Below are 266282 nucleotides of genomic sequence, written 5' to 3' on the forward strand. Positions count from 1 at the left end.
TATTGCTTTGTTCAAACCACTGAGAGCAGTGAAGCCTGACAAACTCCCTCCGATAAAAACATGCACTCTACCTTGTTGCAAAGCCAGTCCTCAAATTTAGGCCTGGGGTTGCTGTAGTGCATCGCAATCTGCTTCCCTTGAATCACCAGCTTTTTCTGCAAAAAAAGTGGTTTCAATTATTCCTGTATCGAGGCACACATGTCCATTTTCCCATGGCAGAGCACCCTTCGGAGGAATCAGTGCTCCTGAATTAAATGGACAACATATGGGGAGGATGTGGAGGACAACCACCGCCACCTACACCCTGCCCATCCAATCCTGCAGAGAGGAGGACGAGGGCAGTAAGAGAATGGGATGTGGAGCAAAGATAAACGGAATCAGGGAGTGTTGAAAAAGCTGCCAAACACTAAACGCTGACATGGAACCAGGAAGTGTCTCGAAGGAGACAAAGTCCTAACCTGCTGCATTCATGATTAACACATTTTTAGGAGTCTCTTTGCCCCCACATTTCTATTCACTTCTGGTATAGCACTGAGCGACTTTTTAAACATGTCCTTAGGTGACTGCTTCACTTCTTCCCCTACTCCAAATACCCCAGACCTTTTAACAACCACATATGGATTACTTTTCCAAGCACTTTCTTCAGAAGTGTCCCTCTGAAAATACAGTAATTCCTCCCAAAGGGACCCTGCTTAGACTTCTTGGAGGCTGGATTACAAGTGCCATCAACTGAAACGTAACTCAGAGTGGTTTCCTTTGACTAATGCATCAGTTCAATTGGAAGCCTGCACGAGAGGTTTGTGTTCTTCATTCTGGCAGGAGCTCTCCAAAATGAGTAACTAGACTGCAAGTGAAGCTTCTCCAGGGGTAGGAAAAGTTCATAATGCTTTCAGCATGTTCTCTCACTCTGACTTCAGAGTTAGGAATTTACATGTATTTAAGAAGCCTTGACTCTCAGCCTCACACTTTGCCAAGTGTGGGAATGCAGAATGCCCTCTCAAAATATGGCCATCAATATACTTTAGTCAAACAGGTGGAAGTACATCTGAGGGAGCGCTTATTAGAGGCCAAACCCCAGACATTTTAATAGAAGAACTAATTTTATAGCAGGTTGGCTTACTGCAGAGGTACCACAGAAGCGCCAGGACCGGTGGCTTTTCTGATAACAGGGTCTGACATAGATCTAGCATGTAGCATGAATAAGGCTCTCACATTCTGCACAACTGAATAGGGCAAAGCCATTTCTCCTACCGGCAGGAGGGAGGGTTGGAGGGCCCAGCACTCACTGGATATGCACACATAGAAACAAAGCTGCTGGCATTGTTGCAATACATCATTCTTTCATCTAACAGACAGCAACCGGGCTGCTGGGGAGATTCTACGTTTTCCCTACTACTAGGGTGGCTGGTTACTGGAGTGAATTTGAGTATGTTTCAATAAATTATGCATCAGTACAGCTTTGTATATATTAAAATTATCTTGTTTCTGAAAATATGCTCAGCATTAATTTGATATACATCCTCCTACTGTAACCACCAACCCTACAGAGCAGCACATCAGGAAAACAGAATTTGAATGCTGCTCTCTGGCTGGGGAACTCTCCCATGGTATGGGACACAAGAAACCCTATTCCAGCATAAGGCACACAACAACTTCCATCTGCTGGAACTAACTGCCTATGAATCCCATTACAGTGCCATTTCTTTACGTGTAACACCAACAGAGCAGAAGAGCATTCCTCATACTGCCCAGGAACCTCCACATCAAATACTCAGCTGTAAAAAAAGCTTGATACACATTGCTCACTTTGAAAGGATTTTTAAGTTCTGTTGTTAAAACAGATTATGAATATTCAAAAACAAGCAAAAGCAAATGAAGCTGTTTGCAGTGCAAAAGGAAAATCTCATTGGAAAAGAAACTAGAGGACTCATCGCATTTTGGCTCCTCATCAAGTCATACTCCAAAAAAGCCAAAATACACAGCATAACATATGCAAGAACTCACTTTCTATCAAATTTAGTTGGACTAAAATGCTTTTCCTCTAGAAAAGCTGGTTCTCCCTCTTTAACTGGAGGAACACACTATTGCCATGAACTGACACCTCTCCTGTAGGGTTAACACCAGTGTAATGCAGAGATCTGGTGCTTTCTCTGGCAGAAAAGGAAATGCCAGGTGGACCTCAGCTAGGATTTTCTAAGGACTACTTGCTAAACCTTCATGAGCCAATTAAATCAAAACCAAGTCATTTAAAACAATGGCACATTTTACCAGGAAGTGCTCAAAATACCCAATTTTCTCTCCAAATTTTACCTGGTATTTTGTCCTGCTGTTACAAATTTTAATATATACAAAGCTCTTATTCTTTTAAATCACTGTTATGGAACAAACCACTCCTTCCACCTTTATTTTTTTCCTTTTTTTTTTTTTTTTTTTAACTGTACAGACTTGTTCCATTTTCAGGAATATCTAGACTTGGTGAGTGAAGCAACCTGATTGGCTTCCATCCAGCTGGTAGCATCTTGAAAGTGATAAAACTCCACGAAGGCGAAACCACGGCTTACACCTAGAGACAGCATTCAGATATAGACGGGATACTTGTGTTAGTCAGTTCCTTTAAAACAGGTGAATCTCTCTCCAACTGCTTCATTACTTCATGACAAAGCAGCTTTACAAATGCGACGTCAACTGCTGGGATCTGCTCGTTATTTTGCCATGGCAAGGAACCAAGCTCCCTCAACTGGCTACATTTCACTTGATTTGAATCCATGTTTAAAGGTAACCATGCAACAGACTACATACTATTAAATGGGTTTATACTAGTATTACTTACCAATACCTGTTAACAAAACCCCCTGTAGACAGACTTCTTTTAACATGTTGACCAGCTATCTAAAAGTCTTCCAAAAAGCCACATTCCTTAGCCATGGCAAACCTTTTTTTTTTTTTTTTTATTGCATGTGCTTGCAGTTTGGGGACAATTCTGGATACTCTTTTGGGCTGGGGAAGAGGAAGGTGATGTCAAAAACTGGATTAAGAGCTCTCACCTGTCTTTCTTTTCATCAGCCTCACGTCTGCAGGCTGAGGACCTTCAAAGGACTCAATAAGTTCACGAATCTGCATGAGATTTTAATCAGACAGTTAAGTTTTCACATCTTGGCAGACAGCTGGGACAGTCACAGGAGCAACCTACCTTAGAGTACATGCAAGAGGTACACAGAAACATAACACATGCAACACTATCTCAAAGAAAACCTTTATGTAGCACCAGAGAACCCACACAGTCCTTTGCTATGCTAAACCAACTGTCATCTTCACTTAGGCCACAGAATCATTCAGAATCTGAATCCCTACAATCCTGTGTTTGCAGGCTTTTGTGCAAGATTTGGCAAATACTGTACTTGCTCCAAAGTTCTGATAACACTGCTTAGCATCCCTCCCCCTGCGTATCTAAATACCCCTGGGCTCCTAGCAAAGAAAAACATGAACTCTATACTGCGAGGCTCCATGATGTATGTATTCTTAAGCTTCACGCTATAGTTCTCATTCTCTTAACAGCTCTCCTTCTGTTTTTCAGAAGATAAAGTAGATTTGTAAAGAATATATTGTCAAAGAAAAAGCTAAAGAGACATCAGTTCTTCAGCCATAACAAAGCTACTTAAGTTGTGGCACAGGTTACATAAATTACTGTGAAGAAAAAGAAACACTTTTTAACAAATTTTTTAATGTCAGAGCAGAAAACAAAAGGTTTTTCACCAGCTCTTACAGAATTCAAACTACATTACATACAACAGGGCTGCCTCAGCAGACTCAAAACTGATCTAAAGCTGACTGTTTACATGCTGAAACTGACATCTTCACTATAAGTAGCTTTTTTTCATCAAAAAAGTGGAAAAAGCTGGAAAATATGTACAGTATCAGAAGTGTCAAAGTAATATTAGTTTTAAGAAAACAACTAGTAGCTACAAGTTGCATCATCTATGTTCTAAAGGTGAGTCCAGAATTAAACTGTCCCCTAAGTTATGCCACAGTTCTTTGCACAACTGTAGAGCTGCAACATTAGTATCTCAGAAACAAAAACTGTTCTAAAATGCTCTGTGTAATGTCTGACTGGGCTGTTTTATTTGGATGCAGGAGCCTACACTTTATCAAGCACTTATGAAAATATTAGATCAGTAAACGATGATTAGAAAGAACACTCAGTATCAGGAGGGTAGTGAATAATCAAGAAAAAAAAGAAAAAAATTCCATTGCAGAAATGATGTAAAAGGGTTCTCCGTGTTAGCAATCAATGCACAAAGATCTCAGAGCAGAGGTGGAGTCTGCCTGAAAACAAACTAGAATAGCTCCCCCCTGGCTCCTCAAATAACAGTTGTGGGCTTGTATCTTGGTAATCAAAATAATCCATCAAGGAAGAAAAAAATTTTAATAAAAAAAGAAAGCTCAAAGCTGATCGCCTTCAACATATTTCTATTAAAAAAGTTAGAAAACCATGTACCAAGCTCATTTGTACTTGCTCCGTCAGCTCCACAGCAGCCATTTTATGACTTCCACAGCTGTAGCACACAAAGCAGCTTTATGCAGGGCTGTACTCAGCTGAGGAGCTCTGACCCCCCCACCGGCCATGGCCTCAATAAAGACCCGGAAAAACTCAAGTACCTCCTCTCTGTCTCTCTCCCCCTCCCCTCTCCCAGAGGGGGGAGGTGGGGAGAGTGAAGAAAAAAAAAAAATCTAGCTATTCCCTGTTATATAGAAAAGCAGAAAAAAAGCAGGTAGTTTAAAACCTACTCTTATGGAAAGCATCCAAACATGCATGAAAAAAATACTATCCACAGATTGTTCCGTTTTTAAATAAACTGGTTAACATTCAAACTGACCTCTGTTACTTAACAGTTTAAATCCTTTTAGGATTCAAAATGGCAGTGCGACCAACACGTTAGAGGGGGCCACCATGATGCAGCTTTCAACAAAATGGCAGCAGCGACTACCACACAGACCTGCTGACACAAAGCCGCAGGCTTCCCGAGGTGCAGGAAAAGCAAAGCCCCTTTCTGGCTACTTACATCGTTCTCTGTAACCGTGATGGGAAGGCCACGTAACATGATGGTTTTACTTTCTTTCTCATCGTTAATGTCGTTCCTGTAGTCGTGCTCTCCATAGTCGCCATCGGAATGGTACCCATCTTCTGATTTGTCACTGTTCCTGCGCTCCCGCTCCCTCTGAGAAGCCAGCGCCCAGAATTAACCACCGCAATTTCCAGCGGCGTCCCCCCGCAATGCCAGAAAAACAAATCACAACAAAAACACGAACTCCCCATCTTTCTCAGGTTTGGCCCTGACGGCCTCAGGCAGAACACCAAGCGCAAACCCCCCCTCTCACCTTCGCCCTAGCAAACCCCCGGGATGCCAGCCCACCCACCGGCCCCAGGAGAGCTCGTATCGGGGCCCCGGGCCGGGGTGAGCTCACCAGCGCCCACCCCGGCCCCCTCCCTCCCCCCGGGGCGGCCGGAGCTGCCCACTGCGGCAGCTCCCACAGCTCCGGCCTGGCTCGCCCACCCCGCTCACCTCTGGGCTATCATAATCACGGCTATCGTAGTCTCTGTCATAGTCTCGGCTGTCGTAGTCTCGGCTGTCGCGACTATCATAGTCTCGGCAATCCCGGCTGTCGTAGTCTCGGCAGTCGTAGTCTCGGCTGTCACGGCTATCGTAGTCCCGGCAATCACGGCTATCGTAGTCCCGGCAGTCCCGGCTATCACGACTGTCGTAGTCCCGGCAGTCCCGGCTGTCACGACTGTCGTAGTCCCGGCTATCGTAGTCCCGGCAGTCTCTGCTATCGCGGCTGTCATAGTCTCGGCTGTCGTAGTCCCGGCTATCATAGTCGCGGTAGTCATCATAGCGGTCACCGCGGCGCTCCTCACTGGACCTCTTATAGTCAGAGTCCCTGCGCCGGCTCCGGGACTCCCGCTCATCACGGTCCTCCCTCTCCACGATGGAGCCGTAGCGGCCGCTCCGCTCCGTCCTGCTCACGCTGTGGGGCACACCGAGCCGAGCTCACAACGAGAAGAACCCGCAGCGACCCCCACCATCGCCCACCCCGCGGAGCCGCCCGCCCGCCCCCTCCCCTCTCTCCATCCCTCCCCTCTCCCCTCGCCCTCCCACCCCCACTCACCGCTTGTCCGAGCCCATGACGCCGTCCACAATCCGCAAGCACTCAGCGCAGCGCTAACCGCCACCAAAGGGCGCCGAACACACGCGCGCGCAACCCCTCACTCCCTCGCCACAAAATGGCGCCGAGGTGACTGGCCGTCTTCTACCCAGCAGGCACCGCGCCCGCCGCCTGGAAGTTTCCGAGCGGTGCGCAGGCGCAGCAGCGGCCGCCGGCCGCGGGGCTCGCCGGGAGCGGTAGTGCGGGGGGCGGGCGGCGCCTCAGCCGCCCGGGGCCGGAGCGAGGCCCCGGCTGGGGGTGTGCCCCCTTCCCGGTGCTGCTCTGGGCGTCCGTGGGGTCGCAGGGTGCTTTGGGCCGGAAGGGACCTGCAAAGAACAACCGGTGCAACCCCTCTGCCGTGGGCTGGGACATGTTCAACTACATCAGGCTGCTCAAAGCCCTGTCCAGCTGACCTGGAGCACCTTCGGGATGGGGCATCCACAGCTTCCCTGGGCAACCTGGTCCAGAGTCTCACCACACTCATCACAAGACTTTTTTTTCTTTATGTCCAATCCAAACCTGCCCTCTTTTGGTTTAAAACTGTCGTCCCTTGCCCTGCCACTACAGGCCCTGGTAAAAAGTCTCCATCTCTTACGAGTCCCCTTTATATATTGAAAGGCCACAGTAAGGTCCTTCCAGAGCCTCCTCCAGGCTGAACAACTCCAACTCCTCCAGCCTGTCAAGATATCAAATAGTACTAGATGCAGTATGGACCCCTGAAGGACACTGCTTGTTACTGGCTTCCACCTGGATGTTGAGCCATTGACTGCAGAAGTGGGGAACCTCTGGAGAGGGTGGTGGGCCCATGGAAGGGCCCTTTTACTTACAGATCCAGGCATGGAGAAGCAAAGAAGATGTAAAGAAAAGGGAGTGCTTGGGTAGCACCTTTCCTTCCCCAGGCTTGACACCAGCCACCCCCCCCCTTTCCCCCTCGTGGTCTCTGCTCCCTGTGGTCTAACCACCCTCAGTCCTTCCCCTCCCTTTGGTGAAGCAGCAGGGGGCACATGGGGCAGGAGCCTCCGGTCTCCTCCTGCCACTCCTTGCTTCTCACTCATCTCACCAGCCCTGGCACGGGCTTGTCCATAACCCCTTTGGGGCAGTACCTGTCTAGGTAACGCTAAATCACATTTTCTGTCCCCAAGGGAGGACATGGGCTGTCCCCTTGCCTGTGCTGCCTTGGGCTGATGTGTCCGAGCCTGGGAGCTACAGAGACACGGATGCTCTGGCTCCAGCAGCGTCGGTCCCTCCATGTCCCCAGCAGGAAGGGCAGCTCTGCCTCCTGCCCATGCCACCTGTGTCCCCACTGGCTGTGCAACTGCTCCTGCCTGGGGACATGCACTTCTTATACAGCAAGGCATTTTGCAGGCAGGAGAAGGCAGCGATTGCCTGGTCTTCCTCCCAGCCTGATCCTCAGCCCTGCCTGTTTGGCAGGGACCCAAGAATAGTGATTCAACATGCAAAATGACGTAGGCTTTAACTCTTTCAAGACTGTTTTCTCTGTCCCAGAGCATGGTAGAGGGGTGCTGGCTGGAGGGGCAGCCGACAGCAGGGTCACCAGGACCAGCCTGGCACCAGGGACCGCCTGGCAGGCAGGCAGGCAGGCAGGCCTGCCCCAGGGTGCGTGTGTTACCCAGGGGCGTGACAGCTGTTTCCGCTGTCATCACTGGCCACTGCCTGCTCTTGCCTAGGGCAAAAGTTTCGCCTCCAGGCGGGCTGCCTGACCTGCCCAAAGGCTTCTGGAGGCTCCTCAGCGGGAGCGGTGGTGCCTGGTGCGGGGCTCACGGGCCCTGGGCAGCGGGAGCAGGTAGGACACGGCTACTCCCCACTCTTCTGCCCCCTTTGCTGCCCCCAGCACCCCTTGCTTGGCTGGGACCAGGGGGGGCATAGGAGGAGATAAGGGGCTGCCCGACCTCCCTGTGCCCAAATCAAAGCACCTTTCACTGACCTTGGGAGGGATTGGGAGTGGAGCATTGCATGTTTCGGGGGGCATTGCATGCTTTTCTCTTCTGCATGCCTCCGGGGGCACAAGGCTGGGGGAGTCTTACTCCTGCGTGTTAAGGGTCCCTGGTGAGGGGATGTGGGAGCAAGCAGGGCTGTCCGGGCTCCCCCCACCCCTCCAGTGGACCCTCGATCTCTTCCAGCCCTTCTCACCTGAGTTTGCTGCTCAAGCAGCCGTGCCCCTCCACACTCCCTCTCAGCTCCACGTCAGCAGGCTGTGTCTCCCCTTTGGGCTCCCCCAGGGGCCGGAGGGTGCCAAGGGGCTCTGCCCCCCACCCCAAGCAGAGGGACAAGTCTGAGACATTTCGGTGGCAGAGTCCCATCCCCTCCTCTGGCATAGGGAAAGGAAGGCACAGCCCAGACACACCGTCCCGGAAGGACAGCTCGGCATCTCTCACTTCCTGCTCTGCTCTCCCCAAGGATTCTTCTGGGGGATTAAGGCTGAGCCGTCCCCCCGGGGGACGGCTCAGCCATGGCCTCCAAGCGCCATGGCCCCCCTCCAGATGGCAGTGGCAAGAAAGCGAAGGGGGGAGAGGAGGATGATGCCTGGAGCTCCACCTTGGCAGCCCTGAAAACTGCCCCCAAGGAGAAGCCTCCTGCCACCATCGATGGGCTGTGCCCCCTGAGCACGGCACCAGGCGCCCAGGTGAGAGCAAGGCTGGGGTACCCAGCGAGGCCAGAATGGGGGAACGTGGGCAGGGGTATGGGGGGAGGCCCAGGGCAGTCCCCGCGCTGCTGACACAGGGGCAGCCCCAATTTTCCTTGTAGACCCCCCTGCAGCCCCACTGGGACAAGCCTGCACCCCCCCCATCCCCAGATGCTGCCCAGGTGCCAGCCCAGGCTGTGCTGCTCATTGTAGGTCTACGAGGACTATGACTGCACCCTGAACCAGACCAACATCAGTGCCAACAACAACAAGTTCTACATCATCCAGCTCCTTGAGCACGATGGTGCCTACAGCGTCTGGAGCCGCTGGGGTCGAGTGGTGAGTCCACGCCAGCACCACTTGTGTGCCCCCACACAGCTGTCCCCACCCTGTCTTGGGACCCCCAAGGGTTGGGGATGAACCTGGTGGTCTCCATCCCTTGTTCCCAGTCCCAAAGCGAGCAACCAAGTGACCCTGCTATAGCCCCTTGTTGGGGGGACTTCAAGGACTTGCCCCACACAATGGGGTCACCCTGGCCAGGGGACATGGCACCTGTCACTGCAGTGACAGTGAATGTGACACCCCAGCAAGGAGTCCTGGGGTGTCTCCTCGAGCTGGAGGGACCCCCAGACCTGGCGCTAGTGGCTTGGCATGTTCCTGCTTGCTGCCCCGCAGCCCTGCCATCACAGTCCCCCTGCTCCCAGGCTGCTCCCCCCGACATGGGGCTGGTGGAGCAGGGATGTAGGGGGGATCCTGACCACTGCTGTCCACTACCAGGGGGAGGTCGGCCAGTCAAAGCTCATGCCCTCTGCCTCCCTGGAGGCCGCCAAGAAGGACTTTGAGAAGAAGTTTCGGGAGAAGACCAAGAACAGCTGGGCAGCGAGGGATAACTTTGTTGCCCAGCCGGGGAAGTACACGCTCATCGAGGTGCAGCCAGGGGCCGGGCAGGAGGTGGAGGTTGCTGTCAGGGTGAGTGTGCCAGGCAGCTGGGGTGTCACCACGGTGGGGTGGTCCTCACATTCCACCCATGGCCCACTGAGCACCAGGACATCCAAGCACGTCAGCAGGATGGAGTGGGTTTTGGGAGAGGTCTGCTCACAAGCCGAAACAGCCCATGGGCAGAGATTTGGGGCTAATGAGTTGAGATGGAGTGGGAGGGCATCCCAAGCAAGAACCACGGGCAGGCATCTGGGTGACATCAGCCATGGAAAGCGGAGGGAGAACCTGCCTGTCACTCTGCTGCCTGGGGGTCAGGCTCTCCCCACCAAGATGAGCAGCCCTGCTGCCGTGCCCCTATAATCACCTGCGGGCTCACAGGCAGCACGGTGATGTTGGGGGTCTGCAGGTGGATGGCGTGGACGGGGACAAGGTCTGCAAGCAGCGGGTGCTGCCCTGCACCTTGGACAAAGCCACGCAGGACCTGGTGTCCCTCATCTTCAGCAGTGACATGTTCCGGGATGCCATGCAGACCATGAATATCGGTAGGAGGTGATGGGCGGCATGGGGTGGGTCTGGGAGCTGTGGATGGGGTGTGCAGGTGGGGAGGTGAATGGGGCAGAGGTGCCAGTGGGTTTTCAAGCATCCCCGCTGACAACCCGGCACCTGGTGGGACTGTGGACCCCCATGTCGGGTGTCCACTTGTGCCCGTGGTGATACTGGAGGTTCTTAGAAGTAGCTGTGGGGCAAGTGGGGCAGATGGGTTCACCTGTGCCCTCCCCTGTCCCCTTGGCCAGATGTGAAGAAGATGCCACTGGGGAAGTTGAGCAAGCAGCAGATTGCGAGGGGCTTTGAGGCACTGGAGGAACTGGAGGCAGCGCTGCAGGAGCAGTCCCCCAAGGCTGCCCACCTGGAGGACCTCTCCTCCCGCTTCTACACCATCGTCCCCCATAACTTTGGGCGGGCACGGCCACCCCCCATCAACTCGCCTGACCTGCTGCGTGCCAAGAAGGACATGCTGTTGGTGAGATGCCAGGGCACCGGGCGGGTGGCATCCCTCCCCAAGGAGGGCTCCTGTCTGGCGGGAAGCTGGACTTGCCCTGGTCCCCCAGCATGGTGCCCAGAACTGGCGGTGAGGATGTCCCCGGTCTGTGCCTGCCAGGTGCTGGCTGACATCGAGGTGGCACAGAGCCTGCAGGCGCAGAAGGTGAAGGAGGAGGAGGAGAAGGAAGTTGCCCATCCGCTGGATCAGGATTATGCCCTGCTCTGCTGCCAGCTCTCCCTGCTGGACCCAGCTTCCCGGGAATACCAGGTGCCACTTGTGCCACAGTGCCCATGATGGGGAGCAATTGTGCCAGGCCTGTGGACTCCCCAAAGGCCCCCACTGTCCCAGGGGGACTGTGGGCATTGCTGTGATGGCTGCCTGTGGTGACACCGCTTTCCTGCCTCCCTCCCTGGCAGCTGATCCAAAACTACGTGGCACAGACTGGGCACAAACTCCGCATCCTCAACATCTGGCAGGTGGCCAGAGACGGCGAGGTGAGAAGAAGGAGATGATTATCCCCGTCCCACAGTGGGGAAGCCCCAGTTGCACCCCAGGACTGCATTATGGCCCAGCTGGCCAGTGGCAAACAGGGGTTGGGCTGGGGGGTGTTAGGTGGCAGTCCCCCACCCCCGGGCACCCACGTCTCCCTCCATGGACAGCCCGTAGCTCTGCGTCTCTCCAGGATGAGCGCTTCAAAGCCCACGACCTCCTGGAGCACCGGCGCCTGCTTTGGCACGGCACTAACGTGGCGGTGATCGCGGCCATCCTGAAGAGTGGGCTGCGCATCATGCCCCACTCGGGCGGGCGCGTGGGCAAGGGCATCTACTTCGCCTCTGAGAACAGCAAGTCAGCCTGCTATGGTGAGGGTCCTGGGATGGGCGGCACTGCTCAGGATGCCCGCAGGGTTGGTACAAGCCCAGCTGCCTTTGCATACCCTCTGCCAGGCAGTTGCGGCCATGCCAAGACCCTTCCCTGCCATGGCAGCTGGTCCCTGCATGCCAGGGTGGCCTGAGCACAACCAGAAGGGAATTCCAGGGCTATACCATCATCCCCATTCCCTTCTCCCGTGGTAGTGGGCTGCACGTCCAAGAAGGTTGGCATCATGTTCCTGACGGAGGTGGCCCTGGGCAAGTCCTACCGCATCACCTGCGATGACCCCACGCTGTGTCAGCCGCCTGCTGGCTATGACAGTGTCCTGGCCTGTGGCCGGACAGAGCCAGGTGAGCCTGGGGCAGGAGGGTCTGTGGGGTCTGTGGGGCTGGGGTGGGCACAGGGCTGGGCGGAGAGAGGCCAAATCTCAGGCTTGACATGGTGGTGGGGTGTGTTGTCCAGACCCTGCACAGGATGCGGAGATGCTGCTGGACGGCAAGAAGGTGCTGGTGTGCCAGGGCAAGCCCATCCCCATGCCCGCCTACAAGGACTCCTCCTTCAGCCAGAGCGAGTACCTCATCTACCAGGAAAGCCAGTGCCGGATCCGCTACCTTGTCCAGATCCACTTCTGAGGGTGCCCGGGCACCCCGTGGCCCCATCCCAGCACCAGTTGGTGATGCCTACCAGCCCCGAGCACAGTGGTTTGGACTCTGCGGCCACCTGACCTGGGGCTTGGCAAGGGACAGGCTGGTGTGGGGACAGAGCTTGCTTTGACCGTGAATAAAAACCCTGTGCCTTGTATTGAGCGGTGCTGGCACTTTGCTGCCTGGCTGTAGGGTAGGGCAGGGTGGTGGTGGGTCCCTGCAGGGACGGCGGCGGGTGGCTCTGGAAGGGCTGCAGCCTGTTGTGACTGTCTGGTGCTGGCAGCTTTCAGGTGAAAGCTGGTGGCTTTGCGAGCCAGGTGCCCTCGTCACCATAGCATGGCACATGGCTTGTGCCCATCACCGTGGCATCAGAGCTACAGAGGACAAGCAAGATGTGCTGCCCTGTTTGGGCATGGAGAAGCTCATCCATGCATCCAGAGGGGGAGTGCCTGCCTCTGGTGCCATGCTCGGTGCCATTCCTGCTGCCCTGCCCCAGTCTGGCACCCATGCCGAGCCCCTCTCTGCGCTCACATGTGCCCCCCAAGCATGTGTCCGGGTCCTGGGGTGCCAGGGAAAGGCAACTCCTGGCTGTGTTACCCCTATGCCCCATGGACGCTCCGGAGCATCCATGCGCCGGCAGGGAGGACACGCCGCAGACATGCCTGTGAGTCTGTCCCCTGAGCCCCTGGGACCTCAGGGCCGAGCTGTCCTTGCGGAAGGACCAGGCCTGGTGCAGTGGGTGGCTGTGCTGGGGGGTGGTGGGGACAGGGCTTGGGGACCCTGGTCCCCCCTTCCCGAGCCCCTGCTGGCTGCTAGGACCCAGCAGCTGTCCCCGTGGGACCGCCACGAGTGCAGCGCAGGCAGCGCCCGGGAGTGACAGCTGGTGCCATCCGCAGCTGGCAGGCTGCAGGCAAACAGGATGACGAGCGGGTGACGGGGCGCGGGGAAGGGGGAGTGTGGCCTTGCACAGGGGCCGGCAGCCCCTGTTCTGCTGCAGGAGCGACACCGGCGAGAAGGATCCACAGCAAGGAGGGGAGCATCACCCACGTCCCCAGGACCAAAGGTGCGCTGGGTTTCCCCCACTCACCCCAGGGTCCCCCGTGGCCAGAGCAAGGAGCAGGGATGGGGCAGGTGGGTTCGTGCTGTCCCTCAGGGTGTGCTGGTGCGGTTGGGGCAGAGGGATGGGGTGTCAGCCTGGCATGGGTGCCCGCAAGTCCCGGCAGTGCCATCCCTGGCCAGGCTGGGGACAGCCTGGATGCCAGCTCTGGAGTAGGCAGGGTACTGTGACCTCGCTGGGCACCTCTCCCTGCTCCAGCATCTCAGAGGGGTTCAGGTCATCTCTGGGTTTCTCTGTGGCTCTTCTTCATTTTGGTTCTCCTTCACATCCCACTCCCCTCCCTAACAGGCAAGTAGAAGACAGAGACCATGATTGTGGTGAGGTTTCCCTCTAAGGGACGCAGAAGAGCACTTGCTGCCCAGGCACCGGAGCTGCTGGCTTAGCCCTCAGCAGGGGATGGCGAGCCGAACGGGGCTGAACACCACGGACAGCCCAGAGCCGCTCTCCGTCCCCGAGCAGTCCATCGCCCAGGAGGTGGTGGCCCTCCTCTGCATGGTCCTGCTCACCCTCACAGCCCTGGTGGCCAACACCGTGGTGATGGTCGTCATTCTCAAAACCCCCCTTCTCAGGAAGTTCATCTTCGTCTGCCACCTCTGCGTGGTCGACCTCCTCTCTGCCATTTTCCTCATGCCCCTGGGGATCATCTCCAGCTCCTCCTGCTTCAATAGGGTGATCTACAGCATTGCTGAGTGCCAGGCCTTGATATTCCTGAATGTCTGCTTCATCAGTGCTTCCATCCTCACTATCTCCATCATCAGTGTGGAGCGGTACTACTACATCGTCCACCCCATGAGGTATGAGGTCAAGATGACCATCAGGCTGGCGGTAGCTGGAGTGGTCTTCATTTGGGTCAAGTCTGTTCTCATCACTGTCCTGGCACTTGTGGGCTGGCCTCAAGGCAATGGGGCCACCAGCGCCAGCCGCTGCACAGTCTACTGGAGCCCTGGGGCCCACAAGAAGGTTTTTGTGATCATCTTCAGCATCGTCTGCTTTGTTCTGCCCACCATCATCATCTTTGCTGTCTACTGCAGTGTCTATCGCGTGGCCCGGATGGCATCCCTGCAGCACGTGCCCGTGCCAGCACAGGCAGTTGTGCCGAGACACCGATCCGACTCCATCGCCAGCCAAGTGACCATCATCACCACCAGGAACCTGCCGCTGCCCAGGCTGATGCCAGAGCGCCTTTTGGGAAGCAACAAGGCCATCCTCACCTTGGTCCTCATTGTGGGACAGTTCTTGTGCTGCTGGCTGCCCTTCTTCGCTTTCCACCTGCACTCCTCTATTACCGCTGGAACAGTGGGCGGCGGGCATGGGGAGATGGTGGTCACCTGGATTGCCTACTCCTCTTTTGCCATCAATCCCTTCTTCTATGGGCTGCTGAACCGCCAGATCCGTGAGGAGCTGGCCCGACTCCGGCGCAGCTGTCTCAACCGGCCACTGGGCCAGGAGCTCTGTCTTTCTGTCTCAGAGGCTTCTGTCCAGGAAAACTTCTTACAGTTCCTCCAGAGAGCGACTTGCACGCTGGAGACCCACACCAGCTGCATCAGCCCCAGCCCCAGGAACAGGCTGGACCAGACCAAGATGGGCTTCCCCATCCCGGGTCAAGTTCCTGAAGAGAGCAGTTGAGAAGCAGGAGGCCCTGTCCCACCATGATGGGTAGGAGGGTGGGCGGGGGACCTGCCAGGGACCCATCGGACCCAGCCTCTTGGATTTGAAGGGATCCTTGTTCAGGTTTTGCCTCTTCTCTGAGCTTATGGTGGAAGATTGTTTATCCACCCAGGAGAAGGCAGCAGATCTGGGGAAGCCTCATCTCCCTTCTGCAAGCTGGGATTGTCTCTGGCTACACCAGCAGAGCCCAGTTCCATGGATGGGCTCTCCTCAGGACACAGAATGCCAAGGGGCTCCTACATGGGGGCAGAGGAGGGGGCACTTCCATCTCCATCACCCCACTGGGACCACTCGTGGCCAGTGGGAAAGAGCAGATGTCCCTTGCACCCTACCCAGGAGCAATGCCCCAGCTAACACCACTAACACCAGTAACACCAGGGTCTCAGGCACCCTGTTGAGCCTGGACGGCTGATGTGGAGCCCTCCATCTTTGGCTGTTTAACCCAAAACTAACGTCTGGGTGGAGGAGCTCCTGTCATCCGTGGTACTTATTGGGGGACAGCACCTGCAGGGCTGGCTCTGGCCGTGTCTGTGTTTCTCCTGCTGGCATGACAGCAAGCAATGCCCATGGCCATGCCCGGCCGTGCCCTCTGTCCCCCACGAGCTGGCAGGGGCTGCCCCTCCATGGGGGACGCTGGCTGACTGGGGGTTCGTGCTGGGCTGTTTATGGACACAGCTGCCCAGCTGAAGCCCAGCCAGTGGTGCCACGTGCCAGCCAAACTGGGCTGCTGGCCAGGGGTGCGCTGGGGTGGACGCAGTGGCACAGGAGGCGGGGGGGGGGGGGGTGGGCCATGCAGGGTGCCCCTGTGCAGCAGCAGCCGGAGGGGACTGGGAGCTGCTGTCCCCCTTTGGTGTCATTGCTTCTGCAGGGTGTGGGGACCTTCCCATGGGGTCCCCAGTGCAAGAAAGGGAACTGGACCCTGTTGGGGGATACTGGAGGGGTAGATCACCCTCAGCCCACCCACAAAGGTGCCAGGGATGGTGCTGGCACAGTAGGTTGGAGATGCCCCTGCCCCAGTAATAAATGGGGGTGTTGCGGGAGAACTGCCCCACGGCCTCTCAAACTGCCCCATGGCAAGGAGGGAGCTCTGGGAAGAGCCCCAGAGAGACAGGGGCTGAGGGCCAGCACCCCCCTGGCCACAGGGATGTCCCTCCAGCCACCACCCTGTGTCCCCAGGAGCTGAGGCTGCCCCTTGTGTGGGGGGGTGTCTCCACCCAGGGTGGGGGATATTGTTATTTTTTTCTTGTAAATTTTATCTTTTTATTAAACCATTGATAAGTTACAAAGGAGGAAAAAATATAGACTTATATATACAGCATTTCCAAGCCAGCAGGGACTGGCTCTTGGATGGGGTTGCTGGGAGGCGATTGCCCCGGGGTGGTCCGGGGAGGGCCCCCCACCAGAGCCAGGGGAAGGAGGACCCCAGAGAGGCCAGCAGCCCCTCATCCAGCGGGACCCGGCTTTTGGGTGCCAGCCAGAGGGTGGGTGGGAGCAGGATGGCAGGGTGGGCAGGGCGAGGGGCAGGAGGCGGGGGTCCCACCCCAGCACAGGGCACTGGGAGAAGGGACCCTGGGCCGGCAGGGACACCCCCCTCCCCCAGTACCAGGGCATGTGGTCCTTGTGCAGGAAAATTGGGGAGGGGGGCACAGCGCTGCCCGGATGGGCAGCAGGCAGCGGAGCAGCCATTTCCTCCAGCAGGCATTGCTGCCAGGAAGACCCTTCCCTTCCCTGGGGTGGGGGGCAAGGGGGTTCACCCCCAGCATGGGGCACCTGGCAGGGGCTGGGGGGCAGGATGGGCGGCGGGGAGGTGTCCCTGGCACCGGGTGACACCCCAGAGCCCCTCGCCCACCCGCCAGCGGGGTTCAGTAGGGTGAGAACTTCTGCCGGTCGGCTTTCTTGGTGCCGTTGGCCGCCGAGATCTTGGTCGTGTAGGTGGCGGTGCCACCATTGGGACCCGCCACAGAGGACGGGGACAGCGCCAGGAAGGACACCGGCTTCAGGCCGATGAAGTTGGAGAGAGAGATGGTGTAGGGGGTGCCCAGCAGGGCCGGGGGGGCCGGAGCGACGGCAGGCAGCGCTGCACCGGAGCCAGGGGTGAGGGGCTGGGAGAAACCCACGCCGAGGTCCACGGAGCCAGGGCCCGGCGGCGCCTGGGAGGTAGATTTGGCTGTCTCTAAGCTGGGGAAGCGAGCAAGAAGGATGGGGTGGTGAGGACCACGTGACAGAGTGGGTTCCCCGCCCCAACCTGCCTGTCTCAGGGTGCAGGGACTGCATGCCCCATCCCTTCTGGCACAGCTTTCCATGGCACATCCTGGGCATCCCACCAGGGAGGGCTAAAAAGCCGGGGCTCAAACCCTGTGGGGTCTCGGGTCCTGCACACACCATCTCAGGACCTCAGAGCACCACCAAGCTCATTGTTCCTGAGGATGCTGGGGTGGGGCTGTCCCTTAAAAGCTGTGCTGGTCTGCTGGTGAGGTGCCACCCCTCGCTAGCAGCCAGTGTATCTCCCCCCCAGGCTGGCACCTACCAGGCTGTGATGAGGTACTGAGCCAGGGTGATGCTGACGGGGGACCCTGTGATGGTCACGTGCCGCTCGTTGGAGCCCTCGGTCTGGTTCCCGATCTTGATGTGGGCGCCCGACATTTGCCGGATCTCGCTGATCTTGCTGCCATGCCGGCCAATGATGCAGCCGATGAGCTGGAGGGGCAGGGACCAGGGTGAGCTGGGAGCAGCCGGAGGAGCCACACTGAGCAGGGAGCTCCCAGGGACTCACCCAGCCACCCTCTACACCTGGGAGGATTGGGGAAACTGAGGCAGGCACCGGGAGGGAAGGGTGCTGCTTTCCTTGCTTTCTGGTCTCACTCATGCCCCCCCCTGGTTGGCATCGCTGGGCTGCCACATCCAAAGGTTCTTCCTTGGCACTGGCCAAGCTCTTTCCCCCTCCTGTGCCTCAGTTTTCCCTTTCTTCCAGCTGCTTCTGCCCCAGCAGCCCCTCCTGCTCCTGAGCTTGAGTGGCCGAGACAGAGCCTCCCCTGTGCAGGGAGATGGATGCTGGCCCCTGCAAAGCAGCTGTGAGGGGACACACATGGGTAGGGGCAAGCTGTGGTCCCCTTCACCATCCCCAGGACCCACACGTACATCATTGGGCACCAGGAACTCCTGGGAGCTGCTCTGTGAGCTGGCGTCCAGACCTGGAGGGAGAGACAGGGATATTAGCAGTGGGGGGGCAGGTGTTCAGCAGCTCTGTGCTCCCACCCCAGCCCCATGCTGGGACAGTCAGTGACCCTGGAGACAAACCTGAAGGATCCCTGGGGAGAGGCAGGGAGGACGGGACATAGGCATCAGTTGTAATTTGGTGCTGGTGCTCCCCCACTGCAGGGCTGGGGGGCTCTGGTGGGTGCAGGGACCCCAGGAAATCAAGGACAGGCTTGTTCTGGGGGTCAGGTAGCCATGCCAGGGGGGCTGGCACCAAAGAGGGTGCAGGGGATGGGAATTCCCTCATCAGGGCCAGATGGCTGGGTGGGTCAGGAGGGGTACCCCCCACACTCAGCCCTGGGGGTCACAGGAGATGCTCACCTGGCACCATGGAGGGTGCGTGGCCCAGGGAGGCGAAGGGGAGTGTGTGCCCTGACAGCTGCTGCAGCTTCGTCACCTGCCCAGGCAGCGGGAGGAGGAGGAAGGAAGGAGGCGTTAGGGCTGATGGCAGAGGGTGCCCTGTCCGCTCCCAGGGCCAGACACCCAGCGCCTCCCAGGACAGGCATCCCCGGCAGCGCCCATCCCGGTGGGCACAGACCCAGTGCCCACGGGAGCAGGGGTGGGCTGCCATGGGGCCACTCACCTCCGCAGGAGAGACCCCGCTGTACTGGCCCTGCATGGAGAAGCCCTAGGGGGAGGAAGGAAGGGGCATCAGTGGGGTGCCAGGTGGGGAGGTGGGGACCCCTGCCTCAGGCCACCCCCCGGGGCAGGGAGGCCACCCTGAGCCCACTGGAGTCACCCCTCGCTGGCAGAGGCTGGGCCCCCGGACACCCCGTGCCCCCGGGGGGGCTGTGGCCCCTTACCTGGTTGGCAGAGAGTAGGATGGTGCCCAGGGAGAGGCCAGGGTGGTAGGGGATGGTGGCCCCCTTCGGAGGCGACTGGAGAGGGAGGGAAGGAGGTGGAGGGGATGAGAGATGATGTTGAATGCCCCCGCAGCTCCCTGGACCCCCTTTGCCCCCGCCTCCCAACAAGTTGGGCATGGCACCCAGCACCACTGAGGCAGGGTGCTCTTATGGGCTTCAGCATGGGGGCACCCCAGTGCCTGGGTGCAGGTGGGCACAGGGAGCCCTGGGGAGGGAGGGCAGGCAGTGCATGTCCCCCCGGGCTGGGTGCGGCGCTCGGCAGGTACCTCCAGGATGACAGCGCAGATCTGCCGCACGCACTGGATGATGGTGTCTGGCACCCCCGAGACAGTGACGGCCCGTTCAGTGGAGTTGGGCAGCAGGTCGCCGGCCACCTGCACCTGTGCCCCCGTGCTCTGGGGAGGGCAAAGGGAGATGCTGGGGTCCCTCAGCCACTCCCTGCCAGGACTCAGCACCTCACACCTCCCCTGTTCCCTCCTTGGCCCCTGGGGACCTTTGCAGGACCTTTGCAGGACCCACAGGGTGATGCATCACCTGCATCACCTCCCAGAGCTCCTGCAGGACCGTGGCAGCCCCCATGCCGAGGGGTCTGTGTCTTGTGGGGAAAAAGGAGAGCCTGCACCCAAGGCACCCTCAGCCTTACCTCCCGGATCTCCCGGATCTTAGCTCCTGCCTTGCCAATGAGCGAGCCGCACTGGCTGGCCGGGATGACGAGGCGCAGTGTCACCGGCGCTCTGCCTGCTGCTGCCCCATCGCTCCCTGCTCCCAGGTCCTGCGAGGGAAGGGGGGATGCAGTGTCGGACCCCCAGGAGCCCAGAGGCATGGGGGCACCCGGCAGGGGTGTAAGGGGGCTGCCTACCTCCTCCAGCTTGAAGGCGATCATGGAGACGGCGCGGAAGACGGCGTCAGTGGAGCCGGTGATGGTGGTGATGCGCTCGGGGCAGGATCCCTCCGAGATGGTGATGCGCGCGCTGCTCTGGGGACAGTGTCGCACCCCGTCAGGGATGTCACAGGCCCTGTGCTCTGTGTCCCCCCCCAGGGAAGGACTCACCAGGGGGGGCTCGATACCTTGGGACCTGGGCTTTCCCCCTCCCACCTGCCCCAGGCAGCCTTCCCCGGGGTGCAGCCGTGTCTCCCCTGGCTCCACCTGGGAGTGGGGGAGGCCAGGGCTGGGCACGTGGGAGCCACCAGGTGCAGGCAGGACAGGCAGCGGGACCTAGCAGCCCCCCAGCACGCCCTTACCTGCTCTCGTATCCTCTTAACAGTCTCTCCTTTCTGCAGGGAGAGGAACAGGGTGGGTGGTCAGGTCCAGGGGAGCCTGGGGCTGTCGGTGCCCTGGACCCCAAATCTTACCTTGCCGATGATGCTGCCGATCTCCTGCAAAGGCAGAGACAAGGGTGATGCCGTCAGCAGGCATCTCCCTGCCTGCCACATCCCTCCTCTGCCCACGGCCTGGCCAACTGGTAACAGGCAGGCCCTGCCCCGTGGCCACTGGGTCACTGGGAGGCTTGCTGGTGACACGGGGGCATGGGAACAGGCCCCTCTCTGGCTTAGGATGGGGGAAGAAATCCTTCTGGGACTGCTGCTCCCAGGGGGATTGGGAGCAGGGGAGGAAACCAGGGCACGATGAGGAGCTGATGCTCCAGCAAGGCCCCCCAGCCTGGCATGCAGTGCCAAGACCCCCGCCGTTACCTTGCCGTGCATGAGCATGCGGAGGGTCAGGGTGATGCTGAGCTCCGTCTCCTCGGGGCTGCCGCCCATGCCGCTGGCTCCGTCTGGCGATGCCATGGCGGGAGGGTGAGCTGAGCCTGCGGGACACGGTAGTCTCCAGAAAGGGGGGAAGCCCCAACTAACCCCCCCTAAGTCTGCAGCCTGAAAAGCACCTATGGCTGGGAAGTGGGGAAACCGAGGCAGGGGCAGCACTGTGCCCTCCTCCAGTGGGAGAGACTTGTATGGCCCCGTGGTACCCCACTGGCATCCTGCACACCCTCTGGGAGCTCCCCAAAAAGGATCTGCCACCATGTGTCTGCCTGAGCCTGCAGGCAGCTGCCTTCAACCTGGCCCGCACACGGCCCTGGGCTGGAGCCAGCACCACACCTCCATGAAGCCAGGAGCTGGATGGATATTGGGGGAAGGGGAAAAGTGTGGGGAGCGGGGCTGTGGGATGGTGTTCACTTCACAGATGCTTCCTGGGGAGGTGGCATGCAGAGCGGGGTGAGCAGAGGTGGCCTGAGTGGTCTCGCAGGCTGTGCGAGCCTTCCTCTTCTTCCTCCTCCCCTCTCCCTGCCCCAGGGAAGCCCAGGGGAAGCCCCAGGGGAAACTGAGGCAACCTTCCTGACGGGGAGATGGGGACCACCAGCCCGACGCAAACCATGGCGTGATGCCCAATGCACGATGCCGCCGCACGCTGTCCCCCGCCCCGAGCACCCTAGGGACCCCCCCGGACCCTGTGCCTGGGGGACGGGGGTGGCCGGAGCCCCGCAGTGCCAGCACAGGGCTGGGAGGAGGACAATCGCCATGTGTCCGGGCACGGGTGGGTGGCTGCGGCACCGCTGGCTCCCGGCAAGCTGGGCGATGCCAAGCGGCTTTGAAACAAAGCACCCGTGTTGGGGCTGGGGCCCGTGCCTGCAGGCATGGCGGGGGGGGTGGGGGGCGGTTATTTTAGGTGCTGGCAGGACTCGCCATCGCTATGGCACATCTCCTGCATCAGGGTAACGGTGGGGGGGTGTGGGGGGGGCAGGTTGGTCGCCTCTGCATCCCCTAAGTGCTATGGCTTGCACCCCCGGGGTGGGTTGGATGCCCCATCTTCACCTCTCGTTACCAGCGGCTGGAGAAAGGGGGAAAGGCTGGGGAAAAGGGAATATTTCTGTTCCCGATGGAGGGGAGCCTGAAGTTGGGGGTGGGGGGGTGTACCCCCCTGTAAACCCCCTCCCCACAGCATCCGGAGCCGTGCGTGGTGCCGGCAGGGACAGGCAGCCTGCCTGGGTCCCCCATCCCCCCGGGGATGACCAGCAGCAGGGACCTGCCGGGGACAAAAGATCCTGCCGGGGAGAGGAGGACAAGGCTGACGGTGGGGCAGGGGGGGGAAGCGGCAGGGCCACGGGTGTCCCCCCACTGCCACAGGCAATGTGGGGGGTCCATGGGCAGGGGGGTGCTCTCCCCCCGGTGACCCAGGCTGGCAGGGACGCCAAGGGCCCCGGTGATGGGCACAGGCCACCTGCCCCGGCCCCGTGCCACCGGCTGGCGTCAGGACAGCCACGAAGCTGGGCACCGCCCGCCCTTCGGGGCACCTTCGGGTGGCAAAGGGAGGTGACAGCGGGGGACAGGAGGAAGCCCCCACCCCGTCCCAGGGGGATCCTCTTTCCGCTCACCCTCCCAGCCGCCCCAAGCCCCCTGGCCCCCGCGGGAGCGGGGCCTACTGGGTACCTTTCCGTGCGCCTCGTCCCTCCGCCGCCGGCCACCCTGCTCAGTGCCACATTGTCCCCGGCGGCGCCCAGTGACACCCGGGGCAGGAACAATGAGCCGCTTGACAGGCCAGGGCCAGGCTGGCAGCCCCGGCCCCCACCCCGGTCCACGCCGGGGCCCCCCTCGCTCTTCCCCTCTCCCACATCCCTCCCTCCGGGATCCTATTACAGCGGATAAGAGACACTAAAAGGAACAATGCACCCTGGGTAAGGCCATCTGCCACCGCTGGGGACATTCCTGGCCCCCCCCCGCCCCCCCCCCCTTTGGCTCACACATCGCCCCTCTTTGTGACTGCGGTTTTTTTTTTCCTGGAAGCCGATCAGCTGGCAGGGCTCGAGGGCTCAAGGACACGGGAGCGGGCAGGGACAGGGCAGCTGGCACCCCAGGGCCCGCCGGCACCCAGGGGTGCTGCTAGGGGGGAGCGAGCACCTGGAGGGCTAGAGGGGCAGGAGGCACCCCTGTATGGGGGGGCTGGGGCTGCAAACGGGGACCCGAACTGGCTGGGTGGTAAAGGATGCTCCAGACAGGGCTCCTGCCTTACTGCCAGGGCAAGGGTCAGCTCCTGTGCTCCCCACACGGGCACCCTGCACCCACAGACAAGTGCCCCCCCCTGTTACCTCCCACACTAAATCCTCCTGGGCCCTGGCATAAGCAGCTAAAGCCCAGGCAGGCTTGGGGAAGGGGGGGCACTGGGGGGGCACCCCACTGCCGGCTCCATCTGTGCCCCTGAGTGCCCAGTGCAGCAGCACCAAAGGGTGGGGGGAAGGCAGGTGGTGGGCAGGGGGCTTGTCCCCCCGTCTGTCCGGCCAGACGTCTGTCAGGCCTCCCCACCCGCCCCCCCATCTGTTCATGGCAGCCACTCATTCGGTAAATCCCCCCCCGCCTCCCCAGGGTGCTGGGCTGCTGTCGCTGCAGGCAGGAGCCTGCTGGGGCTGGCGGTTCCCTTTTAAGCCCCTGTGGATTACCCTGGGCTTGGGTGTGCGCCAGGAGGGGTGGGAGGAGGAAGAGGAGGATGAAGAGAAGGTCTGAACACAGCCCCAGGGCAACGCTCCCCAAATATCTCAGCCCTCGGCGGCTGTACCTCCCCTGCCGTCACCCCCCAAACACGCGGGATGGTGGCCACGGAGGTGGGGATTGGGGAAGGAGCCGGGAAGGGTGGAAAGGAGCAGGAGGAAGGTGGAGGAAGGCGGTGGCAGAGCTTGGGGTTTTATTTGGTCCCAGGGGAGGTGGCGGTGCCGGCGTGGGCCTGGCACAGTGCGGCAGGGCTGGGTGTGGACCAGACGAGCAGCTGGGCTGGCGCAAGGGTGTGTGCACAGGTGGAGGGGTGGGTGGGCTGGCCAAGTCCCCCTGCCCCGTGGGCCCCTCCACACGGTCCGTCCCGCTCACTCCAGCTGCTGCAGGAAGGCCAGGAGCCCGCGGTGCCACTCGTTGGGCTTGTCCAGGTAGCAGGCGTGTCCGGCGTCCTGCAGCACCAGCACCCGGTGCTCGGGGAGGTGCCGCAGGTTGTTCAGGCTGACCTGCCCCAGCTCCATGTCCTTGTCCCCGTACACGATCAGGGTGGGGGTCTGCAGAGGGGGAATGCACCCTGAGCCTGCCAATGGCACCCAGGCACCCTGGCCAGGAACACCCTGGACCAGGGTACAGAGGAGAGACACTTGCCCTTCTCCCCCGCCCACCATGACAAGGGGAAAACAAGGCTTAGCCTCCTGGGTCTCCTAACATCCCCGCTTTCCCTCCTGCTACCTCACGGTGACATTCCCCTCTTCCAGTGGCAATGGGGTTTCTGGCCTGGCCTGTCTTCCCCTTGCCCAACCTCGGTGCCAGGGTCCCCTCCTCACCGTCCCCTCCCAGTTCCCCCACCCCCCTCGATCTCCCTCCAGGCCGTACTTTGATCTGGGCGTACTGCTCCGCTGTGAACTTCTCGGTGCAGATGGGCGCCACAGGCACATACGCCTTGAGCAGGTGGTTGTGCTGGAAGAGGAAGGGCAGGGAGTACATGCCGCTGAGCGACGGGCTGATCACCACGGCCGGACCCAGGCACAGAGCCTCCGAAACCGCTTTCAGGAAAGCCCCCGGCGCTGGCTGGCCCACGGGCGCTGGGGCCACGGCATCCTTCGAGCGCCCCAGCCCTGAGCCGTGGGAGACAGAAGTTGCCCTGTCACACTCTCTGCTGCCTCACGGCCGGGAGACGCCGGCGCAGCAGGATGCCGGTTGCCACCCCGGCACCAGGAACCAGAGCAGCTGTATGGGCTCCCCCCAGCCCCCACCTCGCTCCGGGGCTGTGCTCACCACCATGCCTTACCCGGCAGGTCAATAGCCACAGCTCGGTAGCCGTTTTCGGCCAGTGTGGCAAGCGTCTGCAGCTGAAGCCAGGTGTCGGAGGAGAAGCGAATGCCGTGCAGCAGCAGCACCGTCAGCTTGGGCGCCTGCCCGGCCGGCTCGGCTTGGCGGTAGAAGAGGGTTTGGCCTTCCACCGTGATGGTGCTCTCAGCGAGCTGCGGGGTGGCCATGCCTGGGGGTCAGGAGAGCCGTCAGGGGGGGTTGCGAGGTGGAAACGGGCCCGGTGCGTGCGGCGGCCCTGTGCGGCCCAGCGGAAAGGCCGGCCCGGGGGGATGTCAGTGTCCCGGCATCGAGGCCCGGCGGTGGCGGGAAGGCGGGCGGGCTGAGGCGCTGGCACCGGGAAGGGGGGGTTACACTGGCATCACCCTCCTTTGGGGGGTCACCGGCGGGGGACCGGCCCCAGGGTGGGTGCGCGGGGCCGCTCGCTCGTGCCAGGCGGGCTCACGGGCCCGCCCCTGCCTCAGTTTCCCCGCCCGGCGCTGGGCCCTTACCTGCTCCTCCGCCCCCCGCGCCGGCCGCCGCTCGGCTCCCGCTCCCCGCCGCACCACGGGGCTGGGGGTGCCGCGCCCCGGGTCCAAAGGCCGGCGGGGCGGGGGGGGGGGGGAGCGGCGGCACCGCCTCACGGAGCGCTGGGCCCGGGGCCGCCCCGCGAACCGCCGCCGCCCCGCCGAGCCGAGCGCTGCCGAGCGCAGCCGAGCCGAGCCGAGTCCTGCCGAGTCGAGTCGAGCCGAGCCGAGCCCTACCCGAGCCCCGCCGAGCCCTCGCCGAACCGAGCCGAGCGCCGCCGAGCCCCGCCAAGCCGGGGCTCCTCTCCCGGCACCGGCCCTTCTTTCCCGAGACCTCGGCCCCGGCCCGGCGGGGCCCTGCCGGGGCTCGGCGCGGCGGGCAGGCCCCCGGCTGACAGCCCTGCAGCGCTGCGGCCTCCCGCCAGGCGGAGCCCGGGGCCGCGGCCGGGAGGGTCGCATGTCCCGGCCGGAGCTGAGGGGCGGCGGGGCCGGCGGCCGCAGCCAGCGGGAGCTCGGGAGGCCGGGGCCGAGCGGGGCTGGCGGCGCCGGGCGCGGGGGGCGCAGGCCGGGCCGGAGCTGAAGCGAGCACCGTGGTCTGGGGCCTACCCGCCTCCGCCCCGCAGCAGTGGGGTTTGGGGCTTCCAGCCCCTCGCTGCCATTTTCCTTCTCCGGGGGGAGCAGAGATGCCGCTGGCTCGCAGCCGCCTGGGGCTCCTGCTCCTCGGGGCTCTCCTCACCTTCCTCCTCTACCTCCTGCTCCCGGCTGCCCAGCACGAGCCGCGCTCGGCGGGCACTCGGCCTGACGAGGGGCAGCGGGGCCGGCGGGCGGCCAACACCACGGTGCGAACGGGGATGGCCGCGGGAGAGCCCCCCGTCTTCTACAGGGAGGTTTCCGCAGGGCCCCAGGCCAGCGGCGCTGCCGGCCCCGGGAGGTGGGTCAGCCTGCCGGCTACCGTGGCGGCAGAAGGTGGGGGATGACGGGCCCTGGGGATTGCTCTCCACCGGCCCTCGTGGCCGTTGGACGTGTGCAGGCATGGCATCTTCCCTGAACCCCTTCCCGCCTGTCTTCCCCACTGCAGGCCCGATGTCCTGTTCCTGCATGGCCAGGCGTTCACCTCCAGGACGTGGGAGGCCTTGGGCACGCTGGCGCTGCTCGCCAGAGAAGGCTACCGTGCGATCGCGATAGATCTGCCTGGTAGGACCATGGCACTGCGCTTAAGTTGATCCCTCTGGGCATCTCCACTCCCTCACCTGAGCCACTGTGGGGCTCTCAAACTCTTTAGGGAGGGCTCTGGACTTCCTGAGGCAGCTAGCGGTGGTTCCTGGGGCAATGTGCTGGGGATTTGGCTTTGGCCCAGGGCATCGACCTCCATGGCCACCCTTTGTCTGGGGCTGGCTCAGTCTGGCTGGCACGTGGCTGTTGCTGTACAACCATCAGGGCGTGATCAGGTGCCCATTTTTTGCCAAGCCAGCTGAGCCCTGGGGAGGAGACTATTGCAGGCTGCACAATTTCCCCTGCCCCGTGCCCACCCTGTTCCCTCTGCCCCATGCCAGGCTACGGGGATTCGCCCTCGGCAGAGATGGTGGCCACGGCACAGGGCCGGGTGGCTTTCCTGGACCATGTGCTCCAGGAGCTGGGCATGCGGAGGCCCGTTCTCGTCAGCCCCTCCATGAGCGGCCGCTTTGCCCTGCCCTTCCTCCTGGTGCAGGGTGACCAGCTGGCTGGCTTCGTGCCCATTGCACCCGTGGGCACCAAGGACTACGCTGCTGAGCGGTACCGGCAAGTTCAGGTGAGGTGGGTTGTTGGGCTCCTGGGGGGTCCCTGGGTGCTGGCGAGCCTCATGGGCCAGCTGGCTGAAGGGTGGCATGGAGGGTGGCCCTGTTTTGGGGTGAGGGGCACCTGTGCCCCACTGAGCTCACAGCGGGGCTGACACCTGCCTTCCCTTGGCTTTGCAGCCCGCTGTGATGATGGATGGAGGTGGGCACAGCCCAGGGGAAGTGTGGTGGCCATTTCCCCCTTTGACAACTGCTCTGGTTTTCTTTCTTCTCTTACCAAGACACCCACGCTGATCCTGTACGGTGACCGTGACACAAGCCTGGGTCCCCAGGCCCTGCAGAGCCTCCGGCACCTTCCCAGGCACCATGTGGCCGTGGTGCCTGATGCTGGCCACGCCTGCTACCTGGACAAGCCAGAGGACTTCCACCAGGCCCTGCTGGGCTTCTTAAACCAGCTGAAGTGAGCACTGCCTCATCCCCTGCTGAGCGGAGGACAGGGGGCCGGGGCATCCCGAGGGACTGGGAGGCAAAGGTGGCTGGCATGAGGGGTGCTGTTCTCTTTTGGGGTGTCCCCAGGGTGGCGGGGGGGACACTGAGGGTGTCCCTTGCTGACAGGCCAGGGTGTCGTCTGTCACAAGGCCAATAAACCGATGCTGCTCTGGATTCTGCGTGTGTCCCCAAGCGCCGCGGGGCTCCCCGGCTCCAGCCCCATCTCTCTGGCTCTCGAGTGGGGCAGGAGGGTGCCCGGCCCACCCCCTGCCTGCCTCCTGCCCCCATTCCCTTTGCCTCCCCCTCCCTTCAGCACGCCCTGTGCTCCCCGCTCCGCCCCTGCCCGCCCCTGCCCGCTGCCGGCTGCGGGGCGGAGCGGAGCGGGGCGGAGCGGGGCCTGGCGGGGCCGGGCAGGCGCCGGCGGCAACAACGTGGAGGTAGGGCCGGAGCGGGCGGGGGGCCGGGGAGCGGGGTCGGGCCAGCAGCGCCCGGCAGCCCGCGGGGGGCTGCCCTGGTGCCTTCGTCCCCCTACAAGCCCGCTCCCCTCGCCACGGTACCCTGCGCCCCCCCGTACCCCTTGCACCCCTCCTCTACCCCCCTGCACCCCCAACCACGGTACTCTGCACCCCCCTGCGCCCCCCTGCACCTCTAACCACGGTACCCTGTACCCCCCGTACCCCTTCACACCCCTAATCATGGTATTTTGCACACCCCTGTACTCCCAACTACGGTATCCAGCACCCCTCTGCCCTCCTGCCCGTGCTACCCCTGCACCCCAATAACGCAACCGCTGCACCCCATGCAGCAGCCCCCTGCACCCCTAACCATGGTACCCTGCACCCCCATGCACTTCTAGCCATGATATATTGCACCCCCACCCCCTAACCACAGTACCCCTGCACCCCTACCCACGGTACCCTGCACTCCGCACAGCTCTAACCACAGTGTCCCTGCACCCCAACGGCAGTACCCCTGCACCCCCGCAGTGGTACCCCTGTACCCGCCCTGTGCCCCTTTGCACCCCAACCACAGTCCCCCTGCACCCCTCTCATAGCCTCTCTGCACCCCCTACTCCCATACATCCCAGTGTTCCCCTTCACCCTTCCTGCTGCACCCCCATGTGCCCCGAAGCACCCCACATCCTCCTGCTCCTCCAGCTGCCCAGCACCCCTCAAACACCCCAAAACCAGGCTACTGCCTGTCACCCTCCTGTAGTCCCCCCAGCCCCTCTGTCCTCTGTAAGCACTCAATTACCCTTCACCACCTCCATTTCCCTGCACCCCCAGTGCCTTTCCTTGCACCTCTCCTGCACCCCCTAAGCAGGCAGTGTCCCGCTTTCCTTGGCTGCACCCCCTTACACCAGCATCCTGCCTTCCCTGCCTGCACCCCCCCAGCATCCCCCTGGACCTCTAACCCCTGTCTAACCCCAACTACCATGTGCCCCTGCCCTACACACCCTTCTTCCTCCCCATAACTCCCTTCCCCACCTTCTTGCCCCCCTTTCCTCCCTGCTAGCCCCCTACACCCCAGCTAGCCCTTCCCTGGAGCTCACCCCTCGCCCTGTGCCCAGGTGTCACAGCTTGCCCTGGCACTGTGTTTGGGGCAGGAACGTGCGCTTTGGGGGGAGAATGAAAGGATGGCGTGGGGGGCACACCCCATCCTGCCCCCATACCCAAGCGGTGGCAGTGTCCCAGGAGGACTCACACGGGGGAGACCTTTGCCCCATCCCTCTTCGGTTTCTGTGACGACCGACCTTGCTGGCGGACTTTGGAGGGGCCGGTGGGTGATTAACCATCTTGCTGCTCTTCCCCCAGAGCTTTGCAGCCCTGGTCCCTGACATGTCACCCGGGAAGCCTGGGAAGAGCACAGGGGCCTCGGAGGACCCCTCAGTTACACTTTTCCGGGAATACCTGAGGATTGACACCGTCCACCCCAAACCTGACTATGGTGAGGATGGGGGGACGGGACGGGGAGCTGTGCGGGGATCCGGCAACGCGGCTTTGCAGCTCTGGTCTTTGGACCTGGGTGCCGGAGTTCTCGGCCGGGGCTGTTTTGATCGTGGTTTAAGGAGCGAACACCTTTGTGCCTTCTCTCTGCTGGTGCCTTTGGTTGGGGCAGGGACGTCACGAGTGCACCCTGAGCTGCCATTTGCTTCCTCCAGCCCCGTGCCCCAGGGCCGCCCCTTTCCATGCTGCCCTGGCTCTGGGACAGATGCTTGTGTAATCCTGTGTAGATCTCCTTCCATTAACATTTCTGTCCTCCCACTAAAGTACATTGAGATTTTTTTATTGTTGAGGAGCTCCCAAAACTCCTGTGGAGGACAGTCCCTGCTGAACTTACCCCCTTCAATTTTTATTTTTTCATGTTCCCCTATTCCTCACCCCAAAGGGATGGTGACAAGCCACTCCTGTCCCCAGTGCTAGCCACCTCTTGTGCCCAGGACCTCCATCACCTGCCCTCTCTGGTCACCTCTTCCCTTGGCCTGGGAACCCCAGAGAGCCTTGGGGTCGCCAGGGGGTTGCAGTGAAAGGGGAGGGAGATCCTGGCATAACTCCAGGCGTCCCCGCTCCTCCCCAGATGCAGCCATCCGGTTTCTGGAGCGTGTCGGCACCGACCTGGGCTTGGCCTGCCAGAAAGTGGAGGTGAGTGAGGCGAGGAGCAGCCCCCAGTCTGTCTGTCCATCCATACATCTGTGCCCGGGTCCTTAGTGACCGGGATGTTCCCCTGCCGCCACCCTGGAGCTGGGCAGGAGTGAATCCCCTCTGCCTGTAATCCTCTGCTGACATGAGCCCTTCCTTAAGCTCGTATTCCGGCTGGTCCCTGCTGACCTTTGCAGCCGCCTGTGCTATGATTAGCTGGGGATCTGGCAGGGTCATGCTGGCTGAGGACGTCCCTCCTGCTGGGCACTGCTGTCCCAGGGGACTCCTGGGCACTGGGGGAGGGCGCTGGGTTCCTCTCCCCTCCTCCATCTGTATCTGGGGAGGTACAGGCATGCCTGCTGCTGCTGCCTGTCCTCTCCCAGCAGAGAAAGGGGTGACCTGCCGGGTGGCATCATGAAACTTTTCCCAGGCTGATGCTTTTTGGCTCCAGCCTGCCAGTCCCAGCCTCTCTGCCCCCAGCCAGGACCCTGGTGACATCCTGCCCTCACCCCACAGGTGTGCCAGGGCCGTGTGGTGCTGATCCTGACCTGGCAGGGCACGAACCCCCGCCTGCGCTCCGTCCTCCTCAACTCCCACACTGACGTTGTGCCTGTCTTTGAGGTGCCGGGACAGGGTGAAGGGTGGGATGGGCACAGTGGGGAGCTCTGGGGGTGGCTGGCGAATGGGAGCTGGTGCCTGCTGTGCCCCTCTGCCATCACGGCCGTGGTTCCCCGCAGGAGCACTGGACCTACCCACCCTTCGAGGCTGTTAAGGACTCACAAGGCAACATCTACGCCCGGGGTGCCCAGGACATGAAGTGTGTCTCCATCCAGTGAGTGGAGGCCTCTGCACCCACCAGCTGGGCACGGTGGTGGGGGTGGCTCTGAGTGATGCAGGACAGGATGCCACCATCCCCATCCCCAGGGTCCCTGGGGCTAAGGGTGCCACTGCTTGACCCTCCCTGGGTGGCTCAGGGCACACCAGCCTCTCTCCTCCATGATACCCAGGCACCACCTTCTCCCTTCAGGTATCTTGAGGCCATCCGGAGGCTGAAGGCAGAGGGAAAGTGTTTTGCCCGCACCATCCACCTCACCTTTGTGCCTGGTGAGTCCCCAGTATGTTCCTTCTTGGGGGGACAGGAGGGGCTGACAGCTGGGTGATGCTCTGGAGGTTCCTGTGGCGTGGCATCCAGGCACCCCCCTACCAGCATCTCCAGATTTGAGCTCCCCTAGCTCAAGGCTGGAGGGGTTTCCATGTCTGAGGACATCGTGTGTGCCAGTGGCACCCAGGCTGGCGTGGAAGGAGGACCAGGGGGCGGTGGGCCAGGGACGCCCCGTTCCTTCCTCCACACCAGGCTCTCCCCTGCAGATGAGGAGGTGGGTGGACACAAGGGCATGGAGATGTTCGTGCAGCGCCCTGAGTTCAGAGCTCTCAACGTGGGCTTCGCCCTGGATGAGGGTAAGTGGTGGTAGGGCTGGCACAGGGACGTGTCTCCTCTTGGCACGCACCCCTCTGCCTGTTGGCATCACCCCCCGGGCACCGGCACCCAGCACGGCTTCCAGGAACCCTCTCGGGGGCTCCTTCCCCTTGGCAATGTCCCTCACGGTGCCAGCCTGGAGGGGAAATGCTGCCAGGGCAGAGCAGAGGGGGGCACATCATGGCAGCCCCGTGCCCCACTGACCCCCAGTCTGTGCCCACCGCAGGCCTGGCCAGCCCGTCTGACACCTTCAGCGTCTTCTATGGCGAGAAGAGCCCGTGGTGTGAGTAACTGCATGCCCACTGCCCCGTCACTGGCTCTGCCGGGCACTGGGGCACTGGTGCCACCCCAGGCTTTCTGCTCAATGCTCCCCTCTCCCCCCACTGCTGCAGGGATAAAGGTGAAGTGCGCGGGTAGCCCCGGGCATGGGTCCCGCTTCATCAGCAACACAGCGGCCGAGAAGATGGTAAGAGAGGGGATACACCCTGCGCACCACCCCTGGCCTGCCTTGGGGCTGCCAGGCACCTGCCTGCGGGGCTGGTCCTCACCCACTGCCCTTCCCTCCCCAGCACAAAGTCATCACCTCCTTCCTGGCCTTCAGGGAGAGCGAGAAGCAGAGGTAGGAGACAGGCAGCGTGATGGCTGTGGCTTCATTTCGTTCATGGAGGGGGTCCTTGGGATCCCAAGCCAGGCTCTGATCTGGCGCTGCTGCCCCGTGCCTCAGTTTCCCCATTTGGGGGTGTGGCAGGGTGGGGGGGAGTGCTTCCCCTCCTCCCTGGGTGGTGGAGGGTGACTCTCCCTTGCGTCCCCCGAGGCTCAAGTCCGACTCAAGCCTGACCCTAGGGGACGTCACCTCCCTCAACCTGACCATGCTGGAGGGGGGCGTCTCCTTCAACGTGGTGCCCTCTGAGATGGCGGCCAGCTTCGACATCCGCATCCCACCCACTGTGGACCTGAAGGTGGGTGCCACGCTGGCCCCACCTGGGAGGGGAGCGGCTTGGGGGGTACCCTGCTCACACCTCTCCTCTGGTCTCTGCCGCAGGCCTTTGAGGAGCAGGTGGCTGCCTGGTGCCGTGGTGCCGGGGACGGCGTCACCTACGAATTTCACCAGGTGAAGGGTCTCGGCCACCCAGGCGCATTGTGCTCGTCCCTCCCCTGCTGTGTGCCCACTCCTCACCTGCCCTCTTCCTCCCACAGAAATGCATGGACCAACACGTCACCTCCACCGAGGAGTCGGACCCGTGGTGGAAAGCCTTCAGTGGGGTCTGCAGGGACATGTGAGTGGTGTCCCCAGGAAGGGCAGGACCTTGGCAAGGACATCCTCTGGTGGGAGCCAGGGGATCCCTGGGAGTCACTGGGGTCATGGCAGGGGTTGGGAGGAGATGCTCCAATGCCATGCCAGGGCATCTCCCCATGCCCCACTGAAAGGAATGGGATTGAGTGTCCTGCAGGGCTGAGGGACCTTCCTGGTGTGGTGTCTCTGCCCGCGGTGGCAGGGGGACAGGGGATCTGGCTGCCCCTGTGCCCGTGCTGATGCAGAGTCTCACTTGTCAGGAAGCTGCAGCTCAAGCTCGAGATCTTCCCAGCTGCCACCGACAGCCGCTACATCCGAGCGGTGAGTGCGGTGCCAGCCCCCCCGTGGGTCCCCCACCTGGGCTGAGACCTGCAGCTCCAAGCAGGAGCCGTGCCTGGGCAGAGGGGGGCACCTGGTGCCCATCCCAGCCCCAGCCTCACCCCGTACGCACCCCCATCCCCAGGCAGGACACCCTGCTATCGGCTTCTCACCCATGAACTGCACCCCGGTGCTGCTCCACGACCACAACGAGTTCCTCAACGAGCAAGTCTTCCTGCGGGGCATCGACATCTACGCCCGCCTCCTGCCTGCCCTGGCATCAGTGCCCCCACTGCCGGCCGAGGGCTGAGCACCCCGGCGAGGAGCAGGACGGGGGGATGCCAAGCAGAGGGACGCACGGCATTAAAAAGGGGCCAGAGGGTGGGCGTAGCAAGTGCCTGCCAGCGTGCCAGGGACCCAGCTGCCATCATGCCACCTTGGCTGTGCTCAGGGTGATGGTGATGCCTGGGCCAAATGTCCTGGCTGTGCCCTCGAAATCTGGGTCCCAGCCACCCCCCGGGGGTAGTGTCGCCCTGCTGGAGTGCCAGCAGAGTTTCGTGCCTGGGTGCCTCCTGCCTTTCCTGGTGTCAGCGGTGCCTCCCCCTGTCCCTGTGCCACCTCTGGCTGCTCTGGCTGTGGGGCAAGGGGCTGGCTGGTGCCCCACTCTGCCTGCCCACGCCTCGTCCTGCCTCTCTGTCCGCTTGCCAGGGGAGCTGGGGCCAGTGCTCCCTCTCCTCCCTGTGCAAGTCAATAAATCTCCTTGTTTAAGCACGGCCCGGAGCCGGGGGTGGGGTCCGTCTGTCTGTCTGTGGCACTGCCTGAGGGGGCTGGAGGAGTCCAGGCACCGCGGATTTCCTCGGTGCAGTGGGGTCTGCTGGGGTGCTCCCCGCTCCCCTGGGTTTGTTGGGCTGGGGGACGGTGCTGCGGGCAGGATCCTGCCCGGGCAGGCTGTGGGGCTGCTCCTCGGGAGCCTCCGCTCCACGTCAGCCTCGGGGTACCGGGGGGAGCAGGAGCAGCCGGCAGTGCTGGGTTCATCCTGCTCCCACCCTCCCATCAGCTCCTGACAGAGTGCCGCTCCCCCAAACCCTCGGGTCCGGGCAGGCAGCGTGCGGGTCCGGGCAGGCAGCCTCCGCTTACCTGCCAGAGCTGCCCGCAGGCTGCATCTCCTCCTTGCTCTTACCCCACCCCACGCAGCCCCCCAGCACCCAGGAGTGCTGGATCTGTCCCAGACCCATGCTGTGCTGCCCGTCCCTGGGGTCTTCCCTCGGGAAACCAGGGCCACGGGCCAGCCGAGGGCTCGCTGAGCCAAATTGGGGTGGTTTTGCCCCGGCTGCGGGACTTGTAGAGCTGCTTCATTACAAAAGGTTGGGGGTGAACTGGGCCCCCCATGCTCCTGCCCTCCTTTTTAATTAATAAAGCTGCTGCCACCCTTGGGGGGCTGTGGGAGGACTGGGGCTACTGAGACTGCCCATGTGCTGAGCTGGGAGAAGGGATGAGGCCGGTGGCCGTGGAGGGCTCCAGGAGAAGGCGCTGGTGCCTCGGCTCCTTCACTTCCATCCAGCGCGGGGGGGAAGTCCAAAGCTTTTGGGGGGGTACCTGCCTGTGCGCTGAGGCTCCCTGGGGAAGACTGTGTGGATTCTCTGATGTCTCATACAGCCATGTCCCCCGATCCTGCAGCCCTGGGGAGGATGGCATGGGAGTGGCGGGGGTGCTGTGGGGCACCAGAGGGTCCTGGTTGCTGGCCGGGGTCCCCGCTCAGGGTGCAGGTGAGCAGGCACCGTTACAGGCAGACAGTGGGGCATCCCTGCTGCCCTGTCCCCTGCCCTGGGGGTGCACCAAGGCTGCGTGTGGCACCCCGTGCCCCCCTCGATCCTGCTCAGCCCCCTTCCCCAGCCGGCCTGGCATTCCCACCTTGTCTGGCCACTGAGATGGGACCCAAGAGCTGGGTGCCCGCTCGTGCTTGGGGACCACCCCACGCTGAGCATCCTTCTTGGAGGACAGGCCTGTGTGCCCTTTCCTACCCCTCCAGGAGGGCAAGGCTGGGGGACCCCAGCTTGCCCCGCCTTGCTCCCCATCCTCCAGGGATGAGCCATCCTTGGGGATGAGCCGGAGGGGCTGGTGGGGTTACATCTTTGGTGCGGGGGGGCTGCAGCAAAAAAAAACCGCTGTGGCAGGCGACGATTTGGGGGTGTGCGGAGCTCTTGGCGCCCCACCCGGGGGATTGGGCCGTCCCGCCCCGCACGACACCCCCCGCGCATCCCCACCGCCCCGGGGGATGGCGGGGCCGGGCCGGGGCGGGCCGGGGCGGGCCGGGGGCGGTCGGATGGCGGCCTCATAAAAGCTCGGTGCCACCGGCAGCCCCGGGCGCGGCGGCGGGATGCGGGCGGCGGTGTCGGTGTGCTGGCTGGGGGCTGCGCTGCTGGCGGCGGGGCGCAGCCTGCCCCGGCTCCGCCTGCCCTACCGCGGTGAGCCGGGCCGGGGGCACCTGCTGCGGGGCGGGGGGGGGTCCCTGACCACATAGGGGTGTCCTCAGCACCCCCCCCACGGGGGACGGGTGGGGGCTTGGGGAGCCGCAGCTGTGGGCGCTGCGCCCAAAGTGCGGGTTTATGGGGTTTTTTGGGGGAGGCACCTTGCGCTGGAGGCTCGGTTTGCGATGGGATTTCGGTGGGTGGCTGCTCTGAACCCCCCACTCCCACGCGGGACGTGGGGGGCCTCCGAGGAGGAGGAAGAGGGGAGAGCCGGGTGTTGGGCGGCTGCCGCGGGAGCGGGGATGCGCCGCCGGGCTCTGCGCCAGCTCCACCGCTTCCCACGAGGGATCGTGTCCCACGTGGAGTGGGGGGAAACCGAGGCACGGCACTGTTCTGGCACCGGCACGCTCTGGCATGTGGGTTGGGTGGGTGCTGCGGTGCGTGGGTGCTCCCCCGGCGTGGGCATCCCCGTGGGTGCTCAGCATCCTGCCTGCCGCGGGGCGGGAGCCAGGCGGTCCCCGGCTGCCCGGCGGGTCCCCCGGGTGCTGCTCGGCCCGGGCACCCTCCGACCCCCGCCATGCGGGGGTGCGGGTGCTGGGGGCCCTCGGGGTGCTGCGCTGGGAGTGCTTGGTTTTAATTAAAACTCTCGCTGTGAGCCTGCTCTGGCTCGCTGCATCCCCCGCACTGCCAGCTTAATCCAGGGGCTGCTTCCAGCCAAACTTGACAGAGGAGTCTGGAGGGCCCAAATCTCCTCCTTCTTGCCTAAAAGCAGTGAACCTGCTCTAAAAAAATTCAAATAAAATAAATTGCATAATGCATATCTTCCCTCTTCCCGTAGAGGGGCAGCCCAGCTCTCAGAGAGCCCTGACAGCTGTGGAACACATCCGTGTGCCGGGGTGCTGCCCCGTGCCCTGGTGCTGCCTGGGTTGGGGGTCCCCTGGCCCTGGGGCACGGGCTGGCTGCGTCCCTGGCTCTGTCCTGGCGCAGAGTGGGCGGCCGCAGGGGCTCCCTCCCTGTTGAAAGGGGGAAACTGAGGCATGCAGTGGCCCTGCTTACCCTGGGACACAGCAGGTACCCGATACGGCTCACGGCTCTGCCCCGTGGTGGGATTCTGTGTCCTCAGGTTGGGCTTGGCAGCAGGGCCAGCATGTTTGGGGGTCCCAGCAGAGCTTGGTCGTAGGGCTCAGGGTCTGGCTCAGTGTCTGATCCACTCCAGTGCGAAGTCCAGCCTTGCCGTGCTGTTCCCCAGGTGCGAGGGGCTCCCCGGGGCTGGGCAGGCCTCCTGCCAGGAGTGAGCAACCTTTTGAAGCTTTTTTTTCTTCTTAAGCTGATTATTCTGTTCCTCTTCCAAATTGGAAACAGAAACTGAAATTTCCCATGAAACAAATTCTGCCACCGCCTTCTCCCTGGAGGGAAGAAAAAGAAAATGAAAATTTCAATTAAAACCATTATAAGCCTCTGAAATGAAAACTGGGGCGAACTGAGGCTGCTTGCACTTAGCTTGTCAGCCTGGGCTGTGTGTGGCCGGCGGCTCTGGCTGTGGGGAGACGTTTGGGGGGACCACAGGGGAAGGCATCGTACTGTGGGTGCAGGGGTGGCTGCATCCCCAGCTCTCCCTCTCACTTCAAGCCGCTCTTTTCCATTCACTTTGACTTCCAGCAGTGGTCTGTGTAAGAGGGGAATGAGCATTTTGCTGCTGCTGCACCAAGAGCATCACAGCACAGCCTGGTGCCCTCCAAGCTCTCCACTGTCCCCCCTGAGGGACTCCTCACTTGGGGGGTGGCTCCTATGGGATCCCCACCCTGGAGTAAAGGGGTCCTGGGGATGGATGGGGCATGGCAGGGTGCTGCTCCCTGGGGAGGTGAAGCCAAGGAAAGAGAAGGCGCCCTGAGCCGGTGTAACCTGAGGCGCAGGAGGAATTTGCTGGGTCTGGGGGAGAAGGGGAAGCCTTGCTTGAAACAATAAAAGGAGCCCGACAGTTTTGCCAATGTTATTCTGAGCTGAGAAAATATTATTGCAGGGCAAGAATAGGAGGAGATGACAGCATTTTCCCGGGCTGGGCCCGGTGATACGGGAGGACCTGAGATACTGGGAGGGTACAGGGAGTAGGGTACCCCGCTGGGAGATGGGGCTGGAGGGGCCCTCGGTGCCTGGTGCCAGCTCTGTGTGCAGGCACAAGGTTCTTCCCGTGAGGATAGAGCTGCTGGGGCTCTATCCCTCCATGCCGCCAGCATCACCAGTTAGGGCACTGGGACTGCCCTTCAGTGACTTGGCAGGGATGGGAGCTGTGTGTGATGGGGTGATGGCTGTGTCCCCCCCGCAAGGATGGACCCTGTCTCCCTTGCAGGTCCCAGAAGAGGGATTTCCCACCAGGATGGGGGCATTGCACTGCTAGCCACCTCCTTGCTGGAGGTGACAAATGTCCCCAGAGCAAGAGTAGGTCTTGATACCCTGGTGTCCTGGGTTGCTGGCAGCTGGGCTTGTCCCAGCGTCACTTCCTCTCTCATGGGGACATGCGTGGGGGATGCTCAGGCTGGGGTCAGCAGCAGCAGCTGGCAGCCTTCCCTGGTGAAGGGTGTTTAGGGACATGGCTGCGCTCATCAATGGCACTTTGTCCTCCTCCACCCAGCAGTCACAGTGGCCTGGTCTAGGGTCAGGACGGTCGCTGGGACAGGGCTTAAGAGCCTGGTGAAACTGAGCCGCTCCCTCTTTCCCTCTCCCTCTGTGGCAGCTGGGTGGGTGCCACTGTGCTGGGGTTTTTGGCTTGCTGACCCTGAAAGTCATTTCCTACTGGAACCAGTTGTGCCACTGCCCCTGCAGTGGCATCACCGTGGGGGTCTCCTCAGCATCCCATGGGATTCAGGCTTGGGCCTGCTTTGGGAGCCTTGACCGTCAGACCCTGTTGCTTTGGGACATGATGTTCACCCCAGGGACACAGCGTGCCCATGCTGGTGCCTCTCCCCAGGTGCCAATCCCTGTGGGTGGCAGGGAGGAAGCCTGCCCGACAGTGAGATCTGGTGGCAGCAGTGGCAGGCCTTGTGTGCTGGTTTCCCCATGGCACTGGCTGGGTGCCTGCTATTGTGTCCCTGGCTGGCGCCAGGGGAGGCAGGACCCACTCTCTGCCCACCCTGTGTCTGCTCTCACCACCCCCCCAGGCTCCGTGCAAGCCCAGCCTGGGGCTGACGGCAGGCACAGCCTTCACCAGGCTCTCACGCACCCCAACTCGCTGTGGCATGGCTGCGATAGGAGTCTGGGGTGGTTCAGCTGAACCTTGCTGGGGCAAACTTGCTTGGGACCCTGCTGCCCACTGGCTCTGCAGCTTTGTCCTTGGCTGGGAGGGAGAGCAACACCCTGGGCAGGATGAGGCCGGGATGCCCGCTCCTCTGGGAAGGGATGGAGATGGATACTGCTGTCCACAGCAGCTGGGAGCAGCTCTTCTGCTGGCCCCAGAATGGCTCTACAATAATCAGAAGTAGCAGCTTGGAGGGACACTCTCTGCTCTGCGCCCATTGCAGCCCTCCAGTTGTCCCTTGAAAAAGCCAGGACCACTTGGTGCCACCACCGGGGTTGGGGTCTAAGCACCCTTTCACATTTTCCAAGCGGGTGTGAAGGGTGTTTGGGGGACTGGGAGCCCCTCTCCATTTTTCCTTGCCGCAATGCCCCTTTGCTGCAGCACCTTCCGACGGCTGGCACCCAGATCGGGGGAGCTCCCAGGGGTGCGAGAAGGCACTTAGCTGTGGGACGTTATCCACTGCTTTTTCCTCCAGTCCTTGTGTTGGGTGACAGCTCGGGGCCCCGGGGCTGTGCTGTCCCAGCTGGCTGGGCTGTGAGCTGGCATCTGGGGGACCCCAGCACGTGCAGCAAATGGAGGGACATGGTGGGAATGTCTGGGGAGCAGAATGTCCCCCAGGCTCGAGGTGAGCTCTTGTGTCTGTGGCTGGGAGGGGGCATTTGGGGCACACAGTGCTTATGATGCCCTGCAGGTCTTTGGGGACAGGATGGCTCCTCCTGACACTTCCCTTCCTCCCCGGCAGAGCTTTTGGGCACCAACCGCTCCGTCCTCTTCTTTGGCCACCGAGGCTTCCTGGGCTTCCGCTCCCTCTACCTGGATGAGTACCGCGACCGGCTCTTCATCGGGGGGAAAGATGTGCTCTACTCCCTGCTCCTGGATGGGGCCAGCATGGATGCCAAGGAGGTGAGCTGGATCCTGCTGAGCACCCTGGGGTCTCCATCCCCACCCTGGCCCCCTGTGCATCCCTCACCCCTCTGAGCAGACAGTGCCCAACCGATGCAGGCGAAGTCACCCTGAAACAAGACCTGCCCTGGGGATGTCCCCGTCTCAAGAACCCTGAAATGCCTCCGAAAACTGCCTGGCAAGTGTGGACTGGCCATGGTGGCTGGAGGGTGTGACTAATTAGTCATGGCTGGCAGCCTAGGAGATGGGTGGTGCAGCCCACCAGTGATTCCCGGGTGTTGAGCGAGGTCTCGGACCCCACTTTCCTAAAAAACAACCATCAGGAGAGGGAGTGCTGCCCAATCCCATCTGGGCATCACCTCATGGGCTGAATATATAGCTGAAAGCTTGCAGAGACAAGGAGCTAAAAGCATCCATTATCACAACAAGCTGTGCCAGGGCTCAGCTGGCAAAGCCTCCAGAGCAGCCCCCAGGTGGGAGAGGTGATGGACCAGAACGACGATGCTGGGTGGTGGCTCCCCTCCTCCTTCACCCTCTCCACTTTGACTTCATGTTTTTCAAACATGCCTCTGGGCTGTTTCTAGCTGAAGAAAGTGGAGAAGGAAATGGAGTGCCCCTTGGCGTGCTGGGTCACCGCCATGGGGTCAAGGGCTTGTGTACCCAAGCTGCCCTTGGTCTGAGGCTGTGGGGGACTCAGGCTCCATCAGTCCCTGCTGTCCCCCAGCACCCTTTCCCCAGGCCACCCGCAAGTCCACCCACTTTCAGGCCAGCTCTGGCCATTCCCGGTGTGACCACCCAAATCCAGCCCGGCTGCAGGCTGTGACTGCCGGGGTGCATCTCCCCAGGAGGAAGAATCCTGACCCGGGTTGCAGGGTGGGAGCCCTGGGCTCGGTGGGCTCTGGGGAGCTGTTGGTCCCTTCTCTCTGTCCCTCTCTCCATCCCCACACCATAGGCAGCCTGGAGATGTGTATTTGCAAGGCTGGGTCCCCGCTGTCCCCCCTCCCTGCTCCAACAGGTCCTTTGTGTTTCAGATCTACTGGCCACCCCTCCCTGGACAGACGGAGGAATGTTTTCGAAAGGGGAAAGACCCAGGGGTGAGTCTTGCCTCATGCATGCTCTGCCCTGAGCTGAGGGGGTCCCCATGCCAGCTGGCTCCCCCCATGCCAGGGCTGTGTCATGTCATCCCACCAGGGATGGCCCTCGGGGGCTCACAGGCCAGTCAATGCCAAGGCAGAGCAAGGGACCATCCTGGTGCATGAGGGAAACTGAGGTAGGGAGTGAGTGACCAAGCCTGGCCATGCAAGACACTTGCTCTGGGCTCTGGGCTCTGCTCAGCCCCATGTCTGCAGAGAGCTGGCCAATGTGCCCCAAACACAGCTGCGCCGAGCAGGCAGGGATAGTTGGACTCTGAGATCTGAGCTCAGAGTGGCTAAAAGCCCCATGCTGTGCTCCAGACCCCAGCGACGTGGTCTGGCCCATCCTGGCCGTCCCTGACGGTGGGAAATCTGTAACTCACTCAGGTTCAGTGACCTCACTCCCCAAACCTTACCCCTCTTTGCATTCCCCCCGCCCCAATATGAAACAGGACTATGGCAGGGAGAAACTCCCTGAGGCTCCCCCAGCCCAGATGAATTGCTCCCGGGAGTCCCCATCCCACTCTGCGTGTTTATTTTACAAGCTCTCACCGACAGATCCAAGCCAGGGCAGGCTCAATTTTTTATTTTTCTTGAACATATATTTTTTTTTAACTTGCTATTTTAGAGGCTCTTTGCAAAGGGAAAATAAACAGCGGGGAGGCTGGGAACCCCCGGGGCAGCTCGGTGGCGGTGTTCCCAGCAGACGAGGGGCCTCGCGTCTCACCGGGGGGGACAATGGGGGGCAGGCAGGGCTGGTGCTGGCCGGGGGGGGAGCTGCCGAGCGAACGGCAGTGGTGCCAGAGTGGGAGGAGGATGGGAGCCCTTTTCCAGTGGGAACTGCCAGGAGAGACTGCACAAGGTCAGAGGTGGCAGGTCTGTGGCCCTGGGGGTGTCATTGCTACTGGCCCCCAGTAGAAGGGGACAATCCCAGACAGTAGCGATGGGGGCTGTCCTGGAGGCAGCCAAGGATGCCTGTGGGTATCCGTCTCCGTCTCCTGCGTTTCCTCCTTTTGTTTCATCCCCGGCACCAGCAGGAACACGACAGGGAAGGATGTCCCTGCATCTGGTCACGTCCTGGGCGCCGGGAAGAGGAGGGTCCCCAGGGATTTGGGGCTGGGTGTGGGAGCTGTTGCTGGGAGCTTGCTGGGCAGGTGACTTTGCTCCCCTGGCCAGTGTGGACTGAGTGATGGGGTGAGCGTGTGGGTTCCTGTGGGCAGGAGACGCCCAGGTGCTGGTTGGATCCCCTGGCTGGTTCCCCCAGGGATGCTCTTGGCGGAAGGAGGACCAGCAAAATCCCGTCCTTTTGCAGTGGGCCAGGGTCCACCCAGATGAAGTCTGTGCAAGCCCTGTTGATGGGTGCAAGCTGCCATCTCGCACCCCTGGCACTGGGGGGAACGCAGAGAGCCTGGGTGCAGCCCAGGGAGCCAGGGCTGGGGCTCGCCCATCCTCGTAGGGCCCCAGGCAGAGGCAGGGAGCTGGGGCGGGGCAAAGCACCAAGGCTCCCATGACCTTTTGCCTTCCTCGCTGTCCTTCCAGACCGACTGCGCCAACTACGTCCGTGTGCTGCACCCCTACAACCGGACACACTTGCTGGCCTGTGGGACCGGTGCCTTCCACCCCGTCTGCGCCTTCATCTATGTGGGGCATCGTGGCGAGGTAGGGCAGCACCATGCTGGGGTGCCCACCCTGAGCATCCCTGTCTGGACACCCCTGGGAGGTGGATCCCTATCATCTGCCTCTGTCCTGGGGGTCTTTGGGACTGTGTGGGAATGCTGGATGTGGTGTTTGTCCCACGCTGAATACAGGGCGTGTGGTGTGTGTCAGGAACCAACTCCCTGTTGCCCCTTTGCCCTTGCGCTACCCCCTCTGCAGGTCCCCCACCCTTCTGGCCTGGCATCACCTTTCCAGACATGTCCCCTGGGGCTGGTGTCCTGCCAGGGGCTGCGATGTGGGTGGTGTTTCCTCCTCTCCCAGCTCACTGCTCATAAATCAGGCTGGCTGGGGTGGAAAGGCAGGGCCCCCTGTTCCCTCCTCGCAGCCCGGCGCCGTGTGGGCAGTGGGAGCCCTGCCTGTACCACAAAGCCTCCGGCCAGGCTGATGGGCAAGCAGCGGGGCTGGTGGCTCCCTCTGGCTGCTGCACATCCTCATAGGATCAGACTTGCCTCAAAAAGCACAGATCCTGCTTCCAGACGGTCCCTTTGGGAGCACTGGGGCTGCAGATGCCTGCAGCGAGGCGCCTGCAAGCTGGGCAGGGACCAGCACCAGCCCCTGCATGCCCAGGCACAGCCCCACTGTTGGGGCACGGCTGGGGGCTCACCTGCCTGCTCCCTGCCTGCTCCCCCTCACCCAGCACGCCTTCAGCCTGGACCCCACCAGCATGGAGACCGGCCGGGGCAGGTGCCCGCACGAGCCCAGCCGTGCTTTTGCCAGCACTGTCATCGGTGGGTTGTCTTCCTGGGGGACCCGAGAGCCTTTGGGGTGCCGGGACCAGGGATGGTCCCCATGCCAGCTGGGGCTGGCTCTCAGTCCCACGGCGGGGTGTTTTTGCCAGGTGGGGAGCTGTACGCCGGCCTCACCGCAGATTTCTTGGGCCGCGATCCCGGTATCTTCCGCAGCACGGGGACCCGCTCTGCCTTGCGCACGGAGGTGGACCAGCGCTTACTCAATGGTAACGGTTCCCCTCTGCTCCTCCATCCTCCCTGGCTGGGCTAATGCCGGGGACCATGAGCCTCTCAGTGGCCAGGGCATCTGCTGGCCATGGTGCAGCATCCCCCATGCCAGCTATGAGCAGGGAAAGGCACTGGGTCCAGCCCCAGTGTGGTGTGGGTGTCTGGAGATGGTGGCCATGCTCTCTCACCCCACCTGACATGGCCGGCTTTTGCTTGTAGACCCCAAATTTGTGGCAGCCCACTTGATCCCAGACAACGATGACCGAGACAATGACAAAGCCTATTTCTTCTTCACGGAGAAGGTGGTGGAAGCAGACAGCAAGGAGCACACTATCGTCAGCCGGGTGGCACGGGTCTGTGTGGTAAGATGCTGGTGGGGATCGTGGCGACAGGGATGCGCCAAGTCACGGCAGTGGTCCTGAGGCTCCCTGTCCCTGCAGAATGATGCTGGTGGCCAGAGGGTGCTGGTCAACAAATGGAGTACCTTCAACAAAGCCCGGCTTGTGTGCTCCGTACCCGGCCCCGGTGGCATTGACACCCACTTTGATGAACTGGGTAAGGGGTGCCTGGAGCTGGGGACCTCACCAGGGCTGGTCCCTTAGTTGGTGGCTTCAGGAAGCCCCTGGGCTTCCAGGAGAAACCCCATGGTTTCATCCCCAGAGGATATCTTCTTGCTGAGGACGAAGGATGGGAAGAGCCCGGAGATCTACGCCCTCTTCAGCACCATCAGGTGGGTGGTCCAGCTCCAGCCTCTGGGAACAACCAGCTGCAGCCTCCCATGGCCTGTCACCACGGGGCTGCTGGCAGGTCCCCAACCTCCACCAGCTCTGCCCTGGTCTGTATGGAGATGTCAGTGCTCCCATGCTCCCCGCCGATGCTGTCAGCACCAAGCATGGCTCTGCTCACCCCATTCACTGTCCCCTTCAGCCATGTCTTCCAGGGCTCTGCTGTCTGTGTGTACCGCATGGCCGACATCCGAGAGGTCTTCAACGGGCCCTTCGCCCACCGGGAGAGCCCCCACCACCGGTGGGGTGCCTACGAGGGCAGAGTGCCCTACCCACGGCCGGGTGTGGTGAGCGACTCCCTGTACTCTGTGTCTCCTCTGCTCCTCTGACTGCTCTTTGGCGGGGGTGGTGGGGCCAATCCCCCATCTTCTCATCTGTGGGGATGGGCTCCCTATGGGATCCACCCTGGGAGAGCTGGGACTGAGGTCTGGCAAAGGGGTGGAGAAGATGGATCCTGAAGTGGAAGGTGGGGAGGGACCCAAACCAGCTCTGCAGAGCGGTGGAGATGGAAGGAGGGATGGGTACTGGGGTGGCCAGGCTGAGCTGGTCCCCTCTCATCCCCGCAGTGTCCCAGCAAGACCACCAACCAGCCCCGGCGGCAGTACGGCACCACCAAGGACTTTCCCGATGAGGTGCTGCACTTCGCCCGCGCCCACCCCCTCATGTACAAGCCCGTGTACCCCCGGCACCGCCAGCCCCTCCTAGTGAAGACTGACCTGCCCCACCGCCTGCGCCAGCTCGTGGTGGACCGGGTGGAGGCCGAGGACGGGCAGCATGATGTCCTCTTCCTCGGGACGGGTGAGCAGCAGAGGTGGCATGCAGGAAGGAGCCCGAGCACTGGGGTTACTGGTGGGCACGCTGCTGGGGTGTGTGATGGCAGGGTGCTCACACCTCCATCCTTCTCCCCTCAGACGCCGGCTCAGTGCTGAAGGTGGTGGTCCTGCAGAAGACAAGCTCAGTCATGACTGAGGAAGTCATCCTGGAGGAGCTGCAGGTTTTTAAGGTGCCGTTTGCTGCCTTGTTTGCAAGGGAGGGGGGCAGTGAAGTGGGCTCAGGTTGGGGACACACATGGGGACAGAGGCTCAGGGCTGTCACCGCACTGTTGGGCACTGGGAGGTCTCCAGGCTGTGAGGGCAGAGGGTGACTGGGGATGATTTCACTCTTCCCCAAAACATTCCTGGTGCCCCAGCAAAGCCCTGATGGCTCTGAATGAGCTGGGTTCTCTGTGATGAGGTTTTTGCCAGCCTCGTGTCCGCTCTCCTCCCCTGCAGGCACCTGTGCCCATCACCCAGATGGAGATCTCTGTCAAGCGCGTGAGTATGGCCATGGCTTGGCCATGGGGCTGAGGACAGGGCAGGTCACCAGGAGGGACTGAGCTGTTGTCACCAGCCTCTCAGAGCCCGCATGGTGCTTGCTCTGGGGGTTTCCCAGCAGGGGACCCTGGGTGCTGTGCTCATGGGGGCTGCCAGCATCACCATCTCAGTGCTGTTCTCCCAGCAAACGCTCTACGTGGGCTCCAGCCTTGGGGTGGCCCAGGTCCGGCTGCACCGGTGCGAGACCTACGGCACGGCTTGTGCCGAGTGCTGCCTGGCCAGGGATCCCTACTGTGCCTGGGATGGCACTGCCTGCACCCGCTACCAACCCTCTGGCAAGCGCCGCTACCGCCGCCAGGACGTCCGCCATGGCAACCCCGTGCACCAGTGTCTGGACCAGAATCTGACTGGTGAGAGACTGGGGAGGCCCACAGGACTGAGGGGCTCATCCAGGTGCCCTGAGATGTGCCGGCATCCACAGCCCTTGGCACGCAGAGGGGCTTGTGGCCACCCCTGGTGGGGGCTGGGGCACCCTTGTCTCCCCATCCTGTAGACTGAGGGGTGCCCCAAGAGAAGGTGGATGCTGCTGGGGTCGGCGTCTGTCCCCAGGGAGAGGGGCAGAAGGGGACTGAAGCCACACCAAGGGAGCTGACACCTGTGCCCATGGAAGCCTGGCTCTGTCCTCCCCATGAGCCCATGTCTGTCTTTGCCCCAGTGGATGATTTTGAGAGCGTTGAGGAGAAGGTCCTTTATGGGGCAGAGGACAACAGCACCTTCCTGGAGTGTGTGCCCCGGTCCCCGCAGGCCAGCGTGCAGTGGTTCGTCCAGAGGCCCCCTGACGAGCAGCGGGATGAGGTGAGGGCCCCCTGCCCCGCACCCACCTTTCTCCCCTTGCGAGGACATGGGAGGGACGTGGGGCTGGACCCGGACCTCCCCCCAACCTCCCGGTGGCCAACAGGTGAAGACGGACGAGCGGATCCTGCAGACGGAGCACGGGCTGCTCTTCCGCAAGCTGCACCGCCATGACGCTGGTCTCTACTACTGCAAAACACTGGAGCACGGCTTCACCCAGACGGTGGCCAAAACGTCCTTGGAGGTGATCGCCAGCGAGCAGCTGGCACACACCTTCCCCCGGGAGCGGGGGGACGAGCCCCCACGCCTGCCTTGCCCCGGGCCCCGGCTGGCACCACAGGCTCCCAAAACCTGGTTTAAGGACATCATGCACCTCATTAGCTCCCAAAACGTGCGGCGGGTGGAGGAGTACTGTGCCCGCCTCTGGTGTGGCAGCAGCCGCCCCCACCACCACAAGAGCAAGTTGGCCCAGGCCAAGCATGCCCTGGCTGGCGTGGACGTGGGCAAGAAGGGACGGACAACCAAAGCCCATGGCGAGAAGAACCGCGTGCCCCGGCAAGCGGTGGCCACTTAGAGAGGCCAGGATAATGGCCATGGGGTGGCTGTGGGTGAGGATCAGCTCCTTGTGTGCTGGCAGCCCCGGGGGCCTCCTGCCCTGGCAGGTGGCTTGCAGTGGCACCAGCTCGGTCCCCCCGGCCGCGGTGGACAGGATGTCAGGGCCAGCTCCTGGGCAGGTCCCCGTCACCTTCGGTGGCTGCAGGGTCACCTCCAAAATGGGTGGCGTGGTGGACGCATTGGCCCCCCTCTTGCTCTTGCTGGGTCCTGTGGCAGGTGCAGGTCCACAGTCACTGGGGTGGGTTGGGGCTCGGCAGGCGTGGTGCCACCACTGTGCCACTGCTGTGTCACCGCTGCAGGGAGCTTGCTGGCTGGCTTTCTCTGCAAATAAAGGGGCGGCTGACAGCTCCAGGCTCTTTCCATGCCAGCATGGGGCCTGGGAAAGATGATGCCTGCTCTCCCCACAAAAAGCCTCCATGTCCAGGATAAGCCCTGTTGTCCGCTGTGCCTGGGGAGCTGGAGCTGTGCTGTGCTGCCCAGGGTGTATCCCAGGTCACAGTGCTCCTTCCAACCTTCCCTGTGCCACCAGAAGACGCTCAGCAGTGCCAGTTTGTGCCTGGGTGCAGCTCCCCCCTTCCCCTCTGTCCCCCCCGCACCCTGCCACGGACGTTTTAGGGCTGGGTAGGGTTGGCGAGGAAAGCAAACGGCTGGGGGCAGGTTAGACCTGTTCCTGGGTAAACACGGGAGAGGCACTGATGCCACCACAGTCGCTGTGCCCAGGTGGCAGCAGGGACATGCAGAAGGTGGGCCCAGTACAGGTTGGGGGGCTGCACCCCGGTCTGGGTGTGTTTCTGGTGGTTGGTGGCCCTTCAGGGCTGAGTGGGACAAGGCTGGTTTGGGGACAGCTTGATGCTGGCTGGTGGAGCTAAACCAGCACCCAGGACCTCCCCCAAACACAGGGGTTGGGGGGCAGGTGCGTGGAGAGCACCCACAGGCTGCTGGCACTGTCTCAGGCTGCCGGCAAGGTGCTTGCTCGTTTTTCTTGCCCGACATGAGCTCACTTGCCTCACCCGGTCAGCCTGGGGTGATAAAGATCTCCCCCTTCCTGAGGCAGGGCAGCCCCACACAATGGTGTGAACCGCGGCCCTGCCGGGACAGGCATTGTTCAGAGGCAGAGGAACGGGAAAGTAAAATAATAATAATAATAATTAAACCCCCTAAATAGCTCACACAAAGCCAGGTGATGATATCATCGCTCCTCCCTCTGTGTGTGTGCGTTTGTGCTGCAGCAGCGGTGCACCACGGCTCGCTGCGGTGCCTTTGATGGGAGCAAAGTCCCCTGGCAGCGCTGCCCTGTCCCACGGCGCGCCCCTGGAGATGAGCTGTGGGTCCCGACCCTCTTCTCCACCTCTCCTGCAAACCCACGGCGCCTGCATGGAGTGGGAGAGCTGTGGTAGGGCTGGCGGGCTGGGACACGTCCTGCAGGGAGGCGAGCAGAGCTGGTAGCACTGATTTACGGGCCAGACTGAAGCCAAGCATGTGGATTTTGTTAATCCCAGGCCTGGGGGGCACAGAACGATAAGCAACAAGTAGAGACAAGGAGGGACATGGGTGTAAAGCCAGAAATAAGAGACAGAAGTCTGATTCCTCAGGGCCTGGATTTAATGCTCTGAAGCTGCTGAAACCCCTTTGTCTTGTTGCCTCCGAGTGACTCCCTGAGCTCTACAGAGGAGGGGCTGGGCTGCCCATCCCGGGAGAGGCAGCAAGAGGGGGTCCCAGGTCTCTGCTGTGTGCAGGAACTGGCCTCAGGTGAGCTGCGGCAGAGGCTGGATGGGACACCCGGGCCAGCGATATTTCAAACTGAGCAGGAACAAAGACCAGAAGAAATCAGTTCCTGAAAGGGCCTCCCCCTCCTGGTAAATCTCCGTAAATCTCTGTGACCCTGGGTAGATTTACATCACTGAGGCTGGAGTAGGAAGGCTTTTGTCAGGGGTGGAAGCTGTTTCTGCATGGCTCACGTTCCAGCCTTGTCCCTCATGATAACCAGCCAGCAGAGGTAACCTGCATCCGTAGAAATTCCCATGGGCTGAATGAACATGAACACAACCTCACCCACCCTGGGAGGTGGAAGGACACAACTTCAGTGGGCAGATGCAGCACTGTTGCCCCCCAGTCTCCTCTGCGTGAGGGGAATAAGCCCTACCTGAGTCTTGGCACTGCTGGCTGATCCTGGTCCCAGGGGCAGGAGCAGGGCGAGGGGAGTACTGGGGGACAGGGTGTGTGTGGGAACAGCCACAGAACAAAGCCGTGGTGGGGGGACGGGCGCAGCCACAGATCCAGCTCCTATTTTTAGCCCATTTCCTAAGGAAGTGCAGCGCAGGGGCACCCGCTCGCCCTGGGAGTCTTCCAGCCTCCTCAGCGGCATTAAGTGAAGCTGCTGGCAGGGTCAGGGCTGATACTGCTGGCCCCTGCCTCACCGGGAGCCCTCGCATCTCAACACGGGGCAACAGGCCCAGGCCCCGGCCCCGGCCCGGGTCCCTTACCACAGGCCGCACGGGGCAGCCCAGGCTGCCGAGCCCCAGGCCCAGGCCCAGAGGCCCTGCTGCCCTCCGCTTACCAGGGGACGAAACCCCGGGGCGGAGCAGGGCAAGGCCGCAGCCCCCAGGGCCCTCCCAGCCTGCCGCCGCCGCCCCCTACAGCCACCCTGGGACCGATGTGGCGCGGCGCGCGCTTACGTCACGCAGCGTCGCGCAGTGATGACGCGCTGCGGCGGGCGACGGCGGCGGCGGGGCCCGGAGTCGGGGCTGGACATGGCGGCGCGGCCCGGCCCGCGGGAAGATGAATAAGGGCTGGCTGGAGCTGGAGAGCGACCCCGGTGAGCGGCGGGGAGGGCACCGGAGCGGGAGGCGGGCTTGGGGGGAGGGCTGTGAGGGGCAGGCCGGGGGTGGGGGCTGTGCTGGGGGCTCAGGGGTCAGGCCGGGGGTGAGGGTGTGTAGGTGAAGTTTGGGTGAGGGGATGTGGGGTGAGTGGGCAGGGTTGTGGGGTGCAGGCCTAGACTCGGGGAGCAGGCGGGTAGGGGTTGTGGGAGTGCCTGGGGCGGGAACAAGGGCTGGGGAGGTGGTGCGGGGGGGGGGAGGGCCTGGGGAGGGAGAGCTGCTACGGGGGCCAAGAGGGCGTCAGGGGGCGCGGGCAGGGCGTTGGGAGGGCAGGCGAGGGTGTGTGGGGCAGGAGTAGTGCGAGCTCTGGGGGAAGGGGGGCTGTGTGGGGTTGTGGTGTATGGGACATAGCCCACGGGGGGGTTAGGGAGAGGTTATGGGCTTGTGGGACAGATAGAAAAGGGGATGTCAGGAGGCTGCATACAGGGGTGCGGGTGTGGGGTGAAGGCAGAGATGGGGTGAACAGGGCTGCAGGAGCATTGTGAAGGCTCAGAGTGGGGCCTGGGCTCTGGTAGCACTTATACTTGGGGTCTGGGGTGCCCCAGACACCTCTGTGTCATCTGATAAACCCAGGGGGTCTCTGTGGAAAATGTCTGAAATGCCCTGAGGGTGCAGCATTAAGCATTCCTGTTGTTTGCAAATACACCCTGAAATATCGCTGAAGTACGGGGAAGGGTGTGTGTATGGGATGCACCTCACTACAGAAACAGCTCTGACTGGCGATTTCCCCAGACCTTTGTGGGTAATTGAGGACAACCTGTGTCACTCAGGAGTGCATGAGGGTGGTGTCTCCATCCTGAGCATGTCAGAGCGTGTCATCACTTTGCAGCTGAGCGGATGGATCAAACCCTCTCCCCCAGGTAGCCCAGGAAGGGTGCTGAAGAGCCCAGTGTGGTGCCTGAGCAGCTGGGAGCAGGACGGTCACAGGCATCCTCTTCCCACTGTGTCGGAGAAGGTGGTTTCTGTGGTGGAGTCTTGGAGTTTGTTTTGCAGGTTAGAATTTGAGGGCTGAAGCTGGAATCGGCTGGGGCATTGGCTGAGCGTTGTTTTAACGTGACTGAGTTGCCATAGTGTGATTTGGGGTCTCCTCAGGGAGGCTGAGAGCTGGTCTTTAGGGTGTGATGGTGTATTTTTGAGGCTGTAGGTGAGGAAATGGGACCCCTTGCATTCTACTCATCTTCCCGCATTCAGCGAAGGATTGTGTGTGCTGTCAGTCTCCCAGTCAGGCCAGGTTTTGCTGCTCTTTATCCTGTTTTTACTGGTTCTCGGGAATTACCAAAATCATTCCCATTCTCTCCCTTTTTTATCATGATGATGCCGAAGAGAGGACATGGTTTGGATTCTCATGCCTGGGAGGGAAGGTTATTTTCTTGGAAGATAATCTGTCTGGGCAGAGGTAGGCTCTCAACACGCCACAGCTGTGCTGCTTCGGATATGTGGAGGCTTGGATGCAGAGGTGGGAGTTGGGACAGTGGTTAGCAATGACCCATGTGACGCAGCTCAGCCCTCACCACGGGCCTTGGGACTGAAAGCTCTTGGTGCTTTACTGGTCAGGAAGGGTTGGTAGATCCAGATTTGGGCTGTCTGTCGTGGCTGCTGAGTGGAGAGGGGAGCCTTGGGAACCTCCAGACTGCTGGCCTAGTGTTGTGTGTGCAACCAGAATTTTCCTCCAGCTGACCTAAATAATTTGGGATGGGGATTTCTGGTGTTCCAGGAGTGATCTCAGCAGCAGGACTATGCCTTTTGTGGATGCTGAGGTAATATGAAATATTTAAATGTATCAGAGAAAAACTGTGGTTGGAAGGGACTGCTGGAAGTCTTTGGCCCAAACCAGAGCTAATTTCAAAGGTAGTTCAGGTTGCTCGTGGCCATGTCCGGTGGAGTATGAATATGCCCAAGAGGGAGATTTCTGCGCCCCAATCCCAGGGCTGACTGCACTGATAACAAAGAATTGTTTTTTTCTGGGTGTGTAGTCAGAATTTCTCTTGCTGCAGCTTGTTGCCGTCACTTCTTGTCCTTTCATGGTGAACTTGGAGAAGTTTGGCTTTGTCCACTCTCTGACTCCCCAGTGATGTTGATCAGACGGGTGTTGTGGAGAAAAACATGCAATGCCTGACTTTCCATCTCCTTCGGTGCAGCCCTGCCGTTCTGACTCACAGTCCTGGAGAGCTGCTGTGGAGATGTGCGAGTGCTCTGGGCTGAGCTACAGTGAGCTTGGGAGTCCTGCTTGGTCTTCTCCTTCTGGTGGTACCTGCAGGAGCAGCGCTGCTTTCACCATTTACGGTTGTTTGTGTTTGCAAGGCCTTGCTCTGATGCAAATCTTCACTGGCTGCAAGGCAGAGCTTGTGATATGGTTCATGTCTTCTTGTGTTGCACATGTTTTGCTGTGATCAGTAGACTGTAACTGTTGAAATTGGAGAGTGAGTGAGGCTTTAAACTTTTGCGGAAGCTTTTAGAGTTGAGAGACTCTACCGGTAAACAGCTGCAACTCCTGCTTCTGTAAGGGACACTATCTAAAGAGGGGACTGGAACCGTGGCTCTAATGAGCATCTGAAGACCCTTATGGTCTGCAAGGACCGCTTGCCTCAAGGGCGTTGCTGCAAAGAAGGCTGCAAGGCTGTGGCGCTGCTTGAAGTCTCTGTAGATGCCACCTGTACAACACAGCCCTCCACAGCATCAAGAATTCTGAGCAAAAACTCTGTCAGAAAGGTGCTGGGGTTTGGTGTAACGGCGTTGCACAGCGAGGAGGCTGTCACTGGCTTGAAGCGTGTTATTTCCATAGTGTGTTTCTTCCCACTGACAGTTCTGTAAGAAATGTGACGTTTACTGCAAAATTAGTGAGGACTTATTGCTTCCAGAAATTTCCTCCCTGTTTTAGTCACTTTAACTTTGGTGTGGAAGCCACTTGGGCTCTTTCCTTCTTGACTGAGCCGTTTACATCATATTCCTTAAGTCTGTTGCTTACAGGGATGTTTCTCAGCATTGAATCCTTCTTATTGATATTCGCTGGACTTCCTCCCAGGCTCTCGGCAGCCTTTATATGGGAGCGAAAGAAGCAAATTTATTATTCCAGTCTCGAGCTCGCTAACTCCGCATGCAGGGGGACCGCCTGAAAATTGGGCTGACTGCCTTTGCTATGGCATCGTAGTGGAAGCTGTTGATCAGTTGCTGATGCCTAATAATCTTTTGGTCTTGTTGCTGTTGTCTTTGTATCCCTGGTTATGTCTTGTAATGGGAATTTTGTAGTCACTGGAGACAGGCTCTTGGATTTGCTCCCCTGGGAGAGAGGGAGATGAAGACGAGCCTTTCAGCCCTCAGACTTCCCCACAGCTCTGTTACTGTGAGCTGGCTTTCCCTTCACTGGATGTCTTTCACTAATGAGAATAAAATTATCTTCTTTTAAAATATCCTGTAATCTATTCAGCTGCATTTCCATCCGGTTAGAAGCGTGTGTGTCACTTAGGTGTTCCCTAAGGGAATTACTTCTTGGCAGGTCATCTGCAGTGGGCCAGGATGCTGAAGGTGGGTCCGGCTTCATCTGGTTCCAACAGGAGAGGGTTGGTTTAGGTCCTCTTGAGGAAGAGATGATGAAGGGAGCCAGAGCACCTCCATAGTGAGCCAGGGCTCAACAGCTCTGCTGCTGGTGAGTCAGTGTAGTGCCGGTGCTGCTCTGCTGCATTTTTTCTTGGCCTGGGACCACATGTGACTGTCAGGGGCTGGTGGCAGCAGGTTTCCTCTCTGCTCTCTTCAGCCAGAAGTAACCTGTTGGTTTTGTTCCTTTCCAGGTCTCTTCACACTCCTGGTCGAAGATTTTGGTGAGTGCAGGAAACCTCCTGGGAAGTTGGTTTCATGCTTGACATTACCCGTAGTCCTTTCTGGTGGGCTTTACACCAGCTTCTGCCCTTTGTTTGCAGGGGTCAAGGGAGTGCAGGTTGAAGAGATTTATGATCTGCAGAGCAAATGCCAAGGGTAAGTCACAGGTGTGAAAGTATGAGTTTTATTAAGCAGAATGCATCTGTGGGCCTGGGAACTCCTCACCAGGTGTTAGAAGGGCCCGTGTGTGAGCTCGTTGGTCATGGAGGTCAGCGTTGTAAGTGATGAACCAGGAGCGCTTCATCGCGTTTGGGGCAGGTGGGCAATCTTGTGCCTTGAGAAAGACCTTGTGGGGCAGGTGGGGGACATAATTGAAGGGTTTCATCTCCCTTTCCACCTGGAGAGGTGCAGTGCCCACCAGCGTGCTTGCAGTGTGGGCTTTCTCCCTGTCTCAGTGCTTTGAAATGGCTTTGAGGCTGTCGCTTTCTGAAAAGCTGTTGTCTGAGCTCCTCTTGGAAAGGAATACAACATATATTTAAAAGGAGGGGTCATTTGGTGGTCAGGCACTATTCTGCAGGTTGGTCAGTGTTCAAGAGTGAATTTCACCTCATGTGTCTCTGTCTTAAGCTTCTTAAGACCTGTCAGACCTTTTCAAGCTTGATTGTTGTCAGAGCCCAGAGCATCAGCACAGGAGTGTCCTGGGTTTTGGGGGGCTGGGGGGACTTCTGGCAGAGATGGTCACTTCTAGAAAGTTGGGGCTGGTGGTTCTGCTTTTCCTCGCTGTCTTTGCTCTGCACAGACAGAGACGTTTCTGGTGCTGGGCAGAGCAGTCCCACTGGTGTGGCCTGTCCAAAATGGTGCAGCTGCTGACTTCTCTCCACAGCCCTGTGTATGGGTTCATCTTCCTGTTCAAGTGGATTGAGGAGCGCAGATCACGCCGGAAAGTCTCTACCCTGGTGGATGAGACGTCGGTGATCGATGATGACATCGTTAATAACATGTTCTTTGCTCACCAGGTAGGCTGGAGGCAAGGGAAAAAAAGTGTGGCATGTCTTATGTGACACCTCAGGGAAGCAACGTGGTACTGAGAGGCTGCCCTGCTCTTGCTGATCCTGAGGGCAGCTCCTTTTTCCTGGGAATCTCTGCCCTGAGCTCCAGGTTGGAGGGAATCCAGTGAGGGCTGGGAGCCTGTCTGTGGCCTGTGCTGTGAGCAGATGCTCATGGGGCCATGGTGTGGCTCGCTATACAAGACTGGCCTCCTTCCTTCCTTGGAGAGCCAAGGTCAGGTCGCTGCTCTCACAAGTGGTTCTTGTGTCAGTACTTTTCAACTGATTATTGTCGACACTGAGGGGTTGTTGAAGGGTTGCCTTGTTCCTGCTGGTTAAGATGGTCCTTGTGTCACCCTCCAGCTGATCCCCAATTCCTGTGCCACCCATGCCCTGCTGAGCGTCCTCCTGAACTGCAACAATGTCGACCTGGGTCCCACGCTGAGCCGCATGAAGGATTTCACCAAAGGATTTAGCCCTGAGGTAGGGGCAGGGGTGTGCAGGGCTGTGCGCGGGTGGCGCACGTGAATCTGCCTCTTGCTCCCCTCTCAGGATGATGCTCTAAAGAGCTGGCTCCTCTCAGCCCTTCGTGGCTGCACGCTACATCAGTACTGCATCTTCTCTCTCCTCTTCCTACCTTGCCTTGCTCAGAGCCTTGGTCCCCTTACGCTGGGCACAGCTCTGAGCCTTCTGTTGTGTTATTACCTAGCCCAGATGTGTTCTCTAAGTCTGTGATTAAAAGTCCTCTCCTACCTTCAGACCTCTTGAAGTCTGTGTTTTTCTCTTAACTGTGATTTCTTTAGCATAATTTGTGTGTTCTTCTCATCTTGGGTTTTACCTGTAACTCAGCAGAGCAGAGGGTGTGCCTGAAAGTTGCTCTCCCAGTCCTGCGGATGGATGGAGGGAGGGAGTGGGGAGTCCATGGGTGAAGCATTTTATTTGTCTCCTGTCACTTCTCAGTTGTTTTCCTCTCTCGCTGTTTGCTGCAGAGTAAAGGCTATGCCATTGGGAATGCCCCAGAGCTGGCCAAGGCCCACAACAGCCATGCCAGGTGAGTGTGTGGGGGGTCTCTCACAGCTCACTTTCACTGGAGGAGGCAGACTCTCCACTGACCTCTCACCTCACTTGCCCTCGCAGGCCGGAGCCACGGCACTTGCCGGAAAAGCAGAATGGTATCAGCGCTGTGCGAACCATGGAGGCTTTTCATTTTGTCAGTTATGTCCCCATCAAGGGACGGCTGTTTGAGCTGGACGGGCTCAAGGTCTATCCCATTGACCATGGTAAGAGTCTGCCTGTCCCTACTCATTGACACAGTTGAATAGACACCCTGGTATGTCCAAATGTGTGTATTATTTTTCATGCCCACAAAGCCTTAGCTGATGTTTGTGGGGAATTGCTCCAATGGCTCCCAGATTTGTCCTGAGTTTTAATAGCTCCTTTTGGAGCCTGTATGCTGGTGATTGTGTCTAGAAGGCAGTTTTTTCTAAATGCATTGCATTGCCTTTTCCAGCCTTGCCATTTTCCTCCCCAGTTGCTCAGAGTCATGAGGTCCTTCTGCAGCTCTGAAATAACTCGGTATTGCGAGCAGAATTTGTCTCCTCCTTACTCTCTCCTTGTGCTGAATAACTGCTGTGTGTTGATGCACAAGGTCCCAACATAGATCCCAGCGGGCTGCTCAGGTTACTCCCTCCTCTTACAACTTGACCACTAGTTCTGTCTTTTAGACACTTCCTTATCCCCGCTAGGACTTTGCTTCTGTCTGTCAGGCCCTGTGGTAAGGTCCTCCATGTACGTGGGTTTCTTAAGTGTGGCACCAGATCCAGTGGCAGCTGGATCTGAGCAAGACCTGGGATTTCCTTGGACTTTGTGACCCCAGAGCCTGTGAATTGCTTGTGGTCTGTAGGGTTCAAACCTCACCTTTCTGCCCTGCAGATAACTTAGGTTTTCCATTTGGAAGGCTGTGGCAGGGGGTTCCACGTGTGGGCTGGCAGTGTGGTCCTTCTGCCTCCTGGGCCCCTTCTTGACTTGCTCCCTGGTATGTAAGGGAGATGTGAGATTGCCTCTTGTGGAGATCCACTCTGTGAATCTGAAGCAGGAGCCTCGTCCTGCTTTGCTAATTCCAGCTCTGTCTTGTTATCACAGGGCCATGGGCTGATGATGAGGAATGGACAGACAAAGCCAGGAGAGTAATCATGGAGCGCATCGGCCTGGCCACTGCAGGGTAACGTCCCAGGCCGTGCTGCAGGCACTGGTCCCTTGCCATTTTTCCCTGGATTATTTCTACATGTGATAAGTTGTGGAAGTGGGGTTGGAGAATATTGCTTGGGGAGAAGTGCAGATGCACTGCCTCCCTGCCTTCTCTTGCCTGCAGTTTGCCTGCCTTTGGAGCATGCAGAGAAACTGTGCTCTCTGTGCAATGCAGAGTCCCTGCAAGTGCCCGCGCAGGATAAGAGCGGGCAGATTAGGTCCCTGTTAGCTCAAGCCCATAGGAGGAGGAATGGTGCTTCTGGTCCTGAGCTGGGCCTCTTGGGTGCTTGGGCATGAGGGTGCCCAAGTGCTGGCCCAGGTTGCCCAGGGAGGTTGTGGGGTTGCCATCCTTGGAGATATTCAAAAGCCATCTGGACATGGTCCTGCGCCACCAGCCCTGGGTGGCCCTGCTGGAGCAGGGGGTTGGAGCATATCAGCTCCACAGGTCCCTTCCCACCTCAACCAGCCTGTGAGTCTGTGAAGGGTGTTTTGTATTGGCACCGAAGCAACCTTCCTCTGCTGCTTCAGCCAGTGTGAGTTTGACTTGGTTTGGGGGGGAAAAGCCTCCGGTGTGGTGTTAAATGCCAGGGCAGGGGAGGCACTGCCTGGAAGGAGCCCACGGGAGGTGGGCAGGGCAGGGCGGGCAGCTGGCTGACCCCCTGTGCTGGCAGACAGGCTTTCCACTGCCAGCTCGCGCCTGATGTCTGCCGTCCCTTCCCGCAGGGAGCCGTACCACGACATCCGCTTCAACCTCATGGCTGTGGTGCCTGATCGGAGGATGAAGTATGAGTCCAAGCTGCACATCCTGAAGATGAACCGCCAGACTGTGCTGGAGGCCTTGCAGCAGGTAGGACAGCCCAAGCCCTGGGAGGGGTGCAAGCTCAGGGTGGGAGTAGGCTCTGATTTCAGGGCATCTCCCTGTGCTGTGGGGGCCCTGGATTTTGGGGATTATTTTGGCCTCGGGAGATGTCTTTTTGGGAAGAGGAGATAACCAGCCTCGCTGCTTGGCCTTTTGCTGCTCACCTGGGGGTTATCCATGGCACTGTCTGTTGTTTGTGCACATGGGTGCTTGGCTCACCCTCATGAGTTCTTCTGCAGTGCTCGAATGGGAAGGATGTGGTTTGGGTCACCTGGGTCCAGCACTCAGCTTCTATCTGTCATTTGCCTTCAAGCTTATCCGAGTGACTCAGCCGGAGCTGATCCAGACCCAGAAGTCTCAGGAGTCTCAGCCTCCCGAAGAGGCAAAGCCAGCCAGCAGCAAGACCGTGACTCCAGAGAGCACCCATCCAGGTAGACCCCTGTACCAGTGGTGTTGCTAGCCTGGTCCCCTGTGGAGCGAGCACAGGCTGGTGACACCAACTTGCTGACTTGGAGCTTGAGGCAGTTTTGTAGTCAGCTTCGCTTTCTTTTCTCCAAGCCCAGCTCTGTGCGCACTGTGCTGGGCTGAGGTAGATGCCTCTGTACCTGGGAGGAGTGTTGGAGGGATGTGGGGCTTGAAAATGGGAGGGCTTAAGGGCAGTGGTGACAGCTGGAGGTGGATGGGAAGTGTGTGTGATGGTCTGGTGGAGTGTAAGAGCTCTTCTGTGGGGTGGGAAGGGGTGGCAGAGGACATTGAGTAAAAGGTGACGGAGCTGCTCCTGAGAGGCTGTGCTGTGCTTGTGTGGCAGATGGCACCGATGAGCCCGCCAGCCAGGGCCACCCTGCGGCCACGCAGAGCCCACCCAACAAATCCAAACCGGTGGCAAAGACCTCAGCGAGCGGTATCAACGGGGCGCCTCCAGCGAACCCCAACCCCATCGTGCAGAGGTTGCCGGCCTTCCTCGATAATCACAACTACGCCAAGTCCCCCATGCAGGTAGGCTGGAGCTCCAGGCCAGCAGCGCACCTGACTCAAGCTGAGCTTATTGCTTCCAGTCCCTCACCTCCACGGGACTACAGCTGTCAGCTGGGCTGAGCCCTTCCCCTGCCTCGCAGCCGGCCTACCCTGGCACTGACCCAGGCTGCAAGGCAAGAGGGTAAATAGACACTGACCTGGCGAAAGAGGTTGGCATCAACGTGGGTCAGCTGAGCGAGCATAGGGAGGAGCCCCCCATCTCCTCTCGAAAGGGGCAAGCCCCGGTGCTCAGCTGGACTGAGGATGTGCCACTGGGCTCCTCCTCCTTGCCCTGCTGCCGGCAGGCCATCAGCAACCATGTTTTGCAGGAGGAGGAAGACCTTGCAGCAGGAGTGGGTCGCAGCCGGGTCCCAGTCCGACAGCACCAGCAGTACTCGGACGATGAAGATGACTACGATGATGATGATGAGGAGGAAGTTCGTAACACCAACTCGGCCATCAGGTGACAGTTTGAGCTGAGGGTGGGGGCAGGGAGCTGACATTTGCAGAACTGCCAGCGGTGGCTCCCAGATCTCCTCCTTCCTGAGCGCTGTTAGCTGTGTTAGAGCCTGCATCTGTGTATGCAATTAGGGCTGTTCTCTCTTCGCCTGCCATTTTACTGTTCACTCACTGGCTTTTGTAAAGCTCTTCTGTAGCTCTTCACAGTCAGCCCTGAGTTTTGTCTGCCCTGAATATAACTCTGTTGGCAGGAGGCTTTGGGGAACCTCAGTTCCCCAGTGCCAATTGCCAGATCGGCTCCTGGTGACTGGTGTGCTCAGGCTGCTGCGAAGGTCAGGAAGGTGGGGGGGTCACAGTGAGGCTGCTCTTGGGGCTTCTGGAAGAAGATCAGGGGTGCACAGCACCCTGTGCCCCTGGCTGCGTAGGGGTACCTGCAGCTGAGCCATTCAGTGGGGTGGGTTGCTGCCAGAGAAGCCGGTGGCAGTGGGGGTGACCTAGAAATGTTTCAGGCCTTGCTTCGTCCTGCAGACAGCCTGGAGTGCTGAGTGCGGGGCTGGCAGTGCCTGCGCTGGGCCCCCACCTCCTGGGCCCCCACCTCCTTCCCCTAGCTACTCACCCTCCTCCCTGCTGTGTTCCTGGGCAGGTACAAAAGGAAGGGGCAGGTGAAGCAAGAGCATGTGGCAGGGGCTGCGGATGGTCAGCTCTCCGTTCTGCAGCCCAACACCATCAATGTCCTGGCGGAGAAGCTGAAGGAATCGCAAAAGGATCTTTCCATTCCCCTGTCCATCAAGACGAGTGGCGGAGGCGCTGCCGTGGCTGTGGTCACCCACTCCCAGCCCTCTCCCACCCCCAGCAACGAGAGCACCGACACCGCCTCCGAGATTGGCAGTGCCTTCAACTCCCCGCTGCGCTCCCCCATCCGCTCGGCCAACCCCACCCGCCCCTCCAGCCCCGTTACCTCCCACATCTCCAAGGTGCTCTTCGGCGAGGAGGACGGCCTGCTGCGCGTCGACTGCATGCGCTACAACCGGGCCGTCAGGGACCTGGGCCCTGTGATCAGCACCGGCCTGCTGCACCTCACGGAGGACGGTGTCTTCTGCCCGCTGGCTGTTGCAGGTAGGTGCCTGCCAGCTTTTGTGGGGGTGGCATGTCCCCTGTGGCGACGGGACAGTGTCCTTTCGCTTTGGGAGTTGATACCGGTCCTTTGCGACGGCTCCTAACACTTCCTTCCCCTGTGCGCAGATGGGGGGAAAAGCTCCCCCCCTTCCATCAAACCCGGTGAAGAGGCCCCGGTCGCAATCAAACTGGACGAGAAGGAGGGCAGTGAGGCCAGTGACAGCAAAGAGAAGGTGGGACTTGGCAGGACCAGTGATCACCCTGGGGGGGAAAAGTATTCTCCCAAGGTGAGTTTTGTGCTGCGACAGCCCTGGGAACGTGGAGCTCCCTGCGCTCACCCAGAGACGCAGCAGCGCTGGCAGTGACCGACCCGCATGTGCACGCTGTCCCGCTCGCGTGTCGCCGCAGCCGTGCCTCGAGGCACAGGGCAGTGCAGGTTTTGTGCCTTGCGTCATCTCGGGGACGTTTGCCTTGGCAGCAGGCAGAGCCGCTGTCTCCCGCAGTTGAGCTGTTGAGCATGCTGTGCTCTCCTTTAGGCCAGAGGCTGGTGGGACCCTGCACCCCCAAATCCCAGCCTGCTGGTAACTTTACTGCCTGTCTGGGCCCTCCAGCCAGGGACAGGACCGGGCTCGGGCAGCACAAGCGCACCAAGGGCTCCTTGGAGGAGAGCTTGTGAGAAACTGTTTTACTCAAAAGGGAAGTCTTCAGATTTTGTTATTGAGAAGAACCGGTCCCTGGGGTGTTTCTCATGCACGCAACGCTTCCCCCTTTCCCAGAGAACCAGGTACCTGTGCCTGGGCCAGGCTCAGGCAGAACCCAGCTCCCCCAGGGCTGGCCATAGTGCTGGCTGACTGATCACCCTTGGACTTAGAAATTCCCTACAATGAACCAATGAACTCTTCTTTTTTTCCCCCCAACCCTGGCAAGTTGTCTTTGCTTTGATGAATCCTCCCTTTCCCAGCACAGAGAGGAACACCCACCAGCCCACCCCACTGGCTCCTGGGCTGTGGCAGGGGTCTGTCTGCTCATGTTTGCTCTGCTTGATCCTGGCAGGAGCTGCTGGCACTGCTGAAGTGCGTGGAGGCAGAGATTGCAAACTACGAGGCCTGCCTGAAGGAAGAGGTGGAGAAGAGGAAGAAATTCAAGGTGTGTTTGTTGATGGCTTGTTTGCATTGCCGATTTAGCTTCCTGAAGGCTTCTGTCTGGGGTGTGGAGGGAGAGTGGCTCCGCTGAGAACGGCTATGGGGAGCATTGGGGGTCCCTTCCCCACGGGGCAGAGCTCCCGCCAGGACAGGCTGGAGCCACTGGGCAGCACTGACTAGCTTGAGGAGGATGGCGGAGTGCTGCGGCTGGGCCACTGCTGAACAGCAGCACTGACAGGAGGAAGTGGGGAGTCTCTGCCCCAAGGCCTGGCAGGATTCCTCCCTGCCCACCCTTGTCTCTTCCCAGTGGCCCTTTGTGGAAAATGCTGGCACCTGAACTGGGATGGAGACAGTCCCAGTTGTGCACTGGCCTGAGCTGGGCTGGGAGGTGGGTCCCTTCCTGCCCTGGTCTCCTTGGCCTAGGGGCGGGGCCTGGCATGCTGGTTGTTTGCCTCTTGTTAGCTTTGAGCTCCTTTCTCCCTGCCACCTGTTTGGGGATTATTTGTGGATTTGTCATCTCTTTGTAGATCGATGACCAGAGGAGAACCCATAACTATGACGAGTTCATCTGTACCTTTATCTCCATGCTGGCCCAGGAAGGTGAGCGGTGCTGTGCGGCCGAGGGGACAGAGTGTGGGGTCAGATTCAGCTGGGGGGGCCACACTGAGCGTGGCAGAGAGCAGCTGGAGCCTGGGAAGCTCACTCTGCCCTGTTCCCTGTTTCTGCCAGGCCTGGGCCACGAGGTAGCGCTCAGTCTGGGGAGCCACATGTCTCCGTGCTCTGTCCTGATTTTATAGTCCCCGGAGGAGCCCACTGATGGGTTTTGGGTGAGAGAGGGAGGGCTGGGCCCTGGCATGGGCAGTCCCAGCACTCCAGCGGGGGCGTGTGGGTGTGCCTCTCCCCTGCAGGCATGCTGGCAAGCCTGGTGGAGCAGAACATCTCCGTCCGCAGGCGGCAGGGCGTCAGCATCGGCCGCCTGCACAAGCAGAGGAAGCCCGACCGCCGGAAACGCTCCCGCCCCTATAAAGCTAAGCGGCAGTAGCCTGGGAGTCAAGACTGTGTGAAGAAGCAGCTGGGCTTTGTGGCTTTGGGCAGTGGCACTTGGATCTATGGTACCCTTTGCCCAAGGAAGAGGGACCACAGCGACAAGCCCTCAGCCGAGGTGGAGCCTGGGGACAAAGAGAAATCGGGTTTTCCTCGGAGCCTGGGTTGTGAATGGCGGGAGCTGCAGCAGAAGGCAAGCCCGAGGGCCCCGCTGCCTGACCGTGCTGCGGCAGTGCCCAGAGGCCCTGGGCCTGTGCCTGTGCCTCGGCGCTGTGGCTGAGGCCTGCGGCAGGAGGGGAAGAGCCCACCTGGCCCGTGGCGGGTCTGGCGTTGTGGGAACGCCGGCAATGCCCACGCGAGGCTGTGCTGGCCACAGCTGGCTGTGGCTTGTGTCCTCCTGTGTCCAGGCCTTCAGCTCTGTGCTTCCCCAGGACATTGGTGTCTGTATTTTCTATCCCTCTCCCTCCCTTCCCCAAACTTATTTTTGGTTCTGCCCCACGCTTTGGCTGTTGCTGAGCGAGGTGGCTCCTGGACAGAGCCCCTTCTCCTGCCCCACCCACCCACTGCTGCACTGCCCTGTTCCCAGAGCTGGCCAGGCAGGTCCTGCCTTCCCCTGCCCTCAGTGCTCCGGGGAGGGCAACACCCCCTGCCAGCACGGCCGGGCTCCCCGGGGGGGAGCCTCAGCAGCTCTAGTGCCGGCTGAGGATGGGTGGCACCATGGGGGTGCTGGGGGGGCGGCGCATGGCTCTGCTGCCCTAGTGCTCTCCTAGGGACCAGCTCTGTGGCCCTGGCAGTGCCTGTGGGTCACGGGGTTGCTCCAGGCCCAGCCCCCAGAGAAACCCCCTGAATTGTGAACAGACCAAGTCAGAGGGTGGCCTCAGTGGGGCCGGGCCCGGCGCCGGGGTGGACACTGGATGTGGAGGCGCTTGGTGCCCTTGGCAAAGCCCTCCAGAGTGGGGAGAGGCGGGTGGTAGCTGTAATGCCCAGGGTGGGCTGCGGACTGCAGGGGCGGGCAGCAGCAGTGCAGGGAGCCCAAAGCTGCTGCTCCTGCCCAAGCTGCTCGCTGGCTGCTAACCCAGAGCTTGCTGCTGTGGGCAGCAGTCTGCCTCTCACCCACTGCCTGCCACCGGCCCTGCCAGCGCTCCTGCGCGCCGTTGGCCGCCAGGCAGGAATCCCAGAAGCCAGAGGCCAGCACCTCTTTGCAGAGGGGTCCTGAGGTGTAGCTGGGCCAAGGGGAGCTGCCACAGGAGAGGACTGCGTTTTGCAAATGTGCAAATTTGTACAGATCTTGACTATGGAATGAAACTGTTTTGGTATTTGTTGAAAGGAAGAAAATCCTTCTGTCTCTTGCTGTGTCTAATATCAAGTTCTGTAAATAATGGATCTGTCTGAAGGAATAAAGGTATCCTGTAACAGCCAGCCAAGGGAGAGGTGTTCAAGGGAAGGGAAGGGGGTGTGTGCTGCTGGGAGCATCGAGTGCCTGCTCCAGGCCATGCTGGCAGCTCTTCTGTGGTGCTAAAAACAACGTTAACTGGGACTTGCAGTAACACCAGGTGAAGGTGATGCTGGTGGAGTTGAGCTCACTTTATTGATGCAGCTCAGAGGGCAGGAGGAGAGGGGGAGCGACTGGTAGCAGTCAGTGCTTGGCTGCTGCTGCCTGCCCGTGCTGCCTACCTCTGTGCAGGATGGTGGTGGCCCTGGCCCTCAGCTGGGCTGCTGTCCTGGGCTGGGTGGGTTTTCTGGCTAGAAGTCCAGGGCGCAGATCAAGGCCGTGCCCCGTTTGATCCAGTGCTTCTGCAGCTTGTCCGTAGGGATCTCCACAGCAGTGACATAGTTGGTGGAGTGGCCGGTTGTTGACAGCGTGCCTGTAACAGGGGAAGCGAGGTTGGGAGCGTGGTGCTGCAGCCCTGGCTGCTGCACACCGACTGGGGACTCCCGTACAAGTGACCCTGTGCAAGATCCCCTGTCCCATCCCTGTGCTAGGTGACAGCCTGGGCAGGGCTGGGGGAAAGGGGCTTGGGTATTTTCAGGTGTGGGCTTGAGGAGAGCTTGCCTGAGGCACTGCTGCACACCAGGGTGCCCTGCTGCTCCATCTCCATGGCCGCAGCAGGATAAATCTTTTTCTCCCTGGATGGTCTCATGCAACAGTGCCTCGCTCCACGCCTGTGTGGGGCAGGAGGAGCTCCTGCAGCTTCTCCTGGGCTGCCTTTCCCAGCTGCTTCTACACTCTCCCTTGCTCCTGGAGATCTGTCTTTAGGGCACCTACCTGCACGAGTGAGAGTCTTATAGATTGGGCAGAGGTAGATGCCGGTGGCTGGAGGCTTGCGGTTGGGGACAGGAAGCAGCCAGATGACGGCCATCTCCGTGTAAAGCTCCTTGGGGCGCGACTCCGCTAGCTGAAACGCAGCGGGGTCCCAGCGGGCGCCTTCGAGAAACAAGCCGTGGATGTAGCAGCCTTCGTCGGGATGGCGAGTGAGCTCGCTCACCGACTCCTTCATTACCTGCAGAGGAGAGCAGGCCCGGGGCCCTCGATCAAGGCGTGTCCCTGGAGGCTCAGGCCCCAGGACCCCCTTAAGCTGCTCTTAGTTAAGTCAGCACTGCTGAAGGGGAGCCTGCCCCAGCTCTCAGATGGGCCGGGCTGGGTTTTCCGGCATCTGGTGTCAGGAGGCTGCGGGACAGCCTGTGGCAAAGCCTGTGGAGGGGGATGTGAGCAGCTCTGGAGAGGCAGAGAAGCCTCTGCTTGCCTTGGGGAGGTGTCTGGCAGTGTGGGTGGGTGTAGCTGAGCACCAAGGGGGTGATGGGGTCCGTGGGCAGCTGTGCAGCTAGTGGCTTCACCTCTTGAGCAGGTCAGGGCTAGAACAGCTGCCTTTGTGGCCTTCTAGCAGCAGATTCCAAAAAAATCCAGAAAAATCCAGAGTCTCTGGCTGCCTTACTGACCTTGAAGCTAAATGAGATGGTGTCAATGGAGATGACAGACTTCCTGGCAAAGTTCTGCAGTGTCCCTGTGAGGAAGGCCTGGGGGAAGAAGAACCCGCTGATCCAGAACACGGAGGGCATCCCCTGGGTGATCCATTTCTGCAGGAATTCAACGCGCTGCACCAAGTCGTTCAGCCAGGATGCCAAGGGCTTCAGCGACGGGTAGGCCTGCGGGGCACCCACAGAGGAGGGTGTTGAATGGCATCGCGGACACCCTTGTGCCTCAGTTGCTGACAGCTGCCCAGGGACTCATCCAGCCTGGGGCTGGGAACAGCTGTGAGCTGCAGCAGGCAGGAGACCTCTCCACACCAGGGGAGCACGAGCCAGCTCCACGTGAGAGCCCGGTCCAGCTGCGGCGGCTGCTGGCTCATTCCCCGGTTCGGGTGAGCTTCTGCGGCGGCTGGGGCACGTACCTTGGCATTCCACACCTCAGGGACAGTGTTGCTGTACAAGCTGCTGGCCATCAGCTCCAGCTGAGAGGACATCACGACCAGGCCCTTGAGAGCTTTCAGCAAATCCTTCAGTGTCTGAGCAATCACCTCCAGGAGCCTGTTGTACCTGCAGAGAAAGAGCAGAAGGAGCAGAACCACTCAGTGCAGTGGCTTATCACCCGTGTCTGCCCCCATGTAACTCCCAGCCCTATTCCTCTTTAACGGGGTCTCACAGCTGGCCCCCCAGCCCTGAATTGCTGACAGTAGTGGAGGGAGACAGGGATCTGTGGAAGGTCCTGGCTGGGACAACAGTCAGTGTGGCTGCCAGCCCCGCTGCCATGCTCAGCAATGAGGTTCCTCAGAGGTGAGCGGGAGCAGGGGCCAGCACCTCTCTGCTGCTCCCTGAGGGACCAGCTGGTTGCTGGCCCAGGACGTGATCCCACAGAGGTTTTACCTGATCACCTCCTGTACCAGCACTGTGTTCATGGACTCTTCGTAGAGCTGTGGGTATTTGTGGATCACCTCCTCCAGGTTCATGGGGGCAGGCAGCTTTGCCAGGATGTCCTTGGAGGTCTCCTCCACGAGCTGGAAGGAAGGCAGCAAGAGGGTGAGCGTCCTCCTGGCCACAGCTGCCAAGAAGGGGGAGAGGTAATGCCGGGATGGCCATGCCACTGCTGGCACCCAGCAGGCAGGGTGGCACCTGCTGAGAGCTGGTGTTTGTGCTCACTGCCTGTGCCGGGCACTGGCTGCCAGAGCACTGATGGGATCAGGGCACCCACCTCTTCCCTGCTGCGGCCTCCCAGCATGAAGGTCTTGGGTTGCAGCTGCGTAATGGCCCCCAGCAGAGCAAAGGTTTCCTTCTGAGCGAAGGTGATGTTGGCATTCTCATGTAAACCGAAGAGCTCTGGGCTATCATTGAGCGGCAGGCTCTTGATGTACTGGAGGTAGCCCTGCAGAGGAACCCGCGCAGGCTGTGAGGCCAAGAGCACAGGGATAAAGCTGTGGTGCTGCTACGGGCCTGGTCAAAAAAAAATTACTAAGCCAGGGTTGCTGGATAAGCTAAACCTGGCAGATCACAGACTTGGTTGGGAGATATTCCTTGTCTTGGTGTTTGAGATTGATTCATCTGACTTTTACACAGCTCTTTGCCCCATCACAGCCAGGAAACACAACTTGCAGCTTTGACTTAAGGACAGCTTATGTGTGCCCACAGCAATGCCTGCTGACACAGGACTTGGGCTGCCGGGGTGGCAGCTCCTCTGAGCCAGGTTTGGTGGCTGAGTGGAGGCCATGGCCGTGGTTTGTGGTCTGGCTGGGGAGTTAAACTGCACTTGTGTAGAAGGAAACACATGCCATGAGAAGGGGCAGCTTGGCAGTGAGCTCTGCTGTGTCTCCTGCAGAGCTCCTCAGGTACTTTAGGCATGTGATATCAAAATGATTCAGAGTACAAAAGCTTTCAGCTGGGGAACTCTGGTGATAGCTACTACCACCTCCTGTGCACAGGGACAAGATTTTCCTCCTGTTGCTTGAAACAGATGCAGCTTCCTGAAAGCAGCTGAAAATCCCCAGGATCTTACAAACTTATATTCCCCCAGGGAACTGGAAACACAGGGGTTTCAGGGAAGAGTAGATCCCCATTGCACTATGATGATCCCCCTGGATCTATGAGCTGCAATTTGTTACTCAAGTACTTACATCGAGGTCAGATGAGGTACTGAGCTGCTTGTAGATCCCCGATTCGGAATAGGCGAACTCAGGAATTAAAACTTCAGGCTTGTAGAAATCTTCCAAGGTACTCATGATGCAGCGCCTGTCCCAGTCATCAGTCACACGGCCGCCGTAGTTGATCTCCCCAGCCGTGTACTTCAGAACCTGTGAGGGAGCCCCCCATGGCTTTCCAACCTGCACGTGCATCGTGCATCGTGAGCCTGTTCCCTCCAGAGGAGGGGCCAGCTCACACACTTACCTTGTACGGGATGTCTGTGTATTCGTTCAAGAACATCTGTAGCTGACTGATGCAGATGCGGAGGTCTCCATCTGTGAACTCGTAGGGGATGTTGAACCCCAGAGGCCCAAACTTTCTCCTCTCCAGCATGTTCCCGTGGAAGAAGCAAAGTGACAGCAACAAAGATTTAAACTCTGCGACCTGTGGGCGGGGGAGCAGGGAGAAGAGGTGCTCAGCTTGGGAGGAGGCATCCTTGGATGGGGTCAGTTCCTGCTGGGACCTGGCAGAGGAGATGTGCCAATTCAGCAGCGCCAAGAGGTGCAAACCTCAGTCAGGCTGCTGTGCTGGGGAAGGTTGTGGCCCACTCCCTTGCTTAAAGAGAGCTGTAAGTGTCTTACGCCACGCCTCCACAATCCTGTTGCTTCTGTTTCTCAGAGTGAAACTTCTAATTGGTTCATCACAGAGTAGATGTGGGCTTATGAGAAATACCACCAGCCCTTCTCTAGCATGTGAGAGCTCTAGTGGAGAGGAATATCTACGCCTGGAGAGGAGCAACATCCAGATGGAGAGCATACATTGGAGCAGGCATGGGCTGGGGACAGCAAACCAAAGCATGACCTGGGTCTTACCTTGGGGCAAGAATTCAAGAAGTCATCACTGAAACTACTGTAGGACTTGAGCAGGTTGGCCTTGACCCCGTGGGGGGGCTCGATGGTCATCTTGGAGCCATTCTGGAGGATGGACACAGGGAAGTGGTTGCTCGGTAGACTGGTGAGCCAGAGGCGAAAGTCCTGATGCACCTGGAAATCCAGAAGGCAGCAAGTGCTCAGAGGGTGCAGGCACAGCCACTGCAGCTGCTCCTGCACTGTGACTCTCTGGTTTTACAGGGAACCTGTGGATGGTGCTGAACTAGAGCCGAGCTCCTCCCAGGGCTCCAGCCTCCTGCCTGTTATCCCCAGGGTGGGCAGGCAACCAGCTCACCTTGCTGGGGTCGATGCCCTCGACGAGTCTCTCCAGTGAAGGCATCCAGCTAGGGGCCAGGTGGCAGTTCTGGAAGAAGACCCAGTTGCCCTGCTCCATGGCACTGTGCAGCATGGCTTCAGCACGGGGGCCCTGAGAAGGCAGACGAGAAGAGCTCAGAGACCCCGGTCCATCGCGGGTTGTGCCCTGCTGAGCTGGACAGGGAGACAGCTGCCAGGTGGAAGGACCACTTTCCAGAGCTACAGCCTGGCTTTGTCCCCATGGCTCAGCTGGATCTTTGCTGTCTGACAACACAGCAAAGGCCCTTTTACAGCATTTGCAAGCCTGTGTGGGAGGGTGGAGGGAATGGAAGAACTGGGAATGGATTTGGGAAGTTAGAGGGCACTATAGGGGGAACTGCTGCAGCCCCCCCACCGAACTGACTCCTCCAGCTAGCAGAAGGTTGGTGAGTTATGGTCCTGGGGCAGGAGGGTGTTTTCACTGTGCTGCAAGGGTGTTTGACCTACTTGGAGCTAGGTGAGGTCGCTGGGAGTGCTGGCAGGACTGCTGCCCCAGGTGGGCACAGGCAGCTTACCTGGCCTTGGCCCAGAGAAATGGCAGAGAGCTTCTGGGAGAACTTCATTTCTTCAGCAAATGTGTAGAGGTCGGCAGCAGGGTCGGTGCCCGGGGACAGCACGAACACCAGGGGGGTGGTAGCAGTGGACTCTTTGAAGACAACGGAGAGGTCAGTGGCCTGCAACACAGAAAGTTGGTCAGAGTGGAGGGGCCACAGTGGCACCATGTGCAGCAGCTCCTCACCCTGCCTGACCTCCAGCTCCTCTCCAAGGCGCTGGTATGCTCTTGGGTGCCGAGGCCAGAAACATGTTCAATAAGGGCCTAGTACAGCTCTCCTCCGGCAGCACTAGGATCAGGGCAGTAACCACTATCCCATTTGTCATTCCAACTCTTCTCTCGTATGCCTGCACTGCCTGCCCCCTCCCACTGTGGTTTAACTGGTGCACATTAGACGTGTTTCCCCAGCTGTGGGAGCACTGTGGCTGCAGAGAGGCAGGAGCATCCTCACTGTAATTGGAAATGCTGATGGCCCATTGACAGCTAGCTTGAGGCCTCCTGCTCCACTTCTGGCCCCACCAGCGCTTCCTTTTGGCTGGTTACCTGTGGCTCAATGAAGCGCCGATCCAGGTTCAGTGCCACAAAGTCCTGCATGGCATTGGTGATCTTATCTCCCCGCAGACACCGAAGAACCAGCAGCTTCTGGAAGGCATCAAGCTCAGCTTCCCACTTCCCGGGCAGGGGCTGTCTGCAAAGCAATGAGATGCATTCTGGGGCAATGTGCCAGATCCTGCAGCTCCCCCAGAAGCACGCAAGTTGCCTGCAGGCAGCCACCGGGGTTTCAGAAGGGAGAAGAACCTTCCAGTCACTTGGCTGAGGGTGTTGTCTGTAGCTTTGAAACCATCAGCAGGCAAGCCAGAGCTGCCTCCACTGGGGAAGCACCAAATACTGCTGGGCTAAGGCATTGTGTGGCTCTGTGTTGCGCAAGCAACAGGCACAAGCAAGGGCCACCCTTGTGGAGACAAGGCAATGCCTCGTCCTCCCCCTTGCGTGGCACTGCACTGGGAGAAGAGCCAGCGCTGTGGCTGTATTGGCTCCTCTGGCTCTCCCAGGGACCCCATTACCTGCAGAACACCTGCTGACAAAGCAGGGGGCACTTGCCTGTGAGGCTTGGAGCTGTCAAAAATGGCCCTGAACGCTTCAAGGTTGGCCACAAAATCATTGGCGAAGTCGGAGAAGTTCTTCAGGCTGCTCAAGGCCAGGATGTCCCCCCACGCTCTCTCGTACAGCCAGGCTGGAGCTGGGTTCTCCCTCATCTCTTTTATGGTCCCTCCTGACAGCAGGTACTGCCACTCATCCTGGGAACACAACAGGATGTGGTCATGGATTATAGCCTACCTGCCTGGGCCTGAGGCATGTGGGTTTGTGCCATATACAACTAAAATCCTGTATATATCCTGTATAATCCAGTTCTGCATATAGACACAGGGGAAGGTTTGAGATCCGAGTGAAGACAGAAGCCCTGGGTTTGCCCATCAGCCTGCCAAGCCTGCCCCCAGCCCCAGGGAACAAGGCTCCTATTCCACAGCTATTCTAGGGGGCTGAACAGGCTGGGCTTGAGTTGCCCTGATGGGATCCCATCAAAGGACCAAGGTGACTTCCTCACCATATCAATCCGCCCATCGTTCATCAGAATCCGGATGCAAACCAGGAAGGCGAACATGAGCTTGTGCTTCGAAAAGAGGCTACGGCACACATTGCTGTAGAGACTGAAGGTGATGTAGTTGTTGATGTTCACAATCCGGTCCTTCAGGGTGTCTGGAAAAAACCCAACAACCAGCCAAGGATGGTGGGTGCTACAGGTGATGTGGAGGGTGCTCTCCACGTCAGCTGTTGGTTCCTGGTCACAGGGGACACCCGCACCCTGCCTAGGAAGAACAGATGCTGCTCTCAAATATAGACTTGGCAGAGAAACCCCTGTGAAAGCACAAGGCTGTGAGACACAGCACACAGAAGAAAACACTGCCCCAGCATGGGGAGGGAGCCCACACTGCACCACGGCAGCCTACATGGGCCCAGCCACCACCATCCTGGTCATCACGTACTGCTGGTGGGGAAAGCTGCCCCCAGCCTGGCAGCAGCAGCCAGGAGCTGTGCGTGGAGGCGGCTCTGTGACAAGCAGAGTCACGCCGTTACCAGGATGGCGTGTACCTCGCCTGTGCCCTGCACTAACGTCCCTCCTGCCTGCTCAGACACGGCAGCAGAGAAGTAGCAGGGAAGAGAACGGAGGGCAGGCTGCGATCACATCTTCCCTTGCTGTGTGGACACAACTAGGGGCAGGTCTGGACCGTGCTGAGAGCCAACGCAAGCAGCCACGTTTGCCTTGACTCTGCAGGTGTCCTACCTTCTGCTGCCGCTAGACCAGGCATGTGGGGTGAGGAAGAGGATAGGAGGGGCTGCTCTGGGTAGGCACCTGCTCTCTCGGAGTTACTGATCCCCATTAGGAAGATGTTGAGGAACCACTCAAGTGAGTACTGGTACATGGGGTCCACATTGGACAGGTCTGAGACACAGAAGTAGAGGATCTGCGAGCGGACAGCCACAGGCACATACTGCAGGCGGGTGATGTTGATGTCTTTCTCTGTCTGCTCTGCCACCATTACCTTGGCCTGGAGGACAGAAGAGACGTCATGGTTAGTGGAGTGCTGGCAGGGAATGCACAGCTGCACGGGGAGAGCACCTCCACCTCTGACCTGGATCTCTCCTGCCTTGAGCTTGGACGCCTCCAGCACTTTGATGAGCTCCAAGTCATCTACAGGGTTTCCTTCAGAAGTGCTGAGCCGATACAGGATCTGGTCTTCTATTTCCTTCAGCTCCTGATGCATCTTGGCATTGCTAACAATTAGCTGGTTTCTAGCTTCTTCTAAGTCAGGCCGCTCTGCAGCCACCACTTCTCCCAGCAGTTGGTCTTCCAAGCCACTACAACAAAAGCCACAGAGGTGAGGGTAGGGGCAACAGGCCCAAAGGTTTGAGGACTGCGAGGAATGAGGCTGAGCAGCATGGGCAGCTAATGGGGTAAGCAGGTACCTGGGTGAGAGGGTGAAGTTGATGAGAGTGAGCTTCGTGGAGACCTCGGGGCTGTAATGAGGGTTGGGCAGGTTGGTGGTGATGTACATCTTGAAACTCTCATGGTAGGGGATCACTGTATCCCCCAGCTTCAGCACGGTGTTGCCTTGCTGTCTGTAGGTCTGTACCAGAGAGGGACAAATACAGGAAGACTGGGATGGCTACCTCTTGTGAGGGAAGGCATCCTGCTGTGCCCTGGGCTCTGCAGTGAGGAGACAGTCTGAAGGCTCTCTGGACAGAAGAGCTCAAAGCTGCCTGGCAGACCTGAAGGCCTGAACCAGAATAGAGCAGCTGTATTCCATGGCCCTGCCTCCCAGGCAAAGACTCCTGCTGGCAGGAGATCAGGGTGTGCAGGAGGCTGCCAACATCTTGGAGCCTTTGCCAAGAAAGGCAAGCACAGAACAGGCAGCATCCACGTGAGTGCTGCTGCCCAGAGAGACCTACAAGCCCACCACATCCCACTGCACCCTGGCCAGATTTCCCCTTACAGCCCCGCCGGGTACCCGCTGCCCCTCCCTGCCAAGGTGAGACACAGGACCTGTTTCAGCAGGACAGGCTCGAGGGCCGGATCCAGCTCCTCGCCGACGTTCTCCAGCAGGAAGGGCTTCCCAAAAGTGATGGCCTTTTCCAGACTGCAGAGGAAGTCCCGGTCATTCATCTTGGCTACCTCCAGATCGTTCACCTTCTCCTGAAAGGCAGCAGGGAGGGCATGGTCCCTGCAGTGCCCTGTCTACCTTCACATCCAGCTCTGGTGCATGGTACACCTCTCACTGGGCTGATTTAGCTCTCCAGCATAGCAGAAACAATATCTTTTCTTGCTCAGTTAGTTTTTGGCTATTTTGGCAAGTTTAGTCCATGTCACTAGGCACTAGAGACAGCTCAATGAGATAGCAGGAAAGGTGGGAAACAGGGAGAACCTCCTTCAAAGAGCTGTATTCCTGCAGAGCCCTACACTGGTATCTCAGAGCTCATTTGCCTGCAAAGTGAGAGCAGGTGGGTGGGAAAAGCCCTCAGGGAGCAAAACAGGAGCAGCTGCCTGAGCCTCCTCGTGACCCTTCAAAAGGGCAGTGGGTGGCCCTCTGGAGGAAGAGGAGAGGTGGCTGTTTGTGTTTCCAGCATTCTAGCACCAGGGACTGTGCTTGCTAGCCAGGTAATGCTGCCCTGATCCCTTCAGCCCTAGGGACCCTAAGGGCTGTTATGGGAGATGCTGGTGTTGCTGTGTGTTTTAAGGTGTGGTGAAGGATGTCAGGCCCTCAGAATACTAGTAGAAAGCCAGACTGGGAATTTGATGCCTCACTTGCTTACAGCAGGGGCCTTCCTGCCCTGTGCTGATCTCCCCAAGCAGGGAGATGCACCTGGGATGACTATGGATGCAAGGCCTGCCTAGTACTGGGAGGGCTGGGACAGTGTGAGGTCTTGCAGCTCTGGAGCCCAAAGCCTGAGGCTGCTCTGGGCTGCTCCTAACAGAAAGCTGCTTCCTCTATCCTGGCAGACCTGGCTTTCCTCCCCACCACTCTTACCAGATTCTTGATCCACTTGTTTGCTTGTCCTTGGGGATCTATGTAGTGAGTCCAGCGCTGGGAGAATTGTGTTATTACCCCATTCTCAACAGACAGGGTGTCGTTGGGTAAACCAGCAATCTAATGGGGAAGGAAAAGCTGTTGGGAACACCTGGTTGCACAATGCAGCTGACCAGAGAGAAGCCCTTGCTGCCTCTCCGTGGTCCTAGTGTGGTGGAGGGGGGTGGTGGTGAGGGTACTTTTAATAGAGCAGCTGAGCCCAGAGCTGCAGCTCTGCCTGAAGCAGCTGAGCCACAGGACAGAGCTGCGCTGGCAGAGTTAGGCTTGGGCAGGGTATGGCTAGGGCTTTGCTCTAAGCCTGTGGTTTGTAAAGAGGAAGCCTTATGGGTTAAGGCTGATGCCCTCAGAGACGCTGCTTGCTGCTGCCCTGGGTGCTGCCAGGTCCTCTCCTGCACATTGAGCAGCAATTCCAGCTCTGCACTGTGGAGGCACTTGGTGGTTATTGAGCTGTTTGGTCTGGGGTCTGTCCTTTGGTACAGGTGACCCTCGTGAGTGGTGAGCTGAGTGTTTTAGCCCTTGCCTGAGGCTTTCAGTCTGAAGTGTTGGGTTTTGCTGAAACTTGCCTGCCAGGAGCGGATTTCCATGGGGTCTCCAAGGGTGCTGATCAGGTTTGGCTCCTTGGTGTGAGGAATGTTGTTTTCTGACAGCTGCCTCAGCCACTCCTTGCACAGTGCTACACGGTAGTGTCCCTGCAATGAGAAGCGCCATCATAACCTTTCTTTTAGTTGCAGCTAGTCTGCTGTGAGCATCTAAACCCTTCTGTTTCCCTTCAGAAGGGTCTCTGTGCAGCCTCTGGCATAAACAGAGAGAGATCCAGGAGGGATTTTGCACCCTTTTGCCCTACCCCTTTCTCCCAGTGGATCTGGCCAGCAACAGCAAGAGGCCAGGAGAGCAGAGCAGGTAACCGAACCCCTCGCAGGGAGCATTGCACACTTACTGTAAAAGGGCCCAGGTATGCCACAAAGCCAGCTGCAACCAGCACATCCCCAGTGATGTTGTGGATCTTGTAATCCAGGTTCTCTGCAGTGTCCTGCCAGTGGACCTTCTCATCAGCCAGGCTGCGTATGAGCTGTGGGATAAGTTGCACACGAGAGCTGCTGCATGGCCTAACCTTGTGTCCTGGACCTGCTGCTCTCTGGGTAATGCTGCAGGTGACTCTGGTGTCCAGAGGTTGCAGGGTGGCCCCTGCCATATCCTGAATTCTGTCCCTAGCTTTGAGCATGTAATCCTGGGATTACTGGGCTGCTCTCAGCTGTCCTGGACACCAGTTGCTGGATGAAGAAGCTGCACATGGGAGGATGGCAGCTTTTCACACCAGTGCCTGGCTAGCTTGGCTTCCCCAGTCCTGTTGTGCTGCTGAGATTTGGCTAGGCAGCTTCAACCTAGGATTGTCATGAGCTGCAGGCATGTGGATGTTTTCACCACTGTGCTCCTTGTCCTGAAATCAAGTTGTCTCATGAAAGCAGGCAGAACCCACCTCTGTCTCTTACCGTATCAGCACGGCCCAGTCTCTGCTGACATTGCTCACACTTCATCTCCAGCTCCTCCTTTTTAGCTATGCAGACCTTGTACTTGGCTTGCAGCATGGCAATGCCACCTTCAACCTCCTTCAGGCGTTCTTTAGCTTCCTCAAGAACCTGCTGAGTGGCATGCAGGTCCTCTTCTGCCTCCTGCCAGGCTTGCTGGGGAGATGCACAAGGAAACAGTGGGTGTGTTGGGCATGTGGCCAGGCTCTTCCCCAAAAATCCAGAGATCTTGGAGCAAGAGTTGGTTTTCCATAAAAGCAGTAGCTGATACTGAGACCCTTCCCTGTATGACAAAGGTTGACCTGACTAACTCCAGGGGGATGTTCTGCAAACCCAGGAATAAAAGCAGGAGTGAGGAGGGCATTTCTGCATAGCTCCAAGAAGCCAAGGGCCTGTGCCAGCTTACGTAAGCTTAGGATGTGGCCTACTGGTGACCAGAAGGAAAGGTTCCTCTGCTTGCCCCAAAATAATAATAAAGAGATAACTAAGTTTGGAGAGGATTAAGGCTAAAACACTAGTGAGATATTGGAATGCTTCTGTAAGTATAGTTTCTGCTAAGCCAGGAACTCAGCACTAAGTGCTTCTGTCCCAACATATTCTAGGCTGATTTCTTTTACTTTATTATGTTAATGGGTTTTGAGGCTTTGGATCTGCTAAGGCTTGTTCGGAATATTATGCCCTGATCTGCAGAACATGGTGACTCTCAGCATCAGTAGAAGGGGGCTGCTAGCACTGTTTCCCTAACAGCCAGAGCAACTGGGTCATGCTGCCTCTTACCCGCTTGGGCTCCACAACCTTGGCCACAAAGTGGTACTTGTGCATGGCATGGACCCACTGGCAGATGGAGGTGCAAGCTTTGGAGACCTTGGCGATGGCAGCTGGCTGAAACTCCTCACTGTCAATGTAGGGCTGGATGGCCTTGATCACAGTGTCTGCAATATTGTCCTGCAAGGAATGGTGGGAGAGAAAGGAGGTAGGTGAGGAGGGACTCAAAAGGCTTCCCCCAGTGGCTGCGGCCTGCCCCCGGGGCCTGGCAGGGTAGTTAAGGTATTGCACTGGAATGAGAGGAATGAGGCTGCTGTGTGTTGAGGCCTGGGAGGCACAGCTGTGGGACTGGGTAAATCCCTTCCCATACCACTTCCATCCAGCTCCTCCACATGGAAAGAGCAGAGGGACAGGAGGTGAAGACCTCTGCGTCTGGGTCCTGTTGCCCCAGACAATGAAGTGCAGCCAGCTGACACAAGGACTTCCAGGCTAAATACATCCTCATCCTCTGTGGTGTTGAAGGATGTTGCCCACAAGGAGCTTTAAGCTTCATTGCTGCGAGAAGGATCTCTGTGAGGCAATACCTGATGCCTGGTTACAGCTTCCCTCTGCCACCACTTACCTTATCATACTTAAACAGGCTGTCCAGGAACTTCCCTGGGTCCTGGAGAAGGACCCTGCCTGGCTCCCAGTAGTCATCCACCTTGGTGTCTAGCTTTTCTCCAGCCACCCTTTTGGGCTTGATTCCTTTCATAATGCAGAGAGCTTCAATCACCATCTTCACACCGAGGGGAGGCCGCTGCATTGCTCGTACCTTCAAAACCCAAATGGAGACAGTGGGTTGGCCTGGTTCTCAGTGAGATGGGGTGCTCATCCCTCAGCTGACCCAAGGGAGACTGGGACCAGAGGCAGGATACTTAGAGGATGCAATGCACAGGCAGGAACAACAGGTATTTGAAGGGAAAGCTAGTTATCAGAAAGGGCATGGAGTGAACTATAGGTAGGCTGAAAAAGCCGGCCCTCATGCTCTCTCTGATAGGTTTATCTTACAGGCTGAGGTGTCTTAGCAGAGGAGCTAGATCTGTATGGCCCTGGGGAGGAGGCTGTATGGAAATGGGGCACAGGCAGGCTTTCCCCCTTGCTCTGTGGGCTCTCATTTGTCTTGTAAGCCACCATAGCAATGTTGTACCCCATGAGCTGGTCTGCAGCACTTGTGGAGGGATTGCTTGAGTCTCTTTTCAAGCAGGCAGTTAAGAGTGTTGCAGCAGCACCCTTGAGATGGTTGTAGGTATTAGGAGCCTTAAGGATGATTCCTACTTTTTCCCTTCTAGTGCTGACCATCCTTGCCATGTTCAGCCAGAGATGCTTCCAGGCCTTCCCACTGGACACAGTCGACAGAGGGGCAGAGTTTGTGGCGACACTGAGTCTGGTCTATCCCCATGCAGACACCCTCTGTGCGAAGGACTTTGACTGGCTCTATGACTGCCCTCAGACAAAGCAGTTCCTTGAGTGGTTCTGCAGCACGGTGGGTGAGGAAAACGTGCTGAGCCCAGCTGAGGTGGAGGCCTATGATGCCCTGCTGGCTTCAGGCAAGCCCATCCTGGAAGGCGATGTCCTTGAGCAGGCATTGCAGATGTGCTGCCATGTCCCGCAGCTCCCAAGCATGATACCCAATGATGAGGGTCCCTCTCTGGAGGCCCTGCAGCAGGAGCTTCAGGAGCTGAAGGACTATCGTGACGTTCAGCTCTGGCGGCACAACAAACTGCAGGTTTGGGCAGCCAACCTGCAGCAGGAGTTGAAGTATTTAGAGGAGGGTGAGAAAGTGGTGAAGCAGGACTTGAGGAAGGCTCAGATGGACCTGGAAGTGGATATCTTACAAACCAGAGCTGTCCTGAGCCAGATCAGCAAGGCTGCGAAGCACCTGGCAGAGTGGTACGGGGACATGGGGAAAGGCCGGCCACCAGCACTGCTGTGTGAGATGGATCTTGGCCCTTACATGGAGCTAGAACAACAGGCCACTGATGTGTTTGAAAGGTTCGCCCAGCAGGTCCTACCAGGGAGTGTCCAGGCTCCAGATGCTCAGGGGGCAAGTGCACAGGGAGAGAGAAGCCTGAAGGAAAGGCTGGAGGCTGGGACACAGATAGACTCAGACTGGGAAATACCAGAAGGAAGAAGAGGAGCTCCTTATCAAGAGTGTGCAAAGACACCATGGGGGGTGGCACCAGCAAGTCGGGGAGTACTGGTCCAAGGCTCAAGGGCAGAGCTGCTAGTGGAGGGGAGGAATGGGAAAAAGGTGTTGAGCATGGAGGATGAGGAGAGGGATGGCAGCCAGGAAGCCACAGAGAGAAAGGACACCAAGAAAACAAAGATGCCAAAAAGCCTTGGGACTGATGGCGATGAGCTACTGGATGACCAAGACGGTTTCTGGAAGGAGCTGAGCAGAATAGAGAAAGCACATATCTGTGCCCAGAGGGAGGTTATAGTCATGTCAGCAAAAGTGGAAGGCCACTGTGCTGCGCTGGAGTGGGCCCAGAGGACTCTGGAAGCTCTCAAGGAGAACCAGGTAGGACCAGTGCTCCCCTTTCTCCACCACTGTTTGTGGCAGGGTCTGCCTGTGCTGCAGGCAGTCCCTCCTGTTGAATGCTGGAGCACAGCTGACATGTCAGGAGCAGGTGGCAGAGCCAGGCAGCACTAGAGGTGACCAGGCTGTTTTGTCTTTCCCCTGTACAGCATGTAGTCAAGGCAGAGCTCCAGAGTCAGGCTGCCATGCGTCAGAAGCAGCTTCATACCCTGCGCTGTGACATCATGCAGACCCTGGCCCACCAGCTGCCACCCCTGCTGAAGGTAGAGGCCCGCCTCTTTCGTCTGCCCATCCTGCGGAGGGAGCTTAGCCTGAAAGCTGACCATCTGCGGTATGTTGCTGGGAGGCAGGAGGAGGCGGCTGCGTGGCTGGCGAGCCAGCACAGTCGCCTGGATCTGCTGGAGCTCCAGCTGAAATGCGAGATAAAGGAGATGGACCAGAAAGCAGCTTGGCTGGGGGAGATGGAAACTGCCATGAGGGAAGCCCAGACCAGGCTGCAGGAGCAGAAGAACTACTTCAAAGATGCCAGCTCCTGCAAGAAGTGTTGTCCACGCACATGGATAGACCCCAAAGACCTCTCTGCTGTACGGTAAGGGCCTGGGTGTGTGTGTATGGATGAGGAACAAACTGGATGTGGAGGAGGTGCTATGGGAATGGGAGAGGCATGGAGCAGACCCAAGCTACCAGGCAGCCTAGCAGTGCTCTTCTGCCAGTGCAGAGCCACCCTGACTCCACAGCGGTGTGAAATTCCCTGGAAGATGGCATCTGCTTCTTCCTGCCTGGCTAGGGTTGATGCAGCAAAGCATGGGCTTGGACAAGGGAATGATTATGGAGAACAGAGGTTTTCCTAGGATGTGAAGGTGGATAGTGTAGAGACAAGTCTTCAGCCTTGGGGAAGGAGAGCTGGGCCAGAAGGAAGCACAAGCTGCTCGGAGCAAGAACTTTCTCTGGTTGGGTGTCCTGCACTGACAGTGACTTCTCAGTCTTCCCTGCACAGCTCTGGAGTAGCTGGTGCTGGTGTCTGCCAGCAAGGAGTCCCTGACAGGCTACTGAGCCAGTCTGGTCCTTCACGGAGCTCTTCCAGGACATGGGCTGCTCACCAGGAGTGGCTGTCCTCTCATTGTTGCCCCACTGCTGCTTGCTTTCCAGTCCCACAGTGCACAATGTCCCCTGAGCCCTGTTCTTCAGTGCTGGCACACTGCTCACACCTCTGGCTAGCTGTCCCCTCTTGCAGGCTCTGGGACATGTTGATGGGGCAAGATCAGAAGAAGCAGCTCTTACGCAGCTATAAGACCATGGTAGCCCGGTGCTCCCAGTTGGTTCAGGACCAGAGGGTGCTGGAAGCACAGCTGGCAGCTCCTGTACCCCAGCTCCCTGCCCTGGAGGCCTCCACAGAGATGCTCTACCGGCTGCTGTACGACAGCTCCAACAAGCTGCAGCTCTCCTCCCCGGTAAGCAAGCACTCCTGCTTCACCTGGCCTTGCTGGGTGGCACAGGGCTGTGAGTCAGAGCCCTCTGTGCCACCCTCCCTGTGTGCAGGCAAAAGAACTTACTGTCTCAGCCCATGGAGGGAGAGGATCCTTGCCTTGTCCCAGAAGCTATCCAGTGAGGCAGGGGCTGGCTGAGGGACAAAGATGATTCTCATTGTCTCACATGTGCTGTTAAGCATAGAGATTGGGGTGCTTCAGCCAAGGTGGCCCAGTAAGCTACCTCTGTTCCTTGGACTGGATGTGGTTGGAGGCCAGAGCCACGTAGGTAGCTTGTTTCTGGTGGGCTGAACTGTTCCATAGGTGGGAGTAAATCCCACTCTTTCTGCATGTTCACGTGTGTTTGGGTTCTGCCCCCCAGGAGATCACAGAGATGATGCAGCAACTGATCACCATGCAGGACAACCTCTACCAAATGCTGACAGACCTCCTGAGTGACTTGAAGGCCAAGCGCAGATCTCTGGAGAACCCTATCCTGCAGACAGAGCGCAACCTTTATGTGTATTTTTACTGCAATGAGGATCGGCTGAGAGAGGTGGTGGAGCACCTGGAGAAGCAGGTGTCAGCTTTCTCTCCCCCACTGAGGGAGCTGCCCTATGCAGAGGAGTAGGCCAAAGGGATGCTTGCTCCCTGCCATGGAAATGGTGTCCTCTCTTGGTTGGGTTGGGTCATTAATCCTGCACTGGGAGAGAACTCCGATGGTCCTGGCTCTAGTGACAGGCTACTTGGGTCATAGCCCAGCAGCTGGGCTTAAAAGAAACAAGGAGCTTATTCCTTAAATGAAGAGTTTCCTGAAGCTGGTGGGTGGGTTAGGTGATGTGTAAGAAATTGATGCATCTTGTGAGTTGGCACTGGAAGCCTTGTATAGACAGGAAACTTTTCATGCCAACTCTACAAGAGGATGGGTGCTGGGGGCAAGTGGACTTGAAACTGGATCTTTCCCCACCTTCTGGGGAAAGGAGTTTTGTATGTTGGGAATAAAAAGGTCTGTTATTCACAATTACAGAGCAATAAGCATGTCCCTCCCCTCCGCACTGTGATGAAATCTTGTACTTGCTGAGTCTGCTCTCTTGGCTCTGGGCTGTGACACTTGCCAGGCTCAGAATCACTCTCCTTTCTCTGACTACCCTATTTCAAGCCAGTATTTCTTGAAGTCAGCTCACCAGCCATTGCCTCTTCCTCTTTTCTGCCTGTGGTGGATCCCATTTCAAAAGAGTCTGCTGGTTCAGACAGTGTGCTGCTAGGTCTGTCCCTGTGCTGTGCAGGCAATACGCAGAGTTGCATTGTGGTACTGCCTGCCACCTACCCCCATGGACAGGCACCATGAGGTGAGCCCTCTTCAACACCCTCTCTGGTACAAGTTGGAAACAACATGTAGGAACACCCAGGAGCCAGTTGCTGCCTCTCTGCCCTGCAAAACTCTGCTTCTGAAGGAGTGAAGCTGACAAGCTGCATGGGCAGCTGCCCAGACTGTGAGCCCAAGGGGATGGATGGAGATGCTGGGGATACTGCAAGCCTATAGAAGGGGAATTGCTGCAAAGTGAGGGCTTTCCAGGATCAGACCCAGCTCTGCCACCCTCCCCCTCAACCCAGTTACCTCTGTAACATCACTTTTGTTGAGGTTCCTCAGGCTGGCAAGAGCAGCGTCCAGGGCTGGGAGGGCTTCAGACAAGTCCTTCTGAGCATCATCTGCAATGGCTTGGGCTGTCTGAGCTTTCACTTTGGCCTTCACCTCCTCAGCTTGCACAGCACTTCTTGTCTCTTCAGCCACAGCTGTGTCCACCTGCAACACCAGAGACAGCCTCTGAAGCACACTGGAGCCAAAGCACCCCTTTGGCTTGGCTCAGCACTGCTAGGTAAGGATCACAGCTGTCCTGGAAGGTCATGTGTGTTCTTCCAGCAGAGACATGCTGGGGTCCTACTGCTGGAGGGGATCCCCTTCCCCCATCATACTGGCAGGAGGTTTTTGTCAGTCTGTAGAGATCATCCACAAGCTCCAACTCTGGCTGTGCTTGGAATGGTGTTAGTCCTGCAGGAATTAGCTGCTCTACACATTTTTCCTATTGGCACTGGGAGAGGATGCATAGGGATACAAATGTGTAGGGAGGTGGATATGCTGAGGGTTTTGTTTCTAAAACTGTCACTTCTGCCTACCCCCAGGGTTAAAACACTACCAGGAGGTGTAAAGGCAATGTGGAATATAGCCAAATCTTTATCTACTGTGTGGGAACATGGGCAATTGCAGACTTTTCCTCCTTAGCATGCAGTGTCTCTGTTCCCTCTGTCTCAGTCTGGCCATCCCACAGTAGGAGACAGGCAGGGAGGAACACAAGGAGGAGTGAAGGCAGTGACAGCCAACACAGGACAGTTCTCTTCTGCAGTGGCATGAGTGACTGTGTGTGATGATCCCTGAGGTTTGGGCTGGCAGGGGCAGGCTGCAGCTGGACCAGCTCCCTGAGGATGGGATGTGGGGGAATGATCCCTTTCAGCAATAACAGTCTGGGCTTTGAGCTGCTCAGGCCACCTGAAGATTGGGTGAGTAGTGTGGCTAGTCTGTGCTTGCAAGGATCTAAACTAGTGAGGAAACTGAGCTGGTAGCTTGGCTGACAGACCCCTGGGTTGTGGTTTCAGACAGGGGCATGTGAGCCATCCCTTCTGCTAGCAACTGGCTGGTAGGGTGTGACTGGTCCCCACCAACACCAGAGCAGGGACCCCAGCAGAAGGCTGTTCTTGCTGACAGTGCTGTTCTGCATAAATACCTGTTGGGCTAATATTGAGTTCTTTTTATTGTCAGATCAAGCAGGATTTCGTAGAATGCCCCCAAGGCCTCCCCCAGCCCTGTGTCCAGTCTGAGCAGTCAAGACTCGGAAAGCGCAGGGCTGTCCAGCCGCGGTACCTGCAGTTGCTCCATGGTTGCCAGCGTGTCCTTGGCTGCTTGTGCCAGGAGAGGGCGGGCGGACTCCAGCTCCTCCTGCATCCTTGCTACATCCTCTGCTGTTTGCAGGAGCTGCGGGAGCAGAGTAGAGTGAGATCACAGGCAGCAGCCACGGAAAGCCCCAGGAAAGGGCTGTGCTGCCCTGGTGCGTGCTTCCTGCCCAGTGTCAGGCTGTGCAAAGCCGGCTGTGCCCTGGTCCCTGCTTAAGCAACAATCTGGCGTTGTGGTGTGCTTATAAACAGTAGTGCCTAGCGGTGCCTGCATGTGATGGACTTTACTTCAAAAGCTCATGGCAATCAGTCAGCAGAACAATGGTGCTGTTATAGGGCTTTCAGTTAAAAGGTTAATAAGGAACATCCTGAGAGATGACTAGCTACAGAGGGGTCTGTAGTCCCCAAAGACTGAGGACCATCATTCTTTTAGAGCTGTTACAGACTCAGACCTTCAGAAAGACTGGACCTGGCATAAGGCATTGTTCTCATTTGCTTTAGCATGAGTTTTCTCCTGTTATGCAGGAGATGTGGAGGGCATCTCACTGCATTTCCGTGGCTATAAATACACTGCTCAGAGCAGGTAAGGGGGGCCCAAATCTCTCCTGGGTGTGAGGGACGAACCTTGTCCAGGCCACTTTTCATCCTGTTCTTGGCTGTCTTCAGTTCTTGTTTCTTCTTTCCAATCAGGGAACTGAAGATGCTGAGGAACTCGAGGTAGCTCTTGGGAGTGACATAATTGTGTCTGGCCAGTTCTGCTAGGTATACTTGGCACTTCTTTGCCACGCTCTGATGGATCTCTACACATACTTGAATCTACAAGGAGGAAGGAAAGAAACAATCTTATTCAGTACTGAACATGTCACAGGCAAGTCTATGTGATGCCCACAGAGAGCATGAGGGGTTTACAAAGAGCCTAAGTCTATGGTCGCAGCAGAGCTTATATATGTGTGTGGGCTTCAGTGCCATAGAGAGGGTGACAAATGGACATGTCCATTTCAAGGCATACAAAAGCTAACCAGTTCTGTATTTGAATGACCCTGCCATGAAACATTTCTGCTACAGGGTATGACCTTTCTGCAGGTGTGTCCTGCATCCATTGTCTGTGTGTATCTAGAGACATGGCACTTTGAGCATACAGGAGCTGTGTTGTGTGTTGAGTGTGGCACCTACCATCCCATTGAGCTCTTCAGTACCAGCACCAAGATGTGGGATCTCGTGCAAGAAGGAGGAGGCAACACACTGCAGGGCTTCAGCAGGCCATTCATTAAACCAGTTGATGGTACAGCAGTTCACAAGAGAGGGGAACTGTCTCAAGCGTGCGCGGAAGACTTCTCCAATAGGGCTGAGGGAAAGACGTGCAGAAGAGATGTTACAACTAGCTATAAATACAAGGATAAAATAGCTTTCCTACTTCCCAAGAACCATCCTGAACTCTTACAGAGTAAGAAGGAAGGGAATATACCCAAGGAAGAAGGAGAGAGGGAAATAGGGAATGAAAGCTCAGCCAGTGAGCTGCATGTCCTAAGGTACATGTCACAGCTCACTCCTTGGAAGTCCTGGGTATATTCTGGAAGTATTAAGATGGTAGCGGGGTGATATTTTATGGGTCCTTCCCTAGGGAAAACACTTAAGGGGTAAGAAATGTGATCTGAAGTCTATTTTGTATCACCAGACCAAAATCATGGCCCCCAGTTCTTCCACTTGCACTGGGAGTGCCCCGTACCTTCTGGCAGCAAGCTCATGCACTAGATTTATGAGCAAACATGGTGCAACTGAGCCTCAAATTCAAGCAAGATAATTTTGTAACAAACAGCTCAATGGTGTGTGAAGGAGGAGGAAGCTTGTATTTAATCTGGATCACATACAACCATATTCTTAAGCTTTTCAAGCTTCATTTTGAAACCAGCAAAGTGTAAAAAAAAAAAAGTATCCAGTCTTATGGGAAAGTGGTATGCAAATCTTACTCCTCCTCCAAAGTCAGGGGCTTGGAAACAAAGGTCCCATGACAAAGTGATGCAAGGTAAAGGACAAGGAGGGAATAATTAACATTGACAGCATGGAGTCCTACCCCTGAACTGTACCTCATGCACAGGACCATGTGGATATTGCTGCGAACTCGTCTCGTGTATGCAGCCATCAAATTGGCCTTGGTGGGCTGCTGCCCTAGATCTCGAACAACAGGCTTCATAGCTGTCATGATCTGTTCTTGATCATCAGGGTTGTAAATGTTGGGAATGTCACCTGAGTTGAGCAGGTTGTTGATATCCTCAAGGAAGGATTCATTTTTAATCTAATAGATGATGGGAGGGGGGGGAAAAAAAGTAGTTTCCTAAGTCATGACAGTCATGTTTTCCACGCCATGGAGATCACTTCTGTATAAATATAGCCCTCAGCCTCTGTTACAAGAAATCATTTCTGTGATCACCTGGCTCCAGTAAAGCATACTCTGACCCTGCATACTCTGATCCTTGTCCAGCATTTGCAATTGAAGAGCCATGTTCAGCCGTTTCAGGGGTTGCAGGGTATGTCTGAGAACAAACCTCTTTCTGCCCATTCACTGTCTCCTTACAGACAAATGGAGCTCAGGGCCTTGCTCCCTGCCTCACAGTGACTCTGCAACCAGACCCCAGGTTGCCCTGGGTCTTCATTCCTCCAGCACAGAAAACTTCACTATTAGAATAAAGCTCACCGATGTGGGAGACAGAGTAATTGTAGGGATGTGTCACAGCCTGTAGGATGATCTCCCTCCAGAGCTACACTCACCTCTCCACCTTTGCTAAATCATAAAAACACAGCATCCATCTACTTGACTAAATGCACCCTCCCATGCCCCTCTTCTCCCACATATGCTTCTCACTGCAGGGAAAAGGATGCAAGAACAAGCAGCATTTAACAGATGCTCATCTCACTGCTTAGGGCACTGCCAGAAGGGACTTGGTTCCTATGATAATGAAGGCAGTAAAAAAGCCTATGGGGAACATAACTGTGAATTCCAGAAGTTGGCTTAGTCATTAGCAAGTTACAGTTTACAGTAACAAGCCAACATTATCCTGTGGAACCAGCAGGCATAAGGCCCTAAATCTACTGCTATCTTTGAAAAGAAAGAGAATGATGTTACTTAGGACATCATTAGTCATTAGTGGTCAGTGTAGTGCTTAACTTCAGGCAGCTGGGTCTAAAACCTTTGATTCCACCAAACCCTTGGATGCAGCTAAAAGATCATTCCTTGAGCAACAGAAGAATCAGCCGACTCACACACAGCTCTGCAGTCCCTCTAGCAACAAATACACCACCTTAAGTTTCCCTGGGGCTTTTTTACAAGATGGTGAAAGTGGGCTACTTAAGACGTACAACTTGTGCCTGCTTTGTATCAAGCTCCTCAATCCTCTTTAGGGGGCTTTATTGAGCTTAGCGATGTGTTTCCAACTCCTTTTGAGATGGAGTCCAGCATGCTAATATTCCTGTACCTGTGTGTCTACAAACAGGAATGTCTTCGGTAGACTCTGAAGGCCTGCATTCATCATGATCTTCCTCACGTCATCATGCCATTCGGTCATGCCATAATTTTTGGACAGTTCAATCTGGAAACACTCATAATCTGCCCTGAAAGAAAGAGAAGCTTGTGGCGTTACACTGAATTAAAATCTCCTCTTTTGTCAGTCCTGAGTATGTGTTGTGGACTCAGGCAGAGAGGACTCAAGCAAGCTGTTTTCCTGCAATGAGTCCTGAGCACACACCTGTCCTTGTGCATGTTCAGCCACCAACCCAAGAGCATGTTTCACTCATAGCAGAGATACCTGAGCTAGCTAGAAACCAGAAGTACAACTCCATGAGCTAACAGAGTCATACTGCTTCTTGGGCCTAGTGCCTCAGAGTGCAGAGGGAGCAACTCAACTGGATTTTTTTGTGATGCTGCCCTCAGAGGCTGGCGCACCTGGGAACCATGACTGCATTTCTCTAGGATCACACCCTTTATTCAGAGCTGGAAGAATTTTCTTCCTCGGCCTAGTTCCCTGGCTCTTCAAGTTTCCCCCTTGAGACCCCTTGACTCTCAAGACTCACCAGTCCTACTTGCCAGGCTGCCAGTGTTACCTGATCACTCATCAGGAGTAGCTCTTGTCTTTGCCTTTCTGCTGCCCAGCTCCCAGGAAGAAGCCCCTGTGTCTCCCCCTGTCTTGCTGAGTGCTGCACAGGCCAGTGAGCTGACATGGTCCGTGCTGGTTTTGTTCATTCGCTGCATGCCTGCAGCACTAACCCAAGCTACTAGCAGGCAAAAAAGTCCAATTTTTCTAGCATAGTTGTGCATATTAACTGAGCCCTAGCTCTTGAGTGTTAAATCTGAAGAGTCAGCAACCAGGAAAATGTGTAACCGGTAGAAGGAAGAGGAGGAAAAGAGATTCTCTGGAGGCAGCCCCTATGGAGTTGCTCCACATTATGTGGAGCATAGGATTACTTACATGTGAGATGCCAGTCTGGTGAGAGACTGTCTCCCACTTCCCCCAACACCCAGGAGAAGAGCATTCCCCGGAGTCTGCCGCAGTATCCGGCTGATTCGGCAGATGTGCTGTATTGCATCCATGAAAAGCACAAGCTTCAGCTCTGGAGTGTTAATTTGATTGTACTCATCCAGGTAATCCTCAATCACAACCTTCAGCTGTGGGCAGAAACAGTCAATTGTGGCTATCAGATAAAAGCAATTATGAGAGGGTGGGTTGTTGTCTGTGAGCACAGCCAGGCCTCTGGGAGGGCAGAGCCTGGTGCTCAGCAGGGTCTGGGAGCAGCTGCCTCTCTCAGTTGCTCCCTAGGAGCTGATGACTCTCTTTTTGCTTTGTGCTCCTATAGGAACTGCCATTGGTCTGGGCTGAATTTAGCTAGTGGTGGTGGTAGCAGCTGCCGAATGGTGACCTTAAACTCAGGCAAGTGATTAAGGTCTGCTGTTCCCAGCAGTGCCGTTTGCCTGGAGAAACAGCAAGGCACAGTTCAAAATAAAACAGCTTATGGCTGCCTGACCCAACCCATTCCAGGGCCTCCCTCTGGGAGAGCTTCCTCACTCTATAGCGGACCACTGCCTGCTGCTGCGTCCTGTGGTTAGGACCCTGGCTGGAAAGGGGCTTCAAGAAAACACCACTGGCTGTACATGGGTGGATAAGTGTGCTCCTCTCCTGGTCCAGCTATTGCACAGAATAGCTGCAGGAGCAGTCTCTTCTGGCCTTTCCAGGGCTTTCTTCAACAGCACCCGCAGGCCAGAGCAGCAGATGAAGCATGAAGATGTCTGGGATTTGGTCCTACCCCCTCAGCAATCTCACTGTGAATCTGGGCAAGCAACATCAGCTGGAATTCATACAGTGCTGAGATCCCTGCCTAGATGCCAAAGTCCTGTGCGCATCAGTGGACTGTGCAGCAGCTTGGTAAGTCTGGCTGTCTCAGCTGTGCTCACCTCGGTGGGGGACAGGCCTACCTACTTTGAAAAGAGATTGGAAAGCTCAGATAATTACCAGTCCTTGTCACACAGCTATCACAAGAGGAGAGACGACAGGATAATCATCTGTTTCTGATAATGAGTGCAAAACGCACTGCTCATTGCCTTTGCTTAATTATCGCTACCAAAGTACTCACAGTATCTTCTCCAACAGGGAATCTGGCAGTAACATTAATTACTTGTAAAGGTCAATTGTGAAGTCTTTAATGGCAAAAGTAGTATTATTTGGGGGTAATGTGCCATTTCTTTCCAGTAAATTTCACTTTTCAGTCCCAAGTGCAGCTCATTTGGGAGATTTGGCATAGCAGGCTGCCCCCAGGATGGCAATGCAGAGACAGCTTGTTCCACCTCAACTTCCCATCGCACCAAATGCAGCCACTACCCATATCTGGAGTAGGATTTCACAGGAGAGCCCTGGGTGGGTTTGTGATTCCAGATATCTTCAATTCAAGCAGCCCCATAGTTACTATTACTTGTTTTCTTTTGTTTGCAGAAGACTTGGAAGATGTGAACATAGTTCACATCATCATGACTCCCAGGGTCCTTACCTTTTCCTGGCTGTTGATTGCTTTGTACAGTTTGATGTTGACACCTGGCTCCATGAAGTCCCCGAACAGAACTGGCTGGGAGGGGATGACCTCCTCAAAAGTGGTGCCTAACTCCTCCATCATACTCTTCATCAGGTTGTCAAACCAGGTCTGGTCCTCCTTGCTGATCAGGCGATCACAGAAGACCCGGCAGCTCTCGTGATACCACAGTCTCAGCAGCTGCAGTTTGTTCTGGTAGGAAAATCCCAGCAAAACACCCCCGTGAGAGAAGCAGAGAAGTATTAAGAGCCTCACTGTCAGGAAAGCTGGTTCCTGCCCAGCATGTGGCCAGCTCTACTCCTGCTAGAAGGCAGCTGGAGTGTAGAAAGAACTGGGTGGAGGAAGCTGCATTCCCTTCTCCTCTCAAAATCAACTCTTGTCAAAACAGCTGCTTTGTGGAGAGCTTATTACAGCTTCAGCTAATCCCCCCTTCTATTTGTCCATATGTCAGGCTTTTTCTGAGAGATTTAAATCTCATGTTGTTTGTCCTTATCCTTCCCCCACTTTGATTTAATTTGTGCTGTTTTCAGAAGTTCTTGTGTTTTTTAGAAAGATCCTTTTATTCAGGTGTAGCAACAGAATCAGGCTCCCAAGCACTTCCTGTGGTAAGTCAGTCTCTACTGGCTAGGCTGGAGCCAAAGCAAGGCCCTCAGGGGAGCTGAAGGGGCAGAAGCCTCCACTGCTACAAGCTGGTAACAAGACAACCCCTCTGCCCCTGCGTGGTCCCCTGTCTGGTCCCCTGTGGCTCCATCCAGCCCTGAATGGCTGGGCTGTGTTGCACTGATTCCCTGTAGCCGCTCACCTGCTTCCATGCCAAGGGCTGGGGTGGCAGGAGGGGGTCTGTTTACTCCTGGTACTAGGCAATATAGCCAAAGAGAAGGTCACCACATTCATTGAGCAGTACCAAAATGCAGCTTCAACAACACATTGAGGCCTGTTTGCAGGCCCGTCAGTGAGGCCTTAACTGGAACATTTCTGGTCTTCCCCTGGGTGGCATGGCTGTGCTGATGGGAGGACTCACCTCGATCTTGCTGGGCTCAGCCATGAGCATGCCCTGGAACACCTTGGAGAGGTCTCTCAGGTTGAAGGTGTAATGCGACTTTGCTGGTGTGGGCAGCAGCTGGGATGTGACGGTCAAATACACACAGATAGTGGCATCAACCAAGGGCTTGTTCAAGTCTTTGACTGCAAGTGCTCCTGCTGCAAAGACAGAGGAAGGTGGGGAGGATGCCAAGCTGGTGACTCTGGGTTGAGAAGGTCCTAGCAGTGCAGACAGGTGGCATTGAGTGGCAGAGGTGTTGCAAGGACTTGGCCAGGAACACACTTATTCTTCTGCAGAGACTGTGTGGGGACCTGACCAAGCACCTGCTCACTGCAGTGGACAGTTTGCCAATGAGTTTCCCAACCAAAGGGAATCAGATCTGGGGAGCAAAGAATGCATCGCAACAATTCTGTGGTGTTAAGACTTCATGCACCCCAGGGAGAGAGGAGACATTGCCAGACAGGTAATTGGTGTCTACTTGAAATACTCCAGACAGGTCTTCCTTCTCCCTCCTTGCACTCCCACAGTGGAGTCTCAGCTACTTTTAAACTAGAAGGTGTGAGTGCCCTCTTAGCTAAACCGCCTTGCAATTCATTGAGCTCAGCAAATGCAAAGCCACTGAGGAATAATTTCTTATGCAATAGTCTGGCAAGATTTAAACACAGCTGCCAGTTTCAGAGCATAAAATACTTTTTTTTTTTTTTTTTAAACTCCAAATTAAGTTCATTACAAACACTCCTGGGGAAGTAGAGCCCTGTAACACCCTAGCATTTTGCACTTTTTTTGCATTATTTAAAAAAATCTTTAATTTCTTTTAAAATCAGAGCTAGATGCTTCAGTGTGCCCCTGACCTCATAGTCAGGTACTGACACTTATGAATATTGCAAGCACTCAGAAAGCTCTGCTTTGCTCCTCTCATAGCTTACTATTCTCACTCCTTCCTACTGGCAGATTTGGAGATGAGGGCACATTTGCAAAGATGATCCTAAATTCCCACCCTGTCAAATATAAGAGGACTCATTTCACTCCAAATGAACCATTTTTTCTGGGTGGCTGTAGCACCATGCTTAGATCTACCCTGCTCAGCTGTCCATAGGCTGCAGCAGATGGAGAGTAACAGAAGGCTCTGCTTCCACAGAAGGCTGTTGTCTGGGCAAGTGTCTGCCTGCTGAAAGCACAGGTAAGCTCTGCCATGCTGTGCCCATCAGCTTGTTCTGTTCACAGTCTCTCTCATCTTTCTGCTCTTACTTACGCACTGGATCTCTGTAACTTCTTTCTCCTAGGAGTCCAGCTAGAAAAAGACAAAAAACCCGAGTTACCACTTTACCTGTTGAGGTGAAGGATATCTGCAACCTCCATCACAAACAAAATCCTCTTTGAAAGGCCTAGGCTATAGGATACCTTATGAAACTGTGAGGGCCAAAACTGAAGTTTGCCAATTTGCACCAGCAGAGTTTTGGCCCTGAGACTAAACAGTGTATGAGCTCTCTGTTTGCTAAAATTCAAACAACACTTTCCCAAAAGCATCTTCAAGCAACTAATGCAAGTTCCAGTGTCCAACACTTTGATCAGATCATCAATATTAATTCCTCTCCTTCCAACCTCCATTATCATTGGGTTGACTTGCAGCATGAGGAGGTGGCAGTTGTCTGCAGAACTTACCCATCCAGCTGCCAAGGATGGTGCAGAAGATAGTCTTCTTGCTGCTCTCCTCCATCTCAGTGAAGGAGAGGTAGTTGAAATGGCGAGTGAGGCGTGGAGTGACAGCATTCCTTCCCCCTCCAGGAGGTCCCATGGCACAGACAAAATTAATATCTACCAGCTTCTTAAAAGTACCTTGAAGGGTGCAAAATCAGGAACAAATGCTAAGTTGTAGCTAAAAGCCCTTGCCACAAATCTCCACAGCGGTATGTGTATCTATCAACAGGCCAACTTTTGCCACGAGTGTTGGGCAAAGGACCTGGCTCGTACCGATCTGTTTCCTGTCGTACCAGCCCTGGTAGTCCATCCACTGCCGCAGCAGCTCGATGGGTGGCTGAGCACCGTATTTCTCCAGCATGGGCATGTTCAAGTCATCAATAAAAAATATGAAGTATCGTCCAACCGGAGGCCCGAACACACCCTTTCGCCTGTAAGGACAGAAGCCACGTAAGGACACAGGATAACTCCTATTGCAAAAGTACTCCGAACTTGAGCCAACGGCAGTTTTTTCTCCACAGCCTTCCTGGGTCAGCAGTTTTAGCTACATTTACGCCTACACTCCATATACCCCTTTATATGGGCCTTTGCACAGAAAGGATCCATAGCAATGTTTGAGGAACTGGCTTCTTTCCACACACAAGTGAAATTTTGTCTACTTATGCACAATGTCAATAAATAAAGGGGTGCAAATAAAAGCAAAGCTTGAGGCCATGAATCTGTTGGAAACTTCAAACCAGTGGCTGACCAGGGAGGAAAAATGGAAGCTGCTAACCATGGGGAGTGGGACTGGGACAGCAGCCACATTTTCTCCCCTAGGTTTCTATGAAGATCCCACACTAGGGTTTGCAAACACCTATGCTGTGAAATGTAGTATTTCTTGAAGAACTAGAACTGGAGCAACTTTTACAGATCCTCACCAATCTTTCTCACTTTCTTGCCACTGTATCAAGTTATTAGTGGCTCTCAGTCCCAGCTCAGATTTGCTGTTTGCCCTATTTGTTATCCACAACTGTATGTGCTTGGGGCCCCTTCAGGTCTTGGGACGAAACTAAATGGCCAAGTTGATAGAAACACTGAGCTCAGGGATACTGCCTTTGCAAACACAGAAAGGAAACTGGCCTCTTATCCATTTTGCTGTCAATGAGATCCTGGGTTTGGTTAGCAGAGGTGCGTGCTGAAAACATCAGGAAGTGAGTGATGTATCTGAGAGGCAAGTTCTTCAAAAGCTTGTCTGTAATTGTGAGAGTCTTCCCTGTGCCAGTGGGACCAATGCAGAGAACCTAGAAGCACAATCAGCAACACAACATAACCATAGGAATATGGCTTGTGTTTCCCAGCTCTGACATTTGCTGGAGGAACTGCAGGTTACTGCTAACTTAGGCATTCAAAGTCTGGGAGAGGACAGAAGGCTTACTTCTTCAGTAAGGACAGCTGTTCAACACATCTCTTGGTGTGGAAGAAATCCAACCAGAGAAGTATGAAATGGAACTGTAGGAAACAGGTAACGAGGGATGGTGATGAGCTATCTAGCAATTACTGCATTTTGATTGAACAACTGAGTGTTGATATTCCTTTGGGGCACTGGCATGGTGCCTGGGGACTGAATGGAGAACTCTTGTTGCTTAGGCATAGCTTTTGAGCAGAGAAATACAAATCCATGAGAGTGGGAAATAAGGTAATTCTTAGGTTCTGACTGCACTGGGGGAAAAAAAGGTGTCCTGTTAATGAGAACAAGGTTGAATCAAAAAATCAAAGACAAGGTTGCGCACGTACAGGCTTTTGGTTGGTAAGCAACAGCTCCAGCAGATGGGCCATTCGGACTGTGTTCATTGTGGGCACAATAATGTCACAGAAGTTGGTATCAGGAACCATGGTGAACTTCGCTGTAGAGTCCAGCCACTTCTCCCAGCACACCTGAAAGGTATGAGTGTGTTTAGAGGAGACAGTTGCATCCATCCCCTACGGGAAAAGGAAAACTATTTCTGCTGTGTTTTCCCTGTCACATCTCCTCGTGTAGCAGCTCAGATTCTGATGAGGAATTCGGGTTTCCAGCCCCTCTGTCTAGGCTTGCCACCCTTTCTGTACGGCAATGCTGTGGGTGTCTGACTCATATCTCTCGGGAGGGAGGTAGCCCAAGGGTTACGAGATTATTGCCCCAGCAGCAACACACTTGCCCTTCCTTCTGAAAACTGGGATCAAAGCAGGATGGAGCACTTGTGATACTTGCAAGAATTGGAATTCTGTCCTAAGCTGACATACCCTGTAAGTGCCTCCATGGCAGAGGACCAAAGAGGGCTTAGTTGGGATCCTATCTTCACCTTTGGTGCCATCACCTGTGTTGCACTCACAGGCACATGGAGGTTTTGTACTTGTACAAGACACGAACGACTTGTGCTAGAATCAAGTCACAGACTAACCTCCCAGAAGCCACTACACAAGTGAGATAGGGGTTTTGTCAGGGATGTGCTGGAAAACACAGAAAATGCGTATTCCTGACCACCCCATGTGGCCTTCCCACAGAGATGACACTGGCAGCTTCCGCTAAGCATCTGATGCTTATGTGATGCTTATCTGATGCTTACTTAGTTCTGATTTCAGGAACGGGAAGTATTTTTCCTCTTTTTTTTTTTCCTTTTTTTTTTTTTTTTCCTCTTTCAGCCCAGGGGCTGGTGACTGTCAGTCAGATGGGCCTTGCATGCCCTACTGCTCTGCTGTCTCCTGTGAAAAAGATGGCATATTTGTCTGCCTTGCTCCTCCTCCAGACTCTGCTGCACACAGCTCTTTTGCTGTTGTCCACTGCTTTCTAACCCAGACGGATCTTTCCGTCTGAGCTTCTCCCTGTCCTCTTCCAGTAGCCACACTTGTAGAGCACTCCCACTTTCCTGGCAGAGGCACTCAGGTCTGAATTGACCAGCCCTGGGCTCAGATTTGAAAGATCTGTTTCACAACCCTGAGGGCACTCAGAGAAACTGCCTTCCACCTTTAATGAAAAGCTCGATTTAACTTTAAACATTCTCACTTGGTTCCTATAGGCCTTTCTTATTTGCCCTTGATGAGAAAATCCTACCAAATCCTGCAGGATTGTGTTGTTTCCTGGTCCCTCCCCCAAATTTCCCAGCTTGGAGTTGAAAGTGAAATACTTTACCTCCCTAATGACCTCCTCATCCAGATCATCTTCAGCACTGCTAAGCCCAGCATCGTACAGTTTATAGTCATAAACCAGTCCTTCTTCTGGGAAAAGTAACTGGATCTGTGAGAATAAAGCTGTGGTGAACCTGGCTGCCACTCAGCTGAATTCACCGGAGGATCTGCACTACAAGGAAGACTTTACTAACAGGATGCTGCCCAGGCCAGGGGAGGTCAGGTCTCTCTCCCAGATCTTCCAGCTCGAGGGATCCCTTGAAGTTCCATGCAGATGTGGTATAAGAGATCCCAAGAGGAAGCCCATCCAAAGCCTTCAGGCATTCAGGAAGCTCTGACCCCCACTCCTCATTACCAGTTCCTCTATAATGACAGAGGATATGCTTTTCCTTTACTCACCTTTTCCTTTGCCATCTTCTCCCTCAGCCACAAGCTGAAGGCAGTGCGACCTTGGGAATCTCCAGTAGCACCCACACTCCAGATCAAGGCAAATATAAACCAGGGTTCAATCAGCTCTCTGATACGAGCTGCCTTCTCCTGGGGAATCATCCTAACTCCCTGAGAACCATAGAAGAACAGAAGTAAAATTCTCAGGCATGGTTAAAGTACACAAAACCAGACTCTTCTTAATGTGCTTGTAATTCCATTAAGCTACTATGTAGCTTTTTCTAGCCAGCTTTTCACAGGCCTTGTTAATGTATTCTGCGGATTAAAACTTGCTGTTTCATTGGTGTACTTGAGAGACTCCCCTTGCTGAACTAATGTCACTCAACAGGAGTTGGGAGAAGAATTTAGTCCTTGGTTTTTAATTTGAAAAGCGTCCAGCCTTCTTCAATGCTAATTCTCAAAGGACCTGCAATCTGAAGTGCATCGCTGCTTAGCTCTGATCTCTGCCTTCCACTCTCCAATTCCCTCTGCTATAAATAAAAGTGAGCCTCTTCCCTCCAGCCTGGTAGGCATGGAGCTTACCTTTTGCTCTTTCAGTGGGCCAAGCATAATCCTTCCAGGTTTACCTGTGCTTTGCAGAATGTTGTATTACCTTCTGCCATGTAGATGAGCTACAGCATGACCTTTCTGCACCAACACCTTGTTCTCTGGTGACTAACCCTCTGCATGACTTAGTGCCCTGAAGAGTTACAGGCACAAGTGACAGTGATAGAGGTAGCAAAATCCTACCTCAATGGGAATGAAAGGCTGAAACAAACATTCCAAGAGCATGAGGAGGCTCCTTGTGAGGTTACTGTCTGTTGAGGCAATTATCTCCTTCACAAACTTCCGGACAAAGCCGATGGCCTCCTGTAAGGAGAGGGAGGAACAGCTCAGTGTCACCATCCAACACATTTGACTTTGCTTTTATCTTCTAGGGTTCTGGTTTCTCCTCACCTCCCTGCAGGCTATGACTGAGAACGCTGCCATTTCCCACTGCATCCCAGGTACAACCATTTTGACCGGAGAGAAGCAAGACAAACCCCTTGGTTCAGTCCTAACCTCTTGGCCTGCCTTTTGGTTCTGTGCAACAGTGATGTGCATCTGTGCAACAACTGACGTGCCATCACTGTTGTTAAATGGTTTGCTCCCTTCAGAGCTTTCCTTTGCAGCTCCAGGTTATTCATTAACGTAGTGGCTTAGGAGCAGAGTAGAAATAACAAGACCTGTTCTTACAACTTTCTCTCTGGAGTTACTCCACTGTAAGCAATGGAGCTACACCAGGGATGATTTGTCCAGAAGGTAATTTTAAAATTAAATAAAACAAACTATAATGACCAATAAGACTAAGTCACATCTATAGGGATCATTGAATAACCTCTATTAAATTCAGGAAATTCACAGAACAGTTTGTATACTGGTAGTCTGAAGTGTTCCCACAATGGCATTTCAATCCAGGACTTGACAAGTGTGGGCTGGTTGATATCTGAGCTGACAAGCTCCAAGCCATGGGAAGGCTGGAATGGCATGATAGCTCACCTTGAGGAATCTCCTGAAGAGAGATGCTAGCTGCTGTGAGAAGGGCTGCATGATGACTGGGATTTTTTGCAGCCAGCACTCGATGAAGGGCTCCAGCCCCAAGATGCTGGGTTCCAGGTAAACCATGCCACAGCGGGAGACTGTGGCAGGGGAAGCAACAGCCAGATCCTGGACCTCAAACATCAAGGTCATGCTCTGGAAATTGCAAAAGGAAAGAAAGGAGGATAAGGACTTGATCACTTCTGGTATATCTTTCAGCACAACTTGGTGAAGCTGAAATCTTTCCCTTTGTTGCAGGAGTCCTCTTTTTGCTGTGTTTGTGCAGCACAGCAGAGGTCTGGCCAACACAGGGCTGCTACTGAGACACCAATTTTTATACAAGTCCATCAGAGACATCAAGTGGAAAGTAAAAGGCAAGTCTGTTCCAAGAGGGAGGAAGGAAAAACAGACAACAGGCAGCAAAAGTCAGAGGGATGAGTTACCTCTGTCAGCTTGATGATTTCCCCTGAGCTAAGACACAGCTTCTTATTGTCATCTAGCACTGTGTTCATGTTCTCAATCCACAAAGCATCAACTGGCCCATCAAACATGTACCACTTCTTGCTGGTGTCAGCGGCCACAGCTCCCTGCCGGATGAGTGAGGAAAGGATCCCATCTGTCCTGAAAGGTGGGAGGAAGGCAGGGCTTGGTCCATTCTGGTTTTGCTGAAATCAAAGGTAAAGCTTCCACCATATAAGGCAACGGAGCCAGAATCTTACCCTGGTTCATGTGCCCAAGGACACCTGTGCCTCACTTGCTGATGAGCTGCATAAAGGGTCATCTCATTCTTTCTTTTACTGAGACATACACCTCACGTGACAACGTGAAACAATTTCTTTGGGCATTAGGATCTGGACTTCATGTCATCTAACTATAAAATGCCAAGCTTCCCTTTAACATCTCTGTCCTCAGTGAAAAGCAAAGAGGCCTTGCTAGCATCCAGTTCAGGTCATAGGGGGGTTATCTGCTCTCTGGAGGCGCCTCTTTTTCTCTGTCACGTGTGAAGGGAGACTCAGGACAGCTACTCTGGTAATTCAGATGCTTCAGCTGGGTAACCATAGGTTACGAGGATGAATCCAGGCTAAAGAGCATGACTCTACCCTCTTTATAACTGAATTTCCCCATCCTCAGCTGCTTGTGAACCCTGGTGGTGCCAGAGCTGCTGAATGGGAGAGCAGACACACAGGGAATGCTAGCTGTTGACAACAAGAACTTACTCTGTACTTGGAAACCTGGAGTGCAATTTCTGTTCAGGCCCTGGACTCTACTCCCATTATTAAATAATTGTTTGTTATTTTTATAGTGCTAGTGAATTCCAGGGTATTGTTACTGAGATCAAGGGAAAACAGTCTGTTCTAAAGCTCAGCTGATTAAAACAGATGGATTTTTCTGTAAATACATTTTACATGGCTTCCGTATTTTTCTTTTTGTCATGTTGACGTGCCTGTGTGCTGCCCTTGCGTAGAGTCACATCATAAATAAACTGTCAAGCTTTACTGGAATATCGTATAAAATGTCCTTCAGTAAAGATGCACCAGAGCCCAGGTTGGGAAGCTCTGGGTCTCAGCATCAGTAATGTTCACTTGCTTGCACTTTTCCTAGAGGCAGTTAGTTTCATATTTATTTAGCTTGTTTCCCTTGTTTTACAGAACACAGTCTTAGCTTTGCCCCTAAGCAAGTGGCAGGTGACAGGGCCAAAGGGAGATTCACACTGCTCCTCACACCTTAGCTTCTGGATAAAGTGAGCTGCAAAGTCAACCTCAGGTCACATATGGAAACATAAGCAGTAGGACCTGGCTGTCACGAGGGCAAATGGGCTATTGGTTCTTGCTTCCAAACCATTTAAGCAAGCAGGAGCCCTGGTAACGGGAATGAAATGCCTCTTTATGCCTGAAAGTCATTCCTCATCATTCAAGGTCACCAGTGTATTTATACAGAACAATTCGAGTGTGCAGTACAGAGGTCACTTTTCTTCAGAAGCAAAGCAAGTGTTTTTAAGCTGCTGTATCTTAGAGCAGGGGCATGTGCTCCAAAGCAATTGAATTATTCCTTGTTACGCAGTTCATGCTGCGAGCTGAGCTGCAGTAACTGTCTGGGCATGTGCTGGCAGCCGGGCCAAGCGCACAATAGAAGATGTCAGCTTAAATCGCCGTGACTGGCTATTGTAGCTTGGTGAGGATAAGGACTTGATCACTTCTGGTTTTATGCCACTACCCTAAACAGTTCTCAGCCTTGAAGAGAAGACGCTCAAGACCAGAAGAAAAGCGTTTCCCGTCTGGAAGGAAGGAAAGCAGGTTTTGTACTTTACCACTCATGCGTTAGCAAGTTGAACTCTCCATAAAGCTGGCCCATTGTGATGGATTTGGGATTCAGTACAAAGTAGCTGACTGCTTCGTAATTCCCACCACTGGCTGCAGGCTGACCTTTCAGCGATGTCACTGCAGCTGCCAGGACTTCATAACTCTGCAAAAGCAGGAGAGCAAGAGAGTTAACTGCCATGGCTTCATAATGACAAAACCACTTGCTCTCACAGCAATTGCATTCAAAAGGCAGTGAGAAAGGAGACATAGGGAAGGATAGTATCATAGTAAGGAGATGCCTGGCTGTATTCACAGAAATAAAGCATTCTAGATGAAAGGGGGGAGGAAGTTAGATCTCCCGTGCAAGAGGCCTGAAGCATCTCGAGATGTCAAAGTATGTCTCAGCCTTAGAAATGTGCAGCAGAGCTAATAAACCTTGATCTAATCTCCCAACTCAAAAGAGTGAGCTAGTAATATACTTCCCCATGGCTATAAATCAATACTAAAAGACAGCATCTTGGTGCCCTGACTTCTATCTGAGAGAAGCTGGAAATGCTGGAGTGTGTGTCTTCTGTGAAGCTTAACCCTCTGCATTACTAGGTAGGCAATGGTTTGATGGGGTCAGCACAGTGTCTCAACCATACCTTTGTCTTCCCAGAACCTGTTGGCCCCACCAGCATAAGGCCATGACGAACGACAGTGGTTTCATAGAGCTGGATGCACTTAGTCACAAAACCTGTAGAGGAAGAAGATGCAGAGTGGGTCTGGGACCAGCTGTCTCTTTCCTAGGGCAGGGCACTGGACTAAAAGCCCAAGCCCAGAGGGAGCTTGTGGAGAGCCTTTCCCCTCACCATCAACATCCTTCAGATCCTTTTTGATGCAGGATTTGCGAATGGCTTCTTCCAGGATGCTGTAATCAATAGACTTTTCTCTGATCTTGGGAAATAAATCTGAGACAATACCATTGAAGAGTTTGAGGTCGTCCTGCAGGAATTTGGGCACATTGGCATCCCTGATAGCCTGCAGGCAGATCAGCTCCTGCAAAGATTTAAGAACTCAGAACTTCAAAGATCCTGACTCTTACATGGTTGCAGAAAAGGCCACAGAAGTCTATGACAGTAAGAAGCATAAGCACATTTACCTCATTCATAGTAGGATTCTCTCTTTTGAGGTTGCCAGCTGTTGAGATGACAGTCTTCACAGCTCTCATCCCAAAGTCATAGTGGTCCTGGAAAGGCACAGGAAACAATGATGTCATCAGATACAGGAGCATCAGCTAAAAAAAGAATGAACCTCTGCATGTACTCAGTTAGCAGGTAAGAAAAGAAAGATGAGAGTTATGCCTTCAGAACAACTGCTCCTTCATACAAGTCTGCTCTCAGGATCCTTCAAAAAACTAACTAGTCCTCACCTGTACCGACTATGGTATACAGATGAGAATGACTGGCTGACAAAAATTCTAGCTGGATGGAGAAGTAGGCAGGGCTGCTTGGCTCACATGTCCTGCCATTGTAATCCTAACTAGGACTGAAGGTGAATGCAAGTCCAGCCACAGGAGGAGAAATGAGAATTAGAAAGGAGGGAGGTAGATGAAGAATGAGTATTGTGACCATTCTGTGACAATGCTATCACAAGGCACCAAGAGAACCATCCAGGTACTTTGTGCCTAGGCTGAGGAAGCCTCACATTTAAAAAACACTCATGGACATTAAGGCATCTACCTGGGTGCTGAGCTGCTCTGACAATAGTTTGAATGTTGTGGTGATCTTCTTTGCAAGGACCTTGGCTTCATTAAACCCAAAGGAGTAGAGTGAGATCTCAGCAATCATGGAGTAATCTGGGACCATCATAGCCACAGGACGAAAGAGAGCCTGAAACATACAGTTCCAACACAAGATCAAAACACTGTTGTTTCTTGCTTTTTCCAGCAAATCAAAAAGGCTGAGTATCTATCCCAGACTGTTTAGAGGACACAGCATGAGTATGTCTGGCACCTATCAGGGTAGCATCCCTATAGACTGCATCTGAGGAGCACCATTTGCTTATAGATGTGATTCGAATCTCAAAATTATCTAGAAACACTCCAAAATCACATCCTAATCCCCGTCATGACACACTGGTGGTCTGGGTAGCATCCAGCACCTTATTGCCCCTCTTCTTTCTGTCTGTGCAGTCTGCCCTCCTTACCTTCAGGTTATCAGGCAGTTCAGTACGCCCAGCATACCCTGGGTTCATTGTGATGAAGATCGCACAGGATGGGACCAGTGGGATTTCTGTGCCTTCAAATATGAAGTGATCTACCTAGAAAATTAAAAATATGATCATCCTCAAAGAACAGAGCCTGACCTGCAAATTAAATAACGTAGCAGAATCTTCCAAGAGGAAAACAATGGCTTTCAGTAGTTAAATTATCAAGCACAGACACACACAGCTGCTCACAACTATAGTGACTCAATCTGGTCCCACTGCAGGAATCCAGTATCATCAGCAATATTTTTCACCATTTAAGAAACTAGGCTCATGGAAGATTTACTGATAGCAAAAATTTTTTTTTTTTTTTGGCTCTTGAACAGACTTCTATCCCTCCAGCTGTAAACAAACATCTTTCCATTTATTCTGCAGTAGAGTTTGGACCTGAATTAATTCGTGGCAGAGAGGGCAAAGAGAAACCTAAATCCTTTTTAAAGCTGTGTAGGTAATAATTTCAGATGGGGGATAAAGTAATGCAGAAGAATTCACGGAGAGCAAGTTTCTAACTCCAAGCCAAAGTCAAGGAGATTCAGGTCTTAACTGCTCTGAGTCTCCAGAGAACAAAGCAGAGGTCGGCTGCTAGACTGGCTGACAGCTGAGTCTCCATGTAACCAACAATTCACTTTACACTGCAATGCTGTGTGTGCATGAGTATGCATTTTTCTGTGCATATTGGGTTTTGTGAATCCACTAACACATTTAGACAAACACGGTGCTGAGCAACTCCTGGCAGAATACTGGCTGCCTTTATCACAGCTCCAATTCGTATCATCTCAGTGGATCTGTATTGGAGTGGATCTGTATCAGCTCAGTGGATCTGTATCCCACACCAGTTTGCTGGCACTGCAGCTCAAGCTGAGATGTACTTCAGCCTGTGAGAGTATGGGCAACTGTAGCAGCACAGACTAGGGTGAGGTTACAAAACCCACCCAGGATGCTGACTGTGTAACGGTGCGATACGATATGCCACAGCTAGGGCATTACTCACGCCTCTCCAAGCCCAAGTATGTCTGTCTGCGTTGCCCCTGAGCAGTGAAGATGCATGTGAAGACAAGGACTTGCCTAGACTAGCTCAAGCGGAGATTTTTCTGTCTACCTTTGCATCCACACATTCATTACGTACCCTCTGCTGCTGTGCTTTCTGAATGGTTGTGATCTGCTGGGCCACCACAGACAGCACCTCGATATCAATGCGGTTGAACTCATCAAAGCAAGCCCATGCACCAGAGCTGGGCAAGGAAAGAAAAATGAGGGGAGTCAGGAACATCACACAGGAGCAAACTTGCAGTCAAAAGTTCAGCTAGATCTAGAAATTATAAATCCACATACTGGGGAAGCAGCACAGAGACAAGAAGTGAACCTATAAGGCCCCTAATGTCCCACAGCAGGTAGTGACACAGCCACAGTGTACTGGGACAGCAGAAGGGGCTGTAGCCCCTCACCGCAACTACGCATCTCAGGCCATGTGGTGAGTGAGAAGGTGCATGGTCCCTGCATGACCATGGCAACATCTGATCCTACAGCCTGGGACTAATTCTGCATGTTACAGATTTGGGCTTGATAGAGGTATCATGTTGAATTCCTGTTTTGTACCCGAGCTATAGGTGTAGCAGATATAATTCAGACATCTCTTAAGTCCATTTTTCAGAGTTTGGAAGACTATGTATAAAGCTGGAAGCATGTATATGAGGAGGTGATCTTCCCACAAGGCATGGTTTAAGAAAGAAGCTAAATTACTTACAAAGAAAACATCTGAGAAAAGAGTATCAGGTTTTGTTGGAGTAACTAATTCAGATTCACCAGTGTGCAACAGACTAATTGGACCAGCTTTGTTTGAAATGTAGAGAAGAGAGAAGCTTCTCTGAGAGGATCCCTCAGGGCTTAGAGCAGTCTCTCTTGGCTGCTCAATTTTGGATACACTCAGCAGATTCTCTCCTTCTTAAGATTAAGCAGCTTGTGGGCTGAATCTCAGTCCAATGTGTATGATATTAAAACAAAGGCCAGAGCTGCAAACATTTGCACAGGTGGATTAGTGCATAGTGGATTGGTGCAAAACATTTTAAATTTGCCTTAAACAAACAGGATTTCTTTTTACCTTTTTTTTTTTTTTTTAAATCGGCTCAACTGTCCCTTCTTCTGGCAGGAATTTTGTAACTTTGCTCATTCTGGAACACAGTAACCCCTTTACTAGGGCTTTGCTTGTTCTTCTGGGCTGATATGAAAAATACCCACTAATTCCCAGTGGCCAGAAAACCCTGTATCCTACCCACTTCTTGATAATGACATGCTGCATTTCTTTGTACCTGGCTAGTCCCTTGAAAAACTTTCCCATTGCTATAAAGTCAAGCTGGTCAGAGCAGTTGAACACTACAGTTTGGATTGCTAGTGCTTTGCCCAGGTCTTTTGTTGTTTCTGTTTTGCCTGTTCCTGCTGGTCCTGCAGGTGCTCCTCCAAATTTCAGGTGCAGAGCTCCTGTAAGTGTCAGATAACACCTACAACAAAGAAGAGACCAGATGATGAAAAGCATTTCTACTACTGATTGCAGTAAGGGAGACATATGATCTATCCAGCTGGAGACAAGTAGGAATCCATCCTTTATTATTCTGCGGAACTGCTTAAATATGCATCATTCTGCAAAGGAGTTAGCTATGTGGCCTTGATTAGTATTCATGGGGGGCTGCATGGATAAATCCTTCTGCCACTGGCTACAAATTCACTCTCCAGAAAAAGGACAGTTACAAAAGGGTAAAACTATTATTGCTGCTGCATATTCTAGACTATTAGATGCCCCTATCTACTGGTTTGTACAAGAGCTCCTTAGCTATCAGGTGAACATTTTATATGAGTCAGAGCACTACATTAAGAATTAGGAGAGTGAAAGCAATCTGTCTGAGCACTGATCCCTAGGAATACAGTAGAGTCAATGCCAGGGTGCTCTTATGCCCTCGTCTCAGGTAGTCCTTTACTGTACAAATGGTTTCTATTTACATACATTAAGCAGTAAGACTAGCATGGTCAGATCCTTGGTTTAATCCTCAATGAGGCTTGTTCATCCAGAAAAAAAAGAAAAAAGAAACAATTATTACCCAGAAAACAATCTCCTTACCTGTCAGTGAGGGGTGTGATAACCAGACGGCCAGTGTTCCCCAGATACTCATAGCCATAGATAAATTCAGCATTGACTGCCCTGATGTACAAGTCCCCTCTCGTCCAGTAGTATCTAATCATGAGCGAACATGACATCAGAAAGATAAACACTGGCTGGCACAGACAATGCAGCAGCTCACAAGACTACAGCCTGCAGGTTTAGAGACCTGCATGTCGAGGGATTTCCCTCTCAGGAGAAGAAAGGATAAGATAACACAACAGGGTGGACAGGAGTTCTCACAGGACCTGAAATTAGGTGTTATATCAAGCATTGCACTCCTTGGGCAGGAGCATGCCCTTTCACAGTGAGGCTGTGCAACACCATGGTATGGACTAGTCTATATTGCCAAAGTGGACGCCATCAAAACTCGGTCTGTCTCAGATGCCTCAGAACTGGCATCCTTAGAAGACATCAATCCCACTCCTCATAGGGATGTTAGAGGTGACTCAGGGATGTTAGAGGTGACTCAGGAATACTGCTTACAGACTACACAAACTCTTGTTTCTATTTGCCACGGCTGATAGGAAGGAGAATGAAGACTGGCCAGAGAGGCCAGGTGAGGTTCAACAGCTATGCTCTCTACCTGAGCTGGGAGATCCACTCGAAATCATTCATGCTTGTCACATTCTCCTCAATCAGCTTTGCTGCAACATCCTTGGCATGGACCTCAATCACAATAAGAGCTGACAACACTGCTCGCTGCATCTTGGACAATTTTCCACGGACCAAGGCAACCAAATTGCCCAGCTGGGTAAGGAAAAGAAAGTACTCTGAAGCAATCCATATCCCAAAGACCCAGGCTGTACTAACACAATGCAATCAAACTTATGGCATGCTAAGTCCAGAGAATAGGCTGTGTCCAGCCTCTTCTCTTGTCAGAGATACAAATGACTACTCAGAAAGCAAATGCTGCTCAGGGCTGGCTCAGACCTGACTTTTGCCTACACCATTACCACGTTCAGGTGAAAAGAGTTAGAGCCACCATGAGGCCCAGAGCTAATATCTCCCAAGTATTAAGTGTGATTAGATGCACAGAACAGATATGAAGAATGCAGTTTCACTTTGATTTCTACCGTCCATCACTTCAGTTCTCCTCCACCTTTGACTTCTTGGGTGATCCTGGAGAAATTATCTTTCACCTTCTCTCTGTCTTCAGGTAATGATCATATTATCAGTCCTGTACATTATTTGAGGTTTATGATGACAAATATCCTAATGATTAAGATGCTAAGAACCTGGTTTTTTACCTTTACAACCATTGTCCTGGCTGTATTTATATGTTATCTAAGGTCTGATGATTGAAAAGTCTCCATCTGGGAAAACCTCACACTTACATTCATTTTCATACCTGAGTACTCAGCTGTGGGAAAAGCCTGCTGGACAAGTCTCCAGCTTCCAGAGCTTCAGCCACTTCCTGTGTCCAGAAAATCTGGCAGCCAGCAATGACGACTTGGCCAGGCCATTGCAAGACCCATGTAGTATGTGGAGTCTTTAAGAATAAAAACAAACAAACAAAAAGGTAGCAAGACAATGATTTTTTAAAAATGTCTACTTCTCCCTGCTCTGAGATGAATCTGAGACAAAAAAGAATGTTTCCCCTCTTCTAGCCTGTTCTAATTTTTCTAGTTTCAAATTTTCAGACAGAGTAGAGAACAGCAATAGAAATACCTGAGGCCTTTTCTTTTTTCAGCCTTTCTCCCTCCCTAGACCGAAACAAATCAAAATTTAGATTTTCTACCAGCATAGCTTTTACACAGAAACAAGAGCCAAGATGCAGCCCCTGATGCAGTCCCTAGTACAGTGAGACATGAGCGCTGAATAAGACAAAAGAGGGTAGATCCATATAAAGAGGAAGTTGACTGGAGACAGGAATAGAAATGGATTCATACAGGGTTGTTCTATGACATTAGGAAGTGTTCTGTGGCTGATAAGTGAGCGTGCAGGGTTTGCATTCTTCTGGATCATTAGTTGCTTGTTCAACTGCGCATTTTGCACCTGACCCACACACAGTTGGACTAAAGGTTGTATTTTAAAACTAGCAGAATATCACAATTCATCAGCCCCATCACTGGTGACCTTTATGGCAAGCCTGGGACCAAGACATCAGAGACCTGCCAGTCTGTGATAAAACTCTTACCTCTGGATAAACACCAATTGATCTTTCTATGTTGTCCCGTACACTGGCCTTCATGGATTTCTCAACTTCTAGCAGCCAGTCCTCCACACTGTCAGTGGGATAGATGGGAACAAACAGCTTCACCTCTTCTCCTTCAGCAGAGTACATGTGTGTGATCTGTAGGTCCTCCTGAAACCGTAGCTAATGAAAGAAGTGCAACAGGAGATGTGAATGGAGTGTTTCCTCTCTATCCCTGCCTTCCTGCCACTGAGGGACAGCCAGGCTGTAGCAGTGTATGCTCATTAAAAATCTGGTGCCAAACTTGGTTGTCAATAGTGATAATAAAGTGTGCGACAGATGTGCAAAATGACCTCTTCAAAAAATGGAGGATGACTGTATGAAAACAAGAGATTCACATTACTGGTTTAACTTGAGTGAAACAAGTCAAATTATAGGTAGGATGAACATTCCTCATTTCTTGTCTAGGATTCAAACCCTTGATTCCTGTTCAATTCTGTAGATTCAAATCATTTCCCTTGAGATCACAGTGCCTGGTTTTAAGAGTAAAATTTTAACAGCTTCTCTAATGCCCCAGCATATCACTGAAAGTCCCCTTACTTATTCCAATGGCTTTGCACCAGGTTTCCAGTTCAATTTCCTTTCTATTTTCCCAAGCTAATGACTAGGAGATTGGTTTCAGTGTCTGAGTATTGTGGTGGTGTGAGCTGTGACTAGCCATGGAGTCTGAAGTCTATTAGGAATAATAAAGAGGAAAAATAGCCAGGTTAACCCCAGCTCCTAAGGAAGGATGAAGGCAGAAACTTCATTCAGTTCAGGCTTGTTCACTCCTTGTCCCTTCTGAGGCTGTCAGCAAGAGTGGAATTCCATCCTAACCAAGTGCCTGTGAGTGGACAGCTAAGTATGAGCTACTTCTCTTAGCCTCCATGGTGGGATGGACAGACATCTCTGGAGAGAGCGTCCTCTCCTCCTAAGATAGGTATCTAAGTGAGTTTCTGTAAGTTGCCCTTTGCAGATGTCTATTTTCCCCTCATTGTCTAAAATGCAATTGAGGGTGCCCAGTTCATAGGCAGATGTCTGGCTTTGAAATGTCTAAAGTGAGGTTGCTTGAATCCCACTCCAGGGCAGGCAGCACCTTGCAATGCCTACATACCATACAGTTACAAGTTCCCAGGAGATATATTTCCACACAGCAGAATATGAACACTCCTCCAGATCTCAGCATGCCTCCAAGTTCCCATGACACCAGCTCCCCAGAGGTGGGCCAAGCCACTCGGTGCTTGCTTTGCCTACCTGTGCAATGTTCTCAAAGCATTTGCGGAGGTGAGGTTGTACAGCAGTGGGGTCTTTTGTCTGAGACAGTATTTCCAGCAACTCATCGTCTGAAAGGAAGTAGAACCTAGAAACACAGAGCGAGGCATCAGGGGAGGCTCTCTTTACTGTAGCATCAGGGGCTAAGCCCTGACAAGATGAGGAACAAGCCTATTGCTAGAGACACTGTTTCTGTCTGCTCACTGATCTCTTTGTATTTGTGTAGGAGAGTAGCAGCTACAGTTCAGCCATCTACTGTTCTGTAGAGACAGACTTCTCCATGTGCAGAAGTCAGTTGTTCCCATGCAAAGTGGGTTTAAATGAGTATCAGAGAATAGAAGTATTCCTTCAGGAATAAGGGATAAAGTTACATGGATGTTTTCATTTTACCCCATCCTTTCCAGACAAATCATGAGGCACAGCTATGCAATGATGTTACCAGACTGCCCTTAACTCGCAGCATTTGTGTCTGCCTGTTTTCTCCCCATCAGATGGCAGCATTGAAAGGAACAGCCTTGCTTATGTTTGCAGTCTCATGACAATATCTTAAGCTTAGATTGTTTTGCTCTTTCTTGGCAGAGTGAACTGGAGTGAGTCTCTCCTTTCATATTTTCTAAGCCAGGGAGTGTGATCCAGCCCACTGAAATTTGGGGTTACCTGGGAAAAGCGCCTCTTTTTGTCTCCAGATATTCACTCAGCCCTTTCTGCACAAGTTCAAGTAGTTTGTTACATTTTCGCAGGTTCTCTAGTAGCATAGGATCAGGGCACAAAGAAATCACCTATAAACAGAATGGAGAACAGAGGAAGCATCAGTATTCTGAGCATGTGGCAGATAAGGCAGTGGAGATAATTGGGTTGCCCAGTGATGTTACTGATAGGATTTAAATGACTCATTCACAGGAGTACTTTCACAGGGAGCTGAAGAAGTGTGAGCTTTGTGGGCAAGGAGGGGAAACAGCGCTTACGGATGTGACAAGCACATTTCTGGGTTCCCCTAAATACCAACATTTGTAACATGGAATACAAGTGGTGATGGAGTCCTGGGAAGTGGTGACTGGAGAACAGAAGAGTGCAGAGCACTGCTACCAGGACACAGAAACAGGTGAAAACAACAGCTCTAAACAATTTAAAGAGTCAGTCTTGAGGAGGAATCAAAGGAGTTACAATTACAGCAGGGCTGGTTGCAAGAGTAATAGGAGATAGGGAGTCTGTGGGCTGAGGAGAAGGCATCTTGTGGGATGGACAGCTTGGTGCAAGGCATCACAGGGAATGACTCTGTCCATTTGGACACCAGAACAAAAGACTAAGTTCCAAAAGAAGAAACCTAGCACACCGCCCTGGGCAAGGTTCCATGGTTTATACAGTACTGCTCGTGCCCACACCATTACAAAAATGACCACTCAAAGGCAGTCCTTGTGTAAGCACAGCTCCAAGGAGTTTGGCTGCCTGCACTGGATTTCATCAAGGCACACACCTCAGGGTTTTCATTAGCATTCTTCATGATGTTCCTCCAGTCCCTATCCATGGCCTGGTAGCGCTGGTTTTCCAATGGAAGCTGTATTTTGATGTCCTCTGACCTAAAGATGGGCTCCAAGTAGAGCCAAGAGCGCTGGCAGTTCAGCCATTCCTCTAGGACATCCTAGTGGGAAGCAAGAAAAGCGTGTCAGGACACCACATTACGAACCTGTTCGACAAAACCATTCAAACTGCACACCAGAATAGGTTTAAAGAAAAAAAAAAAAGAAAAAAAGAGGTGATGTTGCAGTTAGACCTTCCACAATGCTAAAATCTACTTGCAGCGTCAGGAGCTGGAATTTCCTTCCCAAATAATTAACAATTTTCTAGCAATCCCCTTTGCTAACTGTTGTCAGTAGGCATCAGAATCAACACCCACTAGTTTAATGAGGGTAGTTTAGAACTATGTGTAAGCCAATACTAAAGCTCAAAGGGTCTTTGTGGTGCTAGGTCAAATTTCTGTGGCTAGTGCCTATGTACTATACAGAAGATAGCACAATGTGAGCACACAGTAAGACGGGGGTTTTGTTTTGTGAAATATGCCTTTTTGGGGTAGAAGAATGACAAATAAAATATACCAGACTCTGCAATTCTGTCATATCCTCTCTCCTGCCTGATGTACCTCAGCCGCAGCCTTGCCTACAGAATAATCCATGAAAAGATCTTTGAACAACACTCTGAATTAAGAGAATGAATGAAAAGCTAAACATTTAAGTTAGACACCTGACAGGAAACCCTGTTTGTCAGGCATTCGAGGGAGCAAGAGAATCAGACTGCAAGAACAGCCTCTTCCTCTATTTTCAGGCATGGGAGATTGGAGGGTAGGAGAAATCTGCCCAATATTGCAAAGCAACTGAAGTGTTTGACTCCCTTTCAGACTGCCTTAGTCACACAGCGCTATCTACCATTCCCTGAGCACAGGCAGCCACTTGACCTAGCAAGAGGTCTTTTTCCAGTAATACAGACAATGGTGTTTGCCATATTCCATGAGCTAACTCTGATAAGTCACTTCCCAGAAGTGGATTCGTGGGCCTTTAGTGACAAGAATGAATGCAATCAAAAGAAGGGGTAGGAAAGGCAGGGTGAAAACATGGACAATATCACAGCCAAAACTAAACTGTAAATAACTAAATTTCCTCATGTCACCTACTGCCTTAGGGCATTTCAGTATCCTCATGAGACAAGGCTAGCACTCTGGCAGCCCATGGCCCAAGCACACCCAGATGGTAAGCACTAATAAACAGAATAAGGTAGTTATGAATAACAGATAACAGTGCTGCTGTGCATCAAACACCAGCATTTACACAGAGTTCTCCAGACAGATACTTGTATTGGACTTTTTCTCTTGCAGCAAAATGCTGTTCTGCTGGCTGAGTCCTGCTGGGTGCTGAGCATTCAGGCTCTGGTTTGATGAAGAAGTGCTGGCAGTCTTCCACATGCTTTCCTACACTGAGATGTGAATGATTAGCATGGATTTCACAGGCCTGTAAGAATCTGTAAGGTCCACTTAGTATAATATGATTAGAGATGCCAGCAGGACTATTCACAGCAATGGGAGAGTTCTGGCCCCACCAAAAAGTGTTGCAGTAGGCAGCAAAAGAGCTGGAATGGCATCACTGCTGTTTGCAGAATAAGGCTCTGAGTTTATCCCCTCTTTTACTAGAGTCAGAGGGCTTTGACAAGCCCTATTCCTTCCTAAAGACTGATGATAGTTGTTCTCCCAGTTCCCTTAGCAGCAACTGCACAGTGTCCATGTTCAAGCATGGCAGCACAGTCCAGCTGCCTGCCTTCACCACATGTGTGTGGGTAAGAAACCAATACCTGTGTCATCTTCAGCTTATTTTCCCATGTGTTCATCCTTTCCTCAAAAGGTTTCTTGAATGGTGAGAAGGACATGCTCTGAATCATGACAATGTGATCATCTAGGAGCTGAGATGCTTCATCAGTGTTTTTCAGAATAAAGGTATCCGTGTCTTTGTAAAGCATCACAGTAAATAAAACAGAGTTCCATTCACTCTCTATCTTGTTGAGTGCCTGGAACAGAGGGACAAGCAATTTAATTTTCAGATACAACCTGTGCAATGGTTATCCCAGCTTCCACAACTCTCTTAATGCCCCTCTCTAGTCAGTGATAGATTTTTGCTCTTGGAATCCACTGGAAACTACAGCTGTGTATTTAATGCATGATACACTCAGCAACAGCACTTTTCCTCTGCATTGCCCATGGACTCAACACTTCAACACTGTCCTGAAAGGAACACCTTGAGGGGAAAAAAGGGCAATTTCATCTCCAGGCCAATTTATGCTACTAGATGCACAGAGGCTGCCAGCAAAGTGCCTATTAATGATTATGGTTAACGATGGCTTTGTGAAAAGGGTAGCTATCCATTGGGAACTCGCCTGAGATTTCAGAGAGCAAAAGCTGCCACAGGGTAATGACTTTCAATCAAGACCATCTTAGGTCACATCCAAACTGGTGAACCGAAGCTGAAAGACTATCTAACCTATGAATCTCCAGAGCCAGCAAGTTTTCCCTGCATGTTTACTGCATTAAAGCATTTGCCACCTCTGTTTCCAGTCACAGCTAACCTCCCTGACTTAACGTTTCAATGGCAGAATGCAGATAATCAATTTATTTTAACTTAACTAATCCCACAGTGAAGTGTGAGACCCAACCAGTGGATCAGCATAACCATCAGGCAGCACTGTTATGCTACAACTGAAATTCTGCGCGAGGCAAAATGACTTCTTCCAATGTGTGAACTCAGTTGTGTGGCACTGATCGCCTCTGTAAGGGCAGCAGCATTTTCACTTGTGCTGCAGAATGTGTCTAATGCTTTGGGACAAGAGGAACATCACCCAAGGCAGTGACTGCCTGCTCAACAGAAACGTATCTGAGAAGCACCCAAACACAGCAAGTCCCTCTCTCCTCACATGCTCGATGGCGTGTTCCTTGCCAGCTATCTCAGCTACTTTGGTAATGCTCTCCATATGGTCCAGCAGGTTCATGTCCAAGCAGCGACCAACTGTCAGACTGGGTTCTAGCTTGATATCGATGTTAATATTTTCTGACAGCATCTCCCAGTGCCGGTTTCTCATACCAGGATTGCACAGCCCTTGTATTAAGGGGATGTATAGTTTGAATTCTTCAGTCTTGTCTCGAAACTCCATTGCCACACCCTGGCAGGCTTTCAGGGAGAAAAACAGAAGAACATCAGCAACAACAGTGTGTGAGGAAGTTGCCTTAAGGAACTTCCTACAAGTTGTCTAAAGCCTAATGTCCTTGTAGACACATGGTATGGGGTAGGTAAGCAGCAGGAGAGACAGTGGAAAATGCAGGTTGAAGTCATGAGGACACAAAGGCTCTCTCTACATGGCTGCTAAGCAAGGATTCAAGCCTGCTCCCAGAATGAGACCTGCCTCTTAGCCAAAAGTCTGTTACAGGCAAGTCCATGCTGAGCAGAAGTGTGTCTTAGCCTAGAGCTCACCAGAAGATGAGAAGCAAACAAATTTAACTCCTTAATAAGGGCCCAAGCATGATGAAGCCCCATCTGTCAATAGATATTTCAGAAGCTCTGGTCATTGTTCCAAGACCTTCACTTCCTTAACAAGATTGGGTTGCAAGTTATCTCACACCCAGGCTCAAGCCATCCTAAATAGAAGATGGACACTATACGTAGGAGCTAGAAGTAGGCTAGGATCACAGCCAGCTATGGAAATGGAAAGCATGCAAGAGAGGCCCTGACAGCCTGTGGCCACACTAGAGCCAAAGGTACTTCTGCCTCATAGGAAGGACAAAGTCAAGGAAAAGGCTTTGCTCTCTGGGAGCATCCTGGAAGCCCACACCTCTGCACTGTTCACATCCTGCCCTTTTTCAGCTTGTGCTATTGCGAGTAAAGCAGTGGACAGGCAAAGAACATGGGGCTTGCTTTCTTTCCAGAATCTGGCTACAGCATGTGCCTTCTTTTATTGCACCCTGCATGGTCACACTGCACACTCACAGCAAGGATATGACCACCTCACACTCCCTGCTGGGTGGTATGCAAAGACAAGGCAGACTCAAGGACGAAGCATATATTTTACCAGGTGCCAGGGAATATTGCAATGAATATGAGCAGGTATTCTTAGTATTTCTGTTTACCATAATGATTCATAGTTACTCACGCATCCACTCATCACCTCCTCCATTGGGGCTGATTCATGGCATTGTTTAAGAGCGAGTTCAAGTTAAAAAGGATGAATCAAAAATCTCCCACTGCAAAATATATTTCAATCTAAGCCATCTGGCAGGAGATTTTAGAATTAGCTTTAAAGAATGACCAATGCATCTCAGAGAATCATGGAATGGGAAGCTAAACTACAACTGCAGTCTCAATTCCAGCTTTACTAGGAGCCATGATTAAAAGGCCTTCACACAAATTGCAAGGGCTGGATGCGATCATCTAAACTTCATACACATTCAGGCAGGAAGGGAAATGGTTTTACATTCCACAGATAATTTTCAGATTTTACAATTTCATTTTATTCGTAACAAAATCAAGATCTCTTCTGGCTTTCCATTAAATTCAGTGGTCAGTAGAGAAAAGATTGGCCAAGAAAACAGCACCTGGAAGACCCAGATTCAAGTTCCTGTGCTGCCTGACTTGCGTAAGGGCTTAAACCCACGTGTCTAGCCACTGGGCTACACAGTAATTCTCTATGACTAGTCTGGATTATTTTACTTTATATAAATGAGTAAATATTAACTGCAACATAAGAGGGTGGCTTTTATTTCAGTACTGTCTTGGGAACTGGGTATAAAAGGCATCTGCAGCCTGATTGTTTCCATGCCAAACTGGTACTTCAAGCAGCAAACTAGCATCTAGATGTGAATCATCATAGTTCCAGAAAAAAATGTGGAAAATAACTTTGTTAGCATTTTCTCAGCTGGCTCTAATACACACAACACGTCCATGTGACATCCTGACAATCCCTGTTCAGAGCACTCTGTGACATGCCTCACATCAAAATGCTGATATGCACCAATTTCCATTCCCCCAACTGTGTATCTACCTGGTGAATCCTTGAACTGCTTCACGCATCTCTGCATTGTCTTAAAAGAGTCACTGACATTCTTTTCTAGCTGCTCAGCCTCAATTTCCATGAGAGGATCATTCATCCAGCTCTCATACCACTGCATCCAGTCTGACACTGTAGTCCAGAGATCATAGTATGGTTGGAAGTCCTTAACCATCCTGGATAGCTTACTGTACTTTGGAAAGAGAAAAAGCAAGCATAAGCAACAAGTGTATTCTCCTCTGGACTACAGCTTGCATGTCAAAAGGCCAAAAAAGGCACAATTGTTTTCTGAATCTCAAGCAAGCAATGAGAAAACGTGTACTTCAAGAGGATGTATCAGACTACCTTCTCCTGGGACCACAATATAGATTCCAAGGGAGAACAACTAGCAGAGCTGGGCTTTACATGTTCAGGCCAAAATGCATCCAGTGGAGCTGTGCCTGCACCGTGTGTCTGGCACGGAAAGCACTCTCTCCACTTGCCTCTTCAAATGCTCTGCTGCAGAATGAGGAGATTTTGATGGGTAGTCCACACACAATCAGTGAAAGCACACACTGCACATCATATCAAAACTTGGCTCCTTATAGTGAAGGAGAAGTAACCATAGACTGAGAGGTAGGAAAGGATCCCGTGAGCTCCACTTCTGCTCTGCAGCCAGACAAGGCTGGACGTGGATGACAATGATTCATTGGCAGCTGAACAGCTACAGCCAAAATGAGCGTTTGCAGCTATATGAACTTAGGAGAACATGCTACGCTCCAAGCCCAGCCAGCTGCCTGCACACCACTGTGCAACAGAGCTCTCATTCACGTCTATGTAACTGCAGTAACAGCCTTATAGGAATTGATGCATCTTAACTGCTGCTTCAGGACGTTCCCCATCCAATTCCTCCTCATTATCACCACTCAGATCTGAGCGTGGGCACCCAAAGTCTCTCACAGAAGAGGCAATATCAGGCCACGAGCAGCCTTCCACATTCACCTAGGACCATGTCTTTTGCAGCACAGTGGAGTGAGTGATGGAGCAGTGTAGTCACCCTACGGGACCATGGGGCTGTTCATCAGGCAAACCAGAAGAGCATGAAAGATTCCTTCCTGAGGGACTGTGTCTCATTATTTGCTCTACCTACCACCTAGAAGGCCCAACAAAAATTAGAGTCCTGTAGGTACAGGACCTGACACTTACATTAGTAACTTTCATCCCAAAGATTCTTTCCCTGTTGTTGTAGATAATTGCCAAATTCTGAAGCTCCTTCAGCTGTTTCCTGACCTCCCTTGCTTTGTTAGCCAACTCAAGAGCTCGGTTAACATCCGCCTGGATGGAAAATCCACCTACAGTCAGCTGGAAGAGAAAAGGCAGGCATGAGATGTGGCTCTGAAGCTGAGTGCTGCCTCTGGAGATCTCAGCTTCCTGGTGTGCTCTCTGTTATATTCAAAGGCAAGATTTTTATGCTCCCAATCTCATATCCCCCAATGCAATTCCACTTCTGTTTAGACCACAATGAAAGTGGTGAGGAGAAGCAATAACCACTGGTCAGGTGCAAATATGATGACCAGCTGCTTTTTGTCTTTGTGACAATAGTTAATCCCTGAGGAGTAGAAGCAATAAGTCTGTGCCCAAATTTCTTGCTACTGAATTTATACTGTCATTAGTTACAGAATCAGTGAAGTGAAAATGATAGCTCTACTAGGTCACTCAATTTGTTTCCAAGAATTGTTTAACAACACATGTCCAGAGCTTCTCTAATAACTTTTCTGTTTTGTTTTGGTGGCTTGGTTTTGTTTGTTTGGTTGGTCTGGGTTTTTTGTTTGCTTTTCTTTTCTAATCCAGGTCTGGGGTATTACCATTTTGGGAGGCTATTTCCAAAATAATCTAGGTCACTGATTACAGCCTTTCCACGATGCATTTTTTTTCTGTATTTAAGAGCTTTTGGTGAAAAATAAAAACCAGACTGTTTCAGCAGAAACCAGAGGTATCTCAGCTCCAAAACTCTGCTACTGTTTCAGAGTCTTTCATGCAAGATGAGTTCCATGACTGGATGCTGCATTTTCCCGCTTGATGGCAGCGCATCATGGAAGATGCTCTGCAGGGAACTGAGTACACAAGAAAGAAAAAGGAGGTGCATGGGTTGCCCAAGCACCAAGAACTGGAATATTGTTATATCGATGAACACCTTCCCAGTGAAAAAATCAGTATTTCTGCAAATATTGTCTTTCACACAAAAATGAAACTCTTAATCAAAAGACCAACTTCCAATAAAAAAATGGGGGTGGGGGTTGATAATTTTTTGTCCAACAATACACTGACCAAAAAACTCCTCTGACTAAAATCTCTTCTGAAAGTTTCCCACCTGGCTGACCACAAGAGCTTCAAGGCCCCCTTCTCTGGATAGTTTACTGTCAGTGGCTTAATACCTGCATCTCCTCCAGTTTGTCTTGAAAGCCACTCTGATCCATGGCCTGGATTTTGCGAAATTTGTCTTCATCCTCCAGGTGCTGGAGCCGAATGGACTCAGTTTGCATAGTAATCTTCAGTGGCCAGTAACTTGCAGCCCACCTGCACTCACATGATATAACAAACAAACAAACAAACAGACAACAAAAAAAAAAGAAAAAAAAGAGGAGAGAGAAGCTTTTTAAGCATATGTTTGAAATGCTGAAAATAACATAATGACAAATCCAACTCCCACCAAACAAGGCAGCTTTACAACAGAAACACATGTGGTTTCAACAAAACATTTTTTCTCAGCTTTTCTTGTTGATATGCAGTCCTTGTGACTAGGCTATTCAAATGGAGGGCTGGGGAGAAGTGGAGGGCCTTTTTAAAAGGAACGAATCGTATGTTGCTGAAAAGCTAGGAGACAGCAAAATAACAGTTGGCATCCAGAGGGAATGTCTGTCTTTGAATATATTCACAAGGAACTGAAAAAAATGGGGTCAGAGTCTTGGCTTGTGGCTTTTCAGTGCTACTGAAAAAGCCAGTCTCCTGTTAAGCAGGGCAGTGAGGGGCCAGGGTAACCCAGATACAGCGAAGCCCTGGATAGCAAGGCTTCTGCAAAGTGCCCTGGGGAGTGCAATGCAGGTACAGGAAAGGCTGCACAAAGCGGCTGCTCATGCCAAGGCAGGCTTCTTGGCTCTTGCTCAGCCGTAGCCCACCCGTTACTGCACTTGGACTTGTTAGCTTGTGTGCAATGCCAGATGCGAGCTTTGCAATGTTATGCTTGAGGTCACACCCCTCCCAGCACCTGGAGATGTAGCGATCTCCTACTAGTCCTGCATGTGCCAGATCTGGTCGGTGGGCATACAGCTGTATCTGTGCTAAGCTGTCCTAGAGCTGAGCTGCTTTCCTGCAGCTTCTGTGGGTTTTTGGCACTGTGCATCCCACATTTCTAGTTTCAGGAGCACTCTGCAGAGACTCCCTCACATTGCAGACACACTGGACCAAGTCCATGTCATATGAGAGGTGCTTCCAGGGCTGAGCTGACTTTAGAAGCTGGGTAGCTGTGTTTGTGAGCTGACTCTGTTACTGGGGCATAGTCGGGCCCCAATCTGAATAACATAGCCAAAGATAAAGCTAAGAGGAGACTGCATGGAAAAGAAATGCAGTAATAATACAGGGTTCATGTTCCTTCCTAGTCCTAAGAAAACCCTGGGAGTGTTCCTACCTTGGAAGTGTTCATTCAGCTTCAGACACAGACTAAACTGTGCACTTTGAGACCTTGCAAATGTCTCCAAAAAACCAAGAGAAAAGAGCTTTAATGCATTAAACAGGTTAATAGCTACCAGTTTGCCTTGCCCCAGGACAGAAGGCAGCATGAACCCACGCCTCTTCTCTATAAACTTCATTCAAGAATTCAATGCTTATATAGCCCGAGAGGCACTTAAAAGTTCTGCTGGAGCCCTTGATAGACACATAACCCCTGAAGCACTGAAAATGGTAATTGCTGCAAAATGTCCCACTTTGACAGAGGGAGAAATGCCTTGTGCTCACTTGTCATTGAAATCTTCTTCGGTAAGATTGTAAAGGAATTCCTCCATGACCTTGTAATCTTCCATGACTTCACGAATCAGTTCCTGCACAGGGTGAGAGAAAGAGACAAAAAATAGACACCTTTAGACCATACTGATTCCAACTCTCTGGTGTGTACCTCATTTTCATGAGGTGCCTTTGAAGGGCGTTAGTCACACAAGCTTAATGTGATGTAGGCTGCTTCTCTGCTGTGTGAACAGTGGGAATGGATTTACAACCCCTTGTACTGCGAATGATCACGCCATCACCACTCTCTGTTCTACATCAATGAAAAGAAGTGTGACCTAGTGGATAAAGTGCTGGACAGAAATTGAGTGGTTTGGGTTATCCTCCAGGTTCTTTCCTTGGCACGGACAAGTCAGCTTAGAGCTTGATGCCTTTGTTCCCCATTTGTTCAGCTGGGAGAAGACCTACAATTCAAATAACTTTGAAATAACTTGGCACTAGAATGTCTTATTAGAAGAAATACATTAACAGCAATATGAAGATTTGGTAGCAGAAATATTTTCTTGAAAACAACAATCATTTTTAGAAGACAGCTATTCAGTACACAAATGCAGAACGGATCATGAAGGTAGCAAAAAACATACATAAGTCTTTTAGGCAAGATTTTTAACTGCTATTTTGTTTTGCATAGATATTTAAATTAATGATAAGTGTATTTAAAAATACAAATCTTAGGAATTACAAAAAATACAAAACCAGGCATCTTATGGCATTGTATGCAAAGACAAGACATCCAAGCAAAAAAATTGGAGTTCTGCTTCTGAGACACCACACATTGCATTGAAAAATTTCCTCCTCGCTTCCCTTAGCTGTCCCCTGTCCATAAGGAGAGCATGCCCTACCTTCTGCACAGCCAGCTGCTCGGGGACTGCCTTCATCCACTCCCGCAGCTCAGCCAGCTCCTCGATACTGTTTGGTTTCTCGTGCATTTTGCAGCTGATGGTTTTATATGCATCACAGATCTACAGGAGGACACAGCAGAGAGACGACCATCAAAAAGTCATTAATTGTTAATGGGTAAACTGGAAAACCTGCCATGATCCACCCATTTCCCATTCTAAAGGTGGTCTTCCAAAGTGATGAGTACACAGTCCTGTTCTGTCTTTTCCTTTCCACAGCCTTTCTCCATCCATCTCATTTGAGCTCAAATGAAATGAGACTGCCAAAAAAAGAGGAAGAGGAACCACAGGTATGTAGTTGAAATGATGACAATGACAGATTTAGACAACCCTCTGGCAGATGCAATTGTCTATATTCCAGTTATCCTCAGAGCAAGCAGAAGGACCTTCCAGTTGTCTACTGGCAGATCTTTTCAATCCACCAACACATTTTTTATAAGATGGAAAGGTCTTGAAGAATTTCATCTCAAGAGATACAGCTTTCAGGCACATAATTTATTAAGTATATTTAGTACTTGATTTGGTTGAGTCTGCATATCTCCCCTCTAGCTGTTTTTTTAAATAATTGCTCCGATGCAATCTTTAAAATGTCCTCATTAATGTGGCCTCAGTTGCTGTCTTTTGGCCATTTGACAAACACAGCAACTTCAAAAGCAGAAGGACAAGACAAGACACTACCAGATAATCTATTAAACTGGGTAACTTACATTCTCCACCTGCAAATGGAGGCTTTTAGCCAGTATGTCCAACACGGAAGAGGCAAGTGCTTTGTATTTTTTGGACAGATTTTGCTTAACACCTTCTACGCTGACATGGAAGGGACCAATGACAATAGAGCTAGGTAGAGTGTTGTCCAGGTTCTCCTTTTCAGACAAGTGCATGTTTACTATTCTCATCACCTCCTGGGCAGGTGGACATTGCTCTTTGTAGTATCTGTAAATAAAAACAATAACAAAAAAAAGGTAATGTAGACCTTAAGATTATTTGAGCATCCAGGCTGTCTGCAGGATGTTCAGACGTGTCTACCCAAAGGATCAAGACATTAAATTAATAATGAGTGTTTACTGTTACTAAAACATGCATCTATTCAAATGTATACAACTTTCTGCAAGCACAGACTGAGAGGGTACCACTGCCTTCTAGACCTTACAACCAAAGATATGCCTACATAGAAAGTGAGGCGTGTTTGTATCACAGTCAAGTACATGAGTGCTAACTTTAACTGAGCATGGGAAGCTATATAGCAAAGACATCCCATGTAAAATCCATCTGTCTGGGTGACCAGCCTGCACTGAAGGCTCCGGTTCAGGGTCTTCACTGCTATGGTTACCAATGCCAAGCAGAGGAAGCCAGGCTGCCTATGCCTACCTGCAGCTACACCCATGTGGCAGTGTAGAGAGGCCCCCAGTTTCAGAAGACGTGTATAGGAGAAGACATGGAACTGGTATGTAGCTGAGCAACATTACTGGGGAGCAAGGGAAGGGACAGATTCAAATCTACAATGGGTTTTAGAGCACAATAGGTGTGGAGTAGAACAAGAGCACAAAATATTTTAGCTGCAGAAAATGAGTGGAAGAAAGATGAAAGACGTAATACGGCGAGAGGGAGAGACAAAACGAAAGCACTGGTGTAAACAGGGCAAGATCAGGAGGCACCTTGGGAGAGGGCAGGCACTTCAGTGTGTTCTAGGAAAAGACCAGAATTTGTTAGATGGGATTTGCAAATTGATTAAGCTTGAGTAACAAAAGAGAAAAAGGGGCTTCAGTCCCACTGTTTGGAGAAAAGGTAAGGCCTAAAAAGAAGACCATTAAAGTAACAGAGGCTAATGGACAGCGTAGCTGCAGAGTTCGGCAGTGAAAACAATGAGGCTGTAACAAAAGAAAACATTACTTTCTACAGAATGTTATCAACCTGAACAGACACTATTTGAAGGAGGTCAGAGTCAAGTATGCTAACTGGATTTTCAAATAGGATGAGTCATTTTTAGGGCCATTAATATCTCCAATTACACTTACAAACATGACAGGAATGTGACTGCTGTCAGAGGCAGGAAGAAATTCTCGCTGCCACCACCAATGTCCTCTAAAAGCATGGACCATTGCCCACGGTTGAAGGCTGCCTGTGATGGATGCCTGATCTCACATCTGAGGCACGCCATGCACATTCGTGGTCTCAGAACAGGTCCTGCATTCTCACACACATCCACACAACAGCTTCTGAAAAGGCTTGCCATTTGGGTTAGAGGTGCCTTTGTCAGAAGCCACTTACCTTACAAAGAACTGGATGTCACTGTTATTTAGCTCTAAGAACTTCTCGTATCTCTTGGCGTAGGCTTGGAGAGGGATCAGTGCCTTTTGAATGGCAGACTGCATAGCCTCTCGTACTTCTTCCACTTCTGGTTCGTGCAAACCCACTGAGTCCAGCACGGGTGTGCCTGTGATAAGTATGTTCTCCAACACATACTGGAGGAGGAAGGAGAGAGGTCTTTCAGGACTAGCAGAGATAACCAGGCCTCCTCAGGAGAGGGGTGAGACAATCACTAGTGGCACCTTTGGGAAGTCATGCAGTCCCTTCTTCTACATTGTGTCAGGAATTGTTTTATCAGTTTTATGTTCCTCCCCCCAAAGAACAGGATCTAGGGAGACAGGTCTTTCACAGTAACAGGCAGAAAGATGCATACACAGAAGAGATCTGCACCAAACTGACAGCACTGGACAAGGTGCTATTTCCTTTATGAGTCTGCTTTTAGCAGCTGCCATGCACTTAGGGCAGCCAGGCTACTTAGGACATGTTTCCACAGAACCTGCAGCACCAAAGCAGAGATAGCAACCAGATAAAACAGCTACACAGTTGGGGAGCTTGAAGAAATCCTGTCAGAATAGAACTGCATTAGCATAGTGCTGTGCCCAAATTTAACTGGATTCCCAACTACCTCCTCCTGCAACTCTCTCCCTCAGTACAAGCTCAGGGGTGTCTATGCCAAGCTGCAATGCACTGAGACTTGCACAGCTATATCACTGTTGATGCAGAAGAATTCACCTTCTCCAGATGTGGGACAGTGTGAGTAACCAGGATTCCCTTGTCGAACAGAGAAATGAGGGACTTCTCAAAGCTCTCCACAGGGGGGCTGAAGTGAACGCCACTGCTGTCTAGCACAAGGTCTGTAACAAAGAGTGGATTCCTTTGAGGCCTGCAGTGGGAAGAGATAAGGAAGAACAGGGATGCTTTTTGAGACAATGGCACACAACTATATTGCTCTGGTGCTGATACTAAAATGTCTACTGCACAGGAAAGGAAAGAGGGGAGAGGAGGACTGTCACATGCAGTTGAAGGTATGAAACACTGTGTTCTGAATTTACCAGTAAAGACATTGAAAACTCTTATCTATCAAAGGCAAAGGAAGTGTAAATCATGCCATACCAGGATCCCCAAAAGTCATAACCTTATGTTGAGAACTGGAGCTGCTTTATAGAAAAATTGCAGATGCTCTTCAAATCAGGCATTCAGCATCTCCAATATACTCCTAAAATGCACCTTCAGGAAGTTATATTCAGTATCTCCCAGTCTTGTATGTTACCAGCATGACTCAGGATCAGCTGAAGTCAATGTCAAGACTTCCACTGATTTCAAGGCAAACGGCCTCATGTGAGTGACAGGGTTTTTTTCTTTTCTTCCTGTTTTCAATTTCTAAACCTTCTTTTTTTAATACCATAAAGGACAGAAATCCTTAAATCAATACCCAGTAGAAGAAAATTCTAGGCACTGTGACAACCCAAATTTGGTATTCCTTAGAGATCCCAGGCCAGATCCTACTCCTGAGGTTTAATCCAAGAATGGAATTAAGCAACGATACCTCCTGGTACTCTTCTTCCTGGCCTCCAGAAAAAAGCTAGTAGTAATTATTTGCTCCCCAAAGAATGCTAGAAGTGGCTAATCTTTAGAACAGTATGTCAAAGTAGCAGGCCTTGGTTCTGATGGGCTGCCTCATATCACTAATAGCAACTTGAAATCTGTACTAACAGAGAAGCCAGCTCTGTGTCATTCTTCCATACTCAAGCAAATGGTGGGAGGACTGGGGGAAACAGCTTAGCTTAAAGCCCCCATACAGTGCAAAGCTTGCTTGCAAAAACAGTAGTTATAAAGATAATGGCACTACACTTTTCTGCTCTTTACACCCTTTTTTTCTCTCCTTTCCTTACCTGTAGGGACTATTGATGAGGTCATCTCCCCATTCCATGTTCTTTGAGCAATTCAGGATACCATGGCAAGCATCCAGCAAAAGCTGGGTGAAGCTGATCAGTGAGTTCTGGACGAGACACCGCAGAGAGTCCTGAAGCATGAATTTGATGCGCTTCATCAGCTTACACAGTTTGGACATCTGGTAGACATCCCAGTGGCTCTGTTTCAGGTTGTACCAGTCTTTGCCTGAATCTCTCAGGTTGCTCTTTACTGCACTCTTTAGAGTATTGATCCAAGTATCCTTGAGAAACATCTGAACCTAGGGCAAATTAAAAAAGCAAGCTGTGTAACACTCCAAGGGCTGATGGGAAAGCAGTATGGCGAGGTTAGCTGCTAGCTGCAACTGCTGGACCTTTCTCTGCAATGAAAAACAACTCTTCTCTCAGAGCTGTAGCAGCTAAACAGTGGCTCTCAAATCCATGCACACACACGTGGCATCTGAACCTGGCCATACATCTCCTTCACTGACTAAAAAACCTACAAAAAGAAAGCCTGATATTAAAAAGCGGGAGTGCTCTATTCTTTCTTTTTATACACAGTGTTTCCTTTTTGTTCTCTTTTCTATAGAGCAGTATCCTTGGAGCTGCCTGTGTCAGGGCACCTCATAAAAAGTTCTGTAGACAGTATGATGAGCAAGTAAAGGACAGAATGTTGTCTTCTCTTGACAAGTGAGGAGAAAGAGGGGAAGAAGCCAAGGGCAGCAGCAGTCTGCAGTGTTTTAATTTATTAAAATACCACCAAGTGTCACTTTTGCTCCACAGGCAGCTGCTGTTTGTGTGTAATAAAACAACCTCAGTCACTGAGTGGATGACAGCACTGCCTAGCTGAAACAGCATGGGACTGGGAAGGACCAGCACATGCCCTCTGCTGCTGATTTACTGTGTAACCCTCTGCAAACTGCTCTGTGTGGCCACATCCAGGGTGCAATGTACTGCCCTCATTTAGAGGGCATGAAGATCTTCTGGCAAGAGTTACCACAGAGTTGCAAATTTCTGTCCTAGTCTGTCTGCTGGCATTGCAAGCAGAGTAATTTAATTAAGTACATAAAGAACACAGAGTGGAGAAAAGCATTACCCCCATGAGTGCTTCAGGAGGAATCAAAGCTCTTGTGCCTTGCAGCTGGAGGGATGGGGAAATGAAAACAAAAAAAATGGAAAATTTTGAGTGCCAACCAGGATTGTTATCTGCTTGGAGACCAGGAGGAAGAAGGGGAGGTTGTAGCCCTATGTGGCCACTTGTTCAACACATGACTAACAGCATGGTCAGCAATGGCTGATGCTAACTAGGGGCCTATGGCTCCTTCAGCCTATTCTCCCGACATCCCAGTAAATTTGACATGCACATGCAAATTCCTCCCTGCCCCACCCACAATGTCTCCTTTGAAAGCTCATCCATTTCCAGGGAATCAATCTGCAGCTGCTGCATCTGTCTAATGCACACTGACAGCCCTGCTGGCTGCTCCACGTGTTCACCCGCAACGCTTCCTCCGCTCACCTGAGTGAAGGTCTGGGTCTGGATCTGTTCAAACTCCTCCAAGCAGACATGCTTGGGTAAGGTCGAGTTAAACAGAGACATGGTGGCTGCCTTGTTGCACTCATCTTGCACCTGTGTAAGGAGAAGGATGACTTCTGGCCTGGTCAGGAGTGAGACAAAGTTGAAATCTGCTTGTTGTTCACCAAAAGGATAGTCTGGGATCCAGATGAGCCCTGGCACCAAAAAAAAGAACACATTATTGCCTGCAATGGCCATCCCAGCTTCTGTCTTAGAGGAAGAGTACAGCTCCATTGGGGACAGTGCTTGTGAAAAGGACTCTCCTCTGATGCACAGGCCTTAGCATGTTTCAGCAGATGGCTGGATGAAAGGGAGAGCCTCTGCTTTGCAGCAGAGACTTTCTGAAGCCTCCCATTAGGGGTTGAGGGACTGTCTTGGTGCCCGACCTTCCTGAGGTTTTGGCTCATGAAGTTTCCATGAGAAAGAACATTCAACCTGAAGAATCTTCCCACTGAGGCTTCAAGGCACAGCTGAGTCATCTCATCTGTGAGAGGCCACTTGTGAACTACCTCAAGGCATTCCAACCTTTGGAAGACCAAAGTACACAAAATACACTCCCCCATCTTTTACTGTGGTCATCTTCCTCCACTTTGGGACTCTAAAAGAGCTGAACCCTTTATCACACCTGAGGTATGTTGCAGCTGAGCACAGCAAATGGAAGGCAGCCAGCCCCAGCACAATGCAGAGCTGAAGGCAGTTAAGCTAATTACACTGCCATGCATTTGGTGCCATTAAGGGTACACTTGCAGAGTTACTGCAGCTTAGCTGATGGATGGTAACATGAACATGCAAATATACCCTAAAAAAGAGCAGACATACTCAAAAGTTTCATATAATCTCCTGCTGCTGCCCGTTATGAGCCCTAATCATTAACATGAACCTGAGAGTTTCTGCAGCAAAGCATGAATCCTATCGAAGACAAGAGATCCTATAACCATGCCGACGTCAAACTGCTTCACTGCGTTCCATACCTTTCTCTGGAACTTTCTTCTCCTCTTTGTCTGGCAGGGTGACATAAGAAAACGTCTGAGGTTTGGAAGTGACAACTCTGTCAAAGCTGATCCTGTTCATGGTGCGTTCATAGTCTAATCTCACCTCTTTCTCCAGGCAGCACATACAGTCTAACACCCTGTTACAAGACATGGAAGCAAGGATAACCCACGGTGTTGGAGCAGAACTGTGTCTGTTGCTTTACTGCAAAACCCACCCTTCACTCCCTCCCTTCTGGACTTGCTAACCCAGAAGCTCACCTGCTACTGAATGCATTAGGAGAGCTGTGCAAACAGTGAAGCAGTCAGCAAAGCTATCAACTGGATGTTTAATGACAGAGGCAAGTGGTGACCTGGGCCTGGGACTGCAGCCTTCTCAAGTGTCTTTTCAGATCGAAGCAAAATTACCACTAAGGGTGTGCAGAGGGAGAAGCATTACAGAGAGGAGGGGCAAAAAACAACTGAGGAAGCTAGCTGGCAGTTCTGGAGAAGTTGGGCTATCCGAGCTGTCCTCCCAACTGCCTCCTGCTGAACACCTCTTGAAATCAGTTTCCTCAGCTGAAATGTGTATAAGCGCTGAGGCCCTGCTCTGTTTGCCCTAGGAATTGTCGTCTTTCACCTCAAGCAGGCAGAGTACTTTTCTTTATACCTATATTTCTGCTCACAAACAGAGAGTAATTACTCTCCTACTCCCTAGTTTAGGCTGGCAGACCATGCAGCCCTTCACACCTTCCTGTCTCTGAGCAGGGCAATCAGTCATGGCTGATTCCTAGCGACACCACCAATGGCTCATGATTCATCAGCCCAGGGACTCTTAAAACGCCTTCCTGATACGAACTGCATCTCAAAGAGACACTTGATTATATCCAGGTGGAGATCTCCTGTTCTGTTTGCCTCACGCTGTGCAGATCTTCTTTTGATTTTAGCAGCTGTTAATAAGTAGAAGAGTCACCAGCAGACAACAGCCAACTCTCTGGAGACAGCTGGTGGTCTGCAGATCAATTCAGCAATGACTGATCTGTTCTCTGAAAGCACAGGAAGACAGCAAGGTCAACCATGCCATTTCTGTCCAACCTTCCTGCTGTTGAAGGCCACTTAACTGCAGGTGTAAGCATGGCACAGTGGATCTGCATATGAAGTACATCTACTTCATCTGGGAATACTGACAGATCACCCATCCTGTACACGTGTCCCTGGGCCTCTTGTCCTACCTACTTCTGATGACACTCTGGCAAGAAGGTAGTATGCACAGGCTGGAAAGCAGATGAGATCCACAACCTATGAGTTGGATGCTGAAGATCTGCCTCCATTGCCACTCATTTGTATCCCTGTGAAGCCCTACAATGTTAATGGACTGAAGGCTGAGACCCCCGACATGTACTTGATGCTTTACCTCTTCTCTTTCTTCAGTCTGGGAGTATGCATAGCCAACAGCTTCATTTTCCCCAGGCTCTTCTCACTGATGCTGTTTAGTCCATCTGTGGGCATGCAGTCCACATACAGGTGATACAGTAGCAGTGCCTGTGTCTTCTTACGCAAACTGTCGGCAGAAACTACCCTCTGTGCAAACACCTGGGGATCTTCAGCCAGAAACAGCAGGCAAACTCGTGGCACCCAGTACTGACATGACAACAACGGGGCTCTTCCTGGGAAATGAAAGTAAAGCTTACAAGAGTCTACAGGGAACACAAAGCTCAGAATGGCTTGCAATGCTGACAGCAGCTTTTTGATGGACAATACAATTGGGTTGGCTTACTGGAGAGCAAGATGAGGGACCAAAGCTGAGGACAGCAAGAGACAAGGAGCACAGAACTAGCAGCATCTCCAAACCTTTCAAAAGGAGGGTACTTCATCTTAATCTGTTGACATACTCCCTCAAGATGTCACTGGCCCAGAAAGACCATCGTTTAACTTGTCTTGAAGGCAGGAAAGATGGGATACAGAGAAAAAGGAAAGGTATCTCCAAAAGGGAAGGCCTCAAATAGGTTGCCAAATTAGGTGTGGAGTTCTCTCCCCTAGAAGTTTCTCAGGACTGGTTAAACAGGGAGACACTCTGTCTCAAGAGTGTTAACAGGGAGAATTAAATGATTTCTTGATGTCCTTCCCATCTCCACCAAGGACCAGCATGGGTAATGCAGAGTATATGCCAGGTCCCAAAAGGCCTGACTTGAAACATACCTTCTGGAGTTATTCCCCCATTGAGGATGGGTCTCCCTTCTTCATCCCGCACCAGCCCATTCTTATCTGTTTTATGGACCAAGTAGAGCTCTGTCTCCTTGTCATAATCCAGAACACCAACATCAATCCACTTGTAGATTAACTTCTGGTTTTTGGGGTCCTCTGAGAGAATGAAGGATTAAAACAAGATTAAACCATTCTCCTGGAGTCTACAGAAAATGGACTTCCCTGACCACAATGGTGAGGCTACAGTCAAATCCATTTACTAGCTTGAATGTCAGTCAATCTCACATAATTTCTGCTGTGATCAACTAAATAATGAACTCAGGTTTTACAGTTTAGCATTTCCAACTGTTTGCACACACCAGAGACCTCCATTGTCCACCTCTTACCTCTGTGAGTTCCCTGTGGACCATCCTCCCAGTGCCTGCTTCAGGCATTCCCACTCACTCTTTGCAGTCACAGTCTCACATTTGGGTCTTGTATGCCCTGACATACTCTCTTTCAGCCCACACCTGGGGACTCCTCTGCAACCTGATTCCTTCACCCCTTGATCCACGACTCCTCATTACCCACTCTCTGGTGATCCCATTCTCCTTTCCCATGTGCGGCTCTAGCCTTGTGTCACCCTCCACACGAGTCTTCCTTCTTCTAATTGGGAGTGGGTGTAAAACCCTGTACCTTCTTCTCCAGTCTATTACTTCTCTGGGTCATTCCCAGGGCATCTAACTCTTAACTGTTTGAATCCTCTTAAATGCTGTGAGGTGCTAACTAGATATAGATATATATCTATATCAATGATATAATGTTTGGATCCTCTTAAATGCTGGGAGGTGTTACTCAGATATAGATATATATCGATATCTATATCGATATCAATATAGATACAGGTCAGGACAGCATTATACTGAAGTTGAGAACGGATGTTAACCACAGGTCCAAGCTATAGGAATCTGCAACAGTGCTGGCACTATACAGATGCCAGAGGTCTCACCTCCCCCAGGGTCTAAAGGGTCTGACTACTTGTGTGCAGAAGAGTCCCCTCAAGCTGGGGAGGTATAGCATTCCCCAAGCCAGCTTCAAGCAGAACTCGGCCATCAAGCGCTGGCTGCCCAGGGATCCACACAGCTTATGTTTTATGCTTAGGTTTTGCAGACAGCTAAGCCTCTAAAATTGCCTTGGAGCTGCAGTCAGCATGCATGACACTTCCTATGCATTAAAGCTAGTGCAGATGTGTTTATCTGAGCTGCAGCCACAACCGGACACCAGTACAGCTGAACCCAGTGATGCCTTCTCATTGGGAAGGCTCTGAGTGACAGGAAAACAACAGACATCACTTAATTTTCCCCAGATTTACTACTTGGATTTTCACTGCAGTCTGAACTTGACTTCTGATCCTGCACTCGCAGTGAAACCCAGGCAAAACATAATGTGTTCAAGCTAATTAACTAACCATGTTGATACCTACATATCAATAAAGCAAGATTTTGACTGTCCTGACTTCCAGGCACAGAAAGGAGGGCAAAAGGCAGAGGATACTTCTAAAAAAGTGGAAACGGTCAGTCCAGGGCAGGACTAACAGTCACTGAGATCCCTGATCTCTTGCTTCGTCTGCCTGAGCCTTGTCAGAGTGAGTTATTGTTTCTCTGCTATTCAGAGCTGCATTTGTCAGAATCTACATGCTCCCTTCTGCTGAATGGGCCTGTAATTGTTAGTGTTGCCTTGCTTGAGCAGTAACTCATTCAAGCTTTACCGTGTCCCAGTACATCATCTGTAGGTAAAAGTGCTTTTCCGGGCACTGGCTTTCTATCGTGGGAACCTGGCTCCAGTCCTAGCGAGATCCACTCTTCTGGAGTTCGACAGTCACACTCGTCGTTGTCAAATATCTAAAAAGCCAAGACATGAGTGAAATGAAGTCTTACTTCAGAGAGAAGAAAATACCCAATACAAAATTTCATTGGAGGAAAATTAACACGCCGTTCCTACATGGGCTACAAAAAGGGAAAACAGTCCAGGTACAAAAGCTGTGCTGATCTTTGATCAACAATCTTCTCCCAAACAGCAATATCTGTACCTCTAGCCCCTTCCTAGCAGAGACACCACCTGGAGAGGTCTCACAGGGTAATACTGCTGACTGCTGCATCCGGAAGGAAACATGAGACAACACCTTTTCTTTGGGCACACAAATGACAGTGAAGAGCACCCTCAAGGACTTTTAGTTCTGATGGAAGTTGTGGGCACCCTGAAGAAGATGCTCAGCATCTTGTAGAGATACTTCAGGGCCCAAACCTGCTTTAAAGCATTTCCTTGTTGTATGGCTTCTTGTATCAATGATGGCTAAGAGTCCTGCAATTCTCAGAGACATCTTGTGTTATAAGCAATGAGATAGATCACAAGTGCCAAACACACTCTTACCTTTAATGGGAGGTAGATGGGAAAGACAGGATCTTTCTTCTCCTCAATAGTTGGCATATTGTCAAGATCCTGGTGCCTTGGCATCAGCTGATTGGAGTCTATCCCCTTGCTGGCTAAGAGCTGAGCAATATCAGTGGTGAGATATAGCCGTCTTCTCCTGTTTTGAATGAGAGGGGAAAATAACCACTTAATGTGCCTAGAAGGGCTCCCATGCCTGTAACTCCACTTTTTGATCGTGCACCCCTATCCGTAAAAATGTTTTTGAGCACATACCACATACATGTATATTTCTTCATGTGTAGAATAGAATAGTTCAGTTGGAAGGGACCTACAAAGATCATCTAGTCCAATTTATGAACTATACACATGTACTACTGTACTAATATATTATGTACATTATAGAGCATATACAAAACTAGAAATTAAAAAAGGATGACAAAAAGACACTATTTTAAAAAAATACTTTCTTGCTGCATCCCAGTGAATTGTCTTGTGCACTCCCCACGATGTGCACACCCCACTTTGGAGACCCCTGCATTACAGGAAGTATTTTCCTAAAGATTTTTGACATGTCATGTCTTGAAAGAAAAAATCAACACCTTAATCTGCTGTGTCCATTCTGTAATAATGTCTCTAGCCACTTTCTGGTTACTTACCTCTCTACTTCAATCTTCCGAGAGCTTTGCCCTGGAAGCCCTTGGAAGGCAATCTGCACTTTGGGCTTAAATGATTGTGCTGGGAAATCTGACTTGACGAGGTTCTCAGTGGTTGGTCCAATCACTTGCTTATCCAGGACACTTCCGAAGTCCTCGGGCATCTTGAAGGTTGTGACTAAGAGACAAAGAGAAACACATGTCTGAAACCACCACTCTGCTTTACATTCACACACACAGGAGGACTGTGCTGTCTCCTGGGTTGTCTGCAGAAGTCACTTCACTAGATTTGTGACAGAAATCAAGCAGACATCAAATGGGAAACAGAAAGGAAGACCTTTTTTCCTCCTGCAAAATGTCATTACGGTTTCCCAGCATCAAAATGATGGCATAGAAGAAGCCTCCACTGAGAACCACTGTTATGCACCTTATTAGGAAGTAGAGCACTGACCTGACTCTAAGGATCTCTGTTCTGTTCCCAGCTTTGCTACAGACTCTCTACATGATCGTGGGCAAGTCACTGTCTCTAGTGCACAGCTTCCCTCACTCTCAGAAAGGGGTGGGATTCCCCTGCCTCCCTGGGGTGCTCCGAGACCACGAGTCAGTCATAGCTGGGAGGAACTCGGTCAAGACGGTGATAAAGGGCCTATGAATATTGCAGGAGAGAACAAGCTGCTCAGGTCATCTTTATGTGCTGAAGTCCCTATTCACACCTTGCTTGGGACAAACCTCTCCTCAGTTTTTGCTCAAGCAAACCTCCCACTCACATCAGCAGTGGTGTGAGAAAAAATTGAGTTAAACAGCTAACAGTCTCACAATTTGGCCAAATGTTTTCAATGGAAATTTGGACTAAGCAAAAAGTATACATTTCCAAGAACTGGCTGAAATTAAACCATGTCATTTACCCCATAAATAAACTAAACTGTTTATATTGCTAAACAAGCCACAAATAATAGAACAGCAGCAAACTGGGAATTTGAAGCTTAACCTAAATTAAGTAATTGCACGCAAGCTTTAAAAAGCGCTATTCCCTAGACAGTTAAGCATTAAGCTAAAAATAGATTTTAGTGGAGTGAGAGCTTTTCATTTGATGAACTTTCACACTTTACCAAGGAGAAACTTAAGGTTCTGGCTCATAAGCAGGTATTTTGGATGTCAAACTCTGGACCCAATCCTTCACCCTGCTCTGTGTGCTTGTGCTTGCATATTGGATGTGACCCCTTGATGTCAAAGCAATTGTGCAGAGCAGCCAATAATGCTGAAGCCAGACATGTTTCAGGATGATCAGGTACAGAAAGGGTCCTCTAAGAGGTGACTCCCTTGCCCTTCTTAGATGGCCCATGACACAACCACCGTAGCTATACATTGTCTGCCTAGGGACTAAAAGAAAGAGCCACTGAACTGGCTCTTCTCTCTTTACTCCCCTCTCTTAGGAAGGGTGCCTAGTCTGGAATAAATATGATCCTAAACATTTCCATTGTCCACACTAACATGCATGCTTACAATAATTTCAAGGAATCTCTAAAATGCAGAGGGATTACTACAGCTCCTTTAGCCTCATGCTTATCTCTTGCTTGGGGTCTTTACAGAATGGCCCTGATTTATATTTGTTGTCAGGGAGCACAGCTGTTCCAATTTTGTCACTTCATTGTTGCAAAATCCATGGCACCATCCATTATGGCACTTTGTGCACTATCAACTATTTATGTCAATACTTAGCGTTTCATTTGCATTTACATTTCCAGCTTGATAGCTTCTTCCCCCTTGAAGAAGCAGCAGATCATAAATAGAGACCTGTCTCCACTTGTTAGGGATGAGTCTAGCTTGTCAAGATTCACTTGAGGATGCAGTCATTTGTCCTCACTCATGAAAATAAATGTCACTTCTAAGCACAGGAAGGTGGTATATATAGTTACCATCTTTCTCTGAGACTAAAATCCTCTCACATGCACACTTTCTCCCCACCCGCTGCCAGCCTGTGATCCATATCCTCAGGAGTGCTCTAGGGGCCAGGAGAGTGCTGGCAAACCTTTCAACCATGCTCTGTTCCTATATTTGAGCATCCATGATACAACAAGCTCTTGCAAGCACGTGGGACCAGCAGCTCTGTATACACAAAGACCCCTTGCATCTAGGGAGAATAAGCTGCTCTGGGGTGCAGCTGGATGCAGAATGAATAAATGAGAGAAGACTGTGATTTTGGCTATGGGTACCTAGACCCTGAATACAGCTCTCATGGGCAGGTCCCATTTTCACAGGAAAGGGGCACTGCTGGCTAGATATACAATGATAACGCATGCACAGTCAGTGCTCTCCTGGCATATAGCCTGTGTCATCAAACTCCCATAGGCAGCGATGCAGTCTATGCTGAACCCTGGGGAGATACAGCCAGGAGAAAGGGGAGCATGGTTTTACCACCCAATCAGATCACTTTGCTCCACCTCTAAACGAAATGAACTTTTCATGGGGCATTCAAGCAGCTCAGCACCGTTCCTGGTACTGACAGGAGAATGAAAGCAGAGCACTACCCTAGAGTCATCAGCCTATTTCCTAGCATGCTCACTATAAGCAACCATAAGAGTCGTGGATCCATTTCCTGCCACGTCACATTTCCTCTCAGTAGATTTACCTTTAGGGGTGTGCTGCTCGAGGTCCGCCTGTCTTAGCAAAGCATGGTACATACGGGGGCCAGCACAAACATCCTGAAAGGCAGCATGTGAGGGAAGTGTCAGAGATAACAAAGCACAGCTGTAGCACAGTGGGAGGGTGGGTTATAGGGGTCAAAAGAGAGAGTGAGGCTGTAAGACCAACGTTACTAGAGCTTTAGGGACAACAGATACTGTGAGTATTGGTCAGAAAAGGCTCAAAGAGGCACAAATACCTGGAAACTTCAGCCCAATGCACAGAGAGGCAGAGGATTCGTCAGCAGACTGCAGCCTGATGTCAGCTTAAGATTTGGGGCTGATTAGGCAGACAGTCATTAGGGTTTTGCTTCCAAATATCATCTGCAGTCACAAGGACAAGCCCTGCCATGCTGGCATCCTAAACCTGGGCAACATCATGACAGTGACAGCACTGGCTACTGAGGAAGGCAGCACAACTATGATCAGGAAGAGCCTTATGGCTTCACTTTGTAAGGGTCAAGGTCTTGCACAAAGGTCTCTGACCAAAATAGAGGGCTAGGACCTGGGGTGAAAGCTATATTTCTCCATACCAGGTGTACCATAGGTCTTTCCATTTCAGAAGGACAGTGGTAGAAAGACAATTGCTCTGCACTTACCCCCGAGATGTTGGAGGCTCCTGGAGTGAGGACATCAGCATAAAATGCCTTTTGTCTAAAGGCCGAATATTTATTTGGCCCCTGCTTGCAGCTATCAGGAAGCAACAAACTCATTCCTGGACTGCAGTCCCAGCATGAAGCCTCATTGCTGGTATCAGGAGGTTTGGGGCTCCTACCCAAAGAATTTGTGAAATCCTTCTTTACTTTATCCATCTTCTTAGGAGAACAATGCTGCGATGCAACCCTGGGCTTGCTAGAGTGGCAAGACATTAAGCGTGTTAAACACTGTATCTTTGGCACTTCTCCACACCCTCCCACTGCGCTGGATATCGTTGGCTTGCTAAGAAGATGAGTGGGTAACAAGGTAGGTTCGACCCCCTGCTTCGGTACCAAGCTCTGCCTTCATGACCTGGGGGGCATCGGTCTCACGTGGCTGACTCGATGGCTCACAAACCCTGGGGAAAAAGAGTGCTTTATTATTCCAAATGGGTTTTGGAGGGGGAAAACCAGCAATATACGCATGAAAAGCTGCTTTCCTGAAGCAGCAGGGGCTTCCCGGATCTGTGGCAGCATTCAAAGGGCTGCCAAGAGAATTTGAGTAAACTGGGACTACAACAGAAGTGCTACTTTTGCTGTACCCAAAACCTTGTCACACTTGACTCCAGGAGGAGTAGGCTACAGCCTAGATACCAACACAGCTACTCCCAGGTGTAAAGTCTGATTATTTCATTTAAATAATTCAGGAGAGATGTTTGAGCATTGCCTAACGAATATTAAAATATAGCCAGAAGCTCCCCTCTCTCTCCTCCTGCAGGGGATATTTTTGCTGGTGATCTCAGCTCACAGATAATTTCAACTCTTCCACCTTGGGAGATGCAAGTCCAGGAAAATATCGCAGCTGTACAGATTTACTTTATAAAAACCTTCACACACTGAGAGATACTAATTAAGAGCAGCCCTCGGACTTCTGGCATGATGATAATGCAACCCTTGATTTTAGGCTTGTCTAAACACAGAGATGACTACTGTAACTAATTAGTACACCTAAAGTGACACAAGCCCCTCCAGCCTGCACACACATACGCCGATGTAATGATGTACACATACCCGCATAGCTTATTCCTATAAATTATGACTCAAAGCTCTCCATGATGTCTCTCAAGGCTACTCCGAGCGCAATATGGCTTATTCATTGATTCCTGCTCAGGGCTAGACCCAGACTCCTCATCCAGCCCTACCTGACTAATGGTTTGTGTCTTGCACCCTTGTTAGGACCCACACGTCTGCCTCGCTTATTTCTGGAGGCCAAGCCTCTGCAACAAGCTGCTACGCAGGAGTCTCCCAGCTTGACACAGCTAAGCACTAGAAAGACCTTGCCTGGTCTTGCAGGCCACAGCTGGCGCGGTACCTGTCCGGAGTCTCATCCTGATGTGGAGACGACAACACAGTGTCCCTTCCTGCCATGCCCTCTCTGCTCTGCTCTTGAATGGAGTGAAAACTCTGCCCATCCTATACTCTTGAACAGAGAGGGCAATTTTTTCTAAATTTCACCTTGCTGCCTGTCTGCAAGAATGAATCAGGTACACACAGCAGAGAAAGCATTACATGCATGCTGGAGATAAGAGGGGATAACTGTGCTGGTTTATGACTGCAGATTCAAGCCATTCCACAATTTTGAGAGGTTGAATCCAAAAAGAAATCAGATAATAAATCAAGGTTACCATGATGCGAATCCTTTAAGTGAAACAGAGTAAACGAATAGATTGGAGAGACCTAGGAGACGAGATCAATAATACCCCCTCCCTGCCTTCAAGCTAGAAAATCTCAAATCTTTCTCCTCTCAGCTTCTCTTTGGCATGGTAACTGGAACCTCATACCCTGAAGAATGAATTTTCCATGGAGGATTTTGTTTTTATTAGCTATTTTATGCTCTGGCCATATCTATTTTAGCAGCCCAGCAGGACTGATTGGTATCAGCCAAGATCCAAGGATTCCTGATGAATCACTGCTGGACTCTTTCATGCCTGCTGCACTGGCACAGAGAATAGCAGCAAGGTGGAACGACCCTGCGGTGGTTCTCCTGATATGTCACCTGAGCATCCTCTTTCTGGGAGCAGGGGCAGGGTGGTGACGTGACTTGCTGTACTTTTACCTCTTAGGACCAGAATCCTAAACCCATCCAATTTAAAAAAAATCTAACTCCAGGATGTGAGGTTCACCTGATCCTTTAGCAGGGTGAGCGACTGAGCCCACTCCCAATTTAGCAGGACTGGCAATCTCTGCCTAGAACCAAAATAATGTGGCTGCTGCTGCTGATGGCTGAGTTCCCATGATGGGGGAGGTGTGTACCAAGCCTGCCCACAGCAGGCCTAATTCTTCACTGCTTTGCTCCCTGTGTACTCACTCACACCTCCATAAAGTCCTTTCTGAGCTCTTATCTCAAAATAAAACAAACCCCTACTCAGTGTCCAGCTCAAAAACATCCATCTGTCATGCTCTCCCAGCTGCACAGAGGGAAGGTCTGGTGTTTGTAACTGCAAAAATCCTCCACACATCACCTAAAATAAAGAACAAACCCAGGCCTCCAAAGTTTTCCCAGCAGTTCCCCAGACAGATGAGTAAAACAGCTGAAGCTGATCTAGAGATGGGAAAACTGCTAAGCACAAAGGGACCTAATCTCCTGCCACCCCAGCTGCTGGGATGTGGCCAGGGGTTCCAGCAAGGAGGTTTCCCAGAGCATGGTGGGGATCTCGCTCCAGTGCCAGCCTCCAGCTAGTGGGTGGTTTGGTGTTCTCATCCAACTCTCAGGAACAGGTCTCCAGGTTGGTTTAAGAGATGAGAGGACCTCTTTCTTTTATTCAGCCTAGCTGCTGAGCCAAGGGGTTTACTTCAGAGCAGTTCACTCTTCCCCAGCCTCCAACTCCGTCAATGGCACCTTCCGCCTTCCCACTTCCCCCAGAATGATGAGCAACATGCAGACCCCAGGGCTGTCCTCCCCACCCTCCATCCGCGGGTGACCCCAGACCCTCATCCCTGCGCAGCAGAGCTTGGCGGGGATTGCCGAGGCTGTTGCTGCTTGGGGAAGGGAACACCCATCTTGCAGCGAGCACGCAACAACAGCCTGAACTTCCAGCCAGCTCTGCTAGAGCATCTGCCAATGGTGTGAAATAGCCCACACTGGAGGGTTTCTTGGTTGCCTGAGGGATCGGGAAGAAAAGCAGCGAAACTGCCCAGAGCCCTGTTAGTGTCACACTGGCTGCTGCGGCTGCAGGCAGGAGGCCGGCTGCATGCCATGTTCGCAGCCTTCAGTCCCTTCTTACTAGGAGCACTTTCCTCAGGGCTGGAGCTTCCCTTCAACAAGGAGAGGTTCAAAGGTGGAGGGAAAAGGAGTTTAGCTCATTGCAAGTAGATGAGATGTCTTCCTGAAAGCAGATCCTCTGCCCACCTCAATAACCCTTCACTCCCCACTGCCCCTGCACATCTGGGAGCATCTCCCCACGCTTCAACAGCAAACATCTGCCTGGCACCAAGCCATCCCAGCTTTGGCTATAACAAGCTTTGAAAATCTTTTTGTGACCACCAAAACACCTATCTCTCCAGCAGTTCAATCATGCTCTCTCACACCTGAAAAGCATCTTTCCTAGATATACCAGGTACGTCGTACTATGCTAAACTGAACTATTCAAACTGAGAGCATATTCTAATGGCACTGCTGACACAACATTAGCTACAGCATCTGTGTGTCATCATGGCAAAACTATAATTACAATTTCTTGGTAAATCCAGGCTTTACATATCCAAGAAGTCAAACTCCCACGTGTCTTGCTCAATGTCTGCTCGTGCTCTTTGATCTGTTGCCTCTACTTCGATTCCTTGATCCAAAGCTTTCACAAAATAGACTCTTTTCTTTCAAATAAGGTTCAAAATGGCTAAATATTGAAACAGAAAAAGAGAAAAGTACTTCTAAAATAATCTAACCCCTAAGCAAAACCACAGATTGAAATCTAGTAGTCATTTATCTGCAATCTATTTATCTGCAGATAGCCAGAGCCCCTACTACTATACCATCCAGATACCAACATATAGAAATTCCTTCTTCCTATAATTTAAGCCATATAATATAAGCTCAGACAAGGTGATGCGCTCTCAACAAACTGCTTTAAACATTATCCTCTACTTCAAATCTCTTCTACTTTAAAAAGGGAGTTGAAAGTAATTTCGAGTTTTATAGCAGCCCATTCCCTCCAACAATTTGCGCGGTTTTAAAATTGATTTTCCTCCGGGTTTTTAAATGCATTCCTTTCTCCATGGGAGAACGCCACGCAACCACCACTAGAACCTGAGGACGCAGGGGGGGAACAGCAAGACTGATGGCGAACGGCACTGCTCATTACACAGAGTGCCTTAACGACAAGGTTACACCACGCATTTTAAGGTTATAGCCGTGGTGGGTGTTACAAGACACCACACAAAGTATTTAGACCATGACTCCAACAATGTTTGTTTCGTTTATGAAGCACAACAGCCTCCACAGCTACCGGGGTGCAGGAGAAGCAACCCAAGGGCAGCAACTAATTGTGCTAATTGTGAAGCTGGGGCAGAGCGAGGCACCCTGAGGGCAGGGGAAGCAGCTCCCATGCCCCCCACTTTGCACCAGCGGTGGGGGGACACCCCACCTCTGATGCTCTGAGGAATCCAAACCCTGCCCGACATTTCCAGTGTCTCGAAAAACACCAGGGGAGCTCCCTCATCACCCACACCTGCGTGTCCGCCCCCCCGCCCGTCCCCGCGGCCCTCCGTCCGCCCGCAGCTGTCCGCCCGGCCCAGGCCTCCTTCCCCCCCGCCCCGCTAGGCCCGGCCCGGCGGGGCCCCGTTCCAGCCCCCCAAGCCCCTCCTCGGACCCCGCGGCCCCGGGCCCACTCCCGGCGGAGGGCGCGGCGGCGCTGCCCGGGTCGGGGGGTGGCGGCCCGCCGGCTGGACCCCGGCCTGGCCCCTCCCGGCGGGCGGTACGCACCGGCCGGCCCGCGGCGCCCGGGCTGCAGCCGCCCGTCGCCGGCCTCGTTGCTACGGGAGGAGGAGGGGCGGTTGGGCTGGGCCGGAGGAGGCGCCGGGCAGCGCGGGCCGGGCAGCGGCACGCCCCGGGCGAGAGGGGAGCTTCCTCGGGCGGCCTGCGGCGGCGCGGGGCCGCCATGGAGTCCCCGTTGCCCTCGCAGAGCCCCTGCCACAGAGCTCCCACTGCCCCCGCGAGCCCCCGCCATTGTACCCACTGCCCCCCGGAGCCCCCACCACAGACCTTCCACTGCCCCCCCGAGCCCCCGCCATTGTACCCACTGCCCCCCGGAGCCCCCACCACAGACCTTCCACTGCCCCCCCGAGCCCCCGCCATTTTACCCACTGCCCCCCCGGAGCCCCCGCCACAGAGCTTCCACTGCCACCTCAGAGTCCCCACCACAGGGACACCACAAAGCTCCCCGTGCCACCTGAGAGCCACCCCCACTGAGCGTCCTCAGAGCCCCCACTGCCACCTCAGAGCCACCACAGCCATCACCGAGCCACCACTATAAGCACAGGGCCACCCCAGAGCTGCCACAGGACTGCCACAGAGCCACTGCTGCCATAGAGCCACCACAGAACTGCCACCAGAGGCCACAGCTGCTGCTGCAGAGCCACTGCCACCAAGCCACCGCCACCACGGAGCCACCAACAGCACTTCCCTTCCAGGTCTGCCAGCACCAGGGTGCAGGTACTCGGCCATCCCACCGAGGAGCTGGCCTCCACCGAGGAGTGCCTCTGGGGACAGTCCCTGGTCCCCACATAAAGGAGGCGAAGGGCTGGGTGCCAGCTCCTCCAGTGCCACCATCCATGCCAGCTGGCTGCCAACCCCACCAGCAGCTGTCCAGGAAGGTCCAGCAGATCCCACCTTCATCCCAGCCCCAAAACCATTGGTAGGCAGACAGGTTGTGTGATGGAGAGCTGCGCGATGGCTTCTCTACACCCAAGCTTAAGTACCCATGGAAGTCTTGAGTGGTCACACCTAGGGGGTCATGTCAGGTGGGGACGGATGACTTACTACCAGGTGCTACGATCCTGGAGAACACATCATGCCCTGTAGAGGGAAAGGTGGCACTGGGTCCTGTTGGGAGGGTCCTATCAAGCTGGTCCCTCAGGGAGGGGATGGTGGGGAAGGGATGAGCAGTGCCAGCCCTGTGGGGGAGAGGGGAACAACAGGTTTGGATTATTTTGGGGGAGAGGGAGGAGGTGGAAGAAGCAGAGAGCAAAGGATTTAAAGAGAAAAAAAAGCTGTAAAAGAGATGTAGTGTGAGGGAGGGCAAAGGGCAGAGGAGGAGGAGAGGATGAAGCAGAAGACCAGAGCGGAGGCTCCTGCAGGAGGGAGCTGTGGGAGGTGGATGGGCAGGGGCTGCTTCATAGCCCCTTTGACCCCCCATGCCTTCTGTCCCTGTCCAGGCAGGCAGGGAGCTGAGGGCAAGTCCTGCTGCTCTGCAGCTCTGCACCCGGGAAAAGTACAGCCCTAGAAAGCACAACCGGTGGAGCAGGGCATCCTGAGCACAAAACAGCCGGCAGGCTGGCCCAAGGGACATTTGCCTGGCCTTGCATGGGGGCAGAGGGTCAGGCAGGGTGGCACCCGGGTGGGGGGGCATGCCACGGGGAGGCAGCAGAGCCCAGGCGATGAGCACCAGCTCCTCTCCTTGCCTGAGCACCCACCCTGGCACCGGCTCCAGCAGCCAGGTTGGGTGCAAAGGGCCTGGAAGTCAAGGGTGGAAGAGGCACTTGTGCCATCCAAAAATTTGCAAGCCAGGGGATGTGAGGTTTGGGCAGAGAGAGGTGGAGGCTGTGGCAGGCAGAGCCTCAGGGAAGAAACACAAGCTTCTCCAGATAAGAAAGCTCCCTCCCAGCAATGCTCAGCTCCTGCCAAAGTGTTCTCCGGATCAGCCCCACGCAGCAGGGAGATCTCTGTGTGGAGTCGCACCCCACGCCAGACTGCCCTTGGCCCTGCTCAAAGCAGCAGCTGCTGGAGAAACTCCCGGGTGTAGGTTCTCTGTCACACTGCCAGCCTCGTTGCTTTATTTAAGAAAGGAGCGCGTGCTGGCTTGCCTCGATTAGGTTTGATATAATTACAGCTCTTGCTGGAGTTCCCTGGAGTCGCATCCCAGATGGTTCCTCTGTCCGAGAAGGAATGATGGTGGAGCCCCTTCACCCTTCACATGGGAAAAATATCCATTCCTTTCATGCCAGCTTCATCTCCCTTGCAGCAGGCTGGGATTCACAGCGGGTCTTGCTGTCCCTGTGACTGGCCATGCTTCATTTTTGACCGGGCTTTCAAAGTTCCACACAAAATGCTTCAGTGAGTCAGGACATGAAAGCTGAGTTGTCTCGACTGGCTGGGTCTTCACAAACCTACTGGGCCAGAACAGAAAGCAGACAGGTGTGCTCTCCCTCCATGTGCTGCTATGACCGATTCATTTCCTGACCTGCCTTCAGAAGGGCCTTCTGGTTCCCCAGAGACTTGCTCCCAGGGATTGCAGCAGGGTGCACCAACACCATGTCCTGGGTGCTCCTTTAGCCTAGGATGGCCAGGCAGGGGAGCATGAGACCTAATCACTTGCAAAAGGCAGGTTCAAAGTGGCTGTGGCAGCAGTTGGCACAGCTGAGCATCTTTGTGTTTTCTCCTTCTTGTATCAGTCCTAACGAGATGCTGTCCCCAGCTGGGCTGGTACAAAAGGTTTAGCATCATCTTTCTTCCAATAGTTCTTCTTCCTGCTCTTTTTCTGCCATGGGCTCTTTTGAGACCACAGATCCACCCGTACTTACAGGTGATGCTGAGTTCCCAAGAACATGGTTCTCCAAGAAGCGGTTCCCTGCTGAGACAGTCTGATCAGTGACTTACCCAGGATTTTCCCCAGTGCAAGGCTGTTTTTGGAGAAGGAAAGCACTGCTCTCCCTGTCCAGCCAGCCAGACCACTGGCATGGTGAAAGCATGAGCCCGGATTAGCAGAGTCTGGACCCACAGTGAGGGAGAGAGCTCTCATCTCACCCAGTTACAAGACATAAGAATCAAACCAGATTCAATAGGTGTTAAGATGTGAGCTGGCACTGGGATGGGGAAATACGTGAAATGTGCTAATGGTTCTTTCTCTTTCAGGCTCTTTTCTGGATGAAGAGCCAAATTTCTCTCTTGTATGGTCTATAAGCTGTTGGAGCCACCTTTCCTCCCCTTGACTTTCACTCCTTTGGCCTTCATGCATCTATCACAAACCAATCGCTCAGAAAACACCATTGCCGGGACAGCATATCACACCAAAGCTCGCTTCTGCAGAGAACGGCCTTCCTCTAGTTATGGGAGGAATAATAAAATATCAAAAATCCCAACTTCTGTGGACCTCAGAGATGATGCACTGGTTGTTTTGTTTCATCACTTATGTGGGTGGCAGGCCCCTTCAGATTTAGCAGTGTTTCCATACCCACCCCACACACATTTTGCTGAAGGTGTAAATGATCCTCAAAGCACAAGGCCACTGGAGAATAAGGCCCTAGATTTCTCTGTCTCCACACCTACATGTGTTCCCACACACAAGATACAGCATTAATCTAGAGTAAAACACCACATGTTGACAATGCTAACAGTACATTTGACAGAAACTCCTTAGACTGAACCCCAAAATGCAAACCCACAAAAAAGTCATAAAGCCGGGAGAGTCAGGACAAGGTCTAGTTTCATGTTGCCTGCACCCTTCTCCTTAAGATGCAGATTGATTCTGGGATGGCGGTATCAAGCCATATTCACCTTATATTCCTGATACTTTCAACAGCTCTCTCAGTGCAAGGCTGTTACCTCGAATTCAGGCAATCTGGGGCTGGAGGAGCAGTTTGTAGCAGCCAGCTGCAAGTTCTGTGCTTTCTAACCACAGTTTTCACTGCAGCCTCAAAAAATGAATGAGACTTTGACCCTAATAGAGTGGCATTTATGTTGGTTGTCCCTCATCTCCGCCACCATGCCACAGCAAATCATCTCTCCGGGGTGTGTTCTTTCACATTTGGGATCACACCATGAACCCAGCCAGAAGGAATTTGCAGGCAGAGGTCGCTTCACCGAGGAAGGTGAGCAGAAGGCATGGGGCTGGCCAGAAGTAGGAAGATGACAGTGAGGATTACCAGGGCCAAGCTGGAGCAGGCAGGGAGTGGTGGTGATGGAGGATCTAAGCAAGTCTCAATGATGAGGTCTCAGCAATGGTGGGCAGAGAAGCATGCAGTAGGCATTTTTTATGCAACTGGTTCAGCTGAATTGGCCAGAACTGTCTCAAATGCAACGCTGCCATCTTCTCCATGGGGCTGCAGGTAGAAAGAGCCTGTCAGCCAACAGTGAACTGGGAGATTTTTCCAAGAAGAACCTATATGTACTTTACAGGGACCCTGATTTCAAAGATGGTTAGTGGCAGAGGTGCTCCTGAGTATCCCACCCTCTGGCTCCCAAATCCCCTGGGGTTAGACCCTTAAAATTCTCAGAAGCCCCAGTCAGATAAATGGCCAGATTTCATGCAGCCTGAGATGACATGCTGACAGGTCATTTGTCAGGACATGCACGGGAGGCTTGGAGCTTTGTAGCTCCCCCAGCAAATATGGTACAGTCACTTCCCCATCTTCCTAGGTGAAAGCAGCAAAATGGATCTATCAGTCTAACCATTGGCTCCCAGGAGCTTACAGGTAGGTGGCTGTAGCTTTGCTTTTGCTGAGAGGGGGCTGTTGACAGCTGGGACACGAGTCATCCCAGGTAAAAGTACCAGAGTCTGCCTCATGAGGAAGCCAATATGCCCAGTCTGTACTGGGAAGGATGTAGCCTGAGAGGTGACATTTCCTGGCACTCTTCAGAAATTTCAGAGATTCACATATAAACACTCTTCAAGCATGCAAAACACAGCACTCGGGAGGCTATAGATAGAGCCTGCTCTCTTCTAGGAAATTTATCACCCGCCCCCAGTGAAAATGATCCTAAAAGAACTGCAAGCCATTTCTGAAGAGCTACTAGCAGTCTTACAACTCAGGCATTCCCAGACAACATACAGGGATTGAGGTCCTCAGCCAAATCATTTTGAATGCTCAAGAAAGTTCAGGGGGACACTTTTTTTTAATAGGATCGGGAGAAATTACTTGCCCACTTTTAGAAAGGCTGGAATTTTTCTGTGAAGCATCCAGAAGAACATCAAGCTTTTCATGAGAGAGACGGAGACACCTTGGCTCCCTAATATAGGGCACTTGCTGGGAGGTGCTGGGGACTCTGGTTCAGATCTGTGGTCTGGACCAGACACATCAGGCTCAATGTTATATCTCCTCTCAGCAGGTAAGCATCGAAATCTTCTGGTTTTGAGCAAAAATTTCATCCTTTGCTGACAAACAGTAACATATTCGTGCGAAAAGCCTTTCTTTCAACCAACTGGCATTTGATCAAGGAATCTCCAACCCGTTTAGATTTTTTCCACTAAAAACCATGTGCCAAAAGCTAAGATAGATCTTCACCTGAACACCACCATTTCAGAAGCTGTACAGAGCAGGGCCTGAGCCGATGGGCTGAACAGAGCAACAAAATCAATGCATTTCTTTGCACCAGGCCTTGGAAGAAGTGTAACACCATCAGAAGCAGAGGTTCAAGCAAGCCAACATGTCAGAGCAGTGTCTCTCCACATAAGCGGACAACCCAACATTTTTGGATTTAGAATGGCTTCAAAACATACCTTCTTGACACTCTTCATGAGTTGATTTATTGTACCAGGTGCCAGCCCGACTTCCTGCCATCAGTAACACAGCGCTGCCAATATCTGAGCATTCATATCATTTCTCTGGCTGATTCATCTACTCTTGAAGTACCTTCTCACTTAGCAGTGAAAATTCCCCGAAAAGAGCTCAAACACAAAGAAACCATTAAAAAGTATTGGTGGTGCAGAGCAGGATGACATTTATGGGGATCTCAGTGGGGAGGAGATTCCTGAAGCTTAAGACTGAACTTCTCCCGCCGAAAGGAAGGGTCACCCGATTAGTGAGTGCCGAATCTTTTGCCTCGGTGCTGGGAGCAGAGCTCAGAGTAGGCAAAATCCGAAGGAAGCCATGGTGGTGGCATTGCTTGAGAGAGACGTAACTGGGAGAAACTGGGCAATCAAGTCGGAAGAATTATAGCTTCCAAGTGTGTATCGTCATCCTGCTAATTCCCAGCTCTCCCCCTTCTCCCTCCTCTGCTGACGCTCCAGTCCCCACTTCAATACCTGCCAGGTCCTTTTAGAGAGCTGACATTTCCATTCCTGACATTTTCTGCAGCTCCATCTGGGAATTAATGGCCGGATATTAGCAGCAATGGGGCCGTTTATCATAATTAGTCTCATGAAGCTACTAAGCATCCAACTATTTTTCATCAGCGCCGAGGAAATAAACTGCAAAATCCAGTAGACGAGACGGACGATTTATTTATTGATTGATTTATTTTGGTCTGTCAGGATGCGGCTTTAAAGTTTGCCGAGATGAGCAATGCTTCTCAGAGGCAATGACGACAGTAGGACTGGCTTGTCTTGGGTGCACAAGCTGCAGAGAAGGGGCCCCAAAGCCCCCTGAGACACGGAGGAGGCATTTGTTATCCTACATCTGCTCTAGCCTCCTGCTGAAATAAAATTACAAGTTGCGACAGGTTGAGCCCTGGCTGGACAAGCTCAGGAAGAAACAGCCACTAGCCACATGAAGGCAGAATGAATGAAAGCCATCTCCAGGCACGCCTTTTCCTCCCCATCAGGAAAGCAAATCAAGGGTTTGGGTTTTTTTTTACCCTACAGGAGGTGGTACGTGGACCAGCAGGTCCAGTACTGTCATTTGGCTGGGTGTGCCAGGTCGTCCGTGGACCTTAATGCTGAAAGGAGGATGCTGCAGACAGCACACATGTGTCTGTCACCTTCCAGAAGTGCCTGGGAATGGATAAAGTTGTTTTCTTACCTGTTGTCCCACTTGGAGCAGAGTGAAGTACTAGCTTATTGTTTGTCTTCCCCAAAAGATCAGCAGGAAAGGGCGGGGAGGCAAAGTCTCGTGCACAAGAAAGATCAGACTGGGTCCCCTGCGAGGAGGGGAAGGCCCCTTGAAAAGGCTGGGCTTCACCATCAGCCACCTTCTCTGGCAGAGACAAGGTCCACCCTGTAGTAGCTAATGCTTGCTGTGCTCTCAATCTTACTTTTTTGGGGCCAGTGCAATACACTGTCTGTGTTTCTGTGATCTTGAGTACTCAGGGAACATGCCAGAGCCTGCACTCCTCTCTGGGGATAGCTGATCACTGAGCTGCTGAGATCCACCAGATGTTGTTATCCATCCTGATGGCTACTGCTCTCGGCAAGGAGCTTGTACTGATTTCAGTAGCTCTTCTACCATCTTGCAAGTTCTGATGACCACCTCACAAGTATTGAATGGGAGGAGACAGGACACCCCTGCTAGGGCCAGCTGGCTTGTACTGCATGGCTTGCAGCCTGCGGTTGGAGATCCTCTGTCTGCAGCTCCTCTCTCACTAAGCAAGAAATTAAGATTACAAGGCTGTGTGGAGCTTCTGCCTGGAGTGAGGCATGAAGGCCTCCTGGGCTCCTGGACTCTGTGTTGCTCTTCTCTCTATCCCCATGAAAACCCACAAAGTCTTGCTACAACCCATACACCTCAGTGTTCACCTGCAGCAGGCCCACCTCCTCTCCTGCAGGCTGATTATCAAGAGCTTTCCATCCTGAGGTTTGCTATGCAAACATTGAACATTTGTGTTTAAATATTACACTCTTCTGCTGATGTGAAGCTAGTAATTACAGCCAGATAGGACCTGGCTCACAGGCAGACACAGGGCCCACACACTGCTGGGTGGTGGCTTTGTTTTTGCAAAACCATGTGGCCGACCACCGGCAGGAATATCAGAAAACCTGAATGTAATTAAAAACAATGAAAATAAAAAAAGAGTTTCTAAATATATCATGCAATGTATTCCAGGTGAGCGTTAAGTGTTCCTGGCTGCAGTGCCTGGCAGACTCAATACTATACCTGGGACATGATCCAAGACAACGTGCTTGAGCCATACGTCCCTCCAGGCACAGCCTGACAATGACATGCACTGATTTGGTATTAGCACCTCCTGCAGCACCAGCAGGGTCTGATCCTGCATGGCCTTTCTCAGCTGAGTAAGAGTTCTTTTTGCACAAGGGCCTGATTCAGCCTCCACTCTAGTGCATCAAAGTGGCCCCTACAAATGTGTTGCAGTCCCAGAGCTGTCACACTGCTAGTGTGAGCTTACAGCTGCTGCTGCCTCCTCACCTGCTGAGTTGAGAGATCATCTTCACTTTGCATGCCTGCACACATTTCTGCCTTGCACGAGCTGCCCAGGGTAGGAAAGACTTCATTTTCTACCACCTCCATGATTTCAGGTCTAATTCTGTTCAAGGCAAAACAAAAGCATTGTAGTGAGTGGTGGATTTTTTCCCCTGCATGATAGTCCATAGCCCATATTCACATTCAACATCTGACTGTATAGATGGGATGTATCCTCTGTGTCGTAACAGTTAGCATTACACAGCTATCTGCTCACCCATCCAGATGTCAGAGGTGCCCTGCAGCCAGCCTGCTGAACAGGAGACGGTGTCTCTGGTTGCAAGGGAAAGAAAGAGAGAAAGCCGCAAACAGAAAAAAAAAAGAAAGACGTCTAGGAGTTGTAATAGAAATCATTGTTTTGTGAGAAACGGTAGAGCCATAGCAAACACATGCTGTAATCTGAGACAAGTGCCAAGCCCTGACAGGTTTCCTGAGGAAATCAGGATCAGCCTTGGTGAGAAGTGGAGAAGAGGAGCTGGTAACATGCACAGGGATACAGGAAGCCCTGATACATCTACCCAGGAACCTGCACCAAAGCTCTCGGACCCCATCATCTGAGGCTGGCTGACCAGAAGCCTGTGGTCATCTGATTCACGCCCATGCTGCCTTTGCTTCTCTGCTACCCTGATCTCGCTTGTCAGCTGCCTCTCTGGGGAGCTGCTTCTCCCTCTTCCTGTGCTGTATGGGCTTCTAACTTCCCAAATCTTCCTCAAAGGACCAGGAGTAGAGCTTTCCAAGGAAGTTTATTTCTGCTGTCATATACCCCAGGAGAGCATTATCTATTGGGAAGGGAAGGGAAGGACTCAATGACTCTCTGCTTTCTGCACCCAAGAAGCAGACCTTTGGCATGCCATTACCAACCCTTGTTTCTGCAGTAACCTTATCCGGCGCTGCATGGGTCTGTGGAGGCTGTGTTGTACTACTGTTGCCTTCATGAATAATGGATCCCCCTCCACCTTCCCTCTCCCTTTCCCTGTTAGATCCCATTTCATGTTGGGCATGTCTGGTATGTTCGCTGCATCCCTGGGGTTGATCTAAACACTCTGATTCCCTGCTCAGTTCCCCCCATTCCCAAGACGCAAGTGATACACAAGAGGGCACCAGGAAAAATTCAAGTGGTTATTAGCAGAGGCATGAGCAAGATGTCCCTGTTGAGTTTTGTAGGGGTTTAAGGTATTTCTATAGCTTCCAGGAAGGCTGCGAAGCTTGTACTGTCAGGGTCCTGAGGGCACTAATAAGCTTTAGTGGCCACGACCAGCCTCTCCTAGGGTGTCCCCACGCACACTCTGCTCCAGGAGCACCACTTAAGCTCAGACCTGGATCCCCAGTTCTTGCCTGAGCTATGTTATAGGCGTATCCACCTCTAGTCCCATTTCTGGTCCTGCCTCCTGGATGGCATTTAGACCCATGTTATAGCCTTCTCTCCAGTTCTGTCTCTGGCTCTTGTGCTCTTAAACGGGACTCTGTGCATGGACCCTGGCGCTGGATCATCATGTTACCTTGTCTGGGACTGTCTGTGGCCCTTGTTACCAGCACTTGACTCTGCTTGCCAGGTTCAGATGCTGTGGGACTGTGTCCTGACTGGGGAGGGCAATGCCTGTACTGGGGTCACCTTTGACTCCTGGCTTGCTTTCCATTAGGGAACAGTTGTTCCTTGCTGATTCTAGAAACCTATAAGCTCTCCTTCTTTTCTGGAATTTCACATTTTAAAGACAAAAAATATAGGTCCAGGAAAAAAATGCCCATCATTCAGGATCTAAAAAGTCAAGTGTCCATGGCTAAAAGAAGCATTTCTACATTTCTACATGTTTTTGGGCCAGAGAACACTGGGGACCACTTCTGCAATGCTGTTTGGAGAATTTAATTTCCCTTGTTCCTGGAAATACCCAGCCTTACTCAGCTTTATCTGGTAAAGACCGGTATTTTAGCTTTATTCCTCTTCAGAAGCTCAGCAGTGAGATAGCCCCAGTTTTAGCAGGGAATATGCTGTGGCATTTAGCAGCATCATGGGTGTCTCTTTCTTTAGGTCCTGCTGCAGTAGCACCATGACCCGAGATGAGGACTTGATTGAGTTCAGCCAAATCTCTCTCTTTTGATTGGCTTTGTATGGTTTGTAGGTATGAAGGCCTCTCAGGCTGTGTGCTGTGTCTTTCTCCTTCAGTCTTATCACTCCAGGCTATGAGAAGCACCAAGTTTACGTGCCCTTATGTGGGGCTATACTGTGTCTTCTTCTGCCAACCTCACCAGCCCAGTTCTTTAATCTCTGCCATCCTCACTTTGTGTTGCTTCCCCTGCGGATCTACCCACTTTGGGGGTTTCCATGAGGAGAGCCCATGTTGGCTGATATTTCAAAAAAGAGCTGTGAGAATCTGAAAAACAAAACCAAGGGATGGCAAAAAAAATTGGAACTGGGAGAGTGGAGTCTGTGCGATTTGGGTGAAAGCGTAATGCTTACAAAGGAAGGGAAGAAAACAGGGTCCTCAGAGAGAAACCTCACTGCTAGAGGCCCTTGGAAAGCCACAAAATCAGTTGCCTGGAAACTAATGATGCCCCTTGTTATTGTCAGCAACAGGAAAAAGCCACAAGTGCCATAATTCAGGCCACCACCACTGTCTTTTTCTCTTGACTGAATGGAAGAAGCAAAAAGAGGAGTCTTTTCATGTTCTGTGGGTAGCAGAGTGTCACCTTGCCCTCAGCTCACAGGGGATTGCAGTCACAGTGCTGTTGCCTCTGGATGGTCAGTTCCCATGGCAAACCTCATGTCCTGAAGGTTAGAGGCTAAACCGTCTTCTCCCAAGCTGCTGACATGCTAAACTGGTTGTCAGGAGCCTGAGGGAAAGGTCACACACCATCTCTCCTCCAAGCATCCACCCATGGCTGCCAGCAGGAACAGTGTTAGGGGAGGTGAGTCTTCAGTCTGACCTGATATCATGAATAAACCCAACTAAGATATTCTGAAAAAGGATATCCTCATAGCCTCTGTCGAAATTCAAGCTCCTGTTCTTGTGCCTGTCTTATTACAGCAGATAGCAGCTCCAAACACCTAAAGTAGCCTTAGAGTTTGCAGAAGATAATTAAAACAGGAGAGACAACCCTGTTGTCAGCAGGGTCAGAAGTATCAGTTAGGGCTGCTCAACATTTCCCACTATAAGACCAATTTTTCAGCTGCTTAGAATTCTGTCCAACTTAACTGTTTTCACTGAGTTTTCTCCATAGGGCATCTACTTCTTAAGTTTGGGGTAAGTATATATATATATTTACTCTGTCACCTTCTACAGCTACTTAAAAATCATAGAATAGTTGAGGTTGGCAAGAACCTCTGGAGACCATGTAGTCCAAGCCCCTGGAGCCCCTGGCTCAAAGCAGTGTCAGCTCGAGCAGGCTGATTGGGACCACATCTCATCAGGTTTTGAGTATCTCCAGGGATGGAGACCCCACAACCTCTCTGGGCAGCCAGTTCCAGTGTTTGATCACCCTGACAGTAAAGTTTTTTGTTTAATGTTTAAACAGAAGTTCTTGTTTTTCCCAGCTCTTGCTGTCCCTGTGAAATATACTCAAATTTGGCCAAAATCAAAAACTCTTTGGCAAAAAGGACTGTATAGGTGACTATTACAGAACAAAACATGCATGCATATACACATGCAAATTGCCCAAAGACCAGTCTGGTTGCAGCATGAGAAATGCTAGGTCAAAGTCATTTGCACAGACCTTAATTTTTTTTATTGCACAGATTTTTCAATTTTAATATTAATTACACAGTTGAGCTATTTTCCAGAGGACCTCAGTTCATGCAGTGCACAGGACAAACATTGCACAGTTAGCAAAAAGTCTTGCAATACTTTGTTTCCACCGTGTTGTTCAGTGCATGAAGCCTTAGGCCGGATTTACTGCACATTATTCAATCTCTGCTAGGGAGGTAAGATTATTAGTCTCCTGAAAAGCTTTTCATTCGAGTTCACTAAAATAGCCGAATGTTTTGAAACTGTTAATGATTTTAGCTTTGCAACTCCCCTGTCAGAGGATGGCTCTGCGCTATGGCTGGTTTATGGAGGTCAAAACCTGAGCCCAGAAGGGCTAAAGGGCTGGGATTTCTGTGGCGCTGCATGGACACACAGCAGGTGGGATGGTACAGAGCGCTTAGAAAGGTGTAGCAGCTTCCCTTCAGGACAGGTGTCTTTTTGAAAGCCCGCTGTCCCACAGCAGACACCTGGAAAACGAAGTGCACACCAGCGTGGAAGGAGTTGCTTAACCAAGCTGCTGCACGAAGAGCAGCTCCGTGCCCAGGTGGCAGTGGAGGGGTCTGTACTAGGACTGTACCCAGGCATCACACCACCTTAGTGTGCTCACCGGTACCAAATAATTTCCTACAGCCCAGAACCAAAGAGAGTATTGGTCATTCCAAATGAAAGGAGACAGATTGTCCAAACCTGGGTCTAGGCAAATCTGGCTCATCCTAGACTAGGCACTTTGCATTTGTGGGGGTGGGTTGAAAATAAAGAAAACACCTTAAGGGTCAGGTTTGGGCAGACAGGTAGCACAAAGCATCTGGCATATGTTCTCCTGGCCCCAGGGCTGGAGCCATGTAGCCTTCATCACACAGGTGGTGGCTAATCCCTGCTGTCCACAGCTGTTTCTATAATCCATGGCGGCACTAACCTGCTTGTCTATAGTCCAGGGAACCTTTTATCATTAGACCAGAGACCACTGCAGGGACCCCTTTTCCTAATTGCCTCTAGGAGGGGGATTTGGTTATTGTTTGGGCGAATGCTTTCCTGATTCAGCATGGGAGCGGGGGAACACGACACATGTTTCAGGAATTAAATCCATTGCAGGAAGTGAAAATATCTTAGTCCCCAAAATGCTGATCCACACTGTCAAGTCGGGGTGCGGGGGAGGAGAGAAGGTGGACAAAAAAGGATTTGCAAGGAGCAGACCAAAGGCAGGTCTGAATTTCACCAGCTGCAGACCCGAGCGGAGCCTCCCCTCCCTCCCTCCATCTCCCAGCCCTTCCCTCTTCTGAACACAAGCTGCAAGTCCCTGGGAGGCCCCTAATCTGCTTTGCTGTACAAAAGGCCCAGTCTACTGGCTTTCCTTTTCTTTTCCCCTCTTTAAAGTTGAAGTGGGGATCAGTTTCCAGACATGAAGGCAGGGAGGGGGAAGGAGCAGGGCACAAGCGGTTGCTCTGCAAAAGAGATCCTGTGGAAGGCAAGAACACAGGTGGCTTCAGGTGGGCTGGAGACACAGTGACACAGGATCTTTGGGGTTGTCAAGATCTTTGCTTTCTAATTACTGAGTTCTTCTGGTGTGCTTGGATATCACTCATTCTTGTGCCAGCATCACCCATTATTTCATACAGCTTTTCTTCCTCCCATGTGCTCTTTCCACCACCCCGGCTAGCGAACCAGTGGAGCAGATAACTCCTTCCAGCCTTTGTTTTACTTGTGAAATAGGATCTCCAGTCTCTTGATCATACTTGGAGAATTTTTCTGCACTGCTTCTGGCGTGAATTCAGCCTACCTGCCCAGGACTCCTACCCAATGCTAGACGAGGTCTTGTCAGTACTTTGCAAATTCTATTAATAATTTTCTGCTTCTACTGGAAATATCCCAAGCCCCTCAGGTCTTGTTTGCCTTTTTGTGCCTTTAGCTCATTGGTGGTTCATAATCACCCATGACTGCTACAACTAAGTTCACCTCCTCCTCAGTCATGTCCAACTGACACACTCCCTGTCTAGCACAAAAAAAACCCCAACCCTGTGATTAGTCTTGCATTTCGTGCTGTTGAATTTCAACTCGTTCTTGCGTCTCCGCGTTCAAGATTGTCTGCTGCTTTCTGTTTGATCTCCCGTCTCCTCTGCATTCACAATGCCTCCCCCTTCTGCGTCATCAGCTAGCTTAACCTAAGCACTTCCACTTCTTATGACAACATCATTCATGGAGAGAATAAACAAGATCAATCCCAAGATCGATTCCAGAGAAACTCCAGTGGTGAACTCTGTCTAGCCTGCTACTGCCTCTGCCCAGAGGAACAGCTTCTGCACCGGACCTCTGTTTCTTCCACTAATCCCATCATCTTCAGTTTAATTAGTAATTTTCCTATTACTCCACTGAGCACAGCTTGCTGCATTTGTCTAGAAATTTGTCTAGATAAATTGAGATGAGCAGGCTGTCTCAGCCGAATGCTTTCTTTGGCATGCTGAGCTGGTTTTCCTCCAGCCATTTAACTGTGTTGGTCTGCAAGTTTTGTTCCAGGTCTTTGCATGCTACTGACCTGTCCTACAAACTTTCCAAGCCCCACAGTAAAAAAATAAAACAAAGGAAGAATGGGTATTAGATTCACAATCTTCAATGTGGGTCTTTCTCTTCTGCCTCTGGAAACCTTGCCATCGCACTTTCAGTTTGGTACATTAGTTTGTTTGGAAACCACAAATACCTGCTTGTCCTGGCTGCAGCGCATCAATGTATCTGACTTCTGTCTCATTTTGTTATACCATTCAGTCTTTATACTGTCATTTTTTATCTTGCATGTTGACCCTACACCCAGCACTATCATACCCTTCAGACTGGTTGGGGACCACATCACGAACATGTTTGCCACCCAATAGACATACTATGTTGAACTGATGCCTGAATGGTATTTTCTCCTGTGTCATAACACCCTCTGTCAGATTCATCTCATCTTGGCTTGCTGTGTTATCCTTACTGCTTCCAGGTCTCTAGAATATTATCTTTCTTGTCACTAAAACTGGTAGGGGACCACCAAAACTGGTAGTTGGAACTGGATTTCCTATGGCTGAAATCTTCCTTGTCAGTGTGAGGTCAACACATCCCAGATCCTGTCCTCAGTTAGGGGCTGAGGGAGCTTTAAGGTCTTACATTAGCTTTGCTAAATGCCATGCCAGGGCACCTGGTAGTCTCTCTTTTTCTGACCCTCAAGCGTTGGATCCCAGATGTTCCCACTGCAATCCAGGCCTGTCAGAGGCAACTCTGCTGTTCTCTGGGGATGGACCAGATCTTCTCTAGTGGGGACAACGCTAGACCTGGGAGTGACCAGCCTTCATCTCAAAGGAAAATAATAAAGTATGTCCTGATTAAATTGCAAAACCTTCTCTGTCAAGCCACTGAAAAACAGCTTTTCCCAATTTAATCCAACTTGCTGGGACACTGGGATCCCCAAGCAGGGAGAAAGAGGTAAATCCATCCTCAGTGAACAGAGACAAACAGAGTCAGAGAACAGAAGGATGAGTGGACTCCACGTGTTGTAGAGGAGGCTGGGAGAGAACCCATGTCCTGGAATGGGCAGGTGGGACAGACCTGCTGAAGGCTCACCACTCTGTGTTAACTTTTGCAGGAGATGCCCTGGGCATCATTTTGCTCCCTGCGCTGCCTGGGATGCTGTCGGCTGTCAGGGTACCCAGCTTCCCTGTAGACCATGCCGGTTGCTCCCACCTCACCTGCCCTGCTGCAAACGCCAAAAGTGAAGCTGGAGCCTCACCGTGCCTGCCCTCTAAAGCCTCTGTCTTGCAGTGGAAATAAATTGCCTCAGATTCCTGTAACTCAGGCAGAAAACCCAGGCCCCTTGCTGATAAAACCAGGCGGCCTGGACAGCGTTGCCCTGGCAACCTGCACTTTCTTCCCCATCCTTTTGTTCGGCCTCGGACCCAGACTTTTGTACCCAGCCATAATGGGGCCAGACTCTCGGGATGTTTACGGGGTGAGGTGAGAGGAATTTCATTCAGCTGCGTCTTGCTTGGCCCGTCTCCTTCCGCAGGGCGAGGGAGGAATGTTATTGACCAAGGCCCCATGCAGCGACAGAGGCACTAAAGAAAGGCACTTTAGACTTTCGGGCAAAGAAAAGAAATTCCTGCCCTCCCCCATGCAAACATACCCCCCCTGCCCCAACGCGCCTTTTGTTTCCTTATTTCTCTTTTTGTAACTTCCCTGCTCACCCACTCCTGCCTACAGCTGCTCTCATCGGGCACAAACAAAACCCTTTAGCATGCCCCATGTGCCTGCCAGCTCCAAGCTGCAAGACATTCAATCCTTCTGGATTCCCATCCTCTGAGGCACCTTGCCGACAAAATGAAGCTGTACGTGCACTGAGTTTGCAGGAGCAGAAGTGCTGTGCAGCTGAGGTCAGGGCATGGAGCAGTCAAGCATGGCAGAGAGCCGGAGCAGGACCCCCAGCCCACTCTGAGACCCTGCTACACTCAGTCCCTTGCCCTCTGGTTCAGGCTGGAAAGGGTTAAGCACATCAGGTCCAACTGCCTGCTGAGAAGACAAAAGGCTGCCTTGACATCCAATATTGAAGCTCCCAGGGACACCACTTAGGAATTCCCATTAGCTGGTGTTTGTGGAAAGCCTTATATCAAATAGAGAGGACAGCCAGTTTGCTTTCCTCATGCCAGTAACTGGGAGAGCAGCAGGACCTTCCCAGCGCTGCGTTGCAGGGGAGAAGTGATGTGGGCACAGTCCGAGTTGTGCCTTTGCGGAGGAAAGGCAAGCAAGTCTTTTGCCTTGTCCCTCTGTGTTGCTGGGCAGCTCCAGCAGCAGCCAAAACCCTCTGGAGAAACTCTTGCCTGACTTGACCAGACTGTGACTGGGTTTGGGTAGCTCATTTCAGAGGTGGACCCCATAACATCACTCTCTTCCTGGCCTTGAGACCTCATAGTGTCTCAGGAGGAGACAATAGGTCCATGGTTTGGGCAGAAGACTTTGAGGACCTGGTACTGGCAAGGCAGTGCTGTTTCCAATGTACCCTGCCCCACACTGCTCTGTTTTCAGGGCAACTGTGCAAAGCAAAAGGCATGGGCCGAGATGGGATGCTGGGCAGGATGGGCACTGGGTTTTCTTCAGTTCTGCTGGGGACATAAATGGAAAGTAAAGCCCAAGTCAGTGTTATTTGGCTGGGCAAGGACCCATCGAGAAGCAAGTGGCTCCTGTTGTGGGCAGCATCCCACAGCTGTCCTCCTTCCCCCAGTGCTCAGCCATCCTGTGGGACTCTGCTCCAGTTGCTCTAGCAGCAGAGAAGATCCTGCAACTCTTGGCAGAGACTCTGAGTGTCTTATGGATGGTGAGAGGTACTGGTGGAAGATTTTCATTGGCCCCAAATGGGTTTATATGGTATTGCTCCCTTCCAGCTTGGATTATTTGAAGTCTAATTAAAGGTGAGCTCATACATTGTAGCCTTTCCCTTCAGCTGGCACTGCAAGAAGATTGAGGAAAAAGACCTGGACACCTGTTTTCATAACACTTGTTTTTGAGACTCCTACTCTTCCATCACGTCTACTTAAAAAAAATCAGCTAGTAAATTTAAAAAGGGATTTGTGAGCTGGGCAGGGGAGAGGAGAGGCAACACAGACAATGGAGGACCACAGACACCTTCTCCTGGGACTATCGCCAACAAAAACCAAAGCCCAGGGCATGCCCAGTTGGCTCTTGGCAAAAGACTGTTGCTCTGGCACCATTTCAACACTGCTTGCCTTGAAGGCATGAAAACCCAGCTATAAAGTAAGCTGGGAACCAAGTGGAAGCAAAATGCACACCAGGCATGAATATTGGGACAAATGTGTCAACGCAAACAGAAACACACGGCAGCCCTTCCTTCCTGACATCCAGTCTTGGCAAGGTCTTTCCAAAAGCTGCTGCTAAGGCAAGCCCTCCTGGATCAAACAGAGTATGCACACAGGCGTAACCCTGAGCTGGGTTTGATGTATGTGTTTCAGGGGTTAAGGACTGAGCAGCAGCGAGTGATTACACGTCCAGAGGCACTCTCCCAAAGCTCCTTCATCACTCACACCTCCTTCACACTAGCCTGCTGACCCCTCACTTTTGGGCAGGTTACCTGAGCATTGATTTTTCCTTTTAAAAAGGTTCAGAGCTGCAAATTCCATCATGTGATTTGAAGTGCTTGAAAACAGCTTCTGAGCAACCCTGGAGATATTGAGCCACACTGAAAAGGTCCCTTTTCTTGCATCTGTAGGAGCATTAGCATTCATGTTTCTTATGTTTCCTCCTCGTGGGACTGAGTAGGGCTCCGGGCAGGTAGGAGAAAGCAGGCTCAGGTACACTCACAAACAGTTCTCTATTAGGAAGTGCAGCAGAAAAACCTGCTTCTGGGTGAAAAGAAGGAATGAGGACTGAAGTTCTCACCGCTGATGGGAAAAGGGCTCTTGGATGGCTGGGAGGAGGCAAGACCAGTTCAGGAGGAAGAGCAAAGGCTGACACAGAGATCCTCAAGGCACAAGAGGGAGGGGAAAAAGCAGTTCTGTTAGGGAGGGTTTTGAGACACGGGGAGAACTGACATAGTATGCAATATGGTAAGTGGCCCTGTGAGCTCCCCTCTAACTCTTCACCCAGTGTTAGTGAATGCACAGGGGCCAGAACAATGAATTGGAGAAGGATGTCTACTTCCAGCTACCCCTTTTCCTCCATGTGCCACACAGCCCAGCAGAAAGGTACCCCAATAATCACTTAGAGACATGCAGAGAGGGGATTCCTCTTTGGAAATGTGGGCCATCTTAACTGAGGCTTTGTCTGAAAGGGAGGTTTGTCTCACTCGCCCTGAGACGTGTTTGGGCAGGGGGAGACTCATCTTCTGTAGCAGTCCCTCTCTGATGATAGGAAGAGCTTAGCTGATGAGTTCAGTACTAGGCTCCTAACTCTTTAAACAGCAGAAATCATAGGAGACTGATTTTACCCAAAGTGACTGGCCAAAAGTTACTTGTTCCTATACCTGAAAACACAGCAGAGGGGTTGATCCTAGATCTTCCAGCCCCAGGTTACCATCCCAGGCCATTCTGGGAAAGGACACTCTGTGGCCACTGCTCTTGGGATCTGCAGCATCAAGGTGAGACCATCACAGCCTTATGGAAAAGACCCCCTCCGGACCCCATCCCAGCCCTTTCAGATCTCATATGGGCTGCTTCTCACCTTCACAAAAAGGTGGGGTGACCAGCTTCATTTCTGAGAGGTCTGTGAAGCAGGGATGCCCCAGTGAGGAGGGGGTGCTGCAGGGACCTCTGTGCATGCAGGCACTTGGGCAGTGAGAAGCCAAATGCCCAAAGCAGCAGAACAGGCAGCAAACCTCTGCTTAGATGTCCCTGTACCCCCACACTGTCTTGGTCACTTGCTGCATCCAACCTCATCTTGAAGAAGCCAATTTTGTTTCTGCATAGCTCACAGCAATCTTCAGAGGGCTATGGGGTCCGTTTGAGGTCTCAGTGAGGAGGTGTGGTGCAGTGACTTCAAATGCTGTCTTCAACAGCGGCTAATCACTGGACGTCTGAATTTGTAGGAGTGGGAATCGTGGCAGGCTGGCACAAGACAAGTTCTGCCACTAATGTCTCGTCAGGCCAATGTGGGCTTAACCTGTCAGGAAAAACGAAGCAGTTGAGACAGAGTACCAGTTAATAGGCTTTAGGACATACAAAGCAGCAGGAATCCCATTTTTCTCCAACCACCCACGTCCCATACAGATGTAGCCTTGGGGTTTTTTTTCGTCTTTGTGTCGGTGGAAACAAAAGCAAGTCCCTTCTGCAGCCCATTTGAGCAAGAAAAATGCGATACAGTAGAGGTTCCTGGGGAGGCTTGTTTTATCAGAGATGCTGGTGTTGAGGGGAAAAAAAAGAGACCAATGAGCTATGAATGTTACACTAAATTTTGGGCTGTCAGGGATGTCTCAGATGGGACAGGGATGTCATTGCATTCCCTCTTGCCTCAGTCCAGGTGGGTTTGCCCTGTTAGTGCCACAGAGGCTTGACAAGGTGTTAGTTGTGATGTTGACCCCTCCCTCTTTAGAGGGCAAATTAGGGCCAGTTTGTCACAGCAGCAGCCTTTCTGCATCCAGCCATGCCCAGGAGTCCCCAGGAGAGGTTTAGGTGCAGAGGTACAAGACAGTTCTCCATGGGGCTTGTGGCAGACATTCCATGCAGCCAAAGCTAAACTGTTTGTAAATCTGATGAAGTCAAATGGGGTTTGTCTCCTGTTTCAAATAATAGGTACTTTGATGTGCATAAAACACCCTGGATGATCTGTAAGTCAAAGACTTTTGCATGGAAATATTTTCTTAGGGTCACTTCTAGCAGAGAGACAGGGATACAGAGAGATTTTATCTGAAGTTCTCTTTTAAAAAACAATCCATAAACTCAATTTTCAGATCAATGTAAAAAAATTTTTAAAAATCTATCAAATGATTTTCTTCCTGCTGCCTTCTGACACTGCTTTCCTCAGCACTCTCCTCCTCCCAGCCCGTTAGCTGGAGGAGCATTACAGGGTGCTCGGAGGTGACAGGACACAATTTGATTACAGCAGCGCCCAGCTCCGAGCACCATTGGTTCCTGCTTTAAGCTGCAGTTTGCAGGGAGCACGGCAGCTGTGTGTCCCCCCACAAGGGTGGGCACCCATGGCTTCGGTGGGCAGCAGATGGAGGTGCTTCTGGTTTAAAAGGCAAAATGTCGGTGTTGTTATTAATGAACTTGAGTTGTGTCACTGCAGCAACAGACAAAATAGGGAAGAGAGCTGATGAAATTCCTAGATTTGCTTTTTCTGACTGAAGAACAGAGATAAAAATGTAAAGGAGATCAAACAAATGGAAAACGCATCAAGATGAAGCAGAAACGGTGTCAACTTTCCAGCAAATTACACACTTGGTGTTTAGAGACCACAACTTTGATTTTCAGTCCTCTGGGATATTCCAGTGCATCATCTTCAAGCTGGCTTTCTCATCCAGCCGTGGCTGGGTCTGACGGCTGGTGTGAGCTCTAAAATTGTGAGAGATTAGTGTTAATAAAGACAACACCCCCCACACTCCCTTGCTTTATTTTAAGAATGGCCTTGTGCTGGGGATGGCACATTGTTTCCCTTCTACAACCATCCATCAAGGACAGTTCATCTCAGCCTCTGATAAATCCTATTATTTCAGCTGCACATTTCCACTGCCTCCAAATCAGCAGCTGATGATACGCAGAGTGTTGCAATAAATGTTTATGGCTCTGCCTCTCCTCAGCCTTTAATTTCAATGGTTTGATGTTGATCAGCCCATTGAACGGCAGCCCGTTCACATCATTACTGGTGTGTGCAAACAGCTTGTGCTGGGGACCAGCGCCAGCTTAGCCGCCGCAGAGATCTTGGCTTGTTAGTGGTGTTTCCAGATATGATCTTATAACTCATGAAAACGAATGGTTTCCTCCAGCCTTGAGCTAGCATCCTCTGCTGTACAAAGAGTGTACGCTATGGATATATTTATGTGTGGATGAATGCCCTGGGTGTATAGATAGCTTGGGATTTTATTAAAACATATACCCACCTCAGTGCTTCTGGGCAAATTCACAGCTGAAGCACACCATCAGTTTAGGAGCTACATGCTGGCTGTGAAAGCCAGCAATTAAACATTCCCTCAAACCAGTGAGTGGCCATTTCCCTGCCAGCCTCCTGCCTTTGCCCTTGGAGCAGGCAGATGCAGGGGAGGATGCTGCTGCTCTCCCCTGCCTGAAGCACTGCGAAGGCCAGAGGATGCTGCTGTGGAGGTCAGGACCTGCTGGTGCAAGGTGCTGTGCAAACACTTATTTTCAGTCATGTTTTGGTCCTGGCAAGTCCAGCTATGAAGTCTTGGTGCAGATTTTGGACAAACAGCCTGTGCAGGGAGTCCAAGACAGAGCTGAGCCTGCATCCCTCAGGTCCTTATCCAAGGTGACCATCCTTCTACAGACCTCAGGGTGGGCTTTGATCCCAGAACCACATCTTGTGTTCCACTATGAACAAAGCCAGGCTTTCTCAGCCAAAAATTCTACCAGGATACACAAGCTAAACTACTTGACCACCATGGTACCCAAGTTGAAGGACAGTGTTTCACAGCTCCATGGAGACAACAGCTCAGAAGTCCTGAGCAACTGCAAAAGCCATGGGACGTGAACTGGAGGCACTTCCAGGCTGCTCAGGACCAAGAGAGCACTTATGGGGAAGAGGTCGCAAAAAGTACATCATCAAGTTTGCAGATGACACCAAAGCAGGGTGTGTTTGGAGGGAGGAGGGGTGCTGGTTCCAGCTCCTAGCAGGGTGGTCCCTGTGTGACCGAGGTGTATAGTTTCTTGAAAGATGCTCCAATTCTGACAAAGCTGGAGGCATCACTGTGCAGGTGACATGGCTGGAGGCCTTGCCCGGAGATGGTGCATGCTGCAGGAGATAAGTGGAGATGCACCTGTCCTCTCTATGCCAGGCTCAAGGCTATGGGTGATGGACAAGGGAGAGAGAGGAAACAGTGGTTCCTCCATGCTGTAGCTCTTTACAAGGGTCCCTGCAGGAGAAGGTACAAGTCCATGGAGCTTGGTTGTGCTGGGACTCATTGGACATGAGAGCAACAGACAGAGACCTCAGTGCCTGCACGGACACAGTGATGTCAGGTGTCTGTGGCTGGGGCAACCACGTGTGTCCCACATCCCCACCATGGCACACAGACCTGCATCTGCACCTCTGGCAAAGTTGGTGCTGGGACACTCAAGCACAGCAGGAGGACACAAGTGAGGACCAGGAGCTGGGGATGGGTGGCACCTGCAGATGGTGTTACCCATCTGGTGACACCAGCAAGGGTGGGGAGAAAAGCCCTTGCAGGAGCAAGAGAAAGGTTCAGGCCAGGAATATCTGCTGGCCTAAGCCCAAGGAAGGGGGGCAAGGGAGATGAGCTGGGGCTCTGCTTGCCAGAAAAAATGAAGTTCAGAGCTTGCTTGTCAACACAGAAAGGGGAAGGGGGGCTTCCTGGGAGAGGGATGGAAGCGGGGAGCGCGGGTTGTTAGCCTTCTGCTCACATCGGCGGGGGGAAAGCAGTTTCATTTGCTGGCCTGATTGGACTGATGAGATTTCCATATTCTTCATTAAGGGGCTGCCAGCAAGCGCGGCTGGGCTGCCATTTCCCATTACTCACAGCCTATCCATTATGCAAAAGGCGAAGGGGAGAGGGACGAGCCGGTGAGCCCAGATAGCAGCTGTAATGATCCTGTCAGCCGCTGCGCCCGGCTCCGGGGAGAGGGCAGCCAGGGTGCTGTGGAGCTGCCTCGGTGCACGCTGCCTGCCTGCTTCCTTGCCTGCTCCTGCCTGCCCGGGCACATGCTTGCTCCTGTGGGTGCCAAGTTCGTGGCATCACTCTCTGTGTCTCATCCTGGCCTCTCCGTGCCCAACATGGAGCTCTCCTGCCCTGACCTGCTCCCACCGCCAGAGCAGGGGGACAGGCGAGCAAAGCCCCACTGCAGCAAGCCCTGCACAGAGGGAGGGATGAAGCCCTTGCCAGCCCCAGGATGTGCTCATCAGCCTCCCAGCCATCCGAGGGGGCTGTAAGACACCCCCTTGCCAGCCCCTTCCCTGTGGCAGATGAAGTGGGGTTGCCTGGTACTCCACACATCCCTGGTGCATCAGGATGGGGTGGCAGGGAGCGGGGAGAAGAAGGTGGAAAAATCTCCTTTGGTCATGGAGTGATAAAGGGCAGGACCAGGTCCGTCTGTGGCCCACTGACCCACACGTGAGCACTGCTCTGCCTGGGTGTTCTCACCGCACCCCATGAGAGCTCCAGGGCTTCAAGCTTGGTGCCCTACTGCTTCCCTTCCCTCCCTGGGAGTCACAGTCCATGTGTCGGACTGTTTGATGGGTCTGTATGCGATTTGAAGGCAGGGATGCCTGAAGGATCACTGCCTGGACCCTGATCCACCTAGAGAGCCTGCGCTGGGGGAGGTAGGGAAAATTGCCTCTCAACCCCAGTATTGAACTGGGTTGCTGCAGGGAGGTCTCGGAGCCAGGAGCTCTTCCCGAGGTATCTGTCATGCCTGACCTCAGCTGTCACTGGCAGGCAATTATCTTGGCGCTGAGAGATCGCGGCGGGGATGCAAGGACCCAGCTCTCCTCCTGCCTCCCCTCCAGCCCCCTTTTCCCCATTGCGCTTGCCATGGCGGCGCAGGCAGCAGTAACTTTCCATCAGCTGGAGGACGCAGACAAGGCAGCCTCCCGGGATGCCGGCTGTGCTCCCCAGCATCCATCCTGGGTTATGGATAGGGCTCTCTGCCTGACTCCTGCCTCGGCGAGTGCTGATTCATGGTGTGGGGAGAGGGACAGGGGGAGAGCTGCTGGTGCCTGTGCGGCCTCTCCATCCTCTCTCCGGCTGCCAGCCATATTTCACAGGATTGTTTCCAAGTCTCGCCTCTCCGGAGGGAGCATGGGTCAGCTCTGAGCGAGGCTGTTACCGCCGGGGTTGTGCTCGGAGGAGGATGCCAAATGCCCAGACACTGGAAGGAGCAGGAACACGTGGCAAGGGACAATCTCCATTTATTAGTGACAGTAACCTCAGCAAAAAATAGCCTGGTCTTTTTTCACATCTTCATCCCTCCAGTGTCCCTGCGGAGCACAGGCAGAGTAGCTCTAATTGCTCCCGGGTGCAGAGAGCGGAGATCAGAGCCTGGCAGTTTTCTCCTCACCCTCTCATGCTTTCTTCTTGCCTTTCCCTCATTCTCTCCACCCTTTTCTCTGCCATCTGTCTTTCATTTGCCAGCACCGATACGACCAGCGTGCTCAGCTGTCTCTGCTGCTTCATCCCTGCCCGTATTTGCCTTCAAATGCCTTCGGAGATCTCGGTCCGGGTGACCCTGCTGGGGCCTGGGGATATGTTGGCTGCTGCTGTCCCCTGCCTTCCTGGCTGCTTTTGGGGACTGCTATGGCAAACGCTCTAGTCCCTCTCCTATGGGCAGGCAGGAGAACCACACCAAGAGGGATGGGCAGGGGCTGCGCACTCTGCCCCATGGCCAAGCCTTGGCTTTGAGGTGGGAGACCTGCCCCAGGGGGCCACAGGGAGAGAAGGGCTAATTGCCCACGGTGCAGTGCCCTCGTTTGGTGCCCATCAGCTGCTCCGTGTTGCACCAACAGCAGGGCACTGAATACCTTCCTTGTTGGCCGAGCTCCAGCCTGGCGGAGGAAGCTGCTGAGAAAATGCAATTACAGCAAACAACAGCCACACGCGCAAGCGCTGCAATCCACACCTGGCACTAATTAACTTAATTAGCCCTTAATGAGCTACACTGGTCGGAAGGCCTATTTTTACTTAATTATCCCCTAATGCGCTTGGCAGAAAGTGGGGGCCCTGATGGATGGAGAGGTTTTGCCTGGCTTCCTCTGCTCCAGCAGGATACTCCATCATCCCGGCAGCCCTAACGAGCTGAGCTGCCCGTGAGTAGGGCGGGGATGAGCCTGGGATGGGTGGGAGCCTGGTGACCAGCGGGTTTGGCTATGCTCATGGGGGACTCTGTGTGGCTTGTCACTGTGTCCCACCTCCCCCAGGTCTGGGTGACATTTAAGAGAGCCTGTGGTGGTGCACCAGGGGGGGTGAAGTCTTGGGGCAGGTGCAAAAGGCTTTCCTGGGGGCATGATGACCTGGAGGTGCCAGGCTGTGTCATGCAGTACCCAGTGGGATGCTGGATCTGGCCCCCTAGGTGGCTGGGAGGACAGGTGGTGGCCAAGGTCCAGTGCATTGTCTTCCATCCAGGGGAGTCCCGTGCAAGGAAACACCCCATGCATGACACCCCTGTGTGGGATAGGGTGACCCTGCAAGTCCCTGAGGAAGATGGGACTGGAGCAGTCCGGGGACAGGGACGACCCAATGCCACCAGATTCGCTCTCTCACATCCTATGCTCTCCAACTGCAAACTGGGTGAGAGGAGCTGCTCCCGGGTGCAGGGAGGATGCTGCGGTCCCTGGATCTGGCCCTGCTGTTTCCACAGCAACCAGCATCATCCGGCGTGACCCTGGTAGATGCAGCATCTCTCCAGGGTATTCCTAAGAAAGTGCGTCCAGACGGCCTGAGTTTAAGATGCAGGAGCCAGCATCTGAACTGGAGTTTGAAGTGGGGCGCAGGGACCCACTGTGGCAAGACAAGGGGGGTGACAGTGGCAGGGTAGGGAGGTGAAGGCACCTGTCATGGGCCCTTATTGATACTGTGCATCGATGTAAAGATTTTTTAAATTAAAAGAAGAGCGAGAGCCGAGAGGGCAGCGCCACTCTCCCAGGCTCGTCGAGCCGCTCCCCAGACGGACATCTCTGTAAATTATAGATCAAATTCTCTGCACTTTCCAGCAGCAGCAGAGCAGTCGAGCTCGTGACGTGCTTGCGAATGGAATGGCTGTCCCCCACAGCGTGACGTGGCACGGCACGGCTGGACACCTTGGGGCTGGTGCTCTTCTCTCGCCTGCCCTGCCACCACTGTCACTGCACAACCAAGCCTGTCCTTGCCAGCAAGTGGCACTGGGCTATGCCAAGGTGGTCAGGCAGCCCTTCCTCCTCACCCTCCTCCTCATCACCCAAGTAGATTCAATGAACGGTGCTGTGTCAGATATTACCTTCCCCGGGTTTTGTCCCTACACCGTCCATCGCTCCTCATCCCATTGCTTTGGTAGGATGATGTCCTAACACTATTTTAATAGTTTCTGTTTCTAATTTCTTCCTTGTTATCACTGCCCAAACCTCAGCAAAACACTTGCCTGTTGCTTTCCCAGTGCAGGCTGCAGTGTGGAGCTGCAGTGGGTCCCTGGCTGCTGGGGCCACTGTCCCTGCACCCCATCCCACAGCACCCCCCTGCCCGCCTTCCTCAAGCCTCTCTGCTGATGGATGCTTTTGCATCTCTGGCTCATTTGTTTAATGGGTTTAGGACCAATAAATTAGTCTTTATTGCCTTTCCTGGGTCTTAAAGGATTTTGCTGAGTGTGGAGAAGGTGCTCAGGTTTTTGGGAGGTTTCTTCTGACCTGGAATTTGGTTATTTTGCTCTGTTCTGTCCAGTGACTCAAATCAGAAGCGTGAGGCCCTTTATTGACACATTAAAGTATGTCAAGTGTTTAAAGGAGGGTTTAGAAGCAGGTGGTTGGAGCGGGGAGGGCTCTGATGGTCCCTGCTGGGGCACCCCTGGCAGCAAAGGGGCCAATCTGTCTCCCGGGAACATCATGTCCCTGAGGGGCACCCTGTCCCCAAGGGGTGTCCTTGACCCAAGGGGATTTCTATCTCCAGCGGACATCCTGTCCTGGATGGGGGTCCTGTCCCCAAGGATCATCCTTCCTTGGATGGGAGTCCTCTCTCCAAAGTGTTTTCTGTCCCCAAGGGGTGTCCTTTCCCCAAGGGATGTCCTATCCCCATGGATGTCCTGTCCAAGAAGGGGCTCCTGGCTCCCCAGCCCCACTCCACAGGACGTTTTCCACCCTGCTCATGCCATGGCACAGCTGGGCACCCATGAGCCCCCCAGGCACCCCAGCCTCCCCCAAGGGACTGCTGCTCACCCAGCCTTGTCCCCTGCAGCACCCTCACTACGCCCCCCTCCACACGGACAGGTTCTCTGGGGGCATCTCACAGCATGCTTATAAGAAAGCTTTGCTGCAAGAAAAAGAAGCCTCAGGTCACTCAGGGGAGCCCAGCTAGGGGGACTGGTGGCCATTTCCAAAACCAGGGCTGTTATTTTGTTGTTGTGGAGAGAAAATAGGGCACTGAAGTGCATTTGAAGGTGAGCTGATACAGATTTATTGGTGGCTGGGTCTCTTTGGGAGAGGCATTTAAGTAGCGCTAAGAGGATGCTGGAAAAGCGTTTCCAGCAGTGAAATCTGTCATTCATCCCTAAAGCAGAGTGGGGGGCTCCAGCCACACAGCCCACACAAAAAGCACCCGCCAATGTAGCAACGTGGCTGTTTTAACCATGGGCTGAAGCCCCTGACCATGTTCCCATCCTCTCCTGCTCACCATCAGATCCAGCATCCCCATCTTTGACCCCCACCAAGCAGCATTCTGGCATCTAAATTCAACAGAAAGAAGCTTTTTTCCAAAGACACCTTGCTCCCAGCGGCCCAATGGTGCTCCCTGGGGATGGCACCATCTCACCTGGGCACTGCCACCTCCCCGGGGACGGAAAACCCCACTGCAGGGCGCAGGCATCGCCCCCTACTTGGGCTTTGTATTTGTTATTTTTTTAATCTCTCATTTGAAATGGATACAAGGGGGGAGAGATAAATTAGTCCCATTCTTCTGGGAAGAATGAAGTGACCCTGCAAGGCGAGAGATGGTGGCGATGCCTGCCCCACTGGCTGAGGCAGAAATGCTAATTTCTCCTCTCCTCCACCAAACGCCAGAGCAAAAAATGCTAATCAGGCTGACGGCGGGCTGAAGATAAAAGTCTGTGTGTCTGCCTGTGTGCACGCAGATGGGTTTGAGCGCCGCGATAAGCTGGCAAACAAGGTAATTAAAATAATTAAAATGCTAAACAAAGGGGAGGATGGAGGCGAGCGGTACAAAGGGCTGGGAGGGACGAGCAGCTCCTGGGAAATGGTAACTGGGTGCGGGTGAGGAAGAGGAGGGCAGAGGGATGGAGGTGTGTGGTGGGTGGGCTGGGTCTCCTGTGGGACTCGAGGGGCTGTGGGGTGTATTAGGTAACAGACCTCATCGCGGAGCCCCATCCCTGGGCTGCAGCCTGCTCTGTCTGCGGGGCCGTCTGCCCTTCCCCATCCACTGCCAGCCCCTGCCTGCTGTGGTGTCCCCTGCAAAGGCGTTTTGGGGGTGGGGGTCCCAGTCCCAGACAGGCACCCCCCCAGCCAGAGGGGAACCTTGTGCAAAGAGAGCACAGGCAAATTCCCACCAGCTTGGCAAATTTCTCCAGTTTAAAACAAACTGCCCCCAAAACAGGCATGTTCTGCTGCTGGAAATGACTATCTTGAAAGTCTCCCTTTTATTAACAACATCCATTAAAAAAAAAAAGGTTGAAATTAGAATTAATTTTTGTTTCAGGCCAAGAGAAACATTTGATTTGAGCAAAGCAAAGTTTTATTTAAAGCAAAGTCCTCAGGTGCCAGGCAGCTTTCCTCCGCGAGGAGTGCCGGGGACTGGAGCCACTCTGGAGACCTCTGTGCCATGCTGAGGCCAAATCCCAGCATCACCGGCTGCAAGTCCACGCCGGTGAGGCACTCAGCAGCAGCCAAGGTTACGCTTCCCGTTGCAAGCAGGGTTCAAGCTTGCTTGGGTTGGTGGCAGCTCCTCCCTGTTTAGTGCAACATCAGTCTTTACCTTCAGTGGGTGCTTCCCCGGGCCTGGCACAAGGGACGGTGCCACCCAAGGTGCGGAGCCACTCTGTGTCACCCCGTGTGTCCCTTCTCCCCAGCTGCACGGCACCCACCATGCAACGTGCAATGAGGACATCCCTGATGGGCTGCCCTCACCACACCATGTGCCATGTGCAGTGTGCAACATATAATGGGGATGTCCCTGCCAGGCTGTGTTGCCCCATCCCAGGTTTCTGGGTGCCCCGGAGGAGTGCGCTCCTCCTTCCCCAGGACCGTGCATCCATCCCTGGTGCTTGCTTGGTGGCCGTGCCCCCTGGACACCCACCCTTGCTGGAGCAAGGAGCCCGCCAGACAGTTTTAGCAAAAGCCACAGAGGGTGGGGAAAAAGCAGATGCCCTGTGAGATGTGTGGGGGGGGTCAGGGCTGAGGTCCCCCCCGCCAAGCTTCCTGCTGCAAAGGAGCTGTAGCCAAAAAGCAGGCCGGCGGCTGGCAGCCTGCCCGCCGGCGAGCTGAATCTCCGGCTGCAGTTTGAAGCTCGCAGACAGCTATTTAACACAAACAGCCAAGCTGTTATCTTTTCCCTTAGGGCCACCATCCCTTTCGCTTTTCAAATGCCAAATTACAGCCTACATTTAATTTCAATGCCACGGGGAGATGCATGTCAAGGGAGGGCAGCTTCGTTTAAAATTAGCCACATTAGATTAGCTGTGATACAGCCGGGGAGGAGGGTTTCGAAGAGAAGAGCCGAGTCCCTATGAACTTTGGGGGAATTCCTCCAGGCACATCGAGGATTCAGGGTCCGGGGGAGCTGGGCCTGCCCCATCTGCTGCATCCCTGGCTCCCACAGGGATGCCAGCCCCAGCTGGGGATGCGCCACACCACATGGGGCCAGGGAAGGGATGTAGGGCACAGGAGGCACGATGCGGAGCTGCCGTGGACAGATGCAGGGCATGAAGCATGTTTCCAGCCATCAGCTGTTATTTATTTGACCAAGGGAAATTTATAAGGATCTTCAATGAAAATAGTATACTGTTCCCCCAGCAGCGCTCATGGGATCAGGATGCAAGGTGGCACTGGCATCCTGGCCATGGCGCTGACAGCGGTGGGATTCCTGCAAGCTTTTTGCAGGTTGAGCAAGCAAGGGGGAAAAGAGCAATGAGCCCTGCTAGTGCACAGCTACATCCTGCTCCAGTCTGAGCCTGGATGGTTTTTGGGGGGGGGAAACAATTGGAGGAATTTTAAACCAGCCATGTGTATGTGAAAAGTGTCAGCCCAAATCTCAAATATATATATATATTTTTTTTACATTGAAATGCAGAAATGCTAAAATTGTGGGCAATGCATTCATGGGAAATAGTAGTGACAGCCAGAAAAAAAAAGAGAGTGCCTGTAATTGCAGGCTTTCACTGACAGCAAAACAACCCTTTAATAATAACTAAATACAAGGAGTGTGCAGAGAGCAATCTTCTCCAAAAGAAACAAACACTGATTTCTCTTTTTTTTTTTTTTTTTTGTCCTCACCAGAAGCATCTCTGCTACAAAAGGGCTGGCCAGCATTGCCCCATGCCTCCTCCAGTCCCAGGATCCCAGCTTGCCCCACCAAGGATTTCCAGGCTCACTGGTGTGTGGTAGAGGAGGATGAACCCCAGCGATGTTCCTCCTCCTCCATGCCAGTACCCAGCAGTGCCAGCCCAGCCGCTTGCAGGGCGTACAGTGGGTTCTTGGCAAGACAGGGTCCAGCATCCCCCGTGTGCTGGGAATCAACATGGATAATAAAACTACTGCAGCCTTGAAATCCCCTGGGGTAGGACTACGGAGCGGGGAAAACAGGCACAGGACACTGGGGGTAAAGCAGGAGAAATACGGAGAAGGTCTCCAGGGAGGTCCCTGATGAGAGTGGGGATGGCAGTGCCATGGGGCAGTGCCACCCCTGCTCTGGCTCCGTGCTTGGGGCAGAGACCTTCAGGCAGGCTGAGTGGGAATCAGGGCAGCCCCACAGCACAGGGATGCTCCTGCATCTCCCTGTCACCCAGATGCTCCTGCATGTCCCTGTCACAGAGGTGCTCTTGCACGTCCCCATGGCAGAGGTGCTTCTGCGTGTCCCCATCTCAGGGCTGCTCCCTCACGTCCCCATCGTGGGGATGCTCCTGCGCAGCACTGGTGCTGGCTGGCCGCATCCCTCCAGGTGCTCAGCCCAGCTCACCCCAGGTGGCATGGGGAGAAGTGTGGCTCCTGTAGGGGCAGAGGAGATGCTGATGGGGCCATGGCCAGTCCCACGGGAACCTCAGCAGCTTCTATCTCTCACAGCATGCCAGGACCCTCCCGCAGCACTCTGTTTCAATGGACCACGTTGTCTGGCTCTGCCTTGCAGGACCCCCTTGCCCCACAGAGCAAATCCAACCACCTCGTTGTGGGCAGCTCTTCTCTGCCCCGAGACCACACAAAATACAGTTTGCCTTCCCACACAACCAGCTGGCTATTTTTACAGCAGGTGAGAAAGCGGCGGCGGAGCAAGGCCGGGCAGAGCAGCGCTGAGCCGCAGGGATGCTGCATCAACATGCAGAGCGGCGTGCCAGCTCGACGGTGGCCGGACAGTGTCTAGCTCGCCCAGACAAACCGCTGCAGGGAAAGATGGCAAATTCAGCCCCAAAAATAATGGTGGAGAAGGAGCTCCCTCACCTCCAGCCAGGGAAGTCAGGCTGAATTACACCCATGGGACCTGTCAGTGGGAGCTCCTTGTGGTCCTGTCTATAATTAGGCTGTAATTTAGGTGCTAGCTCCAATTAGAGAAGGGAGGCCACATCCTCAGCTCACACAAATCAGTGGCATAATCCTGGTGCTGAAGCCACCCCATCTGTCCCCTCCTGCTCCCCCAGGGGTGGCATTCGGGGTAGGAAACCGTCGTGCCCAGACCGGGCTGGCGAAGCCAACGGTGCCAGCCCTGGTGCTCGGGAATCTGTCGCCTCGTGGGGCTTCAACTAATGTGACTTGCATCTGTAATTTATTTTTAAAAGGGGATTCTTACTTTCTCTCTCTCCAAGCTGCCTGCTGGCTGCTCCTGGATTTTCCAAGCAAAGGGAAGGGGAAGAGGGGTATGAATAAAATATCATCATGACAGCTTTTATATATATACATGAACCTGCTCCACCAGGCTGCAAGCTTCATTTTTAAATAAGAAGCTTGACTCTGTTCCCAAGAGGCCAGGAGAACGCGGTGGGCTTTTAAGAGAAGGGACCAAAACAGAAGAGCATTTTCCTCTTCCATCACATCAGACTGGAGCTGGGTTAATTACGCTTCTCTGTCCTGATTTAAGCATGGGAGCTTATTCAGTACAACTGTTCCTTTATTAATGAATTGCAACCCAATTTTAACTGGAGGAAGCTGGTGAGGAGGAAAAAAAAAAAGGAAACCTTTTGCCAGCGTGCTCTGTTTGCCGCTGCCTTTCATTTACATAACTTCAAAGTGATGCATTTTTTAAACCAACCTATTTTCAGGTGCGGCTGGACTGCATGGGTGCATGGACATACGTGTGGATGTGCCGCCTGGCATCTCTCTGTCTGTGCCTGTTGCTGCTGCGGGGCACAGCAACCTCTCAGGCAGGGCCGGGACACGGCTCTCCCGTGCTCTGCCGCTGCCCCCCACTCGCTCAGGCGTGCATCGCCAGGAGCTTGCAGCCCGGTGCCAGCTGGTCCCTGCAACAGCATCCCGGGGCACCAGTCCTGCCCCAGCCCATCCTCCCTGGGCTGGACCACGGGGCTCATGGAGGGTGCTCCAGGGAGCCAGGGGACACATGGCCCCAGTCCTGTGCCAATACTGCAGGGCATCGCTGGCACCTTGGGGTCCCGCTCGGCCTTCCCGCAGCATCGGGGGAGCCGCGGGCATCGCCGCCCGCCGCCGCGCGCTGGGGAACCGGCGACATATGCTGCTTTTTCACGCCGCAGAAACAACACCTGCTCGGCTCCCTGCTCAGCCCCAGGCAGGCGGGAGGGGAGCCCATCGCCCCGCTGCCCCCGGGACATCCCCATCAGCCCCCTGCCCCCAGCAGGGTTTGGCTTCCCCCTTCCAGCTGTGGGTATCCATGGGTGGCCGGAGCTTTGGAGCCCCATGGGACGGCACAGCCGCTCCCCAACACTGTGCGAGCAGAGAGAGCTGAGACCAGCTTCCCAGCCCCGCTGTGTGCCGGCACCCAGCCCAGCACCGGCAACCGCCGTCAGCACCCGCCATCGGCTCACTCTGCACATGGGAGAGGTGTTGGGGTGGGGGAGACCCTCATGGATATTCATGAGCAGAGAGTTTGCTGATCAAAAGGCGCAATCCTGTTTTCCTTTATAATATATCTGGTTAATACAGACTTAATGAACGAATGAATAATAAATTAGTCCAATTTTGTTTTCTTTCTTCTTGGAAAGGCAGGCGCAAAGGGGGACTCTGTGCGGGTTTGATTGATAGCAGGGGCTTGCTGGGAGATCTGCTCCTCAAGCCCTTATTAAATATGAAACAAATAACAGTGCAATTGGTTTAATCTTGTTGCAGTGGCAGATGCCGGCCAGGCTGGGTGAGAGGAGGAGGAGGAGGATGGGGAGGAAGAGGCATCCTCTGTTGCCTTCACCCCATGCTGAGGCAGGGTGTGAGGTCCCTGGACAGGCTGCTGGGCAGCTCGGCGTGGTCGGGTGCTCTCGTTGCACCGTTAACCAGAGCAGGGTGCAGGCACGTGGCTGCAGGAAGCAACTGGCACGTGGTCTGGGTGCTGCAAAAAGCATCATGAGAGGATGGATGGAGTCTGCAACGGCATCGCTGCACTGGATGGATCAATGCAGGGTCTTCTGGGCTCGGTGGGGTGATGTCTGAGGAGCTTTCACCAGAAGAGGGACAAGATGATGAGCTCCATTCAGGAGATGAGTTGTGGCCACCCCCTGTCATGGCCACAACCCTGGGATGGTGAGGGGCTGCTGGCATGGTTCATTACAGCCTTTGGGTTTGTTTCACATCCCACCTGCTGATGCGAAGCACTGGGAGAAGGTGTTGAGTCACGAGCTGCCAGCGCATCCTCCACCCGGCCAAAACATGAGACGGCGGCTGCCCAGGGCGAAGCCCACCCCATCCCAGGCTGTTTCCCTGGAGAGGACTGGGGCTGGTGTGTGGATCTCCAGGGACACAGATCCCTTCAGAAACACCCTCCTGGCCTCCAACAGGCTTCAAGGTCTGGGCTCTATCCTGGTCCATCCCCAAAATATCCCACTGAGATGCCCAAACTGCCCAAGCTCCCTGCAGAGCCAGTGATAGGAGAACCCTGCTGCCCTAGGACAACAGTATACACCTCTCCCCACACAAGGGTGCTGGGGTCCCTGGGGGGCAATGGACATGGGTGTCATGGGTGGCTTTCCCACTGCCAGCACGCCTCTGCCCTGACAGGAGGGGCTGGGCAGCGGGTGCCACCCAAAGCAGTGCCCAGATCCAGCTTACACCACAAGGTCACCTCTTTGCCCCCTCTGGTGCTGGGGCTGCCCCCATCCCCCCAAACTTTCCAGGCAGGAGGAGGGTGTACCCTGCTGTCTGCCTCCAGGTGGGTGCCAGCACCCCATATGCCCCAGCGATACCTTACGGCAGCCAGCTTGCACCGGTGCAGCAGGCATTTGGTGTGAAAGCTGCTCATGTCCAGGTAGCTTTCCACTGCCACCACTTCAATCAAAAAAAATAAGCAATCCCCAGCTGCTGCGAGCTTAGCGCCGCTCCAGCTGCTTGGCCCAGCCTTGCCGCTTCTCTTTGAGGCTCAAAGCCCCTCACTGGAGTCCCGGCCGCGGTGGGAAGCTGGGATGGGGATGAAAGCGCCGCTTACCTGCTTACTTCTGCTCCAGCGCCCAACGAGCAGCAACGCATGGATTACCAAAAATAATTCCCCCTAGAAAAGGAGGGAAAAAAAGAAAGAGAAAAACAAAGAAAGAAAGAAGAAAAAAAAAGCCTGTGCTGTGGGAATGGCCAGCTAACCTCGAAAGCCTCTTACCTGGCTAGATTTAACTGCCTTTGTTGCTGCATCAGCCTGAAAAATCCCCTCTTGCATCGTGCTGGTGTTGCTGGCAGCTCCGAGCCGCTTCCCGGCCCTTTGTAATGAAAGGTGGCTCTGTGCGGCGCAGCGGCCGGGGCTCCTCTGCTCCCCTTTTGGGCTTTTCTCCCGGGAAACCAGCTCATCTACCATGTTTTTTTTCTTTGTGGGCCTGTGCTCGGCATGCGTGGGTCTTCAGAAGTGACCCAGGAAGGATTTGCGTGTATTAAACAGACGCCCCGGCATTAAAATGTCTTCTGCCTCCTTGAGCCCACTTATCACTGTGATCCGAATTGAGGCACTTCCAGCTCACTCGCAAAGCGGCATTTCTGAGCTGTCTCTCCAATCTATTAATTAATTGATGGCTTTATTAATGCTAGAGGAATGGCACGGGTTGCGCCTGGGGGCTGTGGACACAAGGGGCTGGAGAGCTTGGGTGAATCCAGGGTGTGAAGACGAAGCTCGAGGCTGTCCCAAGGGGTCGGCAGTGGTGGGATGCAGCTCCCACGCGCTCCCCATCCCCATCCTTCTCCAGGGACAGCCCCAGGGCCACCTCTGCCATCGTGGCTGAGCCCAGCAGCTGGGCCACGCTCTGGCCAGCAGCGCCATGGGGCTGGGAGTGGGCAGGACACTGTGAAAGTGCAAAGGGGGGCTTTTGGGGAAGTGACCAAGCAGGGACACCAGTCCAAACCACCGCATCCTTAAGCCGTGCCCCTGCCCCAAGGGCCACCTTCCCTCATGGTTTTGGGATAAAGTTGCTGCCCTTAGACTGGCACAGGCTAAAGGGCAGCCAGTGCCTTGCAGCCTGGTGTCCCCCACTTGTCGTCCCCTCTCTGCCTGGTGTGAAGGGGAGCGCTCTGGGCTGGCGTCCCCGAGCCTGGGTGCCATCTGCGCTTTCCCTTTGATTTTTGTGCCAGCTTGGCCCCAGCCCTCAGAGATGAAGAGAGAGGTAAATCAGTCGTGAGGCATCAAAGGAGGAGGCGTGTGTGTGGATGGGGCAAGGCACCAGTCCCCCCTGAGTTGCTGTCACCCAGGGGGGTGGGTGGCAGCCACCTTGCCCGGGAGCAGCCAGCAGAGGTGGCAATACCCAGCTTGAGGACACAGAGGGGTGCCCATGTGTACGTGGTTTTGGGGACCTGTGTGCACCCCAGCGTCCAGGGCTGTGGCACTGGTGTGGGATGCACCTGCAGCACCCCAGTACCATGTGTCTGGGGCCAGTCGCAGCCTCTTCCCTGGACCTGCCATGGCTCAGTGGGGAGCGAGTGGGGAAGAGGCCGGTGATGATGCTCCATCCTGGCTGAGATGGTTTTGGTCTTTCTCCCAGGGCAGACACCCCTGTCCCAGGCTGCGCTTCCCCTGTGCCTGCCCCCCATCCCAGGCTGTGCTCACCCTGTGCCCCCCATCCCGGACTGTTACCCCCACCCCGGGCTGTGCTCCTTCTGTGCCCCCCCATCCCAGACTGGGGCCCCCGTCTGGGCTGTGCTCCCCCCTGTAACCCCCATCCTAGTCTGTGCCCCCATCCCGGGCTGTGCCCCCCACCCTGGACTGGGCTTCCCCTTTGCCCCCACCCTGGGACCCCTGCGGCCCCGGGGGTGGGGGGTCCCGGGGGGTTGTAGGGCAGCGCGGGGGGGCCAGGGGAGGCTGCGGAGGGGGCGGGGAGCCCCGGCCGGCGCTGCCAGGGCCGGGGCCGGGGCCGGGGCCGGGCAGGGCGGACCGGCGGTGCCGGGGGGTGGCCGGGGGCGGGGAGGGGGCGCTCGCCCCCCCTTTCCCGCTGCCCGCCCCCGCGGCAGCGCGACTCGGCGGCGGCTGCAGACGGGGACGGCGGCGGCGCCGCGCAGGTAGGACCGACACCGGCACCGGCACCGCGACCGGGCGATGGGGACCGCGCTGCGGGGCCAGGAGCGGCAGCGGGGCGGGTGAGCCCCGGCTGGGCTCGCTGGGTGCAGGGTGAGGGCGGGGACCGGGGCCGGGGCTCCTGTCCGGCCGGTACCGGCCCCGGCGGGAGCATCCCCGGGGATGGGGAGCGGAGGAGCCCGACGCGGGGGTCACCCCGCTCCCCCCCGCCCCGGCCCCCACCGGCTGCCGCTGGCCGGGGGCGCTGGGCTGGAGCCGGGGCTGGATCCTGCCGCCGGAGGGTGCCAGGAGCCAGCGGGAAGGGAGGCGGTTGCTTCGCCGGCCGGGGAGAAAAGGCTCCCGGGATGGAGGGTTGGTGGTCCCGGGGACCTATCGGGGTGATAGGGGGGGGCTTCTCGAGTGCCCCACGGAAAGCGGGGTCGTGGGATGCCGGGGGCTGTCGTGGGCGTGGGCTCGGGGCGCCGGCTGCCTGATGGCAGGTGGATCCGAGGGAGAGCTCGGTGGGACCCCTCGGCTGCTCGCTCTGTCCCCCCCACGTCCTCAGCGGTCACTCCTCTGGCCACCGTGGTGGGGACGTGGGGGCCTGGTGGAAAGCCCACCCGAGTGGGGAGCACCCTTGGGATGCGGGAGCTGTGTCCTGGGGGGCCCAGCCCTTGTCTCCCTTGCACCGTCTTCTCCCCGCAGAGCCCTTGGCTCACGAGGGACTGACTCCCTGTGGGGCACAGCATCCCCCCGGGTGGCTTCAGAGGGCTGTCGGGGTGGCTGGTGGCTCCCTGGGGGTGCGATGCGTGTGATACCGCCAAGCTCCCTGCTCAGCTCCTGGCTGCTGCCTCTTCCCTCTGCAATTTTTTTACCCTCCCATCTCCACGTCTACCTCTGCAGCCTCCGGTTTCTCTTTTAGCCTTCCCTCTTGTTTCAAGATCTGTGGGTTTGTGTGGGTTTTTTTTCCAGCCGCCCCCCCCCCCGCCTGTTTTCTCATCCGTGCTCTCGCTCACTCTAGCCCTCGTCTTTGTTTCAGCTGGGGGAAAAAAAAAAAAAAAAAAAGAAATAATTGCTTCCCTTGTAAAGTTGGCCCTGGCAGAGCGAGCCCCTGGAGAGCGATGCTGCCCGGGTGGCGCAGGAGCCAATGGCAGCCCCTGCCACCCTCCAGCCACGGTCCCCAGCGTGGGGGGACAGCCACTCGCCCCAATAAATACCCATCACCTCCCAGGGTGGCAGCATTGGGATGCCCCGCGGCTGAGGGGCACCGGCAGTTTGGCTGGGGATCGCACAGGTACCTCCCTGGCACTGCTTTCCCCAGGGTGGGTTTTTCTCTCAGCACGATTTTCATCGCGGGCCCCGTGTCTTGGTTTGGTCATCTCTGTCACTTGGATCTGTGCATGGTGCCGGTCCCTGTGGGTCCCACGGGCTGGGGGGGCCTCAGCCAGCCTGGGGTCTCAGGGGGGAGTTGTGTTTAACGTGTGCGCTGCTATGCCCAGGTTTGCCTTTGTCTGGAGCAGGGATGGTGATGGGGGACGGAGGGGGGGTCAGTCTTTTATTTTCCCTTTTGCATGTGTCGTTGATACCATCCCCAGGAGGGGATCCTGTTTCCCCAAGCTGCCTTCGCTTCGCGTCGCTCCTCCTGCGCCGCCAGGATTCACGCCGGCCCCAGGTAAAAGGAGAAGCCGGGACTGATCCGCGCTTCCCGCTCCCGATACCGTGGGCAGGCTGCCGGATCCCGGTTGCGATCCCTGAACGGAGCTGATTTGTGGCAGGGTTTGGCCTCACCGGCTCGGGTATCGCCTGCCGGATGCTGGCGGCAGAATCTGGCCCCTTGTTTATAAGCGGGGGAGTAGTTTTGTCCTTATCTCCATCCGCTACGGAGGCCGGAGCTAGAATTTCAACGGGATGTGGCGGATCACCCCAGGCGGCAGCCAGCGTGGGTGCTACCCCCAGGGGACAGGGTGCCCGGGGGAAGGTGTGGGCACCCTGAGTGGGGCAGGGGAGCGATGAGGTCTGCCGAGCCCGGGGCTGGGCTATTAAGGACCATGGGTTTAGCCGTAGTTTTATTGTCTGGTGCCTCCGTCTTCCCTCTGCTCTGTCTGGTTCCTTCTCTGTCTTGGGGCTGGCTCTAAAAGGCAGGAAAGAGGTGATTCTCAGGGTGGATGGCTCACAGAGGGCATGTGGGGTGTTTCAGGAGGTACTTACACACTAGGGTCTACAAAATGCCCACACAGATGCCTCATCCCCAGGAAGTTTTTTTGGAGGATGCTGTTATAGCTTCGGGCACCCAATGGTTTTGATAAACTAAATAAACCCAGGCTGTGTGGGAGCGGAGGGTGAAGGCACCAAGCCCCATGCCAGGGGGTGCACTGGCCAGGCCCCCCCGGCTCACCGGTGTCGGTGTCGGCACCGCCGCGCCAGCTATGTGGGCTGTGTTTGGAGGAATGACGTGTGCGGTGACGGGAGGGAGGGAGGGCGAGCAGGGGACGAGCAGGAGCTGGAGCCTGGCCGCGACCCGGGGCTGGCGTGGGCAGCTGCAGCGGGGACGGAGAGCTGGGGAGAGGGAGGCACAAGGGATGGCGTCTTCCTCTGATCTGCCCCTCTGCCTGCATCCGCGCTGCTGAGCACCAGCACGAGGTGCTGCGAGCCCCTGCCTGCCCCTGCCTGCTGTCTCGAAGCCGTTTGAACTCGGCCATGGGGAAAGAAAGCTGGGCGTAGGGTTTCCTCCCACGTCCCTTTTTTTTTTTTGCTTTTAGACATGAGACATTCCTCAGCGGATATTCGTTGCCGGGGCTGGGACGCCTCCTGCCAGACGAAACTAATAGGAAATGGGGGAATTGGTTTGGGGTTTTTTCTCTCGTGTCTTGACCCTTTGAGTTATTGAAAAGCCAGCTGCAGCTCAGCCCCGTACACAGCAATTCCCGCGTGTCTCCCGCCAGTCATTTCAGGTCTGTAGGTGGTTTGCAAAGAAGTCATCACGAGTACGGGAGCGGCAGCTCGCACTGTCGTAGTTACTGCAGCAGGTTACATGGTTTTGTCTATTTGGTCCCACACCCCCTCCCATCCCGGATCAGATGTGTAATTTTCAGAATCGGTGAAGTGTAAATTATAAAGCGAAAAGCCTCTGTGAAATATTCATAACTCTGCCCTCAGTGAAGGGTCAGCCTTCGGAGCTGGGAAGCCCAGAGGAGTGCTCTGCCGCCATCCCGTCGCCTGGCCACCATCCCATCACCCACTGTCCCATCGTCCCATCACCACCACCCCATCGCCTGCCTGGATGGTGGCCGGGGAAGGAAAGGGGAGCTGCAGTTAGGCACAGTGACCTTGTGACGTCCCCGCCGTCCCGCTGTGCTCCACCACCTCTCATTTTTGTCCAGGCACTGTAGACATCTCTGAAAGCTGTAATCTGCAAAGCCCTGGGGGGCTCCACACTGCGCTGGCTGCTATTATCCCCGAGACAAAGAGGGACAGGCAGGCAGATTACCTTGGCCTTTATTTTTTCAGCTGGGAGCAAAGAAAAGCCTTAAATGAGCTTGCTGCTGGGGAGGGATTGAAGCCCCAAGTGCTCCTTCCCCTCCCCAGAAGCCACAGGACCCCATCTCTCACCCCGGGAACGGCTCGTGCTACCCTGTCACTCCCTGCTCCGCTGCAAAGCCCCAAGGCCAGGTGAGGTTTTGGCTCAGTGCTGGGGCTCCCCTGCAGCACCCCACAGCACCCTTGCCTTCTCAGGGCACGTAGCACCCGTGTTGGGGTGACCAGGAACAACCTGGTGCTCGTACCCATTTTGTACCCATCACCTCTGTGCCTGGCGGTTGTATTTCCAGGCTGGACTGGCGATGGGCAGAGGCAGGGCTTGCATGGCCCCATCCTGCACAGCTCAGCACCTGGTCTCCTCTCCATGTCAGGGGCTGCAGCCCCAGCTAAGCTGGCCCAGTGCCGAGACAGCACTGCCACGGCGAGGGGCAGGTCCCCTCCATATGGTGCCCCTGGCCGGCTCCCAGCACCGGGGCAGGTGCTCTCGTCTGGGCTACACAAAACCTCATTGTTGGCACCCGCAGGGTTTCCCTCCCGGGCAGGGACCTGCGCCAGCCCCTGCTGCTCTCTGTGCACCCCAGCACCGCCAGGGAAATGGCTGCATCCTCCCCGGACATGGCTGCATCCTCCCCGGGGCTCCCCGCAGAGGATGCTCTCCATGCAGCCAGTGTCCCCCTGTTGTCCCCTCCACCTTGAGCCTTCCTGGGCAGCCCCACTGCTGACAACCATGCTGGGTAGGTTTTGTCCACTAAAGCGCTGATGGTTTTATGCCTGGCACTTAATTATTTCCCCGATTGCCACTGCCATGTGCTGGCGAGCGGCGCTGGCTGTGACCCTGCCGAGCCTGACTCTGCTGCTGCAGCCTGGGGAGCTAATGGCAGAAGCACGCCCCACGTGGAGTTTAATTATTGGCTTTCTTCCTTAACAGAGTACATTGGCTGACCTTAATGCAATTAATTAGGGCTTAATCAACTTCTGGTGGCTCAGCACAGCACACAGTGATTCCTGCCTTTCCAGGAGAGTTTATAAGAGGTTAAAGCAGCTGAGGAGGGTTGGGATGTAGTTTGCAGGCTCAGTGGGGCTGTGCTGGCAAGTAGAGGTCAGTTAGCTGGGCACTGGGATAAGGCTCACATGTCCTTCTAGGCTGGGCTTGTTGCTGGGGATGCTGGTAAAGGCAGGTGAGCAGGGTTCAAGGGCTGTGCCCCAGCTGGTGCCTCGGCACAGAATTGCCAGTGTTGCTTGTTTTTGGCATCGTGCTGAGCTTGGGGGTGGCTTTCTGCAGGGCTTATCCCTGTAGCCTGTGCTGGGCCAGGACTTTCACACTCTTTGAGTGCTCTTTGCTAGTGATGGGGCTGTGGCGGGGTTGTGCATCCAGCAGCTGCTAGTGGATGGCTCCCAGGTTTGTACCCAGAGCTCTGGGGTGATGTGTGGGGAGCCCCTTCACGCCTGCCCTAGCAGGTGTTAGCCCTGGAGACCAGAAAGGAGCTGTCAGTCACCAGCTCTCCCTGGGCAAGAGGGAGGCTCCTTCCCTTGCCAGCCCAGTGGCATTTAATAACTAATAGTGCTAGTTAACATTGCAGGATGTCCCCGGCACCCCTGGCATGGGGCCCTGGCTCTGCACCTTGTGGCTCCCTCTTGGCTTGCCTGCTGGGTGCCCCACAGGCTTTTGGAGCGCTTAAACAGGGACCGAGGCACAGATGTCCAGTGTAAGGATTTATTTGCATGCCTTGTGTCTCCAGCTGCTGGCTTTTAGATTTCCAAGCCAGCAGGTACCCATTAGTATAGCTTGTGACTGGGTGCCCCATTCCTGGGCTGCTGGCTTCATCTGAGGACAAAGTGACTCAGCCTTGGTCTTGCAGAAAGCCCCTGGCAAAGTGGGTGTCCCTGGGCGAGTGGTGGCATCTCCCAGCATCAGCTACAGAGGTGGGGACAGGGGCTGCAGCATGTCCCACCACGCACCCTCGCGTCTCGGATGCTTTGCATCCTCCCTGTGCCATCATGCCTAAGCAGCTCCTCTCCCACAGTGGCATGGGTGTCCCCCCCATTCCCTTGGGTCCCCATGTCCCTGGCTGTCCCCCACCCCAGGGGCTGTGCCACCAAGCCCCCTTGTGTGGGCAGCCCAGTGCTGGGACTGGGAGGTGGCAGCAGGAGCTGTGCCAGCCACTGTTGCTGCCTTGTTTGCTTCAGTGCCAGTTCATTTAATATCGAAGAGCTAATTAGGATTCCGCAGCCCTTCCCATCCAGCCCTCTCCTTCGAAGGCTGGAGGATACTTGTCTGTGGGATTTTGCTGCAGCCCTGTGTTAAAAGGATTCAGCCCTGGTCTCTCCCAGCCCAGTGGTTTGTGTCCCTCTCTGCTCCCAGCTAATCCACATGGCTAAAGCCCCTTGAAGCCCGGCAAATGGGAAGTGATATTTGCCAATAATCCCTCTGCTCCCCCAGGCAGGCTTCTCATATTACGGGTTATTAAAAAAACAAAACCCAGGCAGCAATAACTGCAGCCTGGGGAGAGCCCAAGCACAGATTGCTCCTGGTCAAACCCCAGCCAGCAGAAGAGCCGCAGGCAGAGGTGGCATGGCATGGCACGGCGTGGAGCATCTCTAGGCAGAGCCCAGCCCCTCTTGCAAGCAGAGAAGGGATGAGCCACAATCCTCTTTCTCCCTGGGGAGTGAGTGGGGATTCCCACGGGTTGCAGACTAAATCCTGTTTCTCCCTGTGGAGGCTGCCGGGAGCCCCAGAGGAGGTGGAATAAATTCCACTATCGCTCACCACAGCTCCCCACCCTGCTGCCGGCATCCCCCTGCCTTGGCATCTTCCCCGCCGCGGGGCTGGGCTGGGCAGGGGCAGCTCCTGTGCTGGCATCTCGTGGGGACAACGTAGAGCCAGCACCACTAGTCTGCCACCACTCTAGGACAAAACCAGCCTCTGCTCCCAATTTCTTGCTTTGCTTTGCGGGGCTTTTGAGAAAATTTGCCCAGAACTGTGGATGTTGTTTCCTGTGGGACAGGGCAGGGATGTTGCTCCATCATTTTCCATCCAGGTCTGGCAAAGAGCGGCCCAAAGTCTTGCTTCCTTGAGGATGGGTTTGTCCCGCAGAAAAATCAATCTGCAAAAGATCTGTAGTTACTTGCGATTTTTTTTTTTCTGCAAAAATATCGATTTCCCTGCAAAAAGTCTCAACTGCAGCTCAAAACATTTCATTGCATGGGTTGGGGGGTTTCCTTCTGCTTTTAAGTCAACATTTCCCCTTAAAATGTCACTCAGGGAAGGCTGCTTTTTTTTAAAGCAAAAGTCTGTGATGACATTTTAAGTGGAGAAGAAAATTGCTGCTTCGTTTCAAAATGTCAACTTCGAGTGGGGTGGGTTTGGGGTTTTTATTTTAATTCCAGCATTTCTCAGGGGAAAAGTGAAATGGTTTTGTTTAGACTCAAGTAACCATTTCCCCCCTGTCGCCCCCAAAATAAGTCCTTTTTTTAACCCAATTGCGTTTTTGCAGCAGGGAAACTTTAGCCAGGAGGAGTTGTGCTCCAGTGTGATGCTGCCCTGGGAAGGAACAACCCCCTTGCAGCCAAACTTGAGCCCTCTACGGCAAATTCACGGCCACCAAACTCTGTTGGGGACCTGTGGGAGACACTCCATCACTGCTGGCTGGCTTTGATTACTGTGGGAGGGATTAGTGATAGGTCCAGATTTTTAAGATCTCCTCTTTCTGCTTTCCCTCAGCCTTGTGCTCCTGGTTTTCTTTCATGTAACTTGCCTGAAAATCGCTTGTGCTAGATTAGGCTAGAGACCGGAGTTATCTTCCTTTTATTTATTAGGGCAATTATACCTAATGATTCACATGCTCGTGGAGAGTAATTACTCCCAAATACAGCACCGGCAGTGTTCTTACCCAGCCTGGATACAATGATTCACAAACGCATCTTTTCGTATAATTCATCAAATGACGATCCCTTAATTGCCGATTTGGTTCGAAGGCGGTTAAGAAGCAATTGAAGACCTGGCGGCACCACCACCGTGCCTGGTTCGCTCTGGTGGTGCGGTCGCTCGCCCGCTTCTCCTTTGTGCTGTGCTGCTGGCTGTCACTGCTTGCTCCTGTGCGGGTTTTGCATGAGCTGTGGGATTTTGCTCGAGCTCTGGGATTTGTGCTTTTCGAAGAGTCACAGTGCCTGATCCGGCAATTGCTGTGACACAGCCTGGCTGGGGGAGAGCTGGGGCTGCCCACATCAGAGCTGACCCCTCCATCCTCCCAAAATGCGGCAGTGACATGGCTTGATGCTCACCTCTTCGCAGCTCTTGGAGCAGGTGGGTGATAACTCATGAAATACTGATGTAGAAAGCAAAACTCTCCAGGTTTTGCACCAAAAAGGCCCCTTACTTCAAATTGCTCATTGTGGGGCGGTTGCAAGGGATGTTACCCTCTTCCCCAGAGCCGTGCTGCCCAGGGAGGGGATGCAGGAGGACCCTTGCATGTTCACCATGCAGGGTTTGGCTGGGCAGCCACATCCCATGAGGGATGATGTGCAGAGTCCAACCTGCTGAGCTGCTCCGGCCTCGGGAGAAACCCTGACGCTGGGGATGGAGGACGGTTTCTGGGAGTGTTTTGAAGGGTATTGGTGCTTCCCAGTGCTGTCACATGCCTTGGAAAGGCAGCCTGGAGCTTGAAGTTCCTCCTCGTGGGTTAAGGGAAGCCCAGGGCTAAGGCTCTGGGGTGGCTCAGCCCCTCTGGTGCAGCCCAAGGTAATGCTGTGGCGATCGGCTGGAGGCTGGTGATCGGCCGTGGTCTCGTGGGCCAGTGAGAAGGGGTTTTTCATGCCCTCAGTGAGCAGAGCATGGCCGTGCATTGCTGCTTTGCTCTTTTTTAGCTAAAAGAAGCTCTTCCCTTCTCGGTGCATGTCTGGACTGCGTTGCACAAGCCTGCACCCACCACCCGTCCCCTCCTGCTGCGGGCGCTGCTCTGGGTGTCCTATCCTGCAGATGCCAAAATTGCTGCTGGGATGTGAGGTGGGAGGAGAAGAGGCAGCACAAAACCGCCTTTCTGCTGGCTGCCACTTGGCTGTATCCCCAGCATCGCTTGGGTGGGCTTCCACCGGAGCCTGCCCTAGTAACCCCCTACCCCTGCCCATGGGGCTGCCCATGGCAGCCGTGCCGGCACCGCTCGATAAAGCGTTCACCGGGGCAATAGCTCCTCGGTTTCATTCCACCCACGTCCAGCTTAGCAGAGGACCCACGCTCATTCTTGCTGGTGCCTGGCCCCCTGTCAAGAGCTCCTGCAGGCAGCCGGGAGCTGCTCCTAATGGGCTGCCAGGGGATTTGTGCTCTGACAGCCGGGTGCTGACAGCTCCCTCCAACCGCTTGCTCCACTCGCTGGGCTCTCCTTCTTGGTCAGACGGCCGAGGATGCTCCCACTGCCACGGGGAGGGGGCTGGCTCCTTTTTCTTCCCCAACCAGGTGTTTCTGATGGTGCTGGAGGGTTGTGGTGGTAACCATTGCCTTGGTGGGACTGATAAAGCCCTGGGGCGACGGTGGTGCAAGCAGAGGGTCCCCAGGCTGGAGGAGTCCCTGAAGGGTGATGCGGTGGGATGGGGATGAGCAGAGGGAGGGCTGGGTGTATCACAGGGCAAGTCTTGTCTTGGCTCCAAGGAGGGGCCTGGAGTGGGAGGCCCCCATTAGCTGGGAGCAAGTGCCGATACCCCACAGGGCTCCCTCTCCAGTGGCTCTGGGGCCTCCCATGCTTTCTCCTGGCTGAAACATCGTCTCTCTTCTCTGTTTGATGCAGGGCTCCTCTGTCTCCCCACAGACCCCACACAGTGGCTGGGGAGGGCTCCTGGGGGCTCCCCAGAGCTCGGCCCCATCCCAGCTGGGGCTGCGGCAGCCGCTGCAGAGGGACTGGTCTGTCGCCCACCAGCACAGAGCAACTCATGGCCTGCTGTCTTGTATGGCTTTTTATTCCTATGTGATTATACATCCCACTTCATATAGGGATTGAAGCCGTGCAATACGCCGGGGTCCTACGGCGGAGAACAGCCTCTGTGCCATGGGAACCAGCTTCAGATGAGCCACCAAAGCTATCCCCTGGGGTGCTGGAGGAGGGCCGCTGGGCTCACACCAGGCTCTGTCCTGCATCCCGGGCTCCCCAGCCCCCTTGAGGGGCAAGTACGGGGTGCCAAGCTGCTTTGGGGTGAGGCCAGCACAAGCCCACTCCTTGCACTACACCCCCTTGATTTTGTACCCCATGTGCTGCAGAGAGCCCCAGCAGCTCATCCCTGGGGAGACCCCTGCTTTGCTTTTGCCCCCCCACTGTCCCAGGAGGTGGGTGACAGCCTCTGGCAGCATCTGGGTGCAGGCACTGGAAGGAGGTGCTGCCAGCAGGACTAGGGAGGAGGAGGAAGGAGGAGAAGAAGAAGAAGAGGAGGAGAAAGGAGCTGGGGAATGGCCACGGCAGCAAGGGCTGCCCCAAGCATGATGCTCATCAAAGTTTCTCAAGAGGCCTCAGCCGCTCTTTCAAGGTTTGCGTTAAATCTGTCACATTAGCGAAAATAGTGAAAATTACCCAGCTTGTGGAGGAGATGAAAGGCAGCCCCCTTCCAATCCCTCCATAAAGGAAGGGCCCCATTAACACCTAGTGAAATATTAGCCATTAATCAGGCTCTGTGCAAAATAAAACCATCCACATTTATCATTATTGGATCCTTAATGAAGTGATAATGGGAATGCTGGGGAGCTGTGATATTAATGTCTCCTAAGAGGCAAGAGCAGAGCCAAGAGCGGCAGCCAAGATTTTTAATTTACTGCCAAAAGCTCGTGCTGTTAATAACGCAGTTACTTCTCCTGGCCATTAGCACTGTTTGGCTACGAGCAGCCCGCTTAGGAGAGCAAATCAGCCCTGAATGCACTCGGGATGGCTCGCCCGCTCCCTGCCCAGCAGCTGGGCGTGCTTTTCCCCGATGGCTGTCCCTGTGTCCCCTGCCCATGTGCAGGGACATGACCAGGGAGCTGTTGGACATCTCCACCCATCTCCCTCCTTCCTGGAGGCTGGCTGGTGTAGAAACAGATTTGCTTTTCTGGTAATAAAGGGAAGGGAATGGGAGAATCGAAACCAGCAGCTCTTATTGTCCTCACTCTTTCTGTGACTTGTCTCCTTAGGTGCAAGCACCCTGGTCCCAGGATGGCACGGAGCTGGTCCCAGCATGGCCCACACACTGGGATCACTCGGTGTGAGCAGTCACACTCTGGGTTTCTTCAGTTGCCCGGGTATGCTCACATGATGCTAATAACCTGTCCAGGACAGTGCGGGCAAGCTGCAAAGCCCTGCTCAGCTGTGGTGACTCACTCAATTTCCCGAGGGGAAAGTCATCGCTCCTGGTGGCTCCAAAGCCCAGAAGCAAATTGTTACTTGGCAGGTAAGCGATGCTGTTGTGTCTTTAGATGCAACTGTCCTCTCACAAATCCTTGCAAAACCCGACTGGTGCAGCCCAAATACATGTTGTCTCATGTGTGGGGTCTCTTGCTGCCAGCAAAGAGACGGCAGGTCAGAGGGAGCTGGCTTTGGGCTGGAGCAGCAACAGGCAATTCTGTGCTGAGCATTGTCCAAAGGAATAAAATGATGCCTTGTTTGTAAAAGGTGCACATGCTCCAAAGCTCCTTTCCTCCCTAGGCAGAAGATGCACAAGGACCACCCAAGCAATTCCTCAGAAGTGGAGCTTTGCTTTATCCAGGTAGAAGCATCAGAAAAGTTTCTGTAACCTGGGTATCCTTGGTCAATCTCCCCCTGTCCTGTTCTCTCCTCATTAGAAAAGAAGGGACAAGAACAAAAACCATACATGGAGGCCGAGCAAATGTAGATGTCAAGTGCACTTCAAACAGCTCCATCCTTTCAACAAACCTTTTATTAGCCTTCTCTCCTCCCCAGCACAAACTCATTTTAATCATTAGTGAAAAGCCACCGTTTAGAAAGCAAGGACACTGCTCGGGGTACGTGTAGTAGGCATTTCCCAGGAGAAGCCAGCGAGCACTAGCCCAAGGTCTTCTCAACTTGACTGTGACGCAGCGCAAGCAGCAGCTCCAAGGACTAGCCCGGCACTCAGCAATGTGGCCGGGCTGCGGGCAGAGCGCAGGGGTACGGTGGGCCTGTGACAGCGTGCCCAGGCTGGCACACTGACCCGCTGCTGAAGATGCCAGTGACCCTTCTGCTAGGCACCCCAGCCCGAAACCGGAGTCACTCTGCATTTCACTGGAGTGGAATTGGACAGAAAGCATTAACTACAGTTTGGAGCCAGCTCTAGCCAGTTCTCCTGGCCACAGCCCATACTTTTTTGTCTGTATCACGGCGTGTGTTAGTGCCCCTGTGGTGCTGGCATGTCGGGCATGGAGGAGGTGACCTGCCAGCGACCTCCAGAGAAAAGCACACGGCACAAAGCAGCTTCTCCTGCACAACCGTCACCTGATGTTACAGGGGCACAGCGAGCTTTATAACGCTTGGCAGGTTTTCCTCAGCAGATCTCAAAGCTGTTTACGAGCGTGAGCAAGTTCAGGCATGTTACAGAAGGCCTTCAGCCTCAGAGGACAAATGAGATGCGTGGATGAGTTTAAACCACCAGGGTAAAACCAGGGTTTTGAAATCCCCAGGCTTGTGCCTTGACACTATGCCTGGGCTGTGGCCCAGACAGTCCAGCTGCCAGCCTGGCATTGATACCAGGCCCCGTGATGGTCCTCCTGATATCCCTACTTGTTAGATATTGGCTTCAAAACTAAAGCAGGAGGTGTCGCATCCTCCTCAAAAATCCACCCTCCAATCCATCCTGGAGCAGGGCGCAGAACGACTGCTCAGTGAGACACCACGACTCACTGTGTTGGCAGGACGGTGTATTTATGTCACGAGATGAGATCAGCCACACGGAGTAGGTCGGTCTGTCTGGAGAGAGTCTGAGTCAAGTGTGTCCTATTAAATTAGGACTGGATTTTCAAAGGAGCTCAGCTCCCACTTAGGCTGTGTAACAAACAGGCAGATATTCCAAAGGAGTCGGACGTGTTGGGTCATACTGGCTGCTGAGCTGAAGTGCTTTGAATATCCAGCCAAAACCATCACCATGCCTGTTGCTACAGGCAGAGCCCTTCTGAAATTCAGCCCCACCGTGGGCTCCACATCCTGGGAAACCCGGCTCATCTCAGCTCTCCCACATATTGCACTGCAATAGGTGACGAAACCGCAATAACCATCACGTCCTTAGACATGCGGGGGAGCGGCTCCCTGTCAAGCACAGCTCCGGCAGCTTTGGCCTTTGATCAGCTCAGCAGCATGGGTCAGGAGAGCCGAGCGTGAAGGTTTCCTTGCCTTTTGTTCTGTGGAATTAGCAGAGTTAATCAGAGTGACAGCGACTTCTGCCTCAGCGCAGAAGAAAGGTCAGTGGCTCGGGCTGGATGCACGACTGTTTTCTAGGCAGTTGGAAAACAACACTGTGAAAGCTCATCACATACACGCTGCTGGCACGGAGGCTCTCCTGACAGGCATCAGCAGGGAAGATGGCCCTGCGGAGGGAAGGAGGCTGGAGGAGGAGCACTCCACTCGGGTGCTTGCCACTGCACCTCAAGCGTCCTCTTCCTTGTATACCACCCTGTGTCACTGTGCACTTCTTTTGTGTCATGTGTCCAGTATCAAATGCTTGTCTCAGCCAACATGCTCCTTAGCATGCTGCTGGGCGTGCACCATGCTGGGCTTGGGGGTTCTGGGTTGCCACTGGTGTGGGAGGAGCTGCAGGGCACTGCGCTGGCGCGTGGAGCAGGTGCTGGGTGTCCCCTTCCCACCACGTCCCCCCAGCATCTCCATGCTTGCAGCTGGGCAGGCCTTGCTATTGCTTTTGCATCCTTCAGTCACTGTAATGCGCTTCCGTGAACCTGTAAAAGCCCACTGCTGGGCTGCTCCTCGATTTCCCTACAGCTTTTAACTATAGTTGAGGCAGTCACAAGAGTGGTGGCTCTCAGCAGAAGGGTTAAATCCGTCCTCTGTGTCTGCAATGTGACTTCTTACCTTCCTCTGATCCCAATTACAAGTGCTTGCTTTTGCTGTGGAAATCCACTCATGTGTCTAATTCGTGGATTCTTTCTGTCAAAGATATTAGCATCCTCGACAGCGAGCCCTAATTTAAGTAGTTTACATTTGTCCGCAGTGTTGATGCCTTCATTTACCCCTGATCCTAATTAAATGCATCTGGATATCTGCAGAGGGAGCTCTCGTGATCTCTCTGTGGCTCTAATTAAAATGGCCTGGATGTCCATGACATTGGTACCCGTCAAGCCTGTCACCAGGAGGTGACGCCCACCTTGGAACTGGCTGAAGAACGTGTAAGAGTCGTTGTTGCTGAGAAAGGCCTCTGCATCAAGGCCCTCCTGCAGCGCCTCATCCACCAGCTCCGGGCTGCAGAAGGCCCCTGCCGCCTCCGTCGGCCCATCCTGCCCGTCCGTTCCGCCACTGAGGAAGATGATCTCACACCTCCCTGGGGGGCTGCTGCCTTCTGTAGCCTGTGCCCTGTGCAGCCCCAGCCCCACACGCAGGGCCAGCTCCTGGTTCCTCCCTCCCTTGCCGGTTCCTTGAAGCTGAACTGTGGTTTCTCCGCCGGCCAGGAGGCAGACTGGTCTTTCAGGCCCTAATCCTTGCAGGGCCTGTAGGAACTCAGCAAGGTTCAAACCTGGGATCTCTAGCTCTGCTGCCAGCTGCAGGAGATTCCCCCTCACCTCATCACTCAGGGGCCCTTCTCCGAGGCCAGCGAAGCTCAGGCAGACCAGCCGGATCAGCTGGCAGTACAGCATGGCAATGTGACCGACTTCCCCGCAGATTGCTGTGCTCAGAATCAGAGCTGCATAGCCCAGGCCCTCGGCTTGGCATTTGGCCTCGTCTAATGCCAGCGTATTTGACCCGATGATGATGTTGCAAACGTGGGAGTAGTCTTCCGGAGCAGTGGGCTTGGTGGGAGAGCAGGACAGGACCGTTTCCACTGACTTGGGCAGGTTGTGCAGCAGGTTGTATTTGGCGAGTATCCGGAGGCAGTCTTGCACGCTGTGGGAGCTGGCAGCAGTGGGCCCACTCGCTATGATGTCCAGGGGGTCACCGATCACATCAGAAAGGATGAGGCTCACCACCTACAAGAAGAAATGCCAACGGATTATTGTGGGAGGCAGAGACAGGTGGCCACGCAAGAGCCCTGGCATCAGCGCTGCTCTGAGTTACACCTGTGCCACCCCCATGTCAAAGCAGATGGAAGCAGGGGCAGATCTTGGCCCATTGTTTTACAGTCCCGTGAGTGTCACCTTGCCCTTCTCAAACCCACAGATCTCCACTGTCCTTTGATGCTGGACCATCACATTGGAAGATGTAACCTTTGCCACTGCACTTGTCAGGCTGGTAACCTAGTGTGGGTTCAGCAGCTGAGAACAGCCCTCAGGGCAGCCAAAGGTCAGATCCGGCCTTGAAAGCATTGTGGTGGAGCACCAGCACATTGGAAATGCCTGCTGGGTGAGGGCTGGGTCTGCTGAGTGGTGTGATGGGACAGACAACATTTGCCAAGTCTGAATTCCCCCTCTTCCACCTCTGTCTCCCTGAGAGTTTGGGTTCTCAGTAAAATCTGAGCCACGGAGTCCCAAAACAGTGTGCAAAGATCATTCACTCAGTAAGGAGAAAAACCCTGCAAGCATGCTTAGGTCAGTTGACTAAACCCCTATTTTTGAGGGCAGATGGGTGCTCTCTGGGCGAACAGGGACTTCCCTTCGGTTACCTGTGCGGGATAGGCAAGCCGGGCCAGCCCTCCACCCTTCAGCAAGGACAGAGTCTTCCGGACAACATTCATCTCCTGTATGGCAGCTCCTCGGGAAGCCAGCATCTTTGTGAGTTTCTCCTTCTCTTCGAGGAGGATGGGAGGGATGGGAGCAGGCAGTAGGGCTGATCCACCCCCTAGGATGCAAAAGAGATGGCAAGGACATCAGGATAGCAAGAAAAGGAGGACAGAAGGAAAGCAAGGCTGTTCAATGCTTGAGCCTTTCCTTTTCCCTCACCAGTGTGTGGAGGGAAGGCAGCGGTGATTGGGAACTATGCTAACATCTCTGGAGAATTCAGTCTTCTTCACCAATGGGTTTAAATCACTGCTGTCCTGCACTGTCCGCAGTCAGCTACACTTCACCCAGGCAGCGTAAACCTCACCGGACCAGGGTACCGCGTGCCTGCAGCGTTATGGGGGTGACAAAGAAGGGTCAGCAATTGCTGTCCCCACTACATCAAGCTACTAGTGTGTCGTCACACAGATTTTCAAGGGCTACCTGGATGGGTGAGCAGGGAGCACGGCCTCCATGACTCACACAGCAGTCAGTGCTAAGCAGGTGGAGACAATGCGTGCTTTGCTGGCTCCATTTATTCAGGACAGTGTGTAAAAACACCAGCTATGGCTGCAGCAAGATTGGAAACTGCTGAACTGCAGTCATCTAGGCCTGGGAGGAAAGGAAAGCAGGAGAGAGTAACGTAAAGGACAAAGCACACCAGAGTCCAGGGTGATAGCCTCATCGATGGGAATCCTGTCTGATACAAGTGGGCATTGGAAATGCAGAAAAGAAGGCAAAGAAAAAAGGTTCCAATGGAAAAGTAGAATGGATGGAAAACACAGAGTAGAAAGGAGCAAGATCTGAGCAGAGCGTGAACATGCACAGAAGCACAGCTGAAAGCTACTGTCAAAAGGCAAAGCCTGCTCAGAGATTTGAGACAAATCAGCATCAATAAAACATGATGAGCAAGAAAAACAAATGCAAATGCATGTGTTTCAATCAATAGCCAGGGATCTAGCTGAGAGGCAGGAGCAGTTGGGTACCGGCTGCTGTGTGGGCGTGCACATGCATAGGGAGTCACAGCCACAGGGAGATCCTGTACAGGCTCCCTGAAGGGCTGAGGAGTCTCTTGGAGATCCCTGTAGCCAAAGGACAGGAGGAAACCCAGGGGAATCCCCAGCAAGTGCAGCTAGATGCCAGCCACTTGGCTGTTTGCCCAATGGCACTGTTTTCTCTGCACCAGATCAGGCTCCAGCATCCACAGAGGAACAATCACTGAGCCCAGGAGACCAAGGGGTTTCTACAGAGCTGCTCCAAGCCCCTGCATGCTTTTACCCTGTGACACCCACTCACTCAGCCAAGCTCAGGCTGGAGTGATGTCACTGCATCCCTCTGATGCACAATATCCACCCTCTTACAGCCCTAGGTCTGGGGACAGCCTGGGGGGACAGCCTGGGGGCCCAGCAGCCTGGGCGTTTTCAGGGCTGACACTGCAAGACGTGCAGCTCACTGTGTTGGAACCTGGGGGCCTCATTTCCACTAGCTGGGAAGCAGCAAAGCCCTGGGAAGAGTCAGTCCTGACTCTCCACTTACAGACTCACATCCCTGCACAAATCCAGAGTGTGCAAGTCCACCAAGTGCTTGCTTCTCCAAGTCTGCATCCCCAGATGTAAGGAGGGGGCAGGAAGAAAACGTCTCCTTGCCAAGGGGTGAGAGCAGCTGGCGGGCTGTGCCCAGAGGTGCATCTCACAGTGGTGTCACAACCGCAGGACCCAGCCTGCGCAGCTCAGCCTCTCCCCAGTGCTGGGAGGCAGCATGCCCACTGCAGCAGCAGGCATCCCCGTGCCCTCCCCTGCTGCATCCCTAGAGAAAGGCTGGCAGGAGAAGGGAGAGGAAAAATCAGAGAGGTGCAAGTGTCAGTGCTGAAAGGGCCGGCACAGCAGCGCTCCCCTGCTACACAGGCACGTGTGGGCAGGCCACTGGAGGGCCATCAGCAGAGCCCATTCCCTGGAATCCCCACGCTACCTGAGATGAGCACAAGGAGCAGGTCATCTGCAGCCAGGCCCTCAGCCAGCTCCTGGATGGCAGCTGTTCCCTTCAGAGCCTCTGGGTCTGGAAGGTTGTTCTTGGCACCTTCGATGACCTGGATTTTGCTGTGTGGCTTCAGGAGCATCTCCCTGGTGAGGTAAGAGAGGCAATCACACCACTGACATGTGCACCTATGCAGGCAGCCAGGCTGTCACTCAGCAGGAAAACAGGCCTGGTGCACCAGAGGTGCATGGCGAGTGACCAGGAAAGGGAGGTGGCCTTTGCTGAGTTTCTCTTCCCCAGGGATGGGGAGGCAGCACATCCACTGCAAGAGATGGGCTGTGTCACTGATGCCACTGGGATGTGATGGAGGTTGAAGAACAGGGTGGTGTGGTGGACGGGGTGGGCACCAGAGAGAGGGCAGATGGAAAGGACTGAAGGGTTTCACAGCAACATCCCACAGAGGATAAATCTGGCAGTCTACCCCCCCAAACTGTTCAGATACAGCCCCCCTTACTGCATTCCTGCTCGCTGCAGGCTCTCCTGGATGCCTAGTGGCACGTTGATGATCCCCCGAACGAGGTGGTCTCCCAGGATCTCTTCTGCTGCTGCAGCCATCCCCAGCACAGCTTTGCCAAAACCCACCAGGTACAGGTCCCTCTTCACTGGAAAGGCCTGGCCCTTCACCAGCAGCTGAGGGCATCTGTCTCCCTGGAGCTTCACAGCCCTCTTCAGCATCGGGGCCGGCTGGACGGTGGCCACTGCGCTGCGGAAGAGAGACAGTGCGTGCTCACGGAGGGACATGCTGCGTGGGGTGGCCGGGCTGAGTCAATCTGCTCGGTGTGGTGGGCTTGTGCACGCTCTGCCAACACTGGCAAGGCCTCAAGAGCTCGGGCAGACGGCACCCTCCAACCTGCAAGGGAAAGTGAACATTTTCACTAGCAGAAGAGACAGGGCTGTCTCAGAGAGAGCAGGGAGGACGAAACACGAACCATGTTTCCTCTAGATTAAGGTGCCATATCAACAGCATTTTCAAACCTCTCCTTAGGCAGGAGGGAGGGGAGGACAGTGTCACATTCAAACTACCTGTCAGCTTGTGGTTCCCCTTCAATCCCATCACCTCCCGCAGGGAAGGTGAGCCCTGCCAGCCAGCTTCTCCATCACTGTAGATTTGCCACTGGCAAGCCATCATTTCTATTTGCTCAGCGTTTGACACCTTTCCAAACTGTGGAAGCTGCTCTCTGTCCTGGAGAGAGCAGGGTGTCTGGGTAGAACAGCTTTTCACTACATTAACTCCCATCCTCGTGCTAGCCAAATGCTGATCTCATTCTCTGGCTGCTCATTGCCCCATGTGTCCCTGCAGCATCAGGCACAGACTTAGGAGAAACAACAGGCTTGCTGGCTGCCTGATCCCTTGCTGCTGGTGGCCACAGAGAGACCAGTAATGAGGTTTCCCCACCAAACAGCAAATTAACACAAGGCTTCATTCGCCTTTATTTTTCAGTCCTCTCATTACCCATTAAAATCATATTTAGAGACCAAATAAGAATTCAGATCCAGGCAAAGTTGCCAGCCGTGTCTGTGAAAGCCCATTTGAGCTAGTGTCTGCTGAGTATTAGCATTATATGCAACAGATCTGTGTGTGGACCGAAAGATTTCAACTGCTCAAGGGCAGACACTTGTCTTGACAGAGGAAAGGCAGCCCCAGTCAGCACACATGCATCTATTCCTCCCAGCATTTCTTCTTCCTTCTGCTAACTGGCAGCAAGTTCACTGCTGATTTCTCAGGATCAAAGATCCTTGTGATCTGCATCTCTCCCGCTCGTGGCAATTATGGTGCAGGCAATTACGGCAGGGTGCCAGGAGACTGAAGCAGCCAGGGCAACACACTTGATCACAGACCCATTCAAATTACCTGAGAGAGTTAATCCTCTCCCTAGTAAATGGATGTGTTTCAGTGTGAGGCCAGTGACTGGCTTCTTCTGGGTGAGCTCATGAGTCCAGAGGTCTCTTTGTCCTAACACTCCCATAGCATTGCAAGGTGTTAATCATTAAGCCAGACAAGCTTTCCAGCAGTTCCTCTGGGTCTAAATCTGCCTTATTTTGCTGCAAGGACCCAAAGGCTCAGTGAAAACCTCTACACAAGCACCACTCAGGCAGCGAAACTTTGGCACACTCCGAAATCTACTGGACAAGGGACTTGCAGGTAAAACTATATGGAGAATCATAGGTTTGCCAGAGAAAAAATCCATGAATCATTTAAGTTAGAAAAGACCCTTAAGATCATGAAGTCTAACTGTAAATCATTCAATGCGGAGGAGAAACAGATTTTAAAGGCAAAACCCAAGGCAGACAAACTACCTATCCATACTCCCTTTAGATAGTAGCCAGAAGGACTGGCTTATCAATCACAAGGAGAGATAAGAATAAAAGACAGGGTGACCTGAACACTTTGTTACTAGACTCTTTAAACTTCATGGCAGTGGATGCTGCCCGCAGTTTAAACCACTGAGCCTCAGCCCTCTTACAATGAGGGCCAGAGCAACCGTGCTAACACCAGTGAAGTCAGCTGTACACCTCTCAGGAACTGAGATTAGCATCTCCGTTCCCAGCAGGTCTCTGATTCACCTGGCAGCACAGCGCAATCAGAGGAAGGTGTTACAAAACAGAGGTGCATCACGCCCCAGGTCGCCTCGTCTGAGCTGCGATACAGGGTTTGCAGAAGTAGTTAGAGAAAAAGGCTTAAATGGAGCCAGGGGAGTTTAAGAAAATAAAGACCCAAAGCTTTTAACAGGCTCTGTCTCTGCCTTGATGTTTCTGTGCACGGCTGACCCTGAAGACCAGGGGAATTAAGCACAACCAGACCTGCAACTGTGGCTCCTGTCACACGTGCCCTCCCAGCAGCTCCATTCAGCTCCAACTCCAGACACGACACAGCAGGCGCGAGTTGTTTAAAAGCAATCCTCTTCTACTGGAGCTGAAAAAAATAAATGCCAGCTTAATTCATCTGGCACTTGTGTACATACCGCTAATGCTTGCTCTAGAAAGCATTTCACTACAATAGCAGGCATGTAATCTGTTTTCTGCACTCTGAACTCGGATTATATTTTAACCATCGAGGCCTGATCCAGACTCTGTTGAAGTCAGCCCGTGTCTTTCCCTTGTTTCTAAGGATTTTAGGGCACACCGCCTGACACCGATCTCAGTGCACAGGTGTAAACGCAAAGTCCGGTGTAAAACCCCCTTGCAGTCAGAGGTTATTCAACCTTACACCAACACAACAGAGAGCTGAATTTGGCACAGACCCATTAGCTTTGGAGGTCTCTGTGTGTAACTCTGCTCCTTGTCAGCTCTGATTAGACACGCAGGCTCACTGGAGGCTCCCTTTGGAATGGGCGTGTTGCTAATGATGCCACAAATCCATTTTTATGTAATTTATTTATACAGTCTCAGGCACTGGGTACTAAATGTCATCAGGGAACAGCTGTAAATCCACTGTAGATATTAACAAAAAATAAAAAAATAAAACTCCTACTCCTTTTACCCACGCTTTAAAAACAAGATCAAGAGAACTGAACATCACCCCACACCAAGGCATAGGCAACCATCCAAATGGCAGCTCACAGACTACCTCCATGGATGGTGGGTCTAGAAATGATGCAATTGCCAGTTAGCTGCTGTGTATTGCATGTAGGGAAATTACATCCTCACATCCCTCCGTTTTCCTCTTCCCACTACTGGCTGGGAGGAATCTGGGCTGGGAGAAGGGGCTGATGATGTGACTCAGGTCACATTACTTCACACACTAATTTTTGTTCTCCAGTTTCTCAGGGAAATCACATAGCCCTCTTCTATATGGATATAAGGTGACATGCAATAGGCACTAGGGGGGCTTGGGTTTTACACCTTCCCTTTGTCCCTGCTTGGGATAATTTGGAATTGGGGTATAGATAGTCTTTCAAAAAGTTTTCTAGAAGTTTGCACTAAGCTTAGGAAGAAAATGATGCTAAGACTTGCCTGTTCCAAAGAGAGCAGGAGGACTGTAAGGGGTTTAGATTAATCCCCTTTAAATGAAAACTTCCTCAGCTTTCATTGATGAATAATGTTCATCATCTACATACTTGTTTGCGTGAATTACCATTATAAGCTCTTTCTTCATAGGGCTCCTCCTAAGCCTGCAGAAATTTCCACTGTTAACTCTCACAACAAAAAGCAGCAAAACCCCAGCTCCTCATTTTCACTTTCTCTGGGAAAGAGGGAGGGAGAGGAGCTGGACTGTGATAAAATACAGGCAAAGTGCTCGTTTGCATTATCTTTCATTAACTTTTTAATTAAAGCAATTCTGCAGGCAAGGAGCCAAAGTCAGAGGGAGACAGAAACAATCCAGCACTAGGGGCAGAAATGTGGCAAGCTGCCAGGTAAATGGGATGGTGGCATGAGACCAAAAGCATGGACATGGGGGGGCAGTGTCTGAGCCATAAACTTGGAGTCACACTGGGGAGGAAAACAGTGAACAAATGAGCTGGCCATGCCCGTGCTGTGAGAAAAAAGAGCCAGCACCTCGCTCCATGGTAGGTACTTGAAAGCCAGAAAAATATTCCCTTCTAGGGGCCAGTCTGCCATAGCTGGGCAGAGCTGAGCTATTCCAGGTGCTGCGGTTGGAGGCTTCTTCAAGGGTTTGCATCATGGCTTGTGGTTTTCTTGAAGTTGGGGCAACTGGGCTTGTTGCAGGCCAACCCAATCACACATCCCGAGCGTTTCAGGTGCTGCAAGATCAGAGGATATTGTATATTAATGCTCTGGGATGGCTAATTTAACTGAGATCTTCAGGAGCCTAAGTCAGCTTATTTTTAACGTCATCAGGACTTCTCTGGATTTCTCCCAGTGTGGCAGTGACTGGTGGCTTGCCCACCCCGTGTACAGGGTCCACTCCAAAATCCCTGAGGGGCTTGGAAAAAATTTGAGATGGCACCGGATCAAACCCCAATTGTTCGAGGATAATTTTGAGCTCAAGCTCTAAAAGACAGATTACATCTTTGTTACAGCAATAAACTACCAGCCACAGCAAGTTTTAGCAGTGTCTCTTGCTACTCGTTTTTCTTGCTACATGACTTTCTTCTGGCCTCTTGGTATGTAAATTACCGTTAGACTCACCGAGGCTTACCGCTTCCATTTTTCATGCATTACCACGGGAGTTTACCTATGAAGTACAACAGCGCGGAGATTTTACTGCCTTAAACTCCCATGTTCCCACTTACTGACACATCTTTTCTATCATTTGATATATCAACTTTAATTTGCCTGGCGAGCCCTGCTCAAACTCAAACTTGCTGCTCCAGATGGTCCCAAAAGCATTACGAGAAAATTTTCCAGGAGATGCACTGAACCCAGGAGGAAAACAAAGCGGTGAAGGTTTGTTCCAAGTGACTATTCTGGGAGGATTAGATGGGGGATTTTTCAAGACTAATCTCTTTAAATGAAAATTTCAGAATTTGATTAATTTTTTAATCTGCACATGGATTTGCATAAAATTACTGCATTACCTCATTCACATTTTGTAAAAGAGAAAATGTCTGCAGCTAGGATGGGCCAACTCATCACTGGTCAGCTATGAAGGGTCCAGTACACAAGTGGGTGCACACGGACAGGGTGAAAGGTCCTTTAGCCCCCGTTCACTGTGGTGCTCCTGCATCCGTAACTGGGAAAGAGGATGATGGTGGACAGAAGCAGTACGATGAGACCGGAGAGCTGCACAGACAGGCAAGGGAGAAAGTAGGATGGAGTCTCAATACCTTTGTTTCAAGAATATGCTGAACTCTGGGAAACCCAGGAGTCCTAATTTCCAGTACTCAGCTTTCTATATGTTTCTCAGGAAAGAAATATGTTGCTCTCATGACTGATTTACTCACCAGGAAAGTGTCAACAGGGTCTCTTTGCCTTTGATGGGGAATGTAGCCTAAGGCCAAACACAGGGACGATAAGTGTTCTGTTCAGCATTTTATATATATAGATCAGTATCATTAGTAAAAAAAATTAACTGGATTTGACATATGCATCTTACTAGTTTTTCTAGGTCACACTCCCTTCACTCCCTATACACCTTTTGGAAATGATTTTCCCATGCACTGGGGATTGCAGGGAAGAAAATTTTTTCACTAAAAAATCCTTCTGTAGCTCAATGCAGAACACTACTACCCTGAAGCCAAGTCCATGCCAAGTTTACTTCCTTTCATGCTGTAATTTCTCAAACTCCCCATTCTGAGTCAAGTTGCAATCAAAGTTGAGAGTCATTTAAAATACAGGGAAGGATCACAGTATTCTAGAGAAAGTGAAAAGTTGCCAGCCTTGAGGACTGGAATAATAAAAAGGGGTCAAAATTCAGTACTGCAAAATACAAGGTCATGCTCTTTGGGATTAATAGCAAAAAATTATGAGCTCCTCAGTTGGAAATAACATAAGAGGAGAAAGAGCCAAGATTATTAATCAGTCAGAGGATGACAATTACGCCTGCCCTCTAGGCTGAGACAAGAGGCTATGGGGAAAGCAGAAAGCAGCAGATGTATTCTACCTTGACATAAGTGAGGTTTTTGACACCATTCATGCTGAAGGAGTGTGGGCTGGGCAAACACACTGTTAGACTCGCTGAAAAGCAGCTTGACCACTGGGTTCAGAGGGTAGAAATCAGTGGTTCGGGGTCCAGTTGATAGCTGGTATTCAACAGGGACTCTGTTGGGGTTCATGTCACCCTACAGCTTCAGTAGTGACCTGGAGGGTAGCACAGAGTGCCTAATTTGGGGGAAGTGCTGGAGGAGCCACCTTCCAGAAGAACCGTGATACTCAAGGTCAAAGCCAACAGAAACCTCATGGTGCTTAGCAAGGAGGGGTGTGAAGTTTTGCTGCTGGGGCAGGATCCCCATGTATCAGGGCGGGCTAGGAACCAAGTGGTGCAACCAGCTAAGGAGAAACCTAATAGCAGCTACAACTACTTGAAGGGTGGATATAGAGACAGTGGAGATGAACCCTTCTTGGTAATGGCAGAAAGTAGAAGGAGCAATGGCCACGATTTGCAAGTCAGGATGTTCACTTTGGACATCAGCAAAAAGTTCTTTATAGAGAGGGTCACACAGCACTGGATCAGGCCACTCAGAGAAGCTGTGGTCTCCATGCTAGACGGTTTTCAGGATTTGGACAGACAAAGCCATGGCCAGGCTGATCTTGTGCTGGTGACAATCCTGCACTGATCAGGAGGGTGGACCTGGCAGCTCCAGAGGTCCCTTCTCCCCACACTTCTGTGATTCCATGTTGTAAGAGCAGGGACAGAGCATCACACTTAGTTTCAAGAGCCCATAAAGAGATGCCAAGTTGTAGGATACAAGTTCTCCACACAAGCCTCCAGTCATAACTGTTACCCACAGAGAATCATCACTCCAGCAGATTCCAACGGAAGTATATTCACCTGAGCAGTGTTGTTCCCAGAAGCATCTCTCCAAAATTCATGTCCACCCATCTGAGCAAGTACAGGTCAGTCTGTATTGTGCAGGTTAGGGTGGTATATAATATAGAAATGCATAAGTAGAATGGCTGCATATGATCAATATTACTCAGGCAGCAATTAAACATTTTTTCCATTAACTAGTTTTGCAGGAACATTATCCATAATTCCTACCTAATGTGACATTTTGCTGGGAGATCCAATTATCCTGCCAGATAAATTCCAGCTTGGTATAAACTGACAAACTAAGTTCCAATGATGAGGAAGAAAGGCAGAAGAAAGAATAAAAAGGGAGTGACAAAATATCAAATCAACAACCCACGGTGTTACACAACTCTAAAACTTAGCTAAGTATTGTAGGTGTTTTGAAGTAAATTCTCTATGATGGTATTGGTGAGTCACCTTCAGGGCCCACATGAGATAATGCAGGCTTTGATCATGTAATTTACAGTGTGCAAGAGGCATGCCGTTCTGCGCTTCTCTAAAATCTCTCATCACACGAAAATCAGTTGTAGGTTTTGAACTGACCTGCAATGGGGTAGCTGACCCTGAGAGCCTCGAAGTAATGAAGGTGTCTTTTGTTGAGTCTCCCTAGACTCTGGTGTGAAAATCATGTCTCCATTTCAACGGAAAAATCAGTGAATCGTTCTGATGAGCCAATCCCACCACAGCATGAAAGGGTGAATCGGGTTAGATGTCTAAACCTGTAACGGTGAACTCGAGTAAGCAAACAGTAAGAGCAAGTAATCTGAGAAAATACTTTTGTTTCACTAAACCATATATGCATATAAAATAACTAAGCATGTTTGAGCGACGTGCAGGCAGACCTTTGACAACAGTTCCCGGACTTACCGTTGTTTGACCACAGGAGGGCAATATTATTCTAAAAGCAAAATCAAACTCTGTTCTGGAGACTATGAAAGGAAAATGCAATTAACGTTTATGAAGGCATCTACGATGTTGGTTTTTTTTTTCTTTTGGTTCTGAATTCTGTGGGACCAAAATGACAAAAGATCTGGTGCTTTTCTAAAATTAAAATAGCAGGGTGCCGGAAGCCTTCGGGGGGTGTGTGTGTGCAGATTCTCACAGCTACTGTTACACTCCAGGAATAATTTTTTTAAGGTTAAGAGATGTACAAAAACATGCACACAGAGCCTGACATCAAGATTCGCGATAGAAAAAAATCACAGTTCCAAGGTGTCTGCATTGGAGCACCAGCCTCAAAAGCCAAGGTGCCTTTCTCAAAGGTGAAGTGTGTGCTGCTCACTTTTATCTGACGTCGTCTGTGGTGCAAGAGCGCAGTGCTATAGCTGTGGTGTTTCGGGGGTCAGGTTTTCAAAGAATAAAAAATACCGGGATATAAAAATGTGTAATAACTGAGCTGAAAGTCGGGAAAAAGAGAATGAGAAAGCGATCATTGCGCGTTTCAAGGGATGGGGACCTACCCCGGCCTCGCAGCGGACACGCATATTTGCCGCTACGGGACGTACCGAGAGGCTGGCGCAGGCCACGCGCCTCCAGATGCCGTTTTCTCGCTAGTTACGGCGGGAAACGCGGAAAAATACGTTAAATTCCGTGTCGGGCACATGACGCGCACCGTAAAGCCTGGGCGGGGGTCAGCGCAAGGCGCGCAGGGCCGGCGGCGGGAGCTCGGCTTCGCCTCAGGCCCCTCGAGCGACGCGAGGCGGCGCCAGCCCTGCCCGGCACCGGAAGTGACACCCCCGCAGCGACGCGAAGCCGTTGCCCGCTCTACGGGATGACGTCACGCCCTCAACCCGACATCCCCCTACCCCGCGAGGCACGGGTGGGAGGGTAATGACAGCCCAGCCCCGCCACAGCCGCCCGGCCCGGCCCAGCCCGGCCCTAAGTCGCTCTTTCCCACCTCGGGCCCCGCGAGGGGCGGGGATGCTGAGAGCCACCCCAGGCCGGGGGAGGGCAGGCCTTCCTGCCACGCTCAATATGGCCGCCAGGCGCGGAACACTCCCCCCGCTACGCCCTCGCCCGTCCCAGCAGGCCATGCGCACGCCCCGCCCCCCGCCGAGCTCCCCCAACGCCCCGCAGCGGCCGAGCGCGCGCCCCCACTCCCCCCTCCCCTTCCCAGGGTGCTCCGCGCGCCGCCCCCTGCCATTCCCGGAGCAGCAAGATGGCGGACACAATGAGGAGGAGCCGCCTCTCCGCGGCCTGAGCGGGCCGAGCCGAGCCGGAGGGCGCCGCCCGCCGCGGCCCGCCGCCCGTCCCCGCCCTCTGCCGATCCCCGCCGCCCCGCGAGGCCCAGCCCGTCGGTTCCCGCCGCCGCCGGGAGCCCCGCCCGGCTTCCCTCAGCGCTGCCGCCGCCCTCGGCGCGGCCCGGCCCGGCGGCGGGATGAAGCTGACGGACAACGTGCTGCGGAGCTTCCGCGTGGCCAAGGTCTTCCGCGAGAACTCGGACAAGATCAACTGCTTCGACTTCAGCCCCAATGGCGAGACCGTCATCTCCAGCAGCGACGACGACTCCATCGTTCTCTATGACTGCCAGGAGGGCAAGTGAGTGGCGGGGGCCCGGCCCGGCCCGCTCCGCCGCCGCGCCGGAGGAGGGGGGTGCCTGCCTTCGGGAGGGCTGGGGGAGTTTCTGGAGCGGGGCGAATTGTGAGGGGCGCCGGTTTGGCAGCCGCCCGTTGCGGGGAGAAGCTGTGCCCGGCTCCGCACCGGTGTGACTGCGCTGAGGAGGTGGCAGGTCTGGCTGGTAAGCTGTAGCTTTTCTGTTGTTTTTTTTTTAAAGTAGAGACTTGTAAGTGGAACTGCAGTGATGTCTGACGCGGGGTGTGTGTGTATTATAAACGGCTAACGTGGGGCGCAGAGGTGGGAGCAGCAGCATGGTTTTGTCTGCGCTACGGGTGTCTGCTTGTTATCTCTGGTAGGCTGGAGCAAGTGGTGGTAATTTCCCAAGTGTGAGAGAGTTCACTGCTGTGAGAAATAAATAGTTGTTAAGCTTAAGGGGCTGAGTCTGGTCACGTTTCCAGGCCTCGGGATTGTTACAGATATGCAAACTGACTTCTCGGGCTTCTCTGGGCTTAAGTCTCATTAATTAAAATAGAGGCAATTGCTGTGGGCAGTGTAGAGATGTGCCATTTTAAATAACCTAATTTGAGAGTAACTTCTTGGATAAATGCTTTAAGCCAAAAGGTGAAGATGGTGTGGTGTGTGCATACTATAACTTCTAAAAACTTAATGGTATTTTCCTTAAAGCCTAGTTCCTAAGTAGTGTCTGGGAGCGCTGTGGATAAAGGTGGTCCTCAGTGCTTTAAATCCGTGTCTCTAATTGCGTTTTTATCTCTAAAGCACAGTTAAAATACAGGTGTGATTTACATTTGTCTTCAAACGTTGACTTAATTTATATTTAATCAAGGAAGGTGTTTATTGCTTTTTGTTGCTTAAGGGTAGCGAATTAAGGTGTGTGTGTTTCTTACTGAACAGAGTTGTCCAGTTTATCATCTTTCGTTGATCACATGACACTTGTCTTGTTTTACGGATAAAACCCCAGAAATTTGCACAGCGCTTGAGATATGTTGCTCTTATTCAGAGGATAAAAACGTGCAAATAAGACCACCAGTAACACTTGCAGCTGAGGTCTTGGAACATACGCAAGAGGCATTTGTATTCTATGAGGTTTGGAACAAATTGAGCCAAATGATGTCATTATTCCATGAAAATCTTTCTCAGTTGGTACAAGTATGCATTTGGCTGCTTTAAATTCTTTTAAATTTTAAGTTTTAATTTTCATGTGCTTTTTGATGTAGAGATGTAATATGAGGTGATTTTTTTTAAGTCAAAGACTAGAGAGCATCACATACATACAGGAAGTGAAAGAAAACCAAACATGTGTATTGTAAAAAAAGATAATAAAAAGGACAGGGTAATGCAGGAATGAAAAAGAAATGGCTTGAGGGTACCAGGAGGTAGATGTGTCAGTGTTGTGTATATTTTCTAGTAAAGCATACACCAGGTATTCCTAATTCTCCTGCTTTTCAAGCAGACCAAGGCAGCATACTTGTGTTTGAAAGATTGCATCCCACATATTCTCTTAATTTGTAGACCACTTACTGTGTGTTATTTTACACTTCTATTTAGTTTGCTTGCTTTATGTGTTCATGTTGTTGGTGTGCCCATCTGATAGAGTGAACTCCTGAAATTATGTAATTTTTATTTATGTAAAAATAGGTAACTTTATATGTATGGTGTCTACCATGGATTGTACTCTAGATCCCAGTTATATACAATGGTAGAAGGACTGAGTGGCGTTAATGCTTTTAGGTATTGATTGCTCTTCCCCTTTCAAACTTGTAAAGAATAGTTTGATGGGTTGGGAGGCATTTGGTCCTTTCATCCCTATCTCCATCGAGTCCTGGTGTATGCTTTACAGTCAGAGGATTTGCTTTAATTAAGTTAAATGTAGAAGATCGATGGTTAGCTATTGCAGTGCTACAGGGCAGTGAGAATATTTTCATCAAGGTAACCCCTGTTTCAGGATGCATTTCTCTAGTGATTAGAAAATGAATTTGAAAGTTTCTCCTGTACCATCAATTGACTTTAAAGTGTAACTGTGATTTTTAGAGGTATCTAGGGATGCAGGACACACTTTTTTTTTCTCTCACCTGGAATGTTTTAGCTGTGAATTACTTTGTCACTAGAGATTCACGTGGAGTTGAAAAATCAAACCTGTGAAAGATCGTTGTTGTGACATGGTGGAATTTGGCAGTTTCAGGACTATAATTTATTTTCTTAATTAAACCACCATTTCAAGGGCCTGGAACTCCCACCTTCTTGTATATGTCATTGCTAATGAATATAATGGCCAGGAGGAAATGTCCTGCTCGCTGAGTTCAGTATAAGATACCCTACTTAATCAAATGGCCTGAATGTTAAAACTTTTTCCCATGTAAAAGTGGCAAAATTTGCAGGTTTTATTCCCCCTGTTAATGAGCAGTTCTGCTGGTAGAATTCAAATGCAACTGTGTTTGGTTGTACCTAAGTATCACCTAGTTTGCTTTGTTTTGCCTTACCGAAATGAGCCATACAGCTCCGAGAGTCGTTACCAGTATGACCAAGCCTCATCTCAGTGAACTTCAGTTTCTGAAAGAGTCAGGACAGTTTAAAGAGTGATGTGTAGCCAAGGGCTGACAGGACAAGATTATCTCCTTGAAACACAGATTCCCTTGTTAAGTATATTCTGATTTTAGGCAACAAGCTTGAAAAAATTGACTGACTTCATGAGCATCCAATAATTTTGGACCTGAGAGTCCACTTCTATTTCAAAATGTGTAAACAAGTAAATTGTTATTACTATTTTTTTAACCCATTCTGCATCACCACATACCTCCACAGTAGGCTGGCTCCAGAGCATGACCAAGAGGCTTGCCTGTGTCTGTTAGGGCTTAAGAATGAATTCTGAAAATTTTTAGAACAAAGTTGTAAGTTGGGATGTACAGCAGTCCTTGAGGCTGGGGACAGGAGGCTCAGGGCTGGAAATTTGTATCCCTGGTGTGATGGTGGTCTATATCAATTGTGTATTACTTATACAAATAGGTGATGGATCTGGACTCCTGCTTAGCCATGGTGTTTACTAAACATTTCAGTGAGCTTGTTTTGGATGATGACTTTACCCGCAGTAGTAGGGATTCAAACAAGGCACAGATATTCCAAACCTTGCCTGTGTTTTGTATCAGCTTTATAGAAGATAACACTGTGATCTCCTAAAACATTTTTCTTTGACAATACTGCTTGATTTGCAAGTGGGCTAGATAGATTAAGGTTAAACTTGGAATTACATTTAGTGATTGTGATTTGTTTAAAAAAAATGTAAAACTTAGTCTTCTTGTTTGTGTTTTTAAATGGTTGGGAACAGGCGGTTGGTCTTGTGTGAAGTGACGTGCTTCTGTCAGCTTACATGAAAACTTCACCTTTCTTAAAACACAGAAGTATTTTCTTTCCTTCTTTTTGGTAAATGTGCTTTTGTCCGGACATAAGTCGATCTTTATTTTCTCTGTGTATATTCATTTATTCTGAATAGAGCTTCTAAGCTGTAAATTTTTCATAGATAAAGAAGAGCCAGACTAGGCATGAGAGTCTTGGTATGTTTCGAGGTTTGTGGAGGTTTTTTGTTGTGGTTTGGTTTTTTTTTTCCAATTTGGTCAACAGCATAGCTGAGAGAGAGCAGTATGGGGAAGTATATCAGGTATAATGTTACAGAATTTTAGTGTCTAAATTTACATTTGATGTGTTGTTTTCAGTTTGTAGCATGTTTGCATTTGAAAATTGATTTAAGAACCTACTGGAGGAACTGAGGAAGAATCTGTTGAGATTTGGTGTGAGTGGAAGAGGTGATGTATGGGATTTAATTACACTTGCTGCATTGGCTTTCAGTTAATGGAAGCTTGTCCCCAGCAAGTTCATTTGAAGTCAAAGCCCTATGGCTTCTGCTATTTGAGAATTTTTAAGAATGTATGTCCGTTTTCTGATATGAAAAGTCTGCAACTCATGCTCCTGTTTGGGTGTGTCAATTTGAGGCTAATGAAAACAAGGAAAAAGTTGAGCATTTTATAAATGCCTTGTCTGAGGGTGTAGTCTGATAAGCTTTTCTTTTGGCAGCAGTATTGATTTAGACCACTCCTCCTGTTTGCTTCTATTCCCATGCTGTTGTCTTTGGGTTTTGCTGGTAAAATATTTTGTGGGCCTGTGTAATAACCATAGTTAAGAATTTCTGGATTAAAAATAACTGCTGGAAGAGACTGTATTATTTCTGGTGTTGTTCGGTACCCCTGTTGGTTGACTGCCAAGCTTTGAAACCTCTGTGCTACCTCAGCTGAGGAAGAAGGCGGAAGGAGGGTAGTGGAGGCCTTGCACTGCGTAAACAGGTGCTGCTGCTGCAAGATACACTTATTAACCAGCTACTTCTAAGTTTTTTGCAGTTTAAATTGCTCATACTGCAGTACCTCACTTGCTTACCAGACCCCCTAAAACTCCAGTTCTGTATGTTGTGTTCCCTCTCACTAGATAATGTCTTTAATTGTGTTGCAAAATGTTACATTTGAGTTTCATGCTTTAATTAAGATTGAGTATGAGTATAATTCTCCGGTAGTCCCTGTGTTAGCATTGCTTTTATAGACTACTGTGTTTGTCTTAATACTGAGAAGCCTTATTCTGAATGAGACACCTTTTTCTATGTTTTGAAGTAATATAGAACAAAAAGACAAATTATTTTCAATCTAAAATAAGTAGCAGATGGATTAGAGATTTGGATGAGCATGGGAGCAATGAGGCAGTGCTGCTTGACATTAAGGTCTCGTTATGCTAGCTCCTCATACTCTTTTTCCCATGATGTCTACTGTAAAAAGAATTTTTGGAGGAGACAAGTGCATTTTACAGGTGTTACAGGGAACTCCTCAAGCCTAGGGATGGTCTTGAAGAAAGCACCAAGGTGCTTGTTTGAAAATCAAATACAAAAGATTTTCTTTCCTTGTATAAAAACATCTGACTACTTGAAACAATCTTGTAATATCTCAATGAAAACAGCCCTTGTTAATGTGGTGAGTTGCATTTTGAGCTTTTTGTTGCAATAAGTGCAATTATTTTTGCTTCCTTCTGACAGACCAAAGAGAACACTGTACAGTAAGAAGTATGGCGTGGACCTCATCAGGTACACACATGCTGCCAACACTGTTGTGTACAGCTCCAACAAAATAGATGGTAAGTGATCCATTGGAGTTGAGCATATTTTGTCTCCTTACACTTAAAATTACATGCCTGGATAAACAGATCTAAAGAGCTGGGAAAAAATTACAGGAACTTTTCAGTGATAAACGTTCTGTCAGAGACAAAGGAATTAATGTTCAACTCAAATGCACAACTTGGTGATGTTCCCTCGAGCATGCTGACGTGAGTTTTGTTCATTGCTGCAACAACTAAGGGATTAAACATTGTTAGTGTGATAAGAGTTCAGTTTTGATTCTGCTGTTCACTTTGCTGTTTGATACCAGTGCTGTCAGTCAGCCTCTGTGCCTTAATTTCTTTGTGTGAAATGAGGTAGAAGGAGCATGTGGCCAGAAGGTGGGCTAAATGCTGTAGCTCTGTCTGGTACACACACAAATCAACTGCAAAGGAAGGGGATGTTTTTCCATTCTCTGTGTGCAGCAATTAACAATTTAATGAAGCATTTTTAATGCCATTTTGAGTTGTGGATTTTTGTTTAAAAGCACAGGTAAGCCTTTGAGGAACCAGAACTTAAGAGTCTTCATCCTGCAGGGTAGCATTATGATAAATACTTGATTAGAAGAAAAGAAGGTAGAATGCGAAAGTATTTGTTGCTGTTACAAACCCTAAGGCTGATAAAACCAGCAGGGTGTTCTGTACTCTGTACAGATACTCTGTAGTCCCTAATGCATGCAGTCTTGGGCAAGGTGCATTGTATTTAACCTGTTACGCAGTTATCGGGAGGGAAAGTTAACCCAGGAACATGTTATAGGAGTACTGGCGCTTGCTCCCAAGCATTTTATGTGTTGGAGTTGCTACCAATCCACCTACTTCTGAAGACTTCCTCAAGACCTTTGAACCTAGCTCGTCTTGCCTGATTCCAGGCTGAGGTAGTAGTTTGTACAGTTTGAGGGTCTATGATACCACCCGGTACAGGAGATAACTGTACAGGCCACTGCCTTGCCTGGGACAGAGCGCTGCCAACAAAACGGATCACAAAGGATCACAGTGCTTCCTCTTTAGCAAAGGAAGGTGAAATTCTACATGGATACTTTGGAAATCAGGTAATGACAGTTCTTTCAGGAAAAACTAGAGATGTCTTAACAGCGCTTGAAGCGTATCAGCTCTAGCCATGATGGGGTGTGACACTGGTGTTGGGGATTTCTGTTTTGGACAGTAACCTCAGGTCACTTAGAGCCTTTCAGAATGGTGTGTCACCAGCATCATGTTTCCAGCTTGATCGATCAGTTTTAGTTTTCTTGTCAAATACTGGAGAGCGGTCTGGAACTCTGATCTCAGCTTGATGTGAAACCTCAGGCAAAAATGGTAACTTGATCATTTTTTCACAGAAACAAAGTTTTGCTGAATGAGCCTTTAAAAAAGCTCTGAACACAGTAGCCCTTATGAGTGTTAAAATGCTCTGTGTGTATGGCATCCTGTTGGCTCTTGTTCTTTTGAGTCAAAAGCAAAAATGTCCTTTTCCCTCAGTTTCTCTTTGGAGCCTCAGCAAGACGTTGTTACAGCAGTATGGAGTCTCTTGTATGGTGCACGTGCATAATGCCAATCTCTTCCCTCCAGCAACAGCTTAAACTAGTGTTTTCTAACTAGTATGAGAAGGGATTTTGCTGATGCTGCTTTCAAATATCAGAGGTTTAACTTGTGTTCTTCACGTTTCATCGCTCAGATGGATAAAGATTTTAAAAAGGGGCTTCTGTGCTTTACTAATTGTTTCCTCTTACAAAGTTTTCTTTTAATCTTGGGAGAAAGTCTCAACAGCATCTTACAAAATTCTGAGTTGCTCTTGGTATGTTCATCTATACTCAGTATAAAATTACCACTTGGGAAATGTTGTGGTGCTGCTCTGATTTATTCAATATATTTTTAAGATTGCTTTAAGTGGACTAAGCTTTAGATTACTCCTCTGTCCTCTTCTTAAAGCTTAGCTGCTCTAAGTGCAGAGAATGTGTGAAGCTGTTGATTTTCAGATTAAAAAAAAGGAGAGAGATTTGCTGCTTTTTAATGGTCTTGCTTGGCTTTGAAGTTCATGTTTTTATCTTCTCTTTGGCTAAATGCTAGAATTCACACATTTCTTATGCTTACTGTTTAGTCAGAGACTTATTTGCTGGATGTGTACATATGTAAAACAGCAAGATTCATGCTGTATAGCAAAAAAAGTGTGTCAACTTTGTAAATTTGGTACACTCAATTTTGTGAGAATGATGGAATAAAACCTACCGGTACTTAAATTTTAGCAACTTTGAAATTAACTTGCATAAATCACATGACAGTTTGACTTAAAGCTGTAATATGACTTCAGACCGTGGGAAGTATCTTTTCCTGGTTCCTCATTTCCAGTTCTGCCTTGGAAACCAAGTTGTTTTATGTCTGTTTCTAACTTGATTCTGTTTCAAAGTCTGACTTGAAATCAAATGACCAGACTTACTCACTGTGGCAAGACTGCTGCTGCTGTGGGGAGCAAGTTTGCTGTGTGACCACTTATAGATAATGTTGGGTTCATGGTATAATAAAACTTATGGTTTGTTTATGTTTTCAGATACAATCCGATACCTCTCCCTGCATGACAACAAATACATTCGATATTTCCCAGGGCATACAAAAAGGTGAGATGTGGCTTGGAGACAATACAACAGAAATTGAAATAATGATTGTAATGAGCTTGAGTTACATTACGCTCGATTCGCTCTGGTTTTTGCTTTGTAGAAGCTGTTCATGGAAATTATGAGCTTGTACACAACTGTTGGGGTAGTGTTAAGAAAAAGATTAAAATATCTTTTAATGATTACTCATAGATAAATGATATAATAGAAATAAGAAATTAATGATCATTGTGATTCTGAATAGGAGACTAGAAACTAGTAAGCTATTATAAGGATGCAGGTGTTCAAATAGTTTGAAGTCATGGAACCGTGCTGTACTACTCATTTGTCCCATGTATAGCCCTCACCGTGGTTGGCCAAAAACCCAGCCTAGTTAATCAGTAGGTAGTGATAGATGAATTGAAACCTTTAGTTTAAGTATGTTTAAACTGATTATAATATTTTAACTGATACACACATAAGATATGAATTGGGTGATAATTAAAACGTCAAGTTTTAAAGGTTCTTAAAGGTTATAAGATTAACTTTTTAGAAATTAGAAATGTTAAATAGAACAATGAGAAAAGGTTGCAGAAGACAGAGGAAAAGAGAAGCTGTTTGAAGATGGATGACTTGATGACCCTGAAACGGACCAATAGACAATGTGATCAGCAGCAGAACCAAAGACAAGAACAATAAAGACTTGCTGACTGATGAAAATTTATGGACATTTTGATCACTGAAAGAATAGAGAATTGAAACATCAAGGGAAATTAAGGTGGACTTTGTATGACGTAATGCTTTAGCATACCTGTATAAGAAGGAGCAAGGACTAATTTAAGTTGCCATTCACTGAGGTGGTGACCCAACTCTTGAGTTGGGTATATAATAAAGGCAAACATAGAGTGAAACCCATTCCGTTACGAGTATGCTTTATTTGTCTTTATCAGGTAGGTGTTGCTCCATTTGCTTCTTTTGTGTGTCCCTTATGCCCGTGATCCTCTGTGTTGCAGAGTGGTTGCTCTTTCAATGTCTCCAGTGGATGATACTTTTATTTCTGGATCCCTTGATAAAACTATTCGACTTTGGGATCTCCGCTCTCCAAATTGCCAGGTAGGATATCAAATTCATGTGCATATTGTGTTGTGTTTTCAGTTAGAAGGATGAAAAATGGATGTTTGTTTGTTATAAAACAAAAATACTGCCAGAAATGTATGCTGCTGATTTAGTGTTGACACCTTCCTGGAATGCTGAAGGAGCCTCGATCAGCAGTCTCTGCGAAATGTGTGTTGCATTGTGTAACACCACTCACTTTCCCCTGTGTCTCTGCTGCAGAGGCGCTGGGAAGAGCAGGAAATAACACCCACAGCTGATGAAACAGGAGAAGAGCTGGGTGTCATCAGCTTTGTTCATCAGGCTGCTACCCCATACAGAGAGAGTTCTCTCTTAGCCGGCATCTTTCCTGGGTTGGGAATGCATCTTATCTGAGTGTTTAGTGTCTGTTTAAAATTGATGCCTTAATGCAATTAAATTTGATGAAGAAACTGATTATCTAAAGTAACACAGCAGCCCCCTCCTTGCATCACCTTTGTTATTCATCAGACCTGTTTGTGATGAGCAGATTTAACTTTCTAGCAAGGCAAAACCCTGTTTGTATTTATTTATTTATTTAGCTGGAATACTTTACTGTACTCTTTTTAGTGGAAGCAGGCTTGTGCAGGCTGAGAAAAGTACCGGAGCTGGCATCAGGGGCAGGAATGAAAGACTAGCAGTAGAATCTCCATCTTTTATTTGTGATAAGCTGTTTGTCCCTATGTCTGGACACGTAGTGTTGTACTCTCATATATGCCCATCTCACCGGGACCATTTTGCGTACAAGAGAGGGCTATTTACTTATTCCAGATGGTGTAAATGCAAAAGGAAGAAAAGGTTACATCTCTTAGAAAATGGTTTTATCTGTCTTAAACCCAAGCTTTTTCTGACAAGAAATCTTAATTTTGCCCTTCTCTGGGAGTATGCCTTTAATGCCAGTGTGTAAGTTTCCCTTGGGAGTAATCTCAATCTCAGAGTTGCTACAGATAGGATTGTAAACTCAGTAGCAATTCTATGATTTATGCTAATGCCTGAACTTGTAAGAAAGGTGAAACTAGGACTTGTAGCTGGAAGCTGCAGCCAGCAAAGTTTGGGAAACTGTTTGAGGAAATGTTCTTGTAATTTTCAATTTGCCCATGAGATGGCAGCCGTAGTGCCTGGAAATATTGTCGGGAAACCAGAGATACCCCACTTGCTGGGGCCCTGAGCATTCACTAGCTTACTGCCTAGCCTTCAGATATCACAGGGAAAACTGACCTAAATTGGCAAGAAGAGAGAAGTAGTAAAGTCTCTAGACTAGACTTCTCTAGAGAAGAATGGTATTTCCAAAATGCAGAAACTTCTTAAATATATTGTTGATTTAATCAAAGATATGTTCTTATTTATGTGCATACAGTTACATAATGACATGTGGCTAACACACAGACACCTGTCGGTCAGGATACAGAAAATTATATATCTTGTTGGCTTTTACCAAATTTCCTCAAGTCTTTTCTACTTAAGTGAGTTAAGGAAAAGTTAAGCACTGATAGTAATCTGTCAGTTTTAATACGTAAGTTCTGTTGACTGCCAGAAGGTATGAGTTTTCATTATACAGGCATGGAAAGTTCAGCAACAGTGTTCACTGGAGCTGTTTCTACTTGCTTTCAAATTCCTTTTTTTTGCTCTCCTTTGCAACCATAATTGGTAGAGCGTTGTTATCAATCCCAGCAGCAGTGTTTTGTGGTGCTGTCGTTATTAATACAGCCACATCATCCTTCCCTCTCTGGGTGCTTTTTGAGTGGATGACAGCTTGAAGGAGGTCTTGATTTGTTCTAATGTAAACTTTGTTACTGCAGCAAACTAGAAGCTTCATATGATGACCTGAAGTAGTCAGAGTTGCTTTTGAGAAGCTGAGTTCTGAACCTTTGTAAAACCTCAATATTTACAATTGAAATTCAGTTGTTCCACCTGTAGGCTGCTGTTCTGCTCGCAGTGGGCTCAAGGGACGGTGATAGAAATGTGAACATTAGTTTCGCAAAATAATTTGAACTACTTCTATTTTTCTAGGGTTTAATGCATCTCCAGGGGAAGCCTGTGTGTTCTTTTGACCCGGAAGGGTTGATTTTTGCTGCTGGAGTCAATTCTGAAATGGTGAAGCTTTATGATCTCCGTTCTTTTGACAAGGTGAGCTACCCTAACTTCACTTTTACACTTTTTAGCTTGCAAGAAGTAGTCTAAACTCACTGCTCAGAGGCTGGATTTCTTTACTTTAGCTTCCTTGTCTGGGTTGCCTGTTTGGCATCTAGAGCGTTTTCAGTAACTGCACATCTCACAGACAGAAAGGGATATATGATGTCACTAATTCCTGAAATCCACTCTTGAACCAGTGTTAAAGTTTACTTCTGCTAACTCTTTAACCTGTTCCAAACTTGTGTTCAGGCTTTTTGTTGTTGTTGGGTTTTGTTGGGGTTTTTCTTGGTTTTGTTTTTTTTTTTTTTTCCTCCTTGCTGCTTATTCTGGAACAACACTGGCAAAGATGGAGTCAGGATTGTCAGAAAGGATGAAATTTCAAAGGAAACTAATTGGGTGGGCAGCTGAACTGGCTAAGCATTGAGCATAGCTAGTTCCATGGTTTTCAAAAAGTCAGATGATGATAACAGTGGCTCAAGCTCTTTCTCTAACTTCAGTTAGCAGCCTTGTTTGAAAACTTCATTCTACCTTAAATTAATTTCTGCTGTTGAATGTAGTAGAGTATGGGACTGTTGGGTATTGAAACACCCTACTGTGGCTCTTTTTTGCTGTGGAAACTGTGGATTCATACTTTTTTGAAACTTACACATGCAGTGACATATTTTTGCCATGACACTTCCCTTTGATATCTTAGGACTAAAGATTTTCTTTTGAAAAATGTTAAACTTTTTTTCCTGAGCTAAGGTTAAAAGCAGACTCTTGTTAGCAGCAATGCATTCAGAGTCTACATCATATTTCCCGTTTTTTCTTTGAAGGGTCCATTTGCTACGTTTAAAATGCAGTATGATCGAACATGTGAGTGGACAGGCCTTAAGTTCAGTAACGATGGCAAACTCATCCTCATATCGACTAATGGAGGGTTCATTCGACTGATTGATGCTTTTAAAGGAGCTATCCTGCATACTTTTGGGGTGAGCATGTTGCCTGTGTTACCTTCTTGAAACTTGGTGTTAGTTTTGGGAGCAGGTGCCCTTTGGTTGCGAGATTACTGTGGACACACTCTCTACTACATATTCTCCTGTTTTGTGCCATAGGGTTATAACAATAGTAAGGCTGTCACGCTGGAGGCATCATTCACACCAGACTCTCAGTTCATCATGATAGGTAAGATAATTCTTCTTGGAAAGAATTTCAGTGCTCTGAAATTAGGTGTGTTATGTAGGACTAAAGCTGTGTCTGTTGGGAAGCAGAATGTATTTAAATAATGCCATGCAGCTGTAAGCTTTCTTTGCATTGACAGTTTCCTGTTTTGTTAGTTTACTCTGCATTTCCTAGACTGAAATGTAAATGAGCCTGCAAGAAGACTTTTATTTTTTCCTTTATATATGAATGCTATTCCAAAAAAGATAAGAAACTGGCAAACTGTTGTAATGCATGGAGACCTGTCACATCATTTCTGTCAGTGATCCTCACGCTGTGGCTCGGATGTGCTCATTGGCTGCCTCTAAGCATTTTGGGGCTGTATGTTGTGGCCTGCCCTCCACTGCCTGATGAGCAAGGCACCTGCCTGTGCTTGGGCGATTGGTCTCATAGCCTGGGGTGTTTGTACACCTCTCAAATGTTCCTGTGCGGCTGCATTTTGTTCAGGTGGCTCTTGTAAACTCCCATGTCTGTGGAACAAGCCGCTTTCCTCTTGATAGAAGCAGTAGGCTCCCAGTGTATGATTCCTCTGGCCCAGGCCCCCTTCCTCACCCCCTGCAGGAGGGACTCCTGAGTGAAGCGGGTGGCAAAAAGCAGTTGCAACTCCTGTAAAGCCTGGTGCTGCAGGTTGGGCACCCCAAGGTGAACACTTCAGTCGCTCTGCTACGCTCTGCTGCCCAACAGGACCCATGAACACACGTCAGACCCATCTGTGTGGTGCTGCTCTCTCCTAGCACTTTCTTTTTGTTCTTATTTATATGGCTGGTACATCGAATATGTTTAACTCTGTGGTAATTGGTATCCAGATCCTCATTTTTCCTGGATGAGTCTTGGCAAAACTTCTTTTTTTTGTTCTGGCTGAGAACTTCCTGATGGCACAGGAGGCGGACAGAATTCTTTGTTTAGTCGGTCTCTGGAGAGCACTTTATTGGATGTATTTACCTTCCTGTTGTGCTCTTCCAAATGAAAGCTATAGTGGGAGAAGTTCCAAAACACTAATTTCTGTTTGTTTTTTACATATGGCTAAGCTGTAACTTTTGCTGCTTAATTTTTCATCCCTGAAAGGCCATACATCTAAATACAGAAGCAGAAGAAAATACCTTGCATTTTTATTTGGAGTCCTATTTAAAATGAGACTAAACCAGAATTGAATTATAAAAATGTTAAGTGCCCAGCCTCACAGTTTGCAAAATGCCATTTTAAAGTGAAAAACCTGTCCCATTGTAGCAATGTGGAGTGTTGACATCTCCAGTGAAGCTTCTGGTATTTGGCATAGTGCATTGAAATATGGTTGCTTTCAGTCAAAAGCCTTTGATTTGATTGTGTGCCTACCAAGTGAAATATTTATCTCCTTCTGTGTCTGAACTGAGAACTTGTGTGAACAATGACTCTTACAACGCAGCTTTTGGCCTCGCACATCAGTGCAAGTTGGCAAGGGTCTGTCTTCCTTAGTTGGATGGTGTCAGCTCTCCTTTTCCATTGGGTGACTGTAGTTGTTAACCTCTTTGTCAGAATAGTGTTGCACTGTGTTGTGCAGTTGAGACTCTGCAGTGCAAAGATATAAACCTGCTGTTTGGCTACAGGGGTGTGAACTCGAGTGATGTTTTGTAAATGCCCTAGTGATACTTCGAGAATTTTAAAGGTTAAACTATGAAGATGAGGCATGCTTGTTCCTACAGTTCTCTGACAGAAAAGGTTATGTTCTTCATTTTCTCCGCTGGCCTCTCAAATGTATCTTGCATATCTTGTTTTCCACTCCTGCCTGCAGGTTCAGAGGATGGGAAGATTCATGTTTGGAATGGGGAAAGTGGGATGAAGGTGGCTGTGCTGGATGGGAAACACACGGGTCCTATAACCTGTCTGCAGTTCAATCCAAAATTCATGACTTTTGCTAGCGCATGTTCCAATATGGTAAGGAAAGTGTTTTAAGTTCCTCCTAGCTCAGTGAGGTGATGACCATTTTAGAAATGAATCTGAGAAGGCTCAGTGCTACTGAGTGCCCATTTCCTTGGGCTTTGGTGAGAGCCAGGGCCCTGTCTGTTACGCTTTGATTGTGCCTTACCTTGCAGGTAGCTGTGTGGGGCGGCACACCTGGCAGGCCAGCATGTGAGCACAGACATGAAAGCAGAGCAGCGAGTGAATGTGCACACAGAAGTATGAGTTCTTTAGGTCACTGTACACAGCTGGTATTTTCAGTTTGTGTAAGACTGGCTTGCTCTGGAGAACGAGCAATGCAGATGAGCGTCAGCAAGGACTGTAACCTCAAACTGCTGGGAGGGCGTTGCTGGCTCTTTGGTAGTCTCTGCCTGTGTGCTTATAGAAGGTAGCAGTGATCAGTTCCTGCAGTGCTGTAGGAGAGATTTGTGTTCTGCTCTGTAAAACGTGTTCTTTCTTCTTTTGTAGGCCTTCTGGTTGCCAACTATTGACGACTAATTCCTACACTGCAGCTGCTGTCGAATGACTTCCATACTGCTAACAGCAGCACGTCACTGCAAGCACAGTATTGGAATTGCCTAAATCTCCTAGACTATGTTCCTGTTCCTACATATGTTTCCATATGTCTTACCTTAATTTGCTGCATTCCTTTGTGAGGACTCCTCTGCGGCCTCCTAGCATGTTCAGAAGTGGCATGCTACATGTTCTTACCTTCCAGTCCGTGCCCAGCAGGCTTCAGCCGAAGTTGGAACTGACACAAGTATTATTTCTAAAAGCAATGAAATCTGTTTTATTTACAAAATGTTTGTGGCATTTTTTAAGCTGTAACTCTGTGTGTTCCTTCTGTAAGTGCACAAGGCTGTTGATGTTCCAAGATGGAACACGTAGTTCCTTCCCATAAGTGCATGTTTTTCACATCTGGGTTCTCTCTGGTTTCACTGCAGTCCGCTGATGCAAAGTTACTTCTGTGCCAAATGTGAACACTGACAGTTTTCAACTTCAGCAGCAGATGCTGGATTCTCTTTCAGTGGAACATGCACTGAAAGAGTGGGTGACTGTAAATACACGATACACCCTGTCATCCTTTCTTTGGCGATTTAGTGTGCAGCAAACCATACAGGTTTTGTCCACTGCCTGAGCTTGCTGAAGCCTCCCTGCTGTTTGCTGGGCCAGCATCCCGGAGGGTGCCGACAGTACTGCTGAGGTCCGGTCGGTGTCCCAAGCAATAAAGGAGTCCGTCAGCAGGAAGATGGAGAAACCAAACTGAGACTGAAAGCACAGTCTGCCTGTGTATCTTCCTTATGTATCATGGCTCTTCTTACTTGTAAATATTTTGGGGGGGAGGGCAGTGGGAATGGGCCGTATTTTTTTACTTTTAGATATTAAAGAATATGATGTGGGCCAGTATTGTGGGGTGTCTAGGCTGTTTACCTTCACCCATGCAGTTTTCCCTTCCTGGTTTGTAAATAAGCTCCATTAAGTTCTCCCCACACCAGGCTTAGACCTGTATCCCTTTGTCGATAAAACTGACATGCAGTTAGTTCATCATGCATTTTGTTACAGGTCCTGCAGGTTTCCAGCGATGGCCCTGAAAGAGCGATGCTTCCTTTGTCAGATGGTGTCTTCAGAATTGAATTTTTAAAAACTTACATGTGACTGTGCTGACTCTGCTTTGCTGTGGCCCTGCTCCATGGAACGCCCCTGCAAAGAGATGGGAGGGATGTGCTCTGCTGCTCCAGAGGGGCTTGTGGGCGAATGGCACAGAAAGGATGGCAGGCTGGTCTTCAAGCCTGCTTCCAGGTTTTTGTTTCCTGAAACGTTGCATTGATCAAATGCATGAACCAGCGGGCCAGGACAGGCTCGGCTTAAATGTGTTGTTCATTGTATTCTTGCCTTTCCAAGCACACTTGGTTTTATGTGCTAGGTCACAGCTTGGAAACTCAGTTCTTTCCCTCACCCAGGTGTGTGTGCTTCCCCACTCCTAAATGTAAAATGCTGGTAAGGTGGCAAGGACAGTAGTGGGCCTGTTCTCTCTGCTCTTGGGTGTCAGTCCATACTGGGGAACGATGCTCAAGCATTTTACCTTAGGTCAGTTGTCTAGATGTTCCCCTGCTACAGCAAAGTTCATCTCAACTGTGGGGCCTTGTATATAATTCAGAGCATGTCTCCCTAGAAAAGTCAGTTGGCTTGTAGAACAGCTTCTCTTTTGCTTTTTCTTGCTTCCCCCCGCCCCCCCCCCCCAGTCCTTGTCGGTGGAAATGAGCTGTGCAAAGAGCTGTGGATGGGGAGGCAGCATTTCTCCACTCTGGTTCCTTGAAAGTAGCAGCCCGTGCTGAGCTGCAGCGGTTGCCTGTGACAGTGGGCAGGAGGACTGCCCACACAGGGCAGTCTGATAAACTTGTCTGGATTGGTGCTGCGGTCGAAGCTTCTCCTTCAGCTCTGTGGCTTGCCTCTGCTGATGCTACTGCAGGAGTTCCGAGCCATTTCTGACGGCACAGGTCTGTGATGGGATGTGAGTTGCCATCCTCCAGACTGGAGGAGGGAAGGGAACACTCGGACTGATGATTTCGATCTTGCCAAACAGGCCTGCTGTTGGAGATGCAGAAGAGAAATTCATACTGTTACACCAGCATCCCTCTTCCTGTACTGCCCCACCGTCACCTGTAGATGCCCACTGCAAAGGGAGATGGTTATCTCAGTCCTCACCATTGACCAGCTTTCCACAGCCACCTCTTCAGCTCAGTATTGTTGCGTTTCAGGCTGCTTGGTGCTATTTTCCCATTGTTGGTGTTTCCGTAAGCAGCCATACTTTGGGGTTTGTAATGCATTTTAAGTTAAATTTTAGTGTTCAGTAGCAAATCATCTTTCAGGGTTTCACTGGGTCTGTTGCCTGAGGAAGAGAACAGATAACCTCCAGCTATTTTTCTTGTTACTTTTCACAGGGAAGCACTTGGAAGGCTTTTATTCTAAAAATGCTCTTCACTGATGTGGTTTGAGTGTTTGTCTAAAGACCATTGTTCAGCTCTCTTCTGGTTGCAGTGTTGGTTGCAGCACGAAATGTTTAAGAAAAGAGGACCACAGGACTGATTAAGAAGAACACATACACTAAGAACATCAGTGACTTTCTGGCTTTTAAATTTACAGGTTTGTGCACACCACAGCACTAATGCTCACTTCAGAATTAAATCTGAATGCCTTCCCAGGGCCCATTGCCACCCGCCCAGGCAAAGACATCTTTCTTAGCTGGTGTAGCACTCGGTGTTTTCCATCTGCCTTTAAAAGAGGGACACGTGCCAAGTGTTGTCAAGGAACTCGAGTATTGTGTGTTTCTAGGTTAGACCGGAAAGGTGAATAAATCTTTTAGCTTCCAGCTTCCATGTGCTTCTCTGAAAATATCAGGACTGCAATTCCTGTGCTCTTCAGGGCAGCCAGCTGAGAAACGGACCTCATTAAAACCAGCACTCCCAGGTCTAACAGAGTGTCCAACCTTATGTAAAGCCAAGCAGGAAGCAGCATGCCCCCTCCAGATTTGACATTGAAAATATCAATCCCCCCAGCATTCTTTGGGATGACGTGGGGCTCAACAGCCCACCTGTAAGTAAGTGGTGGTGGCTGAGCATGTCTGCTTGGGCTGTGGGAGATTTTGGGTCTAATTCTCCAAGTTAGTCTCTGGGAGAGTTGTTTTTTTTTAATGAGGCTCCCAGGTCCTTGCTTAATGTCCCAACCCCTGCTCTGGGGGACACAGGAGCAACTGGGTGAACAAATTTGGAAGCAGCAGTGTATCTTTTGCAATGCCTCTTGACTATATTTGCACTTTAAGAGACTTTACCTTGGTTTTGGGTCAGGGACTAGGATCCTGGCGAGCCTTGGAAACTGGTCTCTTTGGTCATGACCTGGTATGGGGAGTTTAACTCCTAGGTGGTATCTGCCAGATGAGTGTAAATACATGAAGTCAAATTATGCTTTGTCACAAAATACTACTTATGTAGAGAATTCAATGTTGTGGCTGTTACGAATAAATATTTTGTAGAGATATCACTGAGTGCTGTAAATTCTGCATTTGTCCAGTGTGATACAACTTGCTGTTTCTCAGAGGGGGAATGGGAAAATCATCCATTTTTTTAAAAGCCCCTTCATTTTGGAAAGTCATCAGCTCTGTACTGGAAATTGTGCTGCTCTGAAGCTAGCCCTACATAAATTGTCCATTTTAAGAGCTTTTTTTCTTGCCTAGGAATGTATTTGGATAGGGAAGCAGTCTTGCAACAGCTACTTGTTGAGGTATGGTGCCCTAGGTAAAGGGGTGTTCACAGAAGCCTGTGGTCTGGATGGAAGAGCTGAGCCCTTTCTCAGCAGGAAGGTGGGGAAATAGCTTGTTGGTTTGGAGTAATGGGAGATTTGGGTCATCACAGTAAATGTCTACATAGTATTAGAGCTGCTGTAGGGGGGACGGCAGCCACCATCACGTTAACATGGGTAAAACCCCATGTGCATTGTTTTCAGGTTAAACTCAAGAGGATGGGGGAAAAGCGAAGCTGGAGAGAAACTTTTTGTTCTACCCCTTGCTTAAACCATGAGCAGAGAGCTGAGAAGGTTGCCTCATTCCTGGGTCCAGGCCTCCCACTGCAGGAAATCATCTTTCAACACCCAGCCCTCGGGTAGCACTGCTAAAGGAATACTTGTAGTGACAAACTGGTTTTTGGCAAAGACTCCCCTGCGATTTTCTAAGGCTGTTTTTCTCCATCTCAGGTCTGTGTAGAACCTCTGACAGGAGTAAAACTGCAGTAAGATGCGTAGGAAAAAAAAAAAAGGCTTTCATCCTTGTGGAACTTAAAACACACACTGGGGTTTGTCCGCCTCACTAGGGAATCTTGCAACTTGTGTAACAAATAATGAAAACCAAAGTGGGGCCTTGGGGAGATGGGAAGCTTGTCCAAACCTGAATTTGGCTGGCTAATGAGCAGGTTGAGAAGCAGATCCTCAGAGTTTAAGGCACAACTCTGTTTGGCGTGTCATCTGTGCTGCTGTTCCTGGTGTAATAAGTGCAAGCGCTTGAGATCCAGCACTGCAGACAGATTTGAACAAACTGGGTTTATTTTACTTGGAGCTCTTCTACTAAATGGGCTGATGTACTTAAACACTTCAGTTCTTGTCAGTGCTACTGCTACAAAACCAGCTTTGCTGTCAGAAATGACCTGAATGAATAGAAAAAGTGTTGGCAAGTGGTGTGGACTAAGATTTGTTAGAAATCTGTATGTTGTATTACATACTGATACGCTTAAATGCTCTTAAATAACAGTAAGGCATGTATCTTTACACAGGAGGCTGCTGTACACTGATGAGTAGCTTCTGTGTGTTGAGGTGGCGCTGCCTACAAATGGCAACTTTCTGAAGAGGTCTGGGCTACTGCTTCAGCATCTGCGTTCCACAGGCACAGCCGTGCTGAACGCTGTCGCAGCAGCAACTCCCGGGTTTTCAGTACATCTCGCGTTTCAGCAAACGGATACGAGGGACTCTTTCGCTTATGCATCTGGTTTTACACAACTTGGTTCAAGTCTGATTAAAAACCAGCTCTTGAGACTGGCTGGATCTCAACTGATCCTCATTCTTCAATATTAAAAAGGGGGAAGGGTCACTAGAAACATGAATTTGAGTCTCGCTGTACTGCAAAGATCTTGGAAATAGTATCCTTCAGCTTGCATGGCCCCCTTTGCAATTCATCCTTGGCCCAACAATGAGCAAAGAGTAAGAGGAGTGATTTGTTGCCCGCTGTTCCTCTCTTGCATGTTCTTAAGCAGCTAATGTTCTTGTTGATCTTCTCCGTAAGTACTGGCTGTGCATTTTCAGGTTTTGCTGGAAGAGAGTGTACACGCACAGCAGAAATCCCTCAGTCTCGGCTTGGTGCTGAATAACACCACAGGAGGGGGCACAGAGATCCTGTGTGTCATTGCTAACAGTCAGTCCTCATCCCTCTTGTGCAGTGGGATGACAAATACAGAGATGTCATCGTAGGATGCCTCGCAGCTGTCATCCAACATCCACTGGTGGCCTCTCTTCTTTCCCCTGGCTCTGCATACCAAGCACTTGGCCAGTTCTGAAAATCTGGGTGGAAAAAATGCAAGGTTTGGGTTAACATGGCACTATTCCCTTAACAACATCAAGATGTGGCTTTATGTTGTCAAAATAGTAGGGGTTTTTTTTAAAGACACCAGCTTTATCATTGTTCCTTCAGGATGGGGAAAGATCAGGAGGCAGTTTCCCTAAATCAAAGGAAGGGTCATGCCAGAGCTGACCTAGAAGCACCTGTCTGCTTTTGGTCTGACCAGGTTCTTTGGAAAGGAAAACACCAGCAAAGCTGGTATTACCTGTGAGGATCTGTCCTGTTTTCTGCAAGGAAGCTCCTGACCACATGGGCCACCTCTTTGTTACACAGAACGTCCCAAAGGCCATCAGTTGCCATGATGAGGACATCGTCTTCCTTAATGTCGTGCTGAGCAAAGTCAAGTACATTCACCTGGAAAGCACAAGAGTAAATCGCTGACAATTCCTGCAGTGTACCGGAGGGGTCAGGGAGATAACTCTTCGCCTGAGAGATGTCAAAGTGGGACCAGGGTGCTTTGACTCCTTTATGTCCCCTTGCTGCTATGCTTCTAGATTCCTGTCCTGGGGATTGTCTCAGCAGCATGTGGAGAGATGGGGGATGGAAAAAGGACAAGGCTAAGACCTGTCAGGTCTGTAAGAGGTGGGTGCTACAAAGGAGGAGCAGCATGTTTAATTCCATTCTGCAATTCCCATGTGCTGTGACTGACCTTGGGAATGCAGGAGAGGAAAGGTTTGACTTCAATGTTGGTGTCGATGACTTTGAGTTGGTGATCCCCCAGACCTCGAGAGACAGCCAGAGTCCCCAGCAAGCGAGCCTGGCCCCAAACAAAGCAAAACAGTATTGAAACACAAGAATGTGGCACCGTTAAAGGCTGATGTGTGGCCTGTCCTGACTGATCTATGTGTTGCCTTTAGGACCCTTCTCCAAGCATCAGCCAGAACAGCCCCTGGCGACTTCAGAGATGGAGGAATGATCAGAAGTGATGGCCTGATGTGAGTGTGGAGACAGCCTGCCCGTGGACGGCTCCTGGTGGCCCACGGTGTGCTCTGGAGTTAGTACCTGTGCTCTGGGTAATGCTACAGACCTCAGGAAGCCCATGGTGGCATCTGCTCTTGATTGGAGTGGTGAGGAAGAAAACTGGGTGGGTTGGGGAGGAAGAGGTCCCTTCTCCTGGCAAAGGAGGTTCTGCACTGTCTCCTTGCAGAGGGAGTGTGTGGGAATACAACAGAAGATTGGTGAGGAGGATTGTAAACACGCACAAGTATTGCAAAGCACATATATCACACTAAGTGTTGTTTAGTTTTGTGTGCTTGATAGGTAGAATGTCTGCTTAGATAACATAGGCCTGTGATAGACTCAGAGGCACCTTACCAAACATGTTTGAGATTCCTGCCCTGCTGTGGGAAAGATCAAAGCACAGTGGAAAACTACACCTGCAAAAATCTGATACACAGGAGAAAGCAGCAGGTTCGAGATCTTTCTCTTTTCTTTTTGGCTAGCAAGGACCGAGCTCTGTGGTGCCTGTGTCCCTGCTTGTGTGCCTATGGCCAGGTGCTGCTGCAGAGATCCCCCAGGCCGTGAGGTAACGAGAATAAATTTACTCTTTGCATTTCATCGTGGTTTTGTGGGTGTTCCTGCGTCCTGCCTGTGCAGGCTCACACAGCGTGCCATGCAGGTTGTAGTGCTGTGGGAGGTGAAGGGGCTTTCTGCCTGACTCCAGCAGGCAGACACTGGATGTGTACAGTCATTGCTTCTCCCTGCTTCCTCCTTCCCTCCCCAGGCTCCTTTTCTCAGCCTCTCCTCGAGGAAGAGGGTTTGTGGGAAAGGTGCTAGAGCGGGAGGAGACAGTCCAAAGTGGGATCTGATGAAATAAGTTTTCGTTTGAAATGAGTTCTTGTGCACAAGGGGGGATGAGGAAAGGGCAGGCTGGCTCAGGGATGCTGCCTGCTCCGCTAGCAGGTACTCTGGAGGAGGGTACAACCTCTGCTCCGGAGGGCTCTGGTTTACACTAAGCAGGCAACACGGTGCTAGCAAAGGGAGCTGCGGGACTGCGCCATGCTGGAGCGCCCCAGAGCATTGGGTGTGCTGCAGCCCCAGTCTGCCGTAGTGCCCTGGAGCGTGACTGAGTGACAGGGATGCTGAGGACCCCCAGCAGACTTGCTTCTGCCTTCCCAGTGTGTAAAGCATTAAGCTACCTGCTTCCCGTGACCATGGACAAGAGGATACTTGAGGTCGGCTTTCTCCACTGTCTTGTATCCCCTAGAACAGAGAATTCACCATCGATTTGGGATTTGTCTGACTTGACAGTACAACCAAGTCAAAGCATTTTGACTGAGATTCGACCCTTGTGGTGCCCCCACGCACAGGCAGCTGACTGAGGAAAGGGCAAGGTGACTTGTTGAAGCAGATGCAGTGAAGATGACCCCTTGCTGAATGCCCAGGTGGTTTTCCCTATCCTATTCCTCCCCAGCTTGTACTTGCACCACGCTGGGACTCTCTGCACCAGCCCCACCTCACCGGATCCCCGAAGGACCATCTCAGCTGTTTCCTAACTGCCCTGCCAGAGCCCCAGTCCCTCCATCACAGGGGAGGCTGCTCACAGCATCATCCTTCACTTTATCTGGCACAGCTTTGCACTGCCAAGCCCACTGCTCTCGCCAGTGGGGCATGCCCCTTCTCCCTGCGCCTCCCCATTGCTGTGAGCCAGTAAAGCTGTCGTGTGCCATAGCCTTATCCTCAGGCAGAAAGGACTCACCAGCCCTCCATGAAGTAATCCCGGTACAGGACTTTCTGGCCCACGTCATCTCCCTTCAACCTCCGTGGAAACTCAAAGCGTGTGAACTCGCCATCCAGGAGCTTTGGGAAAAGAAAAGCCTGGAGGCGAGAATGAAAGCATGAGGATGGACAGGTTCTGCTTCAGTGGAGCAGGGCACCAGAACGGCTTCTGCCTCAGGACTGGCACTCAGCAGAACAATGGTGAACAGAACTGGGAAAGCACATCCTAAGGAGGATGTAAGCATCTCCCATACTAAAGGCTGTTGATTGAATCTTGCCCCCAGCCCTCCTTGGCTAGTGCCAGATGGCATTCTGGCCCCACAGTGGCCTTTGAGGAAAGCTGGTGGTCCTCTTGCCACCAGCCCTCTGTGACCCAGAAGGATGCTCACAGCTGGATTGTCTGATATGCAGGAGTCACTCACCAAGTGCTGGATTCGCTGCCTCTCTGTCTCAGGTGTGAACTCGCAGCTCATGGGCACAACATCATCCTTCAGAACAAGAATCGCCCTGTGAGGGGGAAGAGGCAAAGTGCTGAGATGTGTCTGTCACTGCAGCCCTCCTCTTACTGAGGCTAGCCCCAGGGTCAGCTAGGTGCGGGCCAGGGGGTAACCAGCGGCAGAACAATGCCAGAGCATAGCTCTGCACCCAGAAACCTTTAAAAATGCCAGTGTATTTTAAATAACTCCATTGCAATTTCACTGTTGCAGCAGAGAACTGAGCTTGTCTGGTTTGACAATGGTAGAATTCACTGCTGGAGGAATGGTGGGCCAAGGCCAGATGAGGAAGGTCTTGAAATCACTTTCCACTTTTAAACACCTGCCAGGCTGAGCTTACTGCTGCACTACCACCCTAGTGCTGCCCTGTGGCTGGGCAGCGTTAGTCTCTTGAAATCCCAAAACCCTTCCTGGAGGCATGAGAGCACCCGTCCTTCCATCAGGCCCTGTGGCAGGCAGGAGGGAAATGGCTGGATTGCACATTTAGCTTCTGCAGGATTAAATAAGATGCAGGAAGTCTTGCTTATCTCCCAGCTCTCATCCCCCTTTTATTATGGCTCACCTGCTGTCCCCAGCATTAGCCACATACAGCTTTCCCTGGAAATAAAGGGCAGCCAGAGCAGTGCAGCCTCCTGTCTGGTTTGTAGCTTCCATCTCCTGGCCGATGACTTCATCCTGTTGGTTTAAATAAGTTTGGAGAGTGATATGAGCCAGGCTGCTGCTTTCTGCTGCTACCTCATGCCTCCCAGCAGAAATCCAGAACTAAAACTGATTGCAGACGGCCACAGGAAACCAGCAAGGCGAAAGACAATGTTGCTTTGGTACAGCCAACAAAACTGTTGCTACTCAACTAAGGACTGCTTTAGGAGCACAATGGGGAGATCTCAAACTCGTATGTGCTGTACGAGTGTGGCAGTAGCCACCACCTAGTCCTAAAGAAGTGTAACCCCTGGGTGCAGCTTAGCAGAGATGCTGTCGCTTTGCTCTGGGTCAGCACTGCTGACGTACAATAGATCTGAGGCAGATCTTGGGGACCTGACCCCATGCGATCTCTGCATGCTTGAAGGTTTGGCTGAACATTCCTGCCTGCTCTGTGAGCTGCAGAACTGCAGACCTTGCCCACCGTGGGGAGGGACGGACTGACTGCTCAGGGGTACTCACGCATTCCTGGAAGGCGTTCTCCAGCGCTCCCACCACCAGGTCCTCTGCCTGGATGTCCTTCTCCTCCACGAACTGGGGGTCACTGTCGCAAACGCAGCGTCCGCTGAGATGCATGGGGGGACGGGCCTCTGTGATGCCTCCCACAACCTCCTCCAGCTTCTGCTTGATGCAGTAGTGCAAGTAGTTGGAGGCAATGATGGCAGCTTCTGGGCCACCGTGGCCGTCAAACAGTGCCCAGTAGTAACCGGTCAGAAACTGCGGCGAGGAAGAGGGACAGCAAAGAAGGGGAAGATGGGCTGGAGAGGTCGTACAGGTGGCAGGCTCACAGCCAGGACATCACTGTACGTGTTTTGCCTGGCTTTTCCACCCCAGCTACCCCTCCCTGCCACCAGATAATCTCCTGAGCAGCTCAAATTCACATGATGCCCCTGTGCTGCTCTGCCAGGCCGGTCACCTGAGCTCTGAGCACCTGGATTCGCTGCCACCCACCCTCACACACTGCTCTTCTGTGTTTTAGGGGAGATAGGGCCATTTTACAAGAGGTGAGGCAGAGCCGCTCCCAGGTGAGAGCATCCCACATACCTGCTTCACGTTGCTGTCCCCAAGTGATGACAACACACACCAGCCCTTGAAAGCAGAGCAAGGACAGTAAAGGAAAGGTGAGGCACCAAGTAAAGGGCTTGAGCAACCTCACGTGCTGCAAGTCATGGGCCACAGAAGTAGAAATGGCACATACAGGCAGAACTGGGTGTTTGCTGGCCAGACCTAAGGTACATGGGTGCCCTAAACGTGTGCAAGGAAGGGTTTCAGCGCATGGGCATGTGGGACTGATGGGGCAACCCTGTGTTTCCTGTACCTGGGCCCTTGGGTGCAGACCAGGGTGAGCACAGGGGAGCTATACCTGCGTGGAGCACAGGATCAGCCATTCCTCATCCTCCTCCAGGCCTGGCTCTCTCCTCCGGATGGAGATCTGACAGCAGGCTGCCTGGTCCTCGTTGAACTCCGACTTCTCAGCATTGATAACCCTGGGGGTGCAAATGCTCCAGGTAAGGCGTGTGGACGCGCTGCACCTCGCCTGCTCCCAGCCAGCTGGGCTGGGTGCTCTGCAGCCATGGCCAGCGGCTGCACCTTGCCCCTTCCTTCCAGCCCCATGTTCCCTACTCCCTTTTCAGACTCGAGGATCTCTTTGCTGGGGACCTAAATAACCAGCCCTTTACGTGCAGCAGAGAAAAGCTTGACCACGGATACAGGGACCAGTGAGTGGTTTTGGAGCACCCTGGCCTCAGTCAGCCCTTGTCAGCAGCCCACACTGTGCTATTTCCTTGGTGACACAGTGAATTGCAAAACCACCACCATTGTTTTTCCTTCCAGCGCTCCTAATGTTTGTCCCTGGATCTCCTTGCACAGCTCTCCTGGCACTGCTTCTCTCTCCATACTGCACCATCCCATGACCACAGGGTCGTGACATGGTCTGGCCAGGATTTGGGAACAGCTCCTGGCTGAAGTTGTTCTGCCTGATCCATCTCCTCCGCCCTTAAAAATGGGAAATTGTGAGATTTCCCGTGATCTTCCCCCTCCCTTTGTTTTACTAGGAGCAAGGGGATAGACACCTGGTGCTGTTAGCCCCAAGAAACTCCCCCCCCCTGCCCCAAGCATCCTCCCTGCTCCCCCCTGCGAGGGAGGGCTTTCTGCCCGCCGCTGCCCAACGCAGCAGAAGAGCCCTGCCTGAGCAGCTCCCTGCAACCAGGGCGCAGAGCAGGGGATGGGCGACATCCCAGCGGTAAAATTATGGTGTAAACACCACTGCAGCAGGAGACGAGATACTTGAACTGACCTGATTCTGCTCTCAGGGCTGCCCCTGCCACTTGTCACAAGCAATGGTGACCCGCTCTGCGGCTGGCAGGGTGCAGGCAGCTAAATGCAGGCAGGGGAGTGTGCGGGTGTGTCCCACGCTGCTGCCAGCCACGGGCAGGGAGGGAAGAAGGGCCGAGGAAAACCTGCCGCCACATCACACCCCGCTCTGCTGCTGTGCCTGGAGGAGGAAGCGGCTCCCCCCGTGCAGGCAGGTGCGGGCAGGGACCGATTCCTGCCTCCAGCCGCCCTTCTCCAGGGGAAGGCTGAAGCTCCGTGCCTGCGCGGGGCAGCGGGGGGGGGGGGGGGAAGAAGCGGGGTGCGACCACCCCCTGGGCACCGCCTAACCCCCCCCCCCGCAGCCCCCACACCCCCAGGAGCCCCCTAACCCCCACCCGCAGCCCCCGGGCTTCCCCCCAACCCCCGCCAAACCCCTGTAGCACCCTGGGAGACCCTCTAACCCCGCGCCCCCCGCGGGTCTCCCGGAGCCCCCTTCCCGGGGTGGCCCCGCTGCCGACCCGCACTCACTCGGCGTAGCCCGCGCCCCAGGGCAGGGGCCGCTCGGGCCCGGTGCCCCGCACGGCCCGCCCGCCCCGCGGGCTCTCCTCGACGCCGCCGCCACGCAGGAACTTAGGCCGGCGGTAGCGGAGGGCGGTGGGCGGCGGGCTCGGGCCGGGCCCCTGCGTGCCCCCGGGCCGCTCCGCGGGGCCGCCCCGCCGCCACCGCCGCAGCCACTCGCCGGACATGGCGGGGCCCGACGGGGGCACGCGCGGCGCTACCGACCTCCGCCAGGGGGCGCCGCAGGGCGGCCCCGGTGGCACCTCCCCGGGGCGGGGGGGGGCGGTGGCTCCTCCCCGGGGCGGGGGGGGCCGTGCTCCCGGCCCCGGAAGCGGGCGGTGCTGCCGGCCGAGCCGTTTCCTGCCCGGGACGCGGCGGAGCCGGAGCGGGACGGAGCCGAGCGGAGCCATGACTCACCAGACCGGCATCCACGGTAAGCGGCGCCCGCCGAGCCGCCGGTCCCCTCCCGCGGGGTGTCTGCTGCTGCCGGGCTGGGCGGGGGCCGGACGCCCACCCCCCCGGTCTGGGCTGCTCCCCCGCACCCCCCGCGGGAGGCACCAACGGGGACGCGCCCTCAGCATCCCCCGGCCCCGCCGCCGCAGCGATGATGGGGGCGAGAAGATGAAGCTTCCTGAAGGAGCCGGCGGGTTTTCCTGCAAGTAGCCGCCGGGGGGGGGAGGCTGGGAGGGGCACTGAGCCGGGCTCAGCGCATTTGGGTGCTTGCAGGAGGTGAAGGAGGGGGTCTGGCTCCGGGGATGCTGCTGGTGAGGGGCTCTCCTGCATCCTTTGTCTGGGCTGATGGTAACAAACCGCCGTGACCCCGCTCAAAGACGCCTTCTGCTGCGGCAGCACCTTCACCCGCACAGCTCTGCTTCGCCGCAGCCCCGCATCGGCCCCGGCCACATCCCCCCCCCCCGCCACGGGGCTGCTCGGCCCCCAGCGCTGCGCCTCCTCCCGGGGGGGACTGCAGAAACCCCCCGTAAATCCCCGCCTGACCGTTGCGTTTGGGGGGAAGCTCCCCGCTTTCTCCGCTCGCTCCCTACAGGACCCGGCCCGCACCCTGAGACGACAGTTTTTGCGTTTACGGCAGCGTTTGGTGCGGGACCGTGTGTCCTCACGGTATTTCCCTCCTGCTCCCCCACCTGCCAACTCAATTAACAATATTAATCGGGAGTAGAGGTGTTGCATAATTTATGTAACCCAATCAATATGCGAGCAGGGAGGTGAGAGCAGCCGCCCCTGAAGCCCGGCTCCGTGCCGGGCAGCTGCGAATCCAGCACGGCTGTGTGCCCCGGGAGGGGAGCTGGGACATTGGCCTCGCAGCTCCCTTCCTCACGGCCAGCACCTTTGTGCAAGAGTACTGAATTCATGGCTGCTGTTCCATCATGGCACGAGCATCTTTGTTCCTTGAGTGCATGGTCGAGAGCATCCTTCCCGTTCAGATGCTCCTGGAGGAGCTGGAGCTGAGAAGCAGTTAGCCATGGTGCTTAGATGTTTCTCCTGCTCTGCCTGGGAGCACTAGTAGCTGACAATATTTGGGTTCAGATTTGTTGCTTGTGGGACACTGAAGTTCAGGGTCTAGTTAAATGTTTCCTCCCCTGTAAAAAAAAAAATTTAAAAAGAAATCAATAGGATGGACCCCAGTGCCCACCTGAACTCTCGGTGCACCAGCCCTGCTCTGCAGAGCTCTCCTGTGGGGTTTGGTGCAGGCAAGGCCTGTTGTGCTGCCTGTGCCCCAAGAGGCAGCTGCCTGTTGCTTGCCGCCATGCCCGTCTGCTCCTCTGCCGCTGATGCCGTCCTGCCTGGCACCCCCACGCCTGCCGGGGGGGATGCGCTGGCTTGGCGAAGCCAATGAGCTGCTCTCTGAGAGCACTGACCTTTGCTGACCTTGGTTGCCCACCGCTTGGCAACCCCTGCTGGGCCCAGCGCAGAGAGTCACTGAGAGTTATTGTTGCCCGTGGGACGTAGCGTGCCCCGTCAGCAGCGCTCTGCTGGAAAGGGGAAGGGACTCGGACTTCCCCCGAGGAGCTGTAGCCGGTGCAGGGTGGGGATAGACCCAACGGCTCTGCCCAGGCAGCAGATCCCCAAGCTGGGGGTGATGTAAAAACGTCCACGTGGTTTTGAAAAATAACTTGTGTTGGGTGGTCTCGCTCTCGTAGCATCTTGGACATCTCTGGGTGGCTGAGCTCTCTGGATCCTCTCCTCCGTGCCCTGCTGCGCAGTCCCTCTTCCAGAAAGCGGCCGTTTCCTCTTTGAATGTAAAACTGCCCTTCCAACACCTGCGATGCTGAACTGGGGCACTCTGGGCTGTAAGGGAACCACCCTGGGGTGGGGTTTGGGGTACTTCAGTCCTCCCCACCTTGGCACAGTGATCAAATTAATTCCTTCACTTGGCCAAGAGTAGGTTCAATATCAGATGAGGGGCAGCAATCCTGCTTCTACTTTCATTCCCTCAGCTGAGGTGCTGAGGTCGGTTGTTTGTCGAGGAGGAGGGATTTTCTGCATCTTCCTGGTTTCTGGGGCCTCGTTATTTTTGTGTGCGCGCATTGCTTTGTGTTTTTTCGTTCCCATTTCTTCCCCGTTTGCAGGAAGGCATCTGCTCCCGCAGGAGTTACGTTCAGACCCGCTGGTTAGCTTAGGGGAGGTTGCAGACAAGCTGGCGAGAGATTTTGGTTGACACTGTGCTAGATCAGTGTGAGAGCAGGGAGACGTGGTGATGGGGGAGCCCCCAGAGCAGCCCCCCACTGCGATGCTACAGAGTAATCCTGGCTTTTGGGGAGAAGCAGGTGGTCCTCGAGGAGGGGGAGCAATGGCAGTGAAGAGCCACAGGTTCAGGGTATTTAATCAGGGCTGAGCCTTTCACGCAGAGGCAAGAGGCTAATTATTATTTTTTTTAGTTATCCGTGGCAGCTCCCTTGAAGGTGCTGGCGAGAAAACTGGGCTGCCATGGAGACTGCCGGGCTGGGGAGGCGGTTGGAAGCTGGCGAGGGTTGCTTTGGGCTTCTTGGGGCAGGAAACCTGCTTTTTAACTACAGCTAGGAGGGTTTGCCAAGTATTTTTGCAGTCCCTGTTCTGCTCTGAGTGGCATTAGATGGGGACAGCATTTGCTGTTCGAGTTTAAAAGCCTGGCCTGGCCACTGTGCCTTAGGAAGGTGATGCTGAACCAGGGCTCTGATGCTGGTTGGAGGTCACCCAGTCACCTCTAGGTGCTCTGTTGTGACCTCTGGGTAGAGAGAAAAAGTCTCTTAAAGGGGATTTTTTTTCATCTAGAAAGTAATCAAATGCATGTTGTTTTTTCAACCAAAAAAATAATTTGGTGCTGGCTCTTTCTGGGGTAGGTGGCAAGATGTGAGCATAAGGACCTTTGCTCCCGTCCATGGCTGAGCCTCCACTTTGACCCAGGACTGGATCTTGCACTGGGAAGGTATCTGGTAGGAATGGCCATTTGCTTCAGGAGAAGCATAACCGTGATGCACCCAGACAGGAATGATGTCAGATGGCAAAAAAGGAGCAGAAAGGGGGGACCTGGGAGCTGCTGGGTCTGCAAAGGTCTCCTTTGAAACCAGCCAGCTTCCTGGCTCTTCAATGAGAAGAAAGCCAGAGAAGAAAGAAGGAGCTTCTCTCGGTATCCACCACTTCCTCAGCCCCTCTCCTCCCGCCGTGCTGGGAGGCAGTTCTGGCTCCCGAGGTGCCTGGCCTTCTGAATTTGGAGGTGGCTTTGTGTCTGGGATGCCAGGGGTAACCCCCTAAGCAGGGACGTGTCACACTATGCCGTCAGCCGAGGAGGAGGGATGGCTGGTCCGTGGGGGACAGAGGGCACTGGGCTGCTGGAAGGATGGCTTTGAGGAGCCAGTCCCCACTTGTGAGCTCTTTTCTGGGGCCAGCACCCAACTCAGAGGTTGAGGCCCGCTTGGGGTGATGGTCCATGTCCCAGTGGGCAGCACATCAGGATGACCAGAGCGGCAGCGTGGCTGGAAGACCAGACAAACACCCTGAGATGTCAAACCCCTTGAAGTTAAGCACCTAAAGTGGCGGGGTAGAGAAAATCCATCGGAAAGCCTGCATCGAGAGGCTGTAAATTCAGGATTGCTGCCAGGGTCCCGGTCCCACCTGACACCCAAACCAGTAGTCCCAGCGGTGGCTTTACTGGACAGAGGAGAGGTGCAGTAACCAGCAACTTCTGCAGGCAAAGCAGTACTGTGCATGCTGGCACCACCACTTTGCTCTGGGATGCTGTGTCGCTGGCTGGATCCGAGCGATGCTGCCTGCAGGGTGGGCTCTGCATACCCGGGAGCAAGGGAAGGGCCAAATCACTGAACTGAGGTGCCAGAGCTGAGAAGAGATGGGTCCTGGGCACACACATGGAAAATCCGGTGTTGAGAAGCAACTGGCTGGTGTCAGGATTTGTAATACAGACCAGGAATCGTGTGAAATCCTGCAGGATACAGCCCAGTCCCACAGGAGATTGGGAGAAAAGCTTTGCTTATGTCCTCTCTCACTGAGATATTTTTCCCCCACTTCTTTCTATTTTCTTCTGACATCTCTAGCTTTTTCCCTGAGAAAAGATTCCCTGCAAGGACATTTTTTTTTTTCCATGGTAAGAAATAAAATCCTCTTAGCGCTTAAACTGACCAGCCACATCCGTCAGCGGAAAAGCTCTCTGCAGCAAGCGGGATGAGCAGGCGCTGCGCGATGAGTTACACTGGGGTAGGCTGAAAAGGATGAATTTCAGCAGCAGCAACAGCTATTTTGTGCCTGTTGCAGTTGTGCCCTTTCCTGGATGCCCCAGCCGGAGCTGGGCAGAGCTGCCTGTGCAGGGAAAGTGTGGGTGGTGCAGGTGTTTTATCCATCAGCACCTCAACTACTGTCTGGCCAAGCATCCCTGGAGCTTGGACAAGTTTTGCCCAGGTTTGTGGCTGGATTTTTGGCTGAGTTTCGCTGTTGCATCCCAGGCACGCTGTGCCCCGGCCAGTGAAAGGGAAGCAGCCACTTGGAGTCGCATCGACTTGAAGATTATGTCCAGGGAATGAAAGATTGATGGCCAGAGGCTCGGGTTTCCCGTCGGGAGGGCAAGGTGACTCGATGTATTGAGAGAGGCATCTGTTTCAGGGAGCATGTATTATTGATCTGGGAGCTGGGCGCTGTCATCGGGATGGGGGGTGATTGGGAAGGTTGAATAAGCAAAAACCTGTTGCTCCCCCAACAAGTGACTGAGAGGGTGGAGGAGGGAAAAGTGCAGGGGAGGCAGTGTGGCTGTCGCCTCCATCCCCATCCCCGTGGTGCTTCCTTGAGGGTTGCGCAGGCGGCTCCGCTGGCACCCTGGCATCCCCGGGGAGAGACTGACCCGTTGCTGTGACTACGGCTGCCATCACTGCGTGGTGCCTCTGTCTCCCTCCAGCCTTGTTACAGCCTGGCTCAGCTCAGATAAGCTAATTGGGGCTGTAAACATCAAAAAAAGGCTTGACTTTGGGAATGGCTTTTGTGGTGGGATGGTACCCCCAAGCTCCATCTCGCAGCATTTTCAGGCAAGCGTGATGCTTCAAGCCCGGCACTGAAATCTCCTGGGGCCTGATCCAAACGGCCTCATCCCAGGGCAGGGCAGCTGCCTGCTCTGGTGGCAAACAGCACATCCGTTCAGTAGGTGCAAGGATCTGGCCACCCCGCTGGTCCCTGAGGCGTGGGGTCTTTAGGCTTCGGTCTGTGCCTGCTCGGTGCTGCTGAGGGCGGAGGCACTGCCCTGCCTTCCCACCATGAGCTCCTCTTCTCCTCTGGCAGCTTGCCTGCATGGCCAGGGCCACCTGAAGGCCACTGCTGGCCAAACCATCATCGCCCTGCCACGCTGCAAGCTGCCCAGCCTGGTGTCCTGGTGCCAACAGCCCTCTGTCCCAAATGGGTAGCAGGTGCTGCTGGGCAGGGAGCTTTTGTGGTGCTGGGGGACCTGGGACATGCTGTCAGCAGACTGTTAAATGCAGGTGGCTCGTGAGTAGGGGACAACTCATCTGCAGCCTACGAACAGATGGGAGAGGGAGGTGCTGCACGACTCAGTGGCTGGAGGCAATTTTTGGGCTGTCATGCATGAAAGTGTGGCTGAACAGGCATGGGTGCTTGTGCCCACCATGTCTGCCAGGAGGGCTGATGGCAGGACTGCCTTGTAGAAAGGCCAGAAGGTTCCTCAAGACGCCACTGAGCTCATCCTGCCTCAAAGCAGCAGCATCCTGGGAAGGTTTCTGGAGGCTTTTTGGGGCAGGAATGGAGGCATGGTGTCCTTCCCAGAGTCTGGTCACCCTCATCGTGAGGTTTCCCAAGTGCCAAGATGGGACCTGATGTTTCTGGCTGGAAAACTAGTACAAGTCGTTCATCATTTTTCCTCTTTCCTCTGGGCCAACCAGCCCTGGTTTCTTTGGTTGCTCCTGCATGCTGTGTCCTCTGGCATAGATGCTGTCCATCCTGTGCCTTGCTCCTTGCATGATGCTGAGCCTGGACGTGCTGGTTTTGCTGTGCCTGCAGCCTTGTCAGCACCAGATAACATGGTCATGCTCTTGTTTGTGCCCTCATGAATGACTTTGCTGGCAACAACATGAAGTGATTAACCTGATCTTGGCTTGCAACCCTCCTCTCTTTTCTGGAGTTGCTGGACCCTGCATCGGTGTTGCTGGTCCTTCTAGTTATGGTACTTGCTTCCTGTTGAGTTTCATCCTATGTCTTTTTTTCCCAGCCCATTTCTCCAGTCTCCTGAGAGAACGGTGAATTCTCCAGCACGCTCTTGCATCTCCTCTAGCTTCCCGCCTTACAGCTGCAGGAGGCACTATTGCAGTTGCCAGAAGTGTTCATGGAAATGTGGACTAAACCTGGACCCACCACGGGTCCCCAGGAGACCTTGCTTGATCCACCCTCTGATACCTCCCAGAGTGAGTTATCCATGCAGTTCTGTGTCCGTGCCGTAGAGGTTCACCACCATCGTGTTTCCCAAGCTGGCTTCTGACACTTGGAGACACTTAGAAAGCTGAGCTGAGACCCCTGAAGCCCACAGGTCTGTGGCTCTGTGGGAGGAAGCTAGGTTGATCTCATGCAACTTGGTCTCAGTAGATCCCCACTGGCTGTAGCCCAGCTTGGGTTTGTTTCTGGATTATTTGTTCCAGGATTTTCCAGGAACCCATGTCTCGAGGGTGTTGGATGTGCAGGTTCCCTTCCACTCTTCTGCCCCATCGCTTCTCCCTTGCTCTGCTTTTTGTGGTTTCCCCACACGTGGGTTTTTCAGCCCTTGAGTTGGGTCCTGGAGTCTTCCTGGCAAGGAGATGCCTTGGGGCAGAGGTACTGCTCACCTCCATCTACAGGGTAAGGTCTCCTCCCTGCCTTTCTTCCAGAGCTGGTTGTGGACTTTTGTATTAATATTTCAGGCACGTGAGCCATCTCGTCAAGTCTGCTGTGCCAATTAAATTGTAATCATGCTGTAACGAAGCAGTTGCTGAGCTCGTGCTGAAAACCTTCGCTAGCTTATTCCTCTCCCTCCTCTCCGTCTCTTGGCTCTCGTCATGAGAGACAGAAGGGAACATTGAAGACACCCTGGTGATTTTTTTATTTAAATGAAAATTGTTTTGTTTTGTTTTTAATTCCAGCAGAATTAAAGCTTGGAAGCCTGCTCTGAGTGTTTTTTGAAACGTTAGCCGCTGCCTTCTCTGGAAAGCATCTCCCTCCTTGGCAGACCTTGTGGTATTTCCCGTCGTGCGCTTGGCTTCTCCGACAGCATCTGTGCTTTTCCCCATCCCCTTAAACCATTCTGTACCTACACAGGTCCCAGCACTTGGCTGTCACTTGTCAATCACTAAACTATCAATCATCCCAGCTGTTGATTCAGTACTTCTGGGGACTCTTAGCATTTCCAGGTGGGCTGGGAGGTTGCATTTGCCCAGACTTTCCTGATTTTTCCAGGCCTCCGTGTGCCCTTGGGCTCTGGAAAGGATGGGGTCAGGCCAGAGGGATAGCACTGCAGAGCTTTCCTCTTCCTCCCTTGTAGCTGATGCTATAGAAACATCCAATACCGATGTTACTCTCTCCTAATTTGGCAGTGCAATAGGAATCGCTGATGCATAGTGCTTATTAGGAGCTTTTGTCTCCTGCGTGAGGGTTCCTGGGTGTATAAATGTCTTTTTCTCCTCCTCTTCCGCCTCGTGTGTTTGCAATAACCACAGATGCTGCCGGAAGGAAACAGTCACTCTCAGCAGTGAAAGGAGCTAAAAATATCAGAGCATCCTTGGGTGGGAACGGAGGGAGCGAGCTGAGCTCCCAGCTGGCGCTGGGAGAGGGTGAAAGTCTGCGCTGGGAGCTGGAAGAGCCATGTGCCTCAATGCTGATGGAGGGCGAAGAGGTTTGCTCGTGCTGGGATTACGCCAGCAAACCTCTGTATGTCCCCTAAAATGCTATTAAGGACTAAAGTGCCTTTGCTGGGGTGTCTCTGTGCCTGTTCCCGCGGGGTCCTGCTGGGTGGCGTCTCTGGGTTTGTATGGGAGCGCTGCTGTTTGCAGGGTACCAGCCTGGGAGCTCTTTCTGTGCCTCTTCTCTCGGGGGGAGGGGAAGCCACCAGGACCTCTGATCAGGACAGACTTCCAGCTGGTGGAACAGATGCATCTCAGATGTATCACTTGGGGGGGGACAGGCAGGAGTTCCCCGGGGGCTCTCCAGGACATGTCTGTCCACCTCTCTGCCTGCATTATCATTGGTGTTTGTGCGTGGGGACAAATCCACGCCCACCCGCTCCTTCTCCCTCGGGGCTGGGGGAGCTGTGGGCAGTGCCCTAGCCCAGGGTCAGCCTCCAGGGAAGAGGACACTGGCATGTGACAGTCGGTGGCCCCACCATGTCTCTTGGGCAGGTGATGGGTAACATCGAGGCTCCTCCTGTGGCGATGCTGGGGGCTGCACCGAAGGGTGGCACCCACTGCCAGTGGGACTGAAGCAGAATGGATGTGGCTGTTGGTGCCGGGGGATGGCTTGTCCAGCCACTGCATCTTTCGGCTGATGTAGGGGTGGCTTTCTTTGCAAAGTGGCTTGACCGTGGATGCTCTCAGGCTCCAGAGCCCAAAGCAGGGCTCCTTCCTGCTGCGGGCTGCTCCGGCACGGTGATCAGCAAGGGACAGGCGGTGTGACAAAGCACCAGGAGGGCTGGGCTGCTGACAGTGACTCCAAGCACAGATCCTGGCGTGGGCTAAGGGGTGTCTGCCTGGGTCTCTAGTCTTTGTAACACCAGTTTCTTTAGTATTTCTAACAAGCGTAATGCTGCTTGTGACTTTGAACTCACAGGACCCCCTTGGCTGTGCAGCTGCATCTAGGAAGGGGCTCAGGCGTGTAATCAAAGGGGCTTTCTGGGGGATCCAGGCTAGGAGATGCTGGGCACTCCCTGCACTGGTAGATACTCCCTGTCGTGGGGCTTGGCCCCTCCAGGCCACATCTCTTGGGCATTGCCTTTGCACATAGCATGTCCTGGGTGGGACCGTGTCACAGTTTGAGCCCAAAGGGCAACTGAGCACCACACAGCCACAGGGTAACTGAGCACCACACAGCCACCCCCTCACTCCTTCCCCCTCAGGAATGGGGAGGAGAAAATACAACAAAAGGCTCCAGAATCAAGATAAGGACAGGGAGGGATGACTCACCCATTATGGTCACAGGCAGAAGACAGACTTGTTTGGGGAAGACAAAGAACATCAATTTAATTTAAACAGCACCACCACCATTTAATTTACCAATCAGAGTAGGAGAGTGAGAACCACATCTTAAAAACACCTTCCCCCCACTCCTTCCTTCTTCCTGGTCTCAGCTTTGCTCCTGATTTCTCTCCCTCCTCTCTGCCAGCAGCGCAGGGGGGCACGGGATGGGGATTGCGGTCAGTTCATCACCTGCTGTTTCTGCCACTTCTTCCTCAGGGAGAGGATTCCTCACATTCTTCCCCTGCTCTAGCGTAGGGTCCCTCCTGTGGGAGACAGTCTTCCATGAACTTCCTCTGACATGAGTCCTTCCCACGGTCTGCAGCTCTTCACGAACTCCTCCGGTGTGGGTCCCTCCTGTGTGTTGCAATCCTCCCAGTGCCGAACTACACCAGCACGGGCTTCCCCCGGAGTCCCGGCCTTCTTCAGGCGCAGCCACCTGCTCTGGTGTGGGGTCCTCCCGGGCTGCAGGTCGGCGTCTGCTCCCCCGGTGACCCCCATGGGCTGCAGGGGGACAGCCTGCCCGCTCACCACGGGCTGCAGAGGGGGGTCTCTGCTCTGGCAGAGAGGTGTTTGTAGAGTGTTTGTAGAGGTGTCCTCCTCGCAACTCCAACTCCTCACAGATTCCCCTTCTTCAATACGTTATCACAGAGACACAGCCACTGTCTCTAATTGGCTTGGCCTTGGCCAGTGGTGGGTCCGACTTGGAGCTGGGGGAGCTTTGAGAAGCTTCTCACAGGGGGCAGCTCTGTAGCCCCCTTTCCCTGCTACCAAAACCCTGCCACACACACAAACCCAACACAGACGAGAAGCTCTGTGCTGGTGATGCTTTCAAGGTGGGCACGTTAAGCCTCCAACGCTGGCTGCGGGCTGCCCCTTCAACATCTGCTGCCTGCTGTTGCCTCCTGGTAGGATGTCGAAGACCGGTTGCTGGTGCGTGGTGCTCAGGGAGTGGGGATGTGGAGGAAGGTGGCTCCCTAAAGTACTTCCCAAAAGCCTTCTGCAACCAAAGCCCCACTGGCTCCGAAGCAAAACCTTGGGGCCATTGCCTTTCCCTTCTGCAGGGGCTCAGCTTCAACCCAGGGCCTCCAGTTTGGAGCCATGCTGGTCCCCAGCCACCTCGGGAGCAACATCCCTGCAGCGGTGTGTCACAAGCCCAAGACGTCACAGCCTGTTGGGACATCTTCCAGCCACCCCCAGATGCAATGCTGCTCTGTAAAGCGAATAACTTGTCACTTGAGCTCTCCCCGCCTGCACCGGCCAAGCCGTCGTCTAAATTTGGGTGATTATGTTCACCAAGGCCAAGTATCAAGTTCTCTGGATCACATGCGCTCCCAGCTGCTATTTAACTCTGACGCCTCAGGGAGACGCAGCACTTCGCTCCCAGCTGTTTGAGTTTTGTATTATTATTTTTATTATCATTTTTTTGGCACCAGTGATTTTATTTTTTTAATTTTTAAATTTCTGCCCTGCCAAGTGGCTTCCCTCCCTGGCCAGTCGCCAAGCAGCCCAGTGCCTGCTTTGACTGTTAAATCTGATCACAATGTTTCTGGTTCTTTCAGCCACCACAGAATTAAGGGACTTCTTTGCCAAAGCCCGAAATGGTTCAGTTCGGCTCATCAAGGTCATCATTGAGGATGGTAAGTCCAGTTTTCATGTGCTTTGATTTATGCCATGTTGGTTCTCTGTTTCGCCTCTCCTCCTTTCCTCTTTGCCGCTGTGGTGTCACCTCGTGTTTTTGGAAACCCCAAGAGAAATCCTACTGGGGCTCCCTGGCATCTGAAATACAACCCCAAAATTTGGTGCTGGTGAGCACTGAGGTGGCTCGGGGTGGGGAGCAGTGACTTTGCCAGCAGACCAATATGGGTGTCTGGGATCAGTGCTGTGCTCTGGGTGGCTTTTCCTGCCGCTGTGTTGGATTTTGTTATGGGGAGCACCATGAGAAGCTGCTGCGGGTGCTGTGAGACCTTGGTCAGGGACGATGCGCAGCATCTTCCTCCTTAGACGTGGCATCCCACACCAGGCAAGGAGATGCTCGGGGCAGCGGTGGGCAGGGGGTTGCTCCTTCATGCAGGGCTTGGCACAGGGCCCCGATTGTATCCTGCAAGGGATGCTGTGCTCTGAAACCCAGCCCGTCCCAGCACCTGCTTCTGGGCATGGGGCTGCCCCTAGCCCAGTTTGCAGGCTGGCACCAAACTGCCTGCGTTTGCCCCATGGAAAGGTGCCTTTGGGTGGCCTCTACATCTATCAAACAAACAACCAGAGCAAAGCACTGATTGAATGTCCCAGCGGGGAGCCTCCGTGGTGTAGGTTTTCCATCACCTCAGCCTCATACAGTTGCATATGAATGACTTGTTTCTCATGGCAGCAGGAACGTTAATGCCCTGCCAAGCTGCCATCACCACCTCCCTTGGGTGGGCCACCAGGACCATGCTGCAAACACCATGGTGGATGTGGTTGTAAGGAGCCTGTGGTCGTAAGGAGCCCATGGTGGCTTTGGAGGGGCTGTGAAGACCCATTTGGAAGAGCAGCGTGACGCATGGGACACATCGGCAGGGCCACTGCAAGGTTCATCGGTGCTGGCTTTGTCCTCGGCGAGATCTGCCTGTGTTGGGATATGATATCTGCGTTCTTTCTTCAGAGCATCTTTGACAGCAATGTTGCTCTCTTGGCTTCTTTTTCTTTTTAAAAATGGGAATCAGGTTTGCGTTAGGATAAGTCATGGATGTCCCTAAACCTGGACTTAGGGTGCTAGGGCTTGTGCCACTGGCTTTGGATTGTGATTGGTGACACCAGCAAGGAAGACTTTTTACCATCAATGGAAACCACATCCCACCATCTCTACTTGGGCTGAATGGGACGTATTTATCTGTCTGATGTGTTGGTGGCAGCAGCTGCTTCATGGACTAACCTCACTTGGCAGTGCTTTGTGCTTCCCAGGCCGGCTCTCCCACCCTGCTCTGGCTCCTTTCCCCTGGCCTGGACCAGCCATGGCAGTGGGCAGCTCTGGAAGAGCTTGGGTGTCTGCAGAAGCCTCTGAGATGTGTCAGAGCCTGAGGCTCCCATGGGGAGGCAGGTGGAAGGAGGAGAGCCAGGAGCATCTCTGAGCTGAAGGGCTTGGTCTGCTGGGGACAAGGTGGTGGTGGCCCCACCAGCCTGGCTCAGGGACCTCGTCTGTCCTCCCGTGTGACTTGTCTCAAGTTGCTTGGTCCCTCTGGGCCACTACTCTTTTCTGTAACACAGGAGGCATCAGCCTGCTGCTACCCGCCAGAGAAGGACCCTCAGGCAGTAATGAGCGGCCAGACAGATGTCATAGCTGGACAGATGGACTTGAGCACACTGATCTTGGAAGGGATGTGTCCCAAATGGCTGGGGAGAACATGCCAGCTGCCCTGCCTACACAGGGGGAGTGGAAGAGGAGCCTCCAGCCCTGCTCAGTGGCTTGCAGAGGACCTTCTGCCCTACCGGCCTTGGGACATGTTGGAGCAGACAACTGCGGGTGGAAGGAGAGGAAGATGTTGCAAGGAGCCTTACGGCAGATGCTCTGTGTCCAGGCATCCCCAGGAGAGCAGCTATGGCTGAGCAACCTTTTGGGAGCTCTTTGAGCTGATGTTACCTTTAGGGGCGGGCCAGGAGAAGCCATGGTTGGATGAAGGTGTGTGCTGGAGGAGCAGGCTGTGTACTGAGGCTCAGCAATGCTTTCCTGGCATGAGAAATACTTGTGGTCCAACGTGGTTTTAGGTGATGCTCTACTTGCTGTCAGCAGGTTTTTGGACAAGGTTGGCTTTGTGGTCCTCCCGATTGGGTGTGTTTCTTTGCACATAGGTGATGTTGTGCACTGAGCTTTGCAGGCTCCCGGCTCCTGCGCTGTCCTGCTGCGGTGCCTGCCAGAGCTGCAGGCAGGGCTGCCTTCTACGGGCATTTGGGAGCAAGGCAGCCTGCCTTCAGCTGAGTGCTGAGGGCACCTCGAGGGCCAGAAATGCTCCCAGCCACCCTTTTTCCAGCAGCAGCGCCCTACAGAAATGGAGCCTGAAATAGCTGGTGCTGATGATTATGCTTCGTCAAAAGGCAGCTGCTCTGGATTTCCCTTTCCCGATGCTTCCCGAGGTGGAAAATTTGACCCTGAATGGGTTGAACTGAACTGCAGAGAGCCTGATGGGACGCAGGGGAATAAGCAGAGCGGCAGAAGCTGCTCCTCCAGTCCAGGGGAAAGCTGGAGGCTGCTGACTCATGGCAGCACGGGATCCGGCTTGGGCGCAGCCCGGGAATAGCCTGGAATGATTCAGCACTGATTGATTGCCTCGTGCGTGAGGTGTCAGGATATTTGGCAGACAGAGGCACCCGTGAGCTGCCGGTGGGTTTGGCTGGGTGAAATTCCTTGCAGTCTCTTTGGGATCCCAGGTCTTTGCAGTACACAAATCCATTTGCAGGGCTTTATGTTTATTTTAGGGGTACATTGAGGTTTTTATGCTTCTCTTCATCAAAACAGGTAGTTTTGCTGAAGGTAAAGTTATTTTCAGCACCCTTTTTGTCTGCTGTCCTTGTTACTGTACCAGTAGCATGTGCCCCTTGTGCACAAATAACAATGCATTCAGCAAATGCCATGGCAGGGCGGCACTGGGCAGGGGAGGGCTACGCTGCTGTCAGTGGGGAAATGCCCTGCTCGGATGGAAAGGGTGGGTGAGAGTAACTCATCTCAAACCCTTTATTCCTCAACTATTTTCCTTAAAAGCTTTCCTGCCATGAGCTTCAGAGCTGCTGAGCTGGATGGGGGGGAAGAGGGTTGGAAAAGGAACCAAAGACAAGGGGCTTCCTGGCTCCTGATGGGCAGCGGGGCTGTGGGCAGAGGTCCAGGCAGGGCACGTGCCAGGCTGAGCATCCCCTCAAGTGCCAACTGTCCAAGGCCCCAACTTATTTTGCTTTGGCACCTCTGGATTTTCCTACATCTTGTTCTGTGTCCTGACATCATCTCCCAGACCTTTCTGCATCTAAAATGGAATAAAAATACAGGTTGTTTTCCAGCAACCTACAATGATTGTCTCCAGTGGTGTTGCTTTTCCATCTGGCCATCCCAAAGCTTGGTTTGACCCTCACAGGGTGGGGTTTCATGTTCATATAATGCCTGCACCAGTGTTTAAATCTCAGCTGCCTGGCTCCTGGGGCTCCCAGCCCCACTGCTGCTTGCATAGCAGCTGAAAAAAAGACCGTCCAGATACTTGAGATGCAACCAAGTGTGTGAAATATGTAGATCTCTTCCAGAGGCTGGGGCTCTCCTGGCAGCATGGTCCCCCCTCAGGCTGGGGTCTCTGGGATATCCTCAGTCCCTGCGGGCATGGGCTTCGGGTATTCCCTCTGAATTTCACCCCTCTGAGGTTATGGCAAATCCGATGAGAGCAACCTGGGCTCATTGTCCTGGCTTTTGCAATGGGACCTTTATTTTTCTCAGTGCCCCAAATGTAGGATGTAGGTTGATTCCTTGTGTTCCTGGTGAGGTCTTTTAGTGCCCCTAGAGCTTGTCCAGGTGGGATGGAGGAGGTCTCATGTTCCCCTGTGAGCAACGAGGGTTGGTTGGGGTCTACACAGCTGGAGGGAGAAGAGTGGAAGGAGGCTACAGATGGTCACCAGTGAGGAGCCCATGGGAGTGGAGGAGATGGTTGGACAGGAGGCAGCAGGATGCTGGCAGAAAACCAGCCCCTCCATGGTGGTTGCAGCCCCGATGGCATCCCGCGGTGGGGTCACCAGTGGGGGTGTACACTCCTGCACATGGTTGGAGGCCTTAATTTGTTTTTCTGCAGGATGGCACCGTTGTCAGTGCTGGAGCTGTGGCAAGCCCTTAGCCGAGCTGCCTCATGGTCCTGCAAGGTGAGCTAAGCCTTGCCTTCAGCTAACACCACCTTTTCCGTCTTCTCTTTCCAGAACAGCTCGTGCTGGGAGCCCACAAAGAGCTGTCCCGACGCTGGGACGCTGACTATGATGCCTTCGTGCTGCCTTTGCTGGACGAGCAGCAGCCGTGCTACGTGCTGTACCGCCTGGACAGCCAGAACGCCCAGGGCTATGAGTGGCTCTTCATCTCCTGGTCCCCCGACAGCTCCCCGGTGAGCAGCCACCGGGCTCTGGGGGGTGGTGATGGAGGGTGGAGGTGATGCTGGCCAGGCTGAGTTGGCACTGGGGCTCAGGAGGAGCATCCACACTCTCCATTGCTGTGCCTGGGTTAAGAAGTGGAGACTGCTTTGGGAATGGGGGAATTTTTTAAGATACAGCGGGACTGTGTCTCTGTCCTCTTTGCAGCGCTGTGAGGAGGAGGAGGAAGGTCTGGGGTGTAGGGAGGGGAGCAGTACAGACCACGGGGACGGAGACGTCCCACCATGGCTCTGGCCAAAAGCGTCACTGGGAAGAGCTGGTGCTGGCACCGATGTGCCTGGCCCTGCATCCAGCCCGGCCCCGCTCCACTCGAGGGCTGGCGCAGAGCGGCTGCTGGCCCACCTCCAGGCCCAGCTCCAAAATCAGCCTTAAAAAGGGCCGGGCAGGCTGGCGCTCTCAGAACTGCGTGTAGCCAGGCCGGCACTGGCACCTGCTGGGCTGGTGGGGGGGGTTGGAGTGGGCGCAAAAGGGCCAGTTGAGGAGAGATGGCTTTGGAGGATTTCAGTGGTACAGCTTGGAAAATGTCATTGTGCTGAACACACCTCCGTAACGGGCTTTCAGCGGGACTGAGATTCACTGCTGTGTTAACATATGTGCCTGTCACATACATACACATATATGGTTTTTTATATATATATATTTTATATAATGTATTTTATATATGATATATATTATATATAATATATATTATATATTTTATATATTATATATATAATATATATTTTATATAATCTATATGCTGTATAGATTTGCTGCCGTGTTAATATATACACTTGTCATATATAAAAATATTTCTTATATATAATAACAGCATTGTTAATATTGCTATATATGAAATATATACATTATATATGATAATATTGTTGTATATAACTATTTCAATATATAACTATATATTATATATAATATATAATAATAACATATATTTGTCATATATATAACAAACACATGTTGTTATTATTTTATTATTATATATAACACACGCATATAAAAAAGACCCTCTGCAGTTTGTTGAGGTATCTAACAAATATATATTATTATATATGCACACACATATGTATACACACACATATATATACAATTATAATAATATATACTTTTATATGTGTGTATACACATACATGTGTACATGTACATATATGTGTACATATATATAATAATATATCATAATAATAGATATTTTTAATATATATCTCTCTCAATAAACTGTGGAAGGCCTTACTGCAAGGGTGGGGCACCAAGGAGCATTTCCAAAAGCTTTTCCCTGGGTTTTGCAGAAGAATGATGCAGAAGAAGTGCCAAAAGTCCCTTCTAGGCAACTCCAGCGATATTTGCACCTCCTCTTACCCAGGGGGGTGAGGAATGATGTGCTGGAGCTCAGGAACGGGAAAGCAAAGCACAGAATAAGCCGGCAGATCACGGGCAGTGCTTGGCAAGGCTGCACTGAGCGCGGGCGGTCCTGGAAATAGCGCTGATGGGTTTTCCTGGCTGCTCCCTGCCTGGAGATGCTGCGGTTAGAAGTCAGCCTGGATAGAAACCAGGTGGTTGCTCCCAGGGAGGGCTGAGGTTTGCGGAGCCGGTAGCGGGACGGTGACCGCGAGCATCAAGCACCTCTTGCGCGGAGGTGCTGCTCTCTGGCCCCGCCGTGCAGGACGCTCCTCTCTGACGGCGCTGGCTGCCTCCCTCCTCGTGCAGGTCCGGCTGAAGATGCTGTACGCCGCCACCAGAGCCACGGTGAAGAAGGAGTTTGGCGGGGGGCACATAAAGGATGAGATGTTTGGAACTGTGAAGGTACGGTGGTGGTTTCTGGGCAGCCTTTTGGGTTCAACGCTGGAGCCTAACCCAGGCTCAGCGCCAAAGCCGAGCGAGATGGGGGATGCTGGTATTTGCAGAGGACAGCATGGAGCTTTGTCCTCCGTGCAGCTTTAGTCTCCCCAGTGGCTGCTGCCACTTTCTCATGCCTGCACAGCTGTAGTCATACTGTGACAGAGACAGTGGAAGAGGTGGGAGAAAGGCTCGGAAGACATCCAGAGCTTTACTCTGAGCTGGAGAAGAAGCGCCAGGCGGTGGCAGTGTCGCTCCAGCAGCGAGAGCTGCTGCCCTGCCGGGGTCAGCCGGCTGCCTTGGCAGCAGGTTTCTCCTCTTCCGTGGGCTTTTCCATGGGCAGAGGTAGCTGCACAGCCAGGACCTTGCTCCTTGCCGGGGCTTCTGGTGCCGATGGGAGCCAGGGAGCATCCCCAGCAGCTGCCCTCCTGCTCTGGTGCCCCTCTCTGCTGCTCTTGGGCCGTGGTCTCTGCCTTTCCCTCTTGCTTTGGTGCTCACAAGCTCTGTTAATTGGCCAGAGGAGCCGCACTGCTGCGGCCACGGGTGTCTGGGAAGGGGCAGGGTGGTCTGAATAGGCACAGGCAGTCAACAGGCACTGTTTAAAATCGAGCGTGGGATTTGCACGGAGGCATCCAAGAGTGCTGCTCAGGTTGATCCTCCTGGTAAGGAGAGAGCCTGATACCCGCTGGGTTGCTCAGACATAGCCTTAAGGCTGGGGGTGCATCCAGCCTTGCAGCAATAACCACCCCTGACACTTCCCCCCGTCCCTGTCCCTCTGTCTGCAGGAGGACGTGTCCCTGAGCGGGTACCAAAAGCACGTGTCCTCCTGCTCCGCCCCGGCCCCGCTGACCGCAGCCGAGCAGGAGCTCCAGCAGATCCGCATCAACGAGGTGGGTGTCCACCAGCCGGGGAGAAGGAGCCCGAGACCCTCGGGGTACACAGAGATGTGGGATGACGGGGTGTGTTTGCTGCTGGAGGTGTGGGAGCGAGCATCCGAGCATCCAGCTGGAAGGGATGGCTCATTTTTACTGCACTCTCTTGTACCTCTGCAGTTTAACCCATTCCTGCCCTTGCTGAGTTGGACCAAGCATCCTCACGGTCAAATTGGTGGTGTAAAGAGGAACTTAACAGACTTTTTTTTTTTTTTCTTTCCTTGCTAGGACATGAGCTCAGAGCTCCATTTTGCTTGCTGTAATTGGCAATCAGAAGATGGTTTGAGGCTGAAAACAGGCAGCAGTCTCTAACCTCTAGGTATCGGGGCAAAGCCAGAGCTGTGTCTGAGTTTGCGGGGGAAGCAGGAAGAATTCAGGCTTGTCTTTGGGCTGCAGCAGCCTCCTTTCCCATACTCTTCCTCTGTGGCTATAAATATGAGGGATGTTGTCTGAAGAAATACGGATCTTAGCCTAAATTTGGGGGCTGATGTGCTGGAAGAAGATGTGGAAGTGGTGCAGGGTAGGGTTGGGAGCAGACAAGGCTGTAACGCCATCGTCTCCCCACCAACATCTCACAGCACTCATGCCAACCTCTGTGGTGCTGTGAAATGCTGAGGCAGGGGAGGGGATCAGCTTGCTGACTGGGCAGACCACCTGGAAGCAGGAATTTGTTGGGGTGGGAGGATTTCACTTGGATACTGTGGAAAACCTTCATCTCTAGAGGAGCATCCCTCTCTCTTCTGCCTGTGCTGGGGCTGTGGGGCTCATGGTTGGGTCAGGACATGCCTGGGAGATGTGAAGCCAATCAGCCTGATGGCATTAATTAATCATAAAGATGAGTTAGGAGGTTTCCACCTGCCAAAGCAGGTCTGGGGGTGACAGAGTTGGGGGGTGTTTGGGAGATGCCACCATGGGGTGATCTCCACTGCAGGGGTCTCCGCACAGTTATCCCAGCTCCCAGCCTGGAGGGAGGGTTTGTGCTGGAGGATCCAAGGTGATGCCCACGGTTGGAGGAGAGATGCTGATGGTGACTCTGCAGCTTGTTTGGCACCTTTGGGCATTGTGCCATCGCCTTGGCTGGCCAGTGCTACAGGATGAAGTAGTTTGGGGGGTTTTTTGGCTGTGTCTTGTAGGATCATGTGACCCAGGTAAGTGGTGCTGTGGTGCTTCTGGGTGATCTGCCATGCTCTGTTTCCTACCCTTGCCTTTCTGAGACACAGCTCCCGGGGGAAGGTGCTGCTGCTGTTTGATTTGGTTGGGGGTTATTTTAAAGTATGCTGTCCCCTGTGTCAGCCTGAGCTATAGGGAGTGGTCATCAGAATTTAGAAAGAGAGGAAAATGGATATATTTTTGCCTGTGGACTTAAAGGTGGGAAGCAGCCAAGCACTGGGTGCACTGAAGGGTCTCTGTGTTGGTTCAGGGACTGCCCCCACTTGTTCCTGGGCACAGAGCAGGAGACGGTGGGAGCTACGGCTCGGGTGCTGGGTGCCATGCTCACCTCCCCAGGGCGGGGAAACTCGAGACACTCAGTAAATGCAGCTTTGAGCGAATTTCTGGAGCCATGCAAAGCAGAGGGCTTTGATCAAGAGGGGCTATCTGGGAGCAGCTCTCAACCTGTAGCACCCCGCCCAGCACAGCGATGCCTCCAGCCTTGCATGTTGCCTACAGGCTTACAGGGTCCTTGCACCTGTGTGCACACTGTGCACAGGCTGTGGGGGCCTCGCACATGCGTGTACATTCATTTGGGGGAGCAGATCCAGTGTGTGGGAGCGAGCAGTCAGGGCTGGCAGTGACCTGGGAAGCAGCCCCTGGGCAAGCCCTGACCTCAGCACTTCTGCATGTCTGTCCATGCCCCTGCTAGCCATTCAGAACCCCGTGTGTCTCCCTGGGTTCAACCAATCCATTAGGATTTTGGAAATAACACGAGGAACACTGTTTCTTGAAAAGCCACCAGCTTGTAAGTGTTTTGCTTGCCCCTTGCCTGGAACTGCTGCTGGTGGTGCAGCTGTCCTCTCCTCTGATGCCATTGATGCACAACCCTCTGGGATGCCAACCTGGTTTGCAGTCTTCACTCCCAAAGGTGTCTGCATTTCTGGGCTGGCAGAAGCTCCCTGGGACCATCCTCAACCACTAGATGAGAGCAGAGAAGGGGTGGGAGGGGAAGGGCAGCAGCAAAGCAGGAGGGGGGAGGTGATGGCTGCATGGCAGCAGCTTCAGGGCAGACACAGTGGCCTTTTACACTGAGGTAGGGAGGACTCAGGTTTGCACATCCCCTGGGAGGGTGCCCAGCCTTTGGTAAAGTAGATTTTAGGCTGCGTGAGCCAAACTTCCCCTGTGGTTTGAGGATTGCATGGACAGAGGCAATGTCGTGAGCTACCCTCCTTGACAGCTGGGTGGGAGCTTGCAAAAATTTGCCATTTGCCATTAAAATATATATATTTAAATAGCTGGAAAATGCGTCACCGGCTTTACTGAGCTGGAAGTTGTCAGCAGACCGTGGGCTAAGAAATGGCTTTGAGTTTGGCATTGAGCTACCTTAACACCCACGACTGGGAAGTCTTTTTAGAAGCATCACAGGCTCAGAAACACAGAGGGGAGCCAGGCATATTGCATCGATAGGGCCTCGGCGGGGAGGAAGGCAGCTTTGAACCTGGGGGATGAGGCAGAAGGATTAAGAGGAATTAAAGGTGGCCGTGCCATTGCAGAGTGTAAGGGGGTGCCATTTGTACCTGCCCCACAGTTGGTGGGTGGATAGAGTGGAGGTGTTGCCAGAACCACCCCCCCACAAAAGGTTTCACCATAAGACAGAGAAATGCTCATTAGCCAAGGTCAGCACCATGCTGGCAGTGAGGAAAGGGGCGGGGGGGGAAACTAACCTAAAGAAAAGGAGATAATACAACCCCCCAACCAAGTCTGCTGCTGGCAGGGCTGGGGCTGGGGGAATGGGATGTGGCACATGCTCAGCCATCCCATGCACAGCTCTGGGGCTGTGCCCTGGTGGGTGTTTCAGTGAGCCAGTTTTTAATGTTTTTGAGAAAGGAAGGAGTAGACAATACAGAGGTATGTGGGGGAGTTGATGTGCTAGGACAACTTTCCACCTCTTGGGATTTTTGGACTTCAGCATGCTTTGTGTCGCAGCTTGAGGTCTCTCTGGTCCCGCTATAACCCTCCCAGCCTCTTTGCATTTACAGGGGAGAAAGATGAGGATGTGGAGGTGTTGGCGGTGGTAATGTCCTCGTGCTGCACCTCTCTGCAGAGTAGGACCAGGCGAGCTTGTGTGCACCCTCTGAATCCCTGCGCGCTTGCCCTCGGGCCCTTGCTGGTGCCACGTCACCCCGGGGGATGGTAGGACAGCAGAGCTTGGAGGTCAGTTGGACCTCTTGCCCACGCAGCACCGGACAACCTTTGAGCAATTATTTCCCGAGAGCTGAGCATTCACACTGTGTTCATCCTCCAGCATGCTTGGCATAGACAGACGCTTGGGCATTTTTTTCCCAAAAAAATTTTAGTATATGCTATTTGGTGGAGGATAGTCCAAAATCTATTGCTGCAACTGCTGGAACTCCTACAGATCCTTTCTTGGAGCCGTAACTCCTCCAGACCCTGGGCTGGGGCCACCTTGGCTGGGGAGCCGTCAGGAGATGGGGCAGGGATGGGCTCTGTGCAGGGATGTCGGCAGAGATACTGCGTGTGGGGCTGCCAGGGCTCGGGGCTGGGGCTCTCCCTCCTGCTCCTTCCCAGCGCTGATGACTCCCATGTCATTTTTTGCTGTGCTCCCTGCCCGTGCCGCCAGGACCTGCCTTCCCTGGCCTCCAGCAGAGAGATGGTATGCCTCCATCCTCCCGGCATGTCCGTGTGTCCCCCACCCCTTCTCGTTTCACACGAGACCCCTCCCTCTGTCCCTGCGCGGGATGCCATTGATGGTGTGTCTCCTCTCCCCACGCTCGCAGGATTCCTGTTCCCAGGACTCGAGTACCGAGATGGTAGGCTGCTCTTGCCTGCTTGATGCCCAGTTTTTCCTTCTCCCGGTGCTGTTTTTCTGCATGCTGTGCTCCGGGCACCCGGGTCCATCATCTCCCCGGGGTGTGGGTACTGCGCAGGGCTGCTCTAACGAAGGGCAGCCTTGTAACGAGATCTGCTTTGGCGCTGCCGAGCTGGTTTTGAGATGTGAGCTAAAACTCTTGCGTTTCTCTTGGCATGCCTTGATTTTTCTTCCTTTTCTCTATCAGGGGAGGGAAAAGAAGAAGAATAAAAAAAAAAAAGGTTGGACTGTCCCCAAACCGATCCCAAAGTAAAGGGACCCATGCTCACTGCAGAGCACCTGGGTTAGCATTGCTGGACTGTTTACCTGGGGTGGGGGTCTTGAGGTGGGATGGGCTCCTCCGCCGTCGGGGTGACGCCGTCTCCCTGTATTCTGTGGCAGATGGTGGGGGGCTGTTGCTGCTGCCCATCGCTGGTAGAGTACCCCGGCCCCGAGGAGGTATGCCACACCGGCCGCGTCCTGCCCCCCCCTTCCCCACTGCCGGCCCACAGCACCCTCCAGTCCCGGTCAGGGATCCCCCATTGTGGCTGGATGGAGGCACCTGGGGTGATGTGATTCTCTGCAATCTCTTTCTCTTCCCTGTTTGAAGTGGGCTTTGGTCTCCTGGACTAAGGGGTTTGCTTGGGGTACGGGCAGCAGCCTCTGCCTTGCAGGGGTTGTGGGGAAAACAGCAGCCGAGATCTTTCTGAGCTGTGGATCTCCAATTCCCCAGCTCCAACGTCGGAGGGAATGCCTGTCTGCTGCAGTTAAATCCACCGAGGAGGGGCTTGCCCTCCCCGCCAGTGGAGACCCGTGCAGCTGAACACTGTGATTTTAGGGCTCCCCCCATCACCTGCAGGTTCAGGTCAGAGATGATTGGAGATGGACATGTGCCAGTGTTGGTCACAGCATCCCTGCCAGGGACTTGCTGGGAAACATCAGTTTTATGCTGGTCTTTGCTGGGAGTGAAGCAGGGGGGCGCAGGGGTGCATGGCTGGGGCCGGGTGGTCCCCCGGCGTGGCAGTACGGTGACAAGCATCACTGCCCCAAGCCTGGCTGACTTTCAGTGGTTTAATGCCATGGCCTCTGTGAGCCAGGTGTCAGGCAGCTCCTTGGATGAGAAGCCTTTTGCTGTGGCACTGGCCGGTTTTCCTTTCTCTCCCTTCCTCATCCTTTGCTGGTCTCTACCCTGACGCTCGGGGTGGTCTCCATCCCCAGGTGAAGACGGAGATCAGCGTGGAGAGCAAGCACCAGACCCTGCAGGGCCTGGCCTTTCCCCTGCAGTTGGATGCTCAGCAAGCCATCCAGGCGCTCAAGCAGAAGAAAATCAACTACATCCAGCTGGTAGGTCCCTCACACAGCTCCCCACACCCTGCTCCCCCTGCCTCTTGCTGTCGCCTCTCACTCCTGTCTGCTCCCCCATCCCCTCTGTCCATCAGAAGCTGGATCTGGAGCGGGAGACCATTGACCTGGTGCACACGAGCCCCACAGAGATTGCCGACCTGCCCAAGAGGATCCCTCAGGACTCGGCTCGTTATCATTTCTTCCTGTACAAGCACTCACACGAGGGAGACTACCTGGAGTCTGTTGGTGAGTGCCCTGGCACTGGGACTGCCTGGTTAGAGCCTGTGCTGGTGCCCGCTCTCCCTGGACCGTTGCTCACGTGGGGAATGAGTGGGGATGGGGTGGCAGGGCAGGGGATCTTGAGCTGGTTCCCACTTGCTGTCCTCCCACGGTGGGTGCTGGCAAGTCCTTTGGTGCCGAGAGAAGCTGCCGTGGCACAGCGCAGGGCGCTCTGGGTGCTGCCATGGTGGATTTGCGCAGCCATTGTGTTGCAGGTGTACCAGAGCCAGGGGAGATTTGGGGAGAGGTGTTGGATGGGATGGCTCGCCTTCTGTCGCTGCGTAGACTGGGACTCTCACAGCTGGAAAAGCCGTGACCGGGGTGGGATGCAGCTGCCCAGAGCTCCCTGGCCATGAGCCCGGGCAGTGCCGCAAGCCCTGCTCTCTCCTTGCAGTCTTTATCTACTCCATGCCTGGGTACAAATGCAGCATCAAGGAGCGCATGCTCTACTCCAGCTGCAAGAGCCGGTTGCTGGACACCGTGGAGCAGGAGTTTTGCCTGGAGATAGCCAAGAAGGTAAGTACGAGCCCAACCAGAGGTGATGGAGCAGAGACCCGTGCTGGGCATCTGCAAGGAGCTGTGCCACAGCCTTGGTCCAGCCCCACTGGTGGGCTCAGAGGGGAGTTGGGTGGCCCTAAGGTGGGTGTCAAGACCCCAGGGAGCTGCTAACCCCTGCTTGCCGCTCCTGGGTGCAGATCGAGATCGACGATGGAGCCGAGCTGACGGCAGAGTTCCTCTACGAGGAGGTGCACCCCAAGCAGCATGCCTTCAAGCAGGCCTTCGCCAAGCCCAAGGGGCCCGTGGGGAAGCGGGGACAGAAGCGGCTGATCAAGGGGCCGGGCGAGAACGGCGAGGACAGTTAGATCCCGCAGGACTGGGCGGTGAACGGACAGCATCCCCGCGGCGCTTCCCAGCTTCCTCTCCGCTGACCTGGGGATCTTTCCCTCCATCTCAGCCTTTTTTTTTCCCTCCCCTTCTTTTTTTCCTATTTCATTCCTTTTTTAAACATCAGGATGGCTTGTTGCACCTGGGGGCAGAGCAATGGGGAGGGTTCAGGGTTGTCAGTGTTTCTTTTCCTCACATCCCTGTGCAAGCCCCGGGGCTGCCAGCGGAGGACGGGATCAGCAGGGCCGTGTCCCCCATCTTTGCTCCTGTCCCCCCCAGGGTCACAGCCACTGCTCTCGGTGGCCCCTGGGTGACTGAAGGACATGCTCACCTGCAAGCTGCTCTATGCAAAGGGAAGGGATGGCATTGGGGGTTCCTGTTTGAAAAGAGAAAATGCTTCTTTCCCTGCTTCCCCAGCCCCCAGATTTTGCTCCCCTGTCCCGCTCTCAGTGTGCATGGCCCCTCTGCTCCAGGCCTGGAGTGATCCTGCACCCCCTCAGGGTGCGGGCAGGACCCCTCCCCGTGGGGTGGGCTTTGCTGGCAGGAGTGTGTCCCTGGGGGAAGCCAGCCAGTGTGAGGTGGAAGGTGTGTGTGTGTCCCCCACCCTGAGTCCTGAGCTCAGCCTTGCCCTGGAGAAAGGTGACTCTGCCTTTGGGTGATGTTTGCATCCCCTTTTTGAACCCCTCCAATAAGGCTTTTCCCCTCGGAGGGAGCTGTTACAGCCCTGATACAGCCCTATCCCTGTTTAGGATGGGAGCCAGGGTGATCCTGAGCCCTGGTTGTACCTCCCCTCCATGCGCCCCAGCCCCCACCATCACCCATCTGCCGGCTCTAGTCTGGGGTGGCCTCATGTCTTAAAAATCACATGGGCTACCCCAAAATCCTTGTGTGGAGAAGCATGACAGCCCCTGCGTGCCTCCCCCAGGTCCGTCCCCAGCCACCAAGGGCCATCATTGGCTCCAAGGGCCAAGCTTGGCCCTGTGATTAAGGCTTCATGGGGGGTTTGGGGGGAGAGCACCTTGCTGCTGGGTACCAGCGAGGGCTCGAGAGCCGCCACTGGGAAGATGGAGAGGGGCTGGGTGAAACCTGCCCTCTGCTTTCCTGCTGCGGCGGTGAACGTGCCGACGTTGCCTTGACCTTGGCGGAGCGGGTGGTGGAGGGGGTGGAAGCTGGGGGGAGCAGAGCACACTGTACTGAACGCTGTATTTTCTAAAGAATAAAGTATTTTTAAAACAGTCTTATGCTCTTTGGAGGTCCCCTGGGTTCCCCAGGTTTGGGCATTTAGTAGCCACAGGCACTGCTAGCTGGGAGCCCACTGTGGCCACATCCAGCCCTCACCACCCCAAGGACATTTACGCTTTAATCCCAGGGTGTGGGACAACCCTTTCATGCCCAGCAGAGGTTTTAGGAGTGCCCGGAGCTAGAGCCGACTGTGGGGAGGCAGCATCGCTGCTCAGCCCAGCTTTCCTTTTTTTAAGGGTTGGTGATAATTTTGTAAGGCTGTGACACCTTGGCCTGGGGCTGTAGTTTTCTCAGCTGGGGTGCCTTCCTGCGTGGCAAGGGGGAGGGAAAGCTGGAGGATGCTGAGCCAAGAGAAAAGTGGGGAAGGCGATGGGGTCTGCCCACATCCCAGCCTCCATCCCTCCCACTCCTTGCCCAGGGCAAGGCAGAGATTCCCAGGCTCCTGAGAGGGGAGCCAGACCCCTTATCTCCCTTGGTGGTGAGGGGGGTGAGCTGCCCTGCCAGAGCTCTTCGGCATCCAGAAAAAGACCAATACGCAAAATCTAACTCCAGCAGGGCTGTGGGGTCTGAATTTTCCAACAATGGGTCCTGATGGAGAAGCAGGGAAGCATGTCCCAGCTTGTGATGTAGCCACCAAAAGCTGCTGCCCCCCCCGCACTTGTCCAGAGGAACTCAGCTGCAGTTTGGACATAACCTTTTTTTTCCATTTATTATGGTGTCCTGAGCAGGTTTCCCAGCAGAAAGGCCCCCTGCATTCTGTGCCAGCACAGCCTGGGCCCCGAGCAAGATCTTGCAATGAGCCTGGTGGCGTTTGCACTAGGTCAGTGCTGCACTGTGTCTCAGTTTTACTTACTGTGCCCAGGGAAAGCCAGCTGTAAAACATTTAAAAAAAGTTTAATGCAAAAAAAGAACCAATCCCAAATGAGTTTCCCTTTGGCATGGAGGAGGGAAGATGCTGCTATGCACAGAGCAGCCTTAGCGCAGGAGAGCTCCCCCACATATAAATACTAATAATCCTGGGCTGACACCACTGGAGTCATTTGACAAGCTCATTCACCCTTCTCCTTCAGATCCTGCTCCCCTTCTGTGCTCGGTAATTTTTAAACTTGCCAAAATATTGAGGAGGAGTGAGGCGTGTGCCCCACTTCCCACTGTCCCCATACCCCTGCCAGCACAGCCACCCCCAGCTGAAAGACCCCCTGCCAAAGGACGTGGCTGTGGAGGGGATGGCTGGGAGCAGCCCAAGGGCTGCAGATCCCCAGCTGGGTGCCTGTCCCATCCCATCCCATCCCATCCCATCCTTCATCTTATCCCCTCCCCTCCCATCCCAATCTTCCATCCCATCCATCCCCTCCTGCCCCCCTGTCCCACCCCATCCCAACCTGTCCCCCCCATGCCATGCCACCCTCCATCCTCACCTGGCTCAGGTGTCAGCGGGCTGGGCACAGGTGCAGGCAGCACCATGCTGAGGGCAGCCCGGCCCTGCAGAGCCTGGCTCTGCACAGCCCTCCACCCCCTTGTGCCGTGGGGGCCTGAGCCCCCTCTCCTCCTGCTCACCCTTCCCATGCCTTCCTTGTCCCAGCTGCAGACCTGGTGGCCCAGGACAGGTGGCAGCTCCTGTGCGGTGGGAAGCTGAAAGCTCTGCTGCTGGAACTTGGAGGGTGAAGGTGGCTAGGAGCATGGCCAGGCAGTGGAGTCTCTGGTGTCTAGTATGAGGGTTGAGCGCAGACTGCCACCCCTCCTGCAGCACAGCGTAGCAGGGACATGCCATCCAGCTGTCTGCTTTTGTGAGGCTTGTCAGGATTTAGACCAATTTGCAGCTCACCCTCTGTTAATTTTTGTTGAAAATTAGTAGAATAGAATAGACAGAGTGGGATGGGAGGGTGCTGAAGTGGTGCAGGAAGAGGAGAGGAGTCAAGCAACTCACAGGCAGAGCATCAGTGATCACATGTGCCAGGTTCCCTTCGGAAAGTGAGTTACAAAGCCAATGCCAGCTCAACACTGAGAAATTCCCAGGGGCAATTAAAGCACTCACAAACCTGGCTGCTGCCTCCTGACCTCATGCCCCTCAGCCAGCACCCACGTGAGAGTTCACACAATCAGTCCCTCTCTTTCTCTTTAAGGTTTGAGCTAAAAAAGTCTCCCCTGCTGCCTACAAACAGCTCTGGAGTTTGAGGTGATGCATGGGAAACCTGCGTTTGGTCAGCAGCCACTGGTGTCACCTTGGGGCACGTGTGCCAGGGGACAAGGCCACCCCTCTGTGGCAGTTGCCCAGCCGGGCAGGGAGCAGCAGGACACAGCTGCTTCAGAGGGGCAGCAGCTACAGGTGGACATGGCTGAGCATCCCCACAGCCAGCCCAAGGGCTCAGGCTTTTTAGAAATCACAGATGAGGGTTCATGGGCTCCATGTCAAATGAGCCACAGGGGGAAGGATGGGACCAGGATGTTTTTCCTTACCGGATTCCTAGGTAAAAAAGTGCAAAGAACGAAATCTCGGAGGTAACTCCTTTGGCCTCTGCTCCCCTGAAAGCTGAAGCAGAGGAGCCACAAAGGAGTTACACCTGGCTATAAACCAATGTGTGAATTAAAAGAGCCACCTGGTATCTGGGCTATGAAACTACAGGTGCCCATGGGAAACAGACACGAGCCCTCATCCTTTCAAGAGCTCTGTGCCCTGCCCAAAGCCTACTTTGGGGGAAGAAGGTGTAGGAGCAGTAAGGAGTGAAAGGCTATTTACTTGAGGTGGTAAGTATATCTAGGATCAGCCCCCCAAGACTGTGCAGGCCTGGGGGTGTGTGTGGAGAGGAGGGAGCCTGACCTAGCCTGGGGATGATGAGGGTTTGGGATCAGGCTGGAGGGTGGCTGGGGCACAGAGCATCCTAAATAACCAGGACCCCAGTCCTGCTGGTGCTGGGCTAGCAGCTCTGGGCCAGGGGCTACCCTTGCATTAGGCTTCAGTGCCTTGTGCCAGCACTAGCTGCAGCCTGGCCAGTGTCTGCCCAAACTATAGCAGTGTGTAGAGTCCCCATATGCATCCCCCATCCCAGCTTCTGGCAGTGGGGCAGGGGAGCCCTTTGCAATCTCCTTTGCAAGGGGCTGCCTGCTGCTCTTCCCTGGGGAGCAGCAAGTGTGGGTATTGCCCCCTGTCTCCCCTCTGCACCCCTGACCCCATGCCTGCCAAGAACTGGGCTTTTCTCTGTGCTGAGGTGGCCAAACCAGGCAGCCAAGGGAGGGCTCCTGTGCTGTGGATGGTGGAACCCATGTGCAGGGGGCTAGGAGGCCTGCAGCTGCCTCCCTGTGCAACCCCTTGCTGGGATGGAGACCCAGAGCAAGAGCTCTTGCTGGAGGAGGTGTGTGGGGGTGCTGCTGTTGGGGAGGGTGGCTTCTCCCCACCCCATAAAGCCTGGCACCTCCCTGGGAAGCATCAGCAGCAGATCAGGTTCTTCTGGGGTCAGGAAAACCCCAAGCAGTGGGGCTTGGTTGCCACCTCCTGCTCAGTGTGAAGGCCCTGGGAGAGGGCAAGGCTTTAGATCTCTGACCCCTTGGGTATTTCCCTGCATTAACAGCTCGTTTCTGCCTAAAACGCCCTGTCTGTCCCATTGCCATCTGCTCCTCCAGGCAGGGGTATAAGAGGTCATTCCCAATGATTTAAGGTTTAGCTAATATTATCTAAAAGCAAGTGTTGGTTCAAGGTGTAATTCCAGACTGATGTGTAGCTAGGTGGCTCATTTGAATAAAAGAAAAGCAGGAGATTTGGACCCGTGATGCAGTTATTTGGTTGTGCTGCCAGTGTTTAGAGTGAGACCTGCCATGTGCATCCATCTGGAGCCTGTGAGAGGTGGTGGGTCCTGCAGGGAGCAGAAGTTTAGCCTGGATTTTTCAGAGGAGTAAAGCATGAGTTTGCCTTTTGGGAGCAGGAGAGGAAAGGTCTTTTGGGGGCTGAACACACCCCGAGAAAAATGTATATGATGAGCCATCAGCGTGGGCTCTAGAACATCCATTACCAGGCAGGAGCCCCTTCCATGAGCTGCAGGTATTAGGGAGCTCATGGGGCTTTTAAAGTCCTGGTGTGGGGGGCAGAGATGGGCTGCATGGTTCTCTCTGTGCTGGGAGAGAAACCCTGGTAAATGTGAGTGCTGAGAGACTGAGCAGGGGCTGAGGGGTTCAGTGTGAGAGGTGTGCCCCAAAATAAATGGGTGCAAGGCACCAGGGATACCAGAGCTGTGAATCTGGCGGTGTTAATAATGCTCCTGTTGTTATTATTGTGGGCTAGGAGACAACATGGACTTAATGGCTGAAAGCAGCAGCAGTGAAAGCAGGCTCTAGGAATGGTTTTCAGGGCATTTATTTCCCCACAGGAGAGTGTTTCAGCAAGGGGCAGCTAGGGCTGGATAGCACAGCCCGGCAGCTGACAACATCCTCCTCCTGTGGCAAAGTCCTGCTGGTGGGAGAAGCTGACCCCAGCCTGATGGGCTATTTTTAGTCCAGTTCCCTAAAGAAACAAAGGTCATGAGCTTGTGACACTGGTTTCCTCCTTCTGGGCTGAACCCATGGGTTACATGCAACCACTTACATCATGCAGCAAGGGGCTTGGTGGAAAACCAAGGCCCCCAAAAGCTTCATGAACATTAGCAGCTCTGTTAATGAGCAGTGTCTGCCTGGTGGGATTGTGGCTGTGGACAGGGGTGGAAGAGGGATTGAAGGGGTGGAAGACACCACAGTCTGCCTAGCCTGGCACTGAGTCCTGGCCATGGTAGGAGGAACACCCTCCTGATGCCTCCTCCCAGTGATGGTGAACACGTGCTCCAGTTTGCATTGGGGATGTTTTCACTGCCCCTGTACCTCCTGGGGTTTCTCTGTTGTGTAAATAGGTTGAGAAATGGAGGAAGGTATGCGTTTAGGGCTATGCAACATTCAGCTAGATGAATTCTTTTTGTCCTAGACAAATGTCAGCAGTGGCTTTACAGCCATGTTCTTGCTTGCTTACTTTGCCACTGCCATGGACCATTTGTCTCAGACTTTAAACATCTTTCACAGATTACTTCCTCTATTATTTTTCCAGAAACTAAAGCTTATGTAATTACCCGTAGTTATGCAACTCACCATTCAAGCCTTGTTTGCTGGCAAACAATATGTGTGTGTTTTTTTTCATTCTTCATCCTTTTCATTGGGGAAAACTTATCCTTTCTGTGTCATTGGATTTGTCTTTATTTTGCAGTTAAATGATGGACTTCTGTTGGCCTCTTGCTGTGCATGGTTCTGCTTTCACACCCTTGCTTGCCAGCACCAGAACTTAAGGTAACTTGTCACATCTGATGTTAATGGGTGTGGAGGTACCAATTGCCATGTGCCAAGGTTAGCTGTGTTCCTGTCATTTCCAAGGTTGCTAGCTTTGAATCTTGGGATTTGGTTCTCTCCTGTGACTAGTTTGGAGTAACATTTGAGATTTCTGGTAGCTGGGACCCTTTCTGTGTCTTACTACTTCTCCTCTGCAGTACAGAGTAGCTGCTATAAAAACTAGAAAGTAAAATTGGGTTTATTACCTGGTATGTAAAATGTACTGGGCCAATTTTGAATGCTTTCAGTGAAGAAACTAAAAATGCAAGTAACCTTGTACTGTCCAATTATGGCTATATATTAGTCAGTATGTCATATGTTGCATGTTCCCCCCCTCCCCACATTGATTGCTTATGCCAGCAGTTTGGAATGGCATTGAAGACACATTATGGTTAAGGACACTGTTCTGAGAGAGGTTGATGTAGGATCTGTGGCTTTTTACTTGATGTCTCAAGTTAATGTAGTAATATAACCTAATGTATAGTGATAAAAGCTCTGTAATGGAATGCACATTCAGCCTTAGGCCACAACCTGCTCATGGCAAGGCAAGGAAGTCAGGGTGTGGGGCTGTTTTTCCTTGGGTAGCACCGAACTTGCCTTGGTAAGATCAGGATAATGTCACAGCACGTGAAAGCTCATCCACTTGCACAGCAGTGCAACTGCCTGCACATGATAACCCAGCTGTGGGTTTGAGCATGCCTGCTTTCTTTACCATGTGAACACCAAGGCCTGACTGGGAGGTAGTTTCCTCCCTCCTCCAGAACACCTGCACACCAGAGGCAGCAACCACTTGCCTGGCTGGCAAAGAGCTTTTTAAAAGTAGCTTGACTGCTTGAAAAGTCAAATATTTTTCTAATTCTTCTTCTGAGAATAGCAGTTTGCTTCAGTACATGCTTAAATGGCTGGTGACTTCCAGTTGGAGCTGATGATTTTGATTTAACTTGGGCTTCTATCTCCCCATGAGGTGGCTATTTGTGATATTATAATGGCTCCCTAATAGGAGTGTCACAGCATGGCTGTGAGTGTGACAGCAATAGACAGTGCCAGGAGGTTGGCTTGTTATATCCTGAAAACAAGAGTACCTGGACAGAGTAGCTGTTGAGTGACTTGTAAAAGCCAGACCGGCAGTTACTGGACATGCCTGTACATGAAGGAAGCAGTTTAATCCTTTGCTCTAGACTCCATGCCAATATTGACCTCTGAATACATGTATACACCCACAAAATTACTTCCCCCTGTTCAAAGCATGTCCTTGCTATTCATGAAAGCACTAAATAGCATGGAAATTAAGCAACAAGCCGAAGTGTTCAAAGGGGTTGCAAAAGCAGCACTGATCCTCTCCTCCAATTAATTCTGTCAGAGACCTGGATTATTAGATCGCTTCCGATAATCAGTTTTTACACTGAAGTCTGGCTCCAAGTGCCCAGGACAGCAGACTCTGCAGGCTTGAAGAGACATAGGCAGCCAGAGGCAATGGGCATCTACTACCTGTGGTGGTAAACACACTTTCCTTTCACAGCCACTACACCACCCTGCCATGTTGGTTTTCTGTCAAGCTGTCACAAAACACCACTTATTAAATCCCCTTAGCACTATTTTCCTTAGTGAGCACCATGCTGAACACCAAAGGGGAAAGGCTTGTGCACAAAACTACAGAGGAAGACTGTGTCAGTAGAGGGAGACAGCATCTAGTGGAATCCCTTCCAAATGCCTGCCTCCAAAAATGGGTGCAAGCTTATTATACAGCATTTCTTTAGCATAGTGTAGA

General features: G+C 52.9%; 15 protein-coding genes across 39 annotated transcripts in view; 9 read left to right on the forward strand and 6 right to left on the reverse strand.

Moving 5' to 3' along the window:
* RBM5 (RNA binding motif protein 5) overlaps positions 1–6324 on the reverse strand; it is a 15229-nt gene extending 8905 nt beyond the window's left edge. The window contains exons 1-6 of the mRNA XM_074879419.1: positions 6166–6324; positions 5562–6024; positions 5061–5216; positions 3045–3114; positions 2490–2563; positions 72–155 (exon numbers count right to left, since the gene is read on the reverse strand). Coding sequence (XP_074735520.1) covers positions 72–155; positions 2490–2563; positions 3045–3114; positions 5061–5216; positions 5562–6024; positions 6166–6182 — 864 coding nt within the window. The 5' untranslated portion in view covers positions 6183–6324. The remainder of the gene's footprint in view (positions 1–71; positions 156–2489; positions 2564–3044; positions 3115–5060; positions 5217–5561; positions 6025–6165) is intronic.
* Positions 6325–7747: 1423 nt separating this feature from the next.
* PARP3 (poly(ADP-ribose) polymerase family member 3) lies at positions 7748–12497 on the forward strand. 2 transcript variants are annotated; one of them, XM_074878834.1, is made up of 11 exons: positions 7748–8005; positions 8620–8845; positions 9059–9184; positions 9623–9814; positions 10191–10326; positions 10579–10805; positions 10944–11093; positions 11243–11320; positions 11509–11686; positions 11900–12046; positions 12159–12497. In XM_074878834.1, exons 2-11 carry the CDS (start codon positions 8672–8674, stop codon positions 12326–12328), a joined length of 1578 nt encoding a protein of 525 aa, XP_074734935.1. In that variant the 5' UTR covers positions 7748–8005; positions 8620–8671; the 3' UTR covers positions 12329–12497. The 2 variants fall into 2 exon arrangements, with proteins under 2 accessions (XP_074734935.1, XP_074734936.1); XM_074878835.1 differs by lacking the exon at positions 9623–9814.
* Positions 12498–13288: 791 nt separating this feature from the next.
* On the forward strand, positions 13289–15872 carry LOC141947845 (putative G-protein coupled receptor). Its single transcript, XM_074879420.1, has 2 exons — positions 13289–13403; positions 13746–15872. The coding sequence occupies exon 2, from the start codon at positions 13854–13856 to the stop codon at positions 15081–15083; it is 1230 nt and encodes a 409-aa protein (XP_074735521.1). The 5' UTR covers positions 13289–13403; positions 13746–13853; the 3' UTR covers positions 15084–15872.
* A 484-nt stretch (positions 15873–16356) lies between these two features.
* Positions 16357–22859, reverse strand: PCBP4 (poly(rC) binding protein 4). Of its 2 annotated transcripts, XM_074879421.1 has the most exons (13): positions 22670–22859; positions 20936–21051; positions 20597–20620; positions 20486–20518; positions 20103–20219; positions 19887–20015; positions 19510–19638; positions 19184–19258; positions 18964–19008; positions 18702–18777; positions 18264–18316; positions 17653–17822; positions 16357–17303 (listed from the first exon to the last, which is right to left on the reverse strand). In XM_074879421.1, exons 2-13 carry the CDS (start codon positions 21029–21031, stop codon positions 16988–16990), a joined length of 1263 nt encoding a protein of 420 aa, XP_074735522.1. In that variant the 5' UTR covers positions 21032–21051; positions 22670–22859; the 3' UTR covers positions 16357–16987. The 2 variants fall into 2 exon arrangements, with proteins under 2 accessions (XP_074735522.1, XP_074735523.1); XM_074879422.1 differs by lacking the exon at positions 19184–19258.
* Positions 22860–23893: 1034 nt separating this feature from the next.
* Positions 23894–25699, reverse strand: LOC141947849 (putative protein-lysine deacylase ABHD14B). Its single transcript, XM_074879426.1, has 4 exons — positions 25540–25699; positions 25011–25220; positions 24596–24837; positions 23894–24273 (listed from the first exon to the last, which is right to left on the reverse strand). Exons 2-4 carry the CDS (start codon positions 25216–25218, stop codon positions 24091–24093), a joined length of 633 nt encoding a protein of 210 aa, XP_074735527.1. The 5' UTR covers positions 25219–25220; positions 25540–25699; the 3' UTR covers positions 23894–24090.
* A 92-nt stretch (positions 25700–25791) lies between these two features.
* Positions 25792–27992, forward strand: LOC141947848 (protein ABHD14A-like). Its single transcript, XM_074879425.1, has 4 exons — positions 25792–26485; positions 26633–26748; positions 27108–27343; positions 27611–27992. Exons 1-4 carry the CDS (start codon positions 26238–26240, stop codon positions 27791–27793), a joined length of 783 nt encoding a protein of 260 aa, XP_074735526.1. The 5' UTR covers positions 25792–26237; the 3' UTR covers positions 27794–27992.
* Positions 27700–34326, forward strand: ACY1 (aminoacylase 1). Of its 2 annotated transcripts, none has more exons than XM_074879424.1 (15): positions 27700–27789; positions 29633–29765; positions 30396–30460; positions 30974–31078; positions 31195–31289; positions 31485–31561; positions 31826–31915; positions 32161–32217; positions 32327–32400; positions 32504–32553; positions 32749–32893; positions 32977–33045; positions 33132–33211; positions 33489–33549; positions 33692–34326. In XM_074879424.1, exons 2-15 carry the CDS (start codon positions 29657–29659, stop codon positions 33854–33856), a joined length of 1242 nt encoding a protein of 413 aa, XP_074735525.1. In that variant the 5' UTR covers positions 27700–27789; positions 29633–29656; the 3' UTR covers positions 33857–34326. The 2 variants fall into 2 exon arrangements, with proteins under 2 accessions (XP_074735525.1, XP_074735524.1); XM_074879423.1 differs by lacking the exon at positions 27700–27789 and adding an exon at positions 28169–28255.
* Positions 34327–35922: 1596 nt separating this feature from the next.
* On the forward strand, positions 35923–48062 carry SEMA3G (semaphorin 3G). The gene is made up of 16 exons (XM_074879429.1): positions 35923–36011; positions 40049–40209; positions 41241–41303; positions 42882–43001; positions 43696–43786; positions 43897–44013; positions 44234–44376; positions 44455–44569; positions 44675–44744; positions 44942–45086; positions 45366–45597; positions 45711–45802; positions 46071–46112; positions 46297–46522; positions 46828–46967; positions 47071–48062. The coding sequence occupies exons 1-16, from the start codon at positions 35924–35926 to the stop codon at positions 47536–47538; spliced, it is 2313 nt and encodes a 770-aa protein (XP_074735530.1). The 5' UTR covers position 35923; the 3' UTR covers positions 47539–48062.
* A 2199-nt stretch (positions 48063–50261) lies between these two features.
* BAP1 (BRCA1 associated deubiquitinase 1) lies at positions 50262–64614 on the forward strand. 6 transcript variants are annotated; one of them, XM_074879435.1, is made up of 18 exons: positions 50288–50394; positions 51779–51851; positions 54241–54270; positions 54370–54424; positions 55152–55284; positions 55678–55797; positions 56304–56365; positions 56452–56594; positions 57457–57535; positions 58285–58408; positions 58734–58851; positions 59229–59416; positions 59764–59897; positions 60537–61009; positions 61136–61296; positions 62063–62155; positions 62679–62751; positions 63060–64614. In XM_074879435.1, the coding sequence occupies exons 5-18, from the start codon at positions 55267–55269 to the stop codon at positions 63191–63193; spliced, it is 1920 nt and encodes a 639-aa protein (XP_074735536.1). In that variant the 5' UTR covers positions 50288–50394; positions 51779–51851; positions 54241–54270; positions 54370–54424; positions 55152–55266; the 3' UTR covers positions 63194–64614. The 6 variants fall into 6 exon arrangements, with proteins under 6 accessions (XP_074735533.1, XP_074735534.1, XP_074735536.1 ...); XM_074879432.1 differs by lacking the exon at positions 51779–51851 and having other exon boundaries at positions 50262–50394; XM_074879433.1 differs by lacking the exon at positions 51779–51851 and having other exon boundaries at positions 50262–50394; positions 61136–61242.
* Positions 64615–64765: 151 nt separating this feature from the next.
* On the reverse strand, positions 64766–136122 carry DNAH1 (dynein axonemal heavy chain 1). Its single transcript, XM_074878839.1, has 78 exons — positions 135983–136122; positions 135332–135404; positions 132706–132880; positions 132050–132206; positions 131388–131520; positions 129635–129796; positions 128850–129102; positions 127439–127596; positions 126411–126622; positions 124877–125175; positions 123717–123867; positions 122946–123139; positions 121385–121610; positions 120621–120740; positions 119734–119816; positions 118158–118299; positions 116929–117084; positions 115738–115936; positions 113620–113873; positions 112507–112719; positions 110645–110809; positions 109828–109949; positions 109153–109258; positions 107863–108042; positions 107074–107214; positions 106309–106472; positions 105684–105797; positions 104881–105069; positions 103701–103806; positions 102515–102628; positions 102049–102198; positions 101469–101555; positions 101179–101365; positions 100967–101063; positions 100336–100488; positions 98471–98648; positions 97989–98183; positions 97200–97319; positions 96423–96581; positions 96028–96132; positions 94656–94796; positions 94002–94162; positions 93153–93310; positions 92844–93017; positions 92434–92472; positions 91161–91339; positions 90101–90331; positions 88531–88727; positions 87541–87676; positions 86155–86363; positions 85244–85415; positions 84695–84886; positions 84042–84152; positions 82743–82928; positions 77700–77891; positions 77090–77257; positions 76277–76468; positions 75724–75855; positions 75350–75475; positions 74727–74846; positions 73745–73894; positions 73168–73328; positions 72834–73059; positions 72554–72749; positions 71747–71898; positions 71238–71438; positions 70684–70824; positions 70103–70261; positions 69529–69660; positions 69177–69347; positions 68569–68748; positions 68298–68474; positions 67382–67552; positions 67057–67187; positions 66585–66729; positions 66133–66339; positions 65462–65696; positions 64766–65060 (listed from the first exon to the last, which is right to left on the reverse strand). The coding sequence occupies exons 1-78, from the start codon at positions 136094–136096 to the stop codon at positions 64939–64941; spliced, it is 12579 nt and encodes a 4192-aa protein (XP_074734940.1). The 5' UTR covers positions 136097–136122; the 3' UTR covers positions 64766–64938.
* Positions 78384–81755, forward strand: LOC141947605 (HAUS augmin-like complex subunit 3). The gene is made up of 4 exons (XM_074878840.1): positions 78384–79640; positions 79808–80247; positions 80893–81109; positions 81507–81755. The coding sequence occupies exons 1-4, from the start codon at positions 78384–78386 to the stop codon at positions 81753–81755; spliced, it is 2163 nt and encodes a 720-aa protein (XP_074734941.1).
* Positions 136123–191808: 55686 nt separating the features above from the next.
* GLYCTK (glycerate kinase) lies at positions 191809–205131 on the reverse strand. Of its 14 annotated transcripts, none has more exons than XM_074879439.1 (9): positions 205034–205131; positions 203680–203855; positions 203116–203186; positions 201203–201407; positions 198525–198636; positions 196177–196572; positions 195657–195808; positions 193595–193770; positions 191809–192962 (listed from the first exon to the last, which is right to left on the reverse strand). In XM_074879439.1, exons 6-9 carry the CDS (start codon positions 196461–196463, stop codon positions 192024–192026), a joined length of 1554 nt encoding a protein of 517 aa, XP_074735540.1. In that variant the 5' UTR covers positions 196464–196572; positions 198525–198636; positions 201203–201407; positions 203116–203186; positions 203680–203855; positions 205034–205131; the 3' UTR covers positions 191809–192023. The 14 variants fall into 14 exon arrangements, with proteins under 14 accessions (XP_074735540.1, XP_074735543.1, XP_074735537.1 ...); XM_074879442.1 differs by lacking the exon at positions 205034–205131 and adding an exon at positions 204642–204871 and having other exon boundaries at positions 203116–203166; XM_074879436.1 differs by lacking the exon at positions 205034–205131 and adding an exon at positions 204642–204871.
* Positions 205132–205295: 164 nt separating this feature from the next.
* On the forward strand, positions 205296–223907 carry WDR82 (WD repeat domain 82). The gene is made up of 9 exons (XM_074879457.1): positions 205296–205674; positions 210776–210873; positions 213431–213497; positions 214487–214586; positions 216615–216731; positions 217553–217708; positions 217832–217901; positions 219706–219848; positions 220341–223907. Exons 1-9 carry the CDS (start codon positions 205514–205516, stop codon positions 220368–220370), a joined length of 942 nt encoding a protein of 313 aa, XP_074735558.1. The 5' UTR covers positions 205296–205513; the 3' UTR covers positions 220371–223907.
* Positions 223908–224945: 1038 nt separating this feature from the next.
* On the reverse strand, positions 224946–233238 carry PPM1M (protein phosphatase, Mg2+/Mn2+ dependent 1M). Of its 2 annotated transcripts, XM_074879453.1 has the most exons (11): positions 232782–233011; positions 231304–231427; positions 230985–231029; positions 230403–230657; positions 229804–229916; positions 229170–229254; positions 228728–228846; positions 228168–228231; positions 226679–226786; positions 226235–226383; positions 224946–225971 (listed from the first exon to the last, which is right to left on the reverse strand). In XM_074879453.1, exons 1-11 carry the CDS (start codon positions 232997–232999, stop codon positions 225827–225829), a joined length of 1425 nt encoding a protein of 474 aa, XP_074735554.1. In that variant the 5' UTR covers positions 233000–233011; the 3' UTR covers positions 224946–225826. The 2 variants fall into 2 exon arrangements, with proteins under 2 accessions (XP_074735554.1, XP_074735553.1); XM_074879452.1 differs by lacking the exon at positions 230985–231029 and having other exon boundaries at positions 232782–233238.
* On the forward strand, positions 233126–259172 carry TWF2 (twinfilin actin binding protein 2). 3 transcript variants are annotated; one of them, XM_074879454.1, is made up of 10 exons: positions 233155–233244; positions 239527–239719; positions 244072–244149; positions 248426–248604; positions 250346–250441; positions 251260–251364; positions 256646–256771; positions 256867–257017; positions 257445–257566; positions 257746–259172. In XM_074879454.1, the coding sequence occupies exons 2-10, from the start codon at positions 239641–239643 to the stop codon at positions 257911–257913; spliced, it is 1104 nt and encodes a 367-aa protein (XP_074735555.1). In that variant the 5' UTR covers positions 233155–233244; positions 239527–239640; the 3' UTR covers positions 257914–259172. The 3 variants fall into 3 exon arrangements, with proteins under 3 accessions (XP_074735556.1, XP_074735555.1, XP_074735557.1); XM_074879455.1 differs by lacking the exon at positions 239527–239719 and having other exon boundaries at positions 233126–233244; XM_074879456.1 differs by lacking the exons at positions 233155–233244; positions 239527–239719 and adding an exon at positions 239775–239977.
* The last annotated feature ends 7110 nt before the right edge of the window (positions 259173–266282 follow it).

Source organism: Strix uralensis, chromosome 10 (genome assembly GCF_047716275.1).
Source record: "Strix uralensis isolate ZFMK-TIS-50842 chromosome 10, bStrUra1, whole genome shotgun sequence".
Lineage (NCBI taxonomy): Eukaryota > Metazoa > Chordata > Aves > Strigiformes > Strigidae > Strix > Strix uralensis.

Bases quoted from the DNA above. Each gene is read 5' to 3' on its own strand.
- PARP3 (XM_074878834.1), top strand. From the start codon at position 8,672: ATGGCCTCCAAGCGCCATGGCCCCCCTCCAGATGGCAGTGGCAAGAAA. The intron at 11,094-11,242 runs GTGCCACTTGTG...CCTCCCTGGCAG, and splicing joins CAGCTTCCCGGGAATACCAG to CTGATCCAAAACTACGTGGC. The intron at 11,687-11,899 runs GTGAGGGTCCTG...CTCCCGTGGTAG, and splicing joins CAGCAAGTCAGCCTGCTATG to TGGGCTGCACGTCCAAGAAG.
- LOC141947605 (XM_074878840.1), top strand. From the start codon at position 78,384: ATGATTCCTACTTTTTCCCTTCTAGTGCTGACCATCCTTGCCATGTTC. The intron at 79,641-79,807 runs GTAGGACCAGTG...TCCCCTGTACAG, and splicing joins AAGCTCTCAAGGAGAACCAG to CATGTAGTCAAGGCAGAGCT. The intron at 81,110-81,506 runs GTAAGCAAGCAC...TCTGCCCCCCAG, and splicing joins AGCTGCAGCTCTCCTCCCCG to GAGATCACAGAGATGATGCA.
- PPM1M (XM_074879452.1), bottom strand. From the start codon at position 233,221: ATGGCTCCGCTCGGCTCCGTCCCGCTCCGGCTCCGCCGCGTCCCGGGC. The intron at 229,917-230,402 runs GTGAGTACCCCT...TTAAACCAACAG, and splicing joins AGAACGCCTTCCAGGAATGC to GATGAAGTCATCGGCCAGGA. The intron at 228,847-229,169 runs GTGAGTGACTCC...TCTCGCCTCCAG, and splicing joins GGCAGCGAATCCAGCACTTG to GCTTTTCTTTTCCCAAAGCT.
- DNAH1 (XM_074878839.1), bottom strand. From the start codon at position 136,096: ATGAGTTTGTTGCTTCCTGATAGCTGCAAGCAGGGGCCAAATAAATAT. The intron at 125,176-126,410 runs GTGAGCGGAGGA...AATTTGCCCTAG, and splicing joins AGACCCAGACCTTCACTCAG to GTTCAGATGTTTCTCAAGGA. The intron at 118,300-119,733 runs GTGAGCACAAGG...ATGTGAGTGCAG, and splicing joins GAAGAAGATTTCAATGACAA to GTGGGCTGCAAGTTACTGGC.
- PCBP4 (XM_074879421.1), bottom strand. From the start codon at position 21,031: ATGGCATCGCCAGACGGAGCCAGCGGCATGGGCGGCAGCCCCGAGGAG. The intron at 20,220-20,485 runs GTAAGGGCGTGC...CACTGTCCCCAG, and splicing joins TTAAGAGGATACGAGAGCAG to AGCAGCGCGCGCATCACCAT. The intron at 18,317-18,701 runs GTGAGCATCTCC...CTCTCCCTCCAG, and splicing joins CGCACCCTCCATGGTGCCAG to GTCTGGACGCCAGCTCACAG.
- LOC141947849 (XM_074879426.1), bottom strand. From the start codon at position 25,218: ATGGCCACCCCGCAGCTCGCTGAGAGCACCATCACGGTGGAAGGCCAA. The intron at 24,838-25,010 runs GTAAGGCATGGT...CCCACGGCTCAG, and splicing joins TGTGGCTATTGACCTGCCGG to GGCTGGGGCGCTCGAAGGAT. The intron at 24,274-24,595 runs GTACGGCCTGGA...CCCCCTCTGCAG, and splicing joins AGCAGTACGCCCAGATCAAA to ACCCCCACCCTGATCGTGTA.
- LOC141947845 (XM_074879420.1), top strand. From the start codon at position 13,854: ATGGCGAGCCGAACGGGGCTGAACACCACGGACAGCCCAGAGCCGCTC.
- ACY1 (XM_074879424.1), top strand. From the start codon at position 29,657: ATGTCACCCGGGAAGCCTGGGAAGAGCACAGGGGCCTCGGAGGACCCC. The intron at 32,401-32,503 runs GTAAGAGAGGGG...TTCCCTCCCCAG, and splicing joins ACACAGCGGCCGAGAAGATG to CACAAAGTCATCACCTCCTT. The intron at 33,550-33,691 runs GTGAGTGCGGTG...CCCCATCCCCAG, and splicing joins ACAGCCGCTACATCCGAGCG to GCAGGACACCCTGCTATCGG.
- GLYCTK (XM_074879439.1), bottom strand. From the start codon at position 196,463: ATGTCCCTCCGTGAGCACGCACTGTCTCTCTTCCGCAGCGCAGTGGCC. The intron at 193,771-195,656 runs GTAGCGTGGGGA...TTTGCATCCTAG, and splicing joins GCTCCTTGTGCTCATCTCAG to GGGGTGGATCAGCCCTACTG. The intron at 192,963-193,594 runs GTAACCGAAGGG...TTCTTCTTGTAG, and splicing joins GGCTTGCCTATCCCGCACAG to GTGGTGAGCCTCATCCTTTC.
- BAP1 (XM_074879430.1), top strand. From the start codon at position 52,564: ATGCCTGACTTTCCATCTCCTTCGGTGCAGCCCTGCCGTTCTGACTCA. The intron at 62,156-62,678 runs GTGTGTTTGTTG...ATCTCTTTGTAG, and splicing joins AGAAGAGGAAGAAATTCAAG to ATCGATGACCAGAGGAGAAC. The intron at 62,752-63,059 runs GTGAGCGGTGCT...TCTCCCCTGCAG, and splicing joins CTCCATGCTGGCCCAGGAAG to GCATGCTGGCAAGCCTGGTG.
- SEMA3G (XM_074879429.1), top strand. From the start codon at position 35,924: ATGCGGGCGGCGGTGTCGGTGTGCTGGCTGGGGGCTGCGCTGCTGGCG. The intron at 41,304-42,881 runs GTGAGTCTTGCC...CTGTCCTTCCAG, and splicing joins GAAAGGGGAAAGACCCAGGG to ACCGACTGCGCCAACTACGT. The intron at 45,087-45,365 runs GTGAGCGACTCC...TCATCCCCGCAG, and splicing joins CCTACCCACGGCCGGGTGTG to TGTCCCAGCAAGACCACCAA.
- WDR82 (XM_074879457.1), top strand. From the start codon at position 205,514: ATGAAGCTGACGGACAACGTGCTGCGGAGCTTCCGCGTGGCCAAGGTC. The intron at 205,675-210,775 runs GTGAGTGGCGGG...TCCTTCTGACAG, and splicing joins TATGACTGCCAGGAGGGCAA to ACCAAAGAGAACACTGTACA. The intron at 216,732-217,552 runs GTGAGCTACCCT...TTTTCTTTGAAG, and splicing joins ATCTCCGTTCTTTTGACAAG to GGTCCATTTGCTACGTTTAA.
- TWF2 (XM_074879456.1), top strand. From the start codon at position 239,878: ATGCAACTTGGTCTCAGTAGATCCCCACTGGCTGTAGCCCAGCTTGGG. The intron at 257,018-257,444 runs GTGAGTGCCCTG...CTCTCCTTGCAG, and splicing joins AGACTACCTGGAGTCTGTTG to TCTTTATCTACTCCATGCCT. The intron at 257,567-257,745 runs GTAAGTACGAGC...TCCTGGGTGCAG, and splicing joins GCCTGGAGATAGCCAAGAAG to ATCGAGATCGACGATGGAGC.
- LOC141947848 (XM_074879425.1), top strand. From the start codon at position 26,238: ATGCCGCTGGCTCGCAGCCGCCTGGGGCTCCTGCTCCTCGGGGCTCTC. The intron at 26,486-26,632 runs GTGGGTCAGCCT...TCCCCACTGCAG, and splicing joins GGCGCTGCCGGCCCCGGGAG to GCCCGATGTCCTGTTCCTGC. The intron at 27,344-27,610 runs GTGAGGTGGGTT...TCTCTTACCAAG, and splicing joins AGCGGTACCGGCAAGTTCAG to ACACCCACGCTGATCCTGTA.